This window comes from Equus przewalskii, chromosome 27 (assembly GCF_037783145.1).
Source record: "Equus przewalskii isolate Varuska chromosome 27, EquPr2, whole genome shotgun sequence".
Taxonomy (NCBI): domain Eukaryota; kingdom Metazoa; phylum Chordata; class Mammalia; order Perissodactyla; family Equidae; genus Equus; species Equus przewalskii.
Genome location: NC_091857.1, coordinates 36857626 through 37105268, shown reverse-complemented (window position 1 = coordinate 37105268; position 247643 = coordinate 36857626). Strand labels below are relative to the sequence as shown.

General features: G+C 48.7%; 4 protein-coding genes and 1 long non-coding RNA gene across 12 annotated transcripts; 1 reads left to right on the top strand and 4 right to left on the bottom strand.

The window, feature by feature from the left end:
• Positions 1 to 45398: 45398 nt before the first annotated feature.
• On the bottom strand, positions 45399 to 58784 carry LOC103563023 (uncharacterized). Its single transcript, XR_547790.2, has 4 exons — positions 58276 to 58784; positions 51256 to 51342; positions 50387 to 50507; positions 45399 to 45657 (listed from the first exon to the last, which is right to left on the bottom strand). It is a non-coding gene; the product is annotated as an uncharacterized lncRNA (long non-coding RNA).
• Positions 57555 to 90956, top strand: TMPRSS2 (transmembrane serine protease 2). 5 transcript variants are annotated; one of them, XM_070597893.1, is made up of 14 exons: positions 57555 to 57783; positions 65173 to 65243; positions 67558 to 67780; positions 70610 to 70696; positions 71494 to 71613; positions 77217 to 77343; positions 78411 to 78521; positions 81034 to 81077; positions 82061 to 82226; positions 83552 to 83727; positions 84859 to 84954; positions 87181 to 87323; positions 87826 to 87978; positions 89395 to 90956. In XM_070597893.1, the coding sequence occupies exons 2-14, from the start codon at positions 65229 to 65231 to the stop codon at positions 89404 to 89406; spliced, it is 1473 nt and encodes a 490-aa protein (XP_070453994.1). In that variant the 5' UTR covers positions 57555 to 57783; positions 65173 to 65228; the 3' UTR covers positions 89407 to 90956. The 5 variants fall into 5 exon arrangements, with proteins under 5 accessions (XP_070453994.1, XP_070453995.1, XP_008536471.2 ...); XM_008538249.2 differs by lacking the exon at positions 57555 to 57783 and adding an exon at positions 57961 to 58116; XM_008538229.2 differs by lacking the exon at positions 57555 to 57783 and adding an exon at positions 60858 to 60933.
• A 5115-nt stretch (positions 90957 to 96071) lies between these two features.
• MX1 (MX dynamin like GTPase 1) lies at positions 96072 to 131721 on the bottom strand. 3 transcript variants are annotated; one of them, XM_070597681.1, is made up of 15 exons: positions 130995 to 131721; positions 125023 to 125101; positions 124152 to 124277; positions 118510 to 118702; positions 117495 to 117632; positions 114887 to 115041; positions 114085 to 114223; positions 112214 to 112412; positions 109888 to 109966; positions 108074 to 108196; positions 107503 to 107644; positions 103715 to 103873; positions 101526 to 101602; positions 99892 to 100134; positions 96072 to 96801 (listed from the first exon to the last, which is right to left on the bottom strand). In XM_070597681.1, exons 3-15 carry the CDS (start codon positions 124254 to 124256, stop codon positions 96571 to 96573), a joined length of 1983 nt encoding a protein of 660 aa, XP_070453782.1. In that variant the 5' UTR covers positions 124257 to 124277; positions 125023 to 125101; positions 130995 to 131721; the 3' UTR covers positions 96072 to 96570. The 3 variants fall into 3 exon arrangements, with proteins under 3 accessions (XP_070453782.1, XP_008536426.2, XP_070453783.1); XM_008538204.2 differs by lacking the exon at positions 130995 to 131721 and adding an exon at positions 127820 to 128250; XM_070597682.1 differs by lacking the exon at positions 130995 to 131721 and adding an exon at positions 127273 to 127595.
• Positions 131722 to 137409: 5688 nt separating this feature from the next.
• Positions 137410 to 175064, bottom strand: MX2 (MX dynamin like GTPase 2). Its single transcript, XM_008538191.2, has 14 exons — positions 174905 to 175064; positions 164203 to 164584; positions 163462 to 163654; positions 161677 to 161814; positions 157872 to 158026; positions 153859 to 153997; positions 150762 to 150960; positions 147051 to 147129; positions 145058 to 145180; positions 144632 to 144773; positions 143629 to 143787; positions 143092 to 143168; positions 141070 to 141324; positions 137410 to 140167 (listed from the first exon to the last, which is right to left on the bottom strand). Exons 2-14 carry the CDS (start codon positions 164437 to 164439, stop codon positions 139937 to 139939), a joined length of 2127 nt encoding a protein of 708 aa, XP_008536413.2. The 5' UTR covers positions 164440 to 164584; positions 174905 to 175064; the 3' UTR covers positions 137410 to 139936.
• A 5613-nt stretch (positions 175065 to 180677) lies between these two features.
• On the bottom strand, positions 180678 to 239055 carry FAM3B (FAM3 metabolism regulating signaling molecule B). Of its 2 annotated transcripts, XM_070597800.1 has the most exons (9): positions 238973 to 239055; positions 213213 to 213324; positions 212481 to 212624; positions 203362 to 203485; positions 192549 to 192607; positions 191577 to 191627; positions 190137 to 190224; positions 188889 to 189021; positions 180678 to 180807 (listed from the first exon to the last, which is right to left on the bottom strand). In XM_070597800.1, exons 2-9 carry the CDS (start codon positions 213223 to 213225, stop codon positions 180718 to 180720), a joined length of 702 nt encoding a protein of 233 aa, XP_070453901.1. In that variant the 5' UTR covers positions 213226 to 213324; positions 238973 to 239055; the 3' UTR covers positions 180678 to 180717. The 2 variants fall into 2 exon arrangements, with proteins under 2 accessions (XP_070453901.1, XP_008536404.1); XM_008538182.2 differs by lacking the exons at positions 213213 to 213324; positions 238973 to 239055 and adding an exon at positions 219472 to 219593.
• Positions 239056 to 247643: the final 8588 nt, after the last annotated feature.

Genomic DNA, 247643 nt, shown 5'->3' with positions numbered 1-247643 from the left:
AAAGAGAAACCAGTTGTCAACACAGGAGACCACGTGGACAGTCTCAGAATAACGACGACGATGCCAGTGGTGTCAGATTATAGAGTGCAAAGCCCTCCACGGGGACCTCGCCCGGGGGTGGGCAGGCGTGGGCGGGGAGGGAACGAGGGCACAAGGAAGCCTGGAAGGGGTGGAGATGCTCTTTATCTGACTATAGGGAGGGTTTTATATATGCATATATTTAAAAATATATATCTAATGTGTAATTTTGCACATATACTTATGTATGGAAATACTGCTGTGTGACCCAGTTTTCAGGCCCTGACTAGAGGCCGGTCAGTTCCCCTCTTTGAGTAGCTGATTAAGTCCACACCACTTCCCTTCCTGGGCTCTCACACTCCGGGGCCACGGTGCACCTGCCCTTGTCACCCTGGAGCTGGAAACCAGGCTAGGGACAGCCCCTACGCACTTGAGCTGACACAATGATTCAATTAGCCAATTCACAGTGAACCCTCGGGACCCAGCTAACCCCACCCCACTTGCCCCACAGAAGCTGCCCCTACAGCTCCAGCAGGCTGTTACGCTGTCCCCGGGTGCAGACCCCCATGGGACAGCCGTGAGTAATAAAGAGTCCTGCCTTTGGTCTCTCGAGGGTCGGGGTGATGTGTCCCACCGCCAAAATAATCTTTACATCCAAACGTCGTAGGTCAGGACTTAACAGAGTGTGCACTTTGTATGTGCTTCATTTATTGTTTGCCAATAAACCTCACTAAAGCCATTAAAGGTAAGCCTGTGACGTGAAATCCACAGAATGAAAACACAGCCTGCAGAGCGGAGGACATATTTGCAAATCAAATATCTATAAGGGGTTAATTTGCAGAATATATAGAGAACTCCTACAACTCAACAAGAACAAAAAACAAATAACTTGGCTGAAAAATGGACAAAGAACTTGAATAGACCTCTCTCCAAAGAAGACATATAAATGACCAACAAACACATGAAAAGATGCTCTTCATCGTTAATCCTTAGACAAATGCAAATCAAAACCACAGTAAGATACCATCTCACACCTGTTAGGATGGCTACTGACAAAAAAAATTAAAAAACAGAAAATAACGAATGCGGGTGAAGATGTGGAGAAATCGGGACCCTGGGGCACTGTTCCTGGGAATGCAAAATGGTGCAGCCACGATCGAAAATAGTATGAAGGTTCCTCAAAAAATTACAAATAAAACTACAGTATGATCCAGCAATCCCATCTCTGGGTCTATACCCAAAAGAATTGATAACGGGATCTCAGAGAGGTATGTGTACACCCATATTCATAGTAGCATTATTCACAATAGCCAAGGGGTGGGAGCAACCCAAGTGACCTTGGATGATGGATGGATGGATAAGCCAAATGTGGTCTACACACACACGGAATATTATTCACACTTTAAAAGAAAGGAAATTCTGACCCCTGCTACAACATGGATGAAGCTTGAGGACATTATGCTGAGTGAAACAAGCCAGACATAGAAGACAAATACTGTACGATTCCACTTCTATGAGGCGCCCACCGGAGTCAAATTCGTAGAGAGGGAAAGTCGAGCAGTGGTTGCTGGGAGCTGGGGAGGGTGGGGCAGGGGGAATTCGTGCTTAATGGGGACAGAGCTTCAGCTTTGCAAGATGAAGACGTTCTACAGATCTGCTGCACAACAACGAGAATATAGTCAACACTACTGAGTGGGACACTCAGAAACAGTTGACACGGTAAATTTTATGTCGTGTGTTTTTTTACCGCAGTTTAAAAAAAAACACCAGTGAGATGAAGAGAGTGGTTATTTTTGTTGCATTTTGCAGACATGAAAACTGAGACTTCCAGAGACTAAGTTGTTCTTCCAAAGTCACCTGCCTACAGCGCTGCCCTCAGACCCCAGCCGCTGTTCCTGCCCCTCTGACCTCCTCTGAGTCTCTCCCCTGACAGGGAGGGGGCCACGGCCCGAGGTATCTGCCCACCTGGAGCCTGAGCTCGACCACACTCCAGGACCTGGAGCTCCCTGCCCCGAGCGCCGCGACCCCTCTTGCAGGGCCTCATCCCTGGGTCGTGCTTCCCAGCAGGGACTGCACAACTGGCGTGTACGTGTTAGGACTGGCCAAGGCCACAGGGTTTACAGAGGTCAGTGCCCACACGCTTGTGCACAGGCACTTCTGGGGAGGATGGAGCTGGGGTGGAAAGCGAGGGGCCAGCCCGTGGCCTGTGACTCCAGTTGTGCTTCACTTTGATCCCCACCCCCACATTTTAGGGGTGTCCTGCTTGGCTAACTCACGGTGAAGCTAGGATTTGAATCTAGTTCTGACCATATGCACAGAGCTTTTTCTTTTTGTGTTGTTTAGGTATGCTTTTTTTTTGGTGAGGAAGATTGGCCCTGAGATAACATGTGTTGCCAATCTTCCTCTTTTTTTTCCTCCCCAAAGCCCCAGTGCATGGTTGTGTATTCTAGTTGAAAGTCATTCTAGTTCTTCTATGCAGGAAGCTGCCACAGCATGGCTTGATGAGTGGTGTGTAGGTCTGTGCCCAGGATCCAAACTTGTGAACTCCAGGCTGCCAAAGTGGAGCATGTGAACTTAACCACTTGGCCACAGGGCCAGCCCTGGAGCTTTTTCTAATTACATATGCTACGCCATGGATGTGGAAAAATGGTGCGGCAGGTTATACACCTGAAACAAACTAAACGTAAAGGAAATGTCATTTATCATTGTTCCTAATGAGGAATATTGTCATGCTAGTCCCCAGAAACAGACAACATGCCTGTTTAACACAGTTGTGTCAGTTAGTTATTTCTGCGTAACAAATCTCCTTTATTCTGAGTGCCTTAAAACAATGCTCATTTATTCAGCTTAAGATTCTGCAGGTCAAGACTTAGGCTGGGCTTGTGGGTATGGTTCTGCTGTTCCCTGGGGCCCCCTGGCATGTCTGGGGTAAGCTACAGGCCAGCCAGGTGACTCGGAGTCTGGAGGTTGGCTGGCTATCGGCTGGATCACTGAGCCACGTGCCACTCACCACCCAGCATCCTAGCCTGGGCTCTCACAGCAGTTGGGCTGGCTTCCAAGAGAGCAAGTGGAAGGAGGCAGGGCCTCTGGAGGCCTCGGCCATGGTCACTGGCCAGAGCAAGTCACAGTGCCCAGCCAGACTCCAGGGCTGGAGAAATAGACTCCACTATTTAACGGCAAGAACTACAAAATCACAGGGCAAAACCTGTGATCACAGGTGGGCAAAGAATTGACACTGTTTCCATATAAGAAACTGCCAAGCAGTTTTCAAGAGTGTTTGTACAATTTTACGCTCCCACCAGCAGGGTATGAGGACTCCAATTTGTTCTGCATCCTTGACAACATTTGGCGTTGTCAGTTTTACTAATTTTAGCCATTCTATTGGCTAATAGAATATTACTATTATTAAATTAATATGATAACATTAATTAATATATTACTAATATTGGCATAGTCATCTTATTGTGTGTTAATTTGAATTTCCCTGATGACTAAGGACTTTGAACGCTTCTTCACGTGTTTATCAGTCATTTGTACATCTTCTTACATGAATTATTTTTCAAGCTTTTGGCCCGTATTTTTATTGGGTCATTTGTCTTTTTTAACTTTACTTTATTTCACTTTATTATCAAGTTGTAGCAGCTTCTTATATATTCTGGATGCAAGTCCTTTTCAGATGCATGTACTACAAATATTTTCTCTCAATCTGTGTGTTGTCTGTTGATTTTCTTAATGATTTTTAATTTCGATGAATCTAATGATCAATTATTTTCTCTTGTGTCTAGTGCTTTCTGTGTCCTGATTAAAAAATCTTTGCCTACGCAAAGGTGGAAGTTTGTAGTTTTCGTTACGGACTTAAGTCAAGGATCCATTATGAATTAATTTTGGTGTACAGCATCAGGGAGGGGCTGAGGCTCATTTTTCTGAGATGGAAATCCTTTTGTTCCAGCTTCATGGCTTTCCTCTCTCATTGAAGTACATTGGCTCCTTTGTCAAAATTCAATTGACTAGATAGATACGGGTCTATTCCTCAATTCTAGTCTGTTCCACTGATCTCTTTGTCTGTCTTTAGCCCATTACCTTTCTGTTTTGATTACTGTAGCTTTAAAGTAAGTCTTGAAGCCAAGCAGTATGAGTCCCCTAATTTTATTCTTTTTCAAAAATAATTTTTTTGGCCATTCTGGGTCCATTGCATTTCCATGTGAATTTTTAGCATTAAAAATAGAACTAAAATTTTTAGAATTAAAATAGTGGTTAAGTGTCTCCTGTTCAGTGGATCTGTTTCTCGTTCACCTGTACACTGAGGCTGTCACCTTTCGAGACACCAGCCTTCCACCCGGCCCTCCCATGCGTCTCCCCTCCTTGGAGGACCCGATTCTGTCTCTCCTGCCTTTTAGCTCCATGCAGCTCCATCTGCACTTGAACAGAGTTCCGTCCCCATGGAGAGGGCTTCCCTGGAGCTCCCAGCCCCCTCTGGGGAGAGAGACGTGCTGTCTCCCACTAAGCTGGAGGTTCAGTGGCTTGAATGTCCCCAGGGAGTGTGTCTATGATTGAATGGGTCCTAGGAGGACACGGGTCCGGTGACCATTAGGCTTGATTTAGGAGAAGGGATCGGATGACATCCTGGGTGCTTCATAAGGAGGCCATGAATGCAGTGTTTGAGAAGCCCACCTGTGCTCAGGGGGTGAACGTGAGAGGCAGGTGGACGTCCAGGTGCCTTCCCAGACCTCCTGGGTGAGGCGTGAGCCAGCACATTCCCCCCTGCCTCACCGACTCCACCCACCCTCTCATTTTGGGGTCTCCCCATCCCCTCCGGCCGCTCTGCTCATTCTCTCTCATCCTAGACCGGCCTCAGGAGTGGGGTCTGCACTGGGAGGGCGAGGCGGCAAGCCCAAGGTCCCAGCCTGGAAGAACCTACCCTGTGGACTTTGCCAACACGCCGGGAGCCAACAGTTCTGGAATTTACATCTCTGCTTCGTCGCTGACAGGCTATGCGATGGGCAGCCAGGTGTCTGTTTGCTCGGGGAGCCAGGTGTCTGTTTGCTCAGCTCCTTCTGTAAAATGAAAATAGAGCTCCCATGTGCTTTAGGGGAACAGTATGAAACAAATGTAGCGTTTTATAGCGTTGTAAACTAGCTGAAACTCCCAGTTCCAATTGAAACGCCATTAAATGTGATGCCAACCTGCAGGAGCCAGCTTGATACACAGTCAACGCTAGTGAGGCAGACAGAGTGCCTCCTGCCCAGTGGCTCTGGTCCCTCCACGTGGCTCTGTCCCGAACCTGGGAAAGCTGTTCTGCGCCCTCCCTGGAGAAGCCATGCTGCTGCCCTGTGTCCCCCCACACACACCTGGAGGGGGGCCGCCCCGTGCACCTGCCCAGGTCCTGCCCTCCCCTCCATACTGCCCTCCCACTCGTCTCTTTCTCCCTCTCATATGCTCCTGTCTCCCAGGCCTTTCCGGCTTCATCAACATCACAACTGGCTTGTGGCCCCAGAGTGTTCAGAACCACAGTTTATATCCCAAATCTGGGCCAACTGTCCCACAAACACCAGGCCACTGTGCTAGCGGGCTCTTTGCCCTCGAAGTTCAGGTGGAAGCAACTCAGTAAAATTAGGAGACGAGGGCTGGCGCCAGGGTCTGTGCACAGCCCCACCGCCAGACGGACGGGATCCCGTGCCAGGAGGGCATGGCAGCAAGGGGGCCCTCGGTCCTGGAGGGACTGGAACCACCCGCTGGAGCCACCACGGAGAATTCCAGGGTGCCGTCCACCCTCAGCCACACAGGCGACTGGGGCAGGGGCTTGTCACTCCACGTGTGTTCTTTTTTTTTTTTAAACTTTATTTATTTTTTCCTTTTCCCCCCCAAAGTCCCCGGGTACACAGTCTTGTATTTTTAGTTGTGGGTCCTTCTAGTTGTGCCATGTGGCACGCCGCCACAGCATGGCCTGATGAGCGGTGCCGTGTCCACGCCCAGGATTCGAACCGGTGAAACCCTGGGCCGCAGAAGTGGAACACTCGAACTTAACCACTTGGCAAATGGGGCCAGCCCCCATGCGTGTTCTTTGATGGCGTTGTGCTGCTTCCGAAATGGATGCACCCTCCCCAGGAGGGGGCTCAGGCCCCAGAAGCCCCCTCGGGGGTCCCCACTTGTTGGCTCACTGTGACATTCTGGTCCTGAGCAGGGCCTGGCACGTAAACACCTGCTGAAGGACGTCTCAGCCCCTCCGTCAAGAGGAGATGAGATTGGGGGCGAGGCCAAGGGACCAGGGCGGCCTTGGGCAGGGGAGGAGGGCTGCTGCTCCCTCTACCGGGAGGACCTCAGCGAGGGCGGATCTCAGGCATCTGAGAGACTCTGGGGTCCCCAGAGGGTGCGTTGCACAAATGCCATGTCCCTTGGGCTGGGATCACGGCTGCTTGCTGTCGTCTTCTCCAGAGGAAGGAGTAGGCAGAAGGGAGTTGATCCTAAAGCCAGACTTGGTCCCTTTATGAGTCCCCAATGTTGATGGCTCTTAGGTACCAAGTCACGTCTCTAAGGCTTACAGTGGAGGCGGGCCTATCCCACAAGATTGCCAATTGGACAAAGGCTGTCTCAGGGCCCTTCCTTTCCCTCCTGCTCTTTAGATCCCTCAGCCTTTTGGCACCCAGGCATCCCCCACCCTTCTTTCTATACAACCAGCTGTCAGCAGGCAGGAAGAGGGCAAGCTGGTACTAATTCTCACTCAAGTAGAAAAGACTGATAAGGATTGGATTAAGTTATACCTCAGAGAGAATCCCGTTTAACATAGAAACCAATCTCTAAAAGCGGCATCCAGGCCATTATTGGAAGGCTGATGAAATTCATTCATTCGCTCACTCATCCATTCATTCATTTCATCTTGCTGGGGAAGCAGATGAAGCCCCCTACATGTGGCAGGACACAGGACCTGCTTCTCCTCTGTGTGGGACAGCGGTGTCCATTGCCCCCGCCCTCCACAAGGTTTCCAAGGTGGGGTCCTGGGGGCTGTGCCCTGGCCCCTCCCTCCCAGACAGCCCCACTTAGACAACTAGGGGAATCAACAGGGGAATTCAGCTCCGGGACTGAAGGCTCTTTCCTCCCAGGAACAGCCTGGAAGGGTTCCATTGCCCCTCTTTGGATTACAAATTGGGGTTTAAGGAGCCCTGAGTCTATTACAGGACAATTGTCTGGACAATTCAAAGCCAGATCTAATTTAAGAAAAAGTTGAGGGTTGGCCCGGTGGTTCAGTGGTTAAATTCTTGTGCTCCACTTTGGCAGCCCAGGTTCGCCAGTTTGGATCCCAGGCAGGGATGTACGCACCCCTTATCGAGTCATGCTGTGACGGCGACCCACATATAAAGTAGAGGAAGATGGGCACAGATGTTAGCTCAGGGCCAATCTTCCTCAAAAAAAAAAGGAAAAGAAAGAAAAAGTTGGGGGATCTTTAGCTCAATGGTTACAAGTCTAGCTTTGGAATTCAAACTCCACCATTTACCAGCCTTTGACCTTTGGACAACATATTTACTATCCCTGAGCCTCAATTTCCTCATCTATAAAATGGGATGGTGGTGGTGCCTCCCTTCCAGGTTGACTGTGTTAACTCACTGTGATGAATTCACAAAGCATGCAGGAGGCGAGTCCTTCCTTTGTCACGCTTGGCCTCCGCACGCCCGGTGCCTGCTCACCTGCGCAGACCCAGGTGCCTCAAGACGGCACCGCAGACAGACCTGCTCTAGACCCACAAACCCACTGCAGGGGTGTGGGTGCTGTAAAAGCAGGAACTCTGGGGATCCGAGCCTGGCAGGCGGGCAGGGAGAGCTTCCCGGAGGAAGCAGGGCTTTGAGGCCAGGTGTGGGCTTTGAGGGTCATTCCATGGTATTAACTAGACAAAGGGGAGGGAAGAGTGTTTGGGCAGAAGGAACAACATGTGCAAGATTCCTGAGGCCGGAGGGAGCGAGCAGCGTGCGAGGCTGGAGGGGGAGACTGAGCTTCAGGCTGGAGGGTGGGTGGGACCTGGAGTGAGCTTCCGTTAGGGGCTTCGTTCTTATCTAAACCACTGACGGGGCTGGATCGGGAAGGGGACACGCTCACGAGTCAGAGTTCATTCATCTTTCCCTTCTCACCATATGTCTCCATGCATTTAATTTAAAAGTCAATCTAAAATCGATATTTTCTGGATTATTCTTCATCGGATTGTGGTGATCCCTTTTATTACACTGCAACATTAATAAATACCATCTTTTCTAAAGTTCAAATGGAGTAAGTGGGTCCCAGAGCACACACCCTTTAAACAACACTGAATTTTTTGTCATTTGGGGGAAGATCCCAATGACAAGCACCGAATTCTCCCAGGGAATCTAGACACGATCTTTGGGATAATAATAATGGGAGCGATGCATTGATAATTGCTTGAAAGATTACAAGAGCTATGGTGTAATAAACATCGGTTTGATTATTTTCCATATTGATACGCCATAGGTCTCAATACTGCATTTGAATAATATCATCGGGGATCTATGGCAGAGTTTGGGGGAGAGGAAGAGGATGATGGGGAAACGAATAACAGGTGACGATTCCACCTTGATGAGGGGGAATTTTTTGGCACCAGGAAATTCAGGTAAATTATCTTTGAGCTGTTGGGGTCATAAATGATGTGAGAGGAAGAAGACGAGGTGGAGAAAAGAGAGGACACATGGCCAGAGGAAGTTCATGCTGTATTAAATATCCGTCAAAAGGTGTTTTAAGAGAAAACTTTTAAAAAAAAAACCACCAAAAACCAGATTTAGCAACAAGGAAACAATCAGGCAGTTGGGAGCTATACTTTGGTCTAGTTTCCAGGAACGAGTGACTCATAAGTCACATGAGTCACCACTGGAAACCCAGCATTTTGCTCAGCTCGGTGGAGAAATACAAGGTCCCATTGATGGGGAAGTGCATTCGGGGCACTTCCTGTGATGTTCCGGCGTTTTCAGCAAGAAAGGCAACTGGGACAGGGGAAGGTGACCAGGGTCCCCCGTCGGTCAAGGCCAGAAACCAGAGTTCAAACCCAGTTCAGGGCTGACTACAAACCCTGTTCGCCGTCTCCCGCCTTGCCCCTTTCAGAAAGCAGATCACGAGCCATTCCCAGGACACACGGATCTAAATGCGAATTCTTAAACATCTTCCCTAACAGAAAATCCTGATCCCCAGGCTGTAAGGATGTATCAAGTCTAAAATCAAACAGAAAGTTAGTCTCTACTGCTTTCTGGAAGCTTCGTAAAGGTGAAGCATACTGGAAAAACATTTGGCATCGTCACTTTTTCTAACCTTTCCTTTCAGGAGAGAGAGGAGAAGGGAGAGAGGGAGGGAGAGGTGTATACTCCAGGTGTTTCCCTGGGAAAACGCCCCTCATCTGCCTCCCATCCCCTGTCCCGCCCAGCCTTCCTCACTGTCTCAGACTCTCTCAGTGATGGTCACTCCTATTCTCTTCCTCTTCCCACTTGGGCGAAAAGTGCCCTTTACCTCTGAGATTCTCCATCTTCGAGGCTCTCCTCTGACCTGGCCACTCCATCTCCCGTCTCCCCTCCTACAGCTCTGTAGTTCCCTCCAGTTTCACAGAGTGTCTTTCTCACCTTCCTCTCTAACTTCCCAAAACAGCACCGGCCACCTGCACCTTCCCCCCGTCCCCTACTCTTTATGGCTTGCCATTTGGCCTCCACCAGAACTCAGTTAACATTGCTGGAGAGTGAAAGCTAGGAAGGACACTTTCCTCTCCACCAATTGGGGTGCCCATGACCCACTCAGGGTCCTTGAAACCTGGGGGCTAAATATCTACCAACTTGGGCTCCTGGGACCCCTGGCCACAAGCTACCCCCTGTTGGGGAAGCAAGGAGGCCTGGCTGTCTGGACCTCAGGGCCCATGGAGCCAAAGGGAAGACAGAGAAGAAGAGAGAGTGGAGAGGCAGAGAGGAGAGACGGCAGCTCTGTGGTATCATCGGGGCTAAAGCCGCGCCGAGGGGCCCAAAGAGCTGTCTTTTCTACCCCCTTTCCTTGAGACCCTCGCTGGGCAATGTCACATTAGAGCTGCAGATGCTGCTGTGTCTCCCCCGGGCTGTCTCTTTTCTCTGAGCGGCTCCCACATGTGATGGAGCAGGATGAGCTTCTGGTCCCAAGGCTGCCAGAGAGACAGAGCTGGGGGGGAGGGTGAGTGGAGAGTTGGCCATCCAGAGCCAGAACGGGCAAGATGCCACCGTGCAGAGTGTTGAGGGGGAAGAAATGAGGAGCACAGAACTGGAAACTTCTTGAAGGCACATTTTTGGAGGCTGGAGGAGCCACAAGAGTCCAGTGGAAGAGAGGCAAACATTTCAAGGAGGCGCGTGTGCTGATGAAGTCAAGGCTGTCGTGGGTCTGGGGAGGACGAGGACCTCACAATGGCCGACGGATTGAAATGGGAGGTCCCAGGGCGATCCTAGAGCAATTCCCAGAGTTCTAGGTGGACACCAGACTGCAAGACATTACCCAGTAGGAAGACGGTGAGATGCTGCAGGTGGCAGATGGTATTCCGAGAGGTTTGACCAGGAAAGAGAGGCAAGAGATGGTGTGAGACAGGGTCTGTCTTAGTTCGGGCTGCTCAGTCAGAACACCGGAGACAGGCTGGCTTGTAAACGGCGGACATTTATCTCTCAGTTCTGGAGGCTGGGAGTCTGAGATGAAGGCGCCAGCAGACTCGGTGTCTGGTGAGGACCTGCTTCCTGGGTCATAGATGATGGTCTCCTCGCTGTGTCCTCACACAGAGGAAGGGGGGAGGCAGCTCTCTGGGATCCCTAATCCCATTCTTGAAGGCTCCACCTTCATAACCTAAGGCCCCACCTCCTAATACCATCACCTCGGGGTTAGGATTCAATGTGTGAATTTGGGGACACAAACATCCAGCCCATAGCAGGGTCAGAGTGGACACGATCGTCACAATGGATGGCACTTGTGGCCTGCAGGTGCCCCATCCCAGTGCTGCACAAAGGCAGTATTTGTTTGGATAAACGAGCCCAACCCGTCAGGAGTCCTGGGGTGGTGGAGGGGCTGCAGTGAGGGTAACACTGTTTGTAATTCTCTTGTTCTGTTGAGTGGTCATTGTTTTTAAGGTTTATTTTCTTACTTGTAAGATGAAACTCTGCCAACATTCGATTTTGGTTAAAATGCAAACTGCTATGAGCCGTGTGTAGCTGTGGCCGGGCAGCTCGAGTCCCCCACCCACAGTGATTGTCGGTCCTGCTGGGGGTTTGCTTGTCCATGCCCCTCGGCCATGGGCCCTGGGAATCTGGGGGACAAAGCCTCAGTCTGGCCACCGCAGTGGGGACCCTCCTTTGTCTGCATTGTCCGGGGCGCAAGCTGATGCTGTCCTGAGTCACATTCCTTTCCTTCCTCCTGAGAGAGAAGAGGTGTGTTTGCAGCCCCACCAAATTCTACTTAAGAAATTCCCAGGAGCAAGGTGGCTGACTGCCCCCAGCCGAGCCCGTGTCCCAGGAGGGAGGGATCTGGGGCCTCTCCCCACCTGCTGTGGCCACAGACTGAGGCTGGAGGCAAACTCTTCGATTGTGTGGGTTTCTTGGCCCAGACAGTGAAGGTGCCATCTGTGCTGATGGAGAAGCCCTCAAAATGTGGGAAGCCGGGTCTCCAGGCACACCCAACGTGGAAGAACTGGGGCCAAGAAGAATCTTGGGAGAATCTGGTGAGGCAAGGAGGAAAAAGAGTGGAGCTGGACGGAGCAGGAAATCTGAGCAGTGTTGGGACCTGGGGAAGCCAGTCGCCTTTTTAAGCCTCAGTTTCCCCATGTGTAAGCTGAGACACTCAAACCAGGCCAGCATTCTCGGAGACACACTAATAATTCAGCTCTTGCAGCAGCACACTGCTAGCTGGGTCCCTGGAAATGCCGACAGCCTTGGGCTCCCCGCCCTGGGGCTGGATGGCCTTTCATGGTGACAGATGTCACCTTTGGCAACTGAGTAACACAGCATGACACTCATAAAGTGTTCCAGGAAAGAACAATAAATGATAGCTCCCTAGTCTCATGGCAGTTACTCAGCTGTGTGGTGGATTTTAGGGTGGTTCGAGGTGACCCCTGCACCCCGGATGTCAGCGTCAGGAGAGACAGCAGAGACGCCCCTGGCCATTGGAGGAGGGAGCCCGCAGGAGGCAGGGCCCAAACGGGAAGGGGGCTGCGAGGTGTTTCTCAAAGTGTGAAGCTCCACCTGAAACAGCTTCCTCGGGGGCTGGTTTAAAATGCAGATTCCAGGGCACTGCCCCAGAGCCACGGACTTGCACCTCTGAGGGTAGGCCCAGGGAATCTGCATTCTACACCACGTAGTCAAGTGGGTTTTCATGCACGTTAAAGAGCGCAAAACACGGGAGGCTGGGCAGCAAAGCTGGCTTTATAAAAGGGAATACTTGAATCCCTCAAAAGTGGGCCAGCTTTTATTTTATTTTAGTGAAAAGGTCTCGCCAAATTCAGTCCAGAAATACCCTTGGTGTAGACAGCTGGTTAATGCATAACTTCATTGGAGCGCCCACATGCACAACGTTCTCCCATGGCCTTGCCTGCTGGACTCACACGGCGTTGTCACCTGGTTCCTTGAAGTTTGCACCTCCTGTTCCGAGAACGGTTACCTGAGATGGATTTCAGGTTTCAGGGCGGGGGTGCTGTCTCACTCCCGGACCCGTTCACCTCGGGGCAGGAGGCCATACACAGTAGGCGCTCTGTGTAAATGCTCGTTGAAATGAATTAAAACGAAATACTTGGACAAAGGTCACTTCCCCAGAGCCCCAGGTAGTCACCTGGTCTTCTGTAACCACTCGGAGCCTCCCCGAGGGCTTTTATGGCTTTCTATTAAATTATTTTATAACTGCACACACACATGGGATTGGTCAGGCTCCCCCACTTTACTGTCAAGGAAGTAACCCCACCGAACAAGGAACTGATTTGTCTAAAGTCTCCTGAGTAAAAATGCAGTTGAGATAAGAGCTGTGGACCACCATGCCCCTCCAGTGAGCTGGCAGGGCTTCCAGACAATGAAAAACAGGGGTGGGCCCGGGAGAAGTATAAGTAAATGATTCTTTACAGTATCCACACTGTTGGGCAATGATGAGAGTGTACTTCTTGTGACTGACCGTACACTTAAAAGTGGTTGAAATGGTAAATTGTGTCAGATATGTTTTGCCACAATATGGAAACAAAAAAGACTCTCACGCATCAGCCAGAGAGCAAGCGCTCTATTTACGGGGATCTCAACATCATTCGCTCTAAGATTTCTTCTAAATGTTCAGTAAATGGTTTAACCCCTGATTGAGTTTACTTTTAGGACATAAACTCATAACCATAAAAAAAAATATTCACAAATTCTCTAGATATGTCCGTGTTCAGGAAAATAATTTGGTTAAATGCATGAATTTTTGTCTAAGATGACTGTAAAAATGAGCCATATTTATGCCTTAAAGGTCTCTGCATTCCATTATTTCAAAGAAGTTTCTAGAACAGTTCATCAGATTCAATGCTTCTGCCCTCTCTCTGCTTCTAGGGTCCTAGGACCAGAGAGTCCCTAATTCAGTGGTTCTCACACTTGGCTGCCCCCGGGGAGATTTGAAAGCTCTTATCATTGAGTCTTACCCCTTGGGGATTAAGGCAGAACCACAGGGAGAGAGCCCCAAGCATTAATAGGTTTAGAACACCGCCCAAGCGTTTCCAGTGTGCAGCAGGAATGCGTTTCACTGCCTGGAGAGAATCACGCCATTGAACTGACCTTTCTCCTCAAAACAAATGTAAATTATTTGAAAAATGAAGGAGAAAAATTCACTTGGGATAGAACAAATCAAAGAAAATTCAGACCGTTGAATAACTACCTCTCTGGAACCAATGAAATTGTTATAGAGGCTTTTTTCCCCAAACAGTAGTTAATTCTATCACCTGATGTAGTTTATTGATTCGTATGCTTTCAGTAACGTCTCCTGGATTTGTTTTTCTTCTTCCTGAAGTTATTAGGTAGCACAGTGATTTCAACCTTGGCTGAACACTGGAATGACCTGGGAGACCAAGAGGAACTGACGCCTGTCTCTGGGGTGCAGCCTGGGCACTGGAATTGAAACATTTTCCCCTGATGGTTTAATGGCCATCCAAGGTTGAGAGCCACTGATTTTGTTCTTCTTTCTTGAAAAAGACTGTTAAACTCTTCAGTCTTTTTAAGTCTGAAGTCTTTCTTTTGCATTCAATCTTCTTAATCGTTTAGTTGGTTACAGAATTCCAGGGTGAAAGTCGTTTTCTCTGCCTTTTGAAAGTTTCCATTCTCAGTGTTGGGATGTCATCTCTGAGTCTATCATTCCCTTGTGTAGGTTACCTATCTTTTTTCTCTCTGCCACCTTCTTTGTCATTCATGGTCTGCATTTTTACTGCAATGCATCCGACTATGGACCTATGCTTATGTATCCTGTTTGCTCCTCAGTGTTATCTTTCTATTTGGAAAATCACGTCTTTCTTCAATTTTGGATAATTACCAGCTATTATAATTTGGCTGTTTCCCCCATTGCTTCCTGTATTCTCTGATGCTGGAACTCCTCTTAGATCTGTGCTGGAGCATCTCATTTTATTCTCCATATCATTTAAGTCTCTTTCTGATTTTTCATTTCTTTGTTTCTCTGTCCCATTACCATTAATTCCTTGGTACAAGGAATTTTTTTTCTTTTATTTCTTCTATGTTTTCTTCTATTTCACTAATTTTCTCTTTAACTGTGTCCACTTTAGGGTTTGTCCTTTTATTAAGTTGTTTATCTCAATATTTATAGTTTTTTTTAACTTCCACCATCTTCAATCAGTCCTTTTTCTGATCCCCATCCTCTTGATTCATAGCTGCTTGAGTTGTTCTGTGGCGTCCTGTTGTTTCTTTGTTTCGATCGTTACCCTTTCCTCTGTCTCTTTTTAGATCAAGTACTGTACTTTAAAGTCCTTTGTTGATTGTTCTATTGCTTAGATTTCCTCAGGAGCAGTCTGCCGATTTGTTACACCAATTGGAAATGTTTTCAAGGCATTTATTTTTCTCCTATGCTTTGAAACATTGTTTTGTGAACTCCTCTTCCTCATCTTATACTATTATGGCTGGCAGGTTTATGGTTAACTCCACCCATAACCCCACCGCCTTCCGAGGTCAGGCAAACAATCTTTATCAAAAGCAATTCAGCTTTTTGTTCACGAGAGAGAAGCCACACCCCTGCTCTTTTTTCTGAGAGCAAGCTGGCTCTAAGCTCTGCCACACATGGGTGCCATCAGTGTCTTTTCTTATTCAGCAGTTGACCTCCTGGTGGCACTGCCTGTGTCTAAGCCTGGACATCAATAGGCTGGCAGCTTTTGTGCCTTCTATGAGTTTCCTCATTCTATTTCTGGTCCATAACATTGATTTTGCTTTAGAATGGCTATGTACATAAAATATTTTGTGTATGTATATTAGGCTGCTTTGGGGTACAAGAAGCAGAAAAGCCAATTCAGAGTGACTTTAATATAAGGAAAATTACTGTGCTATGCAACTACAAGTCCAGCACTTCGTCAATTGCTCTATGATGTGCTGGAAAGTTTCCATTCATCCTTCCAGTTGCCTCCCAGCCCTCTCTGTGCTACCCTAGTAGCCTGCCTGGATGGACTCCCAGTTGAATTTGGCCAGTAGGGAGCATGAACAGGAGATCCTAGCAGGAAAGCAGAGTGCGGTTGAGTGTTTATTCTCTCAGTTCTCTTTTCTTAGGGACCTTCAATTTGGCTGCAGCCTCCATGGTTAGGCCCAGCTCTTCTCAGAAGGCCATTTCCACACAACTCTCTCCACCATCGGGTTCTAGAAGTCTCCTCCCCTCTTTCAGAACTCAAGTGGTGAAGGGCAGGATGGAGCTGCCACTGACCAAGTGGGCAATGCACTTATCTCTTCTGTACCTTTTAAAATAGTCACTTTATTAAACTCTCCCAAATCATCCCAATTTCAAAGTGCCATCTACTAGGACCTTGCCTGATTTAAAAAAAAGGTCACCAAAGATCACAGTATTTTTGTGCCTCCAATCTGTCACCCGCAGTGCTGAAAAACAAAATTTGAAGATCTGATTGGCTTTGTTAAGTGATTCATGAGTTGGGCAGCATCTGATCTGCCAACTGGAAGGTGGCTCCAAGGGCTTGTACAAATGGAAGGTTTTTGTAGGAAGGAAGGTGGGGCAAGGAAGTCACTAGCAAAAGAAAAGAAAGGGTTATTTTGGAACTGACACAGGTTTTATCACACAGATTACCTCACTGGTACAATTCAGGAAATTTCAGGTGTTTAAAGGTCACATTCCTGGGAGGGACTGAAACTGTGATTAAATCTTGGTTTGCTGTCTGGGGGCCATTTTGGGCCTGTTATTTCTTTTTTCTAACAACTTCCACTTTGGATCAAAACTCTCAGCCCAACGGAGAGATGTGATAAAAAAATTAAGGCACTAATGCCAGTCTTAGCCACCTCTCCCGTTCTCAGGGCTTCTTCTGATCCTGTGTGATATTCACCAGCCATGAGGTTTTTGCTTCATCCCGGTGATACTCAAAAGGTCACGGTTTCAGGTTCACGGTCTTTGAGTCGGTCATTGTCTTTGCTTCTTTTCTGATGTTCCAGTCTCAGGGAGATCATTTGCTTTGTGGTTAGTGGCTACAAACACCGATTTAAAGCTTTTGAGAGAACGCAATGCACCAGAGGGATTATTATGATTATAATAAGTGGGATATTTTCCAATGTTTGGAGTGCACTTCACAGTCATGGTCCCCAAGACCCAAAGTGACCAAAATCAAATAAGTCAAAGAAAGACCCCATTGAAGGAGTCATCTTTTTAAGCCAAATGTCTTGCTCGGTGAACTTAAGTTATTGAGTTTCAATTTCCCCAGAAGTGTTATTCCAGGTGCAGCAGGTGGTGTTGGCCACAACACAGACACCTCCTTGCTCAGATAAAAGATAATCAAGGGCTCTGCTATTGCCGAGAACAACCTTGGCCAGAGAGTCTAAGGATGTTTGTTGGGGAGCCATTGCTTCAACAGCAGATTCTCAATATCCTCAGGGGCTAAGGAGAGTTTCTGATTATAGCCTCATTTGTACTTATTCCTGACCAGGGAAGTAGGGACCTGCGAAGGAAGTGAACCCTCAATCATGATGAGCCTCCTGGGAGGTCTTTTCTAGAAGAGTTAAAGGCACACTTAGATAACCTAAGAGGTGTTGCCCAGCTTTGCCCCAGCCATGTAGGTATTCATAGGCCCAAGGAGAATGATAGCCATCACTGACCAAGATAAATCCTCTCTGGGCACAAACCACTTCCACTAAGGTAAGACTGTCAATGGATTCATTCATAGCGATGGTTACATTTGTCCCTTCAAGCTGGGGCATTTCTCCTAGTCCAAAATCATCGTAAATGCTTTGCAAAGGTGGGTGCTGCTGGCGATATCTCTTAGTGAGTGGGGGCAAATCTGGTCTGGATAATTACGGATAGATAGGAATCTTTGATGACAATTCCAGCAATCTGAAAGGTCATCCCCCATAGCAACGGCCTGGGAGATACAAATGAGGGCATTATGTTTCCAGGTCAAGGCCAGAGTAAGGAAAAGAAAGAAGAAAAGGGTCTCATGTTTACTAAAGTAGGAAGTTGTGATGTGGCGTCTTGGGCAGAAGAAATCTGCATCGATGTCACCTACTTCTCTTCCTCGTTGGTTTGATTCATAAGTTTTCAGCGTTTGTACAGGACCAGGTGTCAGATGGAGCCCTCTTTAGCTGTGAGATGTTCTCCAAGGCTCAGTGCCTCCTAGTATTGCAGGATGTCAGTGGTCAGGAGCACTTGGTAAGGTCCCTTCCTATGGGGCTCAAGGGCTGTGTTCTTCTGATGATGCTTCCAGAATACCTAGTCACCAGGCTTTAGACTGGGATCAACAGGATCCTTTGAATTAGGATTCGAGAAAGCTTCTTTAACCTGTTGATGCCAGGCTCGAGCATAAGACATTAAAGACTTCCAGTAGCTGGTCATATTAGCGTGCGACAACAAGGGACCAGCAGGAGGTTGTGTACCCGTAGTCATTGGTCTGCGGCCTTGAGGCGGGGGAAGACTTTGATCCATCCAGAAAACGTACATTCAATAGCAAGATGATATTGATAACCCACATGAAGTGGCAGTTGAGTGAAGTCCAGCTGTGAGTGTTCAGAGTCCTGAGGGCTCTGGGGATAAAGATAGTTTTTCTTAAATGCTCTATGGTGGGAGAAGAAGTGCAAAAACTAAGAAATGGGGTTTGCCAGGAAGCTGGGAAGACCCAAGCAACCGTTGTGGATTTCCAATAACCCTGACTATTCATTTAACTTATAGCCATTGTTTACCCATCTTAATTTCCCTGCTTCAGGAGAAGACTGCTGCCATGTTCCAAGGACATCAGGATGGCAAAGTCTGGCAATGACGGGTCATTTTTTGCAGAAGCAGAATGGACTTCATCCTCAAGTGCCACAAGCTTTATAGGTTCTTTGCTGCTGCTTTTGTATGAAAGTCAGCCGGGGCATTTTCCTGATATTCTGATTCAGTCCTTTTAGTGGGAACTTCACTTTCGATGACAGAGACCCATTTCAGTTTTACGAGCTTCCTTTACATGAAGCATTTTTGCAAAAGCACAGAGTAACTATAAATGACAATAGACTTAAAAAATGGTTCCTTATAATGCAGTCGACAAAGAAATTTGGTTATTTCTGTGACATACAACATTTTAAGATAATTAGAATTAACTGATAATGTTATACCAGGACATATGAGAGTTTTAGGAATTTCACGCAATTTCTAGAACATTTATATACCTATGCAAAAGAAACATAAAGAAGGCTTAGTATTACTCCTTATCTGACAATGCTTCCCATGTAATTTGACGTATCAAATAGCCTAACTAGTTTAATAAATCTTTTGGAAAGTTTCAGGGGCCCTCTTAAAAAATCCCAAAGTTTCTTTCAGGTCGAAAAGATTTCATTTAGAATCTGATTTTGAAAAGTTTGTCAAAGATATCAAAAAAAAGGCTTTAAAACACTTGCCTGAGTAGGAACACAGATCATTAGGCAACTTAATACTCAATTATCTATTAGTAAAACTTAGGTTCTTTTTTTTTTTTTCCTGAGGAAGATTTGCCTTGAGCTAACATCCACTGTCAATCTTCCTCTTTTTTTTGTAGGTGAGCCACCACCACAGCATGGCCATTGACAGGCGAGTGGTATAGATCTGCGCCCAGGAATTGAACCCAGGCCACCGAAGCAGAGCGTGCCAAACTTAACCACTAAGCCACTGGGGCTGGCCCAAAACTTAGTTCTTTTAATATTAAGAAGATTTATTTTTTCCTAAGTAATCAAAGACCTGATAAAGCACAGAAAATTATTGTGATAAAACAGAAAATTTTTGCTTTCCTTTCATAATCTCCTATCAGTAGCAGACCTAATAGTGCAAGAAAACTTTGCCCTTTCTTCTTACAGAAGAAAATTAAGTTTTATGGTTTTTTGCAGGGAGAAAATAATCTAGATATTCAATAAGTTTCCATTATTTAACTTAATCTTAGCAAAACTTTAAGGTTTCAGGTTACTCAAAAGATTTGAAAAACTACCTGAAAAGTTCACCTAAAAATTTTTTTTATCCTACTTTCATTTATTTAATTTAGTTGCTCTTAAAAATTATGTTTAGATTACTTAGGAAAAAAAATTTTTTTTTGAGGAAGTTTAGCCCTGAGCTAACTACTGCCAGTCCTCCTCTTTTTGCTGAGGAAGACTGGCCCTGAGCTAACATCCATGCCCATCTTCCTCTACTTTATATGTGGGACGCCTACCACAGCATGGCTTTTGCCAAGTGGTGCCATGTCCGCACCCAGGATCTGAACTGGTGAACGCTGGGCCGCCGAGAAGTGGAACATCTACACACAACTGCTGCACCACCTGGACAGCCCCCACTTAGGAAAATTTTATACCAAGTTATATTTCTTGCTGGCAAATTCTGCAACAGAGATAACATGAATTTAACAAGGAAACCCAGGTAAAATAAAAGTTGTTTATTTGCGGGGCTGGCCCAGTGGCTGAGTGGTTAAGTTTGTGCTCTCTGCTTCGGCAGACTGAGGTTTGTAGGTTCAGATCCCAGGTGCGGACCTAACCCCACTTGTCAAGCCACATTGCAGCAGCATCCCACATAAAATATAGGAAGATTGGCATGGATGTTAGCTCAGCGACAATTTTCCTCAAGCAAGACGAGGAAGATTGGCAACTGATGTTAGCTCAGGGCCAAACTTCCTCACATACACACACAAAAGTTGTTTATTTGCATTGTATTCAATGTTGATAACTTTAAAGACACACCTAGTTTAATTCAGTCAAGGAAATTGAACTAGTTTTTATTTACCAAAGATTATCCAAGATCGTGTGAACTTGAAAAATGTTTGGGTTAATATCTATATTCAGAGGGGGCTGGCCCTGTCGCCGAGTGGTTAAGTTCGCGTGCTCTGCTGTGGTGGCCCAGGGTTTCGCTGGTTCAGATCCTGGGTGAGGACATGGCACCGCTCATCAGGCCATGCTGAGGCAGCATCCCACATGCCACAACTAGAAGGACCCACAACTAAAATATACAACTGTGTACTGGGGGGATTTGGGGAGAAAAAGCAGAAAGAAAAAAAAAAAGAAAAAAGAAGATTAGCAACAGTTGTTAGCTCAGGTGCCAATCTTTAAAAAAAAAAAAAAGGAAAAAATCTATATTCAGAGAATTTAGAATGCTCAATCCTTGCAAGCATTTGACCTTTCACCCAATTAAATAGAGCTCTTCCACAAACTAATTTTGGCAATATCACCTGAGGGGTAGACACTACACTTGTACAACATATGTATGAAGATACAGACAGACACAGAGACCTTATAGTTACTAATATTTGTGCAAAAGATTTGTAAAATTTCTCATTAGCCCAATTTCCAAATTCCTCCTTTCTCTCTCTTTTTTTTAACCCTTCTGATGAGAAACATTTGCATTTCAAAGAACGGCTCTTAGGTCTAGAGAAGGTGGGGGAAGAAAATCTACATCACAAAGGCACAGAGAAGGTCTCCAAGATTTCTCCAAGATGGAGTTTGGGGCGCATACTTGTAGGACAGCTCTGTTCCTACTGTCATGATTGTTTACAATGTTTACAAGCATTTTGAGATGAATGGTCCAGGCTTGGGGAATTGGCAAAAAGGGCGGGTGAACTTTAAACTGTGACCACACCTAGAGACACACCTTTGGCCCTGTAAAGACTGTATTTGTAAAAGAAAGACAGCTGCTTTTAATTTCTTAAAGAATGAGGGTGACATGCCCATCCTACTGCATCTTCTCCAATTTGCTTCTTTGCCTCTGGGTGCACAGTTTTATTTTAGCTTAGGGGAGAGAGCCTGAAAAAAATTCCTATCAGGCTCTGAATAGCATCAGCTTCCACCTTGGCCAAATTTCTGATCATAAAGTTATTAAATACTTTCAAATACCTTGTCAGGTTTCAGCTGGGACAAACAATAAATATTTCTGGCAATTCAGACAAAGAATTACTAGAATGAGTACTCAAATAAAGGAGGATAGAGGAGACAGTAGGAGTTATGTCAGTGTTACATAGATCTTATAGTCTTATGTTTTAGGTACCTTTCATATCTTTAACTTTTCATTAGCCTTTTGCACTCAATCTTTCAATGAAGCTATTTTGGAATTCCAAAATCTGTTAGAGGCTTCTGCATAGCCCTTGCTTTTAAGCATACTTTTTATTTATTTTTTTATTATTATTTTTTTTGTATGAGGAAGATTGGCCCTGAGTTAGCATCTGTTGCCGATTTTCCTCTTTTTTTCCTCCCCAAAGCCCCAGAACATAGCTGTATATCCTAGTTGTAGGTCATTCTAGTTCTTCTGTGTGGGATGCCACCTCAGCATGGCCTGATGAGTGGTGTGTAGGTCTGTACACAGGATCTGAACCAACAAACCCAGGCCACTGAAGCAGAGTGTGCGAACTTAACCACCATGCCACAAGGCCAGCCCCTAAGTGCACTTTTTAAATGATCTGATCTATTTGGAACATTCCTCGCAATGGCCATTGTAAGTCTAGGTTGTCTTTAGTCACATTTGGCATTTTTGCAGATATCTACAACTCCCAGGACCACAGTTTTTAGATATAAAATAAACAGTTGTACCTAAAGGTGGTATGCTCAATTCTTTGAAACTTGAGGATCAATTTCTTTGACCTGAGGCCTTTGGGGTTTTCAGAGCCAAACAGACACCTAAGAGGAACTTGCTGTGAGGTGGGGAGGTGGCACGTGCTTTACAGGATTTAAATGTCCTACCTGTGCCCGCCAATTTGGCAGCTTATTTTTTTCTTCCAAGATTCCCATTACCAATTAGCCTTTATTTAATATTTACCTGAGACCTCCCACTGGACTCAGTCCAGCTTAAAGTGGAGCCAGTCCAATGCCAGACCCAGTCAGTGTCTTAAATCAAACCCAGTCTGATCCTGGGCTCGGTCCAGTTTTCCAGTTGAACCCAGTCCAACTCCAGCTGGTACCCACCAACAATTCCCATGGAACTTTGGGGTGGGGAAAGGGTTGAACCAGCAAACCCCAAGGAATGGGGACTTTGGATTGGTTCCAAGCAAAATGGACAACTGCAGCTGCCACCAACCGTTCTTGGCGTGGAATCTGGGGCTGATTCCAAAGAAATGGGGAATTGCAGACTAAATTGTCAGCAGTTCCTAATGTAGAATCCAAGGACAGAGCTAAGGTCTGGGTTTCCCACTTGGGAAATTGTGATCTGAAAGGCCAAGAAGGGCTTGGCTCTGGGTAGAGCCATCTTCCAGCTCAATTGGCTTTGGGCAGAATCCTCTGCCAGCCCAGTTAGGCTCCATGTAGAAAGAATCATCTACCAGCTCAGCTGGGCTCTGGGTGGGATCCTCTCCACACTCAAGCTGGCCCATCCTACAAAGGAACGCCAATTAGATCGGGAGCTCTGAGGCAGAGTGGATGGAGCTCGAATGAGAGAAACTTACCAGTAGCCCTCGGAAATGGCAAGAGAGACAGTGAACTCAAAATGGGGTTCGTGGACGCCATGTCTGTGTTTCTTGTCCCTGAATGCCATCTGAAGTTTGCTTCAGTCCCACTACTGGCACCAAATCTGTTAACAAAATTCAACCAAGTAAATTTGGAGATCTAATTGGCTTTGTCAAGTGATTCATGAATCGGGGAGCATCCCATCTAGGAGCCAGAAGGGCACTCTGAGGAGCTGTACGAAACAGAAGGTTCTTATAGGAAAGAGCATGGGGCAAGGAAGTCATTAGCAAAAGAAAAGAAAGGATTTGGGGTCAGGACATCTTCTTTTTTGGGGGGAAGGGAACTGGCGTGGGTTTTATCAGGCAGATGACCTCGCTAGTGCAATTCAGGAAATTTCAGATGGACTGTTTAAAGATCATATTCCTGGGAGGGGCTGAAATTATAATTAAGCAGGTTTTTTTGCTATCCTGGGGCCCATTTGGGGCCTTTTTTTTTTTTTTTTTAATAACAGTATGAGCTTCTTCCTAATGGGTGTTGCTTGTCAGATGGCTGCCAGCAGTAACTGTGGATACATGTGAACAGTCAGTGAGAGAGAAAGAGATCTTCCTTATGGAGATCAAGGAATCTTTTCCAGAAGCCACCAGCCAACCTCCCTTGATGTTTCCTTGGCCATAACCAGTCCCACGTCCATTCCTGAGCCAGTTCCTGTCCGCCAGGAAAATGCCATGTGTTGATTGGCTGAGACCTCGGCGTTCTGACCAATCACTATCAAGGAAGCTGGGATTCCTGTTACGGACTTAGACTTTCCAGCTCTGAGATGCATCCTCCAATGGCAAGGTTGCTGGTACCTGATGGAGCACAGATGGAATAGGCGACAAGGAGATAGCCACCATTTCTGCTAAGTTTGGAGAGGACAGAGGATGACATGGTGAATCTGAGGGTGTATGTCCATGACAACTGTCTATACCATGCTGCCTGGCAGTCTACAGAACTTTGCAGTTCCGAAGATGCTTGTTATTTGAAACCAATGGCTCCTAAAACCCCAAAATCCAAGATGCAAAAAGCCCCCAGTTTCCTCTGCTGAAACAGAATGAATATCACAGAGTGTTGCCTTGAAGACTGAATGAGATCTGGTGTCCCATGAGGACGTTCACGCCAGGTGGGGAGGCAGGTGGCCAAATCGAGGCAGAGCTCTGGGACTGGCTCCTCTCATCCTGCCCGGTCTGTGACTCAGTCTGACCTTGGCAGTGTCCCGAGGACCATTGTCAGATGCCTGGGGGATTGCTCAGGGTGGATCGAATGGAAACTGTGTCGAGTGTCAGGTACCACACCCTCTCTCCCTTTCTGTGGAACTAGACCTTGAGAGAGTGTTTAGTTTCAAGATGCATCATTCAGGTAATTTTCTTCATGAGAAGAGAAATGAGAATGAGGGGGAGGAGAATATGTGACCCCAAAAGGTGCCACTTTCGCATGTGGATTATTTTGGGCTGAAGGCAACCAAGACCCAGCAGATTCAAGAAAAACTTTTACCTCTTCCGTAACTACCTAAAAAAATTTAGATAGGGGAGCCTGGATTAGAAAGAGCTACGACCAGAGATAAATTTTAATCTTAAAGACTTATCTGTATGACAGGACAAACGTCTAATTGCCAAGTATCTCTTCCTACCGTCCTGTGAAGCACCCGCTTCCCCTTTGAAGCCCCGGGCCCCTATCCCATTTCTTAGCTCAGGACAGCATGCAAACCCCAACTGCCCAAAATGCCTTTGGGTCTCATATTCTTATGGGGCTCCCGTACATGCATAATTAAATTTGTTTTTCTCCTGTTACTCTGTCTTATGTCAATTTAACTCTTAGGCCAGCCAAAGAACCTAGAAGAGTAGAGGAAAAATTTGTCGTCTCCCATAAGAAGTTACATAAACCATTTCAGCTCATTCCGTATAACTATAAAAGGGTGATTACGTATGGAGCATACGAAACTTATAAGTTTCTCACCACTTTTCGTTCTCTCTTCCTTCCCTTCTCCTGTCATGAGGAAAATGTAAAGCTTACTCACTCTCCTGGGTGAATCTTGACCTAGAGAATAGAATTGTTGAAAAGAAAACAGAGGATGACAATGGTGTTTGTATGAAAGTATGTGGGTGAGTGCATATACATGTGTTCATGTGTATGTGCTACACGTTTGAGCACATACACACGTGTGAGGTTATATACATGCATATGTGTATACATGTGGTTGTGCAAGTGTGTGAGATGAGCATGCACATGCATGTGGAAGAGCATATGTGCATGTGTGTGTGTGTGTGTGTGTGTGTACATATAACTATGCTCTCCACTGGCTTATGTCTCCTGGGCTCCTAGAAGTCAAAAGGAGAATAGAATTTAGGGGTCAGCTAACTCACAATCCTTTTAGACCCCAATGAATTTAATTAGAGCAAAAGATTCAGAGTCTACCAATGTCTGCCCATTTTTCTTCTGCAGGAGAAAAAGAACTTGGTGATAACAACAAAAAAGGAGAGAAATAAACATTCAACTTGCCCTAGAAATGTCTATGAATCATTTATTTATGCCTCCATTGGAAAAGAATATCAACTTATATACATGACTTAGTATTATAAACAGTGCTCTGTAAAGTTTCAAATACTCCAATCATTTTCATATACTGTCCGAGAGAATTTTGTGAATACTTTCGTCTGCGTGGATTCGTAGGCAGCACACAGTCATTGCCCCAGCAAGCACCTCTGGGTGTGAGGCCCCCACTCAGGCCTGTTCAGCAGGAAGTGTTTGGATAACACATATGAACTCCAACGGGACCGTGTGTAGTAATGAAAAAATTCTAGACCAAAAATCCTATTGATGCATTGCTGTTTAAATAACCTAAAGTAGAGGAGGAGGACAATGCCTTTCCCTTCTAGGTCCTTCTGGCTGGTCTCAGAATTAAATTGACACGAGACAGAATAACAGGAGAAAGTCAAACGAAGTTTAATAACATGTATACATGGGAGAAACCTGGGAAAGCTGAGTAACTCGCCAGAATGGTCAAATCCTGCCACCTTAAGTACAATTTTCAGCTAAAGACAAAGGAGGCTGTTGGGGGGGGGGTGGTCTGGGACTCGAAAGAGGAGGACGGCAATTCACGTGGAGATAGATGGAAGCAAATGTTTGGTTGACAGAGCTTTGATAAGAATGGGCTTAGCAAGGACCCTCCCAGTTAGCATCCCCAGAGTTATCTGTCCTGGGGACAGGCCTCCTATCTTAAATTCTTTTAGGCGCTTATGGGGAAGGTCAACATTTCTTTCAGAGTCTTTCTTTTGTCCTTAACCAAAGAGACATATTTTGAGGTGGCCAGTTCTGATCCCCCACACAAACAACCCAAAACAAACTAAACTGGTCATAAGAAAACTAACAAAACGGTCACTTATAAGCAGGAAGCATACTCTTGGCAACTGAAAACCATGCCTGATTCAAAACTACACAAATGATGCCACGAGATTAAAATTTTCAGTAATCACAATCGTTTTCCCTCCAAAAAACCATCCCCCAGAAAAGCTTAGGTTGCCTTCTGTTTAAATTCTTACAAAGTTTCTCATATCATAAGGCACTGGTACTTGCTTTTTAAATTAGTGTTTTTATTGTGAAATATAACACCGGCTGCTTTTTAAAGGAAAAGCAAGCTTCTTTCTTCTGGAAGCACAATAACCTGAAATGACCTCGACCAGTGCTTGCTTGGGATCCTTAGAGGCACCCGGTTGAATCACCAACAGAAGATAAAGAAGAAAGGATATTTCACTTGGATAGAACTATTCCAAGTGATATGACCTCACCTTCAGAGGACTGGGGTGTTAAAAATAACTGTTTAAAAAACTGCTTAAAAGCAATAGGGTGTCTATCTTATGTAAATTCACCTACAAAAGGAATGAAAAAGAAACAATGTTCTCTAATGTTAAGTAAATAGATACTTACAGTTTCGGATAAACTTTCTAGTGACAGCAACTTGCTGGAATCAGCTTGCAGCAGCTCAAAGAAATTAGACAAAACCGGAGACCACATAATGTACTCTGGAAAACTCTTAGCTCGAAGGTGGCAGCTGGTATGAGAAGAAAACTTGATGATAAATACGCATGTAAAGAGTTTGAATAAAATGACTTCATTGAATGGGAGCATGGAAAATCAGCAATATGGCAATTTGGAATTTATATGTATGACATCTGATTCTTTAATGTGTGTAATGAAATTGAGAAATTTTATATTTTAAGTAAATATTTGGCTATTTAATCTGAGTCATTAAATCTTTTATGCCTTTTCTTATCTGAAAATGGCCAGCGTCCCCTATCTTCAGGGCCATGAGGCAGCCTCATCAATTTAGGCAAAGTAGAAGACACTGGGCTCCAGCATCCAGTGATGAGGATCAAGCCTGCCCTAGGGAGAGGCCAGGACACTTGACCGCTACACCACCTGGCTGGCCCCTTTAACAACTTTTTAACATAATCTTTCCTTTGTCTTTTAAAGAAATAACTCACACACCTGTGCCTTATAAATTTAGCCCTACCCTCAACCCATTGCAGCTCTTCACTGCCCGTGGGTCCCGTCCCCATGCTATTCTCTGAATACAGGAGCACTACTGCCAGAACTTAAGAGTCCAGGAAATCTTTCTTTTGACTTCTCGGCTCCCCAAGCCCGCATCATCCAGGGCTGTTTTTGCAGTTTTAGTAAATGAGCAACACACTAGTTTTGTCTAGTGAGTGCAAACCATTAGCAACATTTAATAACTAATTTCATAGGCTACAAGTAAATAGCCCGCTGTTTTACACACACACAAATGTCAACATAGTTATGCTTCTTTTCCAGGTAAGAGCCAAAAAAAAAAAAAAAAAAACAGCTAAGTCTTTCTGCCCACCTCAGCTCCCGACAAGGGACAAACTTTGAGAATTTTTCCTAGAGATGGGCCAACACGTGGGGAGCAGAGAGGGGACAGAAGCGTCTGTGGGGACAGATGGAGCCAAAGCAGAGGAACGGGGTCTGAGAAGCTGACAGAGGAGACTTGCAGACTGGGGGCTGGAGTCCACTTAATAACAAAAACCCACATCCCCTTTTTCTCTGGCCGCCAATCTATATGGCGACCAAAAAGTAAACCCAAACCCTTTGCTCCTGAGGCAGCAGTTCCTTGAGCAGAGTCACTCAACCCCAAGTTCCCTGGGAATCAGCTGGGAGCTTAAAATCCGCCCGGAGCCTGGGTCCCTCCCCCAGGGATTCCGATGTGAGTACCCAGGTGGCCCAGATGCGGCCTGAGCATCCTGGTTTTCTGGAGCCTCTGTGGCCAGGGCTGAGCGTGCCCTGTTAGGGTTCGGGAGGCGCTTCAGTTCAGAGATGGGGAGGCAAGTGTGCGTGCTAAGTCGATCGGTCCAGAGGAGTCGCCCCAGCCTCCAGGCCAAGGGCTGCAGCCCAGAGCACCTGACCTCTTCCATCCTCCAAGCCCCTCTCCTTGATTGACAGGCTGCCCCCGCCCTTGATGGGACCCGCTGACTTAACTGGTGCAGTATGGAATCCAGCCTATTTTGAATATTGACACTTTATATAAAAATTTTATCTTCTTTAAAATGTATCCAGTTGAGTCCAAATAATCTAGCGATTTGACACCAGCCGCTGGCCATTTAAAAAGCACAAGAACCAACTCTTCTTTTGGTTGGGAATTTTACGTGGATTCTTTTCTCCCCGAACTTGCATTTCCATCCCACCACCCCTACCATTTCATCCGAATGTAATATATTAAATATTGACAAGGTTGAATCTTGCCTGAAGGTTAAGAAACGCCCTTAGCCTTTTGTGTTCCTATAAATAGTTTACTGCAAGGAACGGCCGTCCCATCAGACTTAGTAAGACTCACAGATGTCCCCTTGTTTACCTAGGAGACCCTGCAAAGTCCCCTTCTTTGCCTCATAAATGATTTGCTGAACTGCTGATCCCTACTGAGCCATCGGAACAAAATCCTTGTTAACCAGAGAATAAAGGTTCTCTCCTTCCACTGGGTCCCTGACCTTTGGCTTGAGCCAGCAGACAGCCCCTCATGGGAAGAAACCGGCATCTCAGACCGACCTTGGATCCTGTCGTCTCTCCTCCATCTCCCTGCCCCATACCCGGCTCTTGCTAGTTTTGTTTACTCCTCTCTAGGAAAGAGAAGCCCTTTTGCCTGGCTCTTGAGATCCTTGAAACATGTGGGCAGAGCCTCTTCCTATGGCGACAGCTCCCTTTCCCTCCCTTGCAACATCCTTTCGAATAAAGTCTCTGCTTACTAAGTCTGGATTTGTTTTTTGTTTGTTTGTTTTTTTAGTCTGGATTTGTTTTTGATTTGACAGTATGTATTTATGGTTTTGGGGGTTAACCCATCATACTCCCCTAGAAGAAAATGTGATTTCAAAATTCCCTGAGACATACGGCCCCAAGTGTGGAAAACAGCCCCTGAACTGGAGTCACCCTCACAAGCATTAGCGCACAGTGGATGGCACAGGGTAGGTACACAGAGTAAATTTTGATGCGATCGCAACGTCCATATTTAACAACTCTTTATTGGAAATGCATCTGTTAATGAGATGGACTGAGACGAGAATGGAAACCACACACACACAATTCAAATTTACATCACATCCCAACCTGGCCTTCCCGCTCCAAGACAGAAGCTCGGTGGAGCTGGGTGCTGCCCGACCGTGGTGAGCGTGGACTCAGATTGTCACGGGAATCCAGGCGAGTGGCTGCTCCAATTTCCCCACTTTGTGTAGGTTTCTACGGATGAGTGAGACAGTTGGGCATCAATTTGATTCCTCTTCTTTGATCTATAAATGTATAAGTGCTGAGACAACTCGCTCGCCTAAATAAGTAAGTGAGAGTAAAGGGGCTTTGTCAAGCCGCGTCCCCCGTCTTTGAAGTCCTTCCAAGTGATTTGCCAGAATCTCATCATATGAGCCAGGCACCTAGGTCCACACTCCTGCCCCACAGTTCTCAGTTGTCTGACCTAGGGCAGCTATTAAACCCCTCTGTCTCAGTTTTCCCATCTGTCAAGCGGGCACAGTAGTATTCATCTCACAGGGTGGGGAGGATGCCTGAGTTAATGTCCCTAACTGTCTCCAGCAGGGTTTGGCACACACTGGGTCAACTGACAGCTCATTCGGGTCCTTCCTCAGCCCTGTTTGGAGCCAAGACCTAGGAAGTGCACACCTCAGGCAAATTTGGAAGATGAAGATCTAAATATTGGCTACCTTAACACTATCTTTGCTGCGTAGCCCTGGCCAGCCTCCACGGCCCCCAGGGGCTCACCAAAGGCAGCTCGAAGCCCCATTCAGGAGCCTATCTCCCCAAACCTTTCTCAGAAATGCTTCCAACCCTCCAGGGAGAGCCTGTTCGGAGCCGTCTTTCTTCTCTGAATGCAGAAATAGAGCATCTGCATTGAAACACAGTTCTTTCCCCTGAGCTTTCCCCTCCCTTACACAGCCCCAGACTTCTGAACTGGGATAGACGGTTGCTAGCTCGCTTCACTTCGTCTGTCTTGGCAAATGTCTGGGAGGGTGTTTCATGACCGGTGTTGTCTGAAGCTCAAGTGTTTGAGTCAGAGAGACCTTCAGAGACCTCGGTTCAAATCCCGGCCCAGCCACTTATGAAAGCGCAAGGCAGCACAACTGACTCCGCATCTCAGAGCATCTTTTCTCTCCTCTGTAAAATAGAGATACGGCCCACCACTCAGGCTGTAAGGATTCCTTAGCTAAGAGCAGACCCTAGGGTGGAACGGACACCCAAATGGGTCTCAGATCGGGGCCTGGACCACTGAATAAGTGTGCACAGGTGCCCTGATGAGTACATTGGCACTCTCAGGGCCTGGGCCTCTTCCTGCCCATCGCTGGCCGGGCCTCCTGGTAGCCCAGATATGGACACAGGTGTCCGTGTCCCCCACCCCACTCCCTAAGAGCCTCGCCCCAGCCCCATGTCCCCTACAGCCTCCTGGACAGCAGCCTCCCTGGGGCTTTTCTCATAGAGCCGTGTCTGGAGAACGGAAGTGGCCTTAAGTCTGGAGGGTGGGGGCCCGGCACAGGTCCATCCAGTGGTCCCAACTCTCAAAGCCGTTGGCCTCCCAGACCAGGTCCCAGGAATGAGGACTGAATAATCCCTCTTTCCCTCACTGTTGTCACAACACTTCCAGCCTGGATCAGTCTCCCACCCAGGTGTGGGGCTGGCTGTTCCTCTCTTTCTGATCGATTCCATCAGTCTTTCTGTGGTTCCCTGAGCTGTTCCATGTTAGCGTAATTACTGTTCTTTGAGCGATGGTCTTTCTTGAACATGCTCACTTTGCTACAGATTTCCTTTAAAACATAAAGAAAACCAATATTTCTATTCTCCTCCTCCAGGAGACATGGACACTCTTATACCACACCTCTAAGGATCGCTATCATCACCGACAGTTCTGGTTTCACTACTTTTAAACACACAAAAAAAGATGTGTGTGCTTCTTTCTTTCTTTTTTTTTTTCCTATTGCTACTGTAACAAATTACTGCAAACTTGGTGGGATAAGTAATACAAATGTATTATCTTTCGGTTCTGGGGATCCTAAGCCTGACACGGATCTCACTGAGCTAAAACCAAGGTATCAGCAGGGCTGTGTTCCTCTCTGCAGATTTCAGGGACGAATCTGTTTTCTTGCCTTTTCCAGTTTCCTTGGCTTGCAGCCTCATCCTACATCTTCAAAGGCAGCCACGTTGCCTCTCTGGTCTTTGCTCAATAGTCACATTTGTCTCTTACCCTGACCCTGGAAAGGTTATTTCATAATTAAGTTGGGCCCACCTGGACAATCCAGGATCATCTCCCATCTTGAGGTCCTTACGTTAATCACACCAGCAAAGCCCCTTTTGTCAAGTAAGGTCACATAGTCGTAGGTGCTGGGGATCAGGGCATGGGCATCTTTGGAGGGGATGTTATTCTGCCTGCCACACTTTCTGTCAATAGAAAATTTAATTTCCTGTCATTTTGTCAATTTCTGTGCTCTCTGCTATTTCTTGAATCACCTGCCGTCCCTGCATTTCAATTTGCTGCATACTCAAGGTCGTCTGTTCACATTCTTTTCATGAGAGATGGTGAGTGGAAAGCTCCATCAATCTTTCCTTGTCTGAAAGTATCTTTATTTTCGCTCTTATTCTCAATCGTACTATTGTTGAGGATAAGACGCTAGTGTGATGGTTGGTTGGTTGATGTTTTGAAGAGCGTCCTCCATATGGAGTGTGTTATTGGTGATGAAATGTTCACTATCTGCTCATTTTTGTCCACTGGTCAGTAATCTGCTTGTTCTCTCTGATAGTCTTTAGGATTTCCCACCATCCCTAAAGTTCTGAAGTGTCATCGTAGCACCTCGCGTCAGACTTTATTTTTATCCGCGGTCTCAGCACTCAGAGGCCACTTGGGTGTCACAGGCAGGGCAGGAGTCCTCACCGGTGGGCTCTGGTCAGTCAGTGACCTCCATTCTGGACAGGTCATCCCAGCTTGCCCAGAATATCAAATTTCTAGTTAGAAGGTAAGTGACTTTTTTGTCAGCTTTATTGAAATATAACTCACATACCATACAGATCGTCCATTTAAAGTGTACCATTCCACGGTGTTCGCTATATTCACAGATATGTGCAACCATCACCACAATCAATGTTGGAAGATTTTCGTCACCTCAGAAAGAAACCCTGTCCCGTTCAGCTGTCCCTCAGATATCCCGCCGGCTCCCCCCAGCCACACAACTCAAGGCAACCAGGAATCTGTGATTTGCCTATTGTGGACATATGATACAAACGGAATCATGCAATATGCAGCCTTGTGACTGGCTTCTTTCACGTGGCATGACTTCTCAAGTTTCACCCACGTTGTAGCCGGCATCAGTGCTTCACTCCTTCTCACGGTGGAATAAGATCCCAGGCAAAACCCTAGGTGAGGCTTCAAGGAGAAACAGAGACCAGAGCTGAACTTACCAGGAAATGGAAAAGCTTCAGCTTCAGTCTTTCTGCCTGAGCCCCTTTCAAGGCCGTGGAGGTCATTTCGGATGCATACGTTTGTCTTTTTCTCAAGGAGGACCCCCACATTGTCTGAGCTTCAGGCCCCACAGAACGTGGATCTTCCCACATCCCCAATAAGGAGAATGGAAAAGCCAGAGTACGGAGACACTGTTATCAGGTTGAGGGATAACCTGTGCAGGCTTGGTGGTTAAAATATTTATAATATTTAAGAGACTTTGGATTATTTGAGAATACAACAAATTGGACTTATGATTCCAATTTAACGTTTTTGAGAAATTGGTTTAGATCTTTGATATGAAGTTGAAAGACAGAATTTGACTACAGTTTTTAAAAGAGTATTAAAATATTTCAGGTGGCTTACAAATCACCGGATTGTTACGTTTAGGTTGTTAAAATTGGAGGTTCTCTGAGAAGTTTTGTTTGTGAGACAACTAAAGGACTTGAAACAGAAATATTTTTAAATAAGAAATGCATTTCAAAATGTTTAAGGACTTTTAACAAGCACAGTTTTTGAAGTTCCCACCCCCAAATGATTGTCAGAATTCCCCAGATTTATAAGTAGAATAAGATAAAATGAACATAAAAGTCTAAGGAAAAAGCAGGGTTTAACATATAACTGTGATAAATCAAATATTAAATTAAAAAAAAATGGTAGCTGCAAATAGTCTTTTCCATACACAAAAAAGTCCTCCAAGACCCCACGAGATCCAAAGAGAAACATAGAAGTTATCGTGTTGAGTGGACTTACACACCTATTTTAAAGTCCATGTCAGGGGCCGGCCTGGTGGCGCAGCGGTTAAGTTCACACATTCCGCTTTGGTGCCCCGGGGTTCGCCTGTTCAGATCCCTGGTGTGGACATGGCACTGCTTGGCCAGCCATGCTGTGGCAGGTGTCCCACATATAAAGTAGAGGAAGATGGGCACAGATGTTAGCTCAGGGCCAGTCTTCCTCAGCAAAAAGAGGAGGGTTGGCAGCAGATGTTAGCTCAGGGCTAAGCTTCCTCAAAAAAAAAAAAGAAAAAGAAAAAAGAAAGTCCGTGTCAGATTTTCTGTAAAATTAACTTGCCCAGAGAGAATGCACATTCTAAAGATCAATTTCCTTGTGTGTCTCCTAGCATTGAGTTTAAAAACGGAGTTTTGGTGCCCAGGCTCTCTGAGGTGAGCTCACCTGTCCTGGAGCTGTGGATTTCCGTGGCTGCCTCCTCCCTGACCCCTGCTCCCCATCCAGAGCCAGGTCTAACTTTGACATTCGAGGCCCCTGTCCTGCCCTCCTTGGGAAATCCTCAGCCCAGGTGCTTGGTTTCTCCGATTTCTGCGGAAGCTCCCTTGTGCCTTGCCTCCAGGGACCAGTTTCCGGAGAGCATCCCAGGAGGCAGGTCTGTACAGACTTATTCCAGTCTGTGCTTCAGGCCAGGAGTCTGATTCCAGCTCCTCATCTCTCCAATGCCCCCGGGTCTCTGTGACCCCAGGAGCCCACCCCAGGCCCCCAGTGGCCTCAGGGCAGGAGTTCTTCTCATTCAGGCTGTGGCCACGATGGCCAGTCGCTGAGCACTTTGTCCACTGTCTGTCCTACAGAAGGTGTTGATCGTTTTTTCAGCCCGGGTCGTTTTGTTTTCTCTTTCCATATGCTGTGGGTTATCCCTGTGTGTTTTGAAACAATGAAAAAGTTTCAAGGTACCAGACACTGTAGCAGCATCTGTTTTCTTCCTATATTTCTACAACATTTAAACTATTTGCAAACATGTAACTGCTCATTTATTATCAGAAAAGATATCCAAAACACAAACTGGGGAGGAGGGACATGGGCAGCTGTCATCTGACTTGACCCTTAGCAGCACTGGACACAATGACCATAACTGGTCACGCCCTCTGTGACGCAGTTTCTCCCCGGTTTTCACGGCCCCAGCTGTGTAGTCTGCTCAGGCTGCTGTAACAAGGAATTGCAGCCCGGGCAGCTTGAACAACAGCGGTTCATTTGCTCACAGCTGTGGAGGCTGCAATCAGACCTTTCTCCTGCAGCCTCTCTCCTTGGCTTGCAGACGGCTGCCTTCTCCCCATGTCCATTCATGGTCGTCCCTCTGTGCACGTGCTCCCCTTGTGTCTCTCTGGGTGTCAGCTTCTCCTTATAAAGAGGCCGTCAGATAGGATTAGGGCTCACCCTGAAGGCCTCCTTTACCTGAGTCATCTCTTCAAAGGCCCTGGCTCCAAATGCAGTCACATTCAGTGCTACTGGGGGGGGTGGGGGGGGTGGGGGGGGTGGGGTGGTTAGGACTTCAACAAATGGATTTGGGGGGACATGATCCAGCCCATGACACCACCCTGGTTTTCCTCCCGCCCATCCCAGCGTTCTCTGCTGTCCCCCAGGGCTCCATTGGGAGCTCCCTTCTCAGGCCTCACCCCTTGGTGATCCCATCCAACCACAGGCTTTAGATGCTGCCCTCTCTACTTCTATGTATGAGGAACTCCCCCATTTCCACCCCCTGTGCAGACTTCTCTCCCCAGCCCCATACTCAGGTACTCCCATCCCTCTCTGATGTCTCGACCATTTGGGTATCAAGTACGCATCGCAGATTTAACTTGTCTGAACCTGATCTGATCATCTCCCCACAGACTCGCCCCTTCTCCTCTAGGCTGATGACAACCCCATCCTTCCAACTGGTCAGGCCCAAACCCCTGGAGTTGTAAACACCTGACTCCTGTTCCTTCTCACTAATAATTAGAGAAAGACAATGACAAATGAGTGCCTTTCTTCCTAGCGACCAGATGAGGCTGCCAATAAATCAAGGCACAGGGGCCTGTTATCGCAGGTGGCACAGGTGGGTCTGAGCTTGGTCCTGTCTCTCCCATCACCTGCAGGAGCTGAGGCCAGAGGGCTTGCAGGGGTCCAGGGGGAGGCCTTCCTGGCTGGTCCGTGCTGGCTCGGCGTCTGTCCTCTGGCAACAAGTTCAGCACGTCCCAGCCCTGCAGGGAGGAGAGGCATGGTCCCGGAGCTTCTCCGTGGAGCGCAGAGCAGGATCTAACTGGAAGCTAATGAAGTAGAAGCCTTGCAGCCCTGGGAGGGTGCTCACGAGGTCATCACATTTTGCAAATGTTGCATAATAAGGTATTTTAACTGCAATCCTATGGATGGCTGTCTCTCTGCTCACACTTCTCCACTTCCATCCTGTTGGTGATGCTGCGGCCGCCATGGGCGTATTTGGGTGGGTGCCGTGGGGAAGCTGCCTTGGGGATGCATTTCCGTGGGGATGAGTAATTTCGGTGCTGTCTGCCATCATGTGGAGGTAATTTGTTGTTAACTGTGAGGCATGGGCAGGGCTGCCAGGAACGTTCCTACCACCCACAGTGCCTGCTGGGGTGCAAGGACGCAGGGCTGGGCATCTCCCCACAATACAAGAGTGTCCTATGGTGCCCGGCACCCTATGTTTTCAGGGAGTGAAATAGAGAGAAGGTTCTAGGTGTGTGGAGCCAAAAGGTACCAGTGTATGGAAAGGCTGAAGTGTCCTTGCATCCTCTCAATAGACATTCTATGTTTAAATTGTTGTCATAAGAAGTAAACAAAGAGTGTGCACCCTAAATGTAGTTAAAAAGATATAGAATTAATCCAACTTTTGTGTCATTTTTTTCTGGATTCGTGATATTGTGGTACTGTTAGCTGTTTAATTTATAATTTATTATGGTTTCTTTTCTCATTTAAAAAACAATGTCTGCTTTGGATCTGCTCTTGTATTTAGAATTTTCTATCTTCTTTCTTTTTTAATTAAGATTATGATAGATTACAACCTTGTGAGATTTCAGTTGTACATTATTGTTAGTCATGTTGTGGGTACACCACTTCCCCCTTTGTGCCCTCCCCCCACCCCTCCCCCCTTTTTCCCTGGTAACCACCGCTCAGTTCTCCTTGTCTATATGTTAACTTCCACCTATGAGTGGAGTCATATAGAGTTCGTCTTTCTCTGTCTGGCTTATTTCACTTAACATAATACCCTCGAGGTCCATCCATGTTGATGTGAATGGAACAATTTTGTCCTTTTTTATGGCTGAGTAGTATTCCATTGTGTATATATACCATATCTTCTTTATCCAATCATCAGTTTCTGGGCATTTAGGTTGGTTCCATGTCTTGGCTATTGTAAATAATGCTGCGATGAACATGGTGCAAGGGACTCTTGGGATTGCTGATTTCAGGTTCTTAGGATAGATACCCAGTAGTGGTGTATCTTATTTCTTAAAGAGGGCCCTCCAAATCATATTAGCTGTAGCATCCACAAAATATGGGTCTGTCCCTCGTGGGACCTCTTGCAGATCTGCGTCACCCTCTGCCAGCAGCACGCACTGGCCAGGTCTGGATTAAATAGCCGGTCGGTTTGGCCACTGTTGACACAGGAGAAGAGCTTGAATGAGCCGATACCGAAGAAAACCTGGTCCCACCTCTTGCGGCCCGTTTGGGTTGTGGTTTTATGTTTGGTTCTGTGAATTCGTTTAGTGCTTCTTCTCTTTTCAAACCACCTTCAGATGCATCATTCCCTGGGACCACTGATGCAGTGAGGTAGGACAGGCAGAACCCCATTACAAAGTCCCTGCCGTACAGAGGGGGCCACCTGCTGAGGCCGGGGGCTCAGGCGTTCTCCGGTGGCCACCCTGCTGGAAACTGGGGGCCTGGAACCCAAACCCAGATTTCCTGGCAGCTCCAGTCCCTTCCTGGATGCATACGTGTCTAGTGAGAGAGGTTGTCTGAAATTTCCAGTGAGTCAAGATGTGTGCAAGGAAACGTTCTCTCCTCTGGGCCCAGAAAAAAGATGCTCGTGAGCCCCAGGGGTTAATGCACCTCTGTAGGTGTTTCTGGTCCAACTGGAAAAACCAGGCAGGCCCAGCTCTGGGTGACTGAAGGCCGGCCAGTGGGAAGAGGAGAAATGTTTCCCCATGCAAGTAGTGAGGGAAAAAGGAAGAAAATAAGCTGACTCATTCAGCAGTAAACACAAACCTCCCAGATCCTGGCTGGTGAAAGGACAGGAATGGGTCCTGGGGGGCGGTGTGAGCCCCTCACACAGAGCACCCCAGCTGTGGCCGTGGCCGTGTGGGTCCCAGACAAAGGAGGGTCAGGACTCACGCCAGTCTCTGTCTTCTCTCATTCTCACGGAGGCTCCAACATCTGCCAGCTCCCCCAAGCTCATCATCGTGTCTCCCAGCTACCAACCCAACCCCCAAACAGGGCAGACGAAAGCACTTCTTCTAACAGCAGGACCAGCCCTCCCCGCGGAGGCCTAGAAATAAACCCAGAGATGTGAGAACCTGACTGCCCCCCGCCCGTGCTGGGCTGTCTGGGTGCCACTGGACCGCCTCTAGGGCTCACGACCAGGCACAACTTTGCCGCCACCATCTCTGGGGAAGAGGGTGTTGGCCCAGCCTGGCACCTCCCCCACGGCGACAGCAGTCCCCTGGGCACATGGCTGCCCAGCTCGACTACAAGACGACACTGAGGGACATACAGTGGACATGGATCCACTCCCGCCCCTCTTCCGAATCCTGGCCCAGCTCCTGATCACCGTGCAGCTCTGAACAACAAGCTCAAACTCTGTGCCTCGTCTATCAGGGAGGGCTAATAACACCCGGCTCCCGGGGTTATTCCCAGAACCTGAAGAGATCGCATTCAGGAAGTGCTCTCAAAGCAGCGAGTGCAGGGTAGACCCTCTTTAAACTGAAAAAAAATTAAACCTATTGTCTTGGTCCCTTTAGGCTGCTATAGCAAAAATGTCATAGACTGGATGGCTCAATCAACAAACATTTCTCCCAGTTCTGGAAGCTGGGAAGACCAAGCTCAAGTTGCCTTCATATTTGGTGTCTGGTGAGAACCTGCTTCCTGGTTCATAGATGCCATCTTCCTGCTGTATCCTCACATGGAGGAGGGAGCTCTCTGGCGTCTCTTTTATAAGGGTACTAATATTATTTATGAGGGCTCCACCCTCATGACCTAATCACCTCCCAAAGGTCCCACCTCCTCAAACCATCACATTGGGATTAGGATTTCAACATACGAATTTAGTGGCAACACAGACATGCAGTCTCCAGCACCTGTGTTATAATTCCATTATAAATACAGCCATGCACCACGTAACGATGTTTCCGTCCACGATGCCCTGAATATGGGATGATGGATAACACTAGTCCTTAGACCCTAGGTGTGTAGCAGGCTGTGCCATCTAGGTTTATGTAAGTACGCTCTGTGACGTTTGCACAAAAGGGAACTCGTGATGCATTTCTCAGAACCTCTCCCCGTAGGTAAGTGATGCATGACTGTAATGAAAGTTTTAATTTGAATATTTATGGCAATTTTAATAGGATCAGTATCACAGATTACATTTTCCAAAATTATTGACCCACAAACTCTCCTTTATAAAGTATTTTTCCTGTTGCTTTGGGTGCCATTTTTTTTGCTGCCACTGAACAAGAACCAACATGGCACCAGGAAATTCATTTATCCCCCTCAACTCCTCCCTGATAAAATGGTTCCTAGTTAACATCTTCCTATAGGAAATTACCCCAGCCGAGGATATGCAAAGAGCAATAACGCACGTGGTTTTCCTCTCGCCACCTCTTCATCACGTTTCAGGAGGAGGGAAGACATTTTGCACCTAGAAGTCAAGCTAGTCTGCAGGCGTCAAGCTGTATGTCTACAACACCAACGTCCCGGTGAAATGATGAGTTTAAAGTTTATAAAGGACCGGACAAAAATGCCCAGGTTCTGACACTTGGACACAGACTTCTTTCCCAAGACCTGGCCTTTGGTGTTTCGACTCACTCCCTCTCTTTGGTTCTGTCAAGTTGTCTTCGCTGTTATTCTCTGAAGGCGGAAAGACCCTTTCCGCGTCTCTCCATCTTCTTGGGTGACCTGGGGCCTGGAGGACACATGCGAAAGAATTTTGACAACTGTCCGGTGCTGTCCAAGTTGGATGACAGAGGGGGCTCATTCAGAATCTAGCAAGCATGGTGCTGTTGCCTTCACGTACCCGGTGTCCTTCAATCCTTCCAATAACCCTATGGGGTAGGTACTGGTTGCCCCATATCGTGAATGAGGTAACTAAGGCTGCGAGAATTTAAGTAACTTTTTGAGATTACGCATCTCACAGATGATGGTGCCAGGGTATAAAACCAGCTGACTTGAAAAATCAGTATTTAACCAGCTGGAACTGAAGGCACGGTTCAACCAGCCCCTCTTTATGGAGCACCCACTTGTCTCAAGTACTAAGTTCATTACTGGGATCAGGAGGTGTCAAGGGGCCACGGTATCTGGCCTTATGGAGCTTCCAGCTCCAGCAAAACTGTCTCCAGGGTAAGGAACTGAGAAATCGTCCTGGTCATTCGCTTTTCCCCCTGCCTCTCTTCCAGCCTTCCACTTCTCTAGCCGACACCACCTCCTGCACTGGGAGGTGCCGTGATGCATTCTCCTCCCATCCCCTCCCCAAGCACCCTCCAAATGCTCTCTGCTGCCCGTCAGCCCGCCATGCCCCCCCCCTTAAACTTTCCACCACTCTCCCCCCACATGCCATCCAGCCACGTGGCCCCGGCGAGACCTCTGGGATTCCCCGCTCCATGCTTCCTCATCTGCGGCATTTCAAAGGAGAATCCAGTTGGCTTTCACTATGACTTGTAAAATAGAAGCCCGGTTGTCAGCTGTGGATATGGACCCTTTGACTGTTTGCCCAAGCGACTCAATCTAAATCCACTCCTCTTTTTGTCTCCATCCTAAGGGCATATCAGGGACAGCAGGCTGGGGATGAAGTGGGGAGCTTCGACAAGATACTGCTCCATGACTAGAAATTTAAACTTACCATCACAGTATTAGTGTAAAAGCCAGGCTGCAAAGGAGTTGACTTGAACACGTCATTTTTTCCCCAGTTATTTAAAAATTTAAATTAATAAAAGAAAACCAGCAGGACAAATGGGCTCTGGGGCGTGTATTATCCAGGTGGTCCCCCCAGAGGATGGAAGATGTCCCCTAGTGAAGTCACAATGCAGAGCTGGCCCTTACCTTTCCAGGTGAGACCCCACTAGAGGTAACCCCCCGTCAGGGGCAGCCTCACAATCCTCAAGCCCAGAGACTACCACGTGGGGGGTACAGAGTGGGTTCTGGACCACCAGCATCAGCTTCACCCCTGAACCACTGACTCAGGCTCTCCGAGGCCAGGCTCACAAATCTGCGTTGATTAAGAAGCCTTTTTGGGTGATTCTTATATAGAATGAAGTTTGAGAGTTCCTGGAGATATCACACACTCATGCATACATATGACCTCCGAGATGGCATTTTCCTAATCTTCCATGACCAACCCCTCTTCTGCCAGCCCCTTTTTCTGGTTCGTTTATTTGTTTCAGCTGTTTTTATGCTATCAATCAAATTAAGATAAATTGACGCTGGTATCGAGCTATTTATTCTCTTAAATGTAGCATTCAATGCCTACACTCTGTTCCGTGGTGAATTGGCTTCTACAGCTTTATTTCACTATTTTCAAGTTCTTGGGTTGCCTCCTTGTCGTTCCATGGAAGACAACAAACGCTTTTATTTTTTCAGTCCTGTTTTCACTTAACCTCACTGTTAGACACAAGCTGGGGTGGTCACCTAGTCCTGCACAGCGGGGTTATTAATGGCTTCGTATGTGGCTGGGCAGTGGCAGATAAGAATTCCTATCTTCTGCTTCCACTTTCCCCCCACCTCCCTCGTTCAGAAGGGAGACGGCTCCGGACTTTCTTAGGAGATGGAATTGGCCGGTGGAGGGAAGTGATCAGAAGTGAGTCTTTCTGGCTTTTTGAGTCCCAAAGCCTACAGCCTTGGGAGGATTTTTCAAGGAGTATGTTTTTTAGGGAGGCTGTAAAATGAAGAAAAGAGAGAAACGAAGCAGGGGGCCTTTGGGTCTGTGGTGCCCCTTTCTAACCGGGGATTAATTGTTTCAACTTCCTCTTCCTTTTACAGACTGCTGATCATTCATCTTCTCACAGTTCTGGAGGCCGAAAGTCCAAGACCAAGGTCTCGGCGGGGTTGGTTTCTCTTGAGGCCTCACTGCTTGGCGGGCAGTGGGCTGTCTTCTCCTGTATCCTCACCTGGTCTTTCCTCTGCGTGCGCACACCCGTGTCTCTCTGAGTGTCCAATGCTGCTGCTTATAAGGACATCAGTCATGTGGGATTAGGGCCCACCCTAATGGTCCCATTTTGCCTGAGTCACCTGTTTAAGGGACCTGTCTCCAAATACTGTCACAGTCTGACGTCCTGGGGTTAGGACTTTGACATGAATTTGGAGGAGATACAATTCAGCCCATAACAGCATCCTAAACCAAATTTGCCTAAGACCTATTTCTTGACTTTACCCCCTAAAACTGCCTTCCTCACATCAGTAAATGGCACCTCCAGTCCTCTAGTTGTTCAGACTAAAACCCTGGGGTCCACTCTGACTTCCCACTTTCTCTCCTCCTCATCCAATTTGCTGGTGCAAATCCTTGCAGCTCCGCCACCTGTCCCCAGCTGCCGTGACGCTCTTGGCACCTATAACGCGCCTTCTCCGGGGACCTCCCTGGTCTGCATGGCTCCCCAGCGATTCAGTTGTAACACAGCAGAGAGCAGAGCGCTCCTTCCCAAACGTAAACCAGTCCAGCTGATTTCTCTGCTCCCTTTCAACACAGAATAAAATCCAGAATTCTTTTCATTGCCCTGAGGCCTTCCATAACCCGCCCCGCTCCCCCTGCCTTCCTTTCTCCTCTCGTATCTTCTTGTTCCTTCTCCCACACAGGGCCCTAGGCTGCTCCTCGGGGCCCCGCCGGCTCCTGCAAGGGCCTCTGCCTGGAGAGCTCTCCCTCCACCGGGTGCACCTGTTGCCTCTCTTGCCTCACTTGGGGGCTTCCTGGACTCCTGTATGAGAAGGAGACCCCTCCTATCATCGCCCTGTCCCCTCATCCCAGTTTTCTTTTTCCTTTTAGCACTTAGCATCATCTGACGCTCCGTATTTCTGGTTTATTTGCTTCTCCCTTCTCTAGTGGGACAGAAGCTACAGGAGGACTCGCAGTCTGCTCTCCCCGAGACCCCGGCACATGGCCTAGCGGGCTACAGGTGTTCCGTCAACATGTGGGGCCTCCCCACAGAGCAGAGGCAGGGCTGTGGGAGTGGGGTCTCCTCTGTTGTTTGCCTCACCGCCTGTAAGCCATGGAAATTAGGAGCGGGGGAGGGGGGAGCAGAGAGGAAGGAGCAGAGAGGCTGCATCTGCTTGGCCGAAGCTTCTGACCGCAGCCTTCCAGCTGAACACGCTGCTGGGATCCGGCATTGACCGGACCCTTCTGGAACAGCTCGTACAGTGGTATTCAGTCCCAAACATGCCAGGGCCGGCCCCTGGGATGCCTACAGGGCTGCTGAGGCCGTCCTTGCTCCATCTTGCGATGCCCAGTCAGCCGGATCTCCCAAGTTTTAAAGAGAAGCTGGAAAGCTGGATTTTATGTGAAGTCTACCAATTCTGAAATGTTGGTTCAAATGTTTTTCAAATTCTGTGTGTTTCTAGTAAGACATGTTGCCCCTGGTTTGGCCACTGCAACCAATTAAGAACTTCGTTCTAGATCAATCTAATGTGGCTTGACACATTTTTAAAAGTGATTGATGCTTCTGCCTCTGGCCTCTAGCCATATGTTTAAGTCAAAGAACAATTAAGACACAAAACTGTGATTCAATTTTACAACCAAGTATAGGAGAGCAGTGCCCCAGGGTTAGATCTCGTATCTTACAAGATAGAGCAGGAACAGGCAGCCTCTCCCAGAGCTTGTTCAGCACTTTCATATAAACTAGAATAAATCACCCTTTCCTCAAGACATTTTCTGGCATCTGCTGGAAAACTGTCATGTTAATTATTATACACATCCCTCACATCCGCAAATGTGAAAAGCTCCCCCTAGAGTTGTGCAGTACACAACCTGCACAGCCACACGTGACATCCCCAGGTATGGATGTCTCTGTCCAGCCCATGCCAGGCCAAGATTGGTTTGAGAGTTGTCTGAATTCTCCACTCCTTGGGAAAGATGATACCTTGCTATTTGCCCAGCGCTTTCTAGTTTTCAAAGTCTCTCCCCATTCATTGGCAAATTTAATCCTGCCTGATCCAGATATAGGTTATTATGCCTATTTTAGGGATAAAGAGATTAGTTCTCAGAAAAGTTGAGCCATTTGCCTATGAGACTGCAGAGGTAATTAGAGGTGAAGTGGAAGGAGAATCTGAGTACTCTGAGCTGAGGGGTCTCTGGAGGACCCCAGGCTCCGCCGTCAGAGCGCGGTTCTGAACATCTTCTCCCTTAGCCTTTGGGCAGGTTAGTGCTCCCACTTCCACCCCAGCACCCAGAGCCCGCCCTTGGGGTGACCTCCAGTCCATCCCAGAGCACTGCCTGGGGCTCCTGGGAACCACTGTTGCCCGTGAGCAGTCCTGTTTGAAGGACATCGTCGGTAAGGGAGAAGGTTGATTTTTGTCCTCTTCCTTCTCTAGAGCAGAATAATTTCCTGTTTTACAGTAGCCATTTTGTATCCAGGATTTACAACTGGGGACATGACCACTGCCTTATTTCCTTTGTTAGCTTTGCTGAGTAATTTATCACTGTCTTGTTGACATTAAAATTGATCCCTTGTTTTCAGGTGCAGGCTCCCCAGCTAACCGATGACACACCACGACAAAGCCAGTTTATTAGTCATGGCGATGGGAGAGGGGGCCAGGCGGGATATGCTGGGGCCTGGAATTTGGGGTTAAGGAGGGGCTTTTAGGGGGCAGAGGGCTGGGCGTGGGGAGGGGTTGGTTAGGATCGGCTGTGGATCGTTCCACGACAGCCAGCCGGCATTTTGGAAGCAGCCAGGCAAGGAGTTTGAGGCAAAAGATTCAAAGAGTCTTAGGGTGTAAACTATTGACGCTTTCCCCTGAAGCGGGAGTGGGCTTTTTTTGAGGTTTCTGTAATAAATGGTGAGTCATTGCCTGGCCTCTGAAATAATAAAGTCATGCCAATGAAGATAGTGGAAAACAGTGAGCTGTTTTCGGTATCGGCGCATGGGTGGTTTCAGTTCTTATTTTTTGAAGGATAGTCACTAAAGCAGGTATGGTTCCTAAAAATCAGGGAAAAAAGGGAATTCTGGGTATTTGAATCTTAAAAAAATATATATAGACACATACATATACATAGAGTATATATGCACACACATGGATGTGCACGTGCACATGTATGTACATATAGGCACGTGTGTGTATATTTAAATTGTACTTAGCACGTCATACATCCCAAATAAATTGAACTAGAGACAGTCAGGTCAAGATGAACTATGCTGCTTATTGATCTGTTACAGTCATTTCTTGAGTGGACATTGGCGGTGACAGTCAAGGACAGTCGCAATGGGGAGCATCCTCGTGCCTGATGAAACGGAAGGAGGACCAGTGAGGTCACTGCAAGCTGCCGGCCACCCCCGAGTCATTCTTGTTAAGCTCTGCAGTGCGTCGCCCCCATCCCAGCAGAGCTGCTCCCTCGCTTACATTCTGCGCAGGCTCTCACCGGATGGACGTTGTGTTTCTCTGGGAAGAAAGAGACTGAAGGATTTTAGGAACCTTGCCATTTAAAAAACAGAAGACAGGTGCAGCTCCCTAAGTTGACTTCCTGACCCAGAGCCTCAGGGTTTGGGGGGCGGGAGGGGATGGGGGTGTGGTGGTAAATTCAGCAGCACTACCAAGGTCTGGCTGTTGAGGCTTGGGGGCATCCGTAAGACCAGCAAGCTGGCTTAACCTTGTTTGAAAAAAAGTTGCTTGCGTGGAATTTCAGCCAGAAAAAACCAATCATGTATAAGCAAGAAAAAAAAAATACATTTTATGATGAGAAATAGTTGTGAAACAACTTTGAATTTTACATTTTTCAGAACTTATGATGAATGGAATAATATTTCTAATTGTTCTTTTTTCAAGGAAAAAAATTATCCAGATCATTGACACCACTGAAAAGACTTGTCTTGGTTGGGTGGGGGTGGCAGGAGGGCAAAGACCCAGGGCTCCCCTGAGGGGTTCAGGGGGGCGCATTGCCTCAGAGGAAGTTTCCAAGAAATACAACTGCATTTCTTAATACAGTATTTCATCTGCACTTGATAGAGCGTAGGTAACATTCATTCTGAAACAAATGATAAAAACTGTGCTACTCATTTAGAAATACATTTTAATAAAGTGCTAAAAATAGAAGTAGAAGATTATTTGCTACCCAAATGAAGCTTAAAATTAGTGCCCTGGGCGTCCGACCACAACCACGCTGAGCACCTTGCCCCGTGCTCCCGTCGCCCTACCTGCTGTGCAGGCAGAAGGAAGGAGGCAGAAACCCGAGGAGCAAATTCATCTCATCTCCCCTCTTAAACCCGCAAGAATGCGCCTGCACTGAGGCCTGACCAAACTCTTCGAATGGGTCTCGGAGGTCTCCAAGGTCTGACCCAGCCCACCTGCAAATGTTTTCAAGCAGCAACATATGCTCTACCAGTGAAATCTTGCATGCCCTCTGCAAAATGGCCCCAAGCAGAGGTGGACAAGGGAGAGCATTGAGACCTGCCTGTGCCTGCCCCACTTGGCCCCCACCCCAGGCATCTCCTCCATGCCCCATGGGACCTACCCTACCCCGTGCTGCTCCTCCAGCTTCTCTGAGCCCGTGCAAAGTTAGGTTACAGGTCTCCCTGTGTGTGTGGGGGGGGGGGAGGGGGGAGCCAGGAAAAGCTGCTCCTTTATGTTGTCTCTGTCCCACACCAGAGCCACGTGCTGCCTGCCTCCTCCTTCACCTTGCCGAGGCTGCCGGCTTGACCTCAGACATACCCCTGGTCCAGGGAACTCCCAGCCCCTGGGAGCAGAGTCCCCATGGGACAGGAAGAGCTGCAGGGCTGCTGGGCCTTGCTCTCCTAGAAAGCATGAAGCTTGAATGGATTCGGGACAGCCATCCCACCTTGCAAAGTAGCCCCTTTGTGCCTCACCAGTCCTGACTTATGTAACCTTTCATTCAAAGGGGTGCTTTTCAGAAAGCCCAGGATGTGGGCTCGAAATATAACTCTGGAGGCTGACCTTTAGCACAGTTTGTTAACAAGAATTTGTTACTGTTAGAGCTGGCGCTGCATCTCTTACACAGTTTAAAGGGTGTGGCAGGTGCCCATATATGCCTAGCACTGGCCCAATGACACTGCCTTTATTGTCTAAAAATGTTGGCATCCAGCAACGTCAAGAAAATTAGTCTTGACATGGTGAAAAAAAGTGTTCCATTCAATAAGGCAGAGGGAACACAACCCATTTGGTTCCTGGGGAAGGGCAGGTACTGGGGGATCTGGTGACAACCGTCATGGATGCTCTGAAATACGAACATGGTTTGACAAGAGACAGGGTTTGAAGTCACCAGGGTGAGGTTGATGATTCATCCATCCAGAGGAGAATTCTAGAATGGATTAAGTCGCATGTGCAGGAAGCGAACCATTTAATATAACTAATTTATATTAAATTAGCTTTAATTTATGGTTCCTGGAGCCTGGGTGCCCTCCTGAAGGTCTAGAATAGGTCACCTGAAGGATGTGGGTCGGAGTCAGGCTGGGCGTTCTGCTGGAGCTGCGACGGGTCATGTTTTAGGAGGGGGGTTGTGCTGAGTACTAGTACCACCAGTAGGAATGGTAATAACTGGGTACTAGTAACCCTTTTCTAAACCTTTTATATGTGGTAACTCATTTAATCCCAACTCCATCTCTGTGAGCCTCTACAAAGGAGGAGGGCGTGAGACGGGCAGTAACTTCCGTCCTGTGTCAGGGTCCCTGGGAGGCAGGAGGTCTCTGGAGTGTGAAGCGGGGTCAGTCCTTTGGGGAGTGAGGAGGCAGAGCTGGGCAGAGGAAGCTCTGAGCTGTGGTGCGGTCACCACAGAGGCCTCAGCCACCGCCTGGGGAGCTCCGGCTCTGAGGGGGGGCCCTTCTCAGTTGTCCCAAATTGGAACAGGGGGAGCCCGGGGGATGGAGGGGCGGCTCCCTCCAGGGCAACTAGGGAGTTTTGTAGGTCCGCATGGGGGGTAACGAGGGGCTGGGGTTAGGACTCAGGTGGTGGGTGCGGTGGTGCATTAGTGCCGAAGGCTGGTGTTCGTGTGGTGGGCAGCTAGCTAATGGAAGAGCCCGCGTTCTTGGAGGCACAGGTTCCATCGTGGTCCCTTCACCCCTGTTAGAGGGAAACAGCGTGGCTGACGAATGAGCCTTTTGGCTCAGGAATTCATCATCTCTAGAGGAGAAAGAACACTAAGCAAGAAAAAAGGCAGAAAATCGTAAAAGGCTAGCGCATAGTGTGTCCCCCTGCCCTGGCTGGGACGGGCTGTGGGGGTCTCCAGGGAGGCGGGGGACCTCTTCTGAGTACCATTCGCTCTCTGTGACAGGGCACTGGCTGGTAAGAGCCCACTGGCCCAGGCCTGAGTCGGGCGGCTGGGATCTTGTCTGACCAGAGCTCTGGGGACAGAAACCAGCCCCCGGGCAGCCTGCCATGGACCTGGAGACTGCACGGCCAGAGAAGCCCTGGCTGGCACAGACAAGGCTGTACTCCCTCCACCCCTGACCGGACCAAGTCGGCCGAGGGCAGAGCTGGGGCCACCAGGACCCCTCAGGACAGTGGGGCAGGGAGTCCCGGTGCTGCCTGCTGGACGGGGTGTGAGGGAAGGCCAGGTGACCACCGTGTGCTGCTTCCGCTCCTCCTCCTTTGCGAGCGGAAGTTTTCTGGCAGTTACCCTGCTCTCCCTCCATCATTATGAATCGAGCGGGTTGGGGACAAAGCTATAACTTGGCCTCCAGAGCCAGGCTTAAGGAGACGGCTGATCTTGGTGAGGGCACAACAGCCAGCACCTGTCCGAGGTCCCTCTCCATGGGGCATCTCCCGTGGAGGAGGACGAGGTCGGATGCACGGGACTCAGGGCGTTGGAGTAAGTCGTGAGAGGGGAGCAGGAGGCCAGAGTGGTCCTCCCTCACTGCCAGCTCCTGTTGGCCCTCCCCACACCCCCCGGCATGCCTGTCCCCCTGCAAATGCTGCCCTCTGTCTGGAGCCAAGGGGCCTATCAGACTGGTCCCTGGGGACAGACCAGGAGCAGAACAGCCTCCCTGCAGGGGACCTTTCCCAAGTCCTGGTGCCGAGAGCCCTGGTGCCCAGTTCCAGCCCAGCTGTCCACGAGACGGCCGAGCCCAGAGACCCAGCCCTGGTCTCGGACCCTCCTGTGTGACCCAGGCAGCCCGCCCGGAGCCCCAGTCCTCAGCTGTAAAATGGGGAAATCAATGTACCCATCTCTCAATGAGGTTGTTTAAACTCAAGCGTGGTGACTGGCACAGTAAATGTTTAATAAAAGGTAATTGTTATTTTTACAGAGCCAGAGGCCCGGGACATGCTGAGCCTTGGAACCAAGCCTTATAACTTGCTTCAACCATGAAAAAAAATAAATATTGAAAATGTTTTCCTTGTTTAAACAGCCGGGATCTGAATCCACCCGGAGGGCTTGCTGAAGCGTGGCGATTGCATGAAGAGGCCCACGGAGGACCCTCCGTCCCAGCAGGGACATTTGGCTACGGGGTCTCGTCCATCTCGTAAGGGCACCCCCGAGGCCCTGAGCCCACTCAGAGATGGTTTCAAATGGCTTCTTAAAATGAAAGCGCGGAACACTCCTACGTCATCTTGGCTAGGAATAAATTCTCTGAATCCTGCCTTCAAGGGACTTGTTAATTCTCTTTTGCTCCTTCTGACTGTGGGCATCTGTGGGACTCCTGGAGCTGGTTAACCTCAAAACTAAAGTATCGAATTACCTTCCGCATCTTAAGCAGTGTGGGGCCAAAGATTGTCTAATTACTGGAAGAATATGAATTACTCCCATCAAGGGACTAGTTTTCAGGTACACGCATTTTAAAACCAGTTAGTTTACTGGTTATACATACGTCATTTTTTAAGTGATGAAATATCCCATACATACAACAGAATATATAATGCAAAAAGAAGGTATAAAGAAAAAGTAAAGCGAACTCCTATGTAGTCACTGTCCAGGTTAAGAAATAGATTGTCACGGACACCATTACGTCCAGTTCCCCCAGTTTGCCTCCTCCTCCCATTGCACCCCCATCCATTCCCATCAGGGGAAACCACAATACTAAATTTTGTGCTTATCCATTTCTGTCTCTTTTTCACAGCTTTACTATATATGTGTAGACCTCTAGACAGCATAGTAATTGATGTCGAAAGTTTAGAATTCTGAATAAATGGAATCATCTGTACGTGTCCCTCTGCAACTTACTTTTTTGCTCAGCAGTTTGGAAGATTCATCCATGGTAATGGGGATAGCTGTGGTCGACCCATTTTCATTGCTGTATTGTATTCCATCATATGAATATACCACAACATATTTATCTCTTTTCCTATTAGAAGGAACAAACAGGACTTTTCTGCCACGATTGCTTTTTTTCCCAGGTTTTTTGCAATAGAAATAGTGTTTCTGTGAACATTCTTGTGGAAGTTTCTGGGCACATCGCAAGAGTTTCTTTAGGGCACGTATTTAGGAGTGGAATTTCTGGGGGAAAGTTTTGCGCATCTTTAACATTACTGCACAATACCAAAAAGGTTTTCAGAGTAGTTATACCAATTTGCACCATCCAATTTTGGCCATACATGGTACTGAGTAACTAATTTTTCCAATCTGGTATATGTCTCATTTTTGGTTCCAGGTTTTTGGGTGGTAAAATATATATTATATAGAATTTACGCTTTTAACCATTTTTTAAGTGCACAGTTCAGTGGCATTAAGCACGATTGCATTGTTGTGCAACCATCCCCACCATCCATTTCCAGAACTCTCCATCCTCCCCGAGTGAAACTCTGTCTCCATTGAACACTGTCTCCATTCCTCCTCCCCCAGCCCCCGGGCGCCCCCCCATCTCCTCCTGTCTCTGTGAATTTGACGGGTCTAAGCATCTCACATGAGTGGAATCATAGAGGATTTGTCCTTTTGTGACTGGCTTATTTCACTCTGCATAATGTCCTCGAGGTGCATCCATGTTGGAGCACGCACTCACTTGTTCTGTGTTCTGCGTACTCTAATGATGTGCGTCTGTGTATTTTTAAAGGGGTTGGTTAGGAGATTTGACCCCGTGCAGCTGAGGGAGCTACCTGACCAGTCTTTGTGAGGCTCTCGTCTTCACAGCTGATGCTGAAGTTTGAAGACCACAGACCAGAGAAGGACGCTGTCTCGCGATGCTGTAACAAAGCACAACAGACTGGGGGCTTAACCAGCTAATGTATTTCAAAGATGCAGAAAATATCAAAGATTAGTACAATGAATGGATGTACAACCTTCTCCCAGACCCGACAGGTATGAACGTTTTCCCATATACGGTTTTATCTTGATGAGCCATTTGAAATTAAGTTGCAGACGTCATGACACTTCACCCCTGGCTATTTCCACAGGCCTTTTCTACGAATGACATTCTCCTACAGAACTACACCACCAACAACACAGTAAACGATACATTTAAAAATTGCATTTCCCAATAAAACTGAAGAAAACCCCCCAAAATTGCATTTCCACTGGTCAGTTGGTGGTAGGAGCATGCAAATTATTTTTGTATACTGCCTCTGTATCTATCAAATGTAGATAGCTAAACTTTCTTAATAATTCTAATGCTTTTCTCTTGATTCTTTGAGGTTTTGAAGGTACACAGTCATATCATCTTCAAATAATGACTGACTTATCTCTTGCTTTGTAATTCTCCTTAGTTTAATTTCTTTTTCTCATCTGCAACCCTGGCTGAAACATTCAGTACAGTGTTGAGTAGAAGTGATGCTACCAGTAATCCTGTCCATGTCACCATTAAGGATGATATTTTTCAAGATTTTTAGATATCTTTTATCTGGTAAGAAAGTTTCCTTTTACTTCATCTTTGCAAAGGACTTTTATCGTGGACTTGTGTTGAATTTTATTGATCTTTTTAAATATATTAAGATGGTTTCATGATTTTTTTGTTTTAATATGTTACTGTGTTGAACTATACTGATAGCTTTTCTAATGTTAAAACAATATTAGTCTTGTGATAAACCCAAATTGGTCATAATATTTTAAAAATATTGTTGGATTCATTTCCTAATATTTGCTTAGGATTTCACATTTATATTCACGAATTAGATTGGCTTGTAATTTTTCCTTGAACTATCTTTGCTGGTTTAGGCATGGGTGAGTTGGAGAATTTTTGAAAGACCGGAATAATGTGTTGCTTAACCGTTTCTAAGAATTAACCTGGAAAGCCATCTGGCCAATCATTTGGTGGAGGCGTTTATATATGCCCATTAACAATGTTTGCTCATTGTGTTTTTCAAATCTTCTATATTTTTACTGATTTTGTTTGTTTGTTTGCTTGCTTGACCTCTCATGACTAAGAGAGATGATGGTAGATTTGTAGACATCTACTCGTAATTCTATAAATGTTTCCTTTATACATTTTGGAGACTATGCTGTTAGGAATATTCAAATTCACAGCTGTTATATTTTCCAAGTGATTTGTTTATTACGTCATTATAAATGACTCTCCTTATTCTCAGTAAAGCCTTTTATTCTGAAGTTTATTTTGTCCATATTAATATAACCAAACCAGCTTACTTTTACATATGTCTATCACACATATAGCATATGGCTGCCTTAAAAAACTAGACAATTGGATGATCTATGCTTTTAAAAAGAATCCATTCATATTAACCAGACAGTTTGGAGCATTTACATGTATTATGATTACTGATGTATTTGTATATATTTCTACATTGATATTTTGAGATTTTTATTTGTCTTATTTTTTTCTGTGTTCAGTTTTACTCCTGTTCCTCCCTTCATCCTTTTTTTCCTTATTTTGTTTGGTTTCATGGAGTTTTTCTCCTTTATCTGATTTTTTCTTCTTTGGTTTGGACACTATCAATTTACACTCTATTTTAATTTTTTTTTTTTTTTTTATAGATTGGCACCTGAGCTAACAATTGTTGCCAATCTTCTTTTTTTGCTTTTTCTCCCCAAATCCCCCCAATACCTAGTTGTATATCTTAGTTGTGGGTCCTTCTAATTGTGGCATGTGGGACGCTGCCTCAATGTGGCCTGACGAGTGATTCCATGTCTGCGCCCAGGATCCGAACCAGCGAAACCCTGGGCCACCAAAGTGGAGCACTCCAACTCAGCCACACAGCCACGGGGCCAGCCCCTCATTCTTCCTTTAATTACCCTTTTAACAAGCATACTCAACAAAGTCTACAGTTGCTCAATGTGTTTATTCTCCTCCAGAAGAGCACGATCATTATAGTCCTTTAATTCTGTTCTGCCCACTTGGATAATAGTAGGTCTATGTGCTATTATTTTCCAATATTTTAGTTCTACTTTTTGTTGACGTTGTGGGTTCTTTACCTTTACAAGTTAAACATTATTGGTAGCGTTATTTTATGCTGTCAATACTTGTTTATATTTACCCATATTTTTATCATTTCCTTGACTCACCACTTCCTCTCACATGTCAGACTTTCTTTCTGGGGTTATTTTTCTTCTTCTTGAAACGACAGCCTTTTCGAGTTTCTTTGTTGTGGTCAACACTGTCTTGATTTGCCTGGAAACGTTTTTCCCTCTGCTGTGAAGGATATTTTTACAGGATATAAGATTCTAGGTTGAAAGTCACTTTTTCTCAACCGTGAATATTTTATTTCACCATATTCTGCTTTTATTTGGGGGCTAAGTTTTTTGTTTCAGGATGTTTTTTAGATCTTTATTTTAGGAGTTCTACAATTTTGCTATATTATGTTTAACTATGGATTCCTCTTATTTCTGCTTGGAATTTGTTGTGTTTTAATAATCTAAGGATTTGCGACTTTTATCACTTTTGGAAAATTTGCAATCATTATTGCTTCATACCTTACTTCCACCTTGTTCTCTCTATTATCACATTTTGGAGGTCTAATTAGACATATTTTTAAATCTTTTTACTCTACTGTCCATATCACTTAGCTTCTTTTTCATGTTTAAAAAAATGACTTTGTTCCTCTATGTGCATTGTGCATAATTTCTTCAGATCTATATTCCACATCACTGATTCCCTTTTCAGCTATTGAAAATTTACATTGTTTGTTTGTTTGTTTCTAGAAGTTCTTTTTAGTATTTCCCCCTAATTCTGCTAGGTAATTTTAAACAATCTTCCCTTCTTATTCATTTTTAGATTCTCGCTTTTATTTTTTTAACATAGCAAACATACTTATTCTGTCATCTGCATCTAATAATGCCAGTATCTATGGTCTGATTCTATAGTTTGTTGTTCCTGTTTACTTTTTAAATAATTTCTTATTTTAACTGTTTTTAATTAAGTTAAAGCTTACTTTTTTTTCTTGAGGAAGATTAGCCATGAGCTAACTACTGCCAATTCTCCTCTTTTTGCTGAGGAAGAGTGGCCCTGAGCTCACATCGTGACCATCTTCCTCTACTTTATATGTGGGATGCCTACCACAGCATGGCTCGCCAAGCGATGCCATGTCTGTACCTGGGGTTGGAACTGGTGAACCCTGGGCTGCCAAGAAGTGGAATGTGTGGACTTAATCGCTGCGCCACCAGGCCGGCCCCCTAAAGCTCATTTTAATTGTCACCGTGTGGGAGTTTTTCCTGAACTGAAGGGTGTACTAGTCAGGATTCTCCAGAGGAAACAGAACCAGCAGGATATACATATATATATAAATGTGTGTGTGTATTTGTTTATTATAGGAATTGGCTCACATGATTGTGGAGGCCAAGAAGCCCCACAATATGCCATCTGCAAGCTGGAGACCCAGGAAAGCCAGCGGTGTAACTTAGTGTGAGTTCAAAGGTCTGGGAACCAGGAGCATGGGTGTTGGGGGGCAGGAGAAGATGGATGTCCCAGGTCAGGCAGAGAGCAATTCACCTTCCTCTGTCTTTTTGTTCTACTCAGGCCCTCAAAGGATTGGATGATGCCCATCCACTCTGATGAGGGCAGGTCTTTCTTACCAGACTATTGACTTAAACACTAAGTCTTCCTGAGCCACCTTCACAAACACACCCAGAATTAATGTTTTACCAGCTATCGGGGCCCAGTCGAGTTGGCACGTACAATTAACCGTCATAAGCCACATTCCCCTAGAGAGGATTTGAGCTTGCTTCTGCCTTAGGCTTGGGGCGTTACCCATCTGGGACCACTTTTAGATTACATTCTTGGCTTGACATTTTTCTCATCACAAAGGCAGTGGGAATTTGGGTTCAAAACCTAAATTCTCACATGAGGGCTTGCTTGTAGCTATCAATTCTCAGGAGAGTTTTCCTCCTCCATTGAGAGCCAAGACTAAGATATAGACAAGCTGACTGGTCATCACCCTTCAGTGGGGTGGATATAAACTAAAAAAAAAAAAAAAATTCATTCTTTTCCTGAAAATAGAGCTTTTTGGATGCTGACTCAACGTGGCGGTAGCCTAGCCAATCGCCACCTTCTGAAGCCCTCGGCTTGCTTCTCCATCCCCCTCCCGCCCACAAAACTCCGCACTACTAGAAGCAGCTGGACGATTTCAGGGTGCCTGTCAGTTTGACTCCTTCCTTACTTCCCTGGATAGATGCACCCACTTCACTTTTGTGTCTGAGAATTGCCCAAGTTTTCTTGCAAATTCAGCTGTAATTTGGAAAGATATCGACGATATATACTTTACAAGCCTTTTTGGCTGTTTTGCAGTGTGAACATTATTTCAGGATACTTAGCCAGTCATACTGCTATGAACAGAACTTTACCGCATATTTTTAATATATAATAATATTGTTTTGTTTTCTTTGGATCACAGCCTCTCCCCTCGGTACACAATTCTGATTTTCCACTTGTATTTGTGAAAACAGTGGTAACGGAGGCTTAACTTCAAAGATGGCTTGATTCAGGGGCTCAATGATGCCGTCAGAAATTGGGCTTCTCGTCATCTCTATGCGGTGGTTTTGGATGGAGGGGCTATCTTTATCCTGGCATTAGCTCCCTGGTGATGGAAAACGGCTATCTGCAATTCCTGGGACGGCTTGCTTCTTCCTCCTCCAAGCACAAGGAAGAGGGTCTCTGGAAACTCCCTTAGAAGGGTAAGAAAATATCGCCCACCATGGAGGTAGGAACCTCTCTTCCACTCACTGGGCAGAAGTGGGTTGGGTGTTCATCCCTGAAGCCAGAATTCGGGCAGAGAGTGAAATTAAGCCGCCGAGCCAGAGACTGACCACATGCCCCCCTCTAGCACTTGGATGGCGCTGGCTCCCCAAGCTGGTGGTCCGCTCCTGGGAGGTGTGTATACAGCAACAAAAATTCCAGAAAGTTGCCAAGAGAAGGGGAAATGAATGTTGAGAATAGCCATCTATAAGAGGGCTGAATGTCAAGCCACACATCCTACCTGGTGGGGAGGTGAACATTAGGGGTTTGGTGGAACGGCGATGTCATTCCTAGAGGGCTCCCAAGACATTCTTCAAAACAGAAATAAGTGAGTCGCTAGCAGAAGACATCCCGACCCGACCCATTTGCTGGAGATGGTCCTCAAGGGTCTTCTACTAGAGACAACCTGGACAGCACTCACATTTGAGAGATGGGTAGGACCAACACATATTCCCGGGGGTTCCCCTGTCGTGGATCTAAGGGTGGGAGCCAGAAGAGAGGACAGAAGAACTTCCTAGGATGGTCCAGCTCCCAGGAAGACCCGCCCAGGAAGGAGCGCTGAGCCAAAGCAGCACGGGACTCAGAACGAATTAGGCTTTCTTCTGCCTCCACCTGGGTGTAAAGCCATCCACGTTAGCAATTTGTGTAGTGCAGACGGCATTGGAAAGAGCTTCTTAAGGACAGGGGGAAAGCCAGGCTTCTGGACTAAAGTTTCTCTCACCCCTTTTCCTCACCCCTGTCCCTTGCCTTTAGTGGGTAAGAAGTTCTCACGCCGCTCCTGGGGACGTTCCGAGGCAGGGGGGACTGGACCTGAGGGCAGAGAAAGGGCGCACAGGAGGACTGGGGAGGGTCCTCAGCGCGCGGCGGGGCGTCCTCTGGCTCTAGTGCCTGGGCCATCGGTCCCGGGAGCCGACTCCTGGGTCCTCGCCTTGGGCATAGAAGTTATGGAGGTCCCGGGGGGCCAGAGCCGGGTTGGGCGCCGACAGGGGCTCGGAACGCAGCACCTCATGGGGCTCACACGCGGACTCCATCAGCGCTTCCCAAAATCCCCCTCCTTAATCCAAACTCAGTCCTCTGACCGCGAAGTAACCTCGACGGGCGCGGAGCAGGAGATGTGGGGAGGGAGACGCCCTCCTTCCCAGCCCTAAACTGCCCACCAGGGGACGAGGCCCGGGGAATGCCCCGAGTTCCCTCCGGGTCCCACCGTGGGCGGGGGTCAGGTGCGCGTGCCGGGCTTTCCCTGGGGAAACTCCTCCTCCCGCGGCCCCTGCCTCCGCCTCGCCCAGCCCCTCCCCCTCCTCGAGGTGACCCGGGACTAACGCTTGGGGGTGTCGCCCTGAGCACTCGGACACCGCCTCCCGGGATTAAAGCGAGAGCAGGGGAGGGTCGGGAACTCCTGCGGGGGGGAAGAGGAAGGCGCGAGCTCGGTAAGAGGCCGAAGAGGAGAAAGAGAAGGAAGAGGAAGGGCGAGGAGCGGGGAGCGCCAGGCCCCGGAGTGCTGCAGGTAAGCGGCGCGCGGCCGCTTCTCTGTGCGGGGTCCGGGGTGAGGGTCCCGGGCGCGAGAGGGAGGACCTGGGCGCCGGGAACGACCTAAGCGCCCCTGGGAGGAGAAGCCAGGTGTGAGCAGCGCAAGCGCGGCAGGTGGGTCCTCCGGACGCGCGGGGCTGAGCCAGGCAAAGTGGCCTCCGTGGGGGCTGGGAGGGTGTCGCGCGCCAGGGGCCCGTTGGTGCGCCGTTCCGAGGCACTGGCCGCCCCGCTGGCCCCCTGGATGGGGAAGTTTGCCCTGCGAGTCCCTGGCCAATTGGTCGGAGAAGAGGGTGCCTTGGCGACCCTCGGGGTGGGTCTTCTCGGCCGGAGCCGGCTCCTGGTCCACCTGTCCTCTATGGCCCAGAGCTGGGGACCAAGGGTGCACCTTTTCCCTTTGGGAATGAGGAAGAAGGAGGGTTGTCGATCCCTTCTTTGTTTCGGGAAAATCTCTGCAGCCTCAGAGTGTTACCTGAACTCCTTCTGCTTCTTGGTTCCCTCCCTAAGTGGGGAGAAACTGGAAACTCGCTGAGATGCCGGGAGAGATAGGGCTGGAGCGGCGGGGACGGCGGGGACAGGCTCCTGGAGGGCCCCCGGGAGAGGCGCGAATGGCTCGGCGGCCCCGGGGAGGGACTGCCCGCAGCCCTAGCCCCGGCAGTGGCGATCAGCGCCGGGCCGCCTGGGCACCGGGCACCTGCAGGAACCGGCCAGGAGGAGCGGTCCTTGTCCTGGGCACGCGCTCCCTGTCGGCAGCAAGGTTGGGCTCCCGGGCACTTCCGTCCACCGCATGCCGTCTGGCTGGACTCGGGACGGTGGCTGGGCGCACCAGCCTGGCAGTGGGCGCCCTGCCCGCGGGCCCACAGGCCCTGAGGAAGACGTGCCTTACCGCCCGAAAGTTCAGGCGTCTATGCTCCGGAGGGCCTGGTTGCGGGTGGCCGCTGGCTCTGGCTCGTGCCCGGGCGTTTGCGCGCCCAGAGCCCCGAGCCCGTGCGGCTGAGGGCCCACCCCGCCCGAGAGCGCTGCGCGGTGATCCGAATCCCGTTTGGAACGCACAGGCGGCGGGCCTGGTCAAGAGGAATCCTAGTGGCTCGTTTGGGGGGGAAAGGATACCTCGGAGACCCAAGGTTTGCCTGGTGGGCCGGGGTCACCCAGGGCTGGGCCTGGAGGTTGAGCACCCCTCATTCAAACTCGTGCGGTAGACCTGGGCTAAGATAAGGGGCACACGGGCACGCGCTGATCCTCGCCGTCCTGGCGCGCTCACAGCCTTCGAGAGCCAACCAAATAATGGAAAATTACAAAGGCTGCGAAGTGGAGTTCCAAGGTGTTTAGAAAACCTAAAGTGAGGGGAGGATTGTTGACTTAGCCTGGGAGGTCGGAGAAGGTCCTCCAGATAGTGAGGATGGAGCCAACCTCCCCTGGACAAAACGTGGGGGCTGGCAGTGTGGCGCAGAGTTTCCCCCGAGGCGGAGGAACCTGGTGGTGCCCAAGCTCCTGCGCGCTGCAACTGTGAGTGAAGTGAAGGGAGGCTGGTGCGCTAGGTGATGGCGAGCCCCCAGGAAGGCATGGGGGTGCTGCCCACCAGTGTCCCAGCTTTACCAGACGTGCGCCCTGCCTCTGCCGACCAGCAGAACTTACTGGACAGATGAGGGCAGCTGGAGCAAGCACACCCTAGACGCAAGAGTTGGGGGCATCCCCATGGACAGGGCCCTCTGCTTACAGAAAGGTCATTCAACACCTCAGTCTGTTTTTTAGAAAATATCAACTGGTGAGCAGCATGGGCCTCTGTTCTTAGCTTGGACATCTGTTTGGTTCCCAGCAACTTCTGTCTTATTAATACCCCCAAGGTCAGCCGCCGCCTGTCAAGGTTATGTGGTGGCTGGAGCCACCTTAGAGCTCTGCCGCCTCCAACCCTTGGTGGCTCGGCCCTGGGCTCCCTCACCTTAACTGTAGCAGCAAATTTGTCCACAGTGGTATTATCATAACAGCAAATGTGGATGTGGCACTTTCTTCCAGCCAGGTGTTGTGTCAAGTTCTTAATAATGTATTTAACTCAATTGTAAGGAAACTGAGGCAGAGAAGCGTGGCAGCTTGCCCACGGTCCTGTAACCTGTGGGGAGAACTGGGGATGAAAGCAGACCGCTGGGCTCCGTGGGGCTTTGGGACGTGGTGTTTGCCCCCTCTCCTTCCTCCGTGGCTCCTCCGGGAGGTTTGAATGTCAGGGGCATAGACTGTTACCAGTGGGGAGAGGGAGAGAGGGAAGCTGAGAACAGCCGGGGATCCTCCTGGGAAGGGGGCTTGCTCCTGGGCCAGGCTAGTTCCTCCCTAACCTGACAGTGGAGCCCCTGCCAGCAGCCCCACCTGGGCTCTGTGCTGCCCCCACCCGATGTGACCTGGACGAGAGTGCCAGGGAGGTCTCAGTGGGGCGGTGTGGAGGACTGACCTCCCTGAGAGATGGGGGCATTGAGGGACAAGACACTGGAGAAATGTCCTGTAGCCTGTGGACGATGAAGTGCATTATGCCAGTAATAATCGTCGTCATCATATGTGTGCTGGCCCCTACTCTGGGCCCAGCCTATGGTGTGGGTCTACCAGGAAGTGTGAGCCAGGACTCCAGGCTGGTGGCTCTCACTCTTTTCCTCCTAAACCTGTCGCAGGAGCCCCCAGGGACCCTTGTCTTGATAAGGGGTCGTTGCCCTGGTTCCAGTTGCTGCATCCGATTCTGGGGGTGGGGCTGGGGAAGTCTATTTTTGTAAGCCCTCCAGAAAACTCCGGATTTGGGAACCAGGGATCAAATCTAAGCCTTGGGCTTGCAAGCAGAAAGGAAAGATGTCTGAGTCAATTTAGCCACCGAAGTTGACCCTGCTGCTGAGGAGGGTGGAGGAGGAGCCTGGAAGCACGGGAAAGAGTCCTAGCCAAGAGAAGGGGCATCAAGGCCCCACGCACCTTCCCACCCTCTGCTGCTCCCACTGCTCTGGATCCCCCTGGGTGGTCCCACTGCCCACAATTGCTGAGCCCTTGTCTCTCTTCCTGGCCCCTCCTTGCTTTCCAGGGCGCCTGCCAGGGACCCCCAGGTGGCCTCTGGGGATGGGGTGCACGGGCATGCCATACCTGAGCGCTGAGATCTGAGTTGGTGAGTCCCTTCCTGGTTTGGTGTTGGGGAGCCCTGAAGGCCATCTGGGGGAGCCCTGGCTTGCAAGCCCCCAGGGGCATGGGCCTGGGTGTAGGGAAGGGGGCCGTCACTGCCCCCGTGCCGTTGACTATCCTGGCCCCAACCGCACGTGGAATCTCAGGGAGTAGCAGAGGGCTCCGCTGAGCACATCCCAGGTTCTGGGGGACAATCTGGAAGTGGAACTTGAGGTCAGGAAGGAAGAAGAGCTGACCCGGGACTTGGTTTGTCCTGGCCTCTGGACAGTGGTCAGAAGAAGAGGAACTGAGACAAGTGGAAGGCATCCGAGTCAGCTGTAGAGGTATCTAGGGAGAAAGGCAAGACACCCATCTTCTCGGGGCGGGGGACAGTCCCTTGGATTGTAAACAGTGTGGACTCTGGGAAGGAAGTGACTCAAAGATGTGCTTTTCACTCTTGTTAGAAGTGAGTCAGGGAGAAGGAGGAAGGCCTTGCTCTGGGTGAAGACTCCAGGTTTTTGTTTGTGGGTACAGAGGCATCCCTGGGGGGGCGGTGTGGGGGAGTGGGTGAGGGCGCAGAAATGTGAGAAGCAACCAGGGCATGTGTGACGGGCACCATGTGTCTGCGGCTGTGGCGCCTGAAGTCTGGAAGTCCGTGCGAGGGTGGAACAGACGGAAGAACTGGGAGCTGGAGGGCGGCAGGACCGAGAAGAGAGGCCATGGTCGTCGAGCAGGGGATGAGAAAAATATTGACAAGTGAGAGCTGCCTGGGAAGATGAAACTAAGCCAGGCTTTGTGGTTGCTTGTTTGCTTGTGGCAACAGACCCAGTGTCAGAGTCCCTCCAAGGTCGTTGCTTTCCAGGGACGCTTCCTGGCACCTGACCTCATCTGAGCCCCAAATCTGAACTCAGGGCGAGCCGGAGCCTGTGTTTTCTAGGGATGACCGGTTCAGAGTTCATTCTTCGAGGTTCTGACCGCGGAAAATAAAACACCATCATGTCTGGCCTAATGGCTAAAGCCCAGTTTTGTTCTGGAATGTGCTTGAGAAAACGATCTTCACGTATTGAATCAAACATTTTTCGGTTTGAGTAATTCTGTTCTTCCCAAGGCAACCCGGTCCGTGTTAAACTTTTTCTTTGCTGGAAACTTGGTTTCCTTGGGTTGAGTTAAAGCTGCCTTTCTGCTCTTTCTGTCCGTTTTGATCCTGGTTTCGTCCTTTGGATTTGCAGAGACGAAGCTGAGGCCCTTTTCCACGTAGCAGTCCCTTAGGCTCTGGAGGGTAAATCTTAGCTGCGATCACTGTGTTATTACTGAGTGCTCACGTGTTGGGCACACTGCAGGAAACTCACCCTTAATTCCTGCAACTACCCTATTCATTTATTACCCTTATTTCACAGATCGACTTGGCCGAGGTCTTTAAACCTTCACCAGTGGCCTTTGCTTGGTATCAAGGACTCCTCCCTTCTGGAGGGACCCAGGGGCCTCTCTGGCCCGCCTGCCAGGTTAGATGTGCTGTCAGTTTTGTGCATCTGGACCTGTGAGGTCACCCACATCCTCAACTTGGTGGCTGGATTTGTCCAGGTGCAGACTTTCCAGCTCTCTCTCTCTCTCGCTCCCTCTTAAATTTCGTCTTACTCATTTGGCCTTTGGAATTCAAAAAATATTGGAACACTTTCTTTGTGAGATACAAAGCTAGATTTAAAAAAATAAAAAGAGACCAGACCCAATTCCTGCCCTACAAAGTTTGTGATCTCGTTGGGACAATGAGGCATTCATAGAAAAAGAGACTTGGATGCTGTGGGCAATTCCTCTCCTGAGGTGATCTCTCTCCCTCTCTCTCTTTCATTCATGTGTCAGTTACTGCGCATGCCACTTGTCTGACTGTCTTATGCTTGTTGATGGTGAACGGTTCCTTACATCCACCACGGCCTGTTAACCTTCCTCTGACGGTGCGTTCTATCCTCAGCAGGAGACGAGAGCAGCTTTTCATATAATGGGAGTTTATGCAGAGGGTGAGGCACCAGAGGTTCTCACTGATCATTTATTCACTGGGTACGAAGTGTCTATTGGTGTTGCTTGCTTTGGAGTTTGAAGAAGGGGTGCAGAATCTTTTGGTCAAGGAAGATGGGGCCTCGTCGGCCTGTCACACCTCTAGCATCTCGAAGGCACCCAGTGGGGCTCGCTGAAGGAGCACATGCATGAATGGGGGTGCATGGAGAAGTCTGTGGAGCCTTCATTCTAGGGAACACCCCTGACCCCCGAGATGGGAGTCAGTGTCTGTGAGACAGACCTCATTTGCACTGGTTTGGTGGTTTTCAAAATAAATCTCCAGCAATTGTGTTCTGAGATCTCCAGCGGAAAGACACTCCAAGAAGAGACTGTTTCTGTTTGGAAATAGTTCATTATGCATGGGATGCAGATAGGACACCACGGGGTCATCCTGTTCTGCAGGTGACTCGAGGCATGACTCAGCTCTCTGAAAGGAAAGCCCAGAGTGGACCAAAACAGCCTCGTTCTGTGGGGTGACTCAAGGGGACGAGGTTGGACCAGGAGCTGGCCGAGAACAAATGGGGGTTTAGGAACTTCCTTGAATGTTTACTCTTTTGTCACTTAAAGGAAAAGTGCTTTATTATATCTGGCTTTCCAGAATGGAGAACAATCATCCGTGCCTTTAAATGACAGGAAAGGACATTCGAGAAACAGTGTTGTCTCTCGCCATCTAAGTTCTGTATTGCTCCTTTCAGAAACCAAAAAGATGGACTATCTTGTGTGGGCTTGGAAATGCCTGTCCCGAAGGTGGACCGGACCGAGCGTGGCATCTTCATCCTCCTGGAGAGCAGTGCGTCTCCTTTCAGATCCATTTCTAGAGTGGAACCTCTCCTCCTTCCTTTCTTTGCAGCCAGGGAGGATTATAGGCGGTCCACTCTTGTCTTTTATTCCATAGCCCATCTTCACGCAGTTGGCGTTTCTGGTTCTCAGGTTTTGTGGGTCGTGGGATCGCTGGATGAGAACGGATTATGCTGTGATTACATCTGGGTCCTGTGGCTTTTATGGCCAATTCATGGCCGTGGCCACCTGCAGCCCTTCTTTTCCCAGCTTCCTTGTCTCTCACTGTTAGGGATCTTGAATGAACAGGAAGCATGGATTTCGAGCTCCGATCCGTCACTCCCTTCAGAGGGCTCTTAAGCTGGGAAAGCCGCCAGTAGGATCGAATTTTCATTTCCTGAAACTTCAACCAAACTTATAACTGGTGAGATAGCTCAGAGGCCCAGGGAGTCGCTGCCATTGAGAGCAGAGAAACCAGAGAGGCGAGAATGTCTGCTGGGGAAGGACGCTTTTGAAAGTAATCCGAGGAAGGTGCTGAGTTCCCCCCCCCCCTCCCCCCCGCTTAGACTGGAGGGCGGTGGAGGATGTTGATCTCAGGACCCTCCCTCTTTAAAGAGCGGACGTAGAAAAGCTATATTAATGTGTGATAATCATATCACTTAAAGGTTGAAATGTTAAACATATTCTATAGGGTGACCCCTCCCACCTGTATACTGGTCAGTTTTCTTTCCTCATACCCGGAAAGGTGTTGACTTTTTCTTTGTAGCTTGAGAGATCTCAAAGCTATCAATAGGAGTGGTTCTTACATTTTATCTTTACACAAAGAGTAAATAAATGATCCTGTGCGGTTTTATTGTGACCTGCTCAATGAGGTTTCCCAAGATTAAAAAGCTGGACTCAACATTTTGATTTATAGCAATTTAATGTTTTGAGCTTTTTTTTTAAGTTCAATGGGTCAAATCATCGTTATGCTTAGGAGATAGAAAGGCAGCGGGGTGCCGGAGCTGGCTCCACTGCTGCTCCGCTGGTTTTTCAGAGCGGGTGGTAGCTCGGGAGCACTGCCCAGATGCAAATCTGCAAATCTGTAGATGCCACGCGTCAGCCCCCTCGCTCCCCGGCGGGCTGTTCAACTTTCATTGGATTTAGGATCACTTGTATTTAACAGAGATAGATGTAGCGCTTACCGATGCCAGGCACTGATTGCTTCCTCAGTGTCACCCTGTAGCAGGGCTCTCATCATCTCCTGTGAACAGCTGTGGGGAAACGTGGAGAAGGTGAAGGCCAAGGTCAACAGGCCAAGCAGTGCTTTGTTCTGGAGAGAGGCACCTCTCGCCTAGAATGCCTTCTAGTTCTTTCTCGATTTATCTTCTAATAACTAACTGGTATAGAAATTTTACAGCCTGGCCATTCTTTCTTCTAGGTCATCTCCAACCTTCCAAATACCTGCCATTACCTGATGCTGCTGATCCAGTCGGCATGGCCTTAAACTCAGTAAGTGGTTAATTATCACTGTCCTGGCCTTTTCTTCCCTTGTTCCTTCTATTGCCCGAGGTGCGCGCAGGTCAGCATTTTCAGAGCTGCCTGCAGGGAATGTGTGCGCCCTGTGGATGTTGGTCAAGGCATCTCCAGGTTACAGGTGGGAAGAAGGGGGCAGAGTGCGGCCACCCAGCGTTTGCACAGCTGAGTCTCAGAGCCGTTGGTTGCAGGTGGGGAGAGGTGCATTCTCACCTCGGCCTGGTCTCCTCCTGCTCTGACAGCGGGGGTGGGCAGGGGATGAGGGCGAGGCGTGGGGACAGATAGAGGCAGGATGTTGTTAAGGGGAGTAAATCCTTGGGAAGAAAGAGTGTGCGGGTTACCATCGGCCAGCAGACCATTGTGCAGCCTAGCTTCCTAATGAACTGGGGTGGGTCGTGATTGAATGAGGCACTGGGCTGACCATCCCTCTGCCTGGAAACACCCCCACTGCACTTTGGGGAAAGGTGCAGTATCTTTGTTCCCATCGTATCTCACGGATTCAGCATTCTTTTTTATTTTTCTCCCCAAATCCCCCCCCCCCCCAGTACATAGTTGTATATTTTAGTCGTGGCTCCTTCTAGTTGTGGCATATGGGATGCCACCTCAGCATGGCCTGATGAGCCGTGCCATGTCTGCACCCAGGATCTGAACTGGCGAAACCCTGGGCCACCAAAGGGGAGCAGGCAAACTTAACCACTCGGCCACGTGGCCGGCCCCACAGATTCAGTTTATTCCTGGGAATAAGTGCCTTCAGTAAAGAGTTGTGGTTAATAACAAAAATGTTCTCTATCTGAAAAATACACCTTTTGCTTTCTCCACCCTTTATTTGTTACTAGTGCTTATTTTCACTGGATCCGTTTTCAATTTCAAATCTGCTGCGCAGGAGTTCACCGGGACAAGCAACTTGCTGCAGCCTTTCCTAGGTGGGGTGGCATGTTCTGAGGTGTCTCAGATAGAGGTCAGCCATGTGTGCTCCTTTTTTTGCCTCTGGTACCCCGTTTAGATTAAAGATTACGTTCGGTTTTCCTTTTCCGGCTATTGCTCTGGCTTAGAGTTAGAATCTTTGGACTTTTGGAGGAGGACACTGGTGATTTATTAAGCAGAGGTTAACTCTGGGAGCCCGCGTTTGCTCACTGCCTGCTAATCACCTTCCCTGGAGGCCCCATTTACAATTCTCAGCATTAAGTTGCCTCTGCTCAGAACGCTGCTCCCCTCTGAGGTTGCAATCAACAAGAAACAGGTGGCAGAAACTAAAGAGTGGGAAGAAGTTTTGCATGGGGACCTCAGACGCTGGCAAGAGGACAAATGCGGCTCCCCAGAGTGGCCCAGCCAGTGGCAATTGAGGAGAAGGTCACAGGCTGGTGGGGCCTACAGTGGCCTGGTGGGGGTGGGTCTTGCAGAAGTAGGCCTTGAAACAGCAATTTTTAAGTAGAAAGATGATGAGGAGAAGGGCATTCTAAGAAGACAGAAACCAGCCGAAGTTTGGAGCTGGGAATAAAATGCTATGGCTGGAGCAGTACCCACCAATGGATCTAGAACTTCCTCTCACGGGGATGTAAATACAGAAATCTACACACTTTTCACAAAAATGCACGTGCCGTATAAGGATACTCATTGCCACAGAATGCTAGCAGCCCCCGAGGGTAGACCATTTAGTTGTCTGTTAATAAGAGACGGTGAGTAAATGATGATACAGCTCCCTAAGGGAAGAGGAGATAGAAATGGAATTTTCAGAATAACGTGTATGGATGATCCTGTAGCTAAATTTCTTAGCCTCTATGCCTCACGTTCCTCTCTGCAAGACGGGCTTATAAGTCATCCCTCTACCGTCTTAGGGGGTTCCATCAGGTTTCAAAGAGGGCCTGAATGCAGACGCCCGGCAGCACGTGAGTTCTCAAATGTTAACTGTTGCTATTCTCGTTATAATTGTGATATCGCTGGTTCATAACTTTGCACCCCCATTCTCAAGGTAGACAGTAATGACTCATTCCCAGACTTGTACACATTTTTCCTTTAATTTTTTAATTAGATCTCCAAGTCACTCATTTCCTTTTTCTTTATTTTAAGCAGTGAATAGTAAACAAACAAACAAAAACAAAATCTATTGACAACTAATTGAAAATTCTGGCTGGCTTTTATTCCAGGTTAAGTTCAGTGTTTGGCATGATTATAGGCGCCCTGAAGAAGCAGGAGCACCATTTCACTGTCTTGTCTGAGTGTGATGGGATGGATGTTGAACCTTTAGGGTAATTAGGATTTTACATTATTCATCTTCTTTTGAATTGTCTAGGGATCACCACCAGGTGTTGGACCTTACTACGAAAACCATGGATACCAACCAGAAAGCTTCTATTCCCGGCAGCCCCCTGTGGCCCCTGGTGCCTACGGAGCGTATGAGGCCGAGTACTACCCACCCATGGTACCCCGGTACTCCCCGAGGGTTCTGACGCAGGCTTCGACACCCGTCAACCACACGCAGCCCAAACTCTTATCGGAGACAGTGTGCACCTTGAGTAGGACCCTTTTTGCATTATTTCCTATAATGGAACTCGAGTTTGGGGTCTGCCTTCTCTAGTGGGCTCTCTGTTCACACCAACTCTGTCACTGGTTATCCTCATCTGCTGGGGCTGGTCTGTCTTAGCTTGTCTTTCTCTTCTCCTGCATCCGGGTCAAGGCTATTGGGCGCCGGGTCTCACCTCCTGTCCAGGGCCTCGCCAGGACCTCCGGGCTGCAAAGACCTTCCCTCTTCCGTTAACTCTCCAGTTACCAGCTTTGCCTGAACCGCCCACGGTGGTCTTTCAAGCCAGGCCTCTCTGTACTATTTCTTGCCTGTGTGGTGTATTGATGTAGCATCTTGAATAAACGGTAAGCTCCCGATGCAGGGTAAACCATCGAAGCTTTCTTTGCCATACGGTTGCCCAGATACAGCAAGCCATGTTGCAGACGCTCATTGAGTGTTTTGTGGCTCGTGGATGAAGTGGCCGGTGTGCTTATCGCCCAGAAGCGTCTGCAGCATTTCTCTTGGCTCTAACAATCTTGTGGAGCTTGTGTGTCCTTCGATCCCGCATCTTTCTTACCCTCTCATTCATCTCTTCTTTGCATTTGGTCTCCTTCCTCTCCAGACCCCCTCTCGGCTTTTCATGCTGGCTAGTTTAAGTGTTAAGAGCTGCCTGGGTACAATCGGGACACCAGTGGACTCGTACAACCAGTGCTGGAACCAGGACAGTGGCTGTACCAATGAACATTTTCATTGATAATGTTTTTATTTGATTTTGTGAGATATGCGTACATGTAAATACAACTTGTGCAGTTAAAGATTAATATTGAAGTGAATTTCCCTGTGCCCACCACCACATCATAAATAATCGAGATGAATGATACCGGTACTATGTCTGCCCCTCCCCAGACCTTGCCCGCTCTGACCGAGAGCTATGACTCTCGTAATTCTGCCCCAATGCTTGCCTCTGCCTCCCTCACCCTTCAAAAGTGGCTCGTCCATCCTTCCTTCTCTCCATCAGCTGCCTCTGCTCATGTAATACATATGCATCTTAAAGTTTGGGTTTAAGAACTGAAGGTCAACAACCTGTGATGCAAATAGTTGACACTCGAAACTGCAGGGCCGAATCAACAACAGACTACGTTGATAATGAGGAAGGTAAATGAATAGCAAGTTATAATTAAACTCAACGACAGCAGCGATTGAAAACCAGGACCAAAGTCTGGACTGACCCGAGGCTGCTGACAAATGCCTGTCCACCGAAGGTCAAGTCGGGGCTTCCCACTGCCCACGTGCTAGTGGACAGTGAGAGCTGGGCAGACTGCCACACTGAGCGAGGGGTTAAGATACCGAATTTAATATCCCTTAGCTCACCAGGCAAATTATTTTATCTTAGGTTTAATGACATACAGGGAAGTCGCTCAAAGGAAGAATCTGTCCTTAGCTAACGGGTCCAATTGGTTGTTCGAAATTTCCCCTGTGGGAGCTGCCTCTGCGACTCCACCTTGCCCATGGGAAGACATAATCATCTGAGGCCAAGTTCTGATAAGGTGGTTCGGGCGGCATGTGGCTCTGCTCAGACAAGTGGCCTTGGCCTCACCTGTGAGCCTGTGAGAATGGCAGATCCCTCCCTCTTGCCCAACAGAATCAGCATCTCAGGTGCTGGGGCCGGGAAACGGGTCATCAGGCGCCCCGGGTGATTCCCAAGCCTGTTACAGTTTGAGAACAGACTGTGGAGCTTGTAGAATGGGATAACCAAATGAAGGTGTGGCTTTGAGCCCCGATGAGCTGGGGCAGCTCTGGTCTGTCTGACTCCAGAAGCTGAACTTCTTGCCCTGCTTGACTTCCAGAAGCCCAAGTGCACCTGTGTGTACAGGTGTCCCTCCCTACACACTATACCTCTCCAGCCTGGGCGGCCTTCTGTCTAGGCTGAGGGGCTTGGAGGGTCTGTTTAAATGCCTTCTCCTCCCCTCTCCACCTTTCTTCCGAGGAAAGCTCCCAGGAGCGCCTGGGCCTCGGGCTGTGCTCTGCATAGGACTGCTGCAATGGTGGCATCTGGTGCTGTCCTCTGAAACTTGATACAACTTTTGGCTCACACTCTGACCGACAGCCTATTGGTTTGTTTTGACTGGAGAACACTGGTGACCTTTTCCGAATGCCTTTATTCTCAGCTGAAATGTGAGCCCAGTGTTCCTGTCCTCAGACCAAAGGGCCAATGTCAATGTTGCCCAATAGAGCTTTCCGCAGTGATGACAGTGTTGTACATCTGCGCTGTCCAGTACAGTAGCCACTGGCCCCGTGCGACTGTTGAGCACTTGAATTTACATAACTTTGTCTAATTGCATTTAATGATAATTAATTGAAGTGCAAATAGCCACCTGTGGCCAGTGGCTGTCACACAAGACAGTGTGGGCGTACAGCATCCGTCGCTAAACCGCCTTGAGTAAGACCATTGATTCTTCTATCTTGAGTACCACCGACATGGAGGTGATCTTTTTGAGGACCTTAAGTTTTGCTCACACTTGTAATTACTGAAACAGGGTACTTTTCCTTTTTTAGCCAATTTGTTACGTTAATCATTTATTTGACTATTTTTTTTAAGAGTTCACTTTAGTGTTTGTTGCTTCCTATCATTTTGTCCTTGATTTTGTTCTCCAAAAAGCATAAAGTTTACTGTTACAGAAGAAGACAGACCTCCCAGGATACGTTCTTAAAAGTCCCATTTTTAAGTGTTTAAGGAATTATTTCCCCATGTGCCATACTTTAAAAGCAGTGGATAAAATTGGAGAGCGTAACTTCTAAAAGACTCTGCAGCTAAGCCGTATGCTCACCTCTTCTCCCGCAGAGACTAAGAAAGTGCTGTGCATCCTCCTCAGCCTGGGGCTCCTGCTCGTGGTGCTCGTGGTGGCCGCCATCCTGCTCTGGAAGTTCGGTAAGTTCAGAGCAGCCGCCCGAAGCACAAGGGCGAAGTCGCAGCGTGCTGAGCATGCCGTGGTCCTGCTCCCTGGGCTGGGGGACCACCCACCGTCCTTCCTGAAGTCTCTCTTTCTGAACGAGCTGGCTTCTCCTGCCTTCCGTTGGGTCGTGGTGAAGCGTGGATAACCATTCTTGGAAGCAGTGGGTTAAATCTCGCCTGCGTGCTTCCTCAATCTGTGGGTTGTCAGAATCCGTGCCATTTGGGTAGTACCCACACACGGCGGGAGAAGCATTTGCAGTTTACCAAGTGCTTTGGGGCACTAGGTGCCACCTGGCACTCGTGAGCATGAGTTCCCCAACTTGGGGCCACACCTGGTCCCCTGTATCTGGGTTACCGCAGTGGCTGCTGCGGGCCAGGGTGTGCGTGCCGTCCCGTGCCACCTCCTGTGATCACAGCCCAGGCTTTTCCATCAGCCGGAGGCAGTGCTGGCTCACGATGTTTATGGATCACAGAAGTCGCTTGTGTGGTGAGGAGGAAATAGGAGTGCTGCCCCACGCCACGCTGGGAGTCCTTCCCACTGGCCCCCCGAAGTAATGTCCCCCGGGGGTTCTCTGTTGCTGACTGCCAGCCCTGTTTCCTTTGATATATGTTGGTGGCAAGGACGCATCCCCTCCTTGTTAAAATGAAGGGGGAAAAGGGTTCTTTCTTCTTGTTCCATGGCACTCGGAGGGTGGACCATGACCTCCTGCTGGGCACCGGGAGGTTTTCTTGGTCTCTCAGCCTGACTGGTGTCTCCCTCCTGTCTCTGCAAGTGGAGAACAAGTGCATGGGGTCCCGGATAGAGTGTGGCAACTCAGGAATCTGCACCAGCGCCTCCCAGTGGTGCGACGGGATCCTGCACTGCCCCAACGGGGAGGACGAGAACCGGTGTGGTGAGTGGCAGGACTGCGCATGCGGGGCTGTGCACCCGGCCTTGGAAGGTGCCCGCTCTACCCGTATGTGGGGCCTGACAGTGCCAGGCCTTTGTCTGGCAGGTCGATCCATTACATCATTGAATCCCTACCTAGAGGGTGAGCCTCGGGTCTAACCCCAATTTTCAGATAATGAGGCTCAGAGGGGATGCGCTCCTGACCCGGCGTCACACAGCAGGTGGGAAGGAGACAACAGGGTCAGGGGTCAGTTGGACATGTGTGCTCCCAACTGCCACAAGACATCACCGCACGGCAATTCACATGAGCAAACTGTTTAACATGTGGAGTTGGAAGGCGTTATGTTACTTTCAAAACAAACCGCCTTTAAAGTTAAATGTATCTATGGTCACAGAGTGGGCACCGGACTTGCTTTTTTTATGTTCTATTACATTTTGAAGGTGATTTCAAGGGTAGTAAAGGGGCAGTAACAACAAAAATGATGCTTGTCTATGAGAGCAGTGCTGGCATCTCTCACCCCCACACCCCTGTCGTATCCTCTGTGAACTGATAACTTTGGATACAGTTGATGCTGGAGAAAGTCAGTGTGCTGCTTCCTGGTGACCCTTCTCTGCGGGTCATCTTGGGGAGGTTTCTTTGCCGGCTTGTCCTCATTTCCAGGTCGTGACACCTGTGTCTGTTGTGGGTCCCGGCTCGTGGGATCCTGGGGGAGGAAGCCGGGGCCCCGGTCTCCACCTGCGCCTCTGTGGTCGATGCTTGCTGTCTGTCCCATGGGCTCCCAGGGCCCAGCCTCTCGTGTGTCCCTGGAGTGTTTGCACTTGGAAGTGACTCACTCACTCTTTAAACTTTCCACATCATGCCTTGCCTTTATTTTGGTCATGATATATTTGTCACTATTTTCTTAAATAAAGTAGGCAGTTTTTGAAGCTGAGCAGGTGTGCTTAAGATATCAGATGGAATGGCTTTTAATGCAAAGAATAAACTCCAGCAAGACAAACTCGTTATGGTACCTGGAGAGTCTCTCTCTCTCTCTTTCTTCTTAACATTTAAGTTGTGTTTATTCAAATACCTTAAGAGTTAATATACTCAAATAGAAGAACATTCAGGAAGTACTGAAGGGTATGCAGTGAAAAATCTCACCTCCTCCACTCCACTGACACACACACACATTCTCATGTACACACTCACACACCACACACACTCACGTACTCTGAGATAGAAAATACATCTTGGTCTCCACCCCCGTTCCTGGCGCAGAGCTCCTGAAACCCATGGAATTTCCTGGGTGACAGGACCGTCTTTTGTTCTAATGAGGCGACTCTGGGTGGGCTCCTGGGTGGCTCCTGGTTGGGGGCTTGTCACCAGAAAGAACAAGCCACGATTAGAAGCTTGGAATTTTTGGCCCCGCCCCCCATGATGTTGAAAAAGAAGGGCTGAAAATGGAGTTAATGATCCATCCTGCCCACATGATGGGGCCTCCATAAATCCCAGTAGGATAGGGTTCAGAGAGCTTCTGGGCTGGTGAACAGGTGGAGGTGCTGGGAGAGCAGCCGGAGAGGACGTGGAAGCTCCGCCCCCTGCCCACATGCCTCGCCCCACACACCTCTTCCCTCTGGGTGCTCACCTGTATCCTCTATCACCTCCTTTCATTAAAAACTGGTGAACAGTAAACGGTTTTACCGAGCTCTGCAAATCGCTCATGCGAATTCAGTGGACCTGGGGAGGAAGTTGTGGGAACTCTGATCTATAGCTGGTCCGTCAGAAGCACAGGTGACAACCTGGACGTGTGACTGGCGTCTGACGTGGGATGGGAGCCCTTAACCTGTGGGATCTGACGCTAGCTCCAGGTAAAGAGCGTCAGAATTAAATTGTAGGACACCGAGCTGGTGTCGTGGAGAATTGCTTGGTGTGAGGAAAACCCCCACACATTTGGTGACCAGAAGTGTCAGAAGTGAAGTGTTCTGTGTGAGAGTAATGGAGACACACAAGAAACAAAGACGGAGAGGAGGAAAGAACTGGGTTGTTTTTCTAACTCACACACATGCACATGCACACACTCATATATACACTCACACACATACACACTCATACACACCACACAGACTCTCATATACACATCCCTCCCACACACTGTCATACAACATACACATTCATGCACACTCATACACACACACACACCGCACACACTCATATACACACACGCCTCTTCACCAGCCAATCACGTTTTTTTTTTAGGGGCAAATAATATGAATTTCTTGCTTCTCCTTCCAGAGAGTTTTTGCATAAAAAACAAATATGTGTTTGCGTTCTTAATCCTCCATTACCCAATGGTCATCATCCAGGTGACTCCACAGGCTCGATGACATATCCTGGAAGTCATCTCCCGTGGGGACACCATCTTCTCCCCCTTTCCCTCTGCTTCACACTCGGTGCCCCTCTGTGTGGACGTGCCGTTGTTGAACCAGCCCCTTCTTGGGGCACATTCAGGCTCTGCCCACCGTTGGCTGTAACACACATGCTCCAAGCACGTGAGCAAATCAGTAGGAAACGTTCCAGAAGGAAAACCGCTGGGTCAGAGGCTTTGTGACTTTGTGGTTTGCTAGTCCGTCCGCAATTTGGTATCATCTAATTTCAACACTGGTGGTTCACACGAAACAAAGTAGATGAACATGACATTGTGTGTGTATTCTGTATCGGATCAGAGCACACGTGGGATGTGCTTTTAATTTGTCCACCTTGTCGAGTGGAAATTATTTTCGATTGAAATGCATAGCTTCTGACGCTAGTGATCATTGCCTGTCCTATGGAAAGCGTTCAAGAATGTGTGTAGAGCTTTCTTCCCAAGGGTACATGTATATTCTTAACCTTAGTTCACTTCCTACATCCATTGTTATGCTTTCTGTGGCCGCTTGAGGAGACGCAGTTAACGTACTGTCTTGTACACTTGAAATTTGCTAAGAGGGCAGAGCTTGAGTGTTCTCACCACACACAAAAAAAAGGAAAGAAAAGAAAATGGTAACTATGTGAGGTGCTGGATATGTTAATCAGCTTGATTGTGGTGATCATTTCACAATGTAAACATACATCAAAGCACCAAGTTGTACACCTTAAATATATACAATTTTTACTTGTCACTTATACCTCAATAAAGCTGAAAAAAATTCCTAACACACACACAAAAAGAACTGCGTGAGACCGTTTCCAGCTCTCTGGGGCATCCACCCTCACCTTTTCCTCATTAGCACTTGACTGCACGTAGTTGGAAGGAAAAGAAATCCCTAAAATTATCCACAAATCAAGAAGGAAATGTTTCCCTCCCTCTCTACCATGTCACAGTGTCAGTTTTATCTTTGGAAATATATTTGATTACAGTTACTTTAAAAAATGTAATAAGCTTTATTTTTTAGACGCACAGAAAATCGAGCAGACAGTACGGAGTTCCCATCCCCCTGCACACAGTGGTCCCTATTTTTATCATCTTAAATTAGGTGTGGCACATTCATTACAATTGATGAGCTGATATTGATACATTATTATTAACTAAAGTCCTTAAGTGACATTAGGGTTCACGCTTGGTGTTGTGGAAAAATGTATAAGATGTTTGCATGTGGACGGTAGGTTTGGACAAATGTATAATGTAGCCATCATTCTAAGATCGTGGAGAGGAATTTCATTGCCCTAAAAGTCCTCTGTCCTCTGCCTATTCAGCCCTCCAGCCCCAGCCCTGGCAAGCCCTGGACTTTTACTGTCTCCAGAATCTTGCTTTTTCCAGAATGTCATAGAGATGGAATCATACAGTATGTAGCCTTTTCAGACTGACTTCTTTCACTTCATCACATGCATTTAAGGTTCCTGCGTGCCTCTGCCTGGCTTCATAGCTCACTTCTTTCTAGCGCTAATAGCCCATTATTTGGATGGACCACAGTTTGTTTATCCCCGCACCGAACACATGGCCAGCTCACGTATAGTCACTCATCGCAGAAGCATCAGGAAGTAACCAGACCAAGGCTGGTCATTTCATGGAGGAACGAGCCCCGAGATGTTTGGCAAACCGTCCAGTGACTCAGGGGCCACAGATGGGAGGTGACACTGAGGTCTGAGATAACCAGGTCCTCATTTTAAAATTTAAGCCACGTGTATTCCCCCCAAAACCACAGAGCACGGTTTTGCATACTTTTAGACTTTACGGAAGTGATGTCACATGGAACACAACACTTAGCAATTTGCCCTCTTTTATGCAACGCTGTTTTCAAGATGGTTCATGTTAACACATGACCCTCTGGTTAATCCTCCAGTTGGATAGGATTCCGCTCTGTGAGTACACCGCTCGATGCGTTCTCCCATAGGGTGAAGTTCTCAGAATTCTGGACTGTGGTTACCTCGAGGGAGAGAGAGAAACAGACAGGCTAGGAAGGGGGCTTAAACTATATTCATGAAGTTCTATCTCTTTAAACGCAACGGCTGGGGTTGTTTGGGCAAAATGTTGATACTTTCAGTGGCAGAGTCTACACCAGGGGACCTGCCCTGTCTCTGGGCACTCTGCCAGGACCCAGGCTTTGGGCAAGAGAGGGTCACAAAGTAATTGATTTTTTGTTGTTTTGTGTGTGGGTGAGGAAGAGCGGCCCTGAGCTAACATCTGTTGCCAATCTTCCTCTTTTTGCTTGAGGAAGACTGTCGCTGAGCTAACATCTGTGCCCATCTTCCTCTATTTTATGTGGGACGCTGCCACAGCATGGCTTGATGAGCCGTGCTAGGTCCACGCCTGGGATCTGAACCCGCGAACCCCGGGCTGCCGAAGCAGAGTGCACGAACTCAACCACTACGCCACTAGGCTGGCCCCACAAAGTGATTGTTTCAGGAGCATTTTTCCAAAAATCGTTGATCTTATTCATCTATTTTTTCTAAAATACTTGTATTGAGATATAATTCGCATACGGTAAAATTCATCTTTTTAAAGTGTACACTTCAGTGGTTTTTGTATATTCACAGATACGTGCAGCCATCACCACAGTCACTTTCAGAATATTTGCATCGCATCATAAGGAAATCCTGAGCCATGGCCCCCTCACCCCTCCTTCCGCACCCCCTCACCCCAGGCCCTAAGTAGCCACTGTTCTATTTTCTGTCTCTGTGGGATTCCCACTCCAGACGTTTCATGGAAATGGGACTATGCAGGATGTGGGCCTCGTGTCTGGCGTCTTTCACTCAGTGAAGCGTCTTCGAGGCTCATGTGTGTCATAGTGTGTCAGGACTTCATCCCCTCTTACGGCAGAATAACATCCCGTTGTGTGGATAGACCATACCTTGTTCATTTGTCTGTTGCTGGGCTTCTGGGTTGTTCCCACCTTTCGGCTATTGTGAGTAACGCTGCTAAGGAACGTCTGTGTACAGGTGTTTGTCTGAACACCTGTTTTCAATTCTTTGGGGTAAAGAGCACTTTTTATAGGAGAAAGAATAGATTCGCAGCATCCCTCGTGTGGGGTCGGTGCTCGTGGGGAAGAGGGAACCTGGGGCCGCCACCTCCCGAGCCCTGGTGTCCCGGGGCAGGGGGGGTCCAGAGCAGGTGGAACGACCCCGGAGACTCACGGAACCTCTCCCTCCTGCAGTTCGCCTGTATGGACTGAACTTCATCCTCCAGGTGTACTCGTCCCAGAGGAAGTCCTGGCACCCCGTGTGTGAAGACGACTGGAGCGAGAGCTATGGGAGAGCCGTGTGCCGTGACATGGGCTATGGGTGAGTTTGGAGCCCCGCGACCCCGGGGGCGGGGCTGCACGCGAACACCTCGGACAGCTCTCCTTCCCTAAGCCGATGGGGAAACCAGCAGGTGCAGCTCATGCCCACCATATTTCCCCCACCGGCTCGCTCCCGGGTGTCTAGTGTGTGTGGCCAGCCGCCGCCCAGCCCTGCCTCCTCCTGGGCCTCCATCCACTCCTGGTTACTCGGGACTGTCCAGTGCCTTGATCACCAGCATCCAGGGTGCTGGCTGAGGGCCTTGAGTGGCTCTTCTCCTGCGGGGCCTCCAGGCAGGGTTGAAGCCTTCACGCCACTGCCCTCCCTGGGTGGGGCTGGGGCTGGGGGGGAGTGGGGAGGACCGGGGGAAGGTCAGAGGGATCAGATCCTGCACAGCCTCCTCTGCCCGCGTGCGGGAGGCGCTGACGGCTTTTGAAGGAGACGCTTTATCGTCAGATTTCTATGTAAGGGAATTCCTTCCTGCCTGCGGCCACAGCATCAGTGCGAGAGGCAGGTAGGACCGTCCCTTCAGTGAGTCCCACCCCGGGGCTCACCAGAGCACCTCTGGGGAGAGCTTGGCAGCCCTCTGGCCTCATGGGGAAAGGCCGTGTGACTTTACCGCCACCTTCTCTTCCTTGGAGTGCCCCCATGTGACTTCTGTGCACTTCTAGAATGCTCTCCCTATAGGCCAGTTTTCAAAATGAATTACCACTTGATAAGACAGTTGGCATCTTAGCTGTATTTTACAACTGGGGCATCTTAACATCTGTAAATTTTGTTAGATGCTACATGCTGGCACATCCCTATCCTCATCGTTTCTTTATCCTAACCCAAACTAGATTAGAAACCCCACTGACAGAGGACTTTTACCTGACACTTCCGGGTTATCGGATTGAGAAATGATTATGACACAGCGTCGCTTGATTAGAATTTGGGATTTTGTTTTCCAAAATGCTAAGGTGTCCCTCTTAACCTGAACGTCATTGATGAGAAGCGTTATGAGATAGCAGACGATTTGTGATTGCTTATGGCTTAACCATTGTTTTAAATAAGATTTTCTGTCTTTTTAGGAATAGTTTTTATTCCAGCCAAGGAATAAAGGATGACAGCGGGGCCACAAGATTTATGAAGCTGAACACAAGTGCCGACAATATCGATCTCTATAAAAAACTGTACCATAGGTATTTACTGATTTTCTTTTTTCCTTTGAAAAATTTTATGATGAGAATGAGTAGGAGACAGAGTGGGGAATCACCATCCCAAGTGGGAGGAGCCTGGATGCTGAGCAGGACTCATTGCTCTGAGCAGCTCGGGGTTCATTCTCGGAAAGCAGCTGAGGATTATCTGCCATTTCGGTTGTGCCCTCTGCCCGTGCCCTCGAGGGCACTGGATGACGCTGCAACATTGAGATCCACTTTATGGGTTTTTCTTTACTCTTCAGACATAGAGATGTACCTACTGTGTGTCAGAGTGTGTCTCTAGGAATCCAAGAGAGCTTTGTGGTCCCAACCGGGGTGATCAACCATCCTGGTCGCCCGGGACTTAGTTTCAGCACTGGAAATTCTGCTTCCCAGGAGCCCCCTCAGTCCCAGGCAGCCAGGATGCTTGGTCCCTCTGCCCCAGGACGTAGTATCAGATGATGCCGTGCGAGGGGTGGGCGGCGTTCCGGCGGCCTGGCAGCGACCGCCTAGTTCAGTTCAGCTGACATTTCTTGTACTTTGAAGCCAAGTTGCAGCCCTGGGCGGGTCACTGTGTGTCCAGTGTGTGGAAATGAACCAGAACAACAGGTCCCAGGGTTGATGGCTTAACTGGTTCGGAGGCTGGGGAGAGCGGTGGGCTGACACTCCTCGTTTGCTTTGCATGCGTTTAAAATGTTTGCAGTCTCCCTCGGATCATCATTATCATCTGAATGTTCTTTAATGTGAAAGACACACAGTGTCCTTCTCGAAAAGGCTTCCTCAGCTCCCAGGTCCCTGTCACTCATCTGCAGGTGGCCGGCCCGGCCATCACCTCGCTGCCGTGGGCCAGGTGCCAGGTGCTGCTTTTTAGGGGAGGATGAGCTCACCATGCCGCCCCTCCTTTCCTGTGAGTGGGAGGCCGGAAGCAGGATTGCATTCCTGGTGGCCGCCAGCTGAGGTCTCTGGGGGGCTGACTTCTGCCCAGCCGCCACGGAGCCTGGCTGTCCCCAGGAATGTGACGGGGTGAGCCCAGGAGGAGGGGCGTGCACAGCCAGGTGTGCCCATCAAAACAGCCGGGCTGCGGTTGGCCCGCTGGGAAGCTAAACACAGCCGCCCAGGCTCTCGGTCAACGCTGAGTATTTCTCTGTCTTTCTGGGTTACACGGGGAGGGGAGGCTGCCGTCTCTGGCAAGGGCCTTAGGAACTCACAAGGTGGCTGCAGGGTTTGGAGGCCATTGCCTCGCACGTGGGGTCCTGTGTACATGGTGGGGGTAGAGGGGGCGGGGAGACTTCTTTCCTTTTTGCTTCCAGAAGTTGCCCTTTGATACCTAAATCTCTCGGCTCCTCTTGGGTTCCTCTGAGTGACCTCTGGGTGCCCGGGAGCTGGTGACTGCACACTGGCGCCTCCATGTAGAGAACTGACTTTCTAATTCTTAGAAAACATCTTTTCTTAGTGGGACATGTCTTCTCTTGGCATTGCCCATGCCCCTCAGCCAAAGACCACCAAGACACACCATGTCCTTGGAACCATGGGGCATCTCAGTACGAGGGTGTCGGAAGGGACTTCTTATAGGACTTGGGCTCATGTAGCATCATTTGGGGGAAGATTCAGGGAAGCAGGGCGTTGCTCCGGACTGGATGCTGTCAGGAAGCGAGGGTGAGCTGTGACTGGGGTCTTAATGCTTTTTTTCTAGAAGGCGGGCTGGGTGAAGCCAGGCTACAGCGGTGACGAGCAAAGAAGCCGTGGTCCCTCATGTTGGCCAGCAGAGGGGGCTGTTGGGCACCGTGTGGTTCGGACAGACTCCTGCAGTGGGCTTGTTGGTGTCATGTAACAGGGGTCTGGCCCAGTGTGGATGCTCTGTGACATTGTTTGTGCTCCACAGAGCGCATGGCCAGCTGTGAATGCCAGGATGTCGGGGGTTGCTTCCCTCCTCCTCAGTATATTAGGGGAAAATCTGCTCTACAACAGCTCGCATTGGTTATTTTCTTTTTCATCCGTAATTTCGAATGTTTATGTCCCAAATGAGTAAATTTTCTTTTCTTCTGCTCTGCAGCAAATGAATGATTGTATCATTTTCTGTGCAATAAATGGAAAGCAGTCACAGGAAACCGAAAGTGTACAAATGGCTTCCTTACAAAATTAGAGGATGATTTTAAATGCCAAGAATAAAAACAGTAGCTGACATTATTGTGTGCTTACTCTCACAACCACCCTATGAGGTAGTGCTTTTATTAGCCCATTCTACAGATGGGGAAACTGAAGCACAGAGAGGTTAAGTAACTTGCCGAAGTTCACCCAGCTGGGATTTGAACCCTGTACTCTGACTCAGTGTCTTCTCTTTACCACCGTCCCCATATAGATTTACTCTCCTTATTCGAGTCTTCAGTCATGGACCCTTCAACATCTGGGGAGGCAGGGGAGTGAGAACACTAGAATGAAATACTCATTTCTAAGTATTTTGAGAGTTGAGTCTCCTTCATGTCTTGTGACCGGAATTTTCCCTCTTTTTTTATAGTGATGTCTGTTCTTCAAAAAAAGTGGTTTCTTTACGCTGTATAGGTAAGTGATTCTCAGTTCTCCTTTTTGTGTTTCTAAATAGGAAGCATTCCGTACCTTCAGCAGCGCATCCCCCTGTGTCTCTGGGGGATGTGGAGAGAAAAGGAGGTGGGATGGGTTGTGCCCAAAGGCCTCGTGCCGTCTCGGTACCCCAGCTCTGCCCAAGGAGCTCCTTTCTTCAATTTGATGTACTTGAGACACCTTCACCCTTGGGTCCAAGAAGCAGCCGTCCCATTGAGGACAGGCAAGCTCAAGAAACTGACCGGGCTCCACTCTTGGGCTCCCCCCTCAGGTGGAGCTGGAGGCCCTGTGGGTGTCCTCATCCCTGTGTTTGGGTAGCTCAGTTTGCAAACCTTTTATCAATATGGAAAGCATCGTCCCTGTGCTTCCTTCTCTGGGACGGACGGCCCCGTCTTGTTCCCATAGAGATCTTGGTCCTGAAGCTCAGCTTTTCAGTTTGAAGAGGGGAAACTAGCAGACGCTCCCGGGTGGGGTCCCGCAGTAGCTTCCCAACCAGGCTCCATTCCAGCTTCTTTAGGTACCAAGACAGCGGGATGCCCGCCCCGCCTTCTGACCCACACCTCCCACCTCGTGGGGGGTGAGACCAGCACACAGGAGGAAAGCCCTCCTTTCCTTCGTTCAGGAATCTTAGGGCCCCTGAGCATTCAGTCCCTCCAGGACTCACGGACACCCCGGGGCCTTGTTATCCAGGACCCGAACCTGGGGATCTGGAATCACACCGTGCCAGCAGAAGTGGTGCTTCCTGGGGGCCTGAGGCGGGGTGGGGTGGGCGGGGCAGAGGAGCATCCTCTCCTCCCCTCAGCCGAAAAGAGACCAGACCCCAAACAGACAGGAACAACAGGTAGCTACAGTTGCCCACCAGCCTGGTGGGACCTCTGGGCAAAAGCCAGCCTGGGTGGATGCTGCGGGCAGGCCCGGGGCAGGGCCGCTCTGCTTCTGCTCACGGTCGCGCCTGTCGCCTTCAGAGTGCGGGGTCTCCTCGAAACAACAGAGCCGGATTGTGGGCGGGGCGAACGCGGCCCTGGGGGAGTGGCCCTGGCAGGTCAGTCTGCACGTCCAGGATGTCCACGTCTGCGGAGGCTCCATCATCACCCCCGAGTGGATCGTGACCGCCGCCCACTGCGTGGAGCCGTAAGTCCACAGGGTGGGCGAGGGTGCTGGGGGGCGAGGGCTCCTGGGCTTGGAGGGGGCTGTGTGGCCAAGGTGACGTGGAGCCAAGTCTTTGAGCTCTTCAAGCTCCGGTTGCCTTGGGTGTAAGTAGGGATTCTAATGGTACCCGCTTCAGGTGAGCTAACACTGGTGAAGTGAGGCCAAGACCCTTCTCCATTTGGCATGCATTCGGCATCCACTGCATGCAGGGTTCTGGGCACAGGGATGCAGTGTGGACTGGGGGGTTGCTGTGAGCAGAATTCCTTCTGGCCCGCTGTCTTCTCAGCTCAGTCCCACCCCTCTTGGAGCCCCTGCCATCTTGGGAGTTCTGGTCCCTCCTGGATGCTTGTCTTTGGAGATAGCACATACATACACGCTCAGGGACCTCACCCTGTCCTAGCAGAAGGTTCTCTGTGGCCCTAGCTAAGTGTCCTCGGCCACAGGGTTGCCCACACAGACGAGGAGGGAGGGATGGGGGAAGCCATTATTTACCGCCTTGGCTTTTGTGGAAGATACCGTCTCCCCTCTTTTTTTCTTAAACGTAGAGTGTTTGGGTCACATACCTGCTTTGGAGGAAACCTCACTGATCAGAGCTATTTTTTCTGGGTTAGAGTGCGGCCGGTCCTGGCTCGGCTCCTGGCCCCGCCCTTCCCCGGCTGTGTGGCTTCCGACAGTGCACTCAAGGTGTCTGATGGTGGTGTTTGCACCTGTCGGCCAGGTGTGCCTGCCCCTCCCGAGGGGGCCTGTGAAGGCAGAAGGAAGCGGTGTTTGTTCCCCAAGGGGGCTCCCTTCCCTCCATCCACCCCCTCTGACAGCTTGAGGATTGGGGATCCTCTTAAAGGGAAACACCCAGATAAGGCAATGCCTTGATGGCTGTTAGACCTGGTCTGTTCATCACTGCACATTTATTAAGCACCTACTGTGTGCCAGGAATGCTCCAGCATATAGTGGTAAGTAAGACAGACCCAGTCCTGCCAGAAAAGAGTTTGAAACCTCAGGGAGGCATTGAGGCCCAAGAAAACGTGTTCCTGGAACTGTGAGGGCTTGTGGGCTGGCGCAGAAGCATAGGAGGGGCGGGATTCAAAGCATGAGCTGGGCAGAGGGCTGGGGGGGGGATGAGGCCACGGTGAGAGAGGGAGAGAGAAGAGCCTGAGCCACGTCCTCGCCAGTCTTGCCATGTGGCTCCTGGTGAGTCGTGTCACCTCTGGGACCTGCGGCTCCGTCTTAGTTCCTTTGAAGATGATCGGAATGAGTGTTTTGTGTTTGTGGCTCAGAGACGCTGAGTGGGGCTCACCTTTGTCTTCCAGGCCGCTTAACAGCCCCCGGTACTGGACAGCCTTCGCAGGCATTTTGAGCCAATCTTTAATGTTCTACGAAAATGGACACCGAGTGGGAAAAGTGATTGCTCATCCGAATTACGATTCCAAGACCAAGAACAATGACATTGCTCTGATGAAGCTTGAGGCCCCTCTGACTTTTAACGGTACTTATCTTTCTTCATGCGGCTCCGGGTGTGTGAATGACTTCCACCAAATCTTAAGGAGGAGGGATTAAAACTTGTGCCGTGACGAACGGAAGGAAGGAATTTGAGTTGGGTTAGGGTGCGGGCAGGAGGGGTGGCTGATAGAACAGGGCTCGGCAGAGGACCTCACCCAAAAATGTGCCTGTGGCGTGTTGAGGGAAGCAGTGACCGCTGTGCTTTTCCTCCACTGTAGAGAGGGACGATTTGGTGAAAACATGGGAAAGTCGAGAAAAGGTTTCTCACCCACAGCGCTACTGACATTTGGGGTCAAGTCATTCTTTGTTGTGGGGGTTTTGTCCTACGTATTGTAGCATATTGAACAGCGTCCTTGGCTTCCACCCGCTAGATACCAGGAGCACCTCCCAACTGCGACAAGCAAGATGTCTCCAGACATTGCTAGACGTCCCCTGGGGGCAAAATCACCTCCACTTGAGAACTACTGATCTATGATTTGTAAAGATACTTTATTTTTTCACGTAAATTCTGAAAATGAGATACTTTAAAGTAATAACAATTTAAAATAAACGTGACTTCCCATAGCCTCTTATTTGAGCCTCGATCTGGTCCATCAGCGGGTCCGGAATGTTCCAGCCCCACAAGGGGACAGAAGAAGCAAAATCTCACCTCCCCCCTCAAGGTGTTTGCAGTGAAGTCAGGGAAACAATATAGACATGGGAGAAACAATTCTTGGAGGTCGTCTCCAACACGGGCCTCCGAGTGGGGAGCCGGAAGCGCCCACATGTGTGTCTTTTCCGCCCTCTGCCACCTGGAGACCTTGTGTATTTTTAATTTCTATTTTTTGAAGATTTGAGTTAAAAAAAAGTTAATTATGTATTTTCAGAAGCAGAGTTAGCCAATAATTCCAGCGATAAGTAGCATAATTTCCAGAGGGGGATGTCTTGCTGTTAGGAGGAGGGGCCGGGCAGGGACAGTGGGAGTGCCAGGGCACGTTGGCATCCGGAACTTTCCTTGGGCGGGGTGGTGGTGGTCTCAGGCCCGGCGATGCCACGTGGGGAAGGTGCAGGGGAGACTGTCTTCAGAGGCCTTCCGTTAGACCAGAACAGCTCACGGTGTGTTCTCTTCTTGAAACAGACAGAGTGAAACCAGTGTGTCTGCCGAACCCGGGCATGAGGCTGGAGCCGAAACAGTCCTGCTGGATCTCCGGGTGGGGCGCCACCTACGAGAAAGGTGGGGCTCCTGGGCACTGCGGTCTGCAGGTCCCACGGGACAGAGCATTAGATTCAGAAGTGGGAGGTCGGGTTTCAGTCCTGGTTCTACCACTGAATTATTGGATGACTGTGGGCAAGTTGCCCAGTCTTTGTGCCTCTGTTTCCCCATCTGTTAAATGGGGAAAATTGTACCTACCGTACGTAACACACAAGGTTCGTATTAAGATCAAATAGAACAGGGCCGGCCCGGTGGCGCAGTGGTTAAGTGCACACATTACGCTTTGGTGGCCCGGGGTTAGCCAGTTCGGATCCTAGGTGCGGACATGGCGCCGCTTGGCAAGCCATGCTGTGGAAGGCGTTCCACATATAAAGTAGAGGAAGATGGGCACGGATGTTAGCTCAGGGCCAGTCTTCCTCAGTAAAAAGAGAAGGATTGGCAGTAGACCCTAGCTCAGGGCTAATCTTCCTCAAAAAAAAAAAAAAAAATGAAATAGAACAACATGTGGCAACTGCTTTTTGAACCACACAGGCCTTATAGATGTGAGAGGTATGATATTGCTCTGCATCCTGTCGTTGCTAATGGGCCACCCTAGAAGTCCACCTGCCCCTTGGTGGCTGAGGGGTGATGGACTCAGGAAGATCGTCTTGTGTGCCCCCAGATGGCCATCTGCAGGCTGTCTGAGCTCTTACCCGTTGGCCCTGACGCCACAGCTATGGGCGAGGAATTAGATTCCCCGGCCGCAGGCCCCCACAGCTTCCTTCACTTCTGATTTGCTTTCATCCTAGAGAATATTTTTCGAAGGAAGGGATGCTGGCTATTCCACTTGTATGAAATGTGGAAGTGCTGAGTGGTACAAAGATGCATTTTATATACCGTTTACATCCTTCTCCCAAAAAGTGCTTGGGGCACACACACAGATCCTGTAAAACAAGGTGAAAAGTCCAAGGACCGCATGATCTGGGCAGAGAGCGCTGGGGGTGCTGGGGATCCTGGCATCTGGTCAAAAGTAGGTTACTGTGGTTGAAGCTTATGGTTGTGAGCAGGGCTTCCCGGCAGCCAAGGCAAAAGGGAAAATCAGCGAATATTTGTGGAGCATCTGCCCCGAGCTGAGATTGCAGCCACGAACAGAATAGGACAGAGTTCTGCCCTCAGGAATTCTCCTTGCCCTGCCGATGGCTGAGGGCATGGAGGGGTCAGGCAAACAAGAAACGAATGACTGAACTAGGTGCTTTCAAACAGCGGGGCGTTATGAGAGCCAGTGTTGTCAGGGAAGGCTTCTTGGAGGAGGTGACGTTTGAGCTGAGATCTGAATGACCAGTCTGTTTAAGGAATAAAGGGCCAGTGTGACTGGAGGATGGTGAGCCAGCGGCCTCGTAGTCTGTAGTGAGGATACTGGCTTCTGTTTCGTGTGAGAAAAGGAGCTGTCAGAAGTTTTTAAACAGGAGAGTGACATGATCTGATGGCTGCGTGGGGGACACGGAGAGGGCGGGGGCGAGAGTATTCCGAACACGACAGCGAGGGCACATTGCCGTGGTCCTTCAAGACAAGGTGGCGGCCCAGGGTGGCGGGCGTGCAGGTGGAGAGAGCAGGCACATTTTGGATGGAGCAGCCAGATCTGCCGATGGAGTGAATGCCAGCTGGGGGGAGAGTGAGAAATGAAGGAAGGAGGGCTTCTGGCTTTGTGATCTGAGCCAGGGAATACGGGGTGGGGAGGACCGGCATGGAGGAGGGCCCGATGACAGGCTCTGTGATAGGAGGTTAAGCCTGTGGCGCCTAGAAGGTGTCCAGGTGGAGGATGCAGGATGGGAGGGAGGCAGTAGAGACAGCAGGTGTGGGTAATTTGTTAGAGGCATTTTAATGCGCAGGGGAGCTGAGAAGTGAGACAGTATGTGGAGGATGGTGTGGGATCGAGAAAGGTCGGTCTGTATAAGGCAGGAGACACCGGAGCCCCTTGGATGCTTGGGGAACCGTCCAGTGAAGAGGGAGCGAAAATGAGGAAAGTCGATCCTACGGAACCGATGGTCGGGTGATGAGAGCGGATGATTCTGGAGCAGACGGGGTTCCATGGCTCCAGAGGCAGGGAGTCTTTTCCTTGACACTGAGCTCTAGAGCTGCCTGGGAGGAGGGCGTGGGGCACGTGGCCCCCTGTCTAGTGCCTCTCGGTGGCACATCTCCGGGAGGGAGTCCCCTCTTCCCGTGAGAGCTGCCGCGGCACTGACAGCTGGCCGGTGTCCTCTGTCTTAGGGAAAACCTCAGAGCTGCTGAACGCCGCCATGGTCCCCCTGATCGAGCCCGAGCAATGCAACAACAAGTTCATCTACAACGATCTCATCACGCCCGCCATGATCTGCGCCGGGTATCTGGAGGGGAACGTCGATTCCTGCCAGGTAATGGCAAGTTTTTATTCAACCCTTGGGCCTTGACTAGTTTCTCTGAGTCCATGAGGAGAACCCTCCCCCTCCCCCAATGAGGGACAGGGTTCCATGTCCCTGGGACGCCGGGCCAGCTCTGGGACAGCTGTGGGAAGTGATGGCTACTGACGGTGTGAAGGCATCTGGTGCTAACCAGCGCTGCCTGCACATCGCTGCTTCCTCTGGAAGGCTTCTATTTTATCAAAGTGTCGGTGGAACAGAAATAAGTATTTTGACATTTTAAAATACGGACAAAAACTTATTTGGTAACTCTCAGCTGATATAGACTAAAATGTGTCACCAGCGTAGTCTCTTTTGGGGATCATGTTTCTATTACCTCGTTGGAGGAGACTTGAAACCCACACACCGGCTCCTAACCTCCCCCCAAGCCCCCACCCCGACCCCCACCCTCTGGTCAGGGTCCATAGGGTGCACTGGTTGCTTGAACTTCTGCTCTGTAACTTGCTGTGTTCCCCAGGGTGACAGTGGAGGTCCTCTGGTCACTCTGAAGAGTAGCATCTGGTGGCTGATTGGGGACACGAGCTGGGGATCCGGATGTGCCAAGATGAACAGACCGGGAGTGTACGGGAACGTGACAGTGTTCACAGACTGGATCTACCAAGAGATGAGGGTAACTCTCCCGTCCTCCTTCTGACTGAGTTCTTCAACTTGCGGCGTCAAAGCCCAGATGTCTGCGGGGTGTGGTCCTGAGCTGACTGCTGACCACCCCTCGGCGGGATGCAAACTCTGCCTCCCGTGGCTGTGGGTTTGCGTCAGCATCCTCTTCCCCGTCCCTCCAAGGCCCACCCATCACTGCTGACCAGCATCACTTGCCCGCTGCCCCGTGGTGCTTGGATGAAAAGATCTGGGGTCCAGGGCTAACTGTGTGTGGGCTTCCTTGTGCCCTGCTGACCACACTTAATTCTGGCTCAGCTGGCTCTGTTCACCCACCTAGACCTCATCGATGAGTGTGGGCTGAGAGCAGAGCGACGCAGGTCAGCCAGTTGAGTGGTGACGGTGCCCCCTCCTTTTCTGGGCCATTGAGTGTGCCCTGGGGCGGAGGAGCAGCCGTGCTTCTCTGGTCCAAGGAAAGCCTGGGACGATGGGAACGGTCCAAGGGTGCCCTGCGGCCCTGCCCTCCCGGACTCCCAACCTGACTGGTACTGCTTAGCAGAGCCCTTTCCTTGGGCGCTGCCCGGACCGTGGTGAGGACCAGCTCTCTGCCCCTCAGGGGCATCAGGGCTGGCAGCTTTGACAGATTTCTGCCCCTTCTGGGACTGGGCTCCTGATGAAAGACAAAGTTCTCTTCTGTCTTCTTTCAAGTCTGCAGAGGCGCCCAGTCTGTAGAGGGAGGGTCAGAACCACAGGGCATCGCCCAACGAGGCTGGCCCGCGTCACCCCCAGATGGAACCATGGCAACTATTACCTTCAAGTGACCACAGGGGCAGGCCAGTCTGCACCTGGCCAAGGGCCGGGCGCTGGAAATAGACGACCCCAGCTGCGCTGTGGGGGCCTGCATGGTGGAGGAAAGCCTGTGGGGTTGGGCGTGCCCGGGAGGGGAAGATGCTCCAGACACCTCGAGGGAGGCGAGATAGGCCAAGGGGTGGACTGTCTCTCCAGGACATGAGACAGCAGACGGGCACAGTGTGATGAGCCAGTGGCCCAGCATGGCCGGAGCGTGGAGCGAAAGGACCGGGTGCAGGAGAGATGGTGGAGTAGAAAGCAAGGACCAATTAAACACAATGTGTTTCAGTGGCTAACACAAGCTTGATTTTCCCGCACAAAGCTGTGCTAAATGGCTGGATCCCACACGCCCCGTTCTCCCTGTTCTCTCTAGGCCTTCGCCCACGCTATTCTGTTGCCCTGAGCCCCTTCCCCTCCATTGTCAGCCCCACTCCAGGCCCTTCATGCCGTAGGAAAACACATTCCTCTGTCCTGCTGGGCTTGCTGATTTGGGTGTAAGGGCCTCATGCCAATCTAGGAGAGAAAAATAATTGTCTGCCTTTGTCTTGAGAAAATAATGTCATTTTTTTTCCTTTTTGAACAGGCGAACAGCTAACCCGTGTGGCCTTTGTCCTCGACGCCATTCCACAAGAAAATGAAGGGGCTGGTTTTTAATTCCCTGTGCATAATGTATTTTTAGCAATGATTCAAAGATCCTCTCATTTTTATTAAATAATGAACTTCTCTGTCCTTGGCACTCTCCACAGTTCTGTGCAGGCCACAGGGGCTCCTCCCCGGGCCCACGCTCCCTGACTCCTTGTCCAGACGGAGTGATGGCCTGGCTGGTGTGGCCTCCAGGGCCGATGCTGAGCAGAGGGATGGAGTCTGCCCCAGGGGATCTTCCTTGTGAGCCCATTCCGGGGGCCACCTTTAGATGCTCATAGGATGGTGACTTCTCGGCTGCTGGACAGCTTGAGATGGAATGGGAGAAGCCAGGTGGGACCTGCAGGGGTCCCCCGGCAGCCCCAGGGCCTGCCTCCCCTCCAGGGTTTTCACTGATCCCTTTTACTGCCTTCTTAGCAGCCCCGGATGGTGGCTGGAAATAAAGGGACCAGCCCTTTACGGGCCATGACTTGATAGTCAGTTGTCAGGACATCTCAAACCTCCTTTTCTTCTTGCGGGGTGAGAGTGTCCATGGAGCCCTGGGAGCATGGGAGCCGCTGCAGACACGCTCACCCCTGCACACGGCCGGGACAGGTGGCCACTGCGTGTTGAGGGGGCTCGCCCAGGGAGACCAACCTTAATCTCCACCCTCCTCCCTGTCCCTCTTCCTGCCTCCTTTGAGATTGTGCACACCCCTGTGGTCCTCCCAGGGGGCCACCTAGGTGGGGTCCATGCTGACCCTCTGGGGGCCTCTGAACCACGTGGGAATTGAGATCGCCTGGGGAAATCAGGGATGCGGGATTGACGACGCGTCGTTTCCTGTAATGTTTCTACAAGTTACTACCTCAGTGCTCCTGGGATCTCGGCTGCGATGCCCAAGGCGTTCCTGCATTTGCCTCTTTGGCACTCTTGCTGTCCTTGCCAAGTGTGAGCGGTGGCCGACTAGAGCTGCCTTTACAAAGTGACTGGCTCCTAAGTGAAGGTACTGTAATGACGCTGCTGAAGAACAGCGCCCGTGCTTGCGACAGAGAGAAGGCCTGTTTTGGACTCCCTGTGGCCCCTTCCAGCCCCTTAGGTTCCCCGGGAGGGAAGCGCCACGCTCAAACTGCCAAGAGTGAAGTGTAAATGCTTCTGCTGCATGACCTGCTTTCCCCGAGGCCCTCCTCTCCAGCACACCGGTTTGCAAGAATGGAATGAATGATTCTCCTGCTGGGACCTCACCTTGAAATGGAAGGCGGTCCAGCCTCTTCATAGGATGCTCCCACTCCACCTGCCTCAGTGGCAGTGGTGTCCCCAGGGGCATTCCGTTCCGCATGGCACTGCCAGGTGGCTGCTCCCCAAGCCGGATTTTAAAAAGCATTATCACAGCGAGAATGTGTTCCTTCTTTCGTGCTTCTTTTTATTTATGTGACCACTGTTCGTCTTCTGTTTTGTATCTTTTATAAACTGTAAAATTCAATTGTGAAATATTGTACAAATAAATTATGCATTTTTTTCCAAATATTTATTGAGCCTTTGGAGAGCTGCGTGGGGAGCAGAGCCAGTCTGCATTTCCTTGCAGGGTGGTGATGCTGGGCCAGCTGCCGTGGGGCTGAGGCGGGGCTAAGGGCGCTGGTCAGAGGCCGCAGGTGAGGCATGGGGGCTGGGAGGATGCCACCGTCTGGTCGGTCCCATCCGCTGCCACAGCCTCTCCTGTCAAAGATGACCTGTGGATGGCACCTGAATGGGCATCACCTGCGGCTTCTCCCGGATCCAGACCCTGTAACCCAACTCTCTTCCAGACCTCTCTGCCCAGTGACCTCAGATCGTGCCTGTCCAAAAATGAGTCCAGCATCTCGTCCCCTGAAGCTGTCTTCCTGGAGTCCGTGTGGCTCCTGGTGGCAGAGCGTCTCCCTCAACTGGCATGTACCCCAGTGCCCTGCGGTTGTGACTGGCGGTGGGAGGAAAGATCGGGCGGGTTTTTTCCCTGAGAACAGAAATCCATTGTCATTCTTTGCACTCCCCCAATCCGAGAGGTTCTACGTACGTGTCAGGTGGCTGGAGAAGATGACTGTGGTTGTCTTCATTGTGTCAAGATGTGTGAAAGTTATGGAAAAAGTTGAAATAAAAAAAAAGTAAAGGAAGTACACATTTTTGTTAGACAATATCCATAAGTACAGCTGATTCTTGTTATTTGTTGTAATTACGTTCTATAAAGTCGTGGACACTGAATAAATGAATAGTCAATCATTCCTGGGGACAAACAGGATCAGGTGCCCCTGAGCCCTGGTCTGTGTCAGCTGATTAATAGGTCACCTGGTTTTGGGTGCGTTTCGGTTTAAAGACACCTTAGGGATGTATATTCTAAGTATGTATGTATATTCTCTGTAAGGCACGTCCCAGCCTTCTTGTGCTTGGGACACTGGGCCGAACTTCCCCACTGTACTCGTGGCCATTTTAAACATCGGGATCACCAGCAAAAAGTACAAAAATACCGAAAACAGGGCACTAAATAGACCCTGAAAAGGACCCCCTGTTTGCAGCCTGCGAGATGAAACAGGCGGGCCGGGTGTCACCTTGCTCCCCTCAGCTGGGAACGTTAAGTGTAGGGAGACACAAATCTTTTGCTGCTCTGTAGATGTCCCCAGAAGTGTTGCTAGTATTGATTTGGGGGTTACAAATAAATTTTAGGGGGCGAATTCACAAATGAGGGATCCGCGAATAATGACGATTGAGTGCCTAACACGTCCACGTGGGCAGGGTGGTTGACAATCTTTTCAGTCATATTTTTCATTTTGGAGTCACCCTGGTGAATGCTTTTACTTTTGGATGAGGTTGATTTCACTTAAAAGATGTAGCTAGAATGCGGAGACTAGGGAAATATTGCTATTTTTGTATTTAAACCTTTATAAAAGACTTCAGTGTGAATACGTATGTATAAACAAAACGCTAATTGCAGTAAAGCGAAAACACGAGTCTTAATAAAAGCTCGTCATCTGTTCTGATCCTTTCATTGCCTCTTGCAGCTGGGTCAGCGGGAGAGTTCTCGGCATTGACACGCACGGCCACCTTGAAAGCCTCTTGCTGAGTGGTTACTGGACAGTCCTGCCTTCAACTCAGGTCCCGGGGCTGTTCCTGCCTCTTTCTCTGTTCTGCTGTGGCTTTCCTCATCCTGCTCCTGTTTCAGAGCCTTTGTCCATTCCAACCAAGGCTTCACCTGGAACCTGACTTATAAAGAGCCCCCACACCCCTGGTTGGAATCGAATCGCCTGGCCGCAGCCCTGTGCTGCTTTGGACACCAAGGGAGGGTGACATAGGGAGACGATATGGTACACGCCAGAGCACATTCTCCCAGGGCACCCAATGTTTTAAGAAAAGTGCTGGAATTTATGTGACATTTTTTTTTTTTTGATATCAGTGTTCAGAGGGTGTTGGAAGAGTGTGTGTGCACACATGCACGCTTTTTTTTTTTTTTTTTTTTTTTGCTGAGGGAGATTGGCCCTGAGCTAACATCTGTTGTCAATCTTCCACTTTTTTTTTTAAAGATTGGCACCTGAGCTAACAACTGTTGCCAATCTTCTTTTTTTTTTGTTTTTCCTTTCTGCTTTTTCTCCCCAAATCCCCTCGGTACATAGTTGTGTATTTTTAGTTGTGGGTCCTGCTACTTGTGGCATGTGGGATGCCACCTCAGCATGGCCTGATGAGCGATGCCATATCCGTGCCCAGGATCTGAACTGGTGAAACCCAGGGGTGCCAAAGCAGAGCTCGCGAACTTAACTGCTCAGCCATGGGGCCGGCCCCTAATCTTCCTCTTTTTTTTTCTCCCCAAAGCCCCAGTGCATCTTAGTTGTAAGTCATTCTAGTTCTTCTATGTAGGATGCCACCACAGCATGGCTTGATAAGTGGTGTGTAGGCCCACGCCTGGATCGGAACTGAAAAACCCTGGGCCGCCGAAGCAGAGCACACGAACTTAACCACTCGGCCACGGAGGGCTGGCAGCTGTGCCACCTCGAAAGTAACACTTAAAAAAATTCACTAATGTAATGGCTGCCTCATTTTAAATGAATTAGCCCCCAGAGCATCAGTGTTTGAGCCCTCCCTTTGCTGTGACTAATCTTATATCTGACTGAAAACCTACCCCACTACATGAATCGCTCTTCCTTTGGAGGAAAATAAAAGAGGGACCTGAGAAATCGAACGCTTGTCTCTTTTGCTGCTTTTCGTGCCCCCTGGTGAAGGATCTGCATGGGACCCCCGCCTTCCCAAACAAGAGCTGGCGTTTGGGGGACTTTTCTGGCTGGCTGGTCGCACTAGTCTTTGCTTTTGTTTGAGAAGGACAGTAACAGGTGCAGGTGCTTCACGGGATCTTAGAGGATAGTCACACATCCAGAAAGTCATTCGAACAGGTGCCCGGTGTCTCCCACAGCATTTATTAAGCACCTGCTGCATGCCAGACTCTGTGTTCTAGAAAACCAAGTCTTTCTATTTTATTTTATTTTTTTTTTTTTAAAGATTTTATTTTTTCCTTTTTCTCCCCAAAGCCCCCCGGTACATAGTTGTGTATTCTTCGTTGTGGGTTCCTCTAGTTGTGGCATGTGGGACGCTGCCTCAGCGTGGTCTGACGAGCAGTGCCATGTCCGCGCCCAGGATTCGAACCGACGAAACACTGGGCCGCCTGCAGCGGAGCGCGCGAACTTAACCACTCGGCCACGGGGCCAGCCCCCAAGTCTTTCTATTTTAATCAGTTCATTCTATGCGGCCTCTCTCCTCACTCTGTTCCAAACGGAGCCCCATCCCATGGGGTCAGCCGAGCCCCAGACTTGCCTGGAAGGAGAGTCCCTAAGTGGACATCATTGCTATTCTAGCTCGTTCTGCACAGATAGATGGACCTTCGAGCTGTGCTGTAGATCAGCAGCAGAGTCTGGGGACGCAGGTTCTGATCCTGGTGCTGCCCCTCATGGGTGGGGAGCGGGGATAAGGCGGGGGTGGGGAGACAGGGCAGGGGCGTTCAACCTTTTGCCTGAGCCTGGCCACCCTCTGAGTGAAGGAATCACAAGAACTGGTCTCCAGGGCTGTCTTTCCTGGAGTCCTGGACACCTGGGACGAGGGACAGCACACTTCTCCTGGACAGGCCTGGGATGTCCCTAGACACCTGCTCTTGCTGGCCAAAAGGTAAATGATCACACCTCGTAGGTCCCCAGCAGATTTACTCCCAGGGTAAATCGCCATTCCCGGGAGCACATCCTATCAGCTTTCTTTCTCCACCCTCTCTAGGAATCTCCTGGAAAACTGTGACAACAGCAAAGAACACTTGGCAACTCTGACACCTCTGACTGTCTCTGGTCCCTGCAGAATCTTCCGGTTCATGGCAGGGACGCTGGTACTGGAGAAGTTCCTCAGGCCAGCCACGAGAGGGCGCCGGCTCCGGGACAGGGGCCTGCCTCCGATGGCTCCCAGGCACAGAAGCAAGAGCTGGCTACAATTAAAGGGACGCATGCCTTGTGCTGGATTAGGGATGCGTGCACTGCTTGTTTGTACCAGCTCTTACAGACGCCTGTGCGTTTCCTGTAAGCATGGGCCAACTGGCTCCTGAGAGAGCGAGGCGACCGGCAGGTGTGCAGTTGGCACCTGGCAGAGGCCTCGAGGCGCTGCCCCACAGCTGGCGTTGATCGGAACTTGTCGAACGCCCATTGTTCCCCTGACACTCCCTCTTATGAATAAATTCTCATATTGGCCCAAAACACTGAGGATCAAAGAGTCCTGTGTGTCAGGAGGGATCTGGGGGGAGGGGCTTGATGGGAGGGGACCATGTGGCTAGTCCACCTCCGCCCTGATGAGCGTCTGTCCAGCTTGGCCCGAAGCCCCCTGCTTCCTGGGGGCACACAGCTCTCGAGGCAGCCCCTCCACTTCTGGATATCTCTGTGGAAAGTGCTCCTGCGCCCATGTTGGTTGTGTAGAATGTGTCTTGCTGGGGAATGTTCACTTACGGATCCTCCCCTTTGGCACGGCCAGCCACATGCCGCATCTCTCTTCTTGTCCCCTGGCCTCCTCTCCTCTGGGCTCGGGCATCGTGATGCTTCAACTCCCACTTTAAAGGACCTGGTGGCAGGTCCCTTCACACCCCGCCCGGCCACAGCCCGTGGTTCGGTTTCCTGCCCCTAAGCTGGCTGTGGAGGGGGTGTCTGAGAAGGTCCTCACCCCAAGGAGAACAGTCGGGACCCGGCTGTGCTTCTCTGGGGCGGTTCCTGGTTAATACGCCACCTTCTCTGCTTCTCAGACCCCCGCCCTCGCCAGAGCATCTCCTCAAAATCCCGCTGGGTGGCCTCTCTTGACTCGGACTTCTATCTTCTTCACTCCACGCCAGCCACCCAGCGACGTGACAAGTCGGACACTTGATCAGTGCGTGTTAGAGAGACGTCATGCCGTTCGCTTCCCATTCTGTTTCACTTTTGTAACTTTATTCCCCATTTCCCTACCCTTCCCTTGTAAATAACCAGACCATGTTCTTCAGCTCAGCTCATTTGTTCCTGCCTGTCCCAGCCACCGAGGGCAGCGTCAGGGCCTGATCGTCTGCTCCACCTGCTTCCTACGTGCTGTCATTTCCAGGCTTCTCCCCAAAGAAGAAGCGTGAGAGAAATGTCTAGTAGAAAAAAGTTTATTACAAATAGATGAAACATGGCATCTACAAGCATTCACACAAGCAGCACTCACACGCCTAAAACACTGGGTATGCGAAAGGACAACACAAAAAAACCGAAAATAACCGTTCCATGATGCTGCACGTACATCGGTCTCTGATAAAGAGATGGAGAGAGTCTGGAGACGAGGACCAATCCTGGGGGTAGAAAACCATTTCTCCTAACCAGAAAATGGCACTGCTCATTCAGTCTAAAGCATATGCTACATGAAGGCGGGGCTCTAGTCTCAATGCTTGAAACCAAATCGCTCATCACAGCTTCTTAGCGCATCCTTATCCACTAAAGGACAAGCACAGACAGTGACCACCAAGCCTGACCCGTAACCGCTCGGGTATCTGTGAATGGGTAACTAATGATGGTGTGGCTGTTGGGGAGAGATGCTGGGCCTCCGCTCCCTGGAGATGTGCATGGAGACATGAGGCTGAGACAGAGAGCCCGATTTAACCCGGGAACTTGGCTAACCGGCGCCGAGCCTGGGCCAGCCGAGCAAGCCGCTCCTTCAGGAACTTCCTCTTGTCACAGGTGTCGTTGCGCTCCTTCAGGAGCCAGTCGTAGGTGTCCCTGTCCTGCAGGAGCTGCAGCATGGACTTCTGCAGCTGCTGGCCGAATGTCTGGAGGACGAAGAACTGGATGATCAAGGGGATGTGGGTCGAGAGGCGGTTGCCGGCCTCCTGGAAGAAGGAACAGTGCACAGAGGGTTGAGCGGACATTGCAAAGAGACTCTGCCCTCACCATGTGAGCACCAGGAGGGACCTGGGCCCGGGGAGAGCAAGGTCCCCGCCTGCGTCTCAAACCCATCAGCATCCTCTGTGCTAGAGGCAGCGAGGAACCATGCTGGGTGCAGAGAGCGCCCCGGCTAGGAGTCAGGGCCAACCCCGACTCTGCCTTCCCACTAGCTTTCCCCAATGATGAAATGGTTACTTCTGACGGAAGAGGGTAAAATGTGCTCTAAACAGACAAATGGACAGACTGAATAAAAAAAACTACGTCTTCAAATTATTTACAACTCTGCTGAAGAGATTTTATGACTTTTTTTTTTATCAACAAGAAAATTATTTAGCAGAAAAGAGGCTGGGCTATCAAAAGCCAGAGAACGGAGCCCTCGGAGTTCCGTGCATGTGGACAGTTAGTTTCAACCCTTCCTTCTCCCTCCCCACTCCCATCGATTAGAGAAAAGTTTCTCGTTCCAAAGACAGGCTGATCTCGCAGGAAGCAGACACACACTGGGACCTTAGCAAGTTCCGAGACCCCTCTGTGCTTCAGTGTCTTTCTCTATAAAACATTAGCACCTGGCCTCACGTAATGGTTAAGAAGATTCAAAGAACTAAATGATAAAAGTTTGGAAAGATGCCGGGCCTGGAGCAAGCACCCAGTGGATGTTAACTGAGAGCGTCTGTGAGATGGAGATGGCCCATATGCTATGTGTTTCAGGACGAGCATGAGTAAGGGACACGGTCTGTCACCAAACGCAAATGGAGGAAAGGAGAGGGAGCAAGCAGATGGAAAGCATTCAAGAGGGATGTCGGGGGCCACAGGCATTGAGGTTCGATGCTGGAGAACGGACACAAGCTGAAAGGAATGGCTAAGATCTAGAGGGACGCCAGGTACCCAAAATATCTCTTGAGACTTCTGGTATGAACATGGCGGCAAGTCATTTTCTCATTCTCCTGGAGATCATCCAAAACTTCGAGGGTTTTGGCGGAAGTGGGAGACAGGTAATGCACAGCCTCTGACCCACGTGTAACAAAAGCAGTGGTGGTCAGGCCAAGCCACGTGGAGGAGGGGGCAGAGGAAACGTGGGGAGGAGCAGCGAGTGTCAGATGCAGAGGGAAATCCTTTCCTGAGTGGGATCCTCATGGTGAGCAAGTGTTGGGCTCGGGGAGATGAGGAGGTGGGTCCCAAAAAGACTCACACAGATGAGCCAAGTTTGCAGGAAATCATCTCTTTGGTCGCTGAGAAGAAATTTCTGAGTGGTGAAAATCAGCTCCTCTGGGCCCTTTCCCCAGTGCCCATGGGGACATTGTGCAAATCACTGACGCTGGGAAATGCATCTCATCTAATGATGAGGGTGCTCGGGAGAGCAATAGCTCCAAAGATGTGCACGTCCTCCTCAGGGAATCTGCAAATGTGTCGCCTTACATGGCAAAGGGGAACTGAGGCTGCAGGTGGAATTCAGCGTGCTAACCAGCTGACGTTAAGATAGGGAGATTATCCTGGGTTATGGGTGGGCCCGATGCAAAGGAGGGAGGCAGAGGAAGATAGACTGTGCAAGAAGGTGGGAGAGAGGGAACATGTGAAGACAGAGGGAGGGGCCCCGAGCCACGGAATGTGGGAGGCTTCTAGAAGCTGCATGAGGCAGAGAGACGGATTCACCCTAGAGCCTGGAGGAGGAGCTCAGTCCTGCTGACACCCTGATGTTAGCCAACGAGGATCAGGCTTAATGGGGACCAGCGGCATTCTCACTGGAGTCAAGGACAAGACCAGGCTGCCTATTAGGGCCACTACTGCTTCTAGGTGCACTAAACGGACCAGACGAGGCAAGAAAAGGAAGTTTGAGGCCTAAAATTGGAGAGAGAAGGGGAGCGTAGAGCAATCGCTATTTGCAAAGGGATGATGTTCATTGGGAGAACACACGAGACTCAGCTGTAAAACCACTACAAACAATAAGAGAATCCGCATGGGGAAGGGGTATAGCATAATACACAGAAATCATATCTACTAACAACAGACAGAAGATATAATGGAAGAAAAGACTCATCTATCGTAGGGACAAAAATGAGAAAATACACGGGAATAAACTCCAGAAATATGCACCATCTACCTAAAGAGAACTTTAAAATGCTTCTGAGACTCCCCCGAAAGGGGATCCTAAAAATGGAAAGACCCATGATGCTCTGGGACAGGAAGACTCGATGTGATAAAGATGGCAACTCTCCCTATGAGGACCTATAAACTGAACATGATCCCAATAAGGAGACCGACAGTTCTCTTTTTTCATAAGGAACTGGATAAGCTAATTCTAAAATTCATACTGAAACTGGAACAAATGAGGAGAGGCAGAAAATTTCTGCATAAACAGAAGTGGGAGCGTAGAGTTGCTCGGCCATGCTCACAGCAGTATTCTTCAGATGAATGGGTGGATGGAGAAATAGAGACACAAAACGTGGTTCTGGGAGGTCTGCGTGCATGGCTGAGTTTGAGAAGCACTGCCTTAAGCATCCAAATAGTGAAGTGATGGAGGTTTCTGCTAAACCAAGAGACTACCATTTGCTCTCGCTGTCTAGACGCTTACACATCCCAAAGTCCTGACTGAGCTGTGCATCCTTCCCCAGGATAAATTAGATCGCCCTTCACATTATTTGAAATGTACTGTACAATCAAAGCATGCGTCTTTATGAGTAGCTTCTAAGTGGCAAGCTGCCACTGCATTCCAATGCAAGGGACTCACCCACTCTCGTCTCACTGAAAATTCACACGAACCCTATGAGGAGATGCCATTTTATAGAGAAGACAACTGAGGCTAAGAGGCTAAGTAACTTGTCTAGAGCAATAGAGCCAGTCAAAACCAGAGGTAAGTGGCTCCAAGCCACAACATCTTCTCATCTATCTGAGGTCAAGTTGCTTCTACAGAGGCTCACACAAGGTGGAACGATGGAGCTGGCTGACGGTCACTTACAGAGACAATAAGACTACAGAGGGAGGCATGTGGAAGGAAAGGAAGAGCAAGGAAAGCCGCCTTTCTGAGACACTGGTGGACTCACGTGCTGGTAGGCGTTGAGATGCTCCAAGATTTCTGCCATCGAGGACTCTGTGGAAGTGTTTTGACCGCAGACGTTGATTGTTTTTTTCTTCTTCTCCTCCTCCATTTCATTCTCTCTGACCTTCTGTAACGTGCCCCGGTAAACGTGGTCTTGGCAGTAGACGATCTTCTCCATTTGGAAGTGGAGTCGGATCGACTTCTCAGCTTCATTTTCTTGTTCTAATTTAATGTCTTCAAGTTTGGACTAGAGCAGAAGAGAAATGCCACAAAATTTCCCTCAAGCAATGAATCACTGGGTCGGAGGAAAACAGGTCTTCTGCAAAGTCCGCAAAGAGCAAGGCGGCAGAGGGGCAGAAGCTCCCGGGGGGACCTGAGCCACACAGGTGAGCAGACCCCTCAACCCCAGAGCCCGGGGACCTGGCGGGCTCTGTTCTCAGGCCCGAGGCTCAGCTGCTGTCTTTCCTCTTATGGGCTTTTCCCTCTGACGAGGAGGAGTAAATTCCCCATCGGAGCTCACAGGGGTAAGACGAGGGCCAAACTGAAATCAATCAAATTCTCAGTGTTTCATGTTCCTGGGGTTTAGAGAAACCGGCTGCCAGAAAACCAGGGAGGAGATCTCTCACGCAGAAAACAACTGGACCCCCAAGACCTCATCGAATGCAATGCACAGTGCTAGGGACATCCTAAGCATTTGCTTCCCTGTTCGTTACAAACTTGCGAGGAAGGTTCTCTTAGTCGCCTTTTGTGGGTGAGTTGGTGGAGGCCCAGGCGGGTTAAGGAGCATACCCCCAGACCCCCGGCCAGTGAATGGCAGAGCCGGTCTTCCCGTCTAGGCTGGGGGCTAGGGACTGAGGGTTTGTGTGCCCCCCCAAATTCACAGGTTGAAAAGTGAATTCCCAATGTGATGGCATCTGGAGGGGGGGCGCCTTTGGGAGGTGAGTAGGTCATTAGGGTGGAGCCCTCATGAATGGGATTAGTGCCTTATAAAAGAGACTCCGGAGAACTCTCTCTCCAGCCACCCCTCTCTCTGCCACGTGAGGATACGATGAGAAGGCAGCCACCCACAAGCCAGGTGGTGGGCTCTCATCAGACACCACATCTGCCAGCACCTTCATCAGGGGCTTCCCAGCCCCCAGAACTGGGAGACATAAACACCTGCTGTGTGAACGCCCCAGCCGTGGCACCTGCTGCAGCAGCCTGGGCTGACAAAGGCCCCTGTTTCTGAGTGGGCTGAGTCTGGTCTCTGGGTTATTGGAGGTGGGGGCATCTCCTGTCCTCTTTGCTCTCTCTCTCCACTCTTGAAAGATACTATTTTTGTATTTGGCTTCCTGAATGAGTTTCTGGATTTAGGGCCATTTTCTCCACATGGGACAACGTGCTACCCTAACCATGGCTCTCGTTTGTTCCTGTGACTTTAAATATTTTATTTCTGACTTCTCTCACTCTGCTCTCCCTCTTTTAGTCTTTTAACTAGACATCACTGGTAATATCATTAGAAAGATTCACCAATGAGCCTGATTATTAGCTTCTCCAAATACACAATAAAGTCGCAATGGTCTTAATTCAAGAAATCTATTGGCCAGTGTCAGGCTTACATTTTTTTTTTTTTTTTAAATAACATATGGTTGGTTTTACCTTGGTGGTTCTGTGGAGGTTGAAAAATTCACTGAAATTTTTTTCTGAAACTTTTGTGAAGGTATCCCGGACCAGATCTGGTGAAAGAAAAAAAAAAATGGTCCAGTATTGGTAGAATCATTCATAATCTTTATAGACCACAAAAAATAAGAGGATAAAATGGCAGGAAACAAATTCTCTCTCTCCTTCTCTGCCTTCATTCTTCTCCTCTTTTCACTAAAGGAGGAAGGTGTGATTTTTTGCTCCAGAACTCCCCAGAAGAATTTTAAAACCTAAATGTCCCCTGACATATTTATGTGACATCTAAAATTTTCATCCTAAGTATAAATAGTTGCAGAGAATGTAATTTCTGCTAAGTTATCAAGGTATCACTATTTTACAGGCAAACACTCATTTTTAAATATACCAACGGAGTCTAAATGTCCACATCATCCATTTGAAAAGAAATACATGGACAAGCTCCTATTTAAATAAAAAAATTTACAGTATTTCTTTTTAATTTTGAAAGCTATTTCATTTATTTTTGAAATCCATTTGACTTCCTCACAGAATTTTATCCTAATATGACATACTGTATCTTTATGCTTGAAAATCTTTTATTTGCTCCATATCCTATCTTTCTGAAACAGAAGTCAGTATACATAGTTTGGTTTTTAAATTTTTTCTATACATCTCTAAGTACTACAGATTTTCTTCAGGACAGAATTAAGAGTGCACAATTGATCAACACAACACAATTACAGAGCTTGGTATATAATTAAGCCTATTGGTATATATTACATATACAGATAATATAATATAATATAATATAATATAATATAATATAATATAATATAATATAATACAAATACATATATATAAGCTTATATATACATATATAAGCCCATTTGGTATATTTTAAGCCTAAAGGTAAATTTTACTAGAAACACATCTCTTAATGAGCTGTTATGACACTGTCCCCTCACCTCTACTATGTTCATGGGTCCATGAATGATTATTACATGTTGCTAACATGAGACACTTGAAGCCTGATGAGAATGGTGTGAGCCAAGGAGCAGATGAAGAGACGAGATTCAACAGCATCTCGGAAACCAAGGAGCAAAACACTTCAGGGAGAAGGGAGTGGTTCCATCCTACGAAATGCTGCATTTCTCCTTGACGGGCTGCTGATAGCATTTCCTATCCACACAGTCATTCCAGCACCCCAGAGTCACACAACACTCGAGAACGCTCGAGACACTCCCACGGCACACAGTTATCTAGTCGTTGACCTTAGTCCTCAGAGATTTCAAATCAACAGAGGATTCTGAGACTGGGAAGGAGTCCCAGCAGCGGGGCAGAGTGGAGGTGCGGTACAACAAGAAATACATCCTTGGCCTGTGTCCCCGGTTCCTGACACGGGGCTCCTGAATCCCTCAGAATGTCTGGGGGATGGGCGCGTCTCCTGTTCTAACGAGCTAACTCTCGGTGGCCCTAGACAGCTTCAGAATGGGGGCCAGTCGCCAGGAAGACCAAGCCATGATGAGAAGCCCGAGCTCTCAGCACCACCTTCCCCGCCTCCCCGAGGGGAAAGGGACTGGAGATTAGGTTCCTAAGTGATCAGGCCTACGTGATAATTGATTACACCTCCATAAAAACCCCTGAACGACAGGGTTTGGAGAACTTCCAGGTTGGTGAACACATCCACGTGCCAAGAGGGTGGTGCCCCCAAATGCTCCTGCCCTTGGGACCTCCTGCCCGCGGACCTTGCCCCGTGTGTCTCTTTCATTTGCTTCCTTTATATTATCCTTTATAATAAAGTGGTGAAGGTAAGTACAGTGTGTTTCTGAGTTCCATGTGCTGTTTTAGCAACTTATTGAACCCGAGGAGGGAAGTGTGGGAACTCTGATGTACGGCTGGTCGGTCAGAAGTACAGGGGACATGAACCCGTGACCGCCATCTGAAGTGGGGGCAGTCTCATGGGACGGAGCCCTTAAGCTGTGGGGTCTGTGCTCGCTCGGGGCAGTTAGTGTCTGAACTGGACTGAACTGTTGAACACCCACTTGGCGTCTGGAGAATCAGGGAATTGGCTGGGTCGTTGGTGATGGAAAACACCCCTGGAGGAGAGCTCTGAAGTCTGGCTCTGGCTTCAGTTCAACATCTTCCCTGCCCTAGAAACAAAATGCTTAAAAGCAAACCCAAGAACTCACCACTTATCCTGTGCAGCATATCAATGGCTGGCTCTTCCAGCAACTGGATTTGCTGTTTGATGATCGTCTCAAATGTCCTGTAATTCACAAATCCTGGTAGCTCTCTGCCACGATACTGATTTTCAAATGTCCAGATCTGTCTACGGATAGCTTCGCCACCTACGGTAGGAAAGAAGGACTCTGAATTATTTTATAAAAATAACCTTTGGGGCCGGCCCAGTGGCCTAGTAGTTAAGTTTGGTGAACTCCGCTTCTGGGTTCAGATCCTGGGCATGGACCTACACCACTCATCAGCCATTCTGTGGCGGCATTGCACATACAAAATAGAGGAAGACTGGCCACAGACGTTAGCTCAGGGCTAATCTTCCTCAAGCAAAAAAAAAAAAAAAAAAAAAAAGGAGGATTGGCAACAGATATTAGTTCAGGGACGAATCTTCCTCAGCAAAAAAATAATAATAATAACCTTGCAAGTTTTTCCAAACACAATACCATTCTGGATTTTCTGAAAGTACAGAGTGGCAAGCAAATTGAAAAACATTCAGGGATTGCAACAAAGAAACAGATCTCAAGATAATTTTCCTTAGTCATCTCAAGACGGCAAGCAACAAACCACGGTGTGATGCCAGAAAGCAGTGGACGCAGCAACTCAGAGTAACAGGTGTTCTTGAAAAGGTACTTGAGCATGAGATTATGTAAATCAAATTTGATTTTTACCAAAAAGATTGCATCATAGGATATCATGACCTGCAGGCCCTTTAAAAACTAGACATGATCAGGGACACATCCAGAATCAGCTAACATCACATATTCACGTGCTGTCACATGAGTAGAAAGTATTTATAAATCAAAGCGGATGATGGAGTAGCTGGGCACATAGATCTTATTAGTGTGACATGCAACACTGTTTACCCCACTTTCTTTTTTCTTTTTACTTTTGGAATTCTTTTTACTCTTAACAAACTAGACTATGGAGAAACACCGCCATTGGGGGTGGAAACTCAGAAGGCCTCTGGTTCTTCTTTTTTGAAAAAACAACCAGGCGTGGTAGTCTGGTCAGGGTATATTTTCATAGGAATTTTTAAAATTAAGATATAATTCACGTACAATAAAATTAACCTTATGAAAGTCTACAATTCAGCTATTTTTAGTATATTCACAAAGATGTGCAACCCTCACTTCTACCTTATCCTCAAACATTTCCATCACCCCAAGGAACCGCATGGCCATCAGCCATCACCCCCCATTTCCCTCTCTCTCCAGCCCCTGGAAACCACTAATCTACTCTCTAGTTGAATGGACTTGCCTCTTCTGGACACTTCGCATGAGTGGAATCAGACAACATGTGGCCTTTGGTGTCTGCTTCTTCCACTGGGCATAATGTCTTCAAGGTTCCTCCATGTTGTCGCATGTATCAGTCCTTCACGCCTTTCCATGGCTGAATAATATCCCATTGCCTGGTGTTACAGGCTGAACTGTGTCTCCTCAAAATTCCTATGCTGCAATCCTAGCCCCCAACGCCTCAGAACGGGACTGCTTGGAGAAAGGGCCTTTAGAGAGGTGAGTGAGTTGAAATGAGGGTGGATCCTGCTCCAATCTGACTGTGTCCTTATGAGAAGAGGCGACTAGGTCACAGACACGCCCCAAGGGACAGCCAACTGAGGACACAGGGAGAAGACAGCTGTCTACAAGCCAAGGAGAGAGGCTCGGGAGGAACCAACCCTGCTGACACCTTGATGTTGGACTTCCAGCCTCCAGAATTGTAAGAAAATAAATCTCTCTTGTTTAATAAGACAGTAGGTGGCGCTTTCTGGCAGCCCTAACAAACTAATACCCATGGATACACTGCATTTTGTTTATCCGTTCATCAGTGGATGCAGCTTCAAGTTATTTCCACTTTTTGGCTATTATGAACAATGCTGCTAAGAACACTCACATACAAGTTTCTACATGAATGTTTGCTTCCATTCACTCAGGTATACACCTACGAATGGAACTGCTGGGTCATAGGGTAACTGTATGTTTAGGTTTCTCAGGAACTGCCAGAATGTTCCCAAAGCAGCTACGCCATGTTACATTCTGTCCAGCAGGATATGGGGCTCTGACGTCTCCATACTCTTATCAATATTCCTTATTATCTGTCTTTTTGACGACAGCCATCTTAGTCAGTGTGAGATGCGATCTCATTGTGGATTTTGTTTGCATTTCTCTGATGGCTAACCATGCTGGGCTTCTTTTCATGTGCTTATAGGCCATTTGTATATCTTCTTTTTGGAGAAATGTCTCTTCCAATTCCTTCTCCATGTTTGAATTATTTGTCTTTTTGTTGTTGAGTTGTAAGAGCTCTTTATATATTCTGGATACTAGATCCTTTCAGACATGTAATTTGCAAATATTTTCTCCCATTCTGTGGGGTGTCTTTTCACTCTCTTGATAGTGCCCTTTGACACACAAACGTTTTTGATTTTGATGAAGTCCAATTTGTCTATTTCTTTCTTTGTTGCTTGTGCTTTAGGTGTCCTACCCGAAAAACCATGGCCTAATCCAAGGTCACGAAGATTTGAACTTGTGTTTTCTTCTAAGAGTTTCATAGTTTAGTTCTTACATTTTGGTTTTTGATCAATTTTGAGTTAATTTTTGTATAGGGGGTGTATAGACTTTTGTATAGACTTAAGGGTCCAGATCCATTCTTTTGCATCTGGGTATCCAGTGATTTGCAACTGATAATTTGTTGGGAGGAATTTAGCATTTAAAAAAAATGAGTTATTTTCTCACGGGCTGCGTGCCATAAAATGCAGCCTGAGCAACACATAGGAACTGCTGGAAGTTGAGGGCTGCTGCCTCCCTGGGAAGGGGGAGAGCAGCCCTTTCCGATGCGAGAACACACCACACCGCCGGCCTTCACCCCTCTGCTCTGGAATGTAGCAGTGGTAAGCAGCAATGGGCACTGCGGAGACATGGCAAGTTACTGCCCCAGCATGAGCTTCAAGAATATTTTTCCATCCAGAAGAGCTGTTCTTTACCCAATCCTGCCCTACACGCCCTCTGCTGAGGAACGAGCGCACTCAAAGTTGTGGCCTTTGAATTATGTAAAAAGTTGTAAGATTTATTTTCCCGCATTCATACTCAAAGCCAAGGAGAAGTGCCCACCTGAAGCTATACTCAACTGGAATAAATTATGCATGCCTGCCACGTTGCTGGGATAAAAGCAAAGTCGTTTGAAATTTCTCTCAGCTGCTATAGCTGTATCATTGGTCAGTACACGATTTCCTTTAGGCTACTTGACATATTAAAAAATAGATTTCAGATCACATTTTCTACCTTTTTCAGACTCTTGATGATTTGAAAACGCCGGCGTGGCACCTTGTACACTGTTTTATTTTCTGGTTCATTGTTGAGACTGTCAAACCCATTAAGATACACATCTGGCTTCAAGGCCAAGCTTTGAGACCAAGACCAAGACCGACTCTAGGTGACTTCAGTGGTGGCACCATTTGTAACACAAAGGGGATGATACACATGCCACGTCCACCTGCTCATGATGATGGGAGGTTTGATTCTTTGAGAGGCCATGATTGATGTGGGCCAATTAATGTGCATTTTCTCTCCGGGTGTCCTCTGAAATCAGTAACAGATGCCTGCTGGCCCGAGTACAGTGACGTGGAAAGAGCAAATGTCGCCTTTGCATCACCACCTCCTTACTCCGGCCATCCTCACCAGCCACATCCCCCGCCTCCCTGGCCTCCCACTCAGCCCAGCACGCCAGGTTTACGACGGTGCCCTGGACTCACCTTTTCGGAAATTGTTTTCAATCACCCCACTCCATTTCTGGAACTCCTGTCGGATTTTGTTAAACAGCCGAGTGTCATTGGGTCCTACAAGTTCCTCCCCTTGTACGAAAGAGGTGATGTTCTGATTAAATGTAGTAATTTTCTGTCAAGAAGAAAAACGAAAGTACAAGTGGAGATATTTCAAACACAGACATTGAGGTGGTCTGCAGGTCGTGCGTGTGCTGAGGGTGGGCAAGTCATTCTTTGCTGCCTTACGGGCCACTGTGGGATGAAGGGAAAGGAGAGCCTTTGGCACCAGACCATCCAACTCTCCCCTTATTGCCTTCTAGCTCTTGGGCGAGTGCACCTGATGAAGGGTCAATGAAGTGGATGTGACCATCCATCACGCTGACTGTGCACACCCCTCATTCCATGCACTCTGTCCCTCAACTCTGGCCCCTTTCTGACACTAAGTGGGCAGAATGAGTCGGGATCAGCTTCAGGAGAGTGAAGAAACAAGTGCACGAGGCACACGGTCCCTCCCCGGACCACGATGTTGGATTCTCCAGTCGAGGCAGCTGGCAATACTCACCTCTATCAGGAAGAACGTTTTTTCAGTTTCATCTTCTGGGATGTCGGTGCCATATTTTTGTAACTCATCTGATAGATTCTGGTAACTTTCCTTTATTTGATTTTCTAACAGGGGCAGAGATTTCTGAGGAAAAGAGAGAAAATAATGAAAATCCACAAAAACGGACAGGGAATGAGAAGGCGATCCCAGGCCTCCTTCTGCAAGGCACAGGGCAGCTGCACAGTCCTTCCGACCTCCTGACTTCCCTTGGGAGGAAGACCCTCCAGAGGGAGAGAGGGCGCATTAACAGGCACTGTCTTCCATCCAGGTCTTCCCGCCTTCCCGCTCCTGTGGAAGCAGCCTCAAAGCCATGCTGAGGCTCCCACTTCGCCTGCTTCCTGGGCCCCGTCAGAGCAACGCAAAGAACATTTCCTTCTGTGATCAGGTTATCTAAGCTCTCTGCAGGGAGCTTAGAAAGAGCCGCTTGTCTAGTGGGTTCTGGAAAAGTGGCAGTGGGAACAATCTGAGATTCAACAACTTTCACGTTGTTGTTAACGGTCAAAGTTATCGGGGACTTCTGTCTCTGATAATAATATGGTGGACAGCACATGCTGGCTCACCTTTCCACTGCAGACATCTAGAAATGCTGGCTATCATGTCAAAAGCATCCCTTTAAATGTGTCAGTGAGCTGGCAGGTACATAATAGACACTTAGAAGCCAAAGCCAGGTGCCAGTGGGCACCCAGGGGTGTGCGATGAAACCAGCAGCAAAGCCATTTTGGCCTCAAGGGGATTTGTAGGAAAGAAAACTTGAACTTACATTTCAGAGCCTGACTTGGCACCGGGGCAAAGGATAAATCCCTGTGGGGTTTGCTCAAAGCGGGCATCTAATGAGCGAGCGCCCTCTTTCTGCATAAAGCTCGGACCCCGAAAAGCTATGCTCTCCTTGTAATGCTAAGCCAGGAACACCCCCGCCCTCCACCCCGATCCCTGGGGACTGCGAGAAACGCCTGAACTCTGGTGCCGAGTGGAGGGGAAAATAAAACCCGCTGAGAATCAGTAATCAAAAGCCAGCCCTCAAACAGGTTTGCTGTTGCTGCCCAAATTCATGCTCCCTGAGGGGTCCCCAAAATCTCAAGCTGAGAAGCTAAAGTGGTTCAGGCTGGAGGCCCTTCCAGGGGTCTGGCAGTAGCAAACGCTGCGTCTCCCTGGAGAAACCCATCTTGAACCCGGGTTTCCCTAAATACCTACAGATCAAGTTCCGAGAAAGACAGGCTCAGAGTCAAAACTCCAACCCAAGTCACTCTGGGTGACGGCCAGCAGAACCCAACGCACCAAGGCCTCTGACAGTAGAATCATCGAGCACAAAATGTAACAGGAATATGTGCAAAGAAATCTTTTAAAAGGATTGAAAAGGTGAAAAAGCAAGAGACTCTGTCTGGGCAGATTTGAAAAAGAACCACAGAGAAATTTAAGAAATGAAATATATGATCATTACAATGACCAAGGTATTATGACAGTGGTTGACAAGAAGAAAGAAAGAGTTAGGACAGTGTTCATAAGATTTTAATTTTTAATTAGGCCAAGGGGATACAGTCTATCAGCATCCCACTCAATGTGTGGTTGGTCCTCTGACGAGCAACATCCACACCACCTGGGAGCTTGCTGGAAATGGGAAATCCCAGGCCGCCCTCCAGACCCACTGAATCTGAGCCTGCATCTTAACAAGATCCCCAGGACATCTGTGTGCACCCTGATGTTTAAGCAGCTGACACGGTTTAGCTTTGTGTTTGCAGGATTCTATCCAGAGCATGGACAGCTCTACCCGCGCTTACACTGATGTGCGTGATGAGTTCAGTGGTCAGCCTCTCCGCCAGGCAGGGGACCGAGGCTCTTCCTTCCTCCAGAAGGCCCCTGCAAGAGAAGACAACGTACACGTCCATCTTCATGAAGCCGGAAAAGACAAGTCGGCCTTCTGCGGCTGGGGAAAGTCAAGGCAAATCAGTTATTCCCAACTGGATGGAATGTCCTGCAACTGGTACCCAAGAAACGTTCAGAATTGGACTGCATAGAATTGTGACTGAATTTTAGTAATTTTGGGTATTTCAAAAATGGTATAGAATGATCCCTTCCAGCTGATATATTAAATGGGTCTCAGGACATCTGACTAGAGAATGGGTCTTTGTAAAAACACACATAGTCATCTATAGATATGCTTTCATAACACACACACACCCCCTTCTGTGTGTAATATACGTATAAGTACGCATAATGCATACTGGTACGTGGGCTTCATAAAAATACATTGACTCGTATTGACGAGGGGTGTGTCTGAACACTGAGCTGGGGGACACCCCCCAAGACAAGAATTTGACCCATGGGCTGCCTGGAGGAAAGCCAAGCTCCTTCTCACTTTTTCTAAATTTGTGTTCTCAAAATGAGTCACTACAGGGTTTTCTACATTTTAAAGGAGTCTTTAGGGAAAAGGGAGCAGAGATGCCTATGTGCGAGGGCACGCTCACACCTACGTTTCAGTTTCCACACTTGTCAATTTTTAAAAATTGTGGTAAAATAGACGTAATATACAGCGTACCATTTTAACCATCTTTAAGTGTACAATTTAGTGGTATTAAGTACATTCACATTGTTGTGCAACCATCACCACCATCCATCTCCAGAACTTTCCCATCTTCCCAAACTGGAACTCTGTCCCCATTAAACACTAACTCCCCACCCTCCACCCTCCCAGCCCCTGGCACCTCCCCTTGTACTTTCTGTCTCTATGAATGTGACTCCTCTAGGGACCTCAAATAAGTGGAATCACACAGTGCTTATCTTTTTGTGACTGGCTTATTTCACTCAGCATAATGTCCTCAAGGTTCATCCATGTTGTAGCGTATGTCAGAATGTCCTTCCTTTTTAAGGCTGAATAATATTGCACCATATGGATACACCACATTTTGTTTATCCATTCATCTGTCAATGGGCACTTAGGGTGCTTCCATGTTTCAGCTATTGTGAATAATGCCGCTATGACCATGGGTGTACAAGTATCGGTTCTGAATTATACACATCTGCAGGCTTCTGGGAGAACTGAGTGGAACAATGCGTACAGAGCACAGGCATCTCCACCTGCATACACACGTGTGCACTCAAGTTCTCAGTGAACGTGTCGCCTTTCTCTTAACATCTCCTAAGCATGTTGTTATCGGCATCTTCCTGGCACAGCACTCTAAAGTTTGTTCACACCGTGATCACTTCCTTGGGTTTGTTTACATAAATCCCCTGGTTTTCAATGCTGGATTGTTCCAAATTTTCACGATTATAAACAAAATCTGTGCTGTACCTCCTTTAGCAGACATCACTGCACACATCTCTGATTACTCTCCTGAGTGGAATTCCCAGAAGTGGAACCTGAACCATGGGGATTTGCACGTTGCTAAAGCACCAAGCAGAGGCGGTGCTGGCACATGCCCCCAGCCGCAGGGGCTGAAGGTCCACGCTCCTCCTTTCCCACAAACTCGCCATCTTCTCATTAGTTTAAGTCTAACCAACTTATCAGTATTTTCCTTCTCAAAAAATTTCCCTTTGGCATTAAGGTTAAAAAAAAGGTCATTATCCTGGGATTATAAACTCTCTGTCTATATTTTCTTCTGGGATGCTTATGGCTTCTTTCTTGTATTTAATTTTAAACTTCAACTGATATTTATTTTGGTAATAACATGTTAAGTAAGGGCACAATTTAATTTTTTCCCAAATATTAAACAATTATCTCAATGCCACCAATTGATAATCAAACTGACGGAGCCCATGGATTTGAAATGCCACAGGTATCACAGATCAAAGATCTGTATCTGGGTCTGTTTCTGGGCTTTCTACTTTTTTCTATTGTTTTATTTTTGTTTTTATGCTGGTTCCAGCACCATACTATTTAAATCATCGTAGCAAATCCCCTCCTCATTTTGATTTTTTTTAATTTAGTTTTTGCAATACTTTGTGAATTCCTCTTTTGTTCTTCCAGGCAAATCCCAATGGTCACTGTCAAGGAGCAAACACATTCACGCCTTTAGCGGGAGGAATACCTGCTCCTGGACACCTTCCTCAGTGAGGACGGAGGTCCCTGGTTTTGGTTTACCCTCAGGACCACACGGCCGGGCGTACCTGAAATATGGGTTTTCCTCAAAGAAGCCCTTCTCTTTCTGCAGAGCCTCAGCCAGGCTCAGTCGGTCCTGGATGTCCTGCTGGCCCCGGCACTTGACGATCATATAACCCTTCTTCAGGTGGCAGATGAGGTTTCGCACCACGTCTACCACCTGCTCCTCGGTGCCTTTGTCCACCAGGTCAGGCTTTGTCAAGATTCCTGAAGCCAGAGGCTTGGGGTTAGAGACGGCCCACGGCTTCGCGGGAGTGGCAAGCAAAGGTCAGTTTGCCCACCTTGGGGGAGGAGAGTTCCCCGGCCCGCGGCTTCCTCCCACCCTTGCTTGAGGGCAGACAATAGTCCCTGCAGAACCAAGGTGCAAGGGGCAGCCCCTCTTGCTTCTGTCCAGTGCAGGAGACTGTGCCCTTCACCCTCCAGCAGCAGGGGGGCACTTCCTGGGCTCACTTCACCCCGGTCTCAGCCCTCATGCCAAGGAGACAGCAGCATGGACTCATCTTTCTATTTTCCTTCTGCCCGATGGAAAAGTTCATTCTTTATTACAGGGGTTCCCAAACTTCCCTGTGCAGCAGAACCACCCCAAATGAGTCTTAAAATACAGTCTTAGGCCCCGCCCCAGAGATTCTCATTCAGGTTTGGGGGGGCTCACGGGACTTTCCTTCCTAAAAATTCTCTGGTTAGTTCTGGTGCAGCAGGGGCCTGGCCCACACTTTGAGAAACCAAGGTCCCGCCAGGACTAGCGACACCCTTTGCGGGCCCCACTGCAAAATGAAGATGCAGACCCGCTCGTTCAAATATTGAGGACAGCAGACGGCAGCAGCAGAGCATTAAACCAAGGACAGGCCTTTCTGTGGGCGGGACCCTGGGTGACTGACCAGCTTGCACACCATGCAGCCAGCCCAGGCCTAACCCTAAGGTTTACAGTGTCTGTTAGCGCCTGCTGCCCTGGCCAAGAGACTCCCACCCTGGGCGTGGCAGGCAGCAGGACAAGGAAAGGATGAAAGCCGACTGCTGAGGATGGTGGAGCAGGAAGGTGGGAGCGGAGCACGTCCTGCAGCATTACTGAACACTGCTACAAAGGTGGGCTGCTTCTGCCCAAACCTCTTGTTATGTGGGAAAATAAACAGCCATTTATTTCAGCCACTGTACCCAGGTTCTCTGCTACTTACAGCCAAATATATTCCTTTTTAACATAAAATTTACCATTTTCACCATTTATAGGGGTATAGTTCAGTGGCAGTAAGCACATTCACACTGTTGTGCAGCCATCACCACCATCCAGCTCTAGAACATTCCATTTTCCCAAACTGAGACTCTGCCCCCATTAAACACTAGCTCCTCATTCCCCACTCCTCCCAGCTCCTGGCACCCAACCTTCTACTTCCTGTCTCTGAATCCAACTCCTCTAGGGACCTCATATACGTGGAATCATACAGCACCTGGCCCTCTGCACTGGCTTACTTCACTCAGCTTAATGTCCTCAAGGTTCCTCCATGTTGTAGCATGCATTGGAATGTCCTTCCTCTTTGAGGCTGAGTAATATTCCATTGTATGGATACACCATATCTTGTTTATCCATTCATCTGTTGTGGACGCTGGGGTCACCTCCACCTCAAATGCGTTGTCTTAACTGGTAGAACTGCTTTCTGATTTTGCCCTGCCCCCTGAACCCAGCATGCCTATTATAAGCAGGTAGACAAGGTTTACGAGACAACTTGTAGCCAACCAAGAGTTGAATGTGGCCCATTTCATCTGGCCTCAAGCTTGGTGCAGAGCCCCCACCCTGCGTGTGTGCTAAGAAACACTCACTTGGATTCAAAGAATGCTTTCCTACTATCGGACCACCGACCATTTTCAGGTTCCTCCCTCTGCTTACCTATGGTCCTGTCTCCCTCGGGGTCCACCTCCTGAGCCATGCTCAGCGCCTCCGTGGTGGCGATGTCCACGTTACTGGGGACCACCACCAGGTTGATCGTCTCTTGCCTCTGGATGTACTTCCTGATGAGTGTCTTGATCTGTAAGAAAATGAATGCGCTGCCTTGTAAATATTCCAAATGAGAGTTGAGACAGGTCCTGACCCTGTATTTGCTTCAGGCCCTCAGAGTCCTGGGAGTGTTTCCTCAAAAGAAGTAACTGCAGAGAAATGAGCCAACAGCACTAGCCTGGCAGCACTCCCTAAGCCAGAGTTATGAGAAACTAAACCACGAGGTTTTAGCTCATTAACTATCCCCCAAGACCTCAAGTCTGACGGTCACCATGAAAAAACAGGATGCCAAAAGAATGACTTGACTATTCCTTAAAACTTTAATCCATAGGGTAAGATTCATTGACATGGAAATATCATTGTGCTTGCTTCTAATCCTCTCTTCCCGCATAAAACTCCCTCCTGATACATGGCAGTGGAGATATGCCACAAAACGTAACTATAACCAAAAACGAGTCACAGGCTAAAACACTAACCACAGGCAAAGTGCATTTCCAACTTTGCCTGTTTGTCTCACTCTCCCCAGAGAAGCTTCCATCCAATGTGGAGGAGACTGAGACCATTGCGCTCTTCAGATTCCCCACTCGACACCTCCTAATTGTCGCTCTTCAAACTCATCCCTGAACTTACTGCTGCTCTAACACAGCCCCCTTGACTCCCAAGGCTAAGATGAGGACGGAGCCTGAAGTTTCACCTGACGTCCGATGTCGGCTGGCTGATTGCCCACGGCCACCCTGGTGATGCCAGGAAGGTCGATCAGGGTCAGATCCGGGACATGAGGAGAGCTGACTTCCAGAGTGACTAGCTCCTGACTGATTCCCACTCCTTCCCCAGCAAGGACATTCTGGGCTAGAGAAGAGGGAAAAAGGAAAAACTGAAGAGAGCTTAGGATAGAAGTCTCTCATGACAGCAAATCCTCTGAAAGCACCTTCTGGCTGCTGTGATTCACGGATAAAGGCATATTTGGAGCAGATCCACTTTTCTGGAGCTTCAAAGGATGACTCAGTATTTTCCCTGCTGGTGGCCAGAACTGTCTGCAGAGCCCTAGTGCAAACATCTCTAAAGATGACACTGACCTGTACCGGTCCAAAGCTCAGCAGAGCCCAGAAGTCGCTCCTGGTGTCACATCTAAATCTCTTCCTTTGATGTATTAGGAAATTAACAAGGAAGTAAAATTAAAACAAATAAAACTACATGAGGATTCCTAAAACATGACCTGGAAAATTACAGGGGGGAACATGCTTATTTCAGGCAAGATGAGCATCGGCAAGGGATTTCATTTTGCTCCTTCCTCCTAAATAATGAAAATTTCAAGATAAGAATTTATTTCATCAAATTGTTGGCTAATCCCACTTTACTTCTTTCTACATCCAGAATGCATTTTTGGTATGTTCTATACCAGTCAAGAACCTAGAATGGAAACAATAGTAACAATGGTACGTGTGGCATAATCTACTGATTGTTCCTCCAATATCGATTGATCAGAGACACTGTCATGAGATTCAGGCCGGCCCATGGGATATATGTGAAAATGTTACCTACAACTTCCAGAAAATGTGCTTAAGAGGCAAGGATATGCCCTTTGCCAATGTTCAGCTGGCTGCAACGTGGACTTGCTGACTAATTCATGACGGGGCCTTGGAGTGGAGGCCACACAGTTTGGAGAAACAAGAGGGGAGTCTTGGTTCCTGACACTGGAACCCCCAACCCAGCTCTGGTCTGCCCACCTCCAGACTTTCACAGGACAGAGAAATAAACTGACACGTTGTTTAAAGCACTGTGTTAGTAACTTGCTTGCACAAATGGCCTTGACGTTCCCTTCCATCTCTGCATGCATGCTGCCTTACATGGTGACTTTGCCACTTCTCCCATGGAGTGAGAGTCTGCCCCTTGAAGCTGGGCTTGACCATATGACTTTATTTGGCTAACAAGACATCACAAAATGTATTCCAGTAGAAATCAAAAGCACTTATGCTTGGGGGCTTGCCCTCTCTTGATGCTGGGGACCCTTCCACCACCATGTCAGAAAGCCCAGCCTAGCTTCCTGGAAGATGACAGACCACATGGAGAGAAAGCTTGGTCCTTTCAGCCGAGGGTTTGGATACATGACTAAGGCCACCCCAGACTGTTGGCCCCAGCCCAGCCAGCCCGGAGGAAAAGTAGCACCCAGCTGATACACTGAATCATGAGAAATGAACAGTTCCAATCCATTAGGTTTTGAGATTAGTTTGTTACACAGCAAGGGCTGACTGATACACACAGTGATTTTGAGTTTTCTGACCCAGGCAGCCAACCTAATCCCAACAAACACACAATAACATTTTGACTATAGCATTATTTAACTTTTGTAAAATGGTCAATAAATGTTCATTAGTGCATCCACCTTTATAGAAGTCAAACCCATCCTTTCCTACTGCTGAGTATCACTTCAGGCCACTTTTGTACCATTCCCAGATGGCTGAAACTTAACTGCATGACACGCTAGAAAGAAATTAAAGTCAATAAGGAAAGAGTTACTTATTCACCTCATTAACGCTTAGCGGCAACTAACTGTGTCACTACTTTGTCCTGATCTACTTCAAGTGCTATTTCTCCTTCTGGATGTTTCAAATTGATAAAATGATCTCAGTGGTCTGCATCTATTGAGACCTGCCATAAATTAGCCTAAATTAGGATTATGCAAACACATGGATTCTGTTCTTGGAGGAAAAGGCCCACTTGTTCTGAATAGGCCTCAGTGGTGATCCAGTCAGCATTTGGAAGGACTTTTAACTAGAACAAGGGAGGGGGTTCCCTAGCCCCCCACCCCAATTCCTCTTCCATCAGATCCATGGAGTGGGGATGCCCTTGAATAAGGGACAGATACGTCATATTTGGAGGCAAGCTTTAAAATTTAAAATTCACATTATTCTCAGATACTTACTTACATACCAAGCAATAAACTACTGGTGTCATATTCTGTCTAAAGCACTGGTCTTAATGAGGGTAAAAGAAGAGAAAATACAAGGGAGCTGAGGGCCTGATGCAGAGGAGGCAGGGAAGGAGGGAAAAGGGGAAGGAGGGAGGGAGGGAGGGAAGGAGAGAGGGAGGGAGAGAAGGATGGAGGGAGGGAGGGAAAGATGGAGGGAGGGAAGGAGAGAGAAAGAGGGAGGGAGGGAGGGCAGGAGGAAGGGAGAGTTCCCAAGGCAACAGGACAGGCCTAGAAATGGAAGAGTGGAAAGAATGAGAGGCAGAACCCGCCCACTTCACACGGTTTGACCAGACACTCAAATAGGTGATGACGTAGGAACATGGGTACTTACCTTTTCTGACTTGCTCTTCCACATCCAAAGCATTTGAAATCTCAACCTCGATATCCCGGTAGCTGACTTTGCCTTTCCACTCATCTTCTTTCACCAGTCTTTTCAGTTTCAGCACCAGAGGACATCTTGTCACAATACCTATGAGGCCACATCCACATCAACTCTATACTCTGCTCTTAGAAGTCCTATATGGTGGCCTTAGACTAGCAGTTCTCAGACTTTTACATAATCACCTGGGGAGACTGCTAAAACTGAAAACTTGCTGGTCTCACCCTCTGATACTGATGCATTACGTCTGGGGTGGCATCAGGAAGATGCATCTTGCATACGCATCCCAGGTGATTTTCTGCTCTCCAATGCTTGAAAGAGGCCACTTCTTGCTTCATCCCACTGTTGTGCCTTCAGCTCAGGTGGCAAATCGCAGTGGGAAACCCCCAAACTGAGGCAAACATCCTCTACCACTTCCCAGTACACACACTCCACCCTGGACAGGAAGGTGTGCTGCTCCCACCAGGCCACCTTACCACAAACCCCTCCTGGAAACTCCTTCTAAAACCCACCCACCTTCCACGTCTGACCTGTATTTCAAGACCCGTCCCAGGTCTGACGTCTCCCCTTGAGCCTTCACTGATCCTTGACCTTGTAGCTCAAACAGCACCACTAACCAGAGCACTAATCTTCACCTCCCAGATGGAGGGTCACCTCAGGGGAAGGGGCTCAGGAAAGACATCCACGTGCACATAGTTCTGGGCTGGGGGCCCAAATGCATTTACTTAGTCCTTCCACAAAGTGCCGGTTACATACACTCCACATTTGTCATTGTGTGAACATCATTGAGTATTCGTACACAAACCTAGATGGTGTAGCCTACCACATGCCTAAGCTCTATGGCACTAATCTTATGGGACCACCACGGTATACGCAGTCCATCATTGACCGAAAGGTCATTATGTGGTGCGTGGCTATACTCCGTTAAGTCAGTCCAAGCTGACTAATTCACAGGGCGAGTACTTACCACTGCCTCTGGGAAGGGCGACCCCTGAAAGAGCTTCCAGCACAGAGCTCTTGCCCGAGCTCTGGTCCCCGATGACGGCGATGGCAGGCAGGGCCAGGTCCTGCTCCACACCCAGAGCCCGCAGGGAGTCGATGAGATCAATGCATGGGCGTACCTTCTCCTCATACTGGCTACACAGGTTTTTCTCAATGCTCTGGAGAAAGCAGAAGGGGAGAATTCTGTCACGGCCTGCAGGTCACGTTCCATCAAAGATGGACAACTTCAAACAGCCTAATATGCAGGTTACTGGAGCTCTCAAAAGGTGGTGGGAGAGGGACAGAAAAAAAATATTTGAAGAAATAATGGATAAAATTTTCCCAAACTAGAAAACTATTAACTCAAAGATCCTAGAAGCTCAATGAATCCCAAGCATGAGAAACATAAAGTAAATGACATCAAGGTACATTATACTCAAATAGCTCAAAGCCAGTGATAAAGAGAAAATGTTTAAAGCAGCCAGAGAACATGTTACACACAGAGGAACAAAGACGAGCTTTATAGCAGATTTCTCATCAGAAACAACACAGGCGAGAAGACGGTGGAACAATCTTTTTAAAGTACTGAAAAAACCATCCACCTAGAATTCTATACCCAGCAAAAACATCTTTTAAAAGAATGAAGGAGAATAAAGACCTTCTCAGACATATAAAAGTGAACGAATTCATCACCAGCAGACCTGCACTACAGGAAAGGTTAAAGAAGTGTTTCTGGCGGAAGGAAAAGGATGCTGAATGGAAATCTTAATGTACACAAAGGAATCTACACCAGAAATGGTAACTACTACACTCTTAAAATTACTCACATGCCTTTAAAAGATATTTGACTTTTTGAACAAAGATAATAACAATGTATTGTGGGGTTTATGATATAGGCAAAATTAAAATTCATGACAAAAACGGCACGAAGGCTGAGGGGGAGAAACGAAAGCTTACTATGGTAAAGTTCTTGTATCAAACATGAGGTAGTATAATGTCACTTGAAGGTAGACTTCATATGCTAAAGACGCATAAAATAAACTCTAAAATAGTTATATTTAATAAGCCAGCAAAGGCGATAAATCGGAATCATGAAAAAAACTTGATTAATTCAGAGGAAGGCAGAAAAGGGGAAAGGGGAAATGAAAACAGATAGGACAAATAACAAACGAATAGCAGAATGATCCTCGCAGACCTGATTATATTAACCATCACAGCACAGGTGTGCGTCACGGAACAGCGAGGATGCATTCTGAGAAACACACCGTTAGGCAACTTTGCTGTGTGAACATCAAGGAGTGAACTTACAGAAAGCTAGACGGTGTAACCTACTCCACACCCAGGCTCTATGGGACCACCGCCACATATGCTGTCTGTCATTGACCAAAACGTCATTATGCAGTGCATGACTGTAAATAGAAATGGTCTAAATACTCCTAGAAGAGTCAAAACGACTTTGAAAAAGAATAAAGTTGAAGGGTTAACATTACCTGACTTTGACAATTACTATAAATCGGCAGTAACCAAAACAACATGGTGTTCATATAAAAATGGAGACAGACCGATGGAACAGAACACATGCATATTCCAGAAATGAACCAACATATACATCAACAACTGATTCAACAGTGGTATTGGGACAATTGAATATCTATACGCAAAAAAAAAAAAGAATTTGTATCTAGATTTCACACTATATACAAAAAATAACCCACAGTGGACCACAGACTTCAATGAAAAACCTCAAACTATGAAAATTCTAGAAGAAAACTTAGGAGAAAATATTTGTGACTGTGGATTAGGCAGTGATTTCTTAGATACAACCCCAAAAGCACATTCCGTAAAATAATCAATTGATAAACTGAACTTTATAAAAATTGAAAACACCTGATCTTTAAAAGAGACTGTCAAGAGAATGAGAAGACAAGCCACAATCTGGGACAACAAGTTTGCAAAACATATATCTGGGGCCGGTCTGCTGGAGTAGGAGTTAAGTTTGCACTCCGCTTCAGCGGCCTGGGGTTTGGGGGCTTGGATCCCAGGCATGGACCTATATAGCGCTCATCAAGCCATGCTGTGGTGGCATCCCATATACAAAAAACAGAGGAAGCCTGGCACAGATGTTAGCTCAGGGACAATCTTCCTCACCAAAAAAACAAAAAAATATATATCTGACAAAGGACTTGTACCTAGAGTACATAGAGAATTCCCAAAACTCAACAACAAGACAACAAACAATCTGATTAAGAAGAAAATACAAGAAAACCATTTTGTTTATCTTTTATCTTTTTCTTTCTAACTGCTATTTTGGGAATGCTTTACAATATACATAAATTTTACTAGAATAGTTCCTTTATATTGTGGTGAGAAGCTCTTTATATTTGGGGGCAGGTGCGTCTTTGCTTTGAGGGGCTGTCCTGTACATTGCAGGAGGTTTAGTAGAATCCTGGCTTTGTTCACTATTCATGATTCAACCTGAGTTGTGACAACCAAATGTCTCCAGACACTGCCATACGTTCCAAGGGGCAAAAGTGCCTCCAGTTGAGAAGCACTGCCTTACAGAATGCACGAGCACAAAATTTCACATACGGGGAATGTGGACGAATTTCAGCAGAGAAGGGGGTACTCACTGAAGGATACCCTTGACCAAACTGAGGGGGGCTCCTTGAACCCTCTTCTCTACCAGGCCTCTCCTCCGCCTGCTGAGCCCAGACTCAGCAGAGAACCCTGCTAAGCCAGTTGATCCAGCATCCCTTCGCATTTGATAGCTCCTCAAGTTCCCTGCCCCATCCCCCATCCTAACCGCATCCTCTCAGCAATTCTCCCTCCCCCGCCCACTGGCTGTGGACCCCCCGCCTGTCCCTGTATTCCACGTTGAGCTTAAGCTCCCTCCCCTGTTGCAACAGCCCTGAATAAAAGCCTCCTTGCCAGTTTTTAACAAGTGCCCAGAGTAGTTTTTTCCATATCACAACATTTAAGAAAAGTCTGGAGCACACACCTCCACAGGGAAAGCCCCATGGTGACCGTGCCCGAAGCCTGGCTGTGCCTTTGTACCCATCGGCAGCCTCAGTCTCAACCCTCCTTATGGCTTCTTCTTGTTTTCATTTCTTTATGTCATCCATTCACAAGAGTTTATGAAACATGAATAATAATCAGCAGATATACCTGTACCAACCACCTGGGCTAAGAAAACACATATTCCCAGTACTGAAGACACTCCAAATACCCCTCCCCAGTCCCCTTCTTCCTACTACCCCTTGCCCCCCCAGGGTCCCTCTGTCCTGCGGCTTGTGATAACCATGTTCTTGTTCTCTACAGTTTTGCCACCTATTCATCTTTCCCGCGATAACACATTGCTCATTGTTGCCTGTTTTGGAACTTTACATAAATGGGATCACACTGTGTATTTCTTCTGTGACTTGATTCTTTGGTTCATCCTTGTTTTTTAGACTTGCAGAAATTAAGAAAAGAAACCTTAACTAAATTGGAGTGGGGAAGGCCTGGAGGAGGAGGTCTCATGTCCCATCTATCACAGATGTCAACTACACCAAACAGAGCAAGAGGAACGTTTGCATCTTGGACAGGAAGTACAACTACTTTACTTCTGAAGGAAGATATCTCTTCCCACCCTGCAACAGCCCAGCCAAGGAGAAATGCCACAGCTCAGCCAAGGAGAAGCCACAGCAGCTCAGCCAAGGAGAAACACCACAGCTCAGCCAAGGAGAAATGCCACAGCTCAGCCAATGAGAAATGCCACAGCTCAGCCAATGAGAAATGCCACAGCTCAGCCAATGAGAAACACCACAGCTCAGCCAAGGAGAAATGCCACAGCTCAGCCAATGAGAAACGCCACAGCTCAGCCAATGAGAAACACCACAGCTCAGCCAAGGAGAAATGCCACAGCTCAGCCAATGAGAAACGCCACAGCTCAGCCAATGAGAAACACCACAGCTCAGCCAAGGAGAAATGCCACAGCTCAGCCAAGGAGAAACACCACAGCTCAGCCAATGAGAAACACCACAGCTCAGCCAAGGAGAAATGCCACAGCTCAGCCAAGGAGAAGCTTCTGCCCCCTTGAAATGTTACTTTCTCCCAATGGACTTTCCTTTAGAACAGGCCCGCCCTCTCCCCCTTTTTCTCTATAAAAGCAGCTCCCCTCCTTTCTTTTCTGGATTTGCCTATGGTTTGCTGTAGCAAATTGCAATTTTTTTGGCTATTCCCAAATAAACTCATTCTGAGATAACATAACAGGTAAATTAGGTTTTTAAGTTGACAGGCTCAACCATCTTGATGCCTGGAACTCCGGTCCATTCATTTTCACCACTGTAAAGAATTCTGCTGCATGAGCATGCCACAATCTGTGTAGGCATCCCACCACCCATCCACCCATGGGCACTTGTGCTGATTCCAGGTTTTGCTACTATAAACAATGCTGTTATGAACATACTCTCCAGTGGATACATGCAAGAGTTTGCATAGTGCTTCTTAAACTTTTGCATGAAGTAGAATCACCTGGAGGGCCTGTTAAAACACTGAGGGTGGGCCCTGCCCCTGGAGTTTCTAGTTTACTAGGTCTGGGGAGGTCTGTGTGTTGGGGGAGGTTATCATTTGCATTTCAAACATCATTTATATTTCAGCATCCTAGGCGATGCTGATGCTGGGGTCTGGGGACCACACTTTGAGAAGAAAGGTCTACGCCTAGAAGTGCAATTGGCAGATCACAAGACACACCCTGTTCAACTTGACTGGAAAAGGCCAAGCCACTTCCAAGCAGATGGGTGTGAGTGGTGTGAGTTCTTAGTGCCCCAGGCTCTGCTGGTTCCAGCAGGCAAGAGACGGACATGGGAGAGAAACACGGGGAAACGGAAAGTTACACAGGGTGCTGGAAAGACGGGTGGACCTTCTTACTTTTCCATGTCCTTCAACATTGTTTTTAATATTGTTTAAAATATTGTTGAACATTGCTCATGAAAATGGAGTCAGCTTGAAGACGCTGACGATCCATGGTTTTCAAACATGTAATAGCAATAAATTGGGCAATAAGTACCCAGACTCTACCTGCATGTATTCCTCTCAACAGCCACACTGAGTAAACGCTATTATTCCCATTTTGGAGATGGAAAGCCAGGCTTATACACCAGAGAGGAATAACCACCCAGGATCATACAGCTGGAAGTGTCAGCCTTGGGATCAAAGTCAGGTTGGACTGATTCCAGAAGCCCAGTTTGGTTCCCACCAAAACTATGTCTGGATTCTAGGAAAAAAAGACACCACATGGCTTCCTTGTGATGGAATGTCACAACGACATCTCAGAGGTTTGCAGCTGGAGACTGAACCATGACACAGGCACATGATAACACAGCGCTCCTTGGACCCGGGGCCTGGCCAATGCCCACCTGAGCCAACCAGCATCTCGCCTGGTTCCCCAGACCAAAATTGCACCCCAACCAGCATCAGCTAAGGCAAAACATCTGCATACAGCCGCAAGGAGGGCCGAAGCAGAATGAGTAGAGGATGCACACGCTGGCACGGGAGAGATGGGGAAGCAGGCACTGCTGTGCAAAAGGGCAGCCTGAGATGGACACAGCTCATGGCCGCACGGATAGAGATTGTCAGGCAGCAACTTACTCTTTTCTGATTTGTCTCCTGTATGTCAGCATTTCCATTTAGTAATTGTTGCTTGGATGCGGAAGCTGAATCAGGTCTTGTCATTTTCGCTTCAGAATGAACCATCTTCTTCCTTTATCAGTTCAGCTTAAAATCAAGCAGATCAGGATTAACACGAATCAGAAGCTGGGTACATGCAGTCGCGGGAACCAAACCCACAACTAGACACACCAGGACACACTGTGAGCTCACTAACTCTTTATTGACTGAAAAAGAAATGACAGGAGGACTCCAACGAACCATACATTAGATGAAAACAAATGCTGTGTCCCAGATCAGTGATCTTCAAGAATACGCTTCCATACCCCCAACGATTTTCTTTAAGTATTTCCTGTTACAATTTTAGGTTGAACATCAAAAAATGTTTTTACTATAAATTTAAAGAGTTGCAAACGATGCAATTCTGATGCAATTTTTAAATTTACATTTAAAAATAAAATTGTTATAGAACTGTTTCCAATGTAGCTGAGGGAATCTAAATATTATGGCAATTTGAAACCCAAACCTATAGTTAAAAAAAAAGTATGAACTCCAAGCCTTGTACTCTGTCCTTCTGATCGTCAACTTCTTATTTTCATTCCATTTCCCCCATGTAAGTATATCTTAATGTCACTCATTTTATTTTTGAAAGCATTTAATTGACCACTTTATCATATTTGTCTGCATTCAAAAGCTACATATGCATAAATTTGAACTTCATTTAAAAATTTTTCCAGGACCACAAGTCTCTAAATATTAAGTTTTATACATCTAATAATCTTGGATGAAAGTAAATGAAAATATTTCTCCTATGACTTGAAATAAATGTTATAAAAAAACATAAAGCACTTACTTATCTCCAATATAGCTTCCTTTACTTGACGATGGACCGCTGACTGCTTGGACAGAAATGCAGAGCTGTTCTCCACCTCCTTGAAATCATGCAAAACATACAAATTAGGCCCAAACCCGACCGAGTAAATGAGCGTATTCATCCGGATATGTTCCCACAGCTGAGAATGGTGCAAATGCAGAGGGCACGCGCTTTGAGGCAGAAATGTAGTTCCCAGAATCCTTTTTGTAAATCTTGACTATTTTAATTCTAAGACAGATGGATGAGGCACAGAGCCTTGCTGTAAATTTACTGCCTGAATCAACATTTTTTTATGATGCTCTCTATGCTTCTTTGCACAGGACCCTCCCCCAAGAGTTGTGCAATCTTTGTCAATATTGGTGCAATTGAACGGGCAAGGTGGCTAAAAACAAACAAACCAAACCAAACCAAAACAAAGCAAAACACGAAAGGGAGAGAGGGATACATTCGGTCCTTCATAAAGTGGGAGAAAGGTGATTTTGAAAGGCGATCAGTCTTAAAGAGCACTTATGCAATTTGGCAATCTGGAAATTTATGCCCCAACCCCCCTCACGCCTTCCTAAAGACTCAGTGCCCAGGGGGTCCCAGGCTGGGGCCCCAAGTTGAAGACCACCGCTGCCTCAGTTGGCCTTACTGCGCCCAGCCAGGTGGCATCCTTGGTCTGCAGGGCTAGCATCCCCCATGACCAGAGGTCCAAATTGAGTCAAAATAGGACTTTGTGAATGTATTCCCTGCCTCTGTTTGTTTCATAAAATGATAATCCCTGAAAGCAAAATCTTGTGGATTTTGTCTGTACATCTCAAATGTCTGTACCTTTCTTGGATCATCTTTGAAAACCAGTTTGGATTTCAGGAGCAGGGCAATCTAGTCATTAAAGCCAGTTTCTTGGTCATTCATTACACTCAGCATCCAGCTGCAGTTGTCAGACTGAACTGAATGCATTCGCCAATGGTGGCCGTGGTAGAGTCAGGCAGTGGCCACCCTGAGCCTTCGGGCAGGCACACCACCTCCAACCTCTCTCCTTTCCAGCCCTCATCCTTCTCGCTACTGCACACCCCCAGGGCTCAGGGGTGGGGTTACTATACCAGGCTCTTCTCTCACGCCTCAGGTTTGGGTAGGGAGGGGAGCAACTGCCCAGGTGCAGCACACTCCTTCCATTCCTGCCCAGGGCAAGTGTGTGTCCCCTCAAGTTCCCATTGTCCATGGAGGTGGCTGGCTGGCTGCCCCTCCACTCCAGATTTTAGGGAGTGCTGGCTGCCTACAGCTTCCAGAAGTGGATGCCACCTACCATGGTGTCACTGGAGAATACCTGCCCTGGGGAGTGTGAGTGGCATCAAAAGGTTGTCCAGTGGATTTCTGTCCTTGTGGGAAAGCTTCCTCAGCCCAAACCAAATAGAGGAGCAGGGCTGGGAGGGAGCATTCAGCACCCCTCAACTCCTACAAGCACAATCTCTACCCCTGGGACCACCTGCAAGCGCATCCTAGAGAATGCCTGGTTCATAGAGTCTGCAACTTGCCCAACATAATTCAGTCTAGTTTTAAAAATAATCTTTGAAGGACTTACATTTGCTTTTTCTCCTGAAAGTGTTTTGCCTTCTAAAAGCTCACCGACATATAAATATTTTATGATTAAAAGGGAAATCATCTTGTACTTTAGACCTAATGCTCTCCACGGAACCACACTGAGTGTCAGGAGGCAGGGAGAAGGGAGAAGGGAAGACGGGAAGGAAATGGGATGCACGTCCACGGGAAAGGGTGGGGAACTCCCTGCCAGCAGGTCTGTTCTAAAATAGAAAGAGGACGCGGTTAGACATTTTAGGAGTCGTTTGGGACTGATAACTGGAGGTTAGCATCACCTGACCTTGCTTCCAGCAACTTGATTTAAAATTTGACCAAATAATTCCGAGAATCCCACATGCACAGCTCAGCGGTCACCCGCGGTGGAGAGTGCAGGTCTCAGCATCGCCCGGCTTCCTTCTGCCAGCCCCCACGACTGTTTTACGTCTCTCCATCCCCCCAAACTACGTGCGTCCACCCCACTCAGTCGCACCCAGCTGCACAAGCTACAGGAACGTCCCTAGTCATCTCCCCATCCCCTGGGAGAGAGAGCGTACGCCGCACAGGGCACTTCTGCGCATGCCTCGTCTCTCCCACCAGCCCTTCCTTCCCACGGCACGGCTCTGGTACCCAAAACGTCCTCGCCAGCCGCGACCCTCCGTTCGGACTTGCCTGTATTCAGCAGGATCGGTGAAGACCCCTTGTCTCTGCGCTTCCAAGACCCCCCCCCCCTTCCTCCGACTGTTGACTTGTTCAGTTTGCCTCGCTAGCAGGAAATATAAAATGATATCAAGCAATGATCGGCGTCTGGGGTGGGCTCCTAGGCCACGCAGCAGTGGATGTGAAACTTTCTCAGTGCGTCCCTCCCCCCGGTAACCGGCTTCCTCAGAGACCCCTGGGCCTCCATCCCCTCCACCTTCCCACCTCCTCAAGCAAAAACCTGCAGATTAGGGAGGCTGTTTTTGATGTCACCCAGGCGCCCTGGAAGTAGAATCAAGCGCGCTCTGAGCCCCGGCCAACATCGCCATTATTATTATTATTTATTATTATTATTATTTATTATTATTATTATTAATTATTATTATTATTACTACTAATACTAGCCCCTGCAATGCCCACATCCCGGAGCACTGGTCTTCGCAGCCAGCGGCCCAAATGCTCCTCTCCGAGCCCCCCTGGCCGGCTGGAGGGTGCGCGGACCCAGGAGCAAGGCACTCACCCGTCGTCACGCAGCGACGAATGCCGGGCGCCGGCTGCTCCTCCGCTTTATACCCCGCCCGCCCCCGGTCGCGGAGAAACGAAGCTCCGGGGACGCGGGGGCCCCAGCGGAAGGGCCGCTGGCTAGGAAACGAAACCAAACCGCTGCTCGGCCCCGGAGCGGCAGCCTCCCAGAGGCGCTGCGTGTGCGCGCCCGGCGTCAGCAGCAGCCGCATCCCTGGGAGCTGGAGGGAAATGCAGATTCTCGCCATCGTCCGCCCCCGCCCCCGCTGAATCAGAAACTGGGCCGCAGGGCCCAGTAACCTGAGTTTGATCAGGTCCTTGTGACGATTCTGCGGCAGTTTGAGACCTGCTGCTTTAATAGCCTCGAGCCATGCAAAGCGGAACGCAGCCTTGACCCTAGCCAGTCCCTTAACCCCTGGCCTTCTGAACAGATGCATTGATAATTGCGGGTCTTAAATTCCTGCCCAGGGTTCACTGGGGTCATTCGGGTACCCTCAGGGATTCTCAAGCATTCTGTTAATGGCGGTCCCTCCCTCCCCTTCCACATGCAGACGCGCATCCTCCTCTTTCCCAATTCTCCTGGTCCACTTCAAGCCTTCCCTGGAGGTGGGCTCATCTGATCTCTCCAGGATGGAAATGGGTGGAAGGTGGGGGGCTGAGGTCAAGCAGACCCAATGGGAGTGGCCCTCCCTGTGGGGCCTCTGTGCGTGAGGAGTAACACTTGCCTTTGGAAGGGCCTGGCACCCCACCTCCTTCTCCTGAGCTCCACTCAGAGTCCCTGACAACACTTCCCCCCAAATACTCCTCTGACTGTGAAGGTTTGCCCCCAGTCAAAGGCCTGGAACCTGCCCGAGCTCTAAGTTCTGGGGTCAGGGAAAGCCTGCAGGGAACTGAATTCAATATGGCTGCCCCCAAGAGAAGGGGAAGAGGCCCCACAGCCAACTCGCCGGGCTGAAGTTGCCTGGCTCTGCACGGTTCCTTGCTGGGGTCTGGGCAACCCCATCCAGGGGGCTTGGTAGGGGAACACACACTCTCCCTGTAATTAGAGAGGAAGTTTTGCGGCCACTCATCCCTCTGGGCCTCAGCTACTGCACAGTTAGGAAGAAGAGCCACCCCATTTCCCAGTGGGCTGTGAGCAGCCTGGGGTGGAGCTTTCCCAAGGAGAAGAAGTGCCCCTGAAATGGAGGGGAAAGGCATGCATGGACATAAGACTCAACTCTGGCCAACGATCCCAGCCCCTTCAGACCGCAGGAGGCTCTCCCCAGCGACTGCTGTTCAGGAATGAATTCAGAAAGAGCCATGGGCAAAAGTGAAAGCCAGGCGGGGCCGCAGCCTGCTCCAGGGCCAGGACGAGGGCAAGGTGAGGGAGGTGGCTGCGGTGCCAGATTTGAGGAGCCACGCATCTCAGGAGGTGCAAGTGCCCCCTTAAATTTGGCACCCAGACACTTCACAAGCCTCCCCGTGGCGCCTCCCAGCCTGAGATTCTGGTAGCTCATTGTTTCTACTTTGCACATTACCTGGCAGTTCCCTGAAGAGCCCAGGGGCTTGGCTGGGGTGTAATTCAGTAATAACACAGTAACAGCTCATAGGTTCTGAGTAATAGTATGTGTGGTCTCCTTCACATCCACCCTGTGAGGAGAGTGAGATAATCACTTGCACTTTACATATGAGGAGTCAGCTCACTGCTGGGTCCCTAACTAGCCAGTGAGAGAGCGAAGATGGCATCTAGGTTTTGATTCCCAGCTTTGCGCTCTGTAACATCTTCTAGCCGTGCTAAAATCGATGAGATGCAGCTCCTGTCCTCAGGAAGCTCCCAGCCTTCCACCTGAATTGCTGACAGGTTCCTTCTCTACTAAGGAAACATTGACTACTCTTTAGTCTATGAAATAAGTTTGGGACTCTTAGCTCTTGGGAATTGTCCTCCAGGCTCAGCACCCAGCTCACCATCCCTGAGCACGACCCACGCTTCTGCTGGCCTGTCCTTCCCCCAGGTTCCCGGACACATTCTCCTCCTCTGCCAAGTCCCAACTGTGATGTTCCCTGTCTACACAGCTGCCCCTGGGAGCCCCTTTCAGACCTGGGTCTCGCCTCTTCTGGCCCCCCACCACCTTAGCTCAAGCTTAGATGCTCTTCATCTCAGATGGATGTTCTGGATGGTCGGGGATGTGGCCACCTCCTCCATGAAGCTGTCAGCTCCACAAAGGCAGGCCAGGGCCTTATGAAGCTTGTATCCCCGCGGTGCCTACCACCTACCAACAGCAGGTGCTCAGTAAGCGTGGGCTGAATTTAAGTGGCCTGATGTGCACAGCCACTTCAGCCCCTGGGGCTCCTGCCAGGGCACGGTCAGATCCTATGCACTTACTAGTGTTTCCTACCTCCATTACAATCTATCTGACAAAAACACAGCATCCCCATGGCAGCATATTAGTGGCCAAACAATCACACTGACCCAACCCCGGCCACCTGCGCAGTCATGGATGCCCAGGGCTCTCCAGGTCTCTTCAGTCTTTCTCCAGTCCCCTCCCACCTGCCTGGCCTGACCCAGGCTTGCCAGGAGAGCTGAGCTGGTATTAATGGAAAGCCATACTTGGCAAGCTTCCAGACATTGGTGCCTACCTTCAAACAGTGCATTTGCTTAAACATCTGGGAAGCAGAAAGCACCCCTGTTCAATGCTGCAGGGTACCCCACTGCAGGGGTGGGAGGGGGTGGAGTGTTCCAAACTGCTCAGCTTGGTGTGCAGGACCTGCCTGTGCCCAGCCTCACCTGGCCCTGCTCCCCTTGCTCGGATGTAACGCTCCTCACAGAACCTCGCCCAGCTCAAGGGCACTCCTCCTCCTACTCCTGCGCTTGGACTTCTTCCCAGAACGTGGCCTCCCTCTGTGCTTCTCCAGGGCTAGCGGACTTGCTTCCTGGGAACCCCATGCTTCCCACCCCACCCGTGGAGCAGGGCCTCATCACGCTGTCTTGGCCTCTGTGAACGCCCTTTCTGCCACCAGCTGTCAACCGGGTGGGATCAGGTCTGTGGTGTTTGCTATTGTACTTAGGATCCAGCACAAGTCCTGGCATAGTGTTTCAATATTTCTGGAATAAATGAATGAATGAATGAATGATGAGTCGGAGGACTGTCTCTGGTCCTGCAGACGTGGTCTTCAGGTGACCTCTGGAGAGTTACCTTGAGCCACTGGGTTTCCTTTTTGTCTCCTCCCCGCCTCTCCTCTGGATGTCGCGTTTCCCAGTCAAAGCAGGTTTGGTTTTGGTTTCTTTTCTCCTTTTCGGTTCGCAGAAACGAAAGTCAGGCGGCGCAACCTGCGATTCTTGAATCCTGGGGGCGGGGCGGGGGGCGACGGGGCGGTGCCGGGTGGAGGAGGGGGCGGTGCCGAGAGGAGGAGGGGGCTCCCAGAAGAGGAGGGGGCGGTGCCCGGAGGAGCCTATATACCCGGGAGGAGGCTCTGGGCCCGCGCTGCCGCTGCGACATGGGGTGGCTCCCTGGACACGGTTATGCCATTTTTGGGGCGGGGGCGGGCAGGGACGGACGGCAGCCCCGGAACCCTCCGGGTACCGTGTGCACGTCTGACGGCGTCAGGGCCAAGGGGCAGAGCAGCGCCACGTCTGTCCCTCCCGCAGCGCAAGTCCAGGGTCCGGAATCATTTGCCCCGTTTCGTTTTCTCCTCTGTGCTTGTGACACAGACCCGGGCTTCTCAGAGGGTAGTCCTGGGAGCAGCATTGGCTTCAGCTGGAAGCTTGTTAGAAATGCAGGGTCTGGGGCCGTCCCAAGAAGCTGAATCAATCTGCATCTTAAGGGCATTCGCCAGGTGGTTCGTTTGCGATTCAGGCGTCAGACGCCTGGCGCCTGCAGGTTGCTATTTATCTGGTCCTCTTGGCAAGGCCCGGGCCCAGCTGAGAGCCCTGCCCCAGGGGACAGATGCTGAAAGTCTGGTGGAGCCAAGCTGTTGGCCATGGGCCCTGGTTTGGTGTACACGTGGCCCAACCCGCAGTCCCTGGGGAAGGTCCGTCGCCATTACAAAATCATTTTTCCGGCATAGGGCCAGCTGTCCTTCTGGCATTCGTTTGATGATCAGCACTTTGTGAAAGTTTGTTTTTCCCATAGGAAAGACGGTAGCACGTGTCACTTGCCTTCCGGGACCTCTCCCAGGCGGTCACGGGAATTGTCCCAGACTGTTCTTTTCCGGCAGTTCTTCAGATTCCAACCCGGGTTGCTTCGTTTTTTCTGTGCCTGCAACTGGGCTCAGCGTTTTATAGTATAGGAAGTGGCAGGCTTGCTTTGGCAGCCCATGTGTAGGAGAGGAAGTGGAGAGACTCCAACACAGTGTCTCTCTGTTAAAAATGCTGTCTTTGGTTATGGAGCATCCATGGAATATCGACCCTGTCAGGCACTGGGTCAATTTGTTTACACACATGATCTCCAATATTGCAAAAATCAATCAAATGAGAAATGGAAACAGGGTTGTTGACTCAAATAATTCATAATCAATCTATAAATCAAAATTGGGGCAAGTTTATTATAAACCAACCCAAAGGACCATACAGCCCCCGAGAGTGCTCCAAAGAAGTGGGGTGCACAGAGTGGTTAATACCATCTTGGAACAAAGAGCATACATCACCTATGATAGGAATGTCCCTTTTTTTTTTGAGGAAGATCAGCCCTGAGCTAACATCTGCTGCCAACCCTCCTCTTTTTGCTGAGGAAGACTGGCCCTGAGCTAACATCCTTGCCCATCTTCCTCTACTTTTTATATGTGGGACGCCTGCCACAGCGTGGCTTGATGAGCGGTGCCATGTCCGGGATTGGAACTGGTGGACCCCGGGCCGCTGAAGCAGAATGTGCAAACTTAACCACTGCGTCACGGGGCCGGCCCCAGGAATGTCCCTTTTACAATAGTCAGGAGACTGCTTTGCTGGCTCAGCAGATCAGTGGTCGCAGGGTGAGTACAGCAGGTCAGTAATTAATCCTTAGTTCCCAGGAAGAGATACTGATCCTTAAGGAAGTGCTGATACGGGGGGAAGTTTCATCCCTCTCTTTAAGGACATCATTCTTGTCTTTGGGACATAGTAAATGTTTAAAGCACGTGTATGATGCATCTTCAACAGGCCATGTCAGGCCTTTTGAAAAAACAAGGTCAGGTCAAATTAGTTTTAAACCACGTGGCTTCCTCATATGCTCCAATGTATCCTATTGCTTGTCATTTATTCATCAGGGTGGACTCTTCTGCCCCCTTCACACAGCTAGTGAGAAATGGAAACTGAGTCCTTTGCACACTTTCAGGAGCCATCCTGTTCTCTCTGTTGCCATTGCGATTACCTGCCAGCCATCACTCATTGCTCCAAAAAATGTTACTGAGCAAGGGCTCGCCACCCGATGTGCACAGAAGGCAATACCATGGCACACGGGGTTTTGAAAGAAGCAGCAGTTTATTTCACAATCAACGGTAAGGAGACGGAAGGACAGGCTCTCAACTCTGTCTCCCCATCCAGGGTATGGGGTAAGGCTTAAGGGGTCAGGGAGGCAGGTGGTATGCAGAAGCGCTGGCAGGATGTTTTGATTGGCAGATCAAAATTTTCTCTTCTGCACATGTTCCTGGCTGGCTTGCTGCTCCTGAAAAATGGCTTTTAAAACTGTGTTGTTAAGATGAGCTCAGTTATGGGAGGTGACCAGGAAAAGCACAGTAAACAGGGGCAAAGTTGTTACGGAGAGTCAAGCCATTGCCTTCTCCATTGATTAGAGTTTCCAAAGACTTTCACTCCTCCTCCCCTTCCTGGCACAGAGAGGGAGGCGCCCTTACAAACGGGGAGTTCTCTTATAAATGCAAATTTCCCTTACAAATGGGTAACTTCTACTAAGTTTTCAGAGCTTCTCCTATGTCTGCTGTGTTTTAAATAGTCATCAGCTCAAAATAGCCCTTCTGCCAAAGAGGCATATTTTGGGATGGCAAATTCTGTTCCAGGTCTCATGGTTACAGAAATATTTCTAAAGTGTCTCCTGTGTGCCGGGCACATGATAGGAGCAGACTTCTTTTACGTCGAAGAGTCGTTCCCACACCTGTCTGTCATCATAATCACTGGGGCAGCTTTAAGAAAAATTAATTTCATTTACGAAATGCCATCCTGATAAGTCTATAGACCTTTCATTTGGACTGCCATGTTGTGGCAAAGTCCCAACGTGGGATGTGGCAGAGAGCTGATGTCTTTGGCCAACAGCCACCGAGGGCCTGAGGCCTGCCCACAGCGGGTGAGTGAGCTTGGAGGCTGTGTCAGTGTCCTGGGGCTGCTGTAACAAGGTACCACAACCTCAGTGGCTTAAACAACAGGAGTCTTTTCTCTTACAGCTCTGGAGGCTGGAAGTCCAAGGTCAGCTTCACGGGGCTCAAGTCTCAGTGTTGACAGGGCAGCACTCCCCCTCTGGAGACTCTGGGCAGAATCCTTGCCTTGCCTTTTCCAGCTTCTAGACCTGCCTTTCATGCTTTCTTTGGCTCATGACCTCTTCCTCAAGGCCAACAGGGTAATGTCTTCAGATCTCACTCTCTGCTCCGTCTTTACACTGACTTCTCCTCTGCAGTCAGATCTCCCTCTGTCTCCCTCTTCTGAGGACACTTGTCATTCCCTTTAGGGCCCACCTGGACAACCCAGCATAATCTGCCCGTCTCGGGATCTTTAACTTAATCAGATCTGCAAAGACCCTTTCTCCACATAAAGTCACATTCGCTGGTTCCAGGGAGTAAGACCTGGCTATTCTGGGGTGCCATTGTTCAGCCTGTTGGCACCACTCATGTAAACAGTAATCTTTACTCTACATATTGAAGATTTTGTTCTAATTATCTTTAAACTAAATTGGGGTATAAGGCGTTGCTCTGGTCTCTGACGCATTTCCAGTCTCTTGAAAACAGAAACTTCCGTCACAAGGGAGGAAAAATAAAAGATTATCAGGAGCCTGGAGCAGACGTCCATCCCACTCGGAGACCAGCTCCTGTATAACTGGCCTGGAGTCTTTGTTCTGTGAGATGAGCTTTAAGGAGGCTAGTCTGCCATCTTCCATCTTTGCTGGCAAACATGAATAAACCCTTTCTATTCCACCGACTTGCCTCCTGACTTTTTGGCTAGTCTTGCGGCAAACAGAATGAGCCCATTGCTCAGCAACAAGCCGACCTCAGAAGCCAGCCCTCCCTTCTCGAGCCCTGAGAGTGCGGCTGCCTGGCCCACAGCTGCACTGCGGCTTCATGAGAGACCCCGAGCCAGAGGCATCCAGCTGGGAAGAGTGTGAATTCCTGATCCAAAGAAACTGAGATAAGAAATTCCAGGGGTAATATGTGAGGCAATTTGTTATGGAACAGTAGATAACAGATACACCAAGTCACTATGCATGACAGAAGGGGCATTTTAGGGCCTCAAGGGGTCAAAACGAGATGGGAAATCCAAATTTTGTTTATGCTACCTAGTAAATATCTTTTCACAGGTACTCCTTGGTCTTATCACTGCAGCACTGATTGAAGGGAACACACCCCCCCTTCCATCCCCACCCCAAAAGGGCAACTTCCACCCTGTGAGGAATCTCTAAACACAGCGAAGGGGGGTTTGGAGTGTATGCACAGGCAGATCACCAGACACTTCCATCCAAGCGGAGCTCACCTGCAGGAGCAGGTCTGCAGTGACCAGGGCAGAGGACACAGGAAGGTCCCACAGCGCACAGTAGGCTGTGAGAGACTGAATAGACACACGGACAATGGCCAGACCATGAATGAGAACAGAACTCTGCCCCAGCGCCTGTGGCAGCCTGCCCAGGAAACCAACCCCTTCTCTACTGTGACTAGCCCAGAAGCCAGGCTGCTGTAAGTCAGCTGCGAGAAGCCAGACCGCTCCCTCTACCAACAACCCAGGAAGCCCAACAGGAACCCCGGTAACAATCAGACCCAATGCCCAGGACTTGATTGACAACTGCCACCTTTCCTAGTTTTTTTGTCCCTACTTGCAATTTAGGACCACCCAGAGAAAGCCAAAGGTGCCCCCCTAACCAATCACGTAGGATGCCTGCTTCTAGTGAGCTGCCCACAGCTTCCCCAGGCCCCCAGCCTCTGACCGGGGCCCACCTGAGCCTCCCCTTTGCCCCACTATAAAGCTTTTCCACTCCTCTGCCTGCCTTTGAGTCTCTGCCAAAATGTAAGTGACAGTGGCTGGCCCCTTTGTGATAGCCAGCTCTGAATAAAGAACTTTGCTTGTTCTCATTTGGGCGATCTTCCTTTATTTCTACGCTTGTTAAAAACACAACCCCAGATCCACAGTAACAATGAGGGAGGAAACGGTATGTGCATATGTGTATTGTGCGTATATGTGCATACACACGTGTGCATGTGTAGGGTGGACGTGTGAGGGAGTGAGGGAGCCTGGGATAAGAAGGAAGTGCAAGGAACACATCTGTTTCTTTGCTCCTTTGTTTTGTTCAAGGAGCAATCTCCATGGATGTAGGGAGGGTGTGGCAGTGTCCAAATCCTGTTTCCTCTTCCTCGTGTCTGCTTAGCTGGACCACATTTCTCAGCCTGCCTAGCAGTTAGGCGCTGCCGTAGGCTTGAGTTCTGCCCACAGAATGTGAGAGGAAGTGATGGACACCGCTCCCCAGGCCTGGCTCCTGGAAACTCACCTCAAAATCATCTACACTCTCTCTGCCCTCACCTGCTGGCCACCTACTGTGGGTCTGGTGGAGATCAAAGGCCCCGTGATGGTGGGGCCACTAGGTGGAAGGAGGCTGGTGCCCTAAGGGACTGTGTGGCTTGGAACCTGCCAGTCTGCTGTGGGCCCCCAGGATGTGAGTGAGGAAGACACTTGGATTGTGTTGAGCCCCAGAGATCTTAGGGTGTTTATTGCAGCAGTTTGCTTATTCTGATGAAAATATAGGCCATCCACCCACCTCCACTCTCTGACCTGCTGGGTGGAACTGTTTCTCCCGAAATGACATGTCCAAGTCCTAATGCCCAGAGCGTGTAAATGTGCCCTTATTTGGAAGTGGAGTCTTTGCAGATGTCATTAAGTTAAGGATCTTGAGATGAGATCATCCTGGATTTAGGATGAGCTCTAAATCCCACGACTGGTGTCTTTAAAAGAGAAAGGAGACTGAGGTTTGATATAAGGAGACACAGCAAAGAAGACTATGTGCAGATGGGACAGAGACGGGAGTGAAGCATCTACAAGCCAGGGAATGCCCAGGACAGCTGGAGCCACCAGGAGCTGGGAGAGAGGCCTGGGACAGATCCTCCCTCAGAGCTCCAGAAGGAACCAGCCCTGCCAACAACTGACTTCAGTCTTCTGGCCTCCAGGACTGAGAGAACAAACTTCTGTTCTTTTCAGCCACCTACTTTCTGGCACTTTGTTACAGCAGCTCCAGGAAACTCATACACCAGGCCCCAAGCATCTTCCTTAGAGGCCTGGCACCTGGGTTCTGGGGGCCATTCTGGGGGCCATCCTCAGGTGGCAAATGGGAAGCTTTGGTTGAGGCTGTGTGCATGTGTACCTATGTGTGAAATGCATTGACCTTTTAGGGGATGCTCTAAATATACAATTAATGGAATAAACATTCAACATAAGACTTTTTCTCAGACTTTATTTACACAACAGCATTTATAATTTGGAGGTTAAATAAAGAACAATGAAACAAGAGCAGTGGATCCTGTCTTCTAGGGAACCTTCTCTTCAGCTCCACCACTGACTGTTTGTCTATGTGACCTGACTCATAAAATGAGGAGGAAGAACCAAATTTAAAAAAAAAAAAAAGTAAGGGGCACTAAACTTAGATCAATGTTTTGTTTTTAAAATGTTCTTCTCATAATCTTTAGCTTCAATATTGCAAAAGTTCTTTAAAACCAGGGGAACTTTATATAACAAGGATCCTCACTTTTGCCACTTTTATGTAACATAGTATTAGAAGTTCTAGCTTGAGCAATTAAGCAAGATAAAGAAATAAAAGGCATCCAAATTGGAAGGGAAGATGTACAATTATCTCTTTTTACAGATGATATGACTTTATATGTAGAAAACCATAAAGATTCCACACACAAAAAAATGTTAGGACTAATGAAGGAATTCAACAAAGTAGCAAGATAAAAAATCAACACATAAAAACCAGTTGCATTTCCGTAAACTAACAATGAACAATCTGAAAAGGAAATTAAGAAAACAGTTCCGTTTACAATAGCATCAACAAGAATTAAGTACTTAGAAATTAACTTAACCAAGGAAGTGAAAGACTTTTACACTGAAAACTACAAAACATGGCTTAAAGCAATTAAAGAAGACATAAACAAATAGAAAATACATCCTATATTCATGGATTGGAAGACAACTTTGTTTAAATGCGAATACTTCCCAACATGACCTACAGATTCAATGCAATCCCTACCAAAATTCCAGTGGCAGTTTTTGCAGAGTGAGAAAAACCCACCCTAAAATTCATATGGAATCTCAAGGGCACCAAGTAATCAAAACAATCCTGAAACAGAACAAAGTTGGGGCTGACCTAGTGGCATAGTGGTTGAGTTCATGTACTCTGCTTCAGCAGCCAAGGGTGTGAGGGTTTGGATCCTGGGTGTGGACCTACACACTGCTGGTTGAGCCACATTGTGGCAGCATCCCACATACAAAAAGTAGAGGAAGATTGGCACGGATGTTCGCTCAGGGTAAAACTTCCTCACAAAAACAAAAACAACAACAAAAAAGAACAAAGCTGGAGGACTCACATATCCTGATTTTAAAACTTACTACAAAGCTACAGCTATCAAAATAGTGTGGTACTGGCAGAAAGATAGATACATAGATCAATGGAACGGAAAGGAGAACCCAGAAATAAACTCTTGCATATATGGTCAAATGATTTTTGACAAGAGGGCCAAGACCAACGGGGAAAAGAGAATCTCTTTTCAGCCAATGGTGTTGGAAAAAGTGGATATCCACATGCAAAAGAATGAAGCTGGAGTGTTATCCACCACCCTATAAAAAATTGACTCAAGAAGTATTAAAGAGCTGAACGTAAGAGCTGGCTGGAAGAACCTTAGAAGTGAGGGCTGCTCTAGGGACCTCGAGGGTAAAGGAGAAAAGAGGTCTTTGATGGAGGGGAAGAATTGCTGGCCTTTTCGAATGCCTGCTTCGGGACAGGTAGATTGTAGAAATGGTTTCACTTAACCCTGCTAAAATTCCTGTGAGGTAGGCATAGCTTAGCATGAAGAAGAAAATAAAATTAGCCATAATCCTCCAGTGTAGAGATGACCACGGGTGTGAAGCTGTATATATTTTTTTAGAAGGCTTTTCCTTATTAAATTTCTCTTCAAGACTTAACATAGCAATGGGAGCTCATGGCAACCAGGGAAACAAATGAAAATTGATTTCACTGAGGCCCGTTTCTCCTGGAGGGTTGGGGAACATGATCACGACAAACCACAAGAAGCAGGTAGCATGACTGAATTCATCTGAAAGTGACGAGCTGAAGGGCACCATCCCAAACAGCCAGAGTGAGAGTTAAGGCAGAGCCGTCATTCATTTGTTCAATGAGATATCATTTATTAAGTAGTTGCCAAGCACTAGGTGCCATGCAAGATTCTGGGAATACGAAAGAAGAATACGATACTGACCTTATCCCTCCAGGGTCTCAAAATCTAATGGAGGGTGTGTGGAGGGAGACAAATTAACACAGCCCCATGGCATAGTGGTTAAGTTTGGTGTGCTCCAATTTCATGGCCTGGGTTTGTGGGTTTGGATCCTGGGCGCAGACCTACACCACTCATCAGCCGTTCTGTGGTGGTGACCCACATATAAAGTGGAGGATGATTGGCACAGATGTTAGCTCAGGGCTAATCTTCCTCAGCAAAAAAAAGGACTCGGAGAGCCACCTCTACGTGGAGGTTGGGGAAGACCTCCCAGCAGAGGTGACAGCTCTGAGTGCATGTGGACTTTAGATATGAACTCTGGTGCTGAGTGCAGTACGGAGAAGATGGGCCCCAATAGCAACAGGAAAGTCTGGCCCCAAAGGAGAAGCCACTTCTTGTACCGCCTTCCCTTAGAACGAACACACATAAGAAAAATCCCAAAAGTGCTGCTGCCCTTCCATGTATCTACCCCCTTTTAACTGGAGAATTTAAAGAGAGCTTGCCGTGCCTGAGCGAGCCGGTAAATTTTCTGCTTCAGGAATCTTCTCTTGGTGGAGGTCTCGCTCTGTTCTTGAAGCATCCAAGAATAGTGCTCTTTGTCGTACAGTAACTGCATCATGGCTTTCTGCAAACAGTCGCTATTGTCTTGCAGCATAAAATACTGGATTATGAATGGGATCTGGTTGGCAAGACGCTGGCTGGTTTCCTGGAAGAGGAGGGTAAGAAGAGTGGGTTGGCCACGTCCATGTGGTCCCATCCTGGTGGTCCCATCCACCCCTACCCCAGGGATCAGGATCAAACCACAGGAACGTTCCATTTGGGTTGCCTGATTTTTACTACCCAGGTATTTCCTCTGGCACTAAGAACCCACGTGGTGGGGTAGCAAACCCATAACCCCTTCTGGGCATCCTCGCCTTTCCAGGAAGTCCCCCCTCCAACGACTTCACCTCCCGTTGAGACTTCCTGGCCCCATGATGGCCCCGCTCCCTTCTGGAGCAGATCGGGACCTGTTTCAACGCTTCCCTCTCTTCATCAGCACGTCCAGTTTGCCTGACAGGGGACCCCACCCCTGGGTACTCTACTTTCTATTCTCACTAAGAAAAGGCTTCAGGAGTCGGGCTTCTTTGCAGTTTAAAAGCTATCTTCCTTTCTATGCACCCTAATTCTTCAGCCCATGGACGGAGGGTTGGAAACCATGTCACAAAATCAAGGGAAAGGAATTTTCACTCCTGTTTGGTGGAGCTGGTGAGTTTGAGGCACTTCAAGAGCTGAATGCCTTCTGAACATCCAGGAAAGCTAAATTAATAAACAGTAAAGTTAGTGCGTCTTGCGTTTTGCTGTGTTCTGATAATAGTAATTTTGCAATTCATGCAGAGCATACAATATAAAGAGCTTTGGGGTAGGAATTAATTCTGAGTACATGCTCTGCCACATTGAAAATCTGATTTGGGGCAAGTTCATTAGAAGTGCTTGATAGGGTTACTGTAGAATTATAAATGAGCTAATACACGAGCAGTAACAGCTTAGTGCATCATGGTGGTCCCTCCCTTCTGCGCTCAGCTAAGCACCTCTCAGCCAGCTCACTGACCTGTGCGCCCACACACTCACCGAGAAATACGCATTCAGGTGGAGCCCGATTTCAGTGATGGAGGAAATCTGGGGCAGATCATTTAAAAGAGGCGATGGCAACTTCAGATTCTGTGGAGGTGTTCCCTTGGCGCTAAAAGTCTCTGCTCGGATTTTGCTGAGAACCACGCTGTAAATCTGGTCTTGACAGAAAACCAGCTGCTCCATCTTGAACTGAAGTCGGATCAGATTTTCTGCTGTTTCCACTTGTCTCGTTTTTATCTCCTCAATCTTGCTCTGTTTGGATAAGAAAGAGAAACACATTCCTTTTTTCCCCCCTGTTGTTTAGTCAACTTAGGAAATACTACTATGTTGAACACAGAATTAAAGATAATTTGAGGTCAAAGAAGGCCTGAGACTTTAATGGTGATTTCCAGAAGGTGCCTACTTCACCCCTCCTTCTTGTCCTCATCAACCTTATTTTGTGACACTACCCCATCACTTGCCCATCCCGCCTTCTCTTCTCCCGTTCTTTCTCTCTGCCTTGACCTCCCCTTCCTCCCCCACCACCATCTTTCTGCTTCCTCAGCTGTGGTTTAGTCGGCATTTTTACATCCATTGCTCTGGTCTCTCTAGTTGGCTAGAATCCAACCATTCCAGAACGACTCCGGCACCAAGGAACACAGCGCGATGACAGCTTGATATTTTCGTTTCCCAGAAATCCTGTGACTCCTGTGTCACCCACACAGTCAAAGGCAGTCTGGGAAAGGAAGGGATGACATGGTGGAGGGAGTCACTTCCTGGCTTTTGAGTTTCAAACAGACTTTGGCACACTGAAGGCAGAGACAGTGGTTTGAGAGAGAGACAGGGCCTGTGAGTTTCACAGGGGGCTGCTTTTTCTTCTTTTTCGGAGGGTATGTGGTAAATGGCAATGTGTATGGCAAATCCCCTCGTAGGTTTGGGGCCTTAGAGCAGAAATGGTCTGTGTGGCACTTCCCAAGAGGAGTGACATGGTGGAGGGGAGGGTGGGGGCTGGAGGCCCCGGAGAGCTCTGAGCCCCAGCGTGATATAGGGAGCTGTGCCAAGACTTCTTAGCTATCCAAGGACAGCGCAAAGGGATGGAGGCCCTTGGTGGGTCCTGGAGTTTCTTTGGCCCCATTTCGGCGTGTGCTTGCTGCAGCGTGCTCCGGTGCCCTGTCAGGGCTGGGGAAGAGCTCAGGAGATCCAGCCCTGCTGTCAGGAACACTGGGGACCCAGGGGGCCAACTGCTGAGGCTTGGGAAGGATGGTGTACATCTTGGAAGCCACCAGCCTGGAGAATTGGCAATCGAGGACCAGGCATGTCACCCATCCCATGATGAGTCACCCCAGGACTCAGACACAGCCCTTGGGAAAGTTGGAGGGGTCAGAGTGAGATTAAGCTGTCAACAACTGGCAAAAGAGATGAAAGGAGAAATAGTTATGTTATGGTGAAATGACAGGAATTCTTTTTCTTGCTCACCTGCGTTGTGGAATGAGAGTCTGACCCGTCAGCCTAAGCCTGGGCAGAAGAGGATTTTTACCTAGAGCCAAGGTGGGAGCCGGAATAGCCCCTCTTCCCTTTACTGAGAGAGGGATCCAGGAAAGAGTTTCTAAGTTGCTAAGTGGAAACTCACATAGCTATGGCACTATTTTTAAGTCAAACTTATAGAAATTTTGGACTAGGAATACTAGACAATGCCGTTCTTTGTGCTAGAAAAAGATTCAAAATACCAACCAATCACTAGATAGGGTCATATGTTCAGGATACCATCACCAAGCCTAGGGCCTGCTATGCTGCAGAAGACTAGGCAGAAAAGATAACCAGCCCCTGTGCATTGTTCCATTTCTCCCATTGCGTACAGACCGACTCCCGAGCAAAGCAAAATGGCGGATGCTTCTGGAGTCGCCAGCCCAGCAAACCTGAAATTATAGCCCTGGCCACGTATTTCCAAAGGACAGTGACTATCCAACTTCTTTGAAAGGTTAGACCCAGATAAATCAGCCAGTAGTAGAGATGACCAGCAAGTAACCTGTGGGTGCTTACCTGGGCTATCTGATTAAGGTTGGAAAATTCGCCAAAATGTGTTCTGGCTGTGTTGATGAAAGTTTGCCGGACAATTTCTGACCAGAGAAAGAACAAGACATCAGTAAATTGCAAGCAGGAATAAAATGAGTTAAAGACACAAGGAGGAGAAATTAAATCATGATACACTGACTCCATTCTAGAGCTGAGCTCCCCAGATCTGCAGACCAAGAGATAAGGAAGGGATGGTACGTAATGCCAGGGAGACAGGAAACCTACTGTCACCACCCATCCTGAGCGGGTCCCATCAAGCTCCTGTCCTTTCATGAAGTGGGTGTTTTCTCCAGGGTTAGCATCTGACTATGCCTCCCATAGCTGCATGGAGGGTTACGTAAAATTGGACAAAACTCATGGGCATTCTCATTCTCCCCTCAAAATGCGCAAAGAAGATCTGCAGGCTATTTGCTAATTCCCTTCCAATCTTTGCCTGTGAGGCACTGAGCCCTCTGGAAGGTGGTGGGGACAGTGACTTGAAAGGCACTCGGGAGGGCTCCTCACCTTCGACCTTCTGGAGCATGACGAGCGCGGGGTCGACCAGCTGTTCGATGTACTGCTGCACGATGGTCTCGAATGTCTTGTAGCTGACAAATCCGGAGAGTTCTTTGCCACGATACTGCTTTTCATATTTTGAGACTTCTTGACTCATAATATTTTTAACTGCCACAGAAAACAAACCACCACGGTAAATTCTAATAATTCCAAAGATATTTTAAAGGCAGGAATATTTTCTTTTAAAGTCTTGCTTACCCACTGCACCCTATGGCAGTGTTTCTAAACAGAGTTTTGTCGTAATGAAAAAAAATATTCACGGTCTGATAATGCCAGTTTGAGAAATGCTGAGTTTCAAGAAACAAAAATCTTATTCTGTGAAAATGTGTTTCAATTGAGAGTCATCACCTTAAGAGAAAAGTTTAGTCTTTTTAATTGGTAGGAAAAAAATCTGATTAGTTAAATGAAAATAGAAACAAAAATTCCTATAGCACTTACAGATCTCCCAGGAATACTTCCAGACTACACTGGAGGCCCCCTACCACGGGAGTGAATAATGCTGTTTTTATCAAGTGCCAAAACAAACAAAGATACAACATGCACTCACACGCGTGCGCATGCACACACACCCTCCTGGCCTCTGGGCTGGAGCAGAATGGAAGTTGGAATTCTGCCAGGCGGAGCAAGAAGGTTCTTGTCAAACCATTGACCTCTCTGGTCTTGGATGAGAGATGAAGAGAAGGGGGAATGGAGTAAGTGGAATTGTCTAGCCTCAAAACAGAGAAGCAAGAAGCAAGTGAGAGGCAGTGGAATTGTCTTCTGTTGAGTTGGGGAGGGCAACGCTGCAGGGCGAAGGGTCTTGATGGCTGGGAAGCAGTTGTAGATTACCAAGGGGCCCACAGTCTTCTGTGTGAGCATGTTCAGCTCTTTGCACACTTTTTATTGCCAGAAGTCACTTCTGGTCTTGGTAAATATGACACACTTTTAGGTGGAGCCCTGTCCCAGGACTTACCTTTTTCAATATTTTCTGCAAGTACGAGTATCCAGATTTTAAACTCCTCTCTGATTTTGTTACACAGGCGGGTCTCTTTCTCCTTTACGATTTCTTCTCCTTCTTTTAACTTCTCAATGTCTTGATTAAACAGTTTAATTTTCTGAAAATGAGATAAAGTCATAAGTCTGTGCTACAATCACATAAAAGGAGCGGGGACCTGGGGCAGCAGGGTGTGGTGTTTGGGGCTGGGGGCTGCCAGGAGCTCAGATCCCCACCCAACCACATCATCTCTCAGGTGGGACAAGGCAGCTCTGCTGGCCATCTCGAGGGCCACCTTAAGATGTGCTGGGCCACCAGGAAGGAAGTAGCCATCTACAGGGATCTGGTGACAGACAGCCCAGCTTCTGTGCCTGAGTATCACATGGAGTCCCTGGTAATGCTCACCTCAATCAGAAAGAACATTTTATCAGCTTCGTTGCTGGGGATGCTGGCGCCACACTGGCGCAGCTCCTCTGTCGCCCTCTGGTGGCTCTCCCTTATTTGGTTATCCAACAACGGAAGTGATTTCTGAACAAAACAATAGCAAACAATGAAACTGTGCAGCCCGATGATATTAACTGACGGATTTCTTAGGTATCTGGGCAGAATCCCATTTGAAAGCATCCAACAGGAGGTGGAATTTCTATTATTGTTTGAAGCTTGATAAGATGGAGGCCTGTTAAGGAGTCCGAGGAGGGCTCTGCCTGCGGTGGGTGTGCACACCAGCTTGAAGGATCTGGTGCAGAACCGTTATGTGACCGGAGTGGGGAGGAATCGGGTGATGGCCAGTTTTTGGTTTTTGTCTGGTTTGGCTCGATGCTTTGTATTTAGAGAACAAGTACACTTGAATATAATGTAAGATTTCTTGAGTAAAACGTTCTGTTGGTGATAATTTTTTGAGTATTATAAACTGATAAATGGTACTTCGGTCAAGGATAAGTCTTGGGTGTTGATGTCAGGCTGAGTATGATCCCACCCACTCAACAATGCTGATGATAATAATGAAGATGAGGAGAAGGAAGGAGGCAGAGGGCACCACGGAGGGCTGTCTCTGAGCCAAGCATCATTCCAAGCATCTCCACATCTCAGCGAAGCCCCATACTACGGTACAAAGCACCTGGCTTTACTGCCTCCTTTTCATGAGAAAGGACCCCAAGGCTCAGAGAGGCAAATTGCTTGCATATCATCGCTGAGCAAGTAAATGGCGGAGTTCTAATTCGCACCTGGCTCAGCATCCCCCAGCTCGTGAAGACACCTGAGTGAGCAGCAGCCTCAACTGCTGCTTTGGCGAACGAGGTCCTTGCAGCCAGCCAGGCAGGATGAGTGCCCCGGGATTCAGAGGCAGTTCATGGATTAGCATACCAAGAAGTTGCTAAGGTCGCACAGACTCTTTTTCTTTTTTAATCTATAGGTAGAAAGGTATTAAATTTTTCCCTGATGTTTCAAATTATCCCTATCATAATTGAATCTTGACATAAATTTTTGAAATTACTTTATTGCAAATTTTAGATTCAACTTTTAATGTACAATATTAAATGTTTGAGAAATATGTTATCAGAAAAAGTTATCAAAATGCAACTTCATTTTGCAAAAAAGATGTTCTTCTCAGTGAGACAGGGACGTATCTGTCAAAGCCCTCTCCTGCAGTCCATGGGGATTCCTCTGGAATTGGTACTCCTCTAAGTGTGTTCCCTGGGGCACCTGGGAAGTCAGAAGCGCACAGTCGTGGGCCCCACCCTAGACCTACTACGCTCAGAAATTCTGAGCAGTCTGAGTTTAAATAAACTTTCCAGGCGAGTCTGGTGCACACTACAGTTTAAGAACCACTGGCCCCTTCCAACCAAATATTTTTTGAATATGTGTTTCACGGCTCAAAAGAATTCATTGCTTTTGTCTGACCCAATTCAGCATGGACTGGAATCCAGGCTCTGGGAGCAGCTCTGCTCTAAGGGCCAATCTTCCATCTTCCCATGTTGTTCATCCTCACGCACGAAGTTCAGGCAAACACTACGAATATTCTATTTCTCAAGAAGCCCGAAACCAGTTCTCCTATCTTTAACGACATCACGAGAACTTTGGTTTCCCTTTTTGAGAATTAGTGAAAACTGAACATTTATTTCTCACAAGTTTGAGGTTGGGAAGATTTTTTTTATACTGTGAAGCATTGACAATCTATTAAAAATAGAAAACTTTGCTAACTTGGTGTGTGGCTTTTTCCACTGCCTGATTTTGTTTCCCTTTTTCCAAAACTCTCCTGGGAGCGTCTGACCAAGAGCGGTTTGGTTTCCAGAATGTGCTGCTTAGGGCAGTTCAGTGGATGTCGTAGCCAACTCATGACCCAGAGAGAGACTTGGGCACCTGCGATGTTGATAACTGGCCACCCAACCCCTTGACTCACGTTGATGTGCGAGATGAGCTCGGTGGTAAGTCTTTCTGCCAGACGGGGCACCGTGGCCTTCCCCTGCTCCAGGAGAGCTCTGAAATAAGACACAGCCCACAGGAATTCAGGAAGGACGCATATGGCTATTTTTCCAGGACTGGGTTTTATGCTCAGTTCCCTGGGGTGACATGTGCCATCAGAAAAGCCAGGTAGTGCCTGGGAAAGACAGTTGCTGTTGACGGAGTGAGCCCATCCCTAAGCTATACATTCATTGTCTCTTTATCATCCCAACAAACTCATGAAGTAAGTCATCTTTTTATTTACAGGTAAACAAAATAAACCTAACTTCATAGAACTTTAGCGACTTGTCTAAACCAATATTTTATTTCTTGTAACAAATATTTCCCCCTGAATAGCCAAATCAATTTTGAGAAAGAAGAACGAAGCTGGAGGTATCACACTTCCTGATTTCAAAGTACATTACAAAGCTACAGTAATTAAAACAGTACAGTGCTAGCATAAAGCTAGATATATAGATCTATGGAACAGAATACCGAGCCCAGAAATAAATCCAGTCATATACAGGTAACTGGCCTTTGACAAGGGTGCCAAGAATGCACAATGGGAAAAGGATAATCTTTTCTACAAGTGGTGTTGGGAAAACTGGATATCCACGTGCAAAAGAATGAAACTGATCCTTATTTACACTATACACAAAAGTCAACTGAAAATTGACTAAAGGCTTAATTGTAAGATCTGAAACTGTAAAACACCTAGAAGAAAACATAGGGGAAACTCTTCATGATATTGGTCTTGGAAATGATTTCATGGATATGACACCAGAAGCACAGGCAACAAAGGCAAAAATAGACAAGTGGGACCACATCGAACTAAAAAGCTTCTGCCCAGGAAAGGAAACAATCAACAGAGGGAAAGGAAACCTACACAATGGGAGAAAATAATTGCAAACCATATATCTGATAAGGGGCTGATTTCCAAAATATATAAGGAACTCCCACAAATTCAATAGCAAAAAATCCTAACAACCCAATTAAAAAATGGGCTAAAGACTTCAAGAGATTTCTTCAAAGAAGACTTACAAATGGCCAACAGGTACATGAAAAGATGCTCACTGTCACTAACCATCAGGGAAATGCAAATCAAAACCACAATGAGATATCACTTCACATCTGTTAGGGTAGACATTATCAAAAAAAACCACAGAAGACAAGCATTGGCAAGGATGTGGAAAAAATGGAACCCTCATATACTCTTGGTGGGAATGCAAGATGGTGCAGCCACGATGGAAAGCAGCATGCAGGTTCCTCAAAAAATTAGAGATGGAACTACCACATGACCCAGCCATCCCACTTCCGGATATTGATTCAAAAGAACTGAAATCAAGATCTCAAAGAGATATTAGCGCTCCTATGTTCGTTGCAGCATTATTCACAATAGCCGAGATGTAGGACAGCCTAAATGTCCAGGGACAGAAGAATGGATAAAGAAAATGTGGTAGATACGTGCAATGGAATATGATTCAGCTAAAACAGAAGGAAATTCTGCAATGTGTGACAATGTAGATGAACCCTGAGGACATTATACTGAGTGAAATAAGCCAGTCACGGAGAGACAAATACTGCACGGTTCCACTGACATGAGCTGTCTAAAATAGTCAAACTCGTGCAGTCAGAGAATGGACTAGTGGTTGCCAGGTGTTGGGGGAGGAGAAGATGGAGAGTCGGTAACCAATGAGCATAAAGTTTCAGTTAAGCAAGATGAGTAAGTTCTAGAAATCTACTGAACAACATTATGCCCATAGTTGACAAGACTGTATTGTGCACTTAAAATTCTGTTAAGAGGGTAGACCTCATGTTAAGTGTTCTTACTGCAATAAAATTAAATTTAACAAACGTTTCCATGGTGTCTACTAAGTGCCAGGCGCCATTCTAAGGGCTCTCCAAATATTAACATATTTAATCACTGAACAGCCGATCTTCGAGAAAGGCAAAGGCCGGGAGTGGTTAAGTAGCTTGCCCAGGGCTACACACCTGACAGTATGACTGCAGAGTGTTTGCTGTTGATGCTAATTCAGGAAGGACCCCGTAGGATCATTTTTCCAATGCTGCTCTGAGTGGCTCTCCCGCAAGGGCTGGGTCCCAGTGTGTGGGCACTCGAGGATTTAAATGCCTACCTTCAAGGACAGGCAGTTCAACATGCTTTCTCCTCCAAGACTTAACTTTCCCACAGACCTTGGGCAGTGGTTTTCAATGTGTGGTCCCTGGACCAGCAACAGCAGCCTCAACTGGGAACTTGTTAGAAACACAAATCCTTGCCACCTCCTCGCCCGACCTGACCGCAGAAACTCTAAGACAGCGCACAGCTGGCTGGATTTCAACAAATTCTCCAGGAGATTCTGCTGCTCATTCGGGCTTGAGAACCATGGGTTTGACTATTATAGACTCTTTTCTCTTCTCAGCAGGCAGAGTTTCCCTCTCCTGTGACCCCCAATGCTATTGAAAACATGCGCTTCTTTCATTCAGGGCAGGAGCAGAGAGGAAGAACGAAGGAATTGGGGTGGTATTTATGGAGCGCTGGCTATTGGTGCACCAGAACCCTTGTGTGTGTCAGATTATCAAACCCTAAACACAGTTCTGGGAAGTAGTAGTAGCAGATGAGAAAGCAAAAGCTCAGAGAGGCTGAGCCATTTCCCAGGGGCACGCAGCAAGTAGCAATTCATGACTTTCCCTCTGTATCTCTCCTTAAAGCAGGGGTGCCCTCTGCATCTTATCACCCTGCTCCCACGTGGTTCAAGGATAGCAAGCTCCTGAATAAAATGAAAGTGAAAAGTGCCCAATTCAATGAGAGACATCCCAATGTCCTGCAAGCTGTGGTCTCTACAGGATGGTTTATAGGAAATAAAACCAGTTCGTTTGCAGGCTCTCAAGAGGTGGAGAGTTCCATTAAGCAGGTTTAATGTGTACCATTTATGATGGTTCATACAGGTTTCTGGAGGTTAACCGTAGCTTAACATAGGTTGACATAGGTTTCTGGACTGGTGTTTCTCGGCCTGTTTCCATTCACTATTTCTTTGATCTCATTACTCTTATCTATAAAAATGGGAAGGACCTCACTTGCCATACGTATCTCTTAAGATTTTGTGGGACTAAAGGGCCAGCCCCATGGCCGAGTGGTTAAGTTTGCGTGCTCTGTTTCGGCAGCCTGGGGTTTACTGGTTTGGATCCTGGGTGTGGACCTACATACTGCTCATCAAGCCATGCTGAGGCAGCGTCCCACATAGCACAACCAGAAGGACCTGCAACTAGAATATACAACCATGCACTGGGGCTTTTGGGAGAAAAATTTTTTTTTAAAAAAAGAGGAAGATTGGCAACAGATGTTAGTTCAGGGCCAATCTTCCTCATCAAAAAGCATCAAAAAAAATTTTGTGGGACTCAAATGAGAAAGCAAGTGAAAGCCTTTTGGGAACCACAGTGCCCTATCCTCTAAGAAATGCCATATTACCATTGTTAATCAGCACCATCAGAGTCCAAGAAAAAATGATTTGTCTCAGGAAACCAATAAATTTAACACTCAAATAAAGACAAGGCTAGGTTGTGCTACCTTGTGTAATTTTTATATATAATTTGGCAACCATCTCGGCTGACTCTGGCAGGCGAGGCTGGCTTCCGCGGAGTCCAATTCCAGGGCTGTCCTAAAGAATCTCACCTGAAATACGGGTGTGTTTGAAAGAACGCCATTTCTCTCTTGGTGGCCTCCGCCAAGCTCAGCTTGTTGGTGATGTCCTGCTGGCCCCTGCACTTCACGATCATGTAACCCTTTTTCAGATGGTAGGTGAGGTTCTGCACCACATTCACCACAACTTTTTCCGTGCCCTTGTCCACGAGGTCTGGTTTGGTCAGGATCCCTGTGAGACGGTTAAAGAACCACAAGGGAAAGCTCAGTTCTCTCCTCACGTATGTTTGAATGCTGCCGGGCTATGGGATCCCTCTTTGGCCGGGACCAACAAAGTCTTCTTTAGCCTTAATTGCCCAGCGCCTGACAGCCCATTCATTCATTCCATCGTCACCCGTCTTATCTGCATGTTTATTTGCTCACTCACTGGCTCAACTCATTAATTCCCTTGTATAATTTACTTGATCAACGTTTCTTGGGCACCTGCTGGGTTATGCCCTCGTTCACCTAGGGCAGGTGAACTGACCAGCTCCAGCAGCTCCATCACCACGTTCCCAAGACCACCTCATTCCCCACTGTCAGGAGGGCCAGTGCCATCTCTCTAGCTTCTCCCATCACAGACCCACTCTGCCGCTTTCCTTGGGCGCCTCCTTTGATATTCCCCTCCCTGCCTTCCCCTCTCTCTTCTGTCCCTAACCTTCCCACTCACATTGGATTGAAAGCTTCGAATCCCGAGCATTTACTTTTGCTCGTGTTCTTTGAGTGTCAAATAGCCACTGCATTCTTTGCTTGATTATGTTAGAAACCTGAATGTCACCTTTTACTATTTTTGTCCTTATTTTTAACTTGCGGTTATGTCTGACCATCTGGTCTACCACTTCCTGAAATCTTCCGGGCACCTCAGCAGTTGAATTTCTCTCTCTCTGTTGTAAACTCCCTGTTACCAGAAGCTGTCATTTAAGAGAGATCTTTACACTCACTAAAAGGTTTGTGTGAGCACAGACCGTCCTGTTACTAACAGAGCCAAGAAGTCTCTGAATCTACTCTTGCACCTTCCGTTGGTAAAGGAGAGGACCTTCCAATGGGAGGGGAGACCGCAGCCAGGAAGGCCATTCCCTGGATCCAGCCATCATTCATTGTACTTTATTCGGAGAAGAGGCAGTCAGATAATACAAATTGAAGCTTGCAATTAGAATTCACCCTAGCTGGGGAGAGAGGTCCTTTTCTTACTGTGCCTCAGTTTGAAACAGGACTCAAGTCAGAAAATCCACATGCTTCCATCTACGGCATCCGCTCATAAGCATCACTGAATGCCCCAACTATTGGGCCACAGAGAAAGGCAGTGTCAGCAATTTTTAGATGCTTTCAGTTTTTTCTCTTTTTAAATTAATTCATTTCTGATTATATTACACTTACGTATTGAATTAACAAATGCTTATTAATCACACCACTTTAGGTGTTAATGAGGTGGTAGTAAATGAGATGGCAGAATCCCTGGTCTCATGAATGTCGCCCCATTTTCTAGAGGGAAAAAGTCAGATAAATTAATCTAGTAATATACAAGAAATAAAGGAAAGTATCTGATATCAAAGTGCTATGAAGAGAATTAAAATAAAGTGAGGTGCTGCCAAATGACTGCAGGCAGGAGCGGATGGTACAGTTTTAGGTTGGGTGGACAAAGAGGGCCTCTGGGAAGGCAACAGGTGGTCTGAGATCTGAATGAGAGGAAGGAACCAGCCCAGTGAAGATGGACAAAGAGCTTTCCAGACCCTTGGGTGAGAGGGAGCTGAGATGACTGAGCCAGACTGGAAAAGCGCTAATATTTAGTGAGAATTGTTGATTATCTGAGTTTGTGGATAATTAGAGGACTAGAAAACTGACTATTAATAAGAAGAGTTACTAAATTTATGCAAAGACATTAATATCCCAATAGATCTATCTGCTGGACAGATGATATTATCTACTTTGGCCACCAATAAGGCATCTCTAATGACTTATGATCACAAGAAGAGAAAGAATTTGGACTTACAATGAATGAATGGTGACCCAAAGCCTGAGTTTTCTCTCTGGTTCAGTGTGTTGGAGATGCCTGTGGAACTCAACAGCTAAGAGGGCACAAGGGTAGTTGGCATACAGTAAAACATTATGTTTGAGGTGTATTCCCTTAATATTTATTTCTATCTTTACTGGAAAACCAGGCATTTGTTTGGGAAGAAACAAAAAAAGGTAATTATATCCTGAGCATCCATTTTGTCAGGGGAAATGACCTGCAAATTTTCAGGAAGGTAAACTCTATGGGCAGGTGGACTAATTGATGAAGAAGTGATATTGAAGAAAAATATTAAAAATTTAAAAATGGCAGCTATCATTTTCCGAGAAGATACTGTGTGCACACACGGACCTACCATCACATACAATCGTCCTTCACGTAATCCTCCCAGCAGCCCTAGCGAATAGGTATGACTGTTGGTACCACTTTGCAGATGAGGGAATCGAGGCTAGGAGAGGTTAAATACACTGCCCAAGGACATGTAGCCAGTAAGCAGTAGACTGTGGCTTCAAATCCAGAGACTGTGCTGTTAAACCAAGTCCCCTACAGTGCCTTCCAAGGTGACATTTTTTAAAGACGGTTAGGAGAACCTGGTTCCCCACGAAGGGTTCTGCCTGCGTGTGAATTCTGCGGACATTCACGCTCCGATGCAAGCGTGGCGGTGTGTTCATGAGGCCTGATGAAGGTCTTCTCCATGCACCACGGGGTCCCAAGAGCTTCAACTGTGGATGGCAGAGCTGATGGGCCCCTGAGTCCTCTCTAGACCATTGTGGGAAAGCAAACAAGGCAGTTCTCGTCCCCCATCCAGAATGGCTCGTGAGTGCAAATGAGGGATGAGAGGAAGGAGGCTGCAGAACCCCCAAATTCTGGCCACGTATCTAACCCTGACTGTGAGTGAAGATGACTTATTTGCGGTGCGTGAATGAGCCCTGGGCCCACGGGGCTTCTGCTGTGAACAGCACTTGGATCCAATGCAGGATCTGGGTCTCTCTAACAGTGCTACGTTCCAGGATCTTCTAAATGTAAGAGGAGTCTCCCCCATCCTTCCCATCTTCTGGAAGCTTGGTTCTGTCCTCTTACCTATGGTCCTGTCTCCCTCGGGGTCCACCTCCTGAGCCATGCTCAGCGCCTCCGTGGTGGCGATGTCCACGTTACAGGGGACCACCACCAGGTTGATCGTCTCTTGCCTCTGGATGTACTTCCTGATGAGCTTCTTGATCTGATGCCAAAGAACCACACAGGAGAATCATACATCTCTGCTCATCCAACAATGCGACCCCACAGGTGTGATTGTGAAAAACCAATGTGTTCCCAGAGCGTGAGCCTGTTTCCACACCTCCGGGCTTTGCTTGGCCTGTCCCTTCCTCTGGAATGCCCACCCAGCTGCCCTTACTGAGTTCTCTGTGGATTTCCCACCTATCATACAAATCCCATCACCGGTATTTCTTCTTTCCTGAAGACTCTCTGATTCCTGTAGCCCGATGGGACCTCTCCTCCCTCTCTAGATCTTTCCTGCTATGCTTCTAACTGACACCTTCTATGAGAGTGATTTGCATTTGTGTTGTATCAGCCCGAGAAGCCCAGAAGTGCCTTTGTGGTGATCCGTGACACTGGTCCCAATATCCCCATGAGGAGTCCAGCACAACACCCCAAGTGGCAGGTGCTCAGTGCCTGCTCACGACAGAACTATCTGATACCAATACTATCTCTATGCATGTTTATTCCTCATATTAATGACTTTATCTGCAATTTAGTCTTGGAAGGGGTCTAGCTCATTCAAATTAGAGAAATCCAATAAAATTTCTGAGAATTTGTAGGCGAAAGAGAGATGTGGGCAACATGAGCCTTAAAATGCCAAGTTTCAGTATTATGTTTTCTCATGGACAATACAAACAAACATGGAAAGGCAGACACCTTGGGACATATTTCCTTATATTTTGGCACAATTCACACATACCTTTGCTCATCTGATATCCCATCTAATTATTTTAAGTTGCACACAGAAGATAATACTGCATTACCGCAAGATAGAAAATTTGTATCATGTAAGTACAAACTAGCACCATATAAACAATTAGACACTGGCGTGAAATAAAAATGACATATATAAGCAGGACAAATTAGGTCTCAGCCATGGGAAAATTTAACTGAGTAAAGTTATAATGAACCTCTATAAGCGAGTATTAATGTTAATTGTCCTCAAACTAAAAGTTATCTTCTTGGTGCTCTTTCCCTCTGCTACACCCACGTGACCATCCTGCTGATGTCTGCAAGTGGCAGACCATATAACCCAGGGTTCTCCACCTCAGCACTATTGACAAATTCGGGTGGATAACTCTTGGTTGTGGGGGCCATCCTGTGCACTGTAGAATATTTAGCTGCATCTCTGGTCTCTACCCACTGGACGCGGGTAGCAATCCCCCGTTCCCAAGCTGTGACAACTAAAAATGTCTCAGACGTTGCCAATGTCCCCTGGGGGTAAAATAGACTCAGACTGGGAACTGCTGTGGATCTTGGGGACTGATAGCTGCTCCCCAGAATGTCTGCCTGGAGAGCAAAGTCTCACAAAGAACACCTTCTCGTCATGCAGCAAACAGTTGCTACTGGGAACCCACCAGGCACTAGGCTCATTCTAGGGTCTAGAGAGTCAGCAATGAAGATACAGGCAACGTCCTGCAGGAGTTTACAGCCCAGGAGGGAATATAAGCAGTAAACACTCATTACGGAGGACAGATGGAATCGGAAGGGCCAGGCACAGGGTATTGGACATCAGGGAAGGCACCACTGAGAGGGTGGCACTTGAGCAGAACCCTGAAGGAAATAAGAGAATGTGCCATGTGGAAATCTGGGTGGGGAGAACATTTCAGGAAGAAGGAAGAGTAGATGCAAAGATGGAGGGACCAGGGTGCGCTGGAGAGTTCCAAGACCACCAAGGACTCAGGTTTGGCTGGAGAGGGGCCAGAGATGGGGGCGCAGTGATAGGAGAAATGGCCAATGAACTAGTGGGGCCAGGTCCCATTGGACCTTGGGAGGTTTTATGCTGATTGACATGGGAGCCATTGGAGAACTTCAAGGAAGGACAGCAACCAACCTGTTCTTTGAAACGCGAGAGTTGTGTTGGGAACGCACTTGGGATGGGGGTGCTGCCTGAAGGGCAGAAGCAGGAAAAGCAAGTAGGAGGCCAGTGCAGACATGTTAACTCAGTAAGAGATGGTGGTGGTTTGGGCTAACATGTTGGTGATGGACGGGGGAAACGTGGTTGGACTCCGGATGTCTTTGAACGTAGAGTCAGTCGGGTCTACAGCCGGACTGGATGTGTTGTGTGAGAGAAGGAGAGGCGGCAAGGCTGACCGGGGCGACGGTGACCTGAGCCACTGCGAGGATGGAGGTGCCATTTCCCGTGATGGAGAAGACTGTGGGAGGGTGGGAGTGGGTGGGAAGATCAGGTGCTGGTTTAGGACCTGTTGAGTTTACCATGCCTATTAGACATCCAGAGGGAAATGGCCAGTGAGCAGCTGGAGATGGGAGCCTGGAGTTCAGGGGAGAGGTTTGGGCTGGAAATAGAGATTTACGAGTGGTATTTAAAGCGCCGAGACTAGATGAGCTACCAAGGGAGGGTTTTGATATAAAGAAGAGATCTTTGAGGTACTATACCATTTGCAGGTCAGGAAAATGGGAAAGAATTGACAGAGAAAAAGTGGTCAAGGGAGGAAGGGAGGGGGAGAACCAGAGTGAATTTGCCCTGAAGCCAGTGAAGATGTTTTTCGAGGAGGGGGTGATAACTTGCATTCGGAAATAAAAATATTTAATGAGCTGAAAGCGAATGAGAAGTAAAGACTGAGGAAAAGCAAAGCGCTTAAGCATCCCGGAACACGAAGGAAAGCCTTAGAATCATGGTGCGCACATTTTTCAAGTACTTTAGGCACCTGTGATATTTTGCCATCTCAACCAATTTGTTTTGGATGAAATTGTTTGAGATCAAAGTGTTTTGTTGGAATCATCTGGACGCCATTAGAGGACGGATGGAGTGGCAGGAGGAAGCTGCTTGCTCTGACCCCATCTGTGCATCTTTCTCACATCCCTGCCAATTCGATGGATGGATCAGGACCCTCCTAGGAGGGTAAGAAGTATGGATGTAGTGGCTGAACTCAGTAAGGGAAATGAGCTAATTACACCACCCCTAGAGAGACAGAGAATGGCGCTCTGGATGTTGAGGAAGAAAGCGTAATTTAACTGCCCAAGACAGTGGAGCCAGCAGACACCCCACCCAGGGGGCTCCTGGCACTGCCATACCCCAAGTTTGGCTACGGTTGAGCTCCCCACACTGGCAGTGTCCCCTATAAAAGGGAAGAGGGCAGGCAAGTGACTTCAGTCATAGGACAGGAGGGTCTTGTCTTTTCCTCCTCCATCCTAGCCCTCCACTCCTTGGACTGCGCCCCTGCTCCTGAGCCCATCCTTGTCTCCTTGGCTTCCATGTGAGCTGGCTTGGCAAAGCTTGACAAGGCTGGTCTTGGGATGGCCCAGGCCAGAGATCATGTGCCATTCAGGCATCTCAGTGAGGAGCGTGTTCTCAGGTAACCTGAAGTGGGAAGGTCAAAGGAGCAACAGGCTCAGTGGCTGTTGGTGAGTGTTGGGTCGTTGCTGTCCTGCAGCTGTCATCCCTCTTCATGGTGCTGGCCTTCTTGCCCCGGACCAGAGATCACAGTCTGTGCTCTGATTGACTTACACAGTGTGAATTTTTTTAAAAAAAAATTATTGCTGAAATTGGCAGATTTGATGTAAAAATCCAAATTCCTGGCTTCTTTTGAATATCACAACAGCTAGTGACAGTGGACCCACATTCTCGTGTGGCAATGTCAGGCAGGGCGTGAGTTGTTCCATGTACCTCCTGTCCCACAGAATCAGTTTCTCTTGTTTCCATGACCTGCCAGGCCCCTCTCAGAACCTGAGTAGGAGACCCCTGCCCTGGACAGTCCTGCCGGTCTCCTCCCCAACCACTCAAAGTGAGGGCTGGGGAGAGGCACCTGAGCCCTTGGGCTGCTGGCAGAGACCTCCCCAACGTCGGCCCATTCCCAAGTTCCAGACAGGCTCACCTGACGTCCGATGTCCTGGGGCTGATTTCCCACGGCCACCCTGGCGATGCCGGGAAGGTCGATGAGGGTCAGATCCGGAACCTCAGGGGAAGTGATCTCCAGACTAATGAGCTCGTGGCTGATGCCAACTCCATTCCCAGCTACAAAGTTCTGGGCTACAACCACCAAGAGAGGAGAAACTCAGAATCCAAATTACAGCCCATGTGAGAAAAAGCACTTGTTCTTAAAGGTGACCGCTTGTTTTCAGAGTATAGGCTCTTCGGAGAGTCCCTGGTGCTTAAGAAACATTTCACAGAAGTGTGCAGAGTGATCTCTGAGGCCACTACTGTGGCTGTGTAATACATACATAGCATGTACGTAAACCCTCAGAAAGTCTGTAGGAAAATATACTGACGTGTTCTCAGTGGGATGGCGGATGCACCCTGTTCTCTTTCTTTACGCTTTTCAATATTTTCCAGTGGGAATTGTGGTAGTTTTAAAATATATCCACCAATTCTTCAATATTCCTCCCTTCAAAAGGTGGAACCTTGGGCGTGGGCTGGATGCAGGGACTTGTTCTTAACAGCAGCTCTGAGGAGTGGCCTGAGATTCTGCAATTCCAACAAACCCCCAGGTGATGTCGCTCCTGCAGACCAGGAACCACGCTGGGAAGCCAGGACCTAGGGCCCCTGTTAACATCTTGAAATGAGTTGAAGCCCAGGAGTGTCTAGGTGAGGGGAAGGTGCCAACGGCAAAAATCAGATATGTAGGACACCCATGCCAAGGACAAGATGAGGACGGGGACATGTCTCCAGGGAAGCCTGGAGACATGAGGATGACGCTCCCTAAGCCCACCCCAGTTACTTGCTTTGTGTCAACACCTCCCCCCTTCCTTCCCTTCTCAGAATTTGCCTTTGGATGTTGCATGGAACAGAAAGTGAATCCTGGAACATCAGGGCCAGAAGACCCTTCTTTCTCCAGCAGCCTTGCCTGGGGGTCATCAAGCCTACACTTGGACACAATAAACTCACTGGACAGAACAACTTATTTGTGACCAATTCTGTGGCACAATGGCTTTGGGACGGGGAGAGGATCCATTCTGATAGACTCCAAGGCCTTAGGTAAAGGGCCCCTGGGAAGGTCGCATGGTTGTGACCTACAGGAGTGCACTTGATATTGGCCGTCATGTCAGTTCTCCTACATTAAACCCAGCATATATGGGGTTAAAACCAAAGTACTCATTCCCTGCTTACTTCCTGGCTTCCTGGCTCCAGCATCCACTATCCTCCATGGAGACAGACAGCAAAGGTCACCCACCTGCAAATTCCCTTATCATCCTCCTCTGTAAGCAGCCTTACAAGGCCAAATGCAGGCTGGTGGGAAAGCTCCGACCAGCAAGGCCACTGATGCCCCCCTACCACCCTACAAGCAGCCACGTTCCTTGCAACCTTTAAAAAACCCCTTGCCTCCGATCTTTTGGGGAGACGAGAAGAGATGAGACAAATTTGACGGCTCATTCTCGTCTCCTGGCTGATGTCTCCCAAAATAAAAACCTTTTCCTTGCCATAAGCCTGGCATTCCAATTTTTATTTGGCCCCTCTTGTGCGGTGGGTAGAGAACCCATGTCTGTAGCTGGTAACACACTGACATTGTAAGTTACGAAGTGCCTGCCCCAGGGGCACTGAGTGGGCTCCCCACAAGTGGATGGCTGGACCTGGGTCAGATGAGAAGAGAAATGCTGGTGTCATTCTGGGATGCCAGCAATGAAATCTGTGGGCAGTTATGCATTCCACTTACATTTGGGGACAACTCTGAATCGGAAAACAGGGAGGCAGCTTAAGCAACACTTCCAGTTAATTGCCTAATCCTTTAGCGCTAGAACAGGGGCATGTTGAAAACCAGGGTTACTCCTTCTAAGCTTTCCTGTTTTAATTATCGTTTCATAATCACTATTTAAGACAAGATTTTTGTAGGTTTTTGTTGAAGCGTAACATATGTACAGAAAAGTACCCACTGTCCTAAGTGTGTGGCTTGGTGAGTTTCACAGGCTGCACACACAGGTGTAACCAACACCGGGATCAAGAAACAGAACACAGCCAGCCCCTAGAGGCCCAGATGCTCCCTACGGTCACTAGCCCTCATCAAGAGTGACCACAATCCTGACCGCCAATAGCATCCATTCCTTTTGTCATCTTTATACTTTAGACTTGGTCGAGCCAAATGAATTTGCTGCTGCGCGACCACTTTTGACCCATAAGAACAGCAATTTCATGTCGTCCTACCTAATTATAAGTGGAATTGTAAAACATGGACTCCCTTATGTCTAGCCCCTTTCACTCAACCTTACGTTTGTAAGAGTCACCCTTGTTGGTGCTTGTAGCTGAGGGCTGTTTGTCCTCATATCTGTGTCTTATTCCACCCTGTGGCCATGTGGCATTGCCTGATCCAGTCTACTGTGGACGGACATTGGGGTAGTTCCCAGGGTGTTGCTAGCACAAGAGTGCTGCAAGGAACATTCTAGAACCTGTCTTTTGGTGCACATTGTGGCTGGGTGCATACTCAGGAGTGGAGCATTGGAGCATCATAGGGTGTGCCCACCTCTAGCTTTAGTGGATATCGCCAGTTTTCCAAAGTGGTTGCACCAATTTACACTCCTACCAGCAGGGGACGGAAGTTCTGAGATGCTGTTCTAAAGACGCCTTAGCCACGGCCTGCTCATCATCCATCCTTACACAGAACATTTGCAACGCATGCACCCACGGTGTGCTGGAGCTCTGTTAGAGGCTCCGAGAGCACACAGCCCTCCTGGTCCTGCCCACAGAGAGTCAGGACAGACATCAATGAATGCTGCAGGGTGTGCTCGGCACCACGGCAGCCCCGGGACAGCCGTGGTGGGCACAGCTGGGGTGCAGAGTTTTTGTACGTTGAAGCTAAAACTTGCCAACTGGGGGCCTCGAGCAGCTTCTGTATTCAGGGGTGAATGCCAGACTGGGGGCAGGACTCCTGCATTCTGGAAGGGATCCCCTCAGTGAGCTAACTGAGGCCTGGAGACACTGGGTTCTTGGGGCGCTGAGCCCGGGAAGTCACGGAAAGGCCTCCCCTTCAGATGCGGAGTTTGCTATTTAATGATGTGCAAAGCCTGGCTCCCTGGAACTGAGGTTGTCGCTGCAGAGACTCCTCTTAGGGTCAGGGCTATCTTTTGCCTGCCTGGCTGAGACCAGCAGGGGAGCAGGAAAGGGGAGAACCTGCACAGGGAGGGCTGGGCAGGCTCAGGGATTTGGGCGTGCAGGGCTGTAGAGGGGGTGACCTCCAGGAGCTCCTCTGAGGGGCTACGGAAGTGGACTCCAGGAGCAATTCGGCCTCTTTATCCTTCTATCCTTACCTGATGCTAATCTCATGCATTGGTAAACTTTCTTCAAAGGCTGAGTGTTGGCTGTGCTTCCAAGAATGATGGGTGGGTGGGGTCGGTGTTTGGGGGATGCTGCATGGGAACGGGGCCACAAGGCGGCCAGCCATCATTGTGTCTCAGGACAGTGGTAACCAGCAGATCTGGGCTGTGGGCTAAGGTTGGGGGGTCCTGCGGGGGACACTTCCTGAGGAGGGACAGGTAAACTGAGACCCGAAGTCAGAGTAGGAATTAGGTAGGTGAAAGGAGGGGGCAGTGTGGGTGGCAGGGGGGCCAGCATGTGGCAAAGCCTGGCAGAAAGAGAGTGTGCTCCCTGGGGGAGCTGAAGAATCCCCACTGATGAGGAGGAGGAGCAGCCGGAGCCGGGATGGTGAGGGAGCAGCCACGGAGAGGCGCCTGCGGAGCCCGCGTGGGTCCTACCTTCGCAGATCTCCTTCTCCACCTGGGAGGGCTCCTGCAGCTGGACCTCCACGTTCCGGTAACTGATCCTGCCCCTCCACGTGCACTCCTGCAGCTGCTTCTTCAGTTTCAGCACCAGCGGACACCTGGTTACGATTCCTGAGAGAAATTCCCAAACACCCTAAGTTTGCTTTAAAAAGAAGATTCACAGGTGTCCTTCACTCTTACCCGCCAAGGAGCTGCCCTAGGGTCCCCAGAGGCCTCGTCTGAAATTTCTGACCCTCTAGGGCCCGCTGGTACCTGAAGGGGGCCTGGGCTGGGCAGGTGCAAAGGAGCGTGGGCTCGGGGACTGCAAGCAGTTGCAGCTGGTGCCAGTGCCCCGCTCGGGGGTCATCGAGCACCTCCAGGCTGACCATGGCCACAGTCGCTGCCTCGCTGCCCGGTAAGGCATGCAAGCAGAAGTCGAGGCTCCCGCACACCTCAGAGCTGGGCCAACACCCTGGGCATGGGCGGGACTTGTCTTTGTCCAGGTGGCAGCCAGGGGACGGGAGCAGACAGAGATGTGGAGCAGTGAGGTCTGCCTAAGGGCCATGAGCCCCTCCCAAGGCTCCCTCCAAACTCGAGGGTGGAGGGTGCAGGGAGGAGGTGGCAGGAGCCTGGGGGAGATGCTGGACGTTCCAAAGGAGGGGGTCCACAGAAATCCTAAAGGTGTCTGCTGCCCAGCAGGAAGGTAGGAAGCTCCCGGTGCAGCTGGAGCTAAGAAGGCTAGAATAGCCCCGAGCTGTTGGGGCTGGGGCTCCTGCTGTGCAGGGCTGTGAAGGAGCGCTGCCTATGAGCCAGCAGTTATCTCCTGGTCCAGCCTGAGGACTTGCCCAGGGTCACATGCTTGCCCCTGGCCATCCCGCATCCAGACTCTCCGCTCTGTTGTGCCTCTCCCCAAAATCCCGAACCCAGAGCAGTGAGGAGGAGCGCCTGCCCCAGACTCTTACCCTCTCAGGCATCAGGCGCCCAGGCTGATGGGATCTTAGAGGACAGCCCGGAGCAAAGGATGGGGCTGCCTGTGGCCGGGAGGGAACACGGGCCGGGCGCCTAGTGTGGCGTCTCTTGTTGGGGGCCTTGGAGGATCTGGGCAGACCTCCAGCATCCCACACCCTCCTCTCTGCCCCAGAGGCAGCCCTGGCAGGACAGCGTCTGTGCCTCCTGACCCCTGGGCTCTGGTTGGGTTTGGCTGGTGGGCAGCGCTGGCAGGAGGTGGGAGCAAGAGAGGGAATCAGGACAGGGCCTCCCTCTACCCACTTTGGGGATACCACCTCTTTCCTTCTTTTCTTCCTCTATAATTATCTTATTAAGTCATACATGTACCACAGCATCTTGACTCTGCACACACAATTACAGGAAAAAGTGTCTTATCATGCCGTGATCCTGGCTAACAGCTTTTCAAAGCATTGAGAAAATTATTCGAAAAGACTACATATGTCACCTGAAACTTATAAATTTAACACGATCAAAGAAGAAATGCTTCTGCACTCTCACAGAGACCACTAGAAGAACCCACAAGGTCCCCAGATCTTGACTGATACAGGCCAAGCGGTGGCTACGGCCGTGTCAGAGGGGACCGCACAGCACATCCAGGGTGGCCAGCCCAGGAAGTGCCCTCTAGACCTTAGCCGTCAGGGCCTGGAGGAGCTGTCCTCCTGCGGGCCTTCCAGCAGTCTGTCTATGAAACCACTGGTACCTCAGGGATGCTCTGTGGCTCACAGGTGGCTGGCTACTCCCTGCAGGTAATGCTGGCCCATCCGTGCTTACCGCTGCCTCTGGGAAGGGCGACCCCGGAAAGAGCCTCCAGCACAGAGCTCTTGCCCGAGCTCTGGTCCCCGATGACGGCGATAGCGGGCAGGGCTATGTCCTGCTCCACACCCAGGGCCCGCAGGGAGTCGATGAGGTCGATGCACGGGCGCACCTTCTCCTCGTACTGGTTGTACAGGTTGTTCTCGAGCCCCTGGAGGAGGCAGAAGAGAATTCACAGCCTTGGCAACTGATAGGGCTCCCACCGCCGTGGGGAGGCAGAATCTGTGCATCTACTGATGTTGGTTGCATATGGGAGGGCTGGGAGGAGGATCTGGGTTGCAGGAGGACTCAGTTGTGCCTCGGGGAGGTCCCTGTGACCTGTTCCTATTGAGGCATAACTTCTGCTGACGTGGCAGATATCTGGGGCTGGTGGCGGGGAGATTCCTGGCTGAGCAGAGAGAAGGTACCAAGAGGTGGGAGCTCCCAGCTGGAAGGAGGGAGGAGCTGGGCACTGGGGCTGCTGAGCTGAGGTAGGAGGGAGGTGGGGGGGTTGGCGGTGGTGACAGCAGTAGGAGTAGCCCAAGGAAAATCTCCGGGGAAGGAGACTCCGGTACATGGAACAGAAGCCCCCAGACTCATGCTGAGGAAGGGCATTGCTATCCCAGAGACTATGTCCCTGGTGCTTGTTGGCATGCTCAGGAGAGCTGGGGGCCACCAGCTGTGCTGTTGGAGCGGGTGGGCTCATCCACAGCCACTCACCGGTCCTTCCTTTGGCTGGAGGCTGGAATGCACCTGTCCTGAACGTCGGCCCTCCTGACTTTCCTTTGTCCTCTGTTGGCCCGTTTCTTCTTCTGGCAGCGGAGTGTTCAATGCCAGAAAGTTGAAATCCTTGGGGATCTGCATCGAGAACTTCTCTCCCACCTGCCCGTTTGGGGGAATCATCATTTTTCCTGCTGCTCCACCAGGGGGCGGTGGCCGTTGCTGGGAGAAACTCATTTCTTTTTTTGGATGGTGCTGGGAAGACAATGAATTCTTCTTCTTGTGCCGCCCAAACCGGTGGGCCTTGGGTATTAGCTGTCGCCCAGCCAGAGCTGGTGGGCGAGTTCCTGTGCTTCAGGACCTCCAATCTTCTTCACAAGCCCTGCAAAGACACAAGGTGGGAGAGTGGCCCAAACGTCACCAGATGGTCCTCCCCTAGGCCGCACCTCTGCCAGCCTCGGCTCACCCAACCGCAGTACCACCCCTGCCTCCCCCACAGACACAGGCCCCCTGTGTGAGGAGGGGATGTTGGCGCAAAGGGGCGCAGAGAACAAGTGGGGTCTCTATGGGCCCCCAGGGCTTCGGGACAAGGGGCAGTGGATTCCACCTTTCCACAGGAGAGTGAATGTTCCTCTGTCACTTATGATGGACTCCATGTCACCTGTGGCTCAGGACGGGACAGGAAACCCTTAGGCGTGGAGAGAGGAGAAGCGGCATCTCTCAGGCCCTCTGGAAGCCAGTGCCCCCACCCCGTGCTGTCACCGTTCCTCACCCAGACCCGGTTGGGCTGCTGGGAGTCTAGGAGGAGTGGGTGTTTGGGTGTCTATGGCTCTATGGATCAAGCCAGCACTGTCAGAAATCTCTGGCGTGGGGAGTACTGGCCTCGCCCAGTGCTGCTCTCAGAGGCTCACTGTATCTTCACAGCAGCCCTGCGTGTCAGCTCCTTATCTGCATCTTCCAGGTCAGGAAGCTGAAGTGCCGGAAGTCCAGTTACCGGCCTCAGTCAGCACTCAGAGACCCAAGCCAGGCGACACTGGGCAGGAACCTCTGCCTACTCTGACTTACACGGCCCCTCCCCTCCAGGAACACAGTGGATGCAGGAGGTTGAACGGTTTCCCCTCCCCCCCACCCCGCCCCTCAAATTCATGTCCACCTGGAATTGTGAATGAGACCTTCTTCGGAAAAAGGGCATTTGCAGATGTCATTAAGGTGAGGATCTGGAGATGAGAGTGGGCCCTGAATGCATGAGAGACAGCAGAGGGAGATTTGAGGTGCTCAGACTCACAGGGGAGAGGGCCATGTGGGAACAGAGGCCAGGACTGGAAGGATGCTGCCCCGCGCTGAAGAGCACCAATGGCTGCTGGGAGCGTCTGGAGTGAGGAGAGAGGCCGGGAACCCGTTCTCCCTCAGAGGCTCCAGGAGGAACCAGTTCTGCTGGTGCCTTGATCTGGAACTTCTGGCCTCTGGAGTGGTGAGGGTGTAAGAGTCTGTTGTTTTAAGCCCCGCAGTTTGGGGAATTTGTCACGGCAGCCCCAGGAGACAGCGTGGGAAAGGACCGCAGTCTCAAGGCTGCCTCTTCCCCATCAGCTGGCCTTTGGGAAGTCCACTTTCGCTCATTGTCCAGCCGAAACCCCTCAGCCCAGCCCTTCCTGCTTTGCTCACAACGTCGTGCATGGGTGCCCTTCTCTACTGGGCCTGCTTTCTTCCTAACCACCCCCCTATCCCCGATCTCATGAGTCACTATCTTTTCTAAAAACCACTGTGAACTTTTTTCAGGACAAAATCTCTAAAAAATGTAGTCCCAACCTACCGTTCAGTGTTTCTAGCATCTCTCTACACATCTTGCCTTTCTTTACACTGGACACGCACATTCACAACTTTGTGTGTGCCATGGCCTACTCAAAAAAAAATGAGGTTTCATTCATTCCATCATTCAGTCATTCAACAAATATGTGTTGAGGATGTTACGGGCTGAATTGTGTCCACTCCAAATTCATATGTTGACGTCCTAACCACAGGACCTCAGAATGTGACCTTGTTTGGAGATATGACCTTTCTAGAGGGGATTAAGGTAAACGAGGTCATATGCGTGGGCCCTCATCCTACACGCCTGGGGTCCTTATGAGAAGAGATTAGAACACAGACACACACAGAGGGGCGACAGCGAGAAGACAGCCATCTGCGAGCCAAGGAGAGAGGCCTCAGAAGGCACCAACACTGCTGACCTTGATCTTGGACTTCTGTCCTCCAGGATGGTGAGAAAATAAACTTCCGTGGCCTAAGCCACCCAGCCTGGGGCACTTTGTTATGGCGGCCCTAGCAAACTAGTACAAGGACCTACTATGTGCCAGGCACTTTCTGCTGTGGGGGTAAGATGGTGACCAAGTCAGATAAAGTCCCTGCTCCTGGCACATAGATTTTAGCAGGGAGACCCCCAAACAAATAAGCCAACCCACAAAGAACTCTACAATAACATAACTCCAGGTGAGGCTGGAGCATCTGGAAGAAAGTCGGGCAGTGGGTTAGAGGTCACGGTTTGGGTGTTATTTTCCCTGAAGGACTGTCAGGGAAAGTCTGCTTGCGGGCACATCTGTGAACAGGAAGTGGAATGAGCAGACGGTCTAATCTCTGAGGACCCAGGAAGGAGCCTTCCTGGCAGAGGAACTGCAAGTGCAAAGGTCCTGAGGTCAGAATGAGCTCAGGGAACAGGAAGAAGGACCGTGTGACTGTGGGCAGGGAGTGAGGGGAAATGATCGGAGTTGTGGGTTCTTTGGTGGGAAGGCTGTGAGCTGGGGAGAGACGCGATGGACATCCATGCAGGTAAGGAGACCAGGTGCAATAAAGGACCTGGCCGGCCGTGGATAAGGGGCGAGGGCGGGAGGCCAGGTCACACACAGCCAGAGTCGTGCAGGTTTGGGACCAACAGCCACGCCCCAGGACTCAGCACTCCCTCGAGACCAGAGTTCTCCTCTGTGCCCGGCACTGTTCTGAACACTTGACACGCTAACACACTGAATTTGTCACCACCACCCTCTGCTCCTTAGGTCCTTGTATCCCCAGCCAAAGAGGTGGAAGTTCAGGAAAGTCAGGAGCTCGCCTGGGTCCCTGGTGTGGGTGGTGGAGTTCAAAGCCATGCAGGGCTGGGAGCTGGAGGATGGCGCCCAGCCCCAGGCGAGAAAGGAGGAGACAGGGAAGACAGGAGAGGGGGTGTCCCACAACCTGCCCCCCGTGGCCGCCCCACACCCCTCGGGCTCACCTTGGGGCTTCTCTGAAGCTGCGGTGGGGCCTGCCTGCACCCACCTGGCTCCCAAGCGTGCCTGAACTGGAAAGAGGCAGGTTAACCCCCTGGGGCAACCTCTGACCCATGGAGGCCGTGACACTGCTCTCTTCGCCCACCTCTCAGATGCGCACGATCCTACACGTCTCCTTAGAAGGCCCACACGGGATGGAGCCTAGTTGCCCTCATGGGGTCAGCGGCTCACACCTTCCATCTCTGGGTCACCTGTCCAGACCCCACTCCACCCCCCTGGCATCCCTTCCCGAAAAGTCTATGCACATACTCCTGTCTTAGGCTCTACTTTTTTTTTTTTTTTTTTGAGGAAGACTGGCTGAGCTAACATCTGTGCCCATCTTCCTCTATTTTCTATGTGGGGATGCTGCCACAGCGTGGCTTGATAAGCTGTGAAAAGGGCCGCCGGGGATGCGAACCCACGCAAACTTAACAGCTACACCACTTATTTTTGAGGGGGGGGGTACCACTAAGCTAAGGCCAAGAGAATCAGAGATGAGTGGTTGCACTATCTCTTTAAGATAAACTCTGTGATCTGATTTCAGGATAAGCAAATAGAAACCAGGGTTAGTTCTGATATCTTCAGCAAGGGGGCGTCTGAGGCCAGGCCAGCTGTGTGTGTGACCTCGGGTATGTGCTGGAATCTCCCTGGGTGTAATTTCCTACATCTAGAGAATGGGGATCCTGACACCCCATGAGGACGTTGTGGGTTAAAGGCGATTGTTTATTGAAGGTTTAGTCCTGTGCCAGGCACCACGTGGCTGCAAGAGTGGAAGCTGGTGCCAGCACCATCATGCTCTGCTTCTCGCCACCTCCTTTCCCACTACCAGAGCCCAGGGAAGGGAGAGCTGAGGGGAGGCCCGGGGGCTCGGGGCTGGTGGACAGGGGGCTCTCCCGGCTCTCTCTTGCGAGGTTCTGCAAGGCACTCCCGGAGGGCTGCCTGGAGGAGGCTGTTCCTCTCGCTTTCTTTTCTTTTTTCATTTTAGAGTCCAGAGAAGCCAAGTAGGACTGGAGAATTGGTGCCAGGATTTTTGTCTGTCTTGAGGTCCCCTTCCTCCTGGGGGGGCTCAGAAAGCCAAGCCCAGAGGCAGCCCCCTTCTGGGGGTGGAGCTCCTGACCTCTCTCTGACCCTCTCTGCCTCGTCCTGCTGGGGGTGTGCCCTGGCCTCTTCCCGCAGTGCTGGGGCCAGACCCGACACTTGGGTTTGGGCTATACGGAGGCAGGGAAGGCCTTCTACTTTCGCTCTTCCGAGTGGCCAGCCCTGCAACCTGGGACCTTACTTGGAGGGGGACCCCCGGTGGAAGGCCTGCGAAAGGCCATCGGGGGGGAAGGAGCCCCCTCACCTCTGCCTGTGCACCTGCAAAGTCACTCTCTCTCTGTGGACGATCACCTGTCACCTGACGACAGCAGGCACTCTGTGTCTTCTGCACGGTGGAGTCCCAGCTTCCCTGATGGCCCCAGACAGGGACACGCAGCAGGCACTCACTCCATATCGGATGCAGGAGCAACCGAACCAAAGGATGGGTTCATTTCCCGTGGTGACCGGGGAGGCTGCTGTTCTAGGGCAGGATTTAGGTATCCCTGGGTCCCTCCTTGGAAACAGAACTAGTATCGCGCTCCCCTACCCCCGCCCAGTCCTTCCATCTCAGTGAATGCCGGCTCCAGCCTTCTAGCGGTTCCACCAAAATGTCTCCCCATCCTCCTCATCCCCCCCGCAGCCTCCTCTCTGTGCTCAGCCCACCGCCTGCCTTTAGCAATTTGTCGACTCGACCGTCCGAATACTCAGAATCCAGCTGTCTCCCACTGCTGCCACCTCGATCCAAACCACTGTGGTCTCTCAACTGAATGCTGACCTGGCCACCCGGCCTGGCGACTTGGACCAGAAACAATGACTGACCCCACATTCTTCAAAAGGGCACTGCTCGTGGGGAGCCGAAGTGGAGACGCCTTCCCCTCCAGGAGGCCTCTCGGCCAGGCTCTGCTCTGGCATCCTTCACTCTGCCCAGCCTTCTCTGGGCGTGTTCGCAACACACTGACTTAGGCGTGCCAACTCCCAGAGCTGTCCACGGGGCAATCTGTCCCCCTCTCAGGCTATCCCCTAATCCAGGGCTAGGCCCTCCCCTTCCGCTTACAGGCCCTGGCAGAAGCAGCTAACTTAAGTATCGTTTACCCGCCCAAGAGTAGCTGCTTTCCCACGACTTGGTTTCCTTGCACATTACACCGTCCTCGTTACTTCTAGGCCATTCTTCCTCTATCTCCTCCTTTAACCTGATCTTTTTCTGTTTGTTTTGGATTCCACATTGCTCGGATCCTAAGCCAGCACCTGAGTTCCCATTTATAGATGAAAGGCAACCTCAAGATTATTTAGCAGCAGCTCGAGAGTGAATTACACCAAAGTCCAATCTCACAGGCAGCCTGCTCGTCCGTCCTGGTGTTTGACGTTGTACGGGAACGGCTCTTCTTCCCCGGGTGGAGCAGGCATTCCCCGCACAGGAAGCACTGTCAGGCCCACATCAGAAGTGCCCCGGGGCCCTAAGCATTTTCATCCCTGGGTTGGGGGGCAGGGTGGTGGATGGAAAGCTCTCAGAAAGCCCCTCCCTCTGATGGGGGCCCAAAAGAAATCATGGTCATTCAGGGCTGGTTTGCATTTCCCAGATTTTCTTCATTTCTCTGGAGTCTCTGAAGTTCAGCCTTTGCCATGTCCAGCACTGGATGGTTTTGTACATCACCACGTCACCACTGCATGCTGCCCCCCACAGAATCATCCGTTTGACGAAACAGCCGCTTCACGTCACGCCCACCCTTCAGCAAGTTGTCAACAGTGACTGTGATTCCACGTAAAAGATCTCTGCTTATTTAAGTAAAATTGGCCTCCAGAACATGTCGACTTACTGCCTTAATACAAGGAAATTAGATTAAGATTATATTAACCTCCTTTATACAAACATACACCAAATTACTTTACAGAGGGCCCAGCATGAGGACTTTGCTCTCCTGGGGAATTAATCTCTTTTGTTAAAGAGCTGAGGAGACAATCCCTCCCCCGTACCTTGGCCTTCATGGTGAGGAGGCTCAGAGACAAATTTCCGGCTGTCAAAACTGCCCTCAGCTCTTGCAGGCTGCTGTCATGATCCTCGGCTCCGGTCCCCAAAGCCTTACCTGGTTTTATGGTTTTATTGCGGTACTTTTAAAACAACATGGAGCAGGGCATGCAAAAGACAGTCTTTGGGAATCGCTACGTTCTCTGCCTTTGCTGGTGGTGGTGGGGGGAGCTAGGGGGTCCAAGGCAGGGGAGAGGTTGCAGCTGAAGGAAGAGACAGAGAGGCCCGGGAGAGGCAGTGTGAGAAATACTGACATCTGGGCTTCTTGTGTGGCAGGATGCGGCAGCATGATGCTGCGGCAGGATCCTATCAAGTTGGGAGCATGGAATTGTCTTTGACAAGATGGAGAAAGAGAAGAGACTCAGAGCGCAGCAGCACAGCATAGCAGGGAGGAGAGAGATGGCTGGTCTGACACAAGGATCACTGAGGCCGCCCCCAGAGAGGGGGTTTCTTTCCTACCTTCCCTCTCACTGGGCAGGACCCACAGCATCCGAGAGGGACCCTGCCTGCCCCCACTTCCAATCTAGATCCATGCAGGGGCAATGGGCTGGAATCCACTTACAGGAGCCCGAGCCAGCAACCCAGAGGAAGAAGTGGCCTCAAAGGTGGGCAAAGGGATGGAAGAGCAGAAAGGACCGTGGCAGAGGACAGGAGGAGAGAGATAAGGGAGGAGGGCTCCCTGATGCTGAATGAGGCGGAGTCGAGTCTGGACCGAGGGAAAGCTGAAGGGAACAGGAGAGAACTGTTTTGCACCATCCCTGGGCATCCCCACGTGGGTCTTTGATCACCTACAAGGAAACGTCTTTGCCTGGACGCTGTGCTGATCTCCGTCCAGCAGGAGGACAGAGTTGGGGGTGTGGTTGGACCGAGTATAAGTCGTGAAACCTAGAGCTCTCTGCCTGCCTGGCCACAGACTCCACAAGCTCGGGAGTGCAGCTTGAGCTCAGTCTCCCTGCCTCCCCTAAAACTTGACTCTCCCCATGTTTCTGTCCACGGTCTGCCCAGTTCTAGAGCAGCTGGGAGAGTGGGAGATGAGAAAGCGACTGCATCTCAACATGGACAGCCTTACAGCCAGGTCCACAGGGACAACACCCCCTCTGTTGAAGGCACCCCCAAATTGTGATGAGATTACCTACGTCCCAGATAAGCCCTTGGGTGGTGTGCAGTTGAAAAAAGGGAATTAACCAAGACGGTAATGCTATGTTTCCCAAACTGTGTGCCAAGGTGCCCTGGGGAACCTTAGCAGACACATGGGAACACTATGGGGTATTTCAGATTTCCCAGGGTTATGCAGAGACATCTGTTGGACATCACACAATCTACTATTATTAAGTTGTTTGGAACTAACTAATTAATCAATAGAGCTATTAGGTATTCTTTTTGGTCAGGGACACCATGAACGAATTACTGAGATGCTCAAGGCGCCTGAACAGGGGAAGTTTGGGAATCTCTGCTGTGAGAGTGAACGCAGAGGGAAGTGGTGTGAGGGCATGTGTGTGCCAAGAGGCCAGGAAGGAGCAGGGGAGTAGGGTGATGGGACAGATGGATGGACAGATGGACAGAGGGACTGGGCAGGGGAGAGAGGCCAGGAGGAGGGTCAGGAGGAACTCCCAGGGGCTTGGTGGCCACGCCCGTCTCTCTTTACGCTCTTCATGTGCCCCCTACAGTGATATGTGCTCTAGAATCTCATTTACATTATCCCTATTGTTACACAACATGGGAAGTGGAGTTCAGACCTGTTAAGTAACTAGGATACCATCCCATAGCTAGGAGGCAACAGACAGGGGATTCCAGTGAACAAGATATTACCTTGATAAGGAGGACACAGTAAAGCTATTCAGATCTGGAAACTGCATCTTGGAGTGCCACCATCAATGATGGCTAGACTTCAGACAGGCAGTCTTGAAGACCAGCCCCTCCATGCTGGGTCTCTTCCTTTGGACTGTTTTTGCTTCTTTTGTGTTTTGAGCTTCCCACATGCTTCATTAAGCCCCAGAGGAGTCTCAGTAGGTCTGAGTGGCTTGAACTTCAGCGCCCTGGGTCCATCGCCGGGCCCGGGGCCTGGCATCCTGGACCTGCTGTGGCCCAGGCTTCTGCCAAGTTCCACAGCCGCACAGACTCATGCCCGCAGAACCGAGAACACTGCAGTTAACTAGGAAACTTCTCTCCCTTTGACCTGGCACCTTGTGCTGAATCTGGATGACCTCTCAGACAGCCTGTGGGCATATTTTGTCTTCCTTCATACTAATTAGGAAACTACTTTCTCCTAAAAGCAGAATACAACAACAAAAATCTGGCTTACTGAGATTTCATCCAGGAAAGAGGAAGAAGGTGTTACTATTCAAGGATCCACGTCTAAACCCTCACTCTTGCCTCGGCTTGACTGTGTGGTTCTCTGTGAACCACAGCGGAAGAGCTACAAGTCTGATTATCTTGCAAAATCTGCCAGACTTGGTCACATGTCATGGGTGACTATGTGGCCTGGATTTCTTCTTCCTGCTGGCGGTGTGACCTGGAGAGGCCACCCCAGCATCCTGAGATAGTTTCCCCCAATAACGCCAAGGATCGCTGGCAACAACCAGAATCTGGAAGAGGCAAGGAAGGGTTCTACAGAGTCTCAGGAGGAACCGAAACCTGCTGACAGCTTGATCGACTCCCAGCCTCCAGAGCCGCAAGAGAATCCACTTCTGCTGTTTAAGGCACCAAGTTTGCTGTGCGTTCTTACAGCAGCCCCAGCAAGTTAATGCCCTGTGGTTTGTACCCAATTGGTTCCCCTAAATGCCTCTCTTTGCTGGGAAGACGTGGCATCAATGACTCTCTCTAAGTAAAAAACTGAAGGCATAATAATTTAACTCTATATGTTACACCAGGGAAGAAACAAATGCTAGCAATCAGGTGCCCTCTCGCTCAGCAGAGCCACTTTTCTAGCACCACTGAGGGTGGCCTGTGCCACCAATAGCACAAGCAAGGGGGCTTCTGAAGCCCTGAGCCCAGGCTTTGGGGCTCCAATTCTGACACCAATTCCAGTGTGTATGTGTGTGTGTGTATGTGTGTTCCACACCACCAATCAATTAACTCAATTCTGACACTATCTACCAGAGATAGCATCAGATTCCACAGGGGAAGGACTCAGTCCCACAAGACAGCTCCACGTCCCCACTCCCTATCCTGCCCACTTCGGACGCCAATTGCAAGTTCAGGTTGTCACCTGTGCTTTTGACCAACTGGTTATAGATTGGAGGCCCCCACAACCCCCTCCTTGAGTTTGAATAATTTGCTAAAGCAGCTCACAGAACTCAGAGAACATTTTACTTACTAAATTTCAGGCTTATTATAAAAGAATATAGCTCAGGAACAGCCAGATGGAAGAGATGCATAGGGCGAGGGGTGGGGAAAAGCGTGGGGCTTCCACGTCCTCTCCAGGCACACCGCTCTCCCCACACCTCCCCATGGTCACCACCCTGGGATCTCTCCTCAGCCCGTCCTTGTGGGTTTTTATGGCGGCTCCATTACATAGGCATGATTGATTAAATCATTGGCCATTGGAGATTTATTCAACCTCCAGCCCCTCTCCCCTCCCCAGAGTCAGGGGTGGGACTGAAGGTTCCAACCCTCCAATCACAGGGTTGTTTCTCCTGGCAATCAGACCCTATGTTTATCTGCTTTCCAAAAGTTACCTCATTAACATAACAAAAGACAGTGCTCTCTTCACTTAGGAATTTCCAAGGGTTTTAGGAGCTCTGTGCCAGGAAAGAGGATGAAAACCAAATAATATCTTTCTTTTTTTTTTTTCAATATTGTGTATATGGCTAAATGATCACCACAATATGTCTAGTTAACATCTGGCCCCACACACAGTTACAACATTTTTTTCTTATGATGAGGACTTTTAAGATCTACTCTCTTAGCAACTTTCAAATATGCAATAGAGTCATTAACTCTGGGGATGCAATGTCCAGTGTGGTGACTGCAGCCAATATATTTCTTATCACAATATCATAGGGGCACAAAGCTCCCACCCCACCCCCAGCTGTGTGCATTCCATGGACACTGAGCAAAGGTGTCCCAAAAGCCACCCCGCTTTGTGGCTACAAGGCTTTTGGCCAGATTTGGGAAGAGGGGGCCACCCTGTGCTCCCAGACTAGCCACTTATCTTCTAGAATCTACCCTCTGCATGCAGGGCTGGCTGGCGGCCAGCAGCAACAGGCATTTCTGAGTCTCAGAGGGGCAGGTGCAGAACCTTGTCTTTATGGCTCCTGTTAAAAGGGACTTCTACTGCATGAACACATCCCCGCACCAGCCCAGCTCTTACCTGCGCACCTCCAGAGCAGAGACCAGGCAACTCACTCTCTCCCTTCCTCTGCCCTCCTTTTATGTGGTGTATGAACCACCCCCTCATGCACTGTTCTCCCTTTCCAACTGCCAGAGAAATGAAACTAATGGCCAGACCACAGAAATGAAACTAAAGAGGCAACATGATCCCCAGTGACTCACGCAGTGGTCCTCAGGCTAGACCTGCGGCTGAGGCTCCCTGGGACATGTGAACACACAAGGGGGCTGGGGGCTGGGGGCTGGGCCCATCCCGGGGATCTGAAGGAGCCCATCATGGGCAGGCAGAGAGTCTGTATTGCGAACAAGTTTGCAGGGGAGGCTGATGACCAGCCACACTTGGAGATCCAGTGACAGGGCAGTGCTTTCCCATAGGACTTTCTGCAACGATGGAAACGTTCTGTTCTCTGCCCAATGTGGGAGCCACAGGTGCCCACTGAGCATTTGAGATGTGGTTAGCAAGACTGAGGAACTGAATGTTTCATTCTTTTCAGTTCTAACTAACTTAGTAGCCACTGTGTATGTGGCTCCCATTCTGGACCCTGCAGGGCACACTCCAGTGTGTGATCTGAAAGGTCTGAGATGTCCCGTGGGCATTGAGCCTGAGGAACTCCAGCAAATGTCACCCTCTCCCCATGTTAAACCCTGAATATCCAAGGAAGGGAAGTCCACAGCTTGCCGAAATGACCCATTTGTGCAATGCATACCCTCACACTCAGTGGTTCCCACCCCCTTGGCAAGTTCTTGCTCCCTGGTGGGACAGGAGGAGGGTGGGGTCCACACTAGACGCTGGCTTCAAGCCAGGAACTCAGTCCTGGGCCAGCAGGATCTTCCAGCCCTCCATTACTTCATCTGCAAAAATGCAGGCATGCACCTGAGCGCTCCGAAAGACCCTCTGCTCTGTGACAAAAGTTGGGGGGAGGGAGGCGGTGAGCTAAGCATTCCCATCATCAGAGGGCAACTGTCTGGAACTCCAGAAGCCCTCACGATGGGGCGGGGGGAGTGACTCAGGAGCGAGGAAGCAGCCCTCAGTCTCGGTTTCACTCTCTCGATCATCACCAAAACAGAAATCAACATTATAAACTAAGAAAAAAACTCCTGAGCACCTCTTTGCTCCTTCATATTAGTTACTGCTCTGGTGGGCAAGCTTTTCTTTAAAGAAGGAATTTAGGGGCTTAAAAAATGTTTTTACAATGAAGAGGTCACAGGGAGGCAGTGGTCCAGGGAGGCAGTGGTCCAGGTCCGCACCGCAGCATCTAATACTGAGCCGTGTCACTCCAGTGTCCCCGGGCGGAGGCTGAGAACGGAGGGGAGGGGCTGGGCAGCGGACCTGGCAGTGGGATGGTTTTGTGCTTCCGCACTGCTGTCCTTTATAACAGGCCCCCGTGCGTCTACTGCTCCAGGAAAGGCACAAGCTGAGACACCTGGGAAGCCAGACAGGGTGATGCTAGCTTATGTGGAGGCAGCAAGGGCAGCTGGGAGCCCCACCGCTCCGGGTCAAAACAGCATCCCCTCTTCCACGCCCCTCATCCCAACCGCCTCTCCAGGAGGGACCCGGGTCGCCTGCAGATTCGAACTCTAAGGACGGGGTCCTTGCCGCCCGTGGGTGTGACAAGCCCGGGGAGGGAACACCCTGAGCAGCCTCAGAGGGCAGGGCGGGTCCTCAGCTGCTCTCTGCTCGGCTCCTGCACGCGCCCACCGCGTCTCGGCGATCCTGCCGACCCCGCAAAAGGGCCGGCGCCGCTGCGAGCTCGCGAAGCCCCCAGCCCTCTGGGCCAGCGCACCCACCCTCGGGCCGACCTCTCAGCGGTACAAATGAGAGCACGCAGGCCTTTCCCGGATCGAAGAGAGGTGGGGACCGCGGACTCCTGGGGACGGGCAAGAGTTCTTAGCCGGGGGCGTTCGCTCCAGCAGGGCGCGGTGGCAGAGGGCACGGTGGGGTCCCAAGCCCGCTGACCCCTCACTCTCTGGACCCCTCCTGCTCCAAGGGGGGTGACAATGGTGACCCCATCATGGGGCAGGCCCGAGGAGTAGGGGAGGGTCCACCCCAGGGTGGCTGGCACATAGAACGTCATCTCAGGTGCCCGATCGGGGACTGGCCTGGGGGCTGGTAGTGGCCACACCTTTGGGTTAGAACGAGAGAAAGGCGCACGCAGGGGGTGGAGCGTCTCAGCTGGCGACACCCCTCTCCTCAGTCAGAGACAAGCTCTGTTATGGATCTTGTGGTGTCGAAAGCACAGGCATCTCGGTAACAAATGCTGAGAAGATCAGGAAATGCCCCGCCTCCCGGGGGGCGGAGCCTAAAGGCCCTGGTCCCTCTGCAGGGCGGGGGAGGATGCTCCGGGCCACCGCGCGGCCCGTGACCTCGGACGGCCACAGGGAGGGCGGGGTCTGCACTCGGTGGGGAAGGCTCCTGGGCTGCCTGCGGTGTGGGGGGCTTACGCTCATTTTCAGGACTGGTCTGGGCAATTAGGACGCCCCGGGGTGGTTGCCCATCTAAGTCGCAGTCTCCTGAGCAGGTTTTTTTTTTTTTTGTAATAGGCTTTACTTTTTAGAGCAGTTTTAGGTTCACAGCAAAATTGAGGTGAAGGTACAGAGCCTTCCCACATACCCCTGTCCCTACACATGCACACACAGCTTCCCCCACTTCAAAAACCCCCAGCTGTCTGTCACGTGTGTTACAGTTCATGGAGCTGCACTGACACATCACATCGCCCAGAGTCCACAGGTAACAGTGGGGCTCCCTCTTGGTGCTGCACATTCTGCGGGTTTGGACAGATGTATAACGACGCGTAGCCGCCATTACAGTATCAGACAGAGCAGTGTCACTGCCCTGCACGTCCCCGGTGCTCCACTTGGTAACCCCTCCCTCCCCACCTGCCTGGCAGCCCCTGCTCTTTGTACCCGTCTCCATCCTGCTGCCTTTTCCCAGACTCCTCCCAGTCAGAACCCAGAAAGGGGACTGGTTACCACCCCGGACTCCTGCAGAGAGAGCCAGAGGGGTTTCCCAGTAAGTGGAGGACCCAGGGAGCTGAGCTGGTGGGGGACACCTCCCCTTCCTGCCCCAGGAGCCACCTCCAGGCTGGAAGGCGGAGGCACAGAGCACTGGGAGAGAGGAAGCAGTCGCCACCTTGGGGCTGAGGGCAGGCAGGCAGTGATGACAATGTCAGGATGGCCAGCTCCCACAGATCCCACTGCTGGGATCCTTCTCGGGCTGTGAACTCCCCTGTGAAGACTGAGAAAGGGGCTAGAACGCGTTTCACAAGACCTGCTAAAAGAAAACCTTGTGACAGAGCCTAAACCAGACCCTATAACCCAGGTGAGAAATCTCACAAGTAGTAATATCGTGGAAGCCGTTCTACCGATTGCCATTTCATTTAATGGAATAAAATGAAAATTTAGGTAGACAACATAAACCTGGAGAAAGAAATACAGCTGGGTCACAACTAAGATGTTTTTAGTCAGTTCTATATTTTGGGACAGGCGTTCCAAGCTTTCCAGGGGAGCATCAGCCGGTGCCATCCTGAGAACAGATGTTGGAGGGCATCCCCAGTCTGGGGCATGAGGTAGGGGCGATGCCGGTCTCCACCCCCAGTGCCCTGTAGGCGGGAATAGGACACAAACAACTCAGAGTCCTGGGCCCTAGGGAGGGCAGCAGTAAGAGCGGCAGGGCCAGCTGAGGGAAGGGGCCCCAGGGCTGTCACAGGATGCTGGCGGGGGTGGTGGTGCTGGTGGTGTTCAGCGCCCAGGCAGGATTCCTGGAGAGCCTGCTCAGGAGTGCCCAAGGCCTGCCCTATTACAGCGAGTTAAGATCAATGATGCCGTGAAAATGTGGTAATTTCGGCCAGAGTAAAACTACGCTCCCACCTCTTCTTAATACAGAAATGCCTATGTGTATCAAAGAGTTTAGAACCTAAAAGGGCCTACGTTAGTGTCCTGGGGCTGCTGTGACAAAACACCACAATCCTGAGGGGCTTAAAACAACAGAAATTTATTCTCTCACGGTTCTGGAGGCCAGAAGGCCAAAATCAAGGTGTCAGCAGGGCTGTGCTTCCTCCAAAGGCTCTGGGGGAGCATCTGTTCCATCCTCTCTCCCAGCTCCTGCTGGCTGCTGGCAATCCTTGGCAATCCATGGCTTTTGAAGCATCACCTGATCTCTGTCTTCATTCACATGGTGCTCTCCCTGTGTCTGTGTGTGTCTCCAAATTTCCCCTTTTTATAAGGACACCGGTCATGTTGGCTTAGGGTCCTCCCTACTCTAACTTATTCCATCTGCAATGACCGTATTTCTAAATAAGGTCATGTTTTGAGGGACTGGGTGTTAGGACTCAACTTATGAATTTTGGGGGGACAGAATTTAGCCCATATCAGGGCCCGAGCCAAGATCCCATCCTGGGTTTGCAGACTCCTCTGCAGAGAGAGGCCCTGCTCCCTGAGGGGTGAGGGCCAGGCAGGAGGCCAGCAGGCCCCACGGTCCTCTCTGGGCCAGAGCACTGCTTGGCTTTCAGTGGTCGTTGTCTTCCTGCTCACAAAGATTCACCCCTTTCCTGTGGGAGGACAGTCCCCCACCCACTGCCACGTGGTTGACATCCACAGGGCAGGGCACCGGGATGCGAGGATCAGGTGCTCACACGGTGTCCTGGCAGCAGCTGTGGGGCAGCTGGATTTCTGCTCTTCTTGGCTTCCATGCCTGATAGGGACCCCGCTCTGATCTGGCTCCCAGCGCCCTGGGCTGAGCTGAGGCGGCCCCGTGGCCCACATGTAACACGAAGGAGAAATCAACACTGTTGTAAGCCACTGAGAGTTGGGGCAGTTGTTACTTTGAGGACGTTGAAATTCAGGATGCCATGTGCTAGCGTGTTTGTAAAAGGGGTCCTGCTGATCAAAGGGCTTGAAATCATTTCATCTTTCCCAAATCCTCCATCTTACAGATGAGAAACCGGAGGCCCCGAGAAGCAATGGTAACCTGGCATCGGAGTCTCCTAGCTCTTCTCTTAGCCAGGCTCCAGAAGGAGGTTAGAACGGATGCTTGGCAATGACTTCATTTCTTAACCCCCATCAGACGCATGCCTGGACTCGAGTCACTGGGCGTGGGGATCTGGTATTCCTGGATCCATGAGGCGTCTCCTGAGAGTCGGAGGGATACAGTTGCCCTCCTGAGGGAAGACTCTGCTGGGTCTGTCAAGCCTCCTTTGTCCCCACCCCATTAAACAAAGGCCAGTCATTGGAGTGACACTCCTGCATGAGGGCAGAGACTGGGTCCCATTCATTACCCCATTGCTAGTGGCAGAAGGTAGGAGGCGCCCAGATTTGTGGGATGAATAAGTTCATGGCCCCACAGGAAGAGCTCAAGGGTCAACTGGAGTTGACCGAGGCAGTCTGCCAAGCCCTCCTAGGAGCTGGCTGTCTGAAACAAGGCTGTGCTTGGTGACAATGGAATGAAGGTTTTCCCTCTGCAGAGCGTCTGGACCACAGGGGTCACACTTAGATCTGATCAAATAATAGCTCCGCCCCTGGGCAAGCAGCGCTTACTTCCCCCAACCCTCTCCTTTCCAGGTAAATCCCTTTATTCCCTTTAATCATTCCCACTCATCTGTCTCCCTGCTCATTCTATCTTCACTATATAAATACTGGCATAACAATACTGTGTGCCCAGATTTTATACAACGAGGAGAAATTGGTTGGCTGATGACAAACCCAAAACACTCATCATATATAGACTCTTGGATAAGATCCTTGCGCCATTCCATGATGCATTTGTCTAGCAAAAACCACATTTATTAAACCTGTGCAACGTTAGCTTGGCTCTTTCGGGATGCAGCCTTCTATCTGTATCTCTGCAGGCCAGCCAGAATATCTGTTCCTCGAATTGTCAGAGTGGTTAATCTGCGTAAAGGAAAGAAAACAATTTTATTTATTCACTAATCTAATCAACAAATATTTGTCGGCTATGAGCAAAGTCATATAAAGAGAATCACTTCCTAGAATGGAATTTGCTCCATCCTACTTTCTCTCGACGTGTTTCGTACTAATATTTGACCCAGGTGTTAATGCAGTTCTAGAACTTTCTGCAATAATGTAAACGTTCTGGAATCGACACTGTCCAATAGAGCCGCCACTAGCCACGTTTAGCAGTTGAGTACTTGAAATGTGCAAGTGTGACCGATGAACTGAATCTTAAATTCTATTTAATTTTAATAAATTTAAATGGAAATGCAAATTTAGCTAGTAGCTGCCATCCTGGACAGCACAGGTCTACTGTTTAGTTTTCAATTCTCAGAGAGGAGGAGGGTACTGTTTCTCAGGGTAATTGTAAATTCCTTGCTCAGGATGTGTGTTCATACTGATGTGGGATTTAGGCTTTCCTACTTTTTTTTTTTTTTTTTTTTTTTTTACAGATAATGGAGTCCCTTAACCTAATGCTTAAAAAGGATAATATGCATCCTAAACTTTGGAATTCTCTTTTTTTATATAACAGCTTTGAGATATAATTCACATACTATAAAACTCACCCATTTAAAGTGTACAATTCCATGGCTTTTAGTATATTCAGAGAGCTATGCAACCCTCACCACAATCAATTTTAGAACATTTTCATCACTGGAACAAGAAACCACAGCCCCACAAGCAGTCATTCTCTTTCCCCCACAGTCCTGGGCAGTCACAAATCTACTTTCTGTCTCTATGGATTTTGTCTATTCTAGAAATTTCATATAAATGGAAATATACAATATGTGGCCTTTTGTGTATGGTTTTCTTCCCTGAGTCTGTTTTCAAGGTTCGCCCATGTTGTACATGTATCAGTACTTTCTTTCCTTTTTCTTTTTGCTGAGGAAGATTCGCCCCGAGCTAACATCTGTTGCCAATCTTCTTCTTCTATGTGAGCCACCGCCACAGCATGGCCACTGACAGTCAAGCGGTGTGGGTCCATGCCTGGGAACCAAACCTGGGCCGCTGAAGCAGAGAAGGCTGAACTTAACCACTAGGCTACCAGGGTTGGCCCAGTAGTTTATTTATTTATATGGCTGAATAATATTCCAGTGTATGGCTACACCATATTTTGTATATACATTTTTTATCCATTAATCAGACATTTGAGTTGTTTCCACTTTTTGCCTATTATGAAGAATGCTGCTATGCACATTCATGTACAAGTTTTCCTGTGAACATATGTTTTCATTCTCTTGGATATACATTTATGAGTGAAATTGTTTGATCATATGGTAACTGTGTGCCTAGCCTTTTCAGGAACTGCCAGGATGTTTCCCAAAACAGCTGTACTATTACATTTCCTGGAGCAGTGTAGGGGGGTTCTCAACCCTCCACATCCTTGTCCAACTTCTCATTATGTCTTTTTCATTATAGCCATCTTAGTGAGTGTGAGGTGGTATCTCATTGTGGCTTTTATTTGCATTTTCCTGATGGCTAATGATGAGAATATTTTCATGTGTTTTTGGCCATCTGTACAACTTCTTTGAAGAAATGTCTATTCAGATCATTTGCTGACTTTAAAATCAGGTTCTCCTTTTATTATTGAGTGGTAAGAGCTCTTTATATATTCTGGATACAAGTCCTTGATTTGCAGATATTTTCTCCCATTCTGTAGGTTGTCTTTGTGTTTTCTTGATGGTGTCCTTTGAAGCACAAACATTTTAAATTTTGATGAAATGCAAATTTCACCTTTTGTTGTTTATGCTTTTGGTGTCATAGCTAAGAAATCACTGCCTAATCCAAGGTGACAAAGATTTATGCCTATGTTTTCTTCTAAGAGTTTAATAGTTCTAGCTCTTACATTTAATTATTTGGCCCATATTGACTTAATTTCTGTATATGGTGTGAGGTAGGGATCCAAATTCATCCTTTTGCAAGTGAATATGTGGTTGTCTCAGCACTATTCATTCCCCGTTAAATGCTTTTGGCACCCTTGTCGAAAATCAATTGACCCAAAATGTGAGGTTTTATTTCTGGACTCTCAATTCTACTCCATTGGTCTATATATCTATTGTAGGTGAGCAGATTTGCCACCCCAAAATATGTCTCTTTGGCATAAGGATTATTTTAGGCTGGGTACTGTTTTAGAAACAGCAGATATGGGGGGAGCTCTGAAAACCAAGGAGAAGTTACCCTTTGTAAGAGACATTTACATTTGTAAGGGAAATCCCTATTTGTAAGGGCATCTCCCTCTCTGTACCAGGAAGAAGAAAACATGTAACTCTCTTGAAACTCCTATCAGTGGAGAAGGCGTGGACTTAAATATGCAAAACAACCTTACCCTTGTTTACTGTGCTTTTCCTGGTCACCTCCTATAACTGACTCCCCCAACCCCAACATCTTATTTGTGTTTTGTGGGTGATGTTATTTAAAGCGGCAGCTTTGGCCCTTTTGGTGAGTTACCCTGTTTTCCTGGGTCTCTCCCATAAATACATGCTATTAAACTTTTGTTTGATTTTCTCCTGTTAATCTGTCTCACATCAATTTAATTCTTAGGCTAGCCAGAAGAACCCAGAAGTGTAGAAGGAAAATTTCCTTCCCTGACAGTATCTTACACCAGTACCATACCTTCTTGATCACTACAGCTTTGCAGTCAGTTTTGAAATTGGGAAGTGTGAATTCTCCAACTTTGTTCTTCTTTTTCAATATTGTTTTCACTATCTGGGTCCATCGAATTTCCCTATCAATCTTAGGATCGGCTTGTTAACTTATATAAAAAATGTCAGCTAGGATTCTGATAGGGATTGCATTAAATCTTTACATCAATCTGTACATCAGCTGTTAAGTATCGACCTCTTAACAATATTAAATCTTCCGATCCACAAACATGGAATATCTTTCCATTTTTAAGGTCCTCTTAATTTCTTTCAGCAATGTTTTGCAGTTTGTAGTGTATAAATCTTAACCTCTCCTAGGTTGTTTATTCCTAAGCATTATATTCTTTTTGATGCTATTATACATGGAATTGTTCTCTGAATTCTATTTGTGGATTGTTCATTGCAAGTAAATAGATTTTGTACATTGATCCTTATATCCTGCAAACTTGCTAAACTTCTTTATTAGTTTAGTTTTTTTAGTGGATTCCTAAGGATTTTCTATACACAAAATCATGTCATTTGTGAACAGAGATGGTTTTATTTCTTCCTTTCTAAGGTGAATGGCATCTATGTATTTATTTACCCAATTGCCCTGCTAGAACCTCCTGTACGATGTTGAAAAGGTGGCAAAGATGGACAGCCCTGTCTTGTTCCTGATCTTAGAGGGAAACCCTCCTATTTTTCACCATTAAATATGACGTCAGCTATGGGTTTTTGCAGATACCCTTTAAAGGGTTAAGGAATTTCCCTTCTAAGTTTGTTGAGTGTTTTTATCATGAAGGGGTACTGAATTGTGTCAGTGTGTTTTCTGTGTCTATTGAGAGAGTGACGCAGTTTTCATCCCTTCTTCTATTAATGTGATGTCTTACACTGATTGATTTTTGGATGTTAAATCAACTTTGTTTTCCTGGGATAAATCTCGCTTGGTTATACCTCCCTTCTTAAAACCACCCTTCTGACTTTTGTTGGGACTTTGGGGATCACGCAATTGAAGAAAATGTGCTCTATGCCTTCAAGAGGTTACAATCCAGGTGTGAACAGACACACAACACTAAGGCAAAGCACCACATGCCCGTCAAGGAAGGCACTGAGGGCCACGAGCACCCGCAGGCAGGGAAGAAGGCCCAGAAAGGCTTCACAAAAGAAATGGCACCACGCTTGTAGGGGAGCAGAATTTGTCACCCAAAATACATCTCTTTGGCATCAGGATTATCTTAGCCTGGTTATTTTTTAATAAATAGCAGACATATTAAAAGATAAAAATATCTTTTAAGAAAAAGCAGAGAAGCTCTGAAAACCAAGTAGAAGTTATCTTCTGTAAGAAACATTTACATGTATAAGAGAAATCTCTGTTCGTAAGGCTGTCGTCCCCAGGAAGCAGGGGATGACTCAATCTCTAGACATTTATCAATGGAGAAGGCAAGGACTTAAATCTGCATACCAGCCCTACCCTTGTTTACTGTGCTTTTCCTGGCCACCTCCCATAACTGACTCCTCACCCGCCAACATCTTCTTTCATCTTTAGCTAAAGGAGGTATTTAAGGTGATGGCGTCGGCCATTTCAGCGAGTTACTCAGTTTTCTGAGTCTCTCCCATGTAGACAGAAGGTATACATGGTAAACTTTTGTTTGTTTTTCTCCTGTTGATCTGTGTTATGTCAATTTAATTATTAGGCCAGACAAAGAACCTAGAAGGGTGGAAGGGAAATTTTTCCTCCCTGACACGGCGGATCTTGAAGGAGACTTAGGGAAAAGCAAAGGTCCGAGCGTGGGAAAGCTCTGCGATGGGTGGAAGAGGGCAAAGATTGTGGTGGTTTTGCTGGTGTGTTGAGCGTATACAAGCATGGAGAGAAGAGTGGGAAGGGATTAGCTGGGCTGGCAGCAAGGGTCTGAGCTCTGGTTCACCAGGGACCAAGACAAAGACCACACTGGAGGTGATGACAATGATGACCTGTGCTGAGTGCTGGCGATGACTGAGTCCAGGCCCAAATCCAGGTTACCCTCCCTTTAGACTGCCACCTTGTTTATTTCTCAGTTTGTGGGTCTCAGGTCGCTCCTCCCTTATGAAACTAGAACCAGCTTACATTTCAAAATTCAATTCAGTAGTGAGGCCAGGAGAGGCTTCTGAGCATGGAAATGACCCCAGAGCTGTGCCTGGGAAGCTGACTCTGAGAATAGCAGGGGGCGTGGATGTGCACGGTGGCTGGAGAGACCACCGAGGACTTGGGGGCCCTCCCAACACAGCCATACACCGCCCTTAGGGAAATCGACGGGGTGTGAGTCTGAATATCTCAAATGTGAAGACAAATGCTTCCTCTGACAGACTTAACTCAAGCTCTCAGAAGGACTGTGTTGAGGCCCTGGCTACCAGCTCAGGCCTCATCAAGGGTTGAGCAAACATCCTTTAGTGCCCTAAACCACAATAGCTCTTGTGAGTCCTGCACAAACTGCTCGCCGTGTTCAGGTCCAGTCCTTGAACTCTTGCTGCAACTGGGACAATAACTTTCAACCAACACATGCAGGCAAGACAGACATTTCCTGCAGTTCCCTTAAAGCCACCGTTTCAAGACACATCGGCTCTCTAAACTCAGTGCAGCGCTTGGAGACCCAGCCTCTTCCTCGATTCCGCCCATTCCAGAAACTCTCTTTCTTATCACCAGACCTTCTCACACATTGAGGTACATGGCGTGACTATTCCGGGTTGAAAACTGATTCGACTTGAACTAGCAAGACTGGCCTATGGCCTATCAAACATTCATTGTGCATCTGCTTAACCATTAAAGAATGAGCTCTCTTCAGATAAGCATGCAGACTTCCCCTCCTACGCCCTATTGATAACACTGCCCGGCTAGTCCCTTTCCCGACATTGACATGACATCGGGGTCATGTTGACCTGCTAATTGGCAGCTGATTACGTCTTTGAGACGTTGAGGTATATGTATCCTGGGCGTGTTTAATGCATGTCCTTTGTTCTAAAAAGATATAAGACTGTACTGAGAGCCATGCTTCTCCAGAACGTTTTCTTCTTTTCTGGAAAAGGCCTTCCCAGGTTATAGTCCTCACTCTGGCTCAGGTCAAACTCACCTCTGTCTCTTGTCTACACAATGGTTATTGGTAATTTTGCGTGGACACTTATAAAGAAAATGGGAGAGGCAAGGCCACTGCTACAGGGCAATTCCAATGTGAATTTGTTTCACGCACCTTAGCTAAACATTAACAGGGAAGCTTCGTTGAGATGTGAACATTTGAGTTAAAGGGACTCGAGCCTCGCTCCTGGCTTTTCTGGTGCATCTGAGGTAACAGTTCCAATTACAATAATAAGGACAGGCGCTGACACGTGGGAGCCCTTCCCTGCATGGCCTGACCCTCTCTGTCCCCCGACCAGTGCCCACAGTGGTCCTGCTGCTCCCACCACTCCTGCTGAGTTAGTGACCTGGGGAGACTGGGAAGGGCAGAGGGGACAGGGTAAGGCATGGGGGAAAGGGCAGCGAAGTTGGAAGATGATGTTAAGGGGAAGTTTGGATGTGCACGTGGGAATGAAGGTCAGGGCTGGGCTGGGGGGAGGGAGAAGGGGAGCTCCGGAAAGGCCCAGGTGCTGGGGATTACAGGGCTCCATCCTTGCATCCTGGCTGAGCCCCATGTGTTGCTCTCTCTTAGTCCTCACTGACTCTGTAGGATGGGCACCGTCATTATCCCTTTCTGACAGGAGATGATTCTGTGGCACAGAGAGGTTAACTAATTTTCCCAAAACCACACAGCTAAGCGCATAAAATCTGGAGATCTGTAAGACACTAGACTAGTGCTGATCATACAAGGAGCAGAGGAGAAGGTGACCCTGTATTACTAAAGAGGCCCAGAGAGGCGAGGTGGCTGTTCAAGATCACACCTGACCCCCTGCAAACCTGACACTGGACATCAGGCCCCTCTCCTAGCCGTGCACCTGGCTCACCTCACCCCCATGTGGGCCCAGGTAGTGGTGGCCCAGGGAGCCCCCCACGCAGAGCCAGGCAACGCCTCACACATCAGGACAAGTCTGTGAGGTCTCAACTGTATCCTGGGTGTCCAGACCCAATCATTAGTAACGAGTGGTCTACACTGCGGCCCCGGGTAAATGCTCCTGACAAGTTCTGCAGAGCTGGCTTCCTGGCTGTGAAAGAAATGAGAGGTGCAAGGAGAAAACCTGCTTTTTCAGATGCGTGCTAAAATAACCGCGATTTCTGAGCCTCCAAGGGCTACAACGAGGGCGTCAGAGAAGCTCTAGGGCTCCCTTGCGAGCCGGTCACGAGTCATCTGAGTGGTGGCCACAATGAAGTCACACCTCAGCCTCCCCTTCTCCTGCACCCAGGTGGTCCTGCCAACCAGGGGACGCCAACTGCCCACCTGCTTCTGTTTGCCTTCCTTCCCAGACCCAAAGCCACAGCGGACAGCGCAAAGAGGGGACCGGGACCAAATGTCCTGGTCTGGAGTCAGAGGCAACCTCTTGCACACCTTGGAGACATTCAAATCTCTGCCTCCTCTGAATTTCCAGCTCATAGAAAGGAGGCCCTTCTCCTAAGGAACAGTCGGAGGTCTCCCTCCTTGGCAGGCAGCCACCGCCCCCCCTTTCAGAGCCTGTCGGGTTTCAGCAACGGTTCCTGGAAAGCGGTACTTGGTGACAGAGGCTGCGTGCTCATCCCCAGAGGCCTCAGCCTGCAACTCCTACAACACTTTGCCAACCCTAGTTGGAACTTTCCCAGGAGACTAAGTTAATACGTTAGAACTTCATTCTTTTGATTTTATTTTTCTTGGATAAATAAAGGACATAGTGGGAGGGACTTATAATCAATCATGCAACAAGTTACAGCAACAGCAACAACGAGAGCTCCATTTCGCCAGTTTGTTTGGCGTCTGCCCCGTTTTAAGTGCTTCCCGTGCACAGGCTTGGTTAATCTCCTTAACCACCTTAACTAGTAAGCACTATTACCATCCCCAGGACAGAGGCAAAGGAAAGAGAGGCTTGGGACAAGGGCTGGCTGCAGCAGGACAGAAGAGCAATACCAATAGCCCACTCAGGATTTTCTACTTATAAACAGATTTGAGAAGTTTGAAACTTTGGTTAAGCACCTGACATAGTGGGAAAGGCTTATGAGCATCTTATGATGGACTCTTTGACTTGTAATGACGGACCGAGCGCTGGCTGCATAGGAGGTGATTTTCCCCAGATTTAGGAACTCGGCATCTCAGGCACAGACCCTGAGTGGAGAAGCGAGCGGGCGCCGCCTCGCCCTGTGCGGCAGGCACCGTACTGGAGACGGGCGGCTCTGACCCACCGGCAACACTTCACCTCACAGCGTGCGGAGGACCAACCCTTTGTGGGAAGGGACCTTTAAAAGCCACTCACCTTTTCTCTCTCAATTCCTGCAGGAAGTTCAAAGCCTTTTGCTGTGAGAAATACCCAGCTCGACCTGAATCGCATGTTCCTGACTTCTTTACTTCCAAGAGCTTCTATGGCCTTCTTGGCGTCCTCCTTCAGTCTGGGGACAGAGGGGACAGTGTCTGAACGTCTCATGTGGAGACCCCAGTGTGTTGCACTGTGTCTGTCCCAGAATAGAGGTTTCTAAAGCGACTCATCTCCTCCTCGGGCGAACGGCAGGAGGAAGAGGGCACGTGCTGATTGGGGATGTCAAATTTCTAGTAAAACCTGCGACAACATCCAGGACTCCCTTAGACTCGATTCTGGGTACAGAGTTTTAATTCTCAATTCTGAAAAGCCCCTGCTTCTTGGGGTTCAATCACATCCTCATACTCAGCCAACATAATTTTTGCTCCTTGCTGCACCCCCTGTTTACCAACCACGAAATGAGGTGGAGAAGTTACCGAAAGATGACAGCGAATGTTAAAACTGTCCCTTTCATATTCAGACAAGTCAGTACCAAAAAAAGAAAAAATGAAAAACCTAAAACAATACTGCATTGTAAAAGGGGTACAATTGAGAGGAAGCAAAGGATGGAGGGCAGAAAGGGAAAGGAAAAAATAACAAGTTCAGGTTTTCCTAAACGAGTTAAATCTGAGTGTTTCAGAGTTGTATCAAGGCACTTCAGTCTGGTAAGATGCTCTAGTGAAAACAGGACCTGAGGTCAAACACATGTGGGCAATGCTGTGTTCAGGAGCCGCTTCCTGGAGGTTCGCAGTGCAGAGAGGCCCTTCGAGGCTCTGGGAAGATTGGCAGTGAAGGCGCACATGTTTACTTGGAAGAGCAGACGGGGAGAAACACTGAGCCAGATCACCTGCTCCGTCGTGAAAGCGTTGCACGTGTGTCAGTGCCACACTGGGTTTAGCTTTTCTGGCCAACAACCGTAAAAAGCTAACTGCTTTTCCATCCTAATTACAGTCAGCAGTGGCTCTGTCTTGCTACCTGGAAATATTCCTTAGCTTCTAGTACTTACGTCCTCCACTGGCTAGTCATCTCTTTAGAAGCACAGTCTGTTTTGCCCTGGTCCCCTATTCCTTTTCCTTGAAGAAGCATCTTGCTCCTTGGAGTTTTGTCCTTTCCTAGAGGACGCACTGAGGGGCCAGCTGGGGCCTGGTGTTCTCCACCCAGCTGGCTTCTCTTCCCCACCTCCACTGTGACAAACCTGTCCCCACTCACCTGCTGCTGCCATCATCGTGGGTCACCATGAGGAGCAGGGACTTCGGGGGAGCACTCTGAATAAAATTGGTCATCGGTCCAGAGTTATCTGTCGGGTCGATGCAAATCAGTTTTAGGCTCTTCTCTGTTACCTCAGACTCTTGCCCTCGATGCTGTGCGTCCTCTGCTCGCAGCCTCTGTGTCCGCTCCGACTCTCCACCACGTAACAGTGCTCCGGCTCTTACAGTCGACAGCCACTGGGGCTCCATGGTGGGACCGCGGGAGGTGAGCAGCACGATCAGATCATGAAGATTCCATTAATCAAGCTCAAAACCAGCCACAACATTGGCAGCACAGGTGGAGTTTTCTCTGCAGTTACTCACGAAACCCCAGACCCAAGTGTGAGCACCTTAGAGCAGAGCGGCCCCAGGACACTGATGTGCAGAACGGAGAAGAGAAACACAGAGACACGCAGACCAGATGGGACAGGGGGCTAAGTCTTTGCTAAGAGACCTATCTATGCCTTACAGGAAGAAAATAAAGCTTAATCTCAAACCTCATTGTTTACCGCTGGGGCTGGTTCTTTATACTTATGCTTAAGTTAACTGCAAAGTAAAAATGGATAGTTCCTATCGAGTGTATCCAGGCATTTCTCATTGCTCTTCTTCAGGATCTTTTTTTTAAAGATTGGCACCTGAGCTAACAACTGTTGCCAATCTTCTTCTTTTTCTGCTTTTTCTCCCCAAATCCCCCAGTACATAGTTGTATATTTTATTTGTGGATCCTTCTAGTTCTGTTTTATGGGACGCCGCCTCAGCATGGACTGATGAGCGGTGCCATGTCCATGCCCAGGATCCGAGCCTGCGAAACCCTGCGCCGCTGAAGCGGAGCACGCAAACTTAACCACTTGGCCACGGGGCCGGCCCCCTTCTTCAGTATCTTTATAAAGACTTGTTTTCAACAATTCTTGGTGTTAAACAAAAATAAAAAGGGCTGGTATATCCCAACCAACAACTGCATTCAAGATCTAGTGCCCAGAATGGAGAGACCACTGGAGGTGAAGGGGCACCACTGGTTCCAGGAATGCGTGCTCCGAGCCCAGGAGGCATGAACTTGACAGTAATTGTGACAATATTCAAGGCTGGATGCTGATCACATTATTTTATACATATTTGATTTTGAAAAAAGAGGTATTTTCTTTCCCATTATCCAATGAAGGAATAGAAGGAAAAGAGCCAGGACAACTGTGATCAGAGGAAAGATATTTTCTAGTTAATGCCTTCAACCTCTGTTACACGAACTCAATTAGGGACTAAGAGGATTTCTGTCAGACCATTCTAGAATACTCACATGAGCTTCTGGCAATATTTTTAATAAACAAAATAAGAATGTTTGACATTTTTGTGTTTTCATCCTAACTTATGTTTATAATTCACTTTAAGAGGAAAAAGTTTTTCTTACCACCTTCATACATATCAAAATACCGTGTTGCTATCACTTTCCCAGTCGCATCTGAAAACAAAAGAAATGGCTTTTGAAAGAAAGTTTGTTGGGACTCAGGGCACCCTTGTGGCACCGCGGTTCTCAAGATGGCACGTTCCTTCTGTCTCTTTCCAGGAGGCATGACTGCTGCGATGGCCCAGCTTGAGGAAAAAAGGCTGCCTTCCTTGGAGGGGTGTTACCAATGTGGGGACAGACAGGGCTTGTCAGCTCTTCTAGAACTTTCTTCCCGTCTGCCTCCAGTTAGATGTGATCCTATGCTTTTTCCTGTCACACCTGCCTCTGCCCGCAGAACCACCAGGGCCCCCACTCAGCCCTTTCTGGTCCCCATTAGGCTTTCCTGCAGGATTATGAGGCTGGGCACATTTTGTCTCAGGTTTCTACAGCCCTGCTGTCACTGGACTATGCGCTCAGCTCAGGTACTCCACGGGACACCGTTTCCCCAAACCTGCTACTGTTCCTATTGCCTGGGGTCCAGCAGCAATCCCAAAAGAATGTTGCCCCAGGCCTAAGAGGAGGCCAGCTGAGCTTCCCCTGAGGCCTGAGTCGCCTTTTATCACACAGCGGTGACAACTGGCTGGCGGTGTCACCCTCTGCTGGGCCACCAGGAGCGGATGTGAGGTTGTACTCCAGGACGGCCTGAGGTCCCCCTCTGCGTATCTGGTTTTAACCCTGCCTCCTGCTGCGCCTTTTTTGTTTTTTTAAAAGTCTACTTATAATTGGTTTCAGGGTTTTTTTTTTTTTTTTGTACGTACCACAAATAACCTGTAAAGTGAGGCACTGTAAAAATAATTAAATATATAATTTCAAAATGCATTAAAATATAAACCTACACTAGATTGCATGCAAAAATCCTCGAAAACCCAAGGTATCTTTGAAAATCCAATCGCAGAGCTTTTAGAGAAGTTTTAAAGAAAACACTGAACAACTTACAGTTAACAATGGCAATATTTATTCCTCTTGCAACATTTCTAGTCTTCTCTCCTATGAGCCTGAAATGCAAATATGCATTAGACAAAGAACTCCTTTCTTAGTGGGCAGTGAGGAGCCCTCCCCGCTCTGTAAGATCTTTTCTTGGCAGAGTCACTGCCCGGCCCTCGTTGCTGACCACTCCCTCGCAGGTACGCGCTGGCCTAGACCCAGCTTCCTTCAAAGTCACCCCTACTCGGTCCACACACATCCATCCCCAAGTTTCTATAGACTCAGTCCTGCGGGGAACCTGGAAACTGCATTTAATCTTATAATATAGATAAACAGCCAGGGAGAGGAAAAACTAATATTTATTCAGCACAGTCTTTTTCCATCTTTCCACTGAAACCTCAGTCCCAGCATAAGCCTTCATTTTTCCATTTTATAAATATGAAGTAGTAAGAGGTGGATCAATAAGAGAAGGATGTAACCCAACTCTGCGATCCACGTCCATAGGTCCTCCCCCTCAGCGGACTGACGGCGGCTTTGCTTGACTCCCGGGCAGCCTTTTGTCCAGCCACAAAATGCAACCCAGTTTATCTCCTTACTTTTTTTTTTAAAGATTGGCACCTGATCTAACAACTGTTGCCAATCTTTTTTTTTTTTCTGCTTTATCTCCCCAACCCCCCCAGTACATAGTTGTATATCTTAGTTGCAAGTCCTTCTAGTTGTGGGATGTGGGATGCCGTCTCAGCGTGGCCTGAAGAGCAGTGCCATGTCCGCGCCCAGGATCCGAACCCCGGGCCGCCACAGCGGAGCGCACGAACTTAACCACTCGGCCACGGAGTCGGCCCCTAATTTTTACTTTTAAATAGGAAAATATGACATATCAACCTCAAGGGGCCTGTGCTCTATAAGCAGGAAGAAGACGGACTTTCCTGGAGGTGGTAATTATTGCTGAAGGTCTTGGGACCCTCGTGTCTGTGTGCGTGCACCCTCTGTCCAGTTTTAGAATCAATGATCTGGTAGCTTCATGGAAAGAATCTGGAAGCTTTCCCCGTTTCCCATGCTTTGGAATAGTGAATACAGAGCTGTCATATTCGGCTCTTGACATGTTTACCTATCTCCCCTGTGAGCCTTCTAGGCTAAGTCCTTTATGGAGGAGCAGCTTTTCAAGAATTTTAAAGAATACTCCATAAAAACTTGAAAAGAAGCAAAAAGAAACTTCCACTTATGATAATGGAAAATTGAGTAATCTGAACCTACTCTCCCATAGAGAAAAACAAAACAAAACAAAAATGAACTTTTTTTTTAAAAAAAAGATCTGCTTGAATCTATTAGAGACCTAATAAGGCAGTAAAGAATTCCCGGGCCAAGATTTGGGAGAAGACTAAATTTCAAGGTGGCAAGCCTAGCATATAAAGCTACTTTACCCTAGAAGCATTTGTTAATTCTAGAAAAGTACCATATAAGGTGAGTAGCACTTCTGACAACCATGTGAGGTGAGTGGGACACAAGTTGGAAGCCAGGGCCCACTAAAGGGAAGGTCACGTTAAATCCCCCAATTTTATTTGGGTTGAATCCTAAAAGTGAGAGCGAAGCAGAAAGAAATCAGAGCTTGTATAACTGTAGCCCAGCTTTAAGACAACTGGGTGGGCCAGAAAAACTCAATCCTTAACATTTATTCAGATCATTCTGTATGGCTAATGGCTCCAGGTCCCTGGCAGAAGAAAACAAATATTCTCAGAAGAAGAAGATAATATCATCTAACATCTCAATTTTTAAAATAATAATTTCTTAAATGCACTGTCTGGTATGCTATCAAATGAACCCTGGTACATGAGGACAGACGCCAAGAGAAATGAGAACCCCTGGAACCAGCAGAAAACATTGGTAACAGTGAGAGACTCACAGGGCTTCCCAATAGTAGAACTAGCTAACAGAGTTTAGAGTAACTATATTTAATATGTCCAAGAAGATGAGAAATAAAACCGAAAGTCTCAAAACTGGAAACCACAAGAAATGATATGGAAATCAGAAAACCACAATAAAGTTCTAAAACTAAAATAATATAATATCTGAAACCAGCAGTTAATGGACGGTTTTAACAGCAGAATATGCACAGTAGAAGAGAGAATTAGTGAACAGGAAAACATTCAGAGGAAAACAGCTCTGTCCACAATGAAGGACAGTGAGATACAAAGATGGAAAATACAAAACAGACTGTAGGCTACAGAGAATATAGTGATAAGGTCTAACATATGCTTCATTAGGAGTCTCAGAAGAACGGGAGCAAGTAAATGGGGCAGAAGATACAATAGCAGAGATTTTGTTCAATGTGATGAAGCACTTCAATACACACATATTTAAGAAGCCCAACAGACTCCAAATAAGATAGGGCTACAACAACAGACACAGCGGGGTACAAGTGTTGAAAGCCAAAGACAAGGAAGAAAGCTTAAAGGAATCAGAGAAGGACAAAAAGGGCAGTTACTTTCACAGAATCAGCTTTTAGGTTGTTAGCTGAGAAATGGAAGCCGGAAGACAATGCAGTGGTCTCTTGAATGGGTTGAAAGAAAATTAAGAGCCAGCACAGCCTGGAAAAATATCTTTCAGCAATGAAGATGACATAAAGATATTTCAGAGAAAGATAAACTAAGGGAGTTAACCACCAGCACACCGTAGAGAAGCTTTTGTTCCGTATCTTTTGGTGTCATGAAGCTTATCCATAAGTATTAGTTGTTACTGAGTCTTATGAGTCTGTCTAGAGTATCATTGAAGTTGAGGGTTGTGGTGGTGGCCCCTCCAAACACATTACCCACCTGAAATATATGCACGTGTGCTCCAAGAGACATGAACAGGACTATTCACAGCACTGTTATTCATATCGGCTCCAAACTAGATACGATTCAATGTCACTCAATAGCAGAAGGAATAAATAAGTCGTATATATTTATGCAATGCAGTATTACACAGCAATGCAAGTCAGTGAACGACAGCTACATCCACCACCAAAGATGATTCTCACAAATATAATTTTGAGCAAAAGAAGTCAGACACAAAAGAGCATATGGTTTGAGATTCCATTTATATAAATTTCAAAATAGACAAAGTTAAACAATAGTGTTTTGCAATGCATGGAAATGATCACTATAAAAAACAGAATAGAGGTTACCTTTGGACAATAAGGAAGGGGGGCTGCATTTGGAAAGGGGGACACAGAAGGCCTGTGGAGCGTTAGTGATAGTCTATTTCTTAGCCTGGATGGTGGTTCACAAGTATTCGCCTTATTATAATTCATTACAAAACAACATCTTCACAAGGTTATTCATTGTAGTAGTATTTGTAAGACCAAAATATTTCAAACAGTAAAAACATCTATCAGTGTAGACCTGATGGAATAAACTATGATACGTCCAAGCCATAGAATACTATGCACCCATAAAAAGGAATGAGGACAATCTCTATGTATTGATATGTGGTGACCTCTATTATACTGGTAAGGGAAAATAGCAAAGTGCAGAACTGTGTATAAAGGTTGCAGCCTTTTATACAAGAAAGGAGATATATATATATTTCTCTCTCACACATATGCATAAATATACTCACATATATATACATATATATAAAACACCTAGACAAGGATGTATTAATTATATATATATTACACATATAATATATATACACACACATCCAATTTGCTTATTTTTGACCAAAAAAAACCACTGGAAGCATAAATCAGAAATTAATAAAAAATTAATGAGGATGAGAAAAGGGGGTGAGGAGAACAAAGTGGAGGGTATCGGGGAGATTTCTTTGAGTACGATTTTATTTTGTACACATAATGTTGATTTTTGAACCATGTAAATGTATTAAAAAATTAAATAAAATCCAAAGAAAAACAAAACAAACCCTAGAATTTAAAACAAACTGAAATAAATCTAACTGCACATCAAATATGTAACACAACTATAGAAGAAATGATTTCACATGGCTTCGGTCGCAGTATTTGGATTGTTTAATAATGGAATATTTTTAAAGACAGAAAGAACTGAAAGGAAATTTGTAGGTTCACTCAGTAGCTATGTTGATGCTGTAATTTGAAAGCGAACATGATGGTACTAGGAACCAAGATTTTCAGTGTAAGAGAAAAGAATTAAGCCAAGCCCGCTGGTTCTTTCCCTGCTTATGTCTAGTCTATGGATGAGCCCATTGAAGGTGTTCCCACTTCTCTTACAGTGTTCTCAATCTCCACCATTTCCTTTCGATTCTTTCTTAGAGTTTCCACCTCTCTGCTCACGTTACTCATCTGTTCTTGTATTTGGTCCACTTTTTTGACTAGAGCTCTTAGCATATGAATCAGAGCTGTTTCAAATTCCTGGTCTGCTAATTGCAAACTCTCTGCTATATTTGAGTCAAGTTCTGAAGCTTGCCCCGTGCCTTCAAACTGTGTTTTTTACCTCTGGTGTGCCTTGTTGTTTTGTTGAAAGCCAGCCATGGGACATCAGGTAAAAGGAACTGAGGTACACAGATCTTAGTGTGAGGCTCCACGGTCATCTGGCTGGGAGTCAGGCTGTATTTGCTATCTGCTGTAGCTGTAGGTGTTAAAGGCTAAAATTTCTCCCCTAGGTCCTGGATATCCCGAGAGACCCTTTAAAATTGGGTTTAGCCTTGCAGTTCTTGTCAGCTGTAACCCCGTTATTTCACAGGAGCCTTATTTATGTGGTGGTAGGATGTGGGAAGGGGAAGTAGTCTGCTACTTCCTATTATACTATATATATATTCCTATTCCAACTACTACTGAGTCCTATGATTAGGTCTCAGGCTTTGGAGAGCCTGAGCCCCTGGGCTGTGGCCTTCACAAGTGGTCATGCTTTCTCTTTTACCCCTTACGTAAGACAGGAAGGCTAGAAGGGGCTGCAGTTGGGGAGTTTCTCCCCTCCCAGTTAAGTCTCTGGTAAAACCCACATTGGTTAGACTCTGGCAGAACACTTTCCCTTGAAGGCAGGGCCTGGTTAAGAACAGAACGCTGTGGTCATATTTCAGAACGGTTACTTCTCCCTTCCCCCTGCCAGAAGCACAGGGCATTTCTCTCTGATCTTCACTCTGAGAGCCTGGTGGGGCTCCTGAAGGAAAAAAATCAGGAAAGTGTAGGGGCTCCGTCAAGGCTCGGGCTCCAGGAGTTCAGACCTCTCGAGCTAGCCCAAGCCCGGTCTCCAGCAATGAGCCACTTCTCCTTGAAGGATTCCGACCTGTCCTGGCTCCGCCTGGCGTTTCTGCTCAAGGTAAGCTGTGATTCTGTCAATCTGCCCGTCTCCCCAGTTTTCAGGGATGGTTTGCCGTGCGACCTCAGTCCTCTCGTATGGATGTGCTTTTTATATACAGCATAATTTAGGATTTATGTGCTGTGATCCAATCTGAGAGTTGTTTTCCTTTAATTGGCAGTTTTCAGGCCACTGACTACTACGTGACGTATATTTGCTCTTTGTGACACTGTCACCCTTGGGCTGTTTTTGTTGCTTTTTAAATTTTTTCCTTTTGCTATATGGTGTGCATTTTCTTTGCTTTGTTAAAAGTCATATATTAACTAAGGCATAAGCATATTTAAAAATACCATTTCAATAAATGAAAAGACCAAATACAGAGAAAATTTTTATAATGCAAAAGGGCTAACTACCTTAATATATAAGGAATCTTATAAATCAATAAAAAGGCCAATGACAGAAATAAAAATGGGCAAGAGATAGAACAGATAGTTCACAGAAAGTAAATACAAAGGCTCTTACCATGAAAAGATCCTCAATTCACTTATAGCAAGAGCAATAAAAGTGAAAATCTGATCTGAGACTCCAATTGTCATCACTCAAAATGGCAAAGATCAACAGAATGGCAAAAGGTCAACTGCTGTTTTGGACAGACTGTGGGGAAACAGTCATTCTTGTCGTGTTAACCTGAGTCCTCTGAGAAGCAGCCACCAGAACAGGATTAAGTGCATGAGACATTTTATTAGGGGAAACGCCTACAACACAAGATGGGAGGGAGCTGGGTTAAGCCAGGAGAGCTGTCAGACCATGATGCGAGTCTGACTCTCTGAGAAGGAGAGGGAGAAGCTTGGGTGGACGTGCCTGGGCTGCCGTTCGGTCTCAGGAGGGTACAGCAAGGCCACTGGGGCAACCTGGAACCCAAGGCAGCCATCAGCAGAGCCTGTGTCTCCCAAGAATGGCCCTGCCTGGTGTCCCTCTGTGCTGAGGAGGATTGTCTCCTTCACTAAACTCTACTCAGCCTCCCTGAGCTCTTTTTCAACTAGGCCTGACTTTTTGACTTCTGTGTTTATCTCTGCATTGTCTAATTTTGGCAAGAATTCTGCTAAGTCAGTTTAACTAGGAGCCCTCCCCTTTGATATTTGATCACCCTCCATATCTGATCAGGTTCCTCATCCTCCACCATCCTCCAGGTGACATCTGATACTCTGTTCTGCTGTTAGCAAGAATCCTGTTAGGTTGGTTTAGCCAGAATCCCTCCACCTCACCCCTGATGTTTCCACTTAGTAATTTTCTATCCACTGAGCCCCACCCCGCTCCTCGTCTACAAACTCCCACTTGCTCATGCTGTATTGAACCCCATCTCTCTCCCCAACTGCAAGACCCCACGACAATGGTCCTACAGCTATTGCCATGGCCCCCCTTGAATAAAGCCTGCCTTAGCATATTCAACAAGTGGCATGAATATTTTTTTCTTTAACGGTGCTCAGTCCTTGGCTAGGAGCAGCCCATGGGAAGCATGGCCTCAGGCAAACAGGCTATGGACTTCAGAATGCAGCAGCTGGAACTCTTGGTCCGAGGATCTTTTCAAGATGGCAGTGTAGGCAGACTGAACTCATCTCCTCCCATGAACACAACCAGGTTACAACTATTTTTGGAAAAACTACCCTAGATAGAAAACTGAAAACTGGATAAAAAGAACCCCCACAACAAGGGACAGTCCTGACTAAGGCGGAAGAGGCAGAAAGTCCTTCTGGATAGGTAAAAAGCCAACTTCAGGAGCAGCGGAGTTTCTCAGCCCGCCAGGCAGGAGCCACCCTAAGGTACACAGCCCTCCCTGGAGGAGTGAGATCCTGAGCGGGGGCCGATACTGCTATAAGCATCCTTCCGACTCAGCCCAACTGAGACGAGGGTCTTACTATCTGGAACCCTTGGTCAATGAACTCCCTGCAACTGGAGACCTGAGAAGCACATTCTCATGGTTACCACGCTTAAACACTGCTGGTGGGCAATAGACACATGAAAAGATGTTCAAAATTACTAATTATTAGGGAAATGCAAATCAAAACTACAATGAGATAGCACCTTACACCTGTCAGAATGGCTATAGTTACCAAGACAAAAAATAACAAACGTTGGAGAGGATGTGGAGAAAAGGGAACCTTCACGCACTGCTGGTGGGAATGCAAACTGGTGCAGGCGCTATAGAAAACAGTATGGAGATTTCTCAAAAAATTAAAAATAGGAGTACCATATAACCCAGCCATCCCACTACTGGGTATTTATCCAAAGAACTTGAAATCAACAGTCCAAAGAGACCCATGCACCCCTATGTTCACTGCAGCACTATTCACAATAGCCAAGACATGGAAGCAACCCAAGTGCTCATGGACTGATGACTGGATAAAGGAGATGTGGTATATAGCTATATACAATGGAATACTACTCAGCCATAAAAAGACAAAATCGTCCCATTTGCAACAACATGGATGGACCTTGAGGGTATTGTGCTAAGCGAAATAAGCCAGACAGAGAAAGACAAACACCACATGATTTCACTCACATGTGGAAGATAAACACAGGGATAAAGAGAACAGATTGGTGGTTAATAGTGGGGAAGGGGTAAAGGGGCACATTTGTTTGGTGACAGGTAAAAATTAGACTACGATGCAGTCTGTACAGAAATTGATAAATAATAATGTACACCTGAAATTACACAATGTTATAAATCATTGTGACCTCAATAAAATAACTGGAAAAACAAAAAGGAAGCACCCTTCACGTCAGTGCGACCTTGCAGCTAAGCTTATGCAAGGAAGCATAAGGCAAGTAAGCTTATGAAATGGGAAGAAACGTGTTTCTAGTCACAAATCACAATAGAAATCCCTTACTGATTCCTGCTTCATAAACTGAGCTGTAACTACTGGGAGCCCCGCTCCCTAACTGCCTTTGGTTTGAAAGTCTCCTTGTTGTCAGGCTGTTTGTTTCTCGCTCAATAAAATATTCATATCCAGGAAAACCCTCTGAAATTTCTTTTGACAGTCACAGTAATGTAAATGATGGATTTCGATCCAACCAAAATGACAGTATAATGACTCAATCAGGACGACAGTGAGGAAAGAGGACAGGAATTGGGTGGTGATGCAAGACCTCTCGCCTACCGAGTGGTGAGTCAGCAGTTCATGCCTAAATGGGAAACCAAGACGCGGTGACAGAAGCCTGCTATTTGGAGACGTGGAAGCAAGGAGCCCCCGAGAGCTGGAGGAGGCTGTCCCGGGCGGTGACGTCCGCAGGCACCCAGGAAACCCACGAATGAGACAAGAAAACCACTTGTCTTTCTACACAAACCTGGCTATTTTATCAGACAATGAGATCTCTGCAACCCAGCTGGTTTTGCTGCATGAGTTGGTGACAAGAAAACAGGATGCTAAACCAGAGTCTCTTCTCAGGCATCCGGCTGTGTTTATTCCGCTGTTCCTTTTAACTTGTTTTATTTGAGATTACCCTGCTTCATGCTGCCCTGTATTCTCAAAAACATCTAGAGGACGGAGTGAAAGCCGGCCAGCTACATTTGGGTACAACATATCCACACAGTTAGTTACTTTAGACCACGGGATTCAAGTCGGTCAACCCAGCATGTTCTGTGTACGCCAGGGTGGACTCCTGGCTCTGCCATTAACCAGCTGTGTGATGAGGGGAACGTTATTGAACCTCTCTGTGCCTCAGTTTCCTCGTCTGTATCGTGGGAATAATAGCAGTGCCTACCTCACAGGGAGTCACATGAAGTGAAGACAGGAGGGAGTCGGTTGTAGTAGGCAGGGATGCTGCTGTTGCTCTTCCACCGTGGTCGGCAGAAGGCTCCGGGCCCCGTGCAGAGGGGAAATCCTGGGCTCTGGGATCTGACTTGGAACCACTTCTGTCTAGCGATATGATTCTGGATGAGAGACCCCATCCCACTGTCCCCACTCCCTCCCAGGGCTTCCCTCCTCTACTTTACCACGGGATCCTGCCCCGTTTTCAAGGAGACATGTGGCAATGTCTGGGGAGAACATGTGTGTTGTCACAACAGGAGGGGATGTCTACGGCATCTAGTGAGTGGAGGCCAGAGATGCTGCTCAACCTACAACGGACAGGGCGGTGCCCACAGCACAGAATCATTGGTCCAAAATGTCCATGGAGTGGAGGTAGAGAACCCTGAGCGGTGACATAGCTCCTTAAGGGCAAGAGCCACATGTGCACTGTCATTGTCCCCCATTGAGCGTCCTACACTGGGGAGTTCATCGGTGAATGACGTTTATCAATAACCTCCTGGCTGAGAGGAGAGGGCCTTATTCCTACTCAAGTCTCAAATACTGAACGGGGGATACGCTGAGATCGTGTAAGGCGTGTGAAGCTGAACACGACACAGCTCACGCCCCAGGTGTGCTACACGCTCCTTGGGAGGACACGGTACATACAGAGACAAACGAACTGAAAGACGGAGGGAGGGAAATGCAGCAAGTGCCAAGTGCTGTGGGCAACAGACAGACCAACAGCAAAAAGGAGGGTGTGCCAGGTTTGGAGAAAGGGCTGGGATAACTCGGAACGACGTCCTCCTCAGCGTAGGAAGAGCCCCATTCTCCCTCATCTGTAGTCATTATTTAATCGCCTAAGCTTCCTTAAGCTGGGTGTCATAGATGGCACTGTGTTCCCTCAAAACTCAAACGTTGCAATCCTAGCCCCTAGTACCTCCAAATGAGACCCCATTTGGCGATAGAACCTCCAAAGAGGTGATAAGTCAAATGAGGTCTTTGGAGTGACCCCTAACCCAATATACCTGGTGTCCTTTTTAAAAGGGGGAATCTGGACACAGACACCCACACGGAGGGAAGGCGATGTGAAGCCACAGGGAGAAGGCGGCCATCTACAAGCCAACGAGAGGATGGAACAGACTGTCCCCACAGCCTCAGACGGAACCAGCGCTCACCTGCCCACACCTCCATCTTGGACTTCCGGCCTCCAGACTGTGAGACAGTAAATTTCTGTCATCTGAGACACCAAGGCTGCACTAGTTTGGTATGGCCACCCTAGCAAAGGACCACCCTACACTCAGACCCGCTCCAAGCGCCAGGATTTACGTAGGCTACGGGGGGGTAAGGAGTCAAGGGGAACCTGAGACAAGCTAAATGGAGGCGGGGCTGCAAAGAGAAGCCACACCTGCTTTAACCCACGAGGGTGAGGACCATAAAGCAAAGTGGAAGAAAAACCGTCTGCTGAATTTTGGTGTTTCCATGACTTTGAAGGGCTAGGCCACATATTCCAAAGAGTACAAAATATAAACTAAAGTTTGCTCCACGTGCTGTCAATGAAAGTTCAACACGGGGACACATAAAGCCATAGAAGACAACCCACGTCCCCTCAACGAACATGGCATGGCATTCTCAGTTCCACGAGGATGCTCTCAGCTTTTGCCTGAGGTCAAGGCCATACCCTTCTCTCCCCGGGGGTGGGGGGCAGCCTTGCTGCGTGGTCAGCCTCAGAGAAGGGGGAGAATCAGGTGGGACAGCTATGTTTTCTTTTTCCACACTGGTACTTACAGCTCATCCTCAAAGCAGATCTTGGCATACTTGTCCCTGCCACCCCCACTGAGTAACCGGTAGGCATAGGTGTTCGGGGGGCACGAGGTCCAGATGTCACATTTTTGCCTTTTAGGGGCTGGGGCTGTAAGGAACAAGAATGTGAGAGTTAGCATCATGCAAGTATTTATCAGAGAAACTCACTCCTTGACCATGAATGGCAGCCGTTCTATCCCAGGACTTCACACAGGCAAGTCCCAGGGGAGCGGGGGAAAAAACTGGAGTGGGGAAGGGGTCGCCAACTTTCACTGGGAGCATCGGAAATTCCTCTAAAGACACAAAGTCAATGTAATGTGCTTTTGTCTTAAAATCACAAATATGCAAAAGGCGGAGGTGGGGGATGGGGACATGTTGAGTAGGCATAACAATTTCAAAAGGGTTGGGAACCTGCTCCTTGGCTGGCCGTCTACCTGCCATTCTTGGCAGGCAATGTGTATTTTGTATTACAATCAAAGAAAGATTACTTAGGTGAGAGAGTGCTGGTGAATGAAGAAATAGCCATCTACGGGGCATCTTCCCAGCTTCTGCATTTACATACCCTGACACACACATTCATCTGACACCCACTCTGGCCTTAGCTGACGCCTCTCCTTCCCCTTGAGCCTGAGGCACTGAGATTTCCTGCCTGGGGTGCTATGACGTCAGTACTGGCCAGCCCTGGAGATGTCTGCCCAGCACCCCCATTTCACAAGGGTCAGCAACCAGGGAGAACTGGGGACCTGCCTGAGGAGCCCGCCGGCCCTGGATGCCCACCATGCACTCCCACTGAGGGATGCTGTGCTGCCCTCACTACCAGGTGCGTCTCCCGGCTCACATCACAGGTGTGGCTGCCTGTCCTAGCCCACAGAACCCATCATGCTGTGCTCGGTTCGCATTTAAATCCTGATCCCCAGAAAAACATTTAGAAAGTGCTCTCACTCCTCCAGTTTGACTGGAGATGTGGCTCCGATTTATGGATTACGGTGCTTCTCCGATTTGGGACACAGGGCTACGGAGGATAGCCAGTCAAGTGGCAAAACACGCGTGAGATGAGATACCATGAGGAAGGCAAACAGCCCCGCTCTGGAAGGCCCTGCTGGGGAGAGTCGGGTTACAGACAAGCACGGTCACTGCGAGCCGAGCTGGATGGGCAGATGAGCTGGACGGGCAGATGAGCTGGACGGGCAGACTTCCTGGTGACCACAGGGATGTGGGCGTGAGCCCTGCCCTCGGTGCCCGGGAGGAGAAAGCAGAGTTCCCCAGGGAGGGTGCACCCCAACATCGCGCTTACTCATCCCCTCCACATCTTCCTCCTCCCCACCGGCCCCATCCCCATCACTGCCCACCCGAGCTGCCCACCTGCCCTGGTTTATCCTCTTTTTCTTAGCTCTCATCACTTTCTAATATCCTAATGTTTCCTTTTTTAAAAAATTCTCCCCAAGGGCCAGGCTGCTGGCTGTTTACTTTTCACTGCACCTCCAGCACCACACCAGGTGCCCGCACACGGCTGCCCTACCAATGTTTGCGGAACAAACACGCGGACATCTGGCCCCCCGGCTGGTCGGGCAGAATTCTGCACCTACTCCAGCAGACTGAGCCCTCGTCTTTTAAATAAGAAAGGACCATGAGATTTTATCTTGCCTGATTTAATTTCTGCAGAAAAAAATCAAAAGTAATAGAAAAGCAAAAATAAGGAAAAAAAATCCCACATGTTTTCACTGTGAAGAATCTTCACTGTTTCAGCTTTCAGCATATTTCCCTCTAGACTTTTCTATGCACACAGAGAGCATCTGCAAAGCTGGAAAATACAGACTAAACACATTTACATGGTATGCTACGTTACTTACATTTTCAAATAACATACTCAATATGCTTTTTCTCCATTTCCAGAAACCTAAATTTAAAGCAAGAGATCCAACTAATGACATGAAAAGTGTTATAAATACAGTATCTTTCCAGTGTTTCTAGACTTTTGGACACTACGGTGTATTAATTTTAATTTAAACAAATTTAACAATAGTGCTCATTACTTTAAATTTAGAGATCATTTACCCAAAACCACAGTGAGCATAGTATTTGCAAATGTAACTTACATCCTGTTTAAAGTAGGCGTGCCCCGCTTCCCGGCTTTGCAGACGTCCTGAACGGACTATACTCAATCTAGAGAGAACGCTCTAGAGTGGAGTCCACACTCATCCTTCCTCTCGCCCGCCTTTCCCTTAACGCAGGCGACCCCTTTCCCTGAACCAGCACACGGCGGGCGTTGCGTTGCTCACTTCCTGTGGACCCTGCTGTTCTCAGCACAACTGGCCTGAGACTCACTGAGCCGGCCCTCTGCTCTCCGAGGAGGATGCTGTTTCCAGGTCCCTTTGCCATCGTCACGCCCCGGCAGCAGTGTGCCGGCTCCGGGATCTTCTCAGCTAGACGATGCGAAGGACCTAGGTCCTCGCTGAGGGTGCCACGCCTGACAGCCGCGCTGCGACGTTCGCAGAGCTAGACGGTCTAACACAGCCCCGGCGCCAGTGGATCTTCAGAGACAGAGCCACAAGGACCCCGAGGACCCCAGGGATCTCCGAGCCCCACGGGACACGGAAGTTTGGAGACAGAACAACAGAGGACTAGGGAGGGAAACCGGGACAGGTATTTTGCTCTGTTTTAAAGCCAGCTGGAAAATCAGAAGCAGGCAAACATGGTCTGTTGACACTGCAAACGAGCCGGAGAAAGATTCCCAGCCACCACAGAGCATCCACCACGCTGCTCTTGAAGCTGAACCCTGAGGAGCGACGACCGACTGGGTATAAACACTCCGCCCTCCCATTTCCTGCCACCAACTGGCAAGCCGACCACCTACTGTGCAACCTCAGGGTCTGCTCAGTGAGCTCCCAGAGGGCTCAGAAAGCAGAGCAAAGCTCGCCCTAAGTCAGAAATTACACCTCTGAGTGATGGAGGAGAGGGTACCAGGCCTGAGGCTAGAGCACTTCTTTGCAAAAATGTTGGAAAGATTCATAAAGTCATCAGTGTTTGCACGATTCAGCTAAGGGTGTGCCTGCAAACATACCAAATCACAGTTTTGACTTAAAATATGTTTTTCACTATAAAAATAGCAGTGAATGGTTTCTAGGTGAACTTCCAGATTTACTAAAATTTTTTTTTAAAAAGGCCCCTGTGAGGCTGCACCTGTGGGAGTGGGAACCCCGGCTTCCACCCCGCCCCCCATTCTCATTCCCTCCCCTTGTTTCTTTGGCACCGGCTCCAACAGGCATTGTGAGCCCAAGTAACGACCCCAAAGAGCACCCAGGCGCCACCACGCCTCCCATGACAGTGCCCGAGGCGGGGGCAGCAGACCCCAAACTGAGAGCAGACAAGGGAAAGCGGGAGCTGGGACTCCAGGCAGGAGAGGGGGCCGGGCGTTCTCTATGAGAGCAGAGCTGGAAGAGATAGAGGGATGACATGGGACAAAGTGGGCTGGGACTCTGGCACAGGGACAGGATGGCCAGTCCAGCCGAGCAAGCACCGTCCAGGAAAAGACTCCACCTGCCTCTCTCTCCTGCCCTCTGACCCCAAAGGCTTGACACCAGAGCCTCTCAGAACGGCTGTCCCATTTCTGGGGGTCTCATACGGATGCCTCCCCACCGCCCTCCTCCTGCCGTGGGGTCAACAGCACAATGGGCAGGTCGCCAGGCAAGGGCCTTACTGCCCACGTGGCGGCCAGCTCCCCTGGGCACCGGGGTGCCCTGGACGCAGGACCCTGTGCTTTGCCTGGAGCGAGGCTCCCTGCCCGCCGAGGGCAGAGCTTCGAACCCAAGGTCCCTGCAAAGCATGGGTTCTGTTCACGTGGATAAGAGCAGGCAGGTTTTCTACAAGGGAGGCGTTTGATTTTCATCAGATTCTCCACGGAGAATGTGACTCTAGGGCCCAAGGGTGGCATGGAAATGGGTATTTATGCTTTCTTGCAGTACCCAGCAAAGGCTGGGCAACTTGTATGGCCCTTTTTTTAAGGCTTTCTTAACCTTCCATCCATTTCCTAGAAGCACAAAATGTCGCTCTGTGAACGAAGGCAGAAGATCGTCTTCCTTATTCGGGGGGGACACGGAGAGGCAGATGTGACTCCTGAGAAGAGGGAGTTTTTTCCAGTCCTGCCTCTTCTCCCATCACGGTCACAGAGGGCCACATCTAGGTCCTCAGTGCTCTTTTCTGAAATTCCTTCCCAAAAAATCGAAAGGTAACGTTCACATGGATACACTGACGCTGAGGCCCTGCCAGTCAGTGTCCCGCTCCTGTGTCTCCTGCAGAATCCGTTAGCTTAAGAGACGGAATGCCCTCATTGGCAACATCACTCCCGACACAGTGGGCCTCTGCTGGGAATTTCTGTCTTAGACGTTATTCTCCTACTGAGCAAAGTTGGCCTGTCTGGTCCTTACATCAGTTAAAACAAATACAGGTTCTTAGACTCCACTCTGGACCCAGAGATTTTTGTAATTTCCCCGAGCTGGGTCCAGGAATCTGTCTTTCTTAAATACCTCCTGACTTGGGAATGATAATCTCATTCATCCCTTTAAATGAAGACGATGACTTCAGAAATATGATCTTGGCGTGTATACCAGGCAAAGAAGAAGGATGGCTACCTGTTTGCTGACGGCCTTTCATCTATTTTAAGTCACTTTACAGCTGTGCATGCAGTTAAAGTCTAGCCCACAAAAATAAAGGGCGGAAGGCAGACAGCAAGCTCGTCTCTCTGCTAATCAGCGACAGTGATTTACCGGGCGCCTGAGTGTGGTGAGGCCAGGGCAACAGATGGTCAGTGCGCTGGTTCACTGGGCCCAGCGAGGCCAACGTGAAAAGATGCTGAACTCCTGGCACAGCGTGGAGTGGGCGGGTGGCCATTTGGGACAGACTATGTGGATGCAGCGCTGGGTCACCTTCACTGGGGCTTTGTCCCTGTGCCACCCTAGATGCAAGTAGCATGTTGCTCATACGCCCTCCACGTGGGGACACTGAGATGTGGACCATGTGACGTGTTTAAACCTGTGATACGGCATTTTTACTGAGTAGAGCTGAATTTCAGAGGACACGGCAACGTAGCAGGTAGGATTTATTTCAGAATTGGAAAGAGCCTTAGATAGAGATGTCATCTACAATGCTCCTTCATTTATATTTTTTAAAATTTTTTAAATTAATTAATTTTTCTTTTGAGGAAGATTAGCCCTGAGCTAACTGCTGCCAATCCTCCTCTTTTTGCTGAGGAAGCCTGGCCCTGAGCTAACACCCGTGCCCATCTTCCTCTACTTTATACGTGGGACGCTTTCCACAGCATGGCTTTTGCCAAGCAGTGCCATGTCTGCACCCGGGATCCAAACCAGTGAACCCGGGGCCGCCGAAGCAGAACTTGCGCACTAAACCGCTGCGCACCGGGCCAGCCCCATTCCTTCATTTTTAGATGAGGAACAACTCACAGGCCTTAACAGTTAGGTAATGGCAGGATTAGAATTAAAAATTCGTTTTCCTGGCTCTCCCATCAGTATTCCCTCAACAGCAGTCACTGGACGGCTGTCAGTTCATTTCATCTTGGCTGAGAGCCCAGGCAGGCGGGTTAATGCAGCTGATTGGTTTGGTTTAGTTTCGTCTGACAAGACTTTCTAAGACAATGATTGAACAACTTTATATCGGAAGTATATGGAAGCTGAATTCAACAGGGCTCTCTTTCGAGTTATTCTCCTTTACAGCCCGGTGTGGTAAGCTGTGTCTGCGGTCCGTATATATTGCTTCCAAACTAGATTCCTTTCTTTACTCATTCACAAATTCTTACTACACAAATATGCATTAAACGCCAGATACTATCCTCCACTCGACAGGGACAGCAGTGAATCGAACAGCTTACGAATAGGAGAGACAGAAGTAAGTCAAAGAAGATCATTACAGACTATGATATGTGCTATGAAGGAAACAGGCACTAATAGCTCAATATGTATGAGAAACTCGCTGGAAATCAACACGAAAGCGAAAAACACCGACAGAAAATGGGCAAGGTACGAACATGCCGCTTACAGAAGAGGGGGCCTGAGACAAAGGCCTAAAAACAGTGACACAGCACTGTGTTCTCGGTCGCCGCCTGCCTGGCACAGGTCACTCGCCCACCAGTTCAGGGCCTTTTCACAAGGGCGCCCCGGCCGCCCGAGGGGGCTGGGGATCAAGCCGTATAGAGGTTCCGATGAGTCTGGGTTCCTTCCCTAAGCTGTTCTTTGTTCCTTGTCCTGCCCATCACAGAGAAATAAGAACCTCAAGTGTGACTTGGTGTTCTCAAATTCATCAGTAACCTGAGAAATGCTTGTCACAGCAGTTTATACCCGTCAGACTGGCAAAATCACAAAGCTGGATCATGCAAGTGTTGGTGAGGGTGTCGGGGACAGGAGCCCCACGTGCTGCTGGTGGGAGTGTAGACAGGCCCTTCTGGAAATGCGTCGGGCATGACTTAGATCATGCTGATGTGGACCCCATGGTCTAACAGTTCCACTCCTGGGTTATAAATGCAAAATACAGTTTCACCCAGGTCCACGGGTGACTGTGTGGGACATTCCCTGCCACAGCATCTGTGCGGTGACCAGCTGGAGGCAATCCAGAAGGGACACTAGGAGGAGTCACACCCTAGGCCCGACACAGCAGCGAGCAGCCGGGGAGGAGAGGTGCCCACAGCAGAAGGGTCCTCGGGCGTGGCACTAAGTGACAACAAGGAAACAGAATGTGGTCTGTCACCTAAGCCAGAATACACACACCACACCCGGAATGGAGCAGCGCATTCTGCAATGAGGTATTCAAACAGAGAGGTCTCACTGAACACCTCAGAGGGGTGGGGGAAATTGGGGTGGGAAGTGGGAATGAAACAGAAGAGATAAATAAAATAAGGGAGGCCTGGGCCAGTGCAGGGATAACAGGGCATGTTAACTCCATCACGCGACCAGAGGTTCGAATGGGGCAGGGACCAGGAGACGGACAGACAGACAGGGGCGGAGAGGCAGGGAGGAGGCGGGGAGGGGAGGAAAGGCTCTGGGGAGCGGACACACCAGGAGGCTGAGCCCTGGAGGGCAGGAGGAGCCAGGCTGTGCTTCAGGCCTTTCCAGGAGAGCAGTCTTCATAAAGTAGACGGGCTGAGCGTGGGACTTGAGCCACCCACGAAATACGAGGCAGAGGGAAGGCAGAGAGGGGACAGAGCCCGGGGAGCTGCTCTGAAGATCCTGAGGAGGAAGGGGGAGGCCCTGTCAAGAAACCAGCGTGACCCAGGGCACTTGCTGACCAGCTCAGATTCAAAACCTCGGAGGAGGGGCAGGAGGCAACGTCCAGGGTATAGATGGTGTGAACCCAGGAGAGCCCGAACTTGCGGGATATGAACCCGCCTCGGGAAATCCAGAGCTGGATGGAAGCCCTCCAGCTGTGCTGGGAGATAGGTCATTGTGAAAGAAGAGACAATGCAGTGGGAAAAGCAAATCATGGATTAGAAGAGTGAAAGCCCCAGGGGGCAGGATGCAGCACTGCAGTAGGTGTCCCAGCTTGGGGGTCTCAGTGGGCCGCCTCGGCCGGCCATGGGGTGGAGCACTCTGTGCCTTGGTTTCCTCTTCTCTCAGTGCCAGCCCAAGACTGACCTCACATCTCAACGTGCTCCTTCCTTTGCTCCAGCTTTCCCCCAAGATGTGCCAGTCACTGCCCTCATGTGGACCAGGGGCTGGGGACACTGAGAACAAACATACTCTAGGGGAGCGGCAGAGGGCCCCTGCAGAGCCCCGAGGACTGGGACATTCCACGGCCCCTGCTGACTGCAGGACTGAATCCAGCCCTGGAACCTTGTCCAGCAGGGGCAATCCCAACCCCTCCTGCCTGTTCAGCAGGCCCAAGAGGGCTGCAGGGGTCTGGAGGAGCCCAGGAGGGGCGCCGAGGGACTGTGCATGCACCTGGACAAGGGCCACCTGTGTCCACAGGGAGGCTGTTCCCTGGGGGGCCCCCCCAGTCACACCGCTGATAACAGCGCGAAATAAGTCTTGCCGCAAAGCCAGTGTGGCCCTACGGATGATGTAGTCCCCTTTATAACCTATCAGCCACAGGAACACTAACCTGCCAGTCACTGGGCTCAACCCCCAACTCAGAGCCTGCCAGACCCCCAGGCAGCCACGCATCCCTCCAAAGTGGAGGTTCCAAGCCAGCAGGAGCCAGGATGCAGCGGCTGCCTAGCCACCCTTGCCACACCTCTCCCACCAACGTTAGGACTCCATTAACTTGACATCTTCAGCCCTGGCCGCGCTGGTGGGAACTGGAAATTACATTTATGAGCCCTTGTAAAAAGACTGGCATCAGACGCAGCTCGGAGAGCCAAGCTGGTGTCTGGGACAGACTTCACATTTTGTGTAAAAATCGAGGTAACGAGAGAGGAAGCCCTTTGAGGGTATCTCCCACACCCTCCACACGTGGGGACACCCCTGCAGCACTGGGTCCCATCCACGGCCTGTATGCAATAAGCCTATCTGATTGCAAGATCCACTGTGAAAACCTTACTAAAAGTAAAAACACCTCAGTCATAGTCAATTCCTAGAAAGCTCTTTTTTTTTTTGGCCATAAAAGGTAATTAAATTTGAAAAGGAAGGATATCCAGTTCTTTATATTTGTGCAAATTAACTTTGTATAATTTATTAAAAAGATACCAGCATATCTATTTACCATGAGATTTTGAAGAGGGATACAGATAATTACTTTAGCATTCCACATGTTTTCCAATGTAATTTTTACACCAGATATTTTGTAATTTCACTTCATTCCCAATTCGAGTTGTATTCCAAAAGCATATTTTTATTTAACACAACCTCTTGTGTCAAGTTTCTTTGTTCGTTTTCCTCACATCATGATTTGCCTTGGGGTCTCGCACCAGGGTGAGCAAGGGTACCTATCTTGGAATGGTGTGGGAACTAAAGGACGGATAAACTTCCTCCCCCCCTCCCCCCTTCCTCCTTCTCCTCCTCCTCAACGTAAAACGGCCAGTCCAGGCAGAGCCAAGGCCAGCACTCACTTCTCCCACTGCAGCCGAGCTGCAGAGTTGCTGGTTTGACACAACCCGTGCTCACCTCTGAGGACAGGCCTCTCACCAATGCTCCGGATGCTGTAAACAGCACTGGACAGGGATACGTCTGGAATGAGCTCTGCCAGCAGGTACCCGGAGTACCAGGCGCACACGGAGGCGAAAAAGAGGAAGACTGCCTTCAAAGTGCCTGGGGACAGACAAGACAGACAATGGGCGCCCAAGGTCAGGCGCTATCAGGCAGCCCACCCTCCCCAGCCTCCCCGGACCCGCTCCTGGGCCTGCCCCGGCCGACTGCATCAGGCATTCGTGCGCCAGCATCAGCAGGATGCTCTGGAGAGAAATTACTCCCTGGAGGCTGTGGGCAGCTGAGGGCCAGGTCTGCTTTAACCGAACCATGAGGACTTGGTTGGCTTTGCTAAGACTGGCGTTTAAGGTAGACAGTGGCAGATAATACAACCGAGATCGGAATATTTTCAAGGCCAGCTTTCTATGTTTGCTGTTGGTTTGGGTCTCAGAGCTTCCTCAAATGCTAATGGCGACTATTCATCAAGTGGCCCTGGGAACCAATGCACCTGACAAGGGCCTAAACGACCAAGGAGCTCATTGCCTTTGCGAGACAATCAGATCTGAGCGTGCTCCTGGAAGCAGCCTGGAGGCTCCAGAGGGCCAGGGCTTCTGTTGTTTGGTTAGTTGCTGCATTACCAGGGCTGAGAATAGTACCTGGTGCCCGTGAGCATTCAGTGGGACCCTGTAATGCTGGAAAAAGTCCTCAAACCTGCCATTATCATCACAGACAAGCCTGTGGAGACGCCCGAGGTTCCCGACAGCAGAAAGTTCCCAGAGATAATCTTTCTGGTTGACTGGCTCTGGAATCTTCCCCTCAGTTCCTAAGGAAAAGGCATTACCCAGTCGTAGGTTCCCGGGGGCCCAGCGGACAGCTCCCTATCCCTTCCCAGGCAATCCACTGCCAGGTCCCTCTGATTTTACCCCCTAAATATCTCACAGATCAGGAGTGTTCAAGATCACCAAGACTGCCACAATGCAGGAATGGCAGCATAAAAGCACAGCAGGAATTTCTCCACCAGCATCCAAATATGTGCTAATAGACCCAGTCCTAAGAAATAAGAGAGCGAAAGAGAGAAGGCGAAAGAAGAAAGAAAAGGAGGAGAAACAGGGGAGGCAAGGGAGAGGACCTCCCGCCTGACCCTACACCCTTCTGCGGCTGCCTCATTTCTGGCCCCTTTCAGGCCAAGCAGCTGGAAATAACCATCCTCTGTGCAGCCTCCAGGCTCACCTTCCACCCCATGGCTCAGGGCAGCTGTGCCGCCTGCCCCAGGCCCCCAGATGATGGCAGCCTTGTGCATGTCCTCCCTGGACGACACTCTTGAGGGAACTCCCATTTTGTGGGCAGGTCCCAGCCTCTCTGCCAGCTTTCCCTCTCCCTCTTCAGGGTCCCAGATTAGCTCAGCCAGACCATCCTGAGGTCCCACCAAGGCTGTCGTATTGCCCAGCTGATGTCAGCACCCTGGCATGCCTGGCCTCCCACTTAGCATGTCCCAGAGGAAACCCTTGATGCTCCTGGCTCCCCAAATCTGCTCCGGGTCCACGTCTAGCCCGCCTCAGCCGATGCACGGGGTCAAGTGCCGGACACCTGGGACTCTTCGATTCCACGCTTCCCATCCCAGCCCTGAGAGAATCCATTGGCCAGTCTCATTGGTTCTACCTCCAAAATAAATCTCACGTCCCTAGACTTCTCTTCATCTTACTGCCTCCACCTGACCAGGCCATGTCCTCTTGTCCTCGCCTCCCCTAACACTTGTCCTCTCCCACTGGTCATGAAACCCCATGCCCACGTGTGCGTGCCATGTGTCGTGCTGATTTATCACAGGGTGGTATAATCAAGAACGTATCTGGTCTTTGTCCCAGTTCCTGGCACACAGCTCTTAAAACCCTTAGAATCTCCTGAGTGATGTGAGGCTCTGCCGTTACCGGTAGGGAGCTCCTTTCAACCACAGTGAGTTTATGCTAAGGAGGCGACTGGGCTGGGTCCTCAGATAGATTCAAGGGAGAGGCTGGCCTTGTCAGATGTGTGATTCGAGGGCTGGCACTTTCAGCCCACCCCCTGGCCTCCAGGAGGGGAGAGGGATGGAGACTGAGCTCAGTCATGTGACCATGACATACTAAGACACCAATAAAACTCTGGACTCCCAAAGCTTGGGGAGCTCCTTGGTGGTGAACACACTGCCATGATAGGAGAGCGATGTGCCCGGACTCCGGGGGCTGAGGGCACAGAACTTGGAGTCCGGCACCCTCCAAGCCTTCGATCCATATGTTTCTTCATCCAGCTGGTCCTCCTGGCATGTATTCTTGATAATAAAACTGTGATTACAATGACAGCAGTGCTTTCAGTGAGTTCTGAGAGTCGTTTTTGCCAACTATCAAACTGACAGGAGCGTGGGAACTCTCAAATTAACAGCTGGTCGGTCGGAAGTGCACGTGGTTCCCGAGACGTGTGACTAGTGTCTGAAGAGAGGGCAGCTCGCCAGGACTCTGCCCTTAGCCTGTGGGGTCTGACGCTCCCTGCGGGTGGTCAGCGTCAGAACTGAACTGGCTGGCGGGACACCCAGGTCTGTCAGAGGGCTGGCTCTGCCCCTAGAGCCCTGGGCAGGGGTCAGTGAGCCATTGGGCCAGCCCTCTCCAGGTCTGCAGCCCTGGACACAGAGGCAGGACCCCAACCCACCCGCACACAGCCCAAGGCTTCCTCGCCCTCCTGCAAACCTCTGTCTGTCAGTCCGGCTGTGCTCAGCTCTGGATCTCAGCTCCCTCTTTATCGGTAGCACCTGGAACTTTCCCTCTCTTTCTGGTGACGGCAGCTGCCTGTGGACCCCTCCACTGCTGTGTTTCATCCAGGCTGTATGTGCTTGTGCTCAGAAGGGCCTGTTAGCTTAGGCAGCCACGCTGATGGAACGGGATGCTTCTGTTTCATCTTGACAATTTGGGTTTTTTTCAAGTGCATGTTTCAACATCAATTATGTTTTTTCTATCTTCCAAACTATGCTGTCCCTAAGATCGTTAGAACGTTACGCAGAGATGGCTTCCTGTTGCGAAATACCTGGGACAGTGTGGCCAGTGCAGTTTCTAGGGCTGAAGGGACATCTCCAAGCTGGAAAAACCAGCCACAGAAAACAAAATGAGAGCAAAGGGTGTGGCAGGCGCCCTTTCTACCACTCCTGAGTCTGCTCTGCGCTCCAGCCACACTGACCTGAGGCAGCTGCTGCACGCCCGTTGTACCCCTTGGTATGAGTCGGTCCCTCTGCCTGCAGGGCGCTCTCCTGCACAGACCCACGGCCATCTCCCTCTCCTCCTTCCAGGCTCCCCTACGGCGACTACGTGGCCCCACTGGGGTGCAGCCTGCCATGTACCTGTGGCCTGCACGGGCACCCTCACATCAGGCCTTCACACGCCTTGTTGGCATTGCACACCAAGGCTCCCTTCCCTCCACGACCGTGCCTGCACACCTGGAACAGTGCATGGGCCACGTGATGTCCCAGAAAATGCTGCTGGATGCACACGGAGTGAGCGGTGTGATGTGATTGCTGGAAACATGGAGCCAGCACTGAGCGAGTGTCAGGTTCAAAGGCAACAGCAGCCCTCTGTGTCCAGTGTGTGTTGGGTCACAGCTGAACTGTTTTGCCCAAGTGTCATATTGGAATGGAAAACTGGCAAACCCAAGATTATTCAGAGGATCTTCTAGTCAGCACGTCACATGTAAGAGCTTTGAGCACAGAGCTGCTGTTTAGCTTGGAGAAGAGTGAAATGACAAGATGCCACCTTTCAAATGTGTAAAGAACAGCTATGAGGAAGAGAGGCTGGATTCGTCCCCAGCTGAACAAGGACAAATGGATGGAAGGGACAAGGAAGAAAATGAACAATGAGTAAAAAGCCCAAGTGCCATCACAAATAGAACGGCAAACCCCGGGCTGGCCTGCCTGGTGAGGCAACAGGCTCCATCCCCGGACCTTTCCCAGGGCTCCTAGGGAGGCTCTGAGGGATCTGTGCTTCTGGTGAGGAGTGCAGCTGATGACCTCCAGTCGGTTTCCTGTGGTGGTTGAGAGAAGCTAAGACCTAGAGCCTGAACTCCCTCAGGGTGGGAGGGCAGATCCAACAGCCAAGATGGAGGCCCAGGCTGGTGGTGAGCTGGACTGGCAGCCAGTGCATGGGTCTAACCCGCAGTCACAGAAGCAGTCCAGCAGCCCGAGGGAGGGCAGGCTTACAAGCCAGGAGGTGACGGACAATGTCCAGGCAGGCAGCACCAGGCGAGCTGTGGCACAGCCAGACGCGGGGCTGGACACCTGCATCCGGAGCTCGGTGCCTGGGGTGGTCGCAGAGCGGGCGGGACATGAGGCAGCTTGTGAGGACAGACTCAGACACTGGGCAGCAGAGAAGAACAGCGCTGGGGGTGGGTCGGTGGGGTGCAGCTTCATCTTAGGAAAGGTGGAAGCTCAGGGACTCAGCTGAGACAGGTCCCGGGACCAGGGTGGGCCTACCCTGGTGGGAGGGGGTCCAGCAGCTTCAGAGGCGGGGGCGGAGGAGGAGGAAGTAAGCAGAGTCCAGGACACTGCTGGGATTCTGTACCTGTGACCTAGCCTCTTCTCGTAAGACATCACTGGCTCACGGGCGTGTCCGCCTCTGTGCCTCCGCCCAGCAGGGACACATGAGGAACAGAGCAGAGGCCAATACTGAGCCCAGGGAGGGAGTCGGTGAACTCCCTCCCAGAGACTCTCATTTCACGTGGGTGTGTGTGTGCCTGCGTGTGCGTGTCCTACCCTCATCCCCACCCTCAGATCCTTGGGGGTCTCAGGCTGGCCTGGGACACTTCACTTACACTGGAGAAGAAAGCAGTCCTAAAGCCAATTTACACTAAACCCGGCTACAGGGAGTGGCTCCCAGGATGCCCCTCACCCTGCAATCCGGGGGCCCCGGGGAGGGAAGTCTGAGCTCATCGGAACACACTTCCACTGGTGGGATTGCCTTCAACGTGAGGCAGGACAATGAAGCTGTTTGTCACTGGCAGTCTTGCCCCATGGACCCAAACCCCATGCCCTGGAGGTCGCTACCCCTGTCCCCTTTGCCTTTGAAGGGCTGGGAGGGCTGAGCAGCGGACGAGCCACATTTGGGACTCTGCTGCTTTGTGGCTCCAGTGTCTTCCGTTGTCACTGTTTTGTTGACCGAGGCTTTTTGGCAGAAGGACTTGGAGGTGCCACACCTGAACACCACAGCAGGTGTGCAAGGTGACCCACCTGGAAAGGTTCATATGCCAATGCCCTAATGTGAGGCGTCAGGATTACCACTGCCAGGCAGCTGCCCCCTCCCCCCAGGAGAAGGGCGGTGGTGGCTTAACTTATTTCTTCCACTCTGAACGTCCTTCCTGAGAGCGGTCTGCCTGGCGAGGCCCCAGTGCTTGGCTGAAGTAACCAAGGAAGTATTGCTTGCAAGAACGTTCACAAACTCAAAAGGGATAATGCTTCTCATTTCTGCGGGCGACTTCTCTTATAACCACGCACCCTGAGATCAGTACACACCTGCCGTCATGTTGAAGCTTTAAGTGAAAGCTCAAGAACGAATCATGAGGGTTGTGTGTGAAAAAACTGCAGGGAGGGGAAAGCAATCTGACAATACTCAGCAGTGTCCACTACGTAACCAGCAAAACGATAAGCACGTAATACAGAAATAATGAAAAAACAATTCTTCCAAAATAGTTATAATGAAAGTCAGTGCCCCAAGGGAGGTTTTTTCCTCCCCCAAAAGAGCTATTTATGTCCAGTCATTTATCACAGTCCACGCAAGTTACCAAAAACAGTGCTTTTCATAAATAAATGGTTTTGTAGAAAACATGAATATGTCACATAATAAAGCAAAAATCTTAAAACCCGGCTTTCCTACACTTTGGGGATGGAGCAGAAGATGCGGTGTTAGAACTTTCTGGAGTGTGACCACATGACCGGAATGCTAGGGCAGGAAGGAAAAAGGATCATTTAGTCTAAGAAACACCTCACTGCAGCCGACCCACCATCCAGAGATGGGGAAGTGGCTCTTCAAAGAAGCAAAGAGAACTTTCCATTCCAGGAGGAATCCAGATTCCTCGGATTATAGGAGAAAAACATCACAATCCATTAGACAGCGTGTGTGACAGAAGCAGGGCAGTTAACCGGGGACCCTTGCAAAGTGAGGCAGGCAAGCGACAGAGGCCAGAGGCCGAGGTCGGGAAGACAGGCTTTGAGATAAAATGATTGGTGAAACAGTGGGGTTTGTTTTTCTTTCCTCTTTCCTATTTTTTCCAAATCTTCTGCAGTCTCAAGTAGTTTGATAAATGGAAAAAATAAAAACTCGCATAAAAAGATGCCACCGGAACTGGTGTCATAAGTGACAATGGGGCATTCTGTGTTCATTAGTTCCCCTTCTCACCCAAATTCCCCAGTCACTTAAAAACGGCCTCACTGTGTCCTTCCTTTTCCTAATTTGTTGGATTGGTCAGCTGGACCTGTGGCTAATGACTCCTGACTCCAGCCGGACGAGCCCAGGTGGAACCCACAGGTGCTTCCAACCAGCAGCTGACAGCCCTTCCTGGCGCTGTCCAGGGACACCCCTGCAGGCACACGCGTGCCCCGATGGAGGGAGACACCTCTTCTTGCAGCTCCTTGGGTCCTGCTCCGCCCGCACTCACCCAATACCCACTCTCCAGGTAAAACGTCACACTAGCTGACCCCCTCCTTGCCATGTACCCCAGCGAGGGCGGTGGGGACAGGTAGGGGCGGGGCGGAGGAAACGGTGCAGGGCTACCTGCTCGGGACACCTCAGGTGATTCGCCTCTGCTGGACTCGCTTCCCACTTTCCCGATCCCGGGTCTAAAGGAAGACGCAGCCCCAGCGCCAGCCCCACCCTCCTCTCAGCACGGCGGTCCTGGGAGGGGCGAGGGGCGACTCTCCACTGCCCGGTCCGCCTTTCCCTCCTCCCGCGCTGGGGGTCGCACTCACCAGCAGCCCCGGGGCGCATTTTCCAGGCGCTGCTCCCCGCCCTACTGGCCCTTGGTGGCAGCTCCGGGTGGTGACTGGAGGGAGCCTCGCACAGACTGGATGGTCCGCGAGACACGCCCTCAGGCCAGGCCAGGGGCAGGCACAGGGCGGGGCCGGCCGGTGCGCAGGGCGGGTGCGGGCACAGGGCAGGCTGACGGGGGTGCGCCGGGGCAGGTGCGGGCACGGGGCAGGTTGACCGGGGTGTGTCAGGGCAGGTGCGGGCACAGGGCACGTTGACGGGGGTGCGCCGGGGCAGGTGCGGGCACGGGGCAGGTTGAGGGCTGGGCGGCAGGTGAGGGCACAGGGCAGGGTTGAGGGTGGGGCGGCGCCCAGGCGGGATGCACTGTAGGCCAAGCTGCCTGAGGAGCAGAGAAAAGGAGCAGGGCTTGTTCTGAAGGCAGGACACTGTGTCTCATAAAGGCTGGTCGCCCCAGGCCCCAACTTAATGTCTCACAAGGGAAAATGGCTGCAAAGATCAGCACGCCTGAGCCTTTTAACCGTCAAAGCTGAGTCCCGGCAGGGTCCGAGTTCCCAGTCCACGTCGCTGGGCCGGGTTATGAGGCTCCTTGCTTCCTCCGGAACAGTCTGGCTGCCCACTGCTTTTTGCACAGCCCAGCACCGTGCACCGCTCTGTTGCTTCCTCCTTTACTCTGGGGGTAGATTAGAAAATCTGGGCCAGGACGATGCCCCAGGCCCCACGGTCAGGGTCACAGGTCTGAGGTCCTCTTGTCCACATGGAGGCCGGGGGTGCCGGAGGGGCATCAGGCAGGTGTTTGAAGAAAGCTTCTCAGAAGACATCCCAGACAGGGCTCCACACAGGACCAGCTGCTCTCTCCCCACCACACTAGACGAGGTTTCTAGCACCCTTTGGAACCCACTGTAGTCACAATGGCCTCAGGATACCAAGACCAAGTTAAGGCTACAAGGACAGTTGGCCACTTTTGCTGGAAAAGAGAGTTCCAGGGAGGAGGCTCTGCAGAGACCCAGGCCCCACCCCAGAGGCCGGCTGGCTCCGGCAGTTCTGCTCTGTTCCCATCTCTCCTCTCCCAGCAAGCTGAAAGGGTTGAACAACACAACACCAAGTGCCCTCCCCTAGCTCAGGACATCCATCCGCCTCTGGGGTGTCACAGGGGGTTTGGCCATGCCTCTGCCTCCACCACCCCCTCCTCCATGGGCTTTGCTTCCTGAGAAGCTCCTGTGTGGCGCCATCCAAGGTTGGATGTCCTCGAGGTTCATCCATGTTGTAGCATGTGACAGGATTTCATCCTTTTCAAGGCTGAGTAATATTCCATTATATGAATATCCACATCTTGTCTATGCACTCATCTATCGATGGACACTGGGGTTGCTTCCACATCTTGACTGGTATGAATAATGCTGCTATGAACATGGGTGTATATCGCTATGAGGCCCTGTTTTCAATTCTTTTGGGTCTATACCCAGAAGTGGGATTGCTGGATCATATGGTAATTCTATTTTTAATTTTTTGAGGAACGGCCATGCTATTTTCCACAGTGGCTGAATCATTTTACATTCCTAATAACAGTGCATAGGTATTTCAATTTCCCCACATCCTCACCAACACATGTTATTTTGTTTTGCTTTGTTTTTTAATAGTAGCCATCTTAATAGATGTGAGGTGACATCTCACTGAGGTTTGATTTGCACTTCTCTAACGATCAGTGATGTTGAGCATCTTTTCATATGCTTGTTGCCATACGTATACAACCTTTGAAGAAATACCTATTCAAGTCCTTTTCACATTTGGTAATTTGTTGTTGTTGTTGTTGCTGAGTTGTAGGAGTTCTTTATATATTCTGGATATTAACTCCTTATCACATGTATGGTTTGTAAATATTTTGTCCAATTCCGTAGGTCGGCTTTTCACTGCGTCGATTGTGTCCTTTGATCCACAGAAGTTTTTAACTTGGAATATAGTCCCATTTATCTATTTTTGCTTTTGTTGCCTATGTTTTTTGGTGTCATATCCAAGAAATCATTACCAAACCCAACTTCATGAAGCTTTTCTCCTCTGTTTTCTTCTGGACTCTATAGTTTTAGGGCTTAAGTTTAGGTCTTTAATCAATTTTGAGTTAACTGTGCTCCATGGTGTTAGGGTCCAACTTGATTCTTTTGCATGTGGAGATCCAGTTTTCCCAGCTCCATTTCCTGAAGAGACTGTCCCTTCCCCACTGAATGCTCTTGGCACCCTTGTCAGAGATCATTTGACCATCTATGCAAGCGTTTCTTTTCGGGCTCTCTAGTCTATTCCACTTAAATTATCTATCTGTCTGTCTTTAAGCCAGTACCACACTTTTTTCATTCCTGCAGCCTTATAATAAGTTTCAAAATCAGGAAGTGTGAGCCCCCAGCTTTGTCCTCCTTTCTCAAGATTGTTTGGCTATTCAGAGTCCCTTCAGATTCCATATTAATTTTAGGATGGCTTTTTCTATTTCTGCAAAAAAAAAAAATCATTGCTATTTTGATAAGGATTGCACCAAATCTGTGGGTTGTTTTGGGTAGTACTGACAGCTTAACAATATTCAATTTTCCAGTCTATGAACACCAGATATCTCTTTGTTTACTTGTGTCTTCTTTAATATCTTCCAGCAGTGTTTTGTAGTTTTCGGTGTACAAGCCTTTCACTTCCTTGGTTAAGTTGGGTTTGTTTTCATTTTGCTTTAATCACTGGGGTCCAGACCCCATTCCCCATTCTCACAAGGTCTATAACAAATACTTCTACTCAAGTTCTCCTTAGCAACTCCCATTATTTATTTTTTTTAAAGATTTTATTTTTTCCTTTTTCTCCCCAAAGCCCCCTACATAGTTGTATATTCTTCGTTGTGGGTCCTTCTAGTTGTGGCATGTGGGACGCCGCCTCAGCGTGGTTTGATGAGCAGTGCCATGTCCACGCCCAGGATTCGAACCAACGAAACCCTGGGCCGCCTGCAGGGGAGCGCGCAAACTTAACCACTCAGCCACGGGGCCAGCCCCATCTCCCATTATTTTTAAAAAACATGACATAAGTTCCATTTCTGGGGATCTATGCTAAAGAAACCTTTTCTTTTTAAAGAGGAAATGCTATGTACACTCAACAGTGAAAAATGTACAGAAACCTATGAAGTCAATAGAAGATGGAATGACTATTCAAGTAAATTACTGTTTAATTGCTTGGAAGTCTACTTGGGAATTTAAAATGATTGGTATCAAGATTATATATTACCTGTAATGTACATGGAAAATGTACATGAAATGCACGTTAAGTGAAAAAGCAGGAACAAAAGTGGATACTTATGCCTATAAAGAGGCTGGAAGGAAACATGCAAAAATGAAAATGCTGTTGCATTTCCCTGAGCATACTATAAAACCACATTACTTCTAAAATTTTAAAAATAAATGGGCACTAAAAAATTATATACCTTTTTCCAAGTTCCCCCTCAATTCCTTCAGGCGTCGCTGGGCCACTGGCTCCTCTTCACAGCTCCTCTCTCTCTCTGGCAGCCCCTCCACCTCATCAAGTCTATTTCCTAGGATTCCTCTCAACCGGCACCTTGCCCCACCCAAGGCCCAGAGTCCCCGCCCCAGAGACAGCCCCCGTCACTAGCATTTCCTATGGTCTTCAGAGCAGTCTCTGCATATGCAAGCCCACATATATTTCCCTCATCCTTTTTACACAAAAGCTGTCATATTACACACGGTGTTTCACAGCTTCCCTTGGGTATTATAATATCTTAGAGAGCATTGTATGCAAGCACACACAGACTGCTTGCTCTTCTCTTCTTTTTTAAAGATTGGCACCTGAGCTAACATCTGTTGCCAATCTTTTTCTTCTTCTTCTTCTCATCCTCCTCCCCAAAGTCCTCCAGTACGTAGCTGTATCTTCCAGTTGCAGGTCCTTCTGGTTGTGCTATGTGGGACACCACCCAGCATGGCCTGAATGAGCGGTGCCATGTCCGCGCCCGGAATCTGAACCAGTGAAACCCTGAGCCACCGAAGCGGAGTGCGTGAACTTAAGCTCTCGGCCACGGGGCCAGCTCCAGCTTGATCTTCTCGACTTCTGTATCCTAGTCCACCTTTGGGTGAACCACATCTTTAAACCCCATCTTTTACTGTTGGATGGACCCATTCTTTAAATAGGTTATAGAAGGACGTTTTTGTTTCTTTTTAGTCTTTTCTCCTATTAACAGTGCTGCAATGAATACCTTTATGCATCCACAGTGGCACATATATTGGAGTGAATTTAAAATAAATTCCTAGAAGTGAAGTACTGAATGGAAGGGCATGCGAATTCTGAATTTAACAGCTATTTCCCACGGCCCTCCCTCCAGAGAAGTCACACTGGTTTACACACTGCCAGTGGCAGAGGAGAATGCCTATTTGTCCATACCCTTCCCAACACACTGTATGCTCCAACTTTGGTCTATGCTAATCTGTTGGTGGAAAAAAATCTTGGTATTGTTCTAATTGCTTCTTTCATTAAAGTGATTGCCTTGGTATATTTTCATTGGTGTAAAAGCCATTTGTGATTTGTGTGTATTTCTTTGTCCAGGAACTATGTAGTCACATAATTGCCCATTTTTCTATTAAGTTGTTAGTCTTTTTCTTTTTGATTTGTAATAGTTTTGAGAAATAACTTGTTGACTAGATAATACATTACATAGCTTAATTTTTGTAAAGCATATTAAAAGGTGTATAGTGACAAACCACCTCCTTACCACTGCATCCTCTTTACCCAATAGGAAACCAGAGTTACTAATTCTTGGGGTGTCCTTCCAGAACGTCTTTAAACATATCCAACCAAATAGGAATATATCTCCAGCACACGCACACACTTTAACACACTGTCACATACCCTCCCCATGACTCACATCTTGCTTATGAAGACATCTTGGAGAGTCTGTCCCTTGTGTATTCAGAGCTCTTTATCGTTCCTTCCACAGCTGCACAGTATCCTACCGCATGGATGGCCCATAGTTTATCTACCAGGTTCCCTACTACCCACATTTGATCCTTTTCCCCCCTTTTGTCGGGACTAACTCTATAATGAAAACCTCTCACCTAGACCCTTCCACTTATGTGAAATATAGGAATAAATATAATTAATTCCTAGAAGAGGCACTGCTGGGCTTGTATTATTTGTGATTTTGGTAGAATGTGCCAAATGGACCTCGGGGGATGTTGTACTCATTGGCACGCCCACTGCCAACGTTCGTGCATGCTTGTTTCATTTTAAGGGCTTTTCAAGGACAGTTTTTACTATTGCGGATCTCCACTTTACTTGCTGACTTTAGGAAAGCACTGCCATTTAAATGGGGCTCCCTTAAAATGCACACAAATGCAGAGCAACCCCAATACCCGGGAGCTGAGGAGGGAGGGGACCCTGTTCCATATGGAAATAGAGTCTAAAGCCCCCCTTTTACAGTAATGGACACCTATTATATACATCAAGATATAATTCTAAATTGTGTATTATTGTTTTTACAATTCTACATTAATTAGTCCCTCCTCACAGGTTAATAAAAAAATTTTTCCTCATTTGTTTTTACTTTGAGTGTGGCTTTTTTATTTTTCCCCTGAGCAGTTTAAAAAAATATCTGATTTTTTTTTTTTTTTTACAGCTTTTGAGTTTTGTCTTGCATAGAAAGGCCTTTCTCCCTTTCCTCATATTTTCTTTTTTTTTTTTTTCTGCTTTGTCTCCCCAAACCCCCCCTGTACACAGCTGTATATCTTACTTGCAGGTCCTTCCAGTTGTGGGATGTGGGACACTGCCTCAACGTGGCCTGACGAGCAGTGCCATGTCCGCGCCCAGGATCCGAACCCTGGGCCGAGGCAGCGGAGCGCGCAAACCCAACCACTCGGCCACGGAGCCGGCCCCTATTTTCTTATTTTTTAACTAAAATATTTGATGCCTCTATGCTAAATTTGGGTGGAGAGCCAGACCTTATTTTCTTCCAGCTGGCTGGCTAGTTGCTCACGATTTGTTGGATGACCATTTTCCTCCACTGGTGGAAACGTCCCTTTGTCATTGGAAGTTCGCATAAGCGCTGGTGTCGGCGTCTGGACTTCTGTTCCCTCGGCCTCATTTCCCCCGGCTCAGGGATTTCCCAGAGATTCCTGCACGTTTACTTTTTGCATGAACTTTGGATTCAGCGGTCACTGTTCAGGATCGCTGCCCCCTCCAGCCACAGAGCTCCCACCAGGGGACACGCTCTGGTGGGGAGGCAGTAGTCAGAAACCTCCAACCCTCACAGCAGCCTGAAGGGAAGTATCTTAAGCTTTTTACAAATGGCTTAACTCTCAGGATGGTAAAGTGAAACATCGAATGTCACAAAGTCCATCAGAGAGCAAGGATTCTAAGGGGTTCCAAACGACTCCAAACTTACTCTCTCCAGAGTTTCTTTGCTTGCTTAAATCACAAGAATAGGACAACTCCAGGGCCCCCTAAGGGCAGTATTTGAATAGTCACAATCGCTCAGTTCTACTTGCATCCACGGAATGACCTGCCTTCCTTTGTAATGCTCCATCTCAAAAACCCATAGCACATAAAATGCTAAGTCCACTTTAAATTTTTTTTTAAAGAATTAGACTTAGCTTCTTAACAATTAAGCTAATTCTGTTTTTCTTATTTATCCTACAGCTGGAGACTACATGGGTTGAGATGCTTAGAAATTTCTGGAAACAAACTTCCCTTCTTCTCCTTCTGCAGATGTTAGACCTTATCACGGCGTCTCTTCAACGTCACTTACCCGGTCTTCTTCATTTTCCATCCACTTGTTTCTCGCTGCTGCACTGTGTTGAGCTTTCTCCAACTGCGCACTCCAGTTCACTAATTACATATTCAGCACAATATAATCTGCCGTTAAACCTGTTCACTGGGTTTGTTGTTGTTGTTACTGTATATTTTTTTACTTTTAGAAATTCTACTTGGTTTTTTCAAAACTGCCATATTACTTTTTATACTTTTCTCAAGGTATCTGGAAGCCGCCTTGATTTTATTCATCGTAACCAGCCTAAGCGAGTTAAGAGTGTCTCTGATGATTCATTTGTCCAAGGTCTTTGCAAGCTGTTTTCGTGGTTCGAGCCCAGGGAGGTTTTCGCCCAGTGGCTGTGCATGGGGTATTGTATTGGAAAAAAATAGATGAAAGAATGTCTTGGAGCCAGTGAAAGTAATTTTCTCCAGAAAAGATTTGTGTTTGCTTCTGCTAGGGGCCTGAGTCATTACCACTCTGGGGCCATCTTTAAAGAAATATAAATTTGAGGCCTGAAAATCCCTGGATGACACAGTCAATTCACAACAGTCTATAGGCCAACAGGAGCTGTTCATTTGAGGTTGGTGCCTGCCCTGATGGAGCTGGGCTCCCAGTTTTTTTGTGTGGAGGGTTTCCTGTCAGACCCCTCGGCTCTAATTAGGGGGATTGACAAGCGCCTTTGGGTAAAACGTGGTTTCCTGGCGTGCAGCCCCCAGAGGCAGGGGGCCATTCCCAGGAGCACAGGGAGATGGGGAGTTCAGTCTGCAGTGGGGAGCAGGAAGGGGTGGGATGTTAGAAGAACATTAGAATAAATGAAGAATGATGCATTTTCAACGGGGAGGTGTCAACCGTAACGGAAAACAAGCAGGAAATAAAAGAGAGAAGGGGAAGAAGACATCAGAAGGCCCCCAGACTGAAAGGTGCACTCGGTCCACCCTTGTGACCGGTGGCTGAGGATTATGACGTCTCCTTCGTGATGCTCACGTCTGCATACAAAGGGGGCGCCTCAGAGAGGCCTTCCCTGGACACCCCCAGAGCCCACCCCTCACTCCTTCTTACTCCTCTTCACTGCACTTAGCAGCATCCAAATTCTTTTCCTTGGTTTGGATGCTGTTGACTGTCCGTCTCCTTCAGCAGAGCAGAGGCTCCACCAAGGCAGGGCCTCATCGTGTGCACTGCTGGGACCCATTGCCTAGAACACAGCCTGACATGGACGGGCTGCTCAGCAGATCCCTGGCGAGCACACGAATACATGAAGGAATGAGTGAACTAATGATTCCATTGAAAGAGACAGCAAGTCAGGAGGGGCAGCAGACCGCAAGGGGAAGTGAGTTATGAGTCTGGTTTAGCCATCTGAGTGAGGGGTGGAAGGCTGCCCAAGATGCAGGGCCTGGCGAACAGGAGGGTTTACAGGACTCTGGAAAGAGGGAAGGAATCAGCTAAGCAAAGGTAAGAAAGAGCAACCTCGCTAGCCTTGATTTCCTTCTTACAACGCGGGTAGCAGAGGACATTCAGAACAGCGATGACTGCAACCACACCTTCATGTCTTAGCACCAAAATACATACTACGCGTCTTTTGTTTTTAATTAACATGTTTTTTTTAGAGCAATTTCAGGTGTACAGCAAAGCTAAGCAGAAGGTACAGAGATTTCCCATACATCCCCTGCCCCTACACATGCACGGCCTCCCCCACTATCCACATCCCCACCAGAGTGGCACATTTGTTACCACTGATGAACCTGCATTGACTCATCATAACCACCCAAAGCCCATGGTTTACACTGGGGTTCACGCTCGGTGTTGTACATTCTGTGGGTTGGGACAAACGTGTAATGACATGTTTCCATCATATAGTGTCATACAGAGTAGTTTCACTGCCCTAAAAATCCTCTGTGCTCTGCCAAGTCATCTCCCCGTCCCCCAGGCCCTGGCAACTGCTGATCTTTTTACTGTCTCCATAGTTTTGCCTTTTCTAGAATGTCATACAGCTGGAATCATAGTATATGACCTTTTCAGACTGGCTTCTTTCACTTAGCAATATGCATTTAACTTTCCTCCGTGTCTTTTTGTGACTTGATAGCTCACTTCTCTACGTGCTGAATAATATTCCATTGTCTGGATGTACCAGTTTCCTTATCTATTCATCCACTGAACGGCATCTTGGTTGCTTCCCAGATTTGGCAATTATCAATAAAATTGCTATGAGCATCTGTGTGCAGGTTTTAGTGTGCACATAAGTTTTCAGCTCCTTTGGGTAACTACCAAAGGGTGTGATTACTGGATCATATGGTAAGAATATGTTTAGTTCTGTAAGAAACCACCAAACCTCTTCCAAAGTGGCTGTACCATTTTGCATTCTCACCAACAATGAGAATTCTTCTTGCTCCAAATCCTCACGAGTATTTGGTGTCATCAGTGTTCTTGAATTTAACCATTCTAAAAGGTGTGTACTAGCATCTTACTGTTATTTTAAATTTCTTTTTGAGGAAGATTAGCCCTGAGCTAACATTTGCTGCCAATCCTCCTCTTTTTGCTGAGGAAGACTGGCCCTGAGCTAACATCCATGCCCATCTTCCTCTACTTTATATGTGGGATGGCTACCACAGCATGGCTTGCCAAGTGGTGCCATGTGTGCACCTGGGATCCGAACTGGTGAACCCTGGGCTGCTGAAGCAGAACGTGTGAACTTAATGGCTGTGCCACCAGGCTGGCCCCTCTTATTGTTATTTTAGTTTGCATTTCCCTGATGACATAGGATGTGGAGCATCTTTTCATATGCTCATTTGACATCTTTATATCTTCTTTGGTGAGGTGTTTGTTAAGGTCTCTGGCTCACTTTTTTCTTTTAATTTTTCATTTTTCTCCCCAAAGCCCTCCGGTACATAGTTGTGTATTCTCAGTTGTGGGTCCTTCTAGTTGTGGCATGTGGGACACTGCCCCAGCATGGTTTGAGGAGCGGCGCCATGTCCCTGCCCAGGATTCGAACTGGTGAAACCCTGGGCCGCCGAAGTGGAGCACGCAGATGACAGGGCTGGCCCCTTGGCTCATGTTTTAATTGAGCCAATTGGTTGTTTTCTTATTGTTGAGTTTTAAGAATTCTTTGTATATTTTAGGTAACAGTCCTTTATCAGATGTGTCTTTTGTAAATATTTTCTCCCAGTCTGTGGCTTGTCTTTTCACTCTCTTGACATTGTCTTTTGGAGAGCAGAAGTTTTTAATTTTAGTAAAATCCAGCTTACAATTATTTCTTTCATTGATCGTGCCTTTGGTGTTGTATCTAAAATGTCATCACCATACCCAAGGTCATGTAGGGTTTCTCCTATGTTATCTTCTAGGAGTTTTATAGTTTTGCCTTTTACATTTAGGTCTGTGGTCGATTTTGAGTTAATTTTTGTCAAAGGTGTAAGGTCTGGGTCTAGACTCACTTTTTCGCCTGTGGATGTCCAGTCGTTCACGCATCATTTGTTGAGAAGACTATCTTTGCTCTACTATATGCCTTTGCTCCACTGTCAAAGGTCAGTTAACTATATTTACGTGGGTCTATTACTGAACTATCTATTCTATTCCTTTGACCTACTTGTCTTTTCTTTCGCCAATATCACACTGTCTTGATTGTTGTAGATTTATAGTAAGTCTTGATGCCAGGTAGTGTCCTTCCTCTGACTTTGTTCTTCTCCTTCAATATTGTCTTGGCTATTCTGGGTCTTTTGCCTCTCCATGTAAACTTTAGAGTCGGTTTGTCAAGATCCAACAAAATAACTGAATGGGATTTTGATTAGGATTGCATCGAATCTATAGATCAAGTTGGGAAGAACCAATATCTTGACAATCGTTGAGTCTTTCTATTCATAAACATAGACTCTCTCTCCATTTATTTGGTTTTTCTTTGTTCACGAGAGTTTCGTAGTTTTCCTCATCCAGATATTGTTCATGTTTTGTTGGATTTATACCTAACTATATTTTGGGGGTACTAACTAAATGGTATTGTTTTTTATTTCAAATTCCACTTGTTCACTGCTGGTATATAGGACAGCAACTGATTTTTGTATATTAACTTTTTTCCTGCAATCTTGCTGTAATTGCTTATTAGTTCTAGGAATTTTTTGTTGATTCTTTCAGATTTTCTACATAGATGATCATGTCGTTTGCAAGCAAAACCAGTTTTACCTCTTTTACAATCTGTATACATTTTATTTCTTTTTCTTGACTTATTGCATTAGCTAAAATGTCTAGTACAATGCCAAAAAGGAGTGGTGAGAGGGAACATCTTGTCTTGTACCTGATCTTAGTGGGGAAACTCTGAGTTTCTCCCCATTAAGTATGATGTTAGCTATAGTTTTTTGGTAGACACTCTTTATCAAGTTGAAGAAGTTCCCCTCTATTCCTAGTTTACTGAGAATTTTTATTATGAATGGATGTGGGATTTTGTCAAATAGTTTTTTCTGCATCTATTGATATGATCATGTGATTTTTCTTTTTAGCCTGTTTATGTGATGAATTACATCAATTTATTTTCATATGTTGAACCAGCCTTGTGTACCTGAGATAAATCCCTCTTGGTCGTGGTGTAATAATTCTTTTTATACATTGCTGGATTCAATTTGCCAATATTTTGTTGAGGACTTTTGCATCTATTTACAAGAAAGATGTTGGACTGTAGTTTTCTTTTCTTGTAATGTCTTTGTCTGGTTTCAGTATTAGGGTAACGGTGGCCTCACAGAATGAGTTACAAAGTATTCCCTCTGCTTCTATCTTCTGAAAGAGATTGTAGAAAATTGGTATAATTCTTCCATAAATGGTAGAACTCACCAGCAAACTCATCTGGGTCTGGTGCTTTCTGTTTTGGAAGTTTATTAATTATTGATTCAATTTCTTTAATAGATATAGGCCTATTCAAATCGTCTATTTCTTCTTGAGTGACTTTTGTCAAATTATGTCTTTCAAGGAATTGGTCCATTTCATCTAGGTTATAAAATCTGCAGGCACAGAGTTGTTCACAGTATTCCTCTGTTATCCTTTTAATGTCCATAGGATCTGTAGTGATGTCCACTGTTTCATTTCTGATATTGGTAATTTGTACCCTCTTTCTTTTTTTCTTAGCCTGGCTAGACACTTATCAATTTTATTGATCTTTTCAAAGAACCAGCTTTTGGTTTCATTGATTTTTCTCTACTGATTTCCTGTTTTCAATTTCATTGATATCTGCTCTAATTCTTACTATTTCTTTTCTTCTGCTTACTTTAGATTTGACTTACTCTTCTTTTTCTCCCCTGCCCCCACCCCCACTTAGGTGGGATAGGACGGCTGGAGTGGGCTGGAGTTGGGTATTTGCCTTCCCCCAGGATGGTTAGGCTCTGATAATACCCCAGTAGGTTAGGCTCTGGTTAACTTGTCCCCTCCCCTGAGGGCAGATCTTGTTAAGAAGAACAGAGTACTCTGGTGTATTCCAAAATGGTTCCTTTTCCTCTCCCTCTGCTGGAAACAGGAGGAGATTTTTCTCTATATTTACTGTGAGAACATGGTCAAGTTCCCAGAGGTAAATCTCACAATACCGTGAGGGCCCAGCTCTGACCAGGTCCCCCTGGAGCTTTAACCCTCAGGGTTGTCCACCTTGGGCCTCCAGCAATTTGTCAATTAAGGTTCAGGTTTTCCTACCTGGCCTCTGGTTCCCATGGCAGTTTTCACTCCTGAGTCTCTGCTCCCATAAACTGCAATTCCCTGCATTCACCTGTCTCTCCAATCTTGGGGGCAGTGGCTTACCCTGTGTGCTCTCCTCTCTTATGGACCCGAGAAGAGCTGTTGACTTTTCAGTCTGTTCAGCTTTCCCCTTGTTGTTAGGATGGAACAGTGACTTCCAAGTTTCTTACATGTGGAACTGGAAGCTGCAGATTCCTAGGTGTCTTTTTAATTCTCTAAAATTTTTACACATCACATTACATGTTTTCTTTAGTTGCTGCTTTAAAGAAGGAAGCTCCCCATTTGACTAGTCAGGAAGAGAACTTATCAATAAAACGTTATTTCTATAGATAAAATATTATAGGCTGTCAAAAATATCTTACATGATAAACTATAGGGAAATGAATTAGGCCACAATCTATGACCAAAGAAAGAAAAAGAAAAAAACCACAGTGAGATAACACACACCTGAAAGAAGAACTAAAATTAAAAAGACTGACACCAAGTGTCACCAGGATACGGAGCACCTGGAACTCTTCATGCACTATTTGTGAGAGTGTGAAATGATACACCCACTTGGAAAATCATTTCGCAGTTTCTAATAAAGTAAAACACACACTTACTATACAACTCAACAATTCCACCCCTAAGACTACACTGCAGAGAACAGACTGCATGACGTATGTACACAGTATCCACGTAGGATCATAGCTCAAAACCAGATACAGCCAAAAAATCCATCAACAGGAGAATGGATAAACAAATTGTGGCATATTCGTAGGATGGAATCTACTCAACAAAAGCAACAAAAACAAAGAATGCATTACTGATAAATGCAACAATATGGATAACTCTCAAAAACTATTTTCCTACATACTGGATGTCTGATTACACTTAGATGACGTTTAAGAGCTGATACAACTAATCGATGGTGACAGAAGATCGAATAGTCGTTTCCTCTGAGCACAGGGTGGAAAGGTATTCAGTGGGAAGCAGCAGGGGAAAACTTACTGGTGTGACGGAAAAGTTCTTATCTTTATCTGGGTGGTGAGTACACAAGAATCCTACGTAAAAAGTTATAGAGCTATATACACTTAGAGTCTGTGTGTTTTACTGCACATAAAGTACGCTATCAATATTTCAACGGGAGGCTGGCCTGGTGGTGTAGCAGTTATGTTCACGCGCTCCTCTTCCATAGCCCAGGGTTCGCCAGTTCGGATCCTGGGCACGAACATACACACCACTCATCAAGCCATGCTGTGGCGGCATCCCATATAGAAGAACTTGGAACAACCTACAACTAGGAGATACAACTATATACTAGGCCTTTGGGGAGAAAAGAAAAGGGAAGATTGGCGACGGATGTTAGCTTAGGGCCAATCTTCCAAAAGAAAAATTTCAATAAAGTCTGTTATCAAAAAGAGAAAAGATGAATGGATAGAAATGATAGAGCCGAACAGTGTGTGAACCTTTGCAACTCACGGGGCCGTGGAAGCACATTTACAGTTCAGTCTGGCCGACAGAGCACACACAAGCTGTCCTGGTCAAGCGTCATTTCAGGCCTGGCATGGCCTCCTCCGAAGCCTGCTCTTGGCTCTGATTGCCTGCACACACCATGAGCGGTCCTCACTGTTCTTCAGCAGGACTGGAGGGAACGATTTGTGGTCCCACCTGGACCGGGACAAACATCCCCACTACACTGTGTCCTGCCCTTCCTTCAAGCCTCCCCCAAGCCTCTCCTCTTCTCTGCCACACCTTCCACTGGCCCCCACAGCCTCTAATCATCTCAAATCCTCCAGCAACCTGTCAGTTCATGGGCGGCTGGTCTACAGAGCCATGGCATGAATGTGACTTGGGATCATGAATAGCTGCCCAGGTCAGTCACACACACACATACACACAAAGACCCAGTCTGTTTTGTAAGTCATGTGCACTCGTATCTTCTTCTTCTTTTTTTTTTTTTTGAGGAAGATTAGCCCTGAGCTAACATCTTCTGCCAGTCCTCCTCTTTTTGCTGAGGAAGACTGGCCCTGAGCTAACATCCGTGCCCATCTTCCTCTACCTTACATGTGGGATGCCTACCACAGCATGGCTTGCCAAGCGGTGCCATGTCTGCACCTGGGATCCAAACCAGCGAACCCCAGGCCGCTGAAGCGGAACGTGGGAACTTAACTGCTGCGCCACCGGGCTGGCCCCTCGTATCTTCTTCACTGGCCCTTCCTCAGCTTCACACACTGAATTGAACATACAGTCATGTGCCATATAACGACGTTTCACTCAACGGCCTGCATATACGATGGTGGTCCCATAAGATCAGCACCATGTAGCCTAGGTGTGTAGGAGGCTCTACCATCTAGGTTTGTGTAAGTGCACTCTGTGATGTTCACACAACGACAGAATCTCATTTTTCAGAATGTATCCACATCAAATTACACATAATCGTACTTATCTTTTTAAATGTTATGTTCATTGGACTTAATTTTTTATTTTTTTTTGGTATCTTCTCACAGGGCTTTGCAGTCAACGACCATTCAATTCATACTACAGACCAGCAGTTCTCAAAGCGTGGTCTGGGGACCCCTGGTGGGTCCATGAGACCCTGCAAGGAGTTTGCAAGGTCACAGCTTAATAACACGACATTAGTTGCCTTTTCTACTCTCATCCTCTCGGGAGTTTCCCACTGTCTCCTGAGCAGCTCTGCAGGACTCAGTGAAGAAGCAGTTTTCAAATGACAGCTGTATAAGGAAACAACATCATGCCAGGGCAAAAGGATCCACTTCAAGTGCCAGGCAGACCAACACATTTTAAAGTAACAGAGGACGAAAAATTCAGTTTCAGATTCTACGCTGCAATTAATCTTTAAGAAACCACCATTTGTTGAGTTTGGGCATACTATCAAAGAGGAAGACCCACAGTTATTTGAAAAGGATGTTAAGATACTGCACACCGCTCCAACTACTTAGCCATATGAAGCCAGATTTTTGCCAGTCCTTCAACCAAAACAACATATTGCAGCAGACGGAATGCTCAGCGGTCTTCTGTTAAGGACATTAAAGAGATTTGCAAAAATGTAAAACAATGCCTTTCTTCTCACTAGATATTTCGTTTTGGAAGTAAAATTATTTTTCATAAAAATATTTATGTCAACATGCAATGGGTATATTATTGTTACTTTAAAATGAATTAATAAATATTGTTAAAATTTCTCACATTTAATTTCAAATGCGTAACCTACATAAAAACTTACCTGGCCCTTCAGTGACTTGTAAGGGGCTAAAGGGATCGTGAGATGAAGAAGTCTGAGGACTACTGTTTCCGACTACCTGACTAAAACACGGAGCAGACCCTTTAGAAATGAAAGGGTCCAATGAGCCGGATTTGGAGTCAGATGGACCCGGGTTTCAGCATTCCACACGGCGCTAACGGCTTTAAGCAAATTATTTAATAGTCTTGAACCTCAATTTTTTTTTTAAATCTGTGAAATGGGAAGAATAATGACATCATTTTCAGAGTTGCTGAGATTAAATAAGCTAATGCATGGAAGGTACTAGCACAAGACACCTGCAGCTGGCAGGCACTCAGCCCTTTGATTATCTACTCACGCTGCCCTTCTCCTATAAGGCTTGGAGGCAGCCAGAGCCTCGGCTGAGCTGGGGGTGAAGTTCAGAATCCGGCCAGCTGACCGACTACAAGGAAAGCAAAAGCTCTCCATGTCCCGGGAGGCATCTGGGGAAGGCCACAGGCTGGTGGAGGGCTGACCCTTCAGAGCCCTTCCAACTTTTGGGGGAGGAAGTGTTCCTCCCTGGAGGGGCCAGAAATCCAGACACAGCAGCTCTGCGGAGGTACAGGTCTTAGTTCAATCCGATTCAATCAGCCAACTACCTATTAAGCACCTACTAGATGCCAGGCACTGCTCAAGCCCCAGAGATGCATCAGGGAACAAAACTGACCAAGATCCAGCACTCAGGCAGCTTACCTTCTAGTGCAAAGTCATGCAAACACAGGCCCCTGGTGAGGACTGACCTGCAGACAGGAGGACGACCAATGGAAACCGTGGCCACGGAGAGGGACTGAGCATGTGCGGTGACCCCCAGAAGCTCTGTGCATGGGTTCACGTGGTGCTGCATGGAGGCACTGGTGATGCTGGGGCGCAGGGGCCAGGGATGCTAGAGGCCATGCCAAGCAGGACAGCAGGCTGCCCTGGAGCAAAACAAGGGAGTGAAGGGGAGGAAGCCTGAGGCTGGGGAGGGAAGCTTTTGGGTGAAAACTTTCAACTCTCTTCCTAATCACAACTCCGTCTGTAGTCCTGGTCCACAACATGTTGGGAGGAAGAGAAATTCAGGGTCCCGTGAACTCTGGCTTGGCAGAAGACCCAGACTGAGTCCAGAAATCTCTGAGTCTGAACGGCGCCAGAAGAAGCTGGGAAAGGTGAACTGAGAGTGTAAACCGGTAAGCCTTTGTTCCCGTCTTCCAGCTGCCAGGCTGGGCTGCTCCCCTTTTGTTCTGGGGAGCAACCTGGACGGGCCAGGTGGTCACACACACAGGAAGGTCCCACGCCTGACTGTGCCCACTGTTTGTTCATGAACAGCCACTGCTCTTGGGAAGGGCTGGCGGGAGGGTCCAGAGTAGGGCATCTAAGCTTCTGAACTGGTTTCGTTTGTTCTGCTTGTTGAGCTGCTCCTTGCAGCCTGTTTCTCTGACAGTCTCCCGAAGGTGCCGGGTGTGTTTGTGCAGACAATCCACGGAGACCTTGGAGCTTTCATTGGGAAAGGCGTTGCCTGCAGAAACCAAGAGCGTGGTCACACCCTTAGCTGCAGAAAACCACCGTGAAACGGACACTTCAGGTTTTGAGAAAAGTCCAAACCTTGGGACTGTTTTTGACCCCCGTAATTGTAATTGGGGATGTTTATATCCCGCAGTTCAAAAAGTTTCTTATATATTTTCTGCATCATCTTGTTGCTCACAGGGTGGGACAAGGAGAAACTGAAGCAGAATTCACCCTGCACAGGTGACGCATTTGTGGGGAGAAAAGGCATCTGATTTTTGTGAGTGATACAGAAGTGAGAGAACAGCTCCAAGGGGAGGTTGGAGCAACTGTTGCCCACTTGTCGGAAGGGAGGGTCCATGTGGAGACTGGAAAAGAGCTTTCATAATAAATCAGGACTACAACTTATAGGACCACCTACTTGGCTGGTCCCAGAAGTGGACGCTGTGTGCTCCCTTGAGCAGCGAGGAATCCTATGCTCGATGCCAGATCCCTGCTCACAGGGTCCTGTACAGGGAGGCAGCTGAAGTGCACAAAGGGGGCATGAGTACTCAACGGCCACTCAGCTAGAACCTGGGTCTCCTAGGTCCGTCCTGCAGCCTGTGTCCTGGATTCCCAGAGGGCCATGTCTCCTTTGATGGAGATGGATGCAATGAGGTCACCAGGTTCTCAAGGGGCAGGGGGAGACTGCACAAGCTCACACGGACCGCTCACACTCTGTGAGACCCTCACACCACGTCTCTTCCCCCCCGCCATTGCCGCCCTTCTGTGATCTGATGATCGCTTCGCCGTCCATTTACAAAACAAAAACAAACAAAAGACCAACACCCAAATTCATTTCCTTCGCTGCTGGTTTTCACTCTTTATGAAGCAATATTTGCTGACTAGAGTGGCCTCACATGTCAGAGAATGGAGGGAGAGTACCTGGAACAACGCTGGATGCAAGAAAGGCACCCTATGATGGTGACTATTATTATGATCTTAATGGGTTATTTTGTCTCTCACTGTCATAAGCAATCAAGAGGAAAACTAGCTGAATTTCAGTTTTGATTTAAAAAAAGCTACCAAAGAAACACTATATGACACCTGTTCTAGAATACTCCAATGAGAAAAGATGTTTCTTAAAGGCAAATCCTTTTGGGAAACAAAACAAAACAAAACAAAACAAAACATCTCAATAGCACATGCACGCAACAGCCCAAAAATGCCAAATGGAAGAAAATGAAAATTATTTCTGAAAGCCAGTGATTCCTAAGTTGGACTGAGTTGCAGGACTGCCCTTATGCTTTACGTACCCCAAACCATCACTCATCCAGCCAAAAGCTTACTGCCTGGACCCCCGCCCTCCTCCGCCTCCCCGTGGAACCTGCACCAACCCATTTTCTTTGCCGTCTTCCTGCAAAGCTCTTGGAAAGATGGCAGCCTCTCACTCGGCCTCCACACTTCTACCCGGCCTGGGCTGGGACCCAGGAGATCTCCTAAGGATGACGAGGCTCCACCTTGAAACACACCGTTGTGACTGAAGGCACGCGGTCAAACAAAGGAGGAGCAAACGCCGGGGAAGTCACGGCATTCGATGTGCTCAATCACTTCAGCACTAACACGCAAGCCACCTGGGGTCCCACCCGCCTTCGGCTCCCACCTGTCACGGTGCCACACGTAGCACAGAGTGACCTTCTGACATCACTCTGACCACCTCACCCTTGACTGGTTGACCTTGACAGCACCCAACTGACCCCGTTTCCAGATGTCCTCCGCCTTCTCCCCGGGGACCGTCCTACGGTCCCCAGCTGGAACCTCCATGCCTCCCACTGCTTTCAGGGAAAAGCACGAGGCTCTCAGTGAGGCACCCACTCCTCCGCCGCGGCAGCTTCTGCCCGGGGTGCCATCGCTGGTCGCCCGGGTGGGGTTGGGGGCATAGGTGGGGGCCAGCCGAGATATCCTGGGTCAGGGCCTGGGGTTCCCGCCCAGGTCTCCTGAGGGGATGAGGGGATGAGTACGGAGCGGGGCCCAAGTCTTCCACAGGCTGAGAAGGGGCCCGAGGGTGTCCTCACGTGGACTGCCCGGTCCATGCCGGCGACCCTCGGGCTCCGCCCTTAGACACCAGGGTAGGGGGAGGGCTCCCTCCGACCCCCAGGGTTTGGGCCCGTGGGGCTGCCTCAGGTCCCAACCAACCCTATCCAGGCCTAGCCCGCCCTGCGTTGCAACCAACTCCGACCCTCCCGCCCTGCGTCCCCACGCCCCTGCCCCCGACCCGGCCGCGCTCTCTCACCCAGTCGCCCCCTACGGTCTCTGCGCACGGGGAGGAGTTGGCGCCGCTGCGCCCGCGCCATCCCCGCCAGGTCCTGCGCACGCGTGGCCGGGTCCACGCGGTCCCCCACCCCCACCTCCCCGCCGCTCCAGGCGGCGCCTGGAGTCTACGCAGCCTTTCCGGTTTGGTGGAGCTCAGGAGAAGCAAGTTGGGCCTGTACGGCCTCTCCCACGTTGCAGGCCCCTGGTGTGGCCTTTGGGTCCATCATCACATCCCCTGCCACATGTCCCCTTGGGTCCATCACCGCCTTTCCTGCCCCCTCCCCCCATGTGTCCTGTGGCGTCCACCACAGCCTTTCATGCCCCAGCTAGTATTTTTGGAACATTTGTTGCATGAAACAATGCTCTTAGTCATTGTAATTCAAATTCAGGCCACCCAGGAAGAGGAGTTGGGGCCGTACCCCCTATTGTGGTCATCCTTGTTGACAGCTAAGGTGTGTCTGATCAGCACAGGATTCGGCTGGAGAAAGGCGGTTTTCTGAGAGTAAAACCCTACACTCATTCTCCTAGTTTGTTCTTGGTCTCATCATGCAGAACAGTCAGGATACCTGGTCAGGAATGCAAAGCAAATCTCCTTGGTCACCTTGCCTCACAACACCGTTCCAAGGAAGCTCGCTCATTGTGTCCTTACAATGGAAATCTCCCTTTCAGCCGTGAGCCAAAAGCTGCTTTTCCTTTATAAAATGAAACAGCGATCAGTAGAGTGGCAAGTAGTTAAATACACACACACGTCTTTTTTAGAGGTGAAAAAAAACGTTGAAGACATGTTTAGTAAAAACGTCTGCCTTGTTTCTAAAGAGAGAAACAAAAGAAGTTTCGCTCTTTGATTGACTCTGGTTTGTTTGGCCATTGCCCTCCCTCTCTTCCCTCCTTCCAACATCTCAGAGGGACGGGTGAATGAAAGAACGAACGTCTACCTCGGACCTCTGACTTCCATAATGTTGTTTTATAATCACAACAGTCCAGGAAGGGGAGGACTGTCATACCCATTTTACAGGTGAGGCAGCTGAGGATCTGAGAAGTGTAGTAAGTTGTTCAGCGTCACACAGCTGGTAGGACTCAGGCCGAGGGCTCCCTGGTGGGCACTCTCCTTCCTGTCGCCCAGGAGTGTTTATCACTCAGCATTATAAAGATATGTTCCCATTATCTCCGCCAGCCCGGAGCCTATGAATTACCTGTGGACAGAACTCTCTGAGACTAGCTTATCCAGCAACTAAAATGATACTTGGTGCATAGCAAATTTTCAATGCATTTTGAATAAACGAATGAATGAATGAATGAATTCTATGGAAAGCAATGAAATAAAGTGAAGACTTAATTTGATTCGAATTTACGGATTCTAGGTTCTAATCCCAGCTCTGCCGTTTTTCTAGCGAGTCCACCTGATTGTTCTGGCCCTTAGCTTTCTTGCCTGAAAAATCGCATGATGATGATGATGACTGTTATTAACCATCCACCTCCCTAGTTTTCGTAAAGATGAAATGAAAACTCCCTTACCGTCTCTGTGCTGTTTGAAGCCAATAATGACAAGTGTCATGTCGAATGGGTTTGGAGAGGGAGCGGCAGACAGCAGCCAGCTCTCCCCTGCGCCTGGGCAGAGTCAGAAACCCCACACATGCAGAGAGGGGTCCTCAGCTTCCCCCACGGCCTGACTGAGCAGACCACAAAAAGTGGATTGTCTTCAGGATGCTCCACACCCTGGGAGCCAGTGTTAGCAAAAACATATGCTGTGCATTTGTAGAGAACATAAAAAGTCCCCAAACACCAACCCAGCCCATGGTTTCCAGCGTCTCAGTCACTTCGGGTGGAGGCCACTGGTTCGCAGCAGGGGTTGCACACTGCAGTCACAGACGCATGGGAAAAGCACAGAACCGAGGCCTCATCGCTGAGATTCCGATGTCATTGTCTAGGAACTGACATTTGTAGAAGGCCCCTAGGTAACTCTACAGACAGAATTAGAGCATCCTGCGTAAGTCTGTAGGGCTTTTCAGCCTGGGCACCGCTGAGATTTCGGGCCAGATACTTCTTTGCTGTGGGGGCTGTCCTGTACGTGGTAGGGTGGTCACAGGGAGCACCATCCCTGTTCTCTGTCCACTAGATGGCCAGTAGGAACGCCCCCACTGTGATCACCAAAAATGTCTCCCTGGGAGGCACCACTGCCCCCACTTGAGAACCACTGGATTTGCTCATAAAGGGCGGGAGGAGAGCAGCTCTGGTGGCATTTGATCCTCAGCGGGTAGTCCCAGAACCTGAATCACCTGGGACCTTGTTAGAGCTGCAGAACCCCCCACCCCACCCCAAGTGGGGTCCTCATTTTCACAAGCTCCCTGGTGACTCACATGCACGTGAAAGTTTGAGAGCACTGCCAAGCCATGGGAGGCCGTTATTACCAGTTAGTTTATTAAAACAGCAACTCACCAGCTGCATCCAGACAATATGAGGTTATAGCCCTGGAGTGTCTGGGTGGAAAGGACCTTGGGAAGTCATCTGACCCTCCCGGACAAGGACCTTGTGGTTGTGTGGCTCCCTGCAGCAGAGCTCGCTAGGGTGAGGGGCCGGGAGGTGCAGGTGAGAGGGCATCCCTGGTCCCTAGCGTGTGCCTAAGGAGGACCTTGCTGGCTGGGAGGGGGGCAGGGATGGGGACAGTCAAATGACAGGAAAATCAATGACGGTCATAACCAAGGAACTGGGTGAGGGAGTCTGCTGCTGTCACAGGGGCAATCTGTTCCTCCCACCCCTCCCTTCTAGACGCCTTGCAAATGACAGCCATGCTGGACCAGTGCTTCTGGGTGTGTGAACAGGGGGCTGCCCCAGTGGGGTAAGGATGGGGAGGGAAGCATGGGCAGGACCGAACTGGCCCAGCCAGTGCCATCAGCTGAGCTGAAAGCAGGCCTGCCAACTGGCACTCACTCTGTTTCCTAAAAGGACCAGTCCTGGTGTTGCCTCTGGCCTCCCCCAGACACGTGCAGGTGAGAGCTGCTGAAATACAGACCTCAAGGTTAGCCCTGAAGTGTCGGGGAGCACAAAAGGGCAGCCCGTGGGGGTATTGTGGACATGGGCCAGGTGATGGGAGGGTGGGCCCTGTGATATTCGTCTAAATAGCACTAGCACCTCCCCCTCCCTTCCCTCTCTCCCCTCCCTTGCCGGTTCCCCTCCTCCACAGCACTCAGCACTACTTGGCATTATTGCAGGCGTTTGCTCATTAACTTGCTTATGATCTGGAGGGTATCCCCTCTCTGCTAGACCACAAGCTCCACGAGGATAGGGTCTGACTTGCTCACAGCTGAGTCTCCAGGGCGTCAGTCAGGCCCTGGATCACAGCCAGACCGCCTTCAGTATTTGTTCAATGGCTGGATAAACGAACGGGCAAAGAGATAGATAAGCCTCAGGTTTATTTTAATAACTGAGGCAACTACCTCTTCCTCCTTCCTCTCCCTCTGATGACTTAGTTCCCTGTATATTTACCTGCTTTTTGAAAGATTACTTGAGATTTCTCCAATAAAGGACAAAGAGGAGTGCCTCAATCTTAGTTTTCCTGGATTGGATTCACTCTCTTCTAAGACATTAAAGACTGCTTATATTAATACCTCTTATTTCTCCTAAGAGTTCGGCTGAGCAAATGCTTTCATTCATTCATTCATTCACTCATATATTCCACAAAAGAGTATCTATTGAGTAACTACCATCTGGCAGGCAACATGCTAAGTGCTGGGACAGAAAGGTAAGCACAAGTGTGCCCTATGTCACGGAGACCTGAGCTATCGCCGTGGGCTGGAGGTCAGTGTAGAGGAGGGATTGTCAGAGGGACCCCTCCCTCATCCGGTCACGGAGCTGCTCCATGGAAGCCTTGTGAAGAGCAGGCCTGAGGCTCAGCACGTGAGCTAGTTTTACAGGATGAGGGAGGCAAAGGCCTTGCTGATGCCTGAAGCGAGGCTGACCACGTCAGGAATCCCGAGACCAGACACCCAGGCCCACGCGCAGGGCCTTCTTCCCCTCGGACGGGTTAGGTAAGTTCAGAGCGCCGTTCCCTGCCAGGTACACAGGTGGGGGGCTTGGGAGTAGGAGCGTGGAAAGGGCTGGAAAGCACAGGTGGATCCATGCGGAGGATCAGAGCAGCTCTCCAAGAGTGAAACCAACATGTTTCTGCCAAGTGCATGATACAGAAATGGATCTCAACATGCACACATGGTACATTTAAGATCTCTCCTGTCTGGGGATTCCAAATGTTTTAATGAGATTGTAAAAAGCATAGACAAATAGAAACAAGCAACCATTCATTCACTTATCCAGGAAAGAGTTACGGTCTCCAAGCCAGGCACAGTGTAGGATTCTGGTGGAACAATGGTGACCACATCCACTGCCTGCTTCCCAGCAGGTCAACAGGTGGGATACAGGCCAAGCTAATCAACATCATGGGTGGGTCGGTGGGGGGGGGTACTTGGTCTTCATCCCATCTTAGGAGGACCTGGAGGGCTTCCAGAAGGAGGTGGGGCTGGGCTGGGGTCTGCAGGATGAGAGGCAGTAACCAGATAGGGTGTTCCTTGGAGGTGGACTTGGGGAAGAGGGTGTAACCTAGTTCTTGCTACTTAAGTGAGGGCAGCCCCATGGAGCAGCATCGTATCGCTGGGAGCTTGTCAGAAAGGCCCTGTCCCAGACCTACAGAACCAGAGCATGCACTTTAACAAGATGCCAGGGTGAATTGCGTGTGCATGAAACCCTGAGAAGCCCTGACCTAGAGAATTCTGTGCAAAGAGAATCTGCACAGTCTTGGGGGCAAGGCTGAGTCTGGGGCCAATATTCAAACCTGTAAGTGGGCGGGTGAGTGCGACCCAGGAGAGAAGTCTGAAAACCATTGCTCTGGGTCCGTCTCTCTCTCTCTCCTCAGTGAGGCCAGCAAGACGGGGATTGGAGCTTCCTGACTCTCTCATCCAGTTCAGGGTTTTATATTCTTTTTCCTCTTTTGCAGTGGTCCCTATGTTTCAAGTGAAAGAAATGCAATCAATAAACAAGATGTGTACTTCGCGACTCTCGGCAGAGAACGCGGTTCTTCTTTCAGTGCTTGGCGTTCTGGGCCGTGCACGAGAACTTTTGCTTGAATGTTTCTTCCTCACAGACACACAGAGTTCAGCCGGCCAATTAAAGCATCAGTGCTCTTGAGGCAGAGCAAACTAGAAAGCCTGAGTGAAAAATGGGCCAAGGAAATGAGGCCATGTTTCGCAAAATTCGTGATACACAGAAGAAAAGAATTAATCTTACAATCAAGCAGATGCCTTTAAAATTGGTAAGGATCTAACAAATAATAATAATAATATAAGTCAGGTGACCAATCTTGTCCATCGCTGAGTGGAGTGTGAATTTGGATATCCTCTCGGGAGAATTATCCAGACCAGGCACTGATCTGATGGAGTCTGTTTCCAATAGCACAGCTACACTCTCTGCTCCAGCTCTCTAATGGATTGTTGAAGGATTGAAGGAAATAGTGAAAGCACAGAAAAAAAACATGTAAAGACATAACATATAATATGAGCATTTCCCAATCCTAACACTATTCAAAGAATCAAAAGGCTAATGGGATATCGTAATGGTTGCCCTGCAGGAATCTATTCTTTCACACTTCAAAGCCAGGACAAGTCATTGTTTTTCTTGGATGGCTCGGAACTGGTTCTGTCTGGAACTGGGTGCTAAACCGAATCACCTTCCTCCACGGTTCATGCATTCAAACCACGGCTACTGAGTACCCATTATATTCTGGGCTGGGCAGGTTCGGTCAGCCCACAGCAGCTGGCATGGCCGGCCACCATCTGTTCTGGTGGTTTGGAGGTTGTTGTGTGACAGTTGTGACATATTTTGAGGTCCTTCTTGTCTCCAGGTTGACAAATAAAAATGGCAAGCAATAGGATATATTGGAGAATATGAGGAAGCCATTTGGTATAAACCTAATTTGGCCTGACCTTGTCTTTCCAAAAGGGCCTGACCGCGGCAGTTGAGCATGCATTGTATATCTGCTTTAGATATTCCCTATGGCAAGAACAAAGGCCCTTGAGATAAAGGTGCAACTTCCCTCCCCCTCCCAACGTTGGCATTCCCTTAAGCATTAAACATCTTTCCTTAGGCTAGGAACTGACTGCTGCGCTCGCCTGTAACCACCCAGCTCGAGACAATAGGCTTGCCTCCTGCTGCACCCACTGAGATAGCAGACCCACTACCTGCTGTGTCCATCAAGCGCTGTGCCGGACAGGGCAATCTTGTGACTATTGTGGGAGGGACATTTCAATCATATGTGAAACGTCCTGTATGGGGGTATATAACCACTCTGTACACCTCCTTCCTTGGTACCCTTTCTTCCTTCGGGAAGAAAGGCCCTGGGCCATGGTCCTCAGATTTCAGCTCAGAATAAACTCACCCAAATTTTCATTTATAGATTGGTTATGGATTATTTTCGTCAACAAGGTATAGTGCCAGAATGTAGGGTACCTAGAGACTGCGTTGTGTCATGGGAGAGGTAAACTCAAGTCAGACTCAGCTGGCCTGGAGCCATGGGAGTGGTACAATCCATAGAGAAGGTGGTTTCAAGGTGGGAGAGGCTGAGGGCTGGGAGCCAGAGAAGGAACCAGCTGCAGAGTCCAGAAGACAAGAGTCTTTAGAACAATCTTAGTGAGGGTGGAGAACCTTGAGCTCATTAGGAGGTAGAGTCAAAAGGACTCAAGAGCAGTTTGGTGAGGGAAATGAAGGAAAGGTGGAAAAATGAATGACTCAGATTTCCTGCCCAGGCTGTGGGTGGGAGGGGTTGCTACCCATTAAGACAGAGAATGGAATAAGAACAGGATCAAGTGTGAGGGATGGGAAGAAAATAGTGGGCGAGGTTTTTTGTGTTTTTTTTAATGGTACTTTCTGATTATAAAAATTATATATATTGACAGATGGCCATTAGACTTTGGGTAGTGAACATGATGTAGTCTACACAGAAGTCAGAATATAATGATGTACACCTGAAATTTATATAATCTAACAAACCAATGGTACCTCAAAAATTAATAAAAATTATTTTCAAAATTATACATATTTAGGAAATATGGAAATTTTTTAAAGAATATTTTAAATCCCCTGTTGTTCATTTTAGTGCATTTCTGTCCAGGCTTTGGTCTCTTTTTCGTGGGAGAGGTAGGCTCAGGTCAGACGTGGGCTGGCCTTGAGCCATGGGAAGTGTTGAGGCTGCCAGTGTGTGGGCGTGGATGTGTGGGTGTGGGTGTGAGATTAAAATTGTGGGGTTTTTTAAATTGAATATCAACGATTTTATTTCAGATTTCCAGTGAAAGCAGAACCTATGACATAGATTTGCTTGCCAGTAGTGTATTTGGGACAAGAGTGAGGGAGTCGGCTCAGTGAGAAGGGAAGGGCAAGAGCCGCTGAAGGGTGTGTTAAGCTGTGGATTACAAGGAGAGCAATTGAGGCGGAGTCCCATTAGAGACTCAGAGGAACCGTGAAGAATGAAGCCCACAAGTCTACCCCTCAGCGAGGGAAGGCTGAGGTGTTTACCCACCAATTCCCACCTCTCATTGGTGCCAAGTTGCCTTTGGGTTTGTTAAATCTCCATTACTCTGGTAGTTATCCTTTTTATTATTATTATTGTGGTAACACTGGTTTATAACATTATATAAATGTCAGGTGTGTATCATTATATTTCAATTTCTGTGTAGATTACGTCCTGTTCACCACCCAAAGATGAATTACTATCCATCACGACACACACATGCCTAATCACCCCTTTCGCCCTCCTCACTCCCCCTTTCCCCTCTGGTAACCACTGATGTGGGGTCAGTGAGCTGAGGAGTCAAAGAAAGATTTCTTGGACTCTCAATATCTGGCGGTAGTGCTCTTTTATTTAGAGAATAGTGTGGAATAGCATGGGGACAGGACCCATGGGCAGTCAGAGCTGCTGCTGCCGGCATGGGGACAGGACCCCGGCATGGGGACAGGACCCCTGCGTGGGGACAGGGCCCACGGGCAGGAGGAGCTGCTGCTGCCCCCGCTACTGCTGCAAACATGAGTGGAGAGTAAGGCTAAATTTAAGGCATAGGTATGTGAGCCATCTCTTTATAAGACAAAGGAAAGAACATGTAAAAAAGTTAAAATGGTATCAGTGCAGGTGGGGTCTGGCCAGTGGGTGGTCCCACAACTTTTAGATAAGAATCAAATGGGATTAAGTAAACGCCAGAAGCCACCACCCTAAATCAGTTACATGAGGTCGCCAGACAGTAACCAACTTAAGTCCTTGCCTTCCCCATTAAGAGTTTCCAGAGATAAGGCCATCCTGCCTTCCTCCTGGTGCAGAGGGGGAGGCATGGAGATTTCCTTACAAATGTAAATGTCTCCCCAAAGGGGCAAGCAAACTGTGCTCCTCAGAGCCTGCTTCTCATCTGCAGTTTTAAAATTAACCAGCCTAAAATTCTCATCAACCACCAATCCAGTCTCTCTTTCTACGAGATTGTTTATTGTTGTTTTTATCTTCTACCTATAAGTGAGGTCATATGGTATTTCACTTTCTCCCTCTGACTTATTTTGCTTAGCATAATACCTTCAAGGTCCATCCATGTTGTCACAAATGGCCAGAATTCATTCCTTTTTATGGCTGA

Bases quoted from the DNA above. Each gene is read 5' to 3' on its own strand.
- TMPRSS2 (XM_070597893.1), top strand. The intron at 70,697-71,493 runs GTAAGTTCAGAG...TGTCTCTGCAAG, and splicing joins CATCCTGCTCTGGAAGTTCG to TGGAGAACAAGTGCATGGGG. The intron at 77,344-78,410 runs GTGAGTTTGGAG...CTGTCTTTTTAG, and splicing joins TGCCGTGACATGGGCTATGG to GAATAGTTTTTATTCCAGCC.
- MX1 (XM_070597681.1), bottom strand. From the start codon at position 124,256: ATGGTTCATTCTGAAGCGAAAATGACAAGACCTGATTCAGCTTCCGCA. The intron at 112,413-114,084 runs GTAAGCAGAGGG...CTCTGGCTTCAG, and splicing joins CGAGGGAGACAGGACCATAG to GAATCTTGACAAAGCCTGAC. The intron at 109,967-112,213 runs GTACGCCCGGCC...CTTCTCTTGCAG, and splicing joins GAGGAAAACCCATATTTCAG to GGGCCTTCTGGAGGAAGGAA.
- MX2 (XM_008538191.2), bottom strand. From the start codon at position 164,439: ATGAGTTTCTCCCAGCAACGGCCACCGCCCCCTGGTGGAGCAGCAGGA. The intron at 144,774-145,057 runs GTGAGCATTACC...TCTCATTTTCAG, and splicing joins AAATGTTCTTTCTGATTGAG to AAAATTAAACTGTTTAATCA. The intron at 143,788-144,631 runs GTAAGTCCTGGG...TTTCTGTGGCAG, and splicing joins TGCAGAAAATATTGAAAAAG to TTAAAAATATTATGAGTCAA.
- FAM3B (XM_008538182.2), bottom strand. The intron at 192,608-203,361 runs GTAAGTACCAGT...TTTGCATTTCAG, and splicing joins ATCTGCTTTGAGGATGAGCT to GCTCATAGGAGAGAAGACTA. The intron at 189,022-190,136 runs GTGAGTGGGGAC...CTCTGTCCCCAG, and splicing joins CACGATGATGGCAGCAGCAG to ACTGAAGGAGGACGCCAAGA.